We start from the raw sequence: 238,060 nt of genomic DNA on the forward strand, positions 1-238,060 counted from the left end.
CTGTAAGTGTTACATAGCCTATTTAAAACTAGTTGTTTTTAAATTTTGATTAGAATTATTTGTTCTCTTTTTAGGCCTTATCAATAATTAATTTAATCTTGTTTATTGACAACATTTGGCATGTCAATGCTCAGCCATAATGCAATTTACGGTAGGCCTCGCCCCTACATCAGTACGAATTATTGAAGCCATGCAATTACTTAGAACAATGTGGACTGCAAATGGGTTCAAGTTAACATATTTAGCAAAGATAGGTCTACATTTTGTTATTTTGTTTCTGGAAAACCTTTAACAAACTACAACGGACCTACATTGGAGTTGATTCCAAGGCAATACATAAAATACCGTAAATACAAAACATGAAGCAACCACATATTTCGGCATGGAGCATGTTCTGATTGGCCAGTGAGCATCGACACATCCACAACTTGTTTAATCATCAAAACCCAACCCTTTCCCGCCAACGCCAGCAAGTGCCCCAATATTTGTGATAGTGAAAATATTTCTGACACACCCCTGAACCTATAGCGCTACCGCCTGCGCTTAGATTTACCATTGCGTTAAGTTCGTTAAAATAGAGCCCATATTGTCAGACCTGGCTCTCATACCATAATTGAATGTATTCAACAGACTGCTGGCCATACCTGAACTAATGCATTGCTGAAAATCCAAACAGAACAATTTCCATGATAAATTATTCCCTTAATGAAATGCAAGCGATTAATAATAAAAGCCCTATCAAATAGTCCCTGACTGTCAGTCAACATAGTGACATGTAATTGAAAATGTCCCCTTTCTCTGCTCTCGGTTCGCTCTGTAATACGAATCCATTTAAAAACAGATCAGGTTGCCAGAGCCCACGGGATGTAGATGAACTTAATCAACTAATTGACACAGCAAAGACCTTTTCTAATGTGTGTGTTCAATTAACGCTTATGCAAAATTTAATCATGTCTGGGCATCTTGTGTTAATGCTGAATTATTCAAGAGGAAGACTTGTGTGTCCAACGAGCCAGAATTTGGCATTTGAGTGCTGTTGATATTTGGTTTCGCTGAAAGCTAAAGACTGTTTTGGTGGCAAGGGCAACTAATATCCATAATGACCTATTGTACAATAAAATATATATGTAATTATGTGTTGAAATTAGTTTATGCACATTGATTGACAAATCAAAACATGACTGGGATCACTTTATTTGGATAGTAGTCTACACATGATCTCTAGATGCTCAAATTAACAAATAAACATGTCATGCCCTGATCTGTTTCACCTGTCCTTGTGATTGTCTCCACCCCTCCATGTGTTGCTTATTTTCCCCAGTGTATTTATCCCTGTTTCCTGTCTCTCTGTGCCAGTTTGTCTTGTATGTTTCCAAGTCAACCAGTGGTTTTCATGTTCTCCTGCTTTTTGCATTCTCCTTTTTCTAGTCCTCTCGGTTTTGACCCTTGCCTGTTTCTGGACTTTGTACCTGCCTGCCTGACCATTCTGCCTCTGATCTGGTTTTGACCTTTTTGCCTGTCCATGACCATTCCCTTGCCTCCCCCTTTGGATTAATAAACATTGTAAGACTCCAACCATCTGCCTCCTGTGTCTGCATTTGGGTCTCGCCTTGTGCCTTGACAAAACATGTTTCTTTACAGTCAACTTAAAAGGACATTACACTCCAAAGTAAAAGTTTGTCAGACAGCTTCAGACCTCAAATGTAGTCAAGATGTAGTCACGTCAATGTATCAAGATGAATCCACATCCCATGCCATCGATTGTGTAGATCCAGCTATGTGCCACAGACCCCAAATTAATGGAAAGGATAAGCACCATATAAGGTACAGCCCGCCAGGATGCTCTCAATTGTGCATCTGTAGAAGTTTGTGAGTGCTTTTGGTGACAAGCCGAATTTCTTCAGCCTCCTGAGGTTGAAGAGGCGCTGCTGCGCCTTCTTCACGATGCTGTCTGTGTGGGTGGACCAATTCAGTTTGTCTGTGATGTGTATGCCAAGGAACTTAAAAACTTACTACCCTCTCCACTACTGTTCCATCGATGTGGATAGGGGGGTGTTCCTTCTGCTGTTTCCTGAAGTCCACAATCATCTCCTTAGTTTTGTTGACGTTGAGTGTGAGGTTATTTTCCTGACACCACACTCCGAGGGCCCTCACCTCCTCCCTGTAGGCCGTCTCGTCGTTGTTGGTAATGAAGCCTACCACTGTTGTGTCGTCTGCAAACTTGATGATTGAGTTGGAGGCGTGCGTGGCCACGCAGTCGTGGGTGAACAGGGAGTACAGGAGAGGGCTCAGAACGCACCCTTGTGGGGCCCCAGTGTTGAGGATCAGCGGGGTGGAGATGTTGTTGCCTACCCTCACCACCAGGGGGCGGCCCGTCAGGAAGTCCAGTACCCAGTTGCACAGGGCGGGGTCGAGACCCAGGGTCTCAAGCTTGATGACGAGCTTGGAGGGTACTATGGTGTTAAATGCCGAGCTGTAATCGATGAACAGCATTCTCAGATAGGTATTCCTCTTGTCCAGATGGGTTAGGGCAGTGTGCAGTGTGGTTGAGATTGCATCGTCTGTGGACCTATTTGGGCGGTAAGCAAATTGGAGTGGGTCTAGGGTGTCAGGTATGGTGGAGGTGATATGGTCCTTGACTAGTCTCTCAAAGCACTTCATGATGACGGAAGTGAGTGCTACGGGGCGGTAGTCATTTAGCTCAGTTACCTTAGCTTTCTTGGGAACAGGAACAATGATGGTCCTCTTGAAGCATGTGGGAACAGCAGACTGGGATAGGGATTGATTGAATATGTCCGTAAACACACCAGCCAGCTGGCCTGCGCATGCTCTGAGGGCGCGGCTGGGCCTGCAGCCTTGCGAGGGTTAACACGTTTAAATGTTTTACTCACCTCGGCTGCAGTGAAGGTGAGGCCGCATGTTTTGGTTGCAGGCCGTGTCAGTGGCACTGTATTGTCCTCAAAGCGGGCAAAAAAGTGATTTAGTCTGCCTGGGAGCAAGACATCCTGGTCCGTGACGGGGCTGGTTTTCTTTTTGTAATCCGTGATTGACTGTAGACCCTGCCACATACCTCTTGTGTCTGGGCCGTTGAATTGAGATTCTACTTTTTCTCTATACTGACGCTTAGCTTGTTTGATTGCCTTGCGGAGGGAATAGCTACACTGTTTGTATTCGGTCATGTTTCTGGTCACCTTGCCCTGATTAAAAGCAGTGGTTTGCGCTTTCAGTTTCACGCGAATGCTGCCATCAATCCACGGTTTCTGGTTTGGGAATGTTTAAATCGATGGGAACGACATCTTCAACGCACGTTCTAATGAACTCGCACACCGAATCAGCGTATTCGTCAATGTTGTTGTCTGACGCAATACGAAACATATCCCAGTCTTGGAGTGTGGAATCAGATTGGTCGGACCAGCGTTGGACAGACCTCAGCGTGGGAGCTTCTTGTTTTAGTTTCTGTCTGTAGGCAGGGATCAACAAAATGGAGTCGTGGTCAGCTTTTCCGAAAGGAGGGCGGGGCAGGGCATCATATGCGTCGCGGAAGTTAGAATAGCAATGATCCAAGGTTTTGCCAGCCCTGGTTGCGCAATCGATATGCTGATACAATTTAGGGTATCTTGTTTTCAGATTAGTCTTGTTAAAATCCCCAGCGACAATGAATGCAGCCTCAGGATGTATGGATTCCAGTTTGCAAAGAGTCAAATAAAGTTTGTTCAGAGCCATCGATGTGTCTGCTTGGGGGGGAATATATACGGCTGTGATTATAATCACAGAGAAAATTCCCTTGGTAGATAATGTGGTCGACACTTGTGAGAAATTATAAATCAGGTGAACAGAAGGACTTGAGTTCCTGTATGTTTTTGGGACAACACCACGTCTCGTTAGCCATAAGGCATACGCCCCCGCACCTCTTCTTACCACAAAAGTGTTTGTTTCTGTCGGCGTGATGCGTGGAGAAACCAGCTGGCTGCACCGACTCCGATAGCGTCTCTCCAGTGAGCCATGTTTCCGTGCAGCAAAGAACGTTACAGTCTCTGATGTCCCTCTGGAATGCTACTCTTGCTCGGATTTCATCAACCTTGTTGTCAAGAGACTGGACATTGGCGAGAAGTATTACTAAGGAGTGGTGCACGATGTGCCCGTCTCCGGAGTCTGACCAGAAGACCGCTTCGTTTCCCTCTTTTACGAAGTCGTTTTTTTGGGTTGCCGGCTGGGATCCATTCCGTTGTCCTGGGTGAAAGGCAGAACACAGGATCCGCTTCGCGAAAGTCATAATCTTGGTCGTACTGATGGTGAGTTGACGCTGCTCTTATATTCAGTAGTTCTTCTCGACTGTATGTAATGAAACCTAAGATGACCTGGGGTACTAATGTAAGAAATAACACGTAAAAAACTGCATAGTTTCCTAGGAAGGCGAAGCGAGGCGGCCATCTCTGTCGGCGCCGGAATCTACTTGAGACATGGATTGTGTATGTGTGCCAATCAGAGGGTGAATTGGCAAGACAAAAGATTTGAGTGCCTTTGAACAAGGTATGGTAGTAGGGACCAGGCGCACCGGGAACCATTGGAGTCAACATGGGCCAGCATCCCTGTGGAACGCTTTCGACTCCTTGCCCTGACGAACTGAGGCTGTTCTGAGGGTAAGGGGGGGTGCAACTCAATATTAGGAAGGTGTTCCTAATGTTTGGTACAGTATACTCAGTGTGTAAAGAAGTAGTTTAGTGCCCAAAATAATTTGTTAAATATGGGTAAAAACATTTTTTAAATTATATCTCTCAGATACAGTATAGGACAACACTTTTCTGTGTTTCCATGTGTGAATCTGTTATTCAATGCATTTCAATGGGCAATAAGGCCAAATTCTCTACATCTGATAGACTAGAGGTCCCCAACCTTTTTCTTTTTCAGGACCGGAGCAGACAGAAATATTTTCACGGAAAACATTTTCTATACTTTTTCTTTCACTTTTGTAGATGTTTGAAAACAATTTTATTTAGTTCCTTTTTATATGTTAAGGCAGCAAAATGTGACGACTGTGCAAGCAATGTGTAGACTTTCACAAGGCTTTGTATATATTTTATTCCAAGACCAGGCGGCCTGGTACTAAACTATCCGTGGCCCGGTGGTTGGGAAACCCTGTGATAGACTAATAGTCATGTGATTGTAAAGGTTGATGATGAATATCATTTTCTGTACAGGAGCTGCCTGGACAACTCATCTTGAAAAGCCCATTATAAACAGGTTGAAGGGCATTGGGAGTTGTTGACATTCAACTGTTAGGTATTGATTCACATTTAGATTTAGAAAAAGAGAAGCATGATGAAAGTAACAAAGGTTCTATCGGCTCTTGTCCTTTGTATGACAAACAACTTCACAGAAAATAGTTTAATTGTGCTGAGATAAAAGTGGCCACAATTATTTCTTACCACAATGACGCAGATGCATCCATTTCAAAGAGAGGCTGCAATTTCAGATGAAGTTTACTTGATTAATCATAAGCGGAGCAAGTGTTCAGAAGTGTGGAGCATGTGCATTTGGGTATGGGTGTGTGTGTGCAAATAATAGCTCTTTGTTAAATGTCAGGGCTTTCAGATTAAAATCATAAATTCCTCTTAGCAGAATTTAAATAGATTGTGAAGCCCATCCTATGGTTCACTATACAATTCAACTGTTTCTGCATGATTTCTGAGCGAGGTGAATTTTATTGTTGACATAAACCATATTCCGTTTGTACAGTGGGGCAAAAAAGTATTTAGTCAGCCACCAATTGTGCAAGTTCTCCCACTTAAAAAGATGAGAGAGGCCTGTAATTTTCATCATAAGTACACTTCAACTATGACAGACAAAATGAGAAAAAAAATCCAGAAAATCACATTGTAGGATTTTTAATGAATTTATTTGCAAATTATGGTGGAAAATAAGTATTTGGTCAATGACAAAAGTTTATCTCAATACTTTGTTATATACCCTTTGTTGGCAATGACAGAGGTCAAACGTTTTCTGTAAGTCTTCACAAGATTTTCACACACTGTTGCTGGTATTTTGGCCCATTCCTCCATGCAGATCTCCTCTAGAGCAGTGATGTTTTGGGGCTGTTGCTGGGCAACACAGACTTTCAACTCCCTCCAAAGACTTTCTATGCGGTTGAGATCTGGAAACTGGCTAGGCCACTCCAGGACCTTTAAATGCTTCTTACGAAGCCACTCCTTCGTTGCCCGGGCGGTGTGTTTGGGATCATTGTCATGCTGAAAGACCCAGCCACGTTTCATCTTCAATGCCCTTGCTGATGGAAGGAGGTTTTCACTCAAAATCTCACGATACATGGCCCCATTCACTCTTTCCTTTACACGGACCAGTCGTCCTGGTCCCTTTGCAGAAAAACAGCCCTAAAGCATGATGTTTCCAACCCCATGCTTCACAGTAGGTATGGTGTTCTTTGGATGCAACTCAGCATTCTTTGTCCTCCAAACACGACGAGTTGAGTTTTTACCAAAAAGTTATATTTTGGTTTCATCTGACCATATGACATTCTCCCAATCTTCTTCTGGATCATCCAAATGCTCTCTAGCAAACTGCAGACGGGCCTGGACAAGTACTGGCTTAAGCAGGGGGACACGTCTGGCACAGCAGGATTTGAGTTCCTGGTGGCGTAGTGTGTTACTGATGGTAGGCTTTGTTACTTTGGTCCCAGCTCTCTGCAGGTCATTCACTAGGTCCCCCCGTGTGGTTCTGGGATTTTTGCTCACCATTCTTGTGATCATTTTGACCCCACGGGGTGAGATCTTGCGTGGTTCCCCAGATCGAGGGAGATTATCAGTGGTCTTGTATGTCTTCCATTTCCTAATAATTGCTCCCACAGTTGATTTCTTCAAACCAAGCTGCTTCAAACCAAGCTGCTTACCTATTGCAGATTCAGTCTTCCCAGCCTGGTGCAGGTCTACAATTTTGTTTTTGGTGTCCTTTGACAGCTCTTTGGTCTTGGCCATATTGGAGTTTGGAGTGTGACTGTTTGAGGTTGTGGACAGGTGTCTTTTATACTGATAACAAGTTCAAACAGGTGCCATTTAATGCAGGTAACAAGTGGAGGACAGAGGAGCCTCTTAAAGAAGAAGTTACAGGTCTGTGAGAGCCAGAAATCTTGCTTGTTTATAGGTGATGAAATACTTAATTTCCTCCATAATTTGCAAATAAATTCAATAAAAATCCTACAATTTTTTCATTTTGTCTGTCATAGTTGAAGTGTACCTATGATGACAATTACAGGCCACTCATCTTTTTAAGTGGGAGAACTTGCACAATAGGTGGCTGACTAAATACTTTTTTGTCCCACTGTATATGGGTGTTGTGTATTCAGTGAGTCACTTTCTCACTATATGAATGCTGTTCCTCCTGCCATCTGGTTAAGGGAAGGGAAAGGGGGTAGAACAATCAGAGACTGAATCATACACTAAGTCATTCAATGAGCGTTTACTTGTAATTGTCAAGGATTGTGATTCTCCCTGTCAGACCTTGTGCTCCCAGGTGACGGCACATCTGTTCACAAAGAGAAGGCATGCCAAGGATTTAATTTTTCAACATATGTATAGTTTCCATCATTGTGGGTGTCTGACTAGGAGCCCAGTGTTGGTAATCTAATGATTTTGCATCACTTTTGAAATTTTCAAAATGAGAACAGACCATGAAATGATTACAGCGGATTTTGGGGTTAAGAGTATATTTGGTCATCAGCTAGGAGGAGCTTGACATTGGCAAGTGTGGCAAAGGAAACAGAAAACATGGTAAATGTGCATTTTAGTCAAATATTCTGTTATGAAACCAGGTAACTAAAGGGGTGCTGTATCAATGGATATCAAATGAAACGCTGAAAACATGTTGCCTTTAGTTCTCGCTAACACTTAACTATGTCTTATATGCCTTTAATTAGGATTACGTTACATGTTCAAGTTTTCTCATTTCAGAAAGAAATGATAAAGAACAACACACATGGATATAAACATTTTGTGATTCTGTTATGGTTAGCTGAAACAGAAGTTTCCACAGTGTTGGCAGTACCAAACCAATATAGTGTAGAATTAATTCAGTGTACTTAAAATACACATTTCTTGTACAGCTAATACAATTCAACCAGTTCAACACTTGGCCTGTATTCTTGTGTTTTCTGTAATGGGCAATGCATTATGGGAAAAGGATGGGGCAATGTACTAATTACTTGTTATGGTAAGCGTTTCAATTGTTCCCTGGAATCCAATTATAGGACAAAGGCATGTCTATTGAAAGCATTGAGCTCAGGAAATAGTACAACGCAAGGAAGCACAATGTTAATGTGAGCTGCACTTTCAATTGTATATGACCTGCACACACACACCTTACATTATATAATTTGCGAGTGCATACTGTGTATGTTTGCACTTTTACAATACCTTTGGGAAAATGAATTTTCTGGGTCACTGCAAGGGGAAATGCATAGCTTTAGATAAATAAATGTGTTTTAGTTTCCAAATAGTGACTGCAATCCACACTACCACTGCCAACAAATGCTAATATTAGCATTTGGAGACCAAACCCCCATTTAATCCAATCTCCCCCATTTAGTATGTTTGAAATGTCATGCTCAAATCATCCCAAAATAATTTAAAACCAAGTCATCGAGGAACAAAATCCATTTAAAAGATTATCCTAGTACTCCTACTCTGAGACACTTTGCGAATACGGGCCCTGGCATAGACGTTTGGTGTCCTTCCACTGAATTCAAGAAACACTTGATCATTTGCCTGAAGTTGATCATTTGTAAGTGCACCGAATGAATATCTATATACTGCATTGATGCAATGTGAATACAGACATAGCTACAGTGCCTTTAGAAAATATTCACACCCCTTGAATTTTTCCTTATTTTGTTGTGTTACAGCCTGAATTTAAAATGGATTATATTTAGACTTTGGGTCAATGATCTACACACAATACTCCATAACTGTAAGGGATTTCCTCCTCTTCTTCCAAAGAGGAGAGGCGAAAAGGATCGGAGGACCAATATGCGGCGTGGTAAGTGTCCATGGTTCTTTTAATACGAAAATGTACACATGAACAACTGAATACAAAAACAATAAACGTGGAATGAACGAAACCCAAAACAGTACCGTGTGGTGAAAAACACAGACACGGAAACAAACACCCACAAACACACAGTGAAACCCAGGCTACCTAAGTATGATTCTCAATCAGAGGCAACTGATTGAGAACCATACTCGGCCGAAACATAGAAATACCCAATTCCTAGAAAAACAAACATAGACTGCCCACCCAACTCACGCCCTGACCATTCTAAATAATGACAAAACAAAGGAAATAAAGGTCAGAACGTGACAATAACATCAAAGTGGAATTATGTTTTTATAAAACATTCTAAGCTGAAATGTCTTCAGTCAATAATTATTCAAACCCTGTCACGCTCATCGAAAGGAGTAGATCAAGGCGTGTAAATAGAGTTCCACATATTGAAATAAAATGAAACTCACCAAAACAAAAACGCACAAACAAAACGTGATGCTACTGGTGTGCACTCAGGCAACTAAATGTAGACAAGATCCCACAAACACAAATGAGGAAATGGCTACCTGACTGGCTACTTAAATATGATCCCCCCCCCCAAAGGTGCGGCCTCCGACCGCAAAATCTGACTCAATAGGGGAGGGTCCGGGTGGGCATCTACCCGGACCCTCCCGGGCAGTTCCGGTGCGGGACGAAGTACCCACTCCGCTCGCAGATCCGATGTCTTCCTCCATGATGGCTCTGGTGCGGGGATCGTCGCCGGAGTCTCTGGACTGAGAACCCCTGCTGTTGGCTCCAGTCCGAGAACCCCTGCTTTTGGCTCCGGACTTCAGACCGTCACTGGAGGCTCCGGACCGCAGACCGTCATTTGAGGCTCCGGACTGCGGACCGTCCGGCGACAGTACCCAGTCCAGAGCATCAGGCGACAGTACCCAGTCCAGAGCATCCGGCGACAGTACCCAGTCCAGAGCATCCGGCGACAGTACCCAGTCCAGAGCTTCCGGCGACAGTTCACAGACCAGAACTTCCAACGACGGGCCACAGTCCGGAACCTCAAACGACGGTCCCCGGCCCGGAGTCTCCAGCTATGGTCCCCAGCCCGGGGTCTCCAGCGACGGTCCCCAGTCCGGGGTCTCCAGCGAAGGTCCCCAATCCGGGATCTCAAGCAACGGTCCCCAGTCCAGAACATCCGGCAATGATCCACTCAGCGAGGGTTCCCAGCCCGGGGCCTACGTCGAGGATCTGCAGTCCAGAGCCTCCGACGATGATCCACGGGTCGGTGCTACAAGAGCGGACTCAGTGTAAAGAAGGGAACGGCGTCCAGAACCAGAGCCACCACCAAGGTTAGATGCCCACCCAGACCCTCCCATATAGGTTTAGGTTTGCGGCCAGGAGTCCGCACCTATGGGGGGTGGTACTGTCATGCCCTGACCTTAGTTATCTTTGTTTTCTTTATTATTTTGGTTAGGTCAGGGTGTGACGAGGGTGATATATGTGTTTTTATCCTGTCTATGGTTTTTGTTTGTTTATGGGGTTTACCGGTCTAGGTGTTTTTATGTCTATGGTTGCCTAGATTGGTTCTCAATTAGAGGCAGCAGTTTAACGTTGTCTCTGATTGGGGACCATATTTAGGTAGCCATATGCTTTGGATATTTTGTGGGTTATTGTCTATGTGTAGTTGCATGTCAGCACTTGTTTTTATAGCGTCACGGTCGTTTTGTATATTTTAGTGTTCTTTCTTTCATTAAAGAAGAATGTATTCTCATCACGCTGCGCCTTGGTCTCCTCTATACGACGAATGTGACACCATATCCTTTTTACGCCCTAAGTTGTTGTGGGTTTTTCTTTTAGCTTGTCTATTTGGAGGCAAACATAGTGGGCATCCACGTTGGATGTCTTTTAGAACCCCTTACTAGTGGCTTTGCCAATTTTCAGTGGGCAACCATATGGGTGCCTTTCCAAACCCATTTGAACACCTTTCTGTCTTGTTTTGGTTGTCAAATTGATTTTCTTCGTTGTCTTTGTTGTGAGCCACATATTGTGTTTGTCTTGTGGGAATGTAACAGTGTATGTGACCAATAAAATTGTATTTGATTTGATTTCATCATGAAGCCAATTGTGATTTTAAAACAAAGAAGAGTTAAATGGCTGTGAAAACTGAGGATGGATCAACAAATGTAGTTACTTGTAGTTACTCCACAATACTAACCTAAAACACCGAGTGAAAAATAAGGAAGCCTGTACAGAATAAGCATATTCCAAAACATGCAATAAGGCACTAAAGTAATACTGTAAAAAATGTGTCAGAGAAATGAAAATTTTGTCCTGAATACAAGGCATTATATTCGGAGCAAATCCTAACACAACACATCACAGAGTACCACTCTTCGTATTTTCAAGCATGGTGATGAATATGCATCATGTTGTGGGTATACTTGTCATCGGCAAGTACTAGGGAGTTTTTTTAGGATAAAAATAAAAGGAATAGAGCTAAGCAGATGCGAAGTCCTAGAGGAAAACCTGGTTCGTAAGGCCAAATATACACTGGATGTCAGGATTTGGCCAGGGTTGTTCCGGGTTTTGGTCACTAGATGCCCCCATTGTGCTTTTTGACCTTATGTTTTTTCCCTTGTTCCCCATTATTATTTGCACCTGTGCCTCGTTTCCCCTGATTGTATTTAAACCCTTAGTTTCCCTCAGTTCTGTGCTCTGTGTTTCTGTCAGGACCCGGTTACGAACCTGGGTCTCCGGAGTGAGAAACAGTCACTTAACCAACTGAGCCACGAATAGCTGACTATTCGTGGCTCAGTTGGTTAAGTGACTGTTTCTCACTCCGGAGACCCAGGTTCGTAACCGGGTCCTGACAGAAACACAGAGCACAGAACTGAGGGAAACTAAGGGTTTAAATACAATAGGGGAAACGAGGCACAGGTGCAAATAATAATGGGGAACAAGGGAAAAAACATAAGGTCAAAAAGCACAATGGGGGCATCTAGTGACCAAAACCCGGAACAACCCTGGCCAAATCTTGACACTGGAGTTGCTTATCAAGAAAACATTGTTTGTTCCTGAGTGGCATAGTTACAGTTTTGGCTTGAAGATATATGGCAAAACTTGAAAATGTCTGTTGATCATTGCTAGACAATCACCTTGACAGAGCTTGAAGAATTATTTAAAGAATAATTGGCAAATATTGTACAATCCAGATTTGCGAACCTCTTAGACTTACCCAGAAAGACTCACAGCTGTAATTGCTTCCAAAGGTGATCCTAACATGGGTTGAGTACTTAATCAAAATATATTTATTTTCCATTAATATATATACACTTTGTTTAATGTTCTTCCACTTTGACATTAGAGAATATTTTGTGTAGATTGTTGACAAAAATTGACAATAACCCTCATGCTGTGTTCCGGTCGAATTGGACCAATTGTAGTTCATTTAATCTGATTGTCACAAGGTTCCATGACTTTATCCACACATGGCATCTGAACACACAAAATACATTTGGATGATTTTCATGAAATTTGGGGTGTTTTATTTAACTTTTGTACACCTGTGGTGTTCCAGGTAAAAAAATGACCGGTCATTAGAAATGAATGGGTGAGACTACAGTTAGTGTATAAAGTTGAGTTCAGGCATATGCCCATTCATCAGATGGACACACTTCCACTCCCAGACCCCCACATGCATGTGTGTTTGAGCACACACACACACAACTCCCTCCCCTTCTTGGCTTCCACGGCAACCCCCACGGGAACCTTTCCCCAATATAATCTTTCCCCCACGGGAACCACACCCTGTTGGCATTCTCACAAACACAACAACATTGTTTCAATAATATATATAACTTTTCTCGCTGCTCTGGTATATAAAAGCTTTTTTGAGGCCTTGCTCACAATTAATTCTGTGGCAACACAATGACCAAACAATATACTGTATGTGTCACGCCCTGGCCTTAGTATTCTGTGTTTTCTTTATTATGTTGGTTAGGCCAGAGTGTGACATGGGTGATTTATGTGTCTTGTTTTGTCTAGGGGTTTTGTAGTCTATGGGGTTGTGTTCAGTTGAGTGTTCTAGGTAAGTCTATGGTTGCCTGGAGTGGTTCTCAATCATAGGCAGGGTTTATCGTTGTCTCTGATTGGGAACCATATTTAGGCAGCCATATTCTTTAGGTATTTTGTGGGTGACTGTTCCTGTCTCTGTGTTTTTTCCAGTTAGGACTGTTTCAGTTTTTCCACGGTTTCTTATTTTGTATAGTGTTCACGTTTTCATCTTTCATTAAAGATGTTTATAAATAACCACGCTGCATTTTGGTCCTCCTCTCCTTCCCAGGAAGAAAACCGTTACAGAATCACCCACCACAACAGGACCAAGCGGCGTGGTGACAGGCAGCGGCAGCAGGAGCAGCACAAGGAGGAATGGACATGGGATGATGTGTTGGACGGAAAGGGTTGCTACACATGGGAGGAGATCCTGGCGGGAAAGGATCGCCTCCCATGGGAACAGGTTGAGGCAGCTAGGAGAGCAGAGGCAGCTAGGAGAGAGGAGCCGGCGATACGAGGGAACACGGCTGGCAAGGAAGCCCGAGAGTCAGGAATTTCAGGAAGAAAACCGTTACAGTATGTGAGGCTCTTGATCATATCTTTGATCATGACACTGGTGAGGAGGAGAGAGGCCAGGAAACTGACAGTAAAGATGCATTAGAGGAGGAAGTGTCAGATGTTGAAGACAGCACAGAATATGATCCAGACCAAGAGACAACCGATGTGGAATCCAGTGATAAGGAAGAGGGCCCTGCTGAGGTTGCTGATACATTCCGGTCAAAGAATGGGAATTTGTCCTGATCTTCATCCCCACCTGAGAGGAGAGGTCAGCTGAAAATGTTATCAGGACCAACGAGATACGCCATATCCCGGGTTGATTACATAAAATCCTGCCACTCTTTAAACATTTTAAATGGGTTCAAAACAAATGTCCTTGTTAAACTTTGACACAAAGTAGTCTGTGATAAATAGCACAATATGTTCATCTGAGTATCTGTTATAGTCAAAATAATCCATACATTATGCATTTTATTTTCTCAAAAACGAGTTGTATGAGCTCAGGTAAATGAGTCCTACAGGCCATAAATAGCAAATAGAAGTTCAAAACGTGTAATGTTCACAAGAACTTAAGTTGATAAAAAGATCTAACACAACATTAGGTGATAATATATGTATTATTATGGATTTATAATCAGCTATAATGGGGCGGTCATTTTAGACCGGGAACACAGAATTAATTAACATGAAACGATCACAAGAGGACGATTAAATCAATTTGAATGCCACTTTAAAACACAACAAAATGTGGAAAAAGTCCAGGGCCGTCAATGCTTTCTCAAGGCACTGTGTGAAGTTTAAAAAGGAAAGTTACCTTTTGTAATAGAACAGTTATGTTTGGATATTTTGTCATTTGCCTAACTTGTATTTTTTCCATGAGTAATATATATGTAGCAGAGCATAAAAGTGGGATCCTAATATTGATACCGGAGAGCTTTATTGCTGTTTCTTGAAGACGTGGTGGTGGGTGGGTGTACAGTGTTAATGCTACTTAAAAGAGTTGACTCTCTTGGTAGTTCTAGTTCAGTGACTTTCATCAAATGTGATGAGGATGGTAAATTATGAATGAAGAACCACTTGGAGGATGAGTGATTGAGGATTACCCACAAGTGATGACTTAGTAGTAGATTATAGTTACAGGCAGGGACTATTATCTGTGGCAAGATTATAATTCTGATGATGATGGAGTGTTTCGCCCATTTTGGAGATGACAGGAATCCATTTTGCACTAGAACAACATTATTGAGTATGTTTACATGCACAGTTATAATTCGATAATAAACTGATTATGGCACTAGGCAGATTATGCAATAGTCATGTAAACACCTTACTCTGTTTAGCCGGCGTAAGGTCAACATCGAAGTAAACATACAGAGATTAAAACACTTTGTTTTCTGAGCAATCTTATTAGGGCATGTAAACACCTTAATCGGCGTTTCAGCTGTGTATTTCATCTGTGCATGTGCTAGCACCAGCAGGGCAAGCCTCCCTCTTAAGCGGGACTGAAGTAAGTTCGGAACAACTGAATGTATGTGTCCTATAAATCGTTTTCACATACAAACTTTATATGTCTGAACTCGGAATGAAATATCCATCCCAAAATACATGGTCACTGTGGTAGAACAAGTATTTTGAATGCAGATTGTCTGTGTTTATCAGTGCCATCTCAGATGTGTTCATGTAAACAGGATTATTAGGGAAATCATTCTTCTTGCAAAGCATGTAAATGTTTGAAATCAAACGACTTATTAATCTGACTATTTACAACAAGTCACATTATTGTGTGCATGTAACCATACCCATTATCGTCGTACCGAAATGGGAAGTATGTTGTGAATTCAAAGATGGCTGTTTTACCGCAACCATGATAAGATGACAAGTATAAAGAAAATAGCCTCCTATTGGAATGTTTTTGTTTCCTTTTTGAGTGGCAGCTTCCTGTGAGTGAGGCTGGAATTCAATCATACCCATCATAGCAATATTCACAATGTGTCTTAGATTGAATTACAGGTTTCATTGAACTGAGCCCTCCGTAGTAAACACCCCTGCAACGTGACCAAAGATGAATCATATAACAAGAAAAAACTTTTCTTGAATGTTTTGGTATCAAAACAAAGCATAATCCAACCATGGCCAGGCCTTACTCGGATGACCTAATGACCACATTGAACTGATATCTCAGTCATCAAAAATGGTTTCGGAGGCTTTTCGTGTCTTCCCTAATCTTTTCAGAGCACATGATTGAGGAAGTGTGTCAGGGATCGGGGCGCTTAGAGGGCTGAATGTGAAACAAGTCACTGATGGATCTTCAAGTCACTGCAGAATCTCCCTCTCTCAGCCTCTGATCCATCTCTGAATAGTTTCTACTGGCTGGCTGGCTGGCAGGACTGGGTAGAGGAGGGAGGGAAAGGGTTCTGAAACGGTCTAAATTCTAGCATAAAAGTAAATTCCATTGAATAATTTATGTCTCTCTGTGTCAAAATATCATTTACGTGTGCTGTTGACTCATGGCTCGTAAAATGAGAGGGACATGAAAAGGGGGACAAAAATAAACAACTTGGGAGCTCTGTCCTTTCCTGGCCTGGAAAGGGCTGTGGCACGCTCCCATGACTTATTTGGTATCAATTATTTATTGTGCGTATACTGTTTACTATTCTTTATCTGTGTAATAAGTAGGCTCCTTGTCAGGGAGTCAGTTGCTTTGAATGGCATTGAATGGGTTTCGTAACCACCAGGTATGACTGCTACAGTAGACTACTACAGTAGATGTGTTATTAGAGAGAGAAAAGAAACCAGCTCTAGTTAGTGTTGATTAATTCTACACTGCCTGATTCACATCTGTAAAAAATGTGCCCTTATTCCAAACCCCTCAGTTTCCTTCCTTATGTGTGATAGCCTTTGTTGTTGTTTAATAGGAAACATTTATTTTATATTAATTCTTGTATGTTAAACAGACATTTTCCCTCTGATATTGTTCAAAACTACTGGCATTATATTTAACTCTGTTTTGGAGGGCTTGTCTCATTATGGTACAATTACACAACAGTGGCCCTTAGAGGGCCGTTGAGGTACTGTACTAGTAAAAGCGAGCTTGTTATTCTCTCTCTGTTATACATCTTGGTTGTATTAATTAAGCACCAAATGGAAGATGGCACATTTTGCTAAGTTGTTCCCTGTATTCTCCCCCCATCTCTCTCTCTCAATTAATTTAAATTCAATTCAAATCAAAGGGCTATATTGGCATGGGAAACATAACTCTCTCTCTCTCGATATTAAAATCTATAATGCCACTTTTCTTTATTGGATCCGTCTCACAGTGCAGTAGTATTTAGATGTTGAGGTTCTATGAAACATTCAGGGAAGTGCAAACACACATTTTACAGGGAGAACTATGTACTTACGTCATCATGCAGTGAGACAAAAGACAAATGTGCAGTACATATAATAGTCTCTCTCGGTCTCTCTCTTGAATAGTGGGGGAAGATAACTAAACAGATAAATATTGGTGGTATTTACAATGTTATTTGTGCTCCACTGGTTGCCTTTTTCTCATGATAGCAGGCCACACATCGTGTTGCTGTGATTGGATATTGCAGTATTGCGCCCTAACAGATATGGGAGTTTATCATTGTTTGATTTGTTTTCAAATTCTTTGTGATCTGTGGGAAATATGTGTCTCTCGTGTGGTTATGCATTTGGCAGCAGGTTAGTAAGTCCAGCTCAGTTTCCACCTCATTTTGTGGACAATGGGCACATATCCTGTCTTCTCTTGAGAGCCAGGTCTTCCTATGGAAAGGATTTTCTTAATTTTGGGTCAGTCACAGTGGTCAGGTATTCTGCCACTGTATACTCTCTGTTTAGGGCCAAATAAAATTCCAATTTGCTCTGGTTTTTGGTTAATTCTTTCCCGTGTGTCAAGTAGTTATCTTTTTGCTTTCTTGTAATTTTGATGGTTCTAATTGTGTTCTTTTTGTGAACAGAACCCCAAAACCAGCTGTCTGATGGGGACTCTTCTCTAGGTTCACCTCTCTGTAGGTGAGGGCTTTGTGGTGGAACATGTGGACATCTTTTCTGGATTTTGATAACTAGCGGGTGTAGTCCTAATTGTATTGTTTGGGGTTTTGCTTGAATACAAGGTATATTTTTGCAGAATACTGCACACAATTTATATATATATATATTTATTTATTTAAACAAATTCTTATTTACAATGATGGCCTACTCCAGACAAACCCTAACCCGGACAACGCTGGGCCAATTGTGCGTCGCCCTACGGGACTCTGGAAACAAACCTGGGTCTGTAGTGACGCCTCTGGCACTGAGATGCAGTGCCTTAGATTGCTGAGCCACTCGGGAGCCCATTATATAACAAACCATCATACCATCACAACTCAAACGTTTTTTTTTAAGTCAACAAAGCAAGACTTTGCTTTGATGTGTTTGTTTGTCAATAAGGGTGTGCAGGGTGTATACGTGGTTTTTCGTATGATATTTTGGTGAGAAGCCAATTTGACATTTGCTCAGGACATCGTTTTCACTGAGGAAATGTTGGAGTCTGCCGATGATGATAGTGCAGAGGATTAATTCCAAGATTGCTGTTGACGCACTTTCCACAGTAATTACTGTGGTTAAATTTGCCTCCACTTTTGTGGATTAGCGGTGACTAGACCGTGGTTCCAAATATTGGGGAAGATACCAGAGCTAAAGATAATGCTGAATAGTTTAAGTATAGCCCATTTTAATTGGGATCTGTATATTTTATCATCATTTTGATAAGTATAGCATCAACCCAACAGGACTTTTTGGGTTGGAGGGTTTGTATTTTGTCCTGTAGCTCATTCAATGTAATTTGAGAATCCAGTGGTGGTCTTTCATAACTGATTCTAAGTTTTGTAAATTATCATGTTCTCGGTTCTTTGTTATATGTCTAAAAAGGTTGGAGAAGTTGTTTATCTATACATCTCCATTTTTGGATAGGTAGCTCTTCATGTTGTTGTTTGATTAGTGTGTTTTTGATTCTATGGATTCTTCAATCACATTGAGCTGTTTTATGACATGCTGATCCTTCTTTGTTTTCTTTGTGTATTTCTGTACTGTTTTAGTGTTCCCCCATAGTGAAGGACTAAGCTAAGTTTTTCTGGGTCAGTGTGCTTTTGGTTGGAAAGGTTTCTCAATTTCTTACTAAGGTTTTTTATAAAACCATTTCTCATTGTTTTTAGTTTTCTTAGGATTAAATGTGATATGTTAGCTGATAGGTTAAATATACTGTTCTGACTTCAAACTGCTAAGTTTACACCTTCACTATTGCAGGGAAACATTTTGCCCTGGACGTGGTCTAGGAGGGAAAGGATTTGTTGGTCAATATTTTTTGGGTAGGCTTCTACACTACCAACCTTCCATCTACTGCATTTCTTAATAGCATGCAGTTTGTTTGGCTTTGATGCTTCGTGGTTGAGTATTGTTCTGTTCAAAATTTCATATTGTTCATATTGTGATTTTTCTGTGGTCTAATAGGGGTGTCAGTTGGCCGTCTGTGAACGTGCTGACAGACTCTGGGTTGGGGTCGATGATAAAGTAGTCTACAGTACTACTGCCAAGAGATGAGCTATAGGTTTACTTGCGGTAGGAGTCCCCTCTAAGCTTACCATTGACTATGTACAGACCCAGCGTGCGACAGAGCTGCAGGAATTGTGACCGTTTTTGTTATTTGTCGTAGTTGTATCTAGGGAGGCATATTGGGGAGAGATGCTGTCACCTTCAGGTAGGTGCTTGTCCCCCTGTGTGCTGAGGTTGTCAGGTTCTTGTCCAGTTCAGCCATTTAGGTCGCCAGAGACTAGTACATGTCCCTGGGCCTTGAAGTTGTTGATTTCCCCCTCTAGGGTGGAGAAGCTGTCGTCCTTTAAGTGTGGGGACTCTGTTGGCGGGATATAGGTAGTAGCACACAGGAGGAAATGTCTCTTTTATTTCCCTATTCATTTCTAACCATATGTGTTTTGATTAATTTAACAGAATGAGTTGTCTGGACTATATTAGAATACCCCAGAGTTCCTTCCCTGTTTTACTCCTGGTAGCTTGATGGAAGGAACTACCAGCTCCCTGTAACATAGGACAACCAATGGGTCCGTCTCCTCTATACAATGTTTCTTGTAGGATAACAATGTCTGTATTTCATTGGTGAAGTCTGGGTTCCTGCTCTTTAGGGCAAGGGCAGTTGACCTCAGACCTTGTATATGAGATGGTAAACGCACTGTGTTCCATAGTGTCCAGTTTTGTTATTTGTTGTGGTTTAGTTTTGGACGATTAGGTTTGATCAGAGCATGCTAAGCATCTGGTGAATGCCTCTTAGGTCAATGGATTGGGCTTGGTTGGGTGTAGGAGTGGCTGTCATATTGAGGTCCTTGCTGCTCTCTCTCTCTCACTAGATAATATTCCTACCGGTGTTGCAGTTGGGGGAGATAGGATCAACTTCAGGCCCCTTCTGTCTTATATGCACCCCATATCTGTATGCATGCGGGAGGCGGAGGCGGCCAATATGACCTGCTCCACTTTTATTTTGATTTATAGGGGTGGTGGAGAGCATCATCACGGAATCGCTTCATCTTCTCGGCTTTATTACACCACATTTGTTTTCATTTTACTCCCAAGGCTTGTGCTGAATACATTAGAGATTTCCCAAGGGATCTTGGGGTCCTCGTACATATATAAGATTATGGGAAGGATTTCAAAAAAGCATTGTTATTATCACCATCGTTGTTATTAGCATCAGTTTCACTATTGAATATGTATTATTATTAGTAGTGGTTGTTGTAATTGTAGTAGTAGAAGCAGAGTAGTCATCGTAGAAGTAGTATTAGTTGTCATAGTATAAGTATACACAATAAATAGTTGTAGTGGCAGTAGTGGTAGAACAGTACTAGTCATTGCATTTTAAATGCACTCTATTCAAGGTTTCTAACTGACAAAGGGCCCTACTAGCCATACGACATGAACGGTATAAGGCTCTCTCTCACCTCCCAACAATGGGAATCATGTTTCCTCCGAAACCTATCACAGCCAATCCCTTACACACCCTGCATGCTCTATATCCCTGAATTCCCAATGGGCTTGTCAGATTGATATGACAAGCCCTTTACCCTTCATGTGCCTAACAGTCATTTGAAGATGCCTCAGGGCATTCTAGGCACTAAATCTGATTCTCTCTCTGCGATATGACTAGGATGAGAGGAACATTAGAGTGCAGATAATGTGGCAATTGGGTTTAGCATGGGGGTCAAATCCAGGGCATGTACAGTGCTATACAGAATATTATAGTGTGTGTGTGTGTGTGTGTGTGTGTGTGTGTGTGTGTGTGTGTGTGTGTGTGTGTGTGTGTGTGTGTGTGTGTGTGTGTGTGTGTGTGTGTGTGTGTGTGTGTGTGTGTGTGTGTGTGTGTGTGTGTGGCAGGGGGGGACATTCTCAAAGGTCAAAATCAGAAATGTTTAGGTCTGCTGAAAGACAATGGATCCACTAAGGATTCAATAACAAGAAGCGTTGTCATTCTCTCAACCAGCTTCCTGAGGTAGTAACCTGGAGTGCATTTAACAAGTGTGCCTTGTTAAAAGTGAATTTGTGTTATTTATTTCATTCTTAATGCGTTTGAACCAATCAGTTGTGTTGTGACAAGGTAGGGGTGGTATATAGAAACCCTATTTGGTAAAAGTCTTAATCCATATCATGGAAATAACAGCTCAAATAATCAAAGAGAAACGACAGTCCATCATTACTTTAAGACATGAAGGTTAGTCAATACGTAAAATTTCAATAACTTTTCTTCAAGTGAAGTTTGCAAAAACCATCAAGCGCTATGATTGAAACTGGCTCTCATGAAAACCGCCACAGGAAAGGAAGACCCAGAGTTACCTCTGCTGCAGAGGATAAGTTCATTAGAGTTACCAGCCTCAGAAATTATAGCCCAAATAAATGTTTCACAGAGTTCAAGTAACAGACACATCTCAACTTCAACTGTTCAGAGGAAACTGCGTGAAACAGGCCTTCATGGTCGAACTGCTGCAAAGATACCACTACTAAAGTACACCAATAAGAAGAAGAAACTTGCTTGGGCCAAGAAACACAAGCAATGGACATTAGACCGGTGGAAATCCTTTGTTCTGATACGTCCAAATTTGAGATTTTGGTTCCAACCGCCGTGTCTTTGTGAGGCGCCAAATCTCCAAATGTGTGGTTCCCACCGTAAAGCATAGAGGAGGTGTGATGATGATGTGGGGGTGCTTTGCTGGTGACATTGTCTGTGATTTATTTAGAATTCAAGGCACACTTAACCAGCATGACTACCACAGCATTCTGCAGCGATGCGCCATCCTATCTGGTTTGCGCTTAGTCCCACTGTAATGCTCCGGGTGTCGTGGGTGTGGAGTCAAAAGCAGGAGACAGAGAGTCCAATGCTGTGCGTCTTTAATAGCACCAACGCACCACAGGGTGCTCACAATAGGTACGTTCCCAAACACAGGGAATCAAAATGTACCACGAAAAATACACGACCAAGTACTAACACGTACCTCTACAACAGAGCCGAAGGTTACATAGAAATAATCCCGCACAACAACCAGGCGGGCCGGCTGTCTAATAAAGACAAACTAATTAAACATAAACAGGTGCTACCACTAAACATACAAGGAGGGGGAGGAAAGACAATCAGTGGCAGCTAATAGGCCGGTGACGACGACCGCCGAGCGCCACCCGCCCGGGAAAGGGAACCACCCTCGGTCGGACTCGTGACAGTACCCCCCTCCTGACGCGCGGCTCCTGCAGCGCGCCGACACCGGCCTCGAGGTCGCCCCGGTGGACGAGGTGCAGGGCGATCCGGATGGAGGCGATGGAAATCCCTCAACATGGATGGATCCAAGATGTCCCCCACCGGTACCCAGCACCTCTCCTCCGGACCGTACCCCTCCCAGTCCACGAGGTACTGCAGGACCCTCACCCGGCGTCTTGAGTCCAGAATGGCTCGGATCGTGTACGCCGGGGACCCCTCGATGTCCAGAGGGGGGGAGGGACCTTCGGCACCTCACTGTCCTGCAGGGGACCAGCTACCACCTGCCTGAGGAGAGACACATGAAACGAGGGGTTAATACGATAATAGGAAGGGAGTTGTAATCGATAACACACCTCGTTTATTCTCCTCAGGACTTTAAAGGGCCCTACACACTGCGGACCCAGATTCCGGCAGGGCAAGCGGAGAGGTAGGTTTCGGGTCGAGAGCCAGACCCTGTCTCCCGGTACAAACACGGGGGCCTCACTACGGTGGCGGTCAGCACTCCTCTTCTGCCGTCCACTCGCTTGTCGTAGAGATTCCTGGACGGCCCTCCAGGTCTCCTTGGAGTGCTGTACCCATTCCTCCACCGCAGGAGCCTCGGTCTGGCTCGGATGCCATGGTGCCAGGATCGGCTGGTACCCCAACACACACTGAAAAGGGGACACGTTAGTAGAGGAGTGGCATAGTGAGTTCTGAGCCATTTCAGCCCAGGGAATGAATCGTGCCCACTCCCCTGGCCAATCCTGGCAATACAACCGCAGAAACCTACCCACCTCCTGGTTCACTCTCTCCACCTGCCCATTACTCTCGGGGTGATAACCGGAGGTCAGGCTGACAGAGACCCCCAAGCGTTCCATGAACGCTCTCCATACCCGAGACGTGAATTGGGGGCCCTGATCAGAAACAATGTCCTCCGGCACCCCGTAGTGCCGAAAGACATGGGTGAATAACGCCTCCGCAGTCTGTAGGGCTGTAGGGATACCGGGCAACGGGAGGAGACGGCAGGACTTAGAGAACCGGTCCACAATCACTAGAACCGTGGTGTTCCCCTGAGACGGTGGAAGATCGGTCAGGAAATCTATGGACAGATGTGACCATGGCCGCTGTGGAACGGGGAGGGGTTGTAAACTTCCCTCTAGGAAGGTGCCTAGGAGCCTTACTCTGAGCGCACACTGAACAGGAGGAGACATAACCCTTAACGTCCTTAGCCAACGTAGGCCACCAATACCTCCCCTGAAGGCTCCCCACTGTCCTCGTCACCCCAGGGTGACCCGAGGAGGGTAGGACGTGAACCCACTGAATCAGTTTGTCCCGAACACCAAGCGGCACGTACCTTCGTCCCGCTGGACACTGAGGAGGCGTGGGTTCAGCCCGTAACGCCCACTCGATGTCCGAGTCCACCTCCCATACCACTGGTGCTACCAGCTTTGAGGCGGGAAGGATGGGAGTAGGTTCGGTGGACCCCTCCTCCGTGTCGTAGAGGCGGGACAGTGCATCAGCTTTTACGTTCTGGGAGCCTGGTCTATAAGACAAAGTAAACCAGAACCGGGTGAAGAATATGGCCCACCTTGCCTGACGTGGGTTAAGTCTCCTAGCTGCCCGAATGTACTCCAGATTCTGGTGGTGGGTCCAGATGAGAAAGGGGTGCTTAGCCCCCTCAAGCCAGTGTCTCCACACCTTCAGAGCTCTAACCACCGCTAGCAACTCCCGGTCCCCCACATCATAGTTACGCTCCGCTGGGCTGAGCTTCCTTGAGAAGAAAGCGCAGGGGCGGAGTTTTAGTGGCATACCCGAGCACTGTGATAGCACGGCACCCACCCCAGCCTCGGACGCGTCCACCTCCACTATGAATGCTAGAGAGGGGTCCGGATGCGCCAACACGGGCGCATCAGTGAACAGCGCCTTCAACTTGTTGAATGCTCCGTCCGCCTCTGCTGACCACTGCAACCGCACCGGGCCCCCTTTCAGCAGTGAGGTGATGGGAGCCGCTATCTGTCCAAAACCCTGGATATACCTCCGGTAGTAGTTGGCAAAACCCAAAAACCGCTGCACCTCCTTTACCGTGGTCGGAGTCGGCCAATTACGCACGGCGCTAATGCGGTCGCCCTCCATCACTACCCCGAGGTGGAAATGCGATATCCCAGAAAAGAGACGGCTCGTTTAGAGAACACGCATTTCTCAGCCTTGACGTATAGGTCATGCTCCAGCAGTCTACCAAGCACCTTGCGCACCAGAGACACATGCGCGGTGTGAGTGGCCGAGTAGATGAGAATGTCATCGATGTAAACAACCACTCCCTGCCCGCACAGGTCCCTGAGAATCTCGTCTACAAAGGATTGGAAAACGGCTGGAGCATTCTTTAACCCATACGGCATGACGAGGTACTCATAGTGGCCTGATGTGGTACTAAATGCGGTTTTCCACTCGTCTCCCTTCCGAATACGCACCAGACTATACGCGCTCTTGAGATCCAGTTTTGTGAAGAACTGCGCTCCGTGGAACGATTCCACCGCCGTAGTGATGAGAGGTAGCGGGTAACTATACCCCACTGTGATGGCGTTTAGACCTCTATAATCGATACACGGACGCAAGCCTCACTACTTTTTCCTCACAAAAAAGAAACTCGAGGAGACGGATGAAATGGAGGGCCGAATGTACCCCTGTCCCAGCGACTCCGCGACATATGTCTCCATTGCCAACGTCTCCTCCTGGGACAGCGGGTACACGTGACTCTTGGGAAGCGCAGCGTCTACCTGGAGATCTTTCCTACAATCCCTTCCCGGTCGATAAGGTGGTAATTTAGTCGCTTTCACTTTACTGAAAGCGATTGCCAAATCGGCATACTCAGGGGGAATGCACACCGTGGAACCCTGATCTGGACTCTCCACCGACGTGGCACCGATGGAAACTCCCAAACACCTTCCAGAACACTCCTCTGACCACCCCTGGAGAACCCCCTGTCTCCACGAAATTTTAGGATTGTGCCGGGCCAGCCAGGGAGTCCCCAGCACCACTGGAAACGCAGGCGAATCAATAATAAAGAAACTGATACGCTCCCTATGATTCCCCTGCGTCACCATGTCCAGCGGGACCGTGGTCTCCCTGACCATCCCTGACCCTAATGGCCGGCTATCTAGGGAGTGCACGGGGAAAGGAGAATCTATCGGCACCAGCGGAACCCCTAACTTAAGGGCGAGTCCGCGATCCATAAAGTTCCCAGCTGCGCCTGAATCGACTAGCACCCTATGCTGGGAAGGGGGAAAAAACTGAAGGAAAAAAGTTAAGACAAACATGTGGCCAACAAGGGGTTCTGGGTGAGTTTGATGCTGACTCACCTGGGGTGACCGAGAAGCGTTCCGCCTGCCATCTCTACTCCCAGACGGACCCCCCCAGCACCGATCAGACGTGTGTCCTCTCCGACCACAGCTGGTGCAGAGGGAGCCTCCTCCTCCGGTACCCCTCGGCGCAGCCCCTCCCAACTCCATCGGAATGGGAGCGGAGGGTCTGGGTGGTGGAACGCACAGGACCCTCTCTGAACGCCCGCGAGCAGCCAGCAGATTATCCAGTCGACTGGACATGTCAATCAGCTGATCCAGTGACAGAGTGGTGTCCCGACACGCTAACTCCCGGTGAACGTCCTCTCGGAGACTACACCGGTAGTGGTCGATAAGGGCCCTGTCGTTCCACCCGGATCCTGCTGCCAAGGTCCGGAACTCCAGCGCGTAATCCTGGGCGCTCCTCCTCTCCTGCCTGAGATGAAATCGCCGTTCTCCCACCGCTCGGCCGGAAAACTCTGGGTAGTGCTCCCACGCTGAGTCTGGGCCATTCCAGACTGCGTTCGCCCACTCCAGAGCACGACCCGTGAAGCAGGAGATGAGGACACTCACCCTCTCTGCTCCTGAGGGAGTGGGTCTGATGGTGGCCAGGTATAGCTCCAGCTGAAGCAGAAACCCCTGGCAACCCGCCGCCGCTCCATCATGAGCCCTCGGTAGCGTCAGACGGAGGGTGTTGGAGTCGGGAGATGGGGAGTCCGGAACAGTGGGTGCCGAAGGTGGAGAGAGGAGACCACTCCTCTCTCATCGGTCCATTCTCTCCATCACTTGATCCATCGCGGATCCGTTCCGATGGAGAACGGTGGTGTGGTGGAGAACCCGTTCCTCCATCGATGGGAGAGAGTTGGCTGCTGCTCCTGCTGACTCCATTCAATTTTTAGGTGCGGGATTCTGTAATGCTCCGGGTGTCGTGGGTGTGGAGTCAAAAGCAGGAGACAGAGAGTCCAATGCTGTGCGTCTTTAATAGCACCAACGCACCACAGGGTGCTCACAATAGGTACATTCCCAAACACAGGGAATCAAAATGTACCACGAAAAATACACGACCAAGGACTAACACGTACCTCTACAACAGAGCCGAAGGTTACATAGAAATAATCCCGCACAACAACCAGGCGGGCCGGCTGTCTAATAAAGACAAACTAATTAAACATAAACAGGTGCTACCACTAAACATACAAGGAGGGGGAGGAAAGACAATCAGTGGCAGCTAATAGGCCGGTGACGACGACCGCCGAGCGCCACCCGCCCGGGAAAGGGAACCACCCTCGGTCGGACTCGTGACAGTACCCCCCTCCTGACGCGCAGCTCCTGCAGCGCGCCGACACCGGCCTCGAGGTCGCCCCGGTGGACGAGGTGCAGGGCGATCCGGATGGAGGCGATGGAAATCCCTCAACATGGATGGATCCAAGATGTCCCCCACCGGTACCCAGCACCTCTCCTCCGGACCGTACCCCTCCCAGTCCACGAGGTACTGCAGGACCCTCACCCGGCGTCTTGAGTCCAGAATGGCTCGGATCGTGTACGCCGGGGACCCCTCGATGTCCAGAGGGGGGGGAGGGACCTTCGGCACCTCACTGTCCTGCAGGGGACCAGCTACCACCGGCCTGAGGAGAGACACATGAAACGAGGGGTTAATACGATAATAGGAAGGGAGTTGTAATCGATAACACACCTCGTTTATTCTCCTCAGGACTTTAAAGGGCCCTACACACTGCGGACCCAGATTCCGGCAGGGCAAGCGGAGAGGTAGGTTTCGGGTCGAGAGCCAGACCCTGTCTCCCGGTACAAACACGGGGGCCTCACTACGGTGGCGGTCAGCACTCCTCTTCTGCCGTCCACTCGCTTGTCGTAGAGATTCCTGGACGGCCCTCCAGGTCTCCTTGGAGTGCTGTACCCATTCCTCCACCGCAGGAGCCTCGGTCTGGCTCGGATGCCATGGTGCCAGGATCGGCTGGTACCCCAACACACACTGAAAAGGGGACACGTTAGTAGAGGAGTGGCATAGTGAGTTCTGAGCCATTTCAGCCCAGGGAATGAATCGTGCCCACTCCCCTGGCCAATCCTGGCAATACAACCGCAGAAACCTACCCACCTCCTGGTTCACTCTCTCCACCTGCCCATTACTCTCGGGGTGATAACCGGAGGTCAGGCTGACAGAGACCCCCAAGCGTTCCATGAACGCTCTCCATACCCGAGACGTGAATTGGGGGCCCTGATCAGAAACAATGTCCTCCGGCACCCCGTAGTGCCGAAAGACATGGGTGAATAACGCCTCCGCAGTCTGTAGGGCTGTAGGGATACCGGGCAACGGGAGGAGACGGCAGGACTTAGAGAACCGGTCCACAATCACTAGAACCGTGGTGTTCCCCTGAGACGGTGGAAGATCGGTCAGGAAATCTATGGACAGATGTGACCATGGCCGCTGTGGAACGGGGAGGGGTTGTAAACTTCCCTCTAGGAAGGTGCCTAGGAGCCTTACTCTGAGCGCACACTGAACAGGAGGAGACATAACCCTTAACGTCCTTAGCCAACGTAGGCCACCAATACCTCCCCTGAAGGCTCCCCACTGTCCTCGTCACCCCAGGGTGACCCGAGGAGGGTAGGACGTGAACCCACTGAATCAGTTTGTCCCGAACACCAAGCGGCACGTACCTTCGTCCCGCTGGACACTGAGGAGGCGTGGGTTCAGCCCGTAACGCCCACTCGATGTCCGAGTCCACCTCCCATACCACTGGTGCTACCAGCTTTGAGGCGGGAAGGATGGGAGTAGGTTCGGTGGACCCCTCCTCCGTGTCGTAGAGGCGGGACAGTGCATCAGCTTTTACGTTCTGGGAGCCTGGTCTATAAGACAAAGTAAACCAGAACCGGGTGAAGAATATGGCCCACCTTGCCTGACGTGGGTTAAGTCTCCTAGCTGCCCGAATGTACTCCAGATTCTGGTGGTGGGTCCAGATGAGAAAGGGGTGCTTAGCCCCCTCAAGCCAGTGTCTCCACACCTTCAGAGCTCTAACCACCGCTAGCAACTCCCGGTCCCCCACATCATAGTTACGCTCCGCTGGGCTGAGCTTCCTTGAGAAGAAAGCGCAGGGGCGGAGTTTTAGTGGCGTACCCGAGCACTGTGATAGCACGGCACCCACCCCAGCCTCGGACGCGTCCACCTCCACTATGAATGCTAGAGAGGGGTCCGGATGCGCCAACACGGGCGCATCAGTGAACAGCGCCTTCAACTTGTTGAATGCTCCGTCCGCCTCTGCTGACCACTGCAACCGCACCGGGCCCCCCTTCAGCAGTGAGGTGATGGGAGCCGCTATCTGTCCAAAACCCTGGATATACCTCCGGTAGTAGTTGGCAAAACCCAAAAACCGCTGCACCTCCTTTACCGTGGTCGGAGTCGGCCAATTACGCACGGCCCTAATGCGGTCGCCCTCCATCACTACCCCCGAGGTGGAAATGCGATATCCCAGAAAAGAGACGGCTCGTTTAGAGAACACGCATTTCTCAGCCTTGACGTATAGGTCATGCTCCAGCAGTCTACCAAGCACCTTGCGCACCAGAGACACATGCGCGGTGTGAGTGGCCGAGTAGATGAGAATGTCATCGATGTAAACAACCACTCCCTGCCCGCACAGGTCCCTGAGAATCTCGTCTACAAAGGATTGGAAAACGGCTGGAGCATTCTTTAACCCATACGGCATGACGAGGTACTCATAGTGGCCTGATGTGGTACTAAATGCGGTTTTCCACTCGTCTCCCTTCCGAATACGCACCAGACTATACGCGCTCTTGAGATCCAGTTTTGTGAAGAACTGCGCTCCGTGGAACGATTCCACCGCCGTAGTGATGAGAGGTAGCGGGTAACTATACCCCACTGTGATGGCGTTTAGACCTCTATAATCGATACACGGACGCAAGCCTCACTACTTTTTCCTCACAAAAAAGAAACTCGAGGAGACGGATGAAATGGAGGGCCGAATGTACCCCTGTCCCAGCGACTCCGCGACATATGTCTCCATTGCCAACGTCTCCTCCTGGGACAGCGGGTACACGTGACTCTTGGGAAGCGCAGCGTCTACCTGGAGATCTTTCCTACAATCCCTTCCCGGTCGATAAGGTGGTAATTTAGTCGCTTTCACTTTACTGAAAGCGATTGCCAACGGCATACTCAGGGGGAATGCACACCGTGGAACCCTGATCTGGACTCTCCACCGACGTGGCACCGATGGAAACTCCCAAACACCTTCCAGAACACTCCTCTGACCACCCCTGGAGAACCCCTGTCTCCACGAAATTTTAGGATTGTGCCGGGCCAGCCAGGGAGTCCCCAGCACCACTGGAAACGCAGGCGAATCAATAATAAAGAAACTGATACGCTCCCTATGATTCCCCTGCGTCACCATGTCCAGCGGGACCGTGGTCTCCCTGACCATCCCTGACCCTAATGGCCGGCTATCTAGGGAGTGCACGGGGAAAGGAGAATCTATCGGCACCAGCGGAACCCCTAACTTAAGGGCGAGTCCGCGATCCATAAAGTTCCCAGCTGCGCCTGAATCGACTAGCACCCTATGCTGGGAAGGGGGAAAAAAGTGAAGGAAAAAAGTTAAGACAAACATGTGGCCAACAAGGGGTTCTGGGTGAGTTTGATGCTGACTCACCTGGGGTGACCGAGAAGCGTTCCGCCTGCCATCTCTACTCCCAGACGGACCCCCCCAGCACCGATCAGACGTGTGTCCTCTCCGACCACAGCTGGTGCAGAGGGAGCCTCCTCCTCCGGTACCCCTCGGCGCAGCCCCTCCCAACTCCATCGGAATGGGAGCGGAGGGTCTGGGTGGTGGAACGCACAGGACCCTCTCTGAACGCCCGCGAGCAGCCAGCAGATTATCCAGTCGACTGGACATGTCAATCAGCTGATCCAGTGACAGAGTGGTGTCCCGACACGCTAACTCCCGGTGAACGTCCTCTCGGAGACTACACCGGTAGTGGTCGATAAGGGCCCTGTCGTTCCACCCGGATCCTGCTGCCAAGGTCCGGAACTCCAGCGCGTAATCCTGGGCGCTCCTCCTCTCCTGCCTGAGATGAAATCGCCGTTCTCCCACCGCTCGGCCGGAAAACTCTGGGTAGTGCTCCCACGCTGAGTCTGGGCCATTCCAGACTGCGTTCGCCCACTCCAGAGCACGACCCGTGAAGCAGGAGATGAGGACACTCACCCTCTCTGCTCCTGAGGGAGTGGGTCTGATGGTGGCCAGGTATAGCTCCAGCTGAAGCAGAAACCCCTGGCAACCCGCCGCCGCTCCATCATGAGCCCTCGGTAGCGTCAGACGGAGGGTGTTGGAGTCGGGAGATGGGGAGTCCGGAACAGTGGGTGCCGAAGGTGGAGAGAGGAGACCACTCCTCTCTCATCGGTCCATTCTCTCCATCACTTGATCCATCGCGGATCCGTTCCGATGGAGAACGGTGGTGTGGTGGAGAACCCGTTCCTCCATCGATGGGAGAGAGTTGGCTGCTGCTCCTGCTGACTCCATTCAATTTTTAGGTGCGGGATTCTGTAATGCTCCGGGTGTCGTGGGTGTGGAGTCAAAAGCAGGAGACAGAGAGTCCAATGCTGTGCGTCTTTAATAGCACCAACGCACCACAGGGTGCTCACAATAGGTACATTCCCAAACACAGGGAATCAAAATGTACCACGAAAAATACACGACCAAGGACTAACACGTACCTCTACAACAGAGCCGAAGGTTACATAGAAATAATCCCGCACAATAACCAGGCGGGCCGGCTGTCTAATAAAGACAAACTAATTAAACATAAACAGGTGCTACCACTAAACATACAAGGAGGGGGAGGAAAGACAATCAGTGGCAGCTAATAGGCCGGTGACGACGACCGCCGAGCGCCACCCGCCCGGGAAAGGGAACCACCCTCGGTCGGACTCGTGACACCCACTATCATTTGTTTTTCAACAGTACAATGATCCAACACACCTCCAGGCTGTGGAAGGGCTATTTATCAAGGAGGAGTGATGGAGTGCTGCATCACATGACCTGGCCTACATAATCACCCGACCTCAACCCAAATGAGACTGTTTGGGATGAGTTGGACTACAGAGTGTAGGAAAAGCAGCCAACAAGTGTCCAGAGTATGTGGGAACTTCACTATTATTCTACAATGTAGAAAATAGTACAAATAAAAACCCTTGAATGAGTGTGTCTAAACTTTTGACTGGCATATATTCATATTGCAGTTGGTGGAGTATTGATTTAAATTCAGTTTACTGAATGGTACCATACTCTACTTCAACCATATTGTTGCATAGATATCATTCACATAAATTGAAATCTCAATCTTTTCATGGTCTTAGTTGTGAAGAGTTTGATCACAAAACGCTATACATCCATTTTCAGAAATGTTTGTAAATTAGCTTTACTGTTTGAAGAACTTACATGAAAGAGATTGGCTTGTTTTGTCCTCATCTAATCATGGCATGGGGTTGTTAAATGACAGACATTTCAGAGAGACAAATAGTTTTGTTGCAAACAGCTTCACTATCAGATAAATAAGTAGTACTGCTAGGTTTTAAACAGTCAAATGCGACAAATAACTACATTTGACAAACTTTTAACAGTTTATTTTTAGTTTTTATGAATCAATATAGCAATATAAGTTCTATTTGTAAAATATTTGACATTTTAGTCATTTAGCAGATGCTTTTATACAAAGTGACTTACAGTTAGTGCATTCATCTTAACTATGTGATACAACCACATATCACAGTCAAATATACAGGATACAAACATTCTATTCCAGCTAAAGAATGTATACATAGCATTTTGCAACAAACCCCATTTTAATACACATCTGAAATAAATTAATAAAACAATCTGAGAACAGTACTATTTTACACACACACAAAGGTACCCATGAGCAATCATTTCTGATGAAAAAATACAAACGTGAAACGTTTCTGAATATAGCGTTTCGTAATGAAACTCAAAGTGAAAAGGATATTGTCAAGTGAATCTGGCGTATGGTTCATGAACAGAATATGATTGCAGATGATTTTGAGCATTTACATATGCAAACAAATGTGTTAATACCCAGTGGTCAGACGTCAGTTCAACGTCTATTTTTGATTTATATTTAGTTGTCAAGCTAACGTGAATTCAACATGAAATCACCCACAACAAAAAATCACCATGTCATTGGATTTAGGTTAAAAGTTGGATGTAAAAAAAAGACCCACGTTGATGACGTTGTAATGATCACGATGGGAGACAGAGAGTTGGTTTCAAGCGCAGGGCACAGCAGGTGTTTAATGTAAAGGAACACAGGAGGAGGCAGGTAGCTGGGTCCAGGGGCAGGCAGAAGGGGGTCCAAAAAGGCAACAGTACAGGCAGGGAAAAGGCTAGTAACATGGACATCAGGCTGATAACAGGAAATCCGCTAGGCTAAAGTACAGGAAGGGAATAGGCAAAAGACGTCGTTAGTGAGGCAGGCCAAAACTATCATACACAGGAGGATTAAATTACGGGAAAAATAGAGCTCCGAACAGAAGTGTGTCACAAAACAAACAATACCTCACAATGATGGGGTGCAAAGAACTGAACTAAATAGTGAGTGATTACGACATACAGGTGATCAGAATTCAGGTGACTGAGATCTGGAGAGTGAGCTGCGTTCAGGGGATCTAAACTCAGCAAAAAAAAATAAACATCCTCTCACTGTCAACAGCGTTTATTTTCAGCAAACTTAACATGTGTAAATATTTGTATGAACATAAGATTCAACCACAAACAAACTGAACAAGTTCCACAGACATGTGACTAACAGAAATGGAATAATGTGTCCCTGAACAAAGGGGGGGGGGGGTCACAATCAAAAGTAAAAGTCTGTATTTTTTTAAACATTATTTAACTAGGCAAGTCAGTTAAGAACAAATTATTATTTTTAATGACGGCCTAGGAACAGGGGGTTAAATGCCTTGTCAAGGGGCAGAATGAACTTTTCGGTTACTAGTCCAACGCTCTAACCACTAGACTACACTGCCGCCCCGTATCTGGTGTGGCCACCAGCTGCATTAAGTACTGCAGTGCATCTCCTCATGAACCTCACCATATTTGCCAGTTCTTGCTGTGAGATGTTACCCCACTCTTCCACCGAGGCACCTGCAAGTTCCTGGACATTTCTGGGGAGAACAGCCCTAGCCCTCACCCTCCAATCCAACAGGTCCCAGACGTGCTCAATGGGATTGAGATCCGGGCTCTTCACTGGCCATGGCAGAACACTGACATTCCTGTCTTGCAGGAAATCACGAGCAGAATGGCTGGTGGCATTGTCATGCTGGAGGGTCATGTCAGGATGAGCCTGCAGGGAGTGTACCACATGAGGGAGGAGGATGTCTTCCCTGTAACGCACAGCGTTGAGATTGCTTGCAATGACAACCAGCTCAGTCGGATGATGCTATGACACACCGCTCCAGACCCTCCACCTCCAAATCTATCCTGTTTCAACGCAATTTATTGCCCGGGCCACATCTGCAGTCCTCAAACCTCCTCATCTACCATTCCAGTGTTTAATTGCTATATTGTAATTACTTCGCCACCATGGGCTATTTATTGCCTTAACTCCCTTATCTTACCTCATTTGCACTCACTGTATATAGACTTTTTGTGTTCTTTTTTTCTACTGTATTATTTTTTGGTTATTCCATGTGTAACTCTGTGTTGTTGTTTGTGTCTAACTGCTATGCTTTATCTTGGCCAGGTCGCAGTTGCAAATGAGAACTTATTCTCAATTAGCATACCTGGTTAAATAACGGTGAAATATATATATATTTTTTCAATCGATCAATGCGAATCCGGCAATCACCCCTTTTGATACAAAACTGTGACTTGTCAGTGAAGAGCACTTTTTGCCAGTCCTGTCTGGTCCAGCAACGGTGGGTTTGTGCCCATGGGCAATGTTGTTTCCAGTGATGTCTGGTGAGGACCTGCCTTGCAACAGGCCTACAAGCCCTCAGTCCAGCGTCTCTCAGCCTATTGCGGACAGTCTGAGCACTAGTGGAGGGATTGTGTGTTCCTGGTGTAACTCGGGCAGTTGTTGCCATCCTGTACCTGTCCAGCAGGTGTGGTGTTCGGATGTATCAATCCTGTGCAGGTGTTGTTACACATGGTCTGCCACTGCGAGAACGATTAGCTGTCCATCCTGTCTCCCTGTAGCGCTGTCTTAGGCATCACACAGTACGGACATTGCAATTTATTGCCCTGGCCACATCTGCAGTTCTCATGCCTCCTTGCAGCATGCCTAAGGCACATTCACGCAGCTGAGCAGGGACCTTGGGCATCTTTCTTTTGGTGTTTTTTAGAGTAAGTAGAAAGGCCTCTTTAGTGTCCTACGTTTTCATAACTCTGACCTTAATTGCCTACAGTCTGTAAGCTGTTAGTGTCTTAATGACCGTTCCACAGGTGCATGTTCATTAATTGTTTATGGTTCATTGAACAAGCATGGGAAACCGTGTTTAAACTCTTTACAATGAAGATCTGGGAAGGTATTTTGATTTTTACGAATTCTCTTTGAAAGACAGGGTCCTGAAAAAGGGACGTTTCTTTTTGTGCTGAGTTTACATACTATACACACACATATACACATGGATTTTGTGTTGTAGATATGTGGTAGTAGAGTAGGGGCCTGAGGGCACACACACTTAATGTTTAACTGCCTTCATTTTGCTGGACCCCAGGAAGAGTAGCTGCTGCCTTGGCAGCAGCTAATGGGGATACATAATAAGTACAAATACAACTGTGTGTAGACAAACAATATGGAGGAAATAGGCAATGCCGTAATTAGTGTGTATGGCAGATACTGTAGCCTACATACAAAATGAAATATGAAGTGCTATGGTATGTGGCTTAGAAGATGATGCTCTTACAGAAGACACTAAGAGAACATGTCTTGAACAGACTACAGCAACAATTCCATTGGTTACTGACTGTGCACTCTATCTAGCACTGCAGTCCTGCATTTTCTTGGGTCTGTAAATTGCATGGGCTTTCTTTTCTTGGAGAGAAACTACTCCTCACTGCATCCTGTATAATAACACTCTGGGTTCGGTCTGTGTCTGAGGGATCTGGGGATAGCTGTCAATGCAAATGAACACAGACAGCAGCATTCATTGACACAGAAGACAAATTGCAGCCACTGACTGGCTTATTATGTCTTTTCATATTTCACAATAGAATGGGGCCTTTAAATAAATGTTGCACAAAAATCTTTCAAATACTGTAAGTTGTTTTAGGCATTTCATTTTTTTGTTTCAGGTGACTAAATTTGTGGGATTTTCAGAAAAGGTCATTATTAGGTACAGAAAATCTGTAGGAGAATTTAAGCAACTACACTGCAGCCCCATCTTCAAGCAAAGACACCCATCTAAAGAAAAACGGTGGTACTGCAGTGAAATCACTACAGTGGCTATTTCTCAATTCCTCTTCTTTCGAATTCCCTCTCCTAGCTTCCTTCATTAAAACATATTGGAGAAGGGACCTTGGATGTTCTCCATATGGTTGAGGGGAGAAGAGGTGGCAAGGAAAGTATGCAAGGAATCACAGAAAGACTAATTGAGAAAGCCAGTCATCAAGTGCACTCATGCATGTCTATCAAAATGGAGATCCCCTCGTTAATACAGGCCATGGAAAAAAATCAGCTTTGACTGACTGTGCTGACTAGTTATTGTTCGTATTCATGCCCTGTCTTGAAGTGCCAATACAGTTGAAGTCAGAAGTTTACATACACCTTAGCCAAATACATTTAAACTCAGTTTTTCACAATTCCTGACATTTAATCCCAATAGAAATTCCCTCTTTTAGGTCAGTTATTTAAATAATGTCAAATATTAGAATAATAATAGAAAGAATAATTTATTTCAGCTTTTATTTCTTTCATCACATTCCCAGTGGGTCAGAAGTTTACAAACACTCAATTAGTATTCGGTAGCTTTGCCTTTAAATTGTTTAACTTAGGTCAAACGTTTTGGGTAGTCTTCCACAAGCTTCCCACAATAAGTTGGGTGAATTTTGGCCCATTCCTTCTGACAGAGCTGGTGTAAGTTAGGTTGGTATAGGCCTCCTTGCTCGCACACGCTTTTTCAGTTCTGCCCACAAATTTTCTATAGGATTGAGGTCAGGGCTTTGTGATGGCCACTCCAATAGCTTGAATTTGTTGTCCTTAAGCCATTTTGCCACAACTTTGCAAGTATGCATTTGGAAGACCCATTTGCAACCAAGCTTTAACTTCCTGACTGATGTCTTGAGATGTTGCTTCCATATAGACACATACTTTTCCTACCTCATGATGCCATCTATTTTGTGAAGTGCACCAGTCCCTCCTGCAGCAAAGCAGCCCCACAACATGATGCTGCCACCCCCGTGCTTCACGGTTGGAAGCCTCCCCCTTTTTTCTCCAAACATAACGATGGTCATTATGGCCAAACAGTTCTAATTTTGTTTCATCAGACCAGAGGACATTTCCCCAAAAAGTACGATCTATGTGCAGTTGCAAACCGTAGTCTGGCTTTTGTTATGGCGGTTTTGGAGCAGTGGCTTCTTTCTTCAGGTTATGTCGATATAGGACTCGTTTTACTGAAGATATAGATACTTTGTACCTGTTTCCTCCAGTATCTTCACAAGGTCCTTTGCTGTTGTTCTGGAATTGACTTGCACCAAAGTACATTCATCTCTAGGAGACAGAACGCGTCTCCTTCCTGAGCGGTATGTCGGCTGCGTGGTCCCATGGTGTTTATACTTGCATACTATTGTTTGTACAGATGAACGCGGTACCTTCAGGCGTTTGGAAATTGCTCCCAAGGATGTACCAGACTTGTTAAGGTCTACAAAAAAAAATATCAGCAGATTTCTTTTGATTTTCCCATGATGTCAAGCAAAGAGGCACTGAGTTTGAAGGTAGACTCAAATTATGTCAATTAGCCTATCAGAAGCTTCTAAAGGCATGACAATTTCTGGAATTTTCCAAGCTGTTTAAAGGCACAGTAAACTTAGTGGACAGGCACAGTAAACTTACTGGAATTGTGATACAGTGAATTATAAGTGAAATAATCTGTCTGTAAACAGGCCTTGTTGGAAAAATTACTTGTGTCATGCACAAAGTAGATGTCCTAACAGACTTGCCAAAACTATAGTATAACAAGAAATTTGTGGAGTGGTTGAAAAATGAGTTTTAATGACTCCAACCTAAGTGTATGTAAACTTCCGACTTCAACTGTACATGTTGCCCTACTCTCCAGAACAGACAACCACATACTTTCAATTGCCTTACAATTATCATTACAAATACCTTGCACATTTCCACTGTCATTTTCATGACCCTACTAATAATTGAGAAGATACAGTGTTGTGTAATGATGTACTTCCTATCTCTAGTGGCAGTTTTCACTGTAACATAACCACGTAATGCTTACGTAGGGGTTCTCTGCTTGTGGTGGGATGTGACAGAGTGAACTATATTGCTTGAGCAGGCAGACAATACTTTAGATCAAGATCAAGGAGCTGAATTCCAAATGGTACCATATTCCCAATTTAGTGCACTTCTTTTGACCAGAATACTTTTGACCAGGGCCCATAGGACTCTGGTCAAAAGTAGTGCACTATATAAGGAATAGGGTGCCATTTGGGATGCACTTCTAGCCTGGCTCTCATCTGAAATCCAATATCATGTAAACCTTCTGTAATCTCTCAGAGAGAAGTCCTAGAAGCTGGTATCTCATGTTTGGTGGGAACAAGGGGCAAAAATGTAGGATTTATCTTAAATTCTTTCAGAATATTTTGGTGGGGGATGACGATGCTCTAATAGGCTACAAGATAGCATAACTTTGCCTTCAGATTAATCTTGGGAGCTTTATTGGACATGATTTTAAGAAATTCTAAATTATTGCATGTATAATTATGTCTATGACATGTAAACATGTCATTTATGTTTATGAGAGCTTTATGGAAACGGGACGGTATGTACGGTATATCAAACAAATGACAAACGCCTGCATGTGGAATAAAACACAGTTTTTAACACCAATACTTGGTTTGTTTGAGAAGGGAAAAAAGTATACAGTATTTAATTCTACATGCATATAACATCCTGTGTTTCAGACCATCATGGGGTTAGTGAAATAATTATTTTCAGTATTGGGCCTATCTCCATGTAATGCTGGCAGGGTGATGAGCTACTGTATGGACTGGAAAATTGGACCCTGCTATGAATTGGTTCCTGGCTGACCTGAGAAGTCTTGGTGGCCCTTGACAAACGCAACAATGCTCTGTAAATTGCTGTGTAGCAAGTAGCATATGTTGCTACCCATCTAAAGTCTCAGCCCGATTTGACCAAATTCCCTTCCCCTGATACATGCATTTTCCATCACTATCAACCATAACATGTTATATATTATTAAGCAATTAAGCAATAGGCTCCTCTTAAACATTTGCTCATGCAGCCTGTGTTTAACCTAAGTGGAGTTTTATTTAGTCATATAGAATGATGTTTATACTCCTAAAAAAATTTGAGGCAAGTTGAAATACAGTAGCAGTATTACTATGTTGATAGAGGTTTACGTTGTAAAAGTGATTATGGAAGAAAATCCAATGTTGAGCATCGAGTCTGCCGTCTGCTAAATAGTTGTCCATCCTCCGCCACTAGATGTCAGTGTAGTCAGATGAAAAACAGATTGGTCTGCCCATCAACATGACATACTTTTGGTCATTTAGTGTATGTTGACACCTGCTCGTCAAACATCTCATTAATATAGATTTGGTCCCCCCTTTGCTGCTAACAGCCACTTTTCTAGGAAGGCTTTCCACTAGATGTTGGAACATTGCTGTGGGGACTTGCTTCCATTCAGCCACAAGAGCATTAGTGAGATCAGGCACTGTTGTTGGGCGATTAGGCCTGGCTCGCAGTCTGCGTTCCAATTCATCCCAAAGATGTTCGATGGGGTTGAGGTCAGTGCTCTGTGCAGGCCAGTCAAGTTCTTCCACACCAATCTCGACAAACCACTTCCGTATAGACCTCAGTTTGTGCACGGGGGCACTGTCATGCTGAAACAGGAAAGGGCCTTCGCCAAACTGTTGGAACAAAGTTGGAAGCACAGAATCGTCTACAATGTCATTGTATGCTGTAGTGTCAAGATTTCCCTTCACTGGAACAAAGGGGCATAGCCCGAACCATGAAAAACAGCCACACCATTATTCCTTGTCCACCAAACTTTACAGATGGCACTATGCATTCAGGCAGGTAGGACAGACGATTTTTCGGCGCTACGCGCTTCAGCACTCCGCAGTCCTGTTCTGTGAGCTTGTGTGGCCTACCACTTCGCAGCTGAGCCGTTGTTGCTCCTAGATGGTTCCACTTCACAATAATAGCACTTACAAATGACCAGGGCAGCTCTATCAGGACAGAAATTTGATGAACTGACTTGGAAAGGTGGCATCCTATCACGGTGCCAAATTGACGGTTGCAAATTGAAAGCTCTTTGGTCAGGGCATTCTTCTGACAATGTTAGTCTATGGAGATTCCATGGCTGTGTGCTAGAATGTATACACCTGTCAGCAATGGGTTATGTAGGCCTATGTGATATATGTAGGCCTATTTATGTGTAGGCCTATTCCTAAAGATTAATTATAGTTTTCCAAAAATTATAATTACTACACAAAACAATCAACGGACTCCAACCACTGCCCCAAAATCTCTCCACCTATTTTGACAAATCTAGTTTATAGGCATAGGGATTTTCGCCCACAGAAATCATTTGTCAGTAACCATGTTTACATGCACACCAATATCCTGTTTTTATTCAGGACATTCAAGTATTGTTTTTTGAGTGCACACATACAGTGGGGCAAAAAAGTATTTAGTCAGCCACCAATTGTGCAAGTTCTCCCACTTAAAAAGATGAGAGAGGCCTGTAATTTTCATCATAGGTACACTCTCAACTATGACAGACAAAATGAGGGAAAGAAATCCAGAAAATCACATTCTAGGTTTTTTAATGAATTTATTTGCAAATTATGGTGGAAAATAAGTATTTGGTCACCTACAAACAAGCTAGATTTCTGGCTCTCACAGACCTGTAACTTCTTCTTTAAGAGGCTCCTCTGTCCTCCACTCATTACCTGTATTAACGGCACCTGTTTGAACTTGTTATCAGTTTAAAAGACACCTGTCCACAACCTCAAACAGTCACACTCCAAACTCCACTATGGCCAAGACCAAAGAGCTGTCAAAGGACACCAGAAACAAAATTGTAAAGCCTACCATCAGCAAGGGCATTCAAGATGAAACATGGCTGGGTCTCTCAGCATGACAATGATCCCGAACACACCACCCGGGCAACGAAGGAGTGGCTTCGTAAGAAGCATTTCAAGGTCCTGGAGCGGCCTTGCCAGTCTCCTGATCTCAACCCCATAGAAAATCTTTGGAGGGAGTTGAAAGTCTGTGTTGCCCAGCAACAGCCCCAAAACATCACTGCTCTAGAGGAGATCTGCATGGAGGAATGGGCCAAAATACCAGCAACAGTGTGTGAAAACCTTGTGAAGACTTACAGAAAACGTTTGACCTCTGTCATTGCCAACAAAGGGTATATAACAAAGTATTGAGAAACTTTTGTTATTGACCAAATATGTATTTTCCACCATAATTTGCAAATAAATTCATAAAAAATCCTACAATGTGATTTTCTGGATTTCTTTTCTCATTTTGTCTGTCATAGTTGAAGTTTACCTATGATGACAATTGCAGGCCTCTCTCATCTTTTTAAGTGGGAGAACTTGCACAATTGGTGGCTGACTAAATACTTTTTTGCCCCACTGTATCATATCCTGTTTACAATAACCTGAAAAAGCTTGTATCCTGGTTTTGAGAAACCCGGATAAAATGCCTGGGATATGCTGATCTTAGATGGGATACTGTGTTATGTAAACATCTTATCCCATTTACTGTTGTTTTTCCAGTTTCACATATCATGGGTGTTGTGTGAGGTTATCAGATTGTTAAACAAATCACTTCAAAAAGTAAGCTACCTGTGCAGTTCGATCCACCATAATAATTCCATAATTGATTTAGCTGATACTCTGTTCTTGATTGACTGGTTTAGGCTACTTTCCCCCTTAATTCATAATTTCCAATCATTTGGTAGGCCATATTATAATTTCTGACATTTGGTAGGCCTACATGCAGCTTCTCTTCTATCATAATTTGTTTCCCTAGAATACTAAATAAAGCAGTGCTCACCAGAATAATGTCTTAAATTGATAGGCAGTACACTCATGGAGCAAGAATGTTAAGGGTCCAGGCCATCGGTAAAAAAAACAGTAGAAAGATTGTGTCATCTGTTTGACCGGGTTTAAGGAAATGAAAAACTGAGAAAACGATGCAATACGTTTCCGCTAATACTTCAGTTTGCCTTGGGTGCATCATTTATTTGGTTGAAATACTGTCGGCTTGCATAAGTGTCAAAGATAACACATTACATGCACATTTGCATTTTCTCAAGATGCTGAAATAAATCAATCATATATTTCTCCACTCCTGTTCCAGAGACAAAATAAAAATTCAGTCCATTATTTTACTGCAAGAAATGCATAATTCTGCAGGAGTTAATGTTAGACTACATGTGAGAGGTTATAGGCCTACAGTGAGTTACTATTCCATTTAACCCATATGAATTTAAATGAGGAATGTTATTTGTATTCATGGATAGAGGGATACTCGTAAGTGGGATATCAAAAGGTGCATGTAAACAGCTTATAGCAAATAAGACCTTAAGCGGGATATGAGCTACTATCCGGAATACTGTAAACGTGGTCACTGACCTACCAACTCAGTTGAAAAAACACTATGGACGTTTACTTACTAATCGGTTGCATCAAATTTTGGCTTGAATGTTGAGGGTATGGAATAGTGCCTTCAGAAAGTATTCACACCTCTTTACTTTTTACATATTTTGTTGTGTTACAGTCTGAATTTGAAATGTTTTAAATTGAGATTGTGTGTCACTGATCTACACACATAATTCCAAAGTGGAACTTTGTTTGTAGAATGCAAAAAAAATTATTAAAACTTAATCTGAAATGTATTGAGTCAATAAGTATTCAACCTCTTTGCTATGGCAAGCTGAAATAACTTCAGGAGTAAAAAAGGTGCTTAACAAATTGCATAAGTTCCATGTTCAATAATTATGGTTAACATGATCTCTATACCCCACACATACAACTATCTGTAAGGTCCCTCAATTGAGTAGGGAATTTCAAGTATAGACTCAACCACAAAGACAAGGGAGTTTTGTCAATGATTGATAGATGTGTGAAAATAAACAAAGGAGATTCTGAATATCCCTTTGAGCACATTAATTAGGCTTTGGATGGTACTACAAATATACAGGCGTCCTTCCAAACTCAGTTGCCGGAAAGGAAGGAAACTGCTCAGGGATTACATCCAGTCACTACCAAGATACAGGCGTCCTTTCTAACTCAGTTGCCGGAAAGGAAGGAAACTGCTCAGGGATTTTACCATGAGGCCAATGGTGATTTTAAAACAGTTACAGAGTTTAATTGTTGTGATATGACAAAACTGAGGATGGGTCAACATTGTAGTTACTCCACAATACTAACCTAAATGACAGTGTGAAAAAAGGAAGCCTGCACCATATAAATATTTCCAAACACGCTTCCAGTTAGCGACAAGTCACTAAGTAATACTGCAAAAAAATGTGACAAAGAAATTCACTTTTGGTCCTGAATACAAAGCGTCGTGTTTGGGGCAAAGCCAACACAACCCACCACTAACCAGGTTTCCATTCAACCTATTTATGCGAGAAAAATGTAATGAGATGCCTTATAGAAACAGAAAATTTGTCGGTAAACTTTCCAAATGTCTACAAAACACGCTAGACAAGGTGGGATATTTTTGTGTCTGTAAAATGAATTATGCGAGAAATATAGGTGGAAACGCTTTTATGCCTAAATATTGATATAATAACCATCATATTGAAGTAAACTTGGAGTCACACGATGACATGTGTGGTCCTCCCACTACGACTCGTCGGGAAAGCATGCAGTTTATTAGGCTTCAGATGAAATAAGTTATGATGATCTTCACAGGGTGTTGAAAAATGCAAGATGAGCGTTGATGCTCCTTTCCAATAAATATCGAGAGTCTTATTTGGGTGACATGATCGTCGATGCTTGGCAGCCATTTCACAAATAAAAATAACTTGATTTTTGAATACTCGCATGAAAATGTGTTGCTAATTGGACGGAAACCTAGCTACGAAGTACCAGTTCATATTTTCAAGCATGGTGGTGGCTGCATTCTGTTATGGGTAGACTTGTCATCGGCATGGACTAGATAGTTCTTTAAGATACAATTAAATGGAAGAGGTATAAGCACAGGCAAAATCATAGAGAAAAACCTGGTTCAGTCTGTGTTCCAACAGACACTGGGAGACAAATTCACCTTTCAGCAAGACAATAACCGAGTTTCTGACCAAGACAACATTGAATGTTCCTGAGTGGGCCTAGTTACAGTTTTGGCTTTAAAATCTATGGCAAGACTTATAAATGTCTGTCTAGCAATGACAGAAAATGAAGAATCTTTTAAATAATACATTGGCAAATATTGTACAATCCAGGTGTACAAAGCTCTTAGAGACTAACCCAAAAAGACTGTAATCGCCGCCAAAGGTGCTTCTACAAAGTATTGACTCAGGGGTGTGAATACTTGTGTAAATTATGTATTTCTACATTTCATTTTTAATACATTTGCAAACATTTCTAAAAACATGTTTTCACTTTGTCATTATGGGGTATTGTGTGTGTATATGGGTTAGAGAAAAAAATAGAGTTAGTCCATTTAGAATTCAGGCTGTAATACAACAAAATGTGGAATAAGTCAAGAGGTAGGAATACTTTCTGAAGGCACTGTAATATTAACCAATTTCTTATCTAAGGAAACCACACAAAAACCCTTAGTTTTAGGTTAACAATATTTACTTTTGCTCATGGATTTGGGAAAGGTGAGTCCCTTTCTGTCCAATTATGAATTTATATCCATTTGGGGGACCCCATTTTCCATCTATGAATTATTGTTATTACATGTGACCTTAGCGCGTGTTCGGCTCCGAACTCGGAATGTAAATTGAGGGGCATAGGGACCCTACAGGCGCATTGTTCCCTGTGCGTTCGTCTCTCTTTTGGTCTCTCCCCCTTTTTATGTAATCGATTTGGAGTATTTTCTCCAACAAGTAGACTCCAGTCTTGAAATCAGCATGGAGATGAATTCATCAGCGCTTTGTGCTTTGGCTATTGCTCTGTTGGCAATTGTAGATTTGAAAATAGTCTCTGCTGCTGAAACTGGAGGCAAATCTACAGGTGAGTTGTTCTAATTACTTTGCATTATTTGCCATGAAACAGATTTTTTGAAGTATTGCCTACTACATTTGACTGCGTTGTTGTAGGTGTACCTATGTGGTGAGACACACTAGGCTATAGTTGTGCATAAGCCCATTTGCAACCTATTTTGGTGTTACTTACTAAATATATGACTTTCATTTGCTGGTTGAAAGCATATACAGAGTCTTGTGTGTGAACTAAAAAGCTTCAGTTGAGAGAAAAAATATTAGCTGAAATTGGTTTTTTAACCCATTGCCTCAAGGTTGCTGTGTTACTGCGCAATTACACCGTAATTAACTTGATATGAGGTCTCCACAGTTCACGATTCTTTCTGCTCTCACAGTGCCGACCCTCCAGAAGGCAGGTCACTGCCCACGGCTTCTGAACGTCGTGCCGTCACACAAGGGATGTGTCTGTGACGAGGACTGTCCTGGAGATGACAAGTGCTGTGTGTTTGACTGTGGCGCCGTGTGTGTCCCACCTGCCTTCAGTAAGAACCTGACTGGTTTATTAACAGTGTTCAGAAGGCTGTCATGCATTTTCATGGGTGATATGTGAAAAACATTGATGATTCCTATACTTAGACACAAAAAATACTTGGAGTCTGCATTCTTCCCACAAATGCAAATGCCTATTTATAGTAGGCTATCACACATATGAGATTTTCAGAAAATGGTAGTCCAATTGTATCCATATGTTCATGTCCTTTTGCAGTAAGTTGGGTTCCCTGACATGTCTGCTCTGCAAATTGTGTACCAAAAGCAAAGCCAGGAATGTGCCCTCGCAGACTATGGGGCTCAGGGATGTGTGCGGAGTTCTGTTCCAACGACAGTGACTGCTCCAATGATGAAAAATGCTGCCACAACGGATGTGGGCATGAGTGCATTACACCTTACACAGGTAGGAGATGGTCCCAAAGTGACAGATACGCCCCATCCATTATTGCTGCATTACTCTGGAAACAAGAAAGCTGGGCTAGTTATGTACATGTCATCCACATGGGAAGATCCATTTCATATACTATTTTTAGAGCTGAGACACTTCAGAATTCCCAGAGCCATGTATGTCTATAGAGTCTATATGACCTTGAGCATTGTAATAGTAAGACTTCAAATGGGAACAGTCATTGTAGACAGACAAGTTGTTACTATAGACCAATGTTGCTACAGTATAACTGAACACCTCTTTTCTGTTACCACAGTGAAGCCCGGTCGATGTGCCCTGCCCAAGGGGACCCCTATGTGTGCTGAGTACTGTTACCATGACGGCCAGTGCCCAGAAGAACAGAAGTGTTGCCGGACAACCTGCGGCCACGCCTGCAGCGAGCCATGTTCATAGGAAAGCAAGGTTTGGGTCGGGAGATTAGTGACAATGCTAATAGACTCCTTCTCTTTCAAGAACAAGAATGCTTGTTGGCTTTTTTTTTTAGAGGGGGTGTTTTTTGTTCTTGTTTGTATTCCAATCAATAAAACCATCTGTGTAGCCTTTAAATTCATTCCTGTGCATTTATGACCTTGTTGGTGGAAGTCTTGAGTGTCTGAGATGCCTTTTATGGGTTTTTTATGGCGTCACTGAGCTACAATAACAAATTATGGAACACTCCAAGAATGGAAATTGCTCAAGTATGTACTGGCTGTCCACCAGAGTCAGTACATATACTTCTATTTGACCAGAGATTTGGTCTAAAGAAAAGCTGTAGAAAACCTTCTAGTGTGCTACTACACCTCCCCTAACCTTCAAATCTGCACAGTGTCTATGCTCCCTGCCAAGGTATACCCACTTCCCTGCCTAAACGGACAGAGTTAAGCAGAGCTATTAAACCGGACATGACCATCACTGATTAGGAATGCAGAGGGCTTTTTTGTTCCACTCTAGAGTGCCAAACACATGCAAGAGAGAAAATGACTGGCTGGCAAAGAAAGGGATCTCTGTGTCTGTCTGTTCTGCTGGAACTTGGCAGGAGTTAGACTAAGAATCAGCCGCTCCCTCCCCTACCCTCCACATACACGCACTTCCGTAACTGGGGCAATTGAGATGGAATACAGAAAGTGAACTCCTGGACCTAGGGTGTATTCAGTGATGTGAAACGTTCTGAACATTACAGATAGAAATAGAATGAATAGTGATGACACATTGTCTACTCTATCAGATAGAACAGGGAAATTATCTATTCTTCATGAAACAGAACATTCAAGTAGAAATGTAATGTTACCTTCTACTGAATAGATCCATACTCTATGGCTTGTGATAAAATGTCGTCAGAGGCATCTGTACCCCTTCAGATTTGTCCAGTTTAAAAATATATATTTTTAAATGTTTATTTAAAATAAATGTGTCTCTATGTAATACTATCAATCAAATGTATTTATAATTCCTTTATGTCAGCAGATGTCACAGAAACCCAGCCTAAATCCTCACCTAGCAATTTTATGAAGTTGGCTTCAGCTAGCCCAGATACTGTAGGTTCCCCATCTCCCAACCTCATAACTATCTACCAAGAAGCCTTTTCAGGTTAAGAGTAGCTAGCTTGTCTAACTAACTTAGCTGGCATGCCTTCTGGAAAGGTTGGTAGACTTTAGAAAAACAAGCAATATAACTAAATGTAATGACGAAGACTCACATTTCTTTAAATCTTTTACCAAGATTTTTGCCGAGATGCAGGGTAGCATATTTTGTTTCTTTAAAAAAAAGAACCACCAGTTAGGAGGATAAAGACAGCTCAAGAGCATGCAGAAAGTCTTTAAAATAAAAACATAGAATTAAGCATAATGATTATGGCTCTAGATTGCAGGAGAAAGCGATTTCAGGTATTTGAAAAATGCACAGTTGTCCAACTTCCAGAGCGCCCCGCAGCCATCCTTACGTACTTTGTGCCCCCTCAGATTTTTGGGATGATGATACCCCTGTATGTCGTGAATACTCTTTTGCTATATATTGATACAGTTGATCCATGCTTAGTTGCAGCCAAGTGGTTCCTCATAATTTATTCTCAGGAATCCTCAAGAGTTCTCCTAGCAGTCCAAAAATAATGTTTTAGACTGAGAAGCAGGGATTCACAGCATTCATCAAGGGCACAATTCAACTTTCAATGACACAGGGCTGTATGTATCAACCGAGAGTAGGAGTGCTGATCTAGAATGAGTTTTGACTTGGATCATAATGGATAATATTATATGAACAGGAATGTCCTGATCATAGTCTGAGACAATTGAGATTCACATGGCCCCTCTACAAGCCTCCATGTATTTCTTATTTTAAGGCGAGGCACCACAGGATTAACTTACTTCGTTTGCATCTACTTATCGATTTAGAATTTTGTGGTATTTTTGTACTTAAATTAGTTATTTCAAAAAGTAAATATAAAAATGTCAAAACTTGATGTAAATGTTTATTTGATTTAGTTTATCATACTACCGTCATTTAAATGGACATAAATCCATAATTTCGAAGCTTACTACATTTAGTAATACATCATTCAAAAGCCTTGCCTGGCTACCTATAAACCCCTTGCTCTGGCAAAATATATTCTAGACCATCTGATTGGTCCCAAAAACCGATGGGTTGGGCCAGAGCAGAACACACGTGGGTAAAGCTCAGTTTGAAAATGCATCATTGGCTTTGATACTGTGATTGGTTAGAGACAATTCAATCGCTCATGACTTTGCTTTGTACAACACCCCTCCCTCATTTTGACATCACCCAAAAACAACTTCAATGATTGCAGTCTCAGATTGTATGTAGGGAACAATTGAGCAGCGGAAGACCAGAACTCCGTTTGAGTCGTCAGGAAATTAAAAACCCATTTCGTAGAGAAAGTTACCATCTGGACTATGTGTAGTAACTAACTTTGAAGAGATTGCGATTGGGTCTAATTAGGTGTTTTGCTAAGATAAATTCCTTGTACTGCTCTTTAACTGCCATTTCCCAAAAGTCAGACCTTCCCACATGAAAACATGTTTTTTCTCAGCTTCAGAAGCTTCTGCATTCACCAAATTTTGTGTGGTTATCCTTAGATATATTCTCCAGACTTGTGTAGAGGGAATTGTTGAAATGTTTTATTCTAGATCACATTTTCTAAAAATAAAAAAAACGCACCTAAAATGCATTTTACATATGTGACTTTAGTATTTCACAGACAGAAAGATTAAAACAATATTTATCCACAACACGTCTGGTCCTGGAGTGTCTTAACAAAATGACACCAAATCATTTAGACTGACTTCATCCAGTGTCCAGAAAAACAGATTTGCAGTATATGCAAATGTTCACATATTTAATGAGAGCCTCATTTGCATATTTTAATACAACATTTCAGGAAAGTTGTAATACAAAAAGTATTATGTTTGTGTCTACATTCAACTGGTAAAATTGTGATATGAATAAGGGGGGGGGGAATGTACCTTATTAGGGTGTGGTGACTTGCCTTAAAGCCATTGGATTAAAACAAATGACAAATGTTTGACAAATGACCAGTTTTATAGATGTATTATTTTTTTATATACCCAAGGTTACCCAATATATGTTCACACATTTGAATGTTGTTCAGTAAAATTAATGTATCAAGCACAGTTTAATATACAAAGAACGAGCAGTGTTAAAAAGTAAATGCATGGAGGGTGCTTAGCCTTAGTCAAGTTCCTAATAGAAATGCATGGCAAACTCATCTGTTTAAATGTTGTCTGTTGGGTTTTTGTGCTACAAAGGCTTACCAAAATGTAATGCCAATTAAAGAATACTACAACTTCAAACAGAAATTTGGACAAACGCAAGTTAATATCAACAGTCGTTTCCAGTAGAGATTTTGGGGTTTTCTACAAGTGCAAACGTTTTGACTGGTGCTATAATTAATGAACAAATGTGATACGAAATCCCACGTATCAAAACAAAAGACAGGACAAAAAGACAATGAAAGTTCTGTAAGTCAGTGCATTTAGCATTTCAACATAAATAAGGTTTGTGTTTTTAGTTTATCTCAGTAAAGATTTAAGAGATGAATCTGGAGCCGAAATTTACCAAACGTCTCAGAGTAGGAGTGCTGATTTAGGACCAGTTGTTTACTAGAACACAACGATCCTAGATCAGCACTCATACTCCGAGACGCTTGATACGTACGGCCCCAGATCTCAGAGCAATGGCTTCCTAGTGATCTATAACAGACAATTACTTTTTCCAGGAACCAATATGAGCTTGCTGTGATTCTTGCAGCAATCTGCCCCCACAGAAATCCTGGAGCAAACACTTTGGTTCCTGCCTTAAACATGAAAAATACATTATTCTCTGTTTAACTAGACCAACAGCAGTAGTAGTGCACTGAAGAAAGGCCACCCTTTTTGCTTCTCACGGGCAAGAAAAAGCCTTAACGTCCATCGAATCCATGACACTTCTTTGTTCATCAACTCCTTTATCATTCACAAAACAAACTTAAGAGTAATTTATTTTCTTTGTCGAAGCTTCCAGCACTTAAAGCGTTATCTTCCTGAAACTTACATTCACAGTTCCCAAGTGATGTAGCCACCGACCTCTGCTGTTGTTGTTGTTTAAGTTAGCATTTTGGCTCATCACAGCAGTGGCACACCCCTTAGCCTGCGGATGATGTTGGCTAGCCGTTTGGCCAGGCCCGGACTGGGCTCCTCCACCTGGAAGGTGCGGGTCAGGAGATTGTAGAGGGAACCGTAACCCACGGCCACCACGGTGCAAGTGAGGCAGATAACGTTGTAGGGCATGCTGAAGTCAGGGGTGGGCAGGTTCACCAGCAAGGGCTCCGTGTAGACCCGCATGAAGTAACTGGACTCCTCTTTACAGGGGAAACTGTGAAGAAAGACAAGATGAGGTATGTTTATTGTAAAAAATGTGTTTTTAATATTTAAAATTGAATGCCTTTATTTTTTGCCAATGTAGAGCTTGTGAGATTCCTCTGTAAAGAAAAGTCCTATGCAAATTAAATGTCTTATTACAATAACCTACAGTGGTTCCTCCTTTAAAAGTTGCGTCATACTAGAGTACACCTTGTGTGCTGCCGCAGCATTCTGTGGCACATCATTTAATTCTCAGCCATTTTTTCTGTTACTGCAGGTTATTGCTAGTTTGATCCCCAGATGGCATCTTTGAGAAGCATTTGATAGTATTCCTTATTGGCATTACCAGAGAATTTAAAACCTTTTTTGTAATAACATAGTATATGGGATTGATTAAGAAATTTGGCTTAATTTATTTGATTAATATTATGGTGTTTCTATTCAGAGAAAAATGAAAAACGAAACCCTCAGGGTTTCCGTTAGGATGGAATGGAAAATATGGCATTGTACAACATGATGGTCGGGAGTAGGTGGAGGATTCTAAATGTTTTGCCTTCATTAGACAACTTTGTTCCAATATTTCTGTAAATCAGTGATATTTATTCCCATAGTAATTTGTTATGGATCCATAACTAAATCAACATCTGCATTTGAAAGAGTATTTTTTTATCATTATTTTATTAACGAAATGTGTGTATTTGTTTATTAGGCTACTGTGCAGTCTACAATACATACTGTAGTAAACATTGGAATGTGCCTAATTCCTTACATAAGGGAGAGCAGGCCATGTCTGTACTACAGAATGCAAGGCACGCGTGAGACAGGGGTTCAAATCCATGTTGGGGAGGAAGGAGTATGCTGTCCTTGTAAATAGATATTTGTTCTTACCTGATTCCATATGTGTTATTTCATAGTTGAGACAAAACCGCGACTTGTCAGTCATTTCCGGTCACAACTTGCAGACTTGTTTACGAGTTGCTGTGCGTTTTGTTGCCAACCTATTTTGCTACCTGACAACTTTACAGTTTTTACTTTTTAATTACCGTTTATATTTTTGTTTTTTCCCTCAACTTTTTCCCCCCCCGACGCTTTATCTGGACAAGGTTCGTCAGGACCTCCAACAGCCGAAGCTAAGTAGTAACATTAACATGATGCCTTCTAATTGCAGTCGCTGTACTCATAATATACAGGAGAACGATCGCCTTACGGTGAGGATAGCTGTGCTACAAGCCCAGCTTCAGACGCAATCATTAGGCAAGGGTCATTTCAGTGTAGGAAAGGAAAAAACAGCGTCTGTGCCACCAGTAAGTACAGATAGTAGTATAAATCCCCTGGCACAGTCCCCGCAGCCGGACAACTTTCTCACGGTTTCTGGAAGGAAATGCTGTAGGAATGCTCAACCGGTGTCGCTCATTCAGCCGACAGAAACTTTCAACTGGTTTTCCCCATTAAGCAGCGAGTCGGAGTCAGAGGCCGAGCCTTCTCTGGTCTCTACTCCTCCCGTTACGGGGTCTGAGAAGCCGAAGCTTCCCACCATTAGCTCTGACAAATTGAAAACTCTAGTCATTGGCGACTCCATTACCCACAGTATTAGACTTAAAACGAACCATCCAGCGATCATACACTGTTTACCAGGGGGCAGGGCTACCGACGTTAAGGCTAATCTGAAGATGGTGCTGGCTAAAGCTAAAACTGGCGACTGTAGAGAGTATAGAGATATCGTTATCCACGTCGGCACCAACGATGTTAGGATGAAACAGTCAGAGATCACCAAGCGCAACATAGCTTCTGCGTGTAAATCAGCTAGAAAGATGTGTCGGCATCAAGTAATTGTCTCTGGCCCCCTCCCAGTTAGGGAGAGTGATGAGCTCTACAGCAGTCTCACAACTCAATCGCTGGTTGAAAACTGTTTTCTGCCCCTCCTAAAAGATAGAATTTGTAGATAATTGGCCCTCTTTCTGGGACTCACCCACAAACAGGACCAAGCCTGACCATCCTAGCTGGAGAGGTGCTCTCATCATATCTACCAACATAGACAGGGCTCTATAACTCCTCTAGCTCCACAATGAAATAGGGTGCAGGCCAGGCAGCAGGCTGTTAGCCAGCCTGCCAGCATAGTGGAGTCTGCCACTAGCAGTCAGTGTAGTCAACTCAGCTATCACCATTGAGACCGTGTCTGTGTCTCGACCTAGGTTGGGCAAAACTAAACATGGCGGTGTTCGCCTTAGCAATCTCACTAGGATAAAGACAACCTCCATTCCTGTCATTATTGAAAGAGATCATGATACCTCACATCTCAAAATAGGGCTACTTAATGTTAGATCCCTTACTTCAAAGGCAATTATAGTCAATGAACTAATCACTGATCATAATCTTGATGCGATTGGCCTGACTGAAACATGGCTTAAGCCTGATGAATTTACTATGTTAAATGAGGCCTCACCTCCTGGCTACACTAGTGACCATATCCCCCGTGCATCCCGCAAAGGCGGAGGTGTTGCTAACATTTATGATAGCAAATTTCAATTTACAAAAAAAAGAAAAAAAAAAAAAAAGATGTTTGTGTCTTTTGAGCTTCTAGTCGTGAAATCTATGCAGCCTACTCAATCACTTTTTATAGCTACTGTTTACAGGCCTCCTGGTCCATATACAGCGTTCCTCATCGAGTTCCCTGAATTCCTATCGGACCTTGTAGTCATAGCAGATAATATTCTAATCTTTGGTGACTTTAATATTCACATGGAAAAGTCCACAGACCCACTCCAAAAGGCTTTCGGAGCCATCATCGACTCAGTGGGTTTTGTCCAACATGTCTCTGGACCCACTCACTGTCACAGCCATACTCTGGACCTAGTTTTGTCCCATGGAATAAATATTGTGGATCTTAATGTTTTTCCTCATAATCCTGGACTATCGGACCACCATTTTATTACGTTTGCAATTGCAACAAATAATCTGCTCAGTCCCCAACCAAGGAACATCAAAAGTCGTGCTATAAATTCACAGACAACATAAAGATTCCTTGATGTCCTTCCAGATTCCCTCTGTCTACCCAAGGACGCCAGAGGACAAAAATCAGTTAACCACCTAACTGAGGAACTCAATTTAACCTTGTGCAATACCCTAGATGCAGTTGCACTCCTAAAAACTAAAAACATTTCTCATAAGAAACTAGCTCCCTGGTACACAGAAAATACCCGAGCTCTGAAGCAAGCTTCCAGAAAATTGGAACGGAAATGGCGCCACACCAAACTGGAAGTCTTCCGACTAGCTTGGAAAGACCGTACCGAAGAGCCCTTACTGCTGCTCGATCATCCTATTTTTCTAACTTAATTGAGAAAAATAAGAACAATCCAAAATTCCTTTTTGATACTGTCCCAAAGCCAACTAAAAATCAGCATTCCCCAAGAGAGGATGGCTTTCACTTTAGCAGTGATAAATTCATGAACTTCTTTGAGGAAAAGATTATGATTATTAGAAAGCAAATTACATACTCCTCTTTAAATCTGCATATTCTTTCAAAGCTCAGTTGTCCTGAGTCTGCACAACTCTGCCAGGACCTAGGATCAAGAGAGACGCTCAAGTGTTTTAGTACTATATCTCTTGACACCATGATGAAAATAAAAAGCATCAAAAAAGGTACATAATGACTCTAGCTCTGACTACGAAATGTTGTTCATTCAAGCTGCATACTATAAAAAGCATCAAATATAAAAAGCATCAAAAAAGGTACATAATGACTCTAGCTCTGACTACGAAATGTTGTTCATTCAAGCTGCATACTATAAAAAGCATCAAAAAAGGTACATCAAAAAAAGGTACATAATGACTCTAGCTCTGACTACGAAATGTTGTTCCTTCAAGCTGCATACTAGACCCTATTCCAACTAAACTACTGAAAGAGCTGCTTCCTCTGCTTGGCCCTCCTATGTTGAACATCAAATAAATGGCTCTCTATCCACCGGATGTGTACCAAACTCACTAAAAGTGGCAGTAATAAAGCCTTTCTTGAAAAAGCCAAACCTTGACCCACAAAATATAAAAAACTATCTTCCATTCCTCTCAATTTTTTTTGAAAAGGCTGTTGCGCAGCAACTCACTGCCTTCCTGAAGACTAACAATGTATACGAAATTCTTCAGTCTGGTTTTAGACCCCATCATAGCACTGAGACTGCACTTGTGAAGGTGGTAAATGACATTTTAAAATGGCATCAGACCGAGGCTCTGCATCTGTCCTCGTGCTCCTAGACCTTAGTGCTGCTTTTGATACCATCGATCACCACATTATTTTGGGGAGATTTTAGACCAATTTGGGTTTCCACGGACAAGTTCTGGCCTGGTTTAGATCGTATCTGTCGGAAAGATATGTTTGTCTCTGTGAATGGTTTGTCCTCTGACAAAAACTGTTTTTCGGTGTTCCTCAAGGTTCCGTTTTAGGATCACTATTGTTTTCACTATATATTTTACCTCTTGGGGATGTCATTCGAAAACATAATGTTAACTTACACTGCTATGCGGACGACACACAGCTGTACATTTCAATGAAACATGATGAAGCCCCAAAATTGCCCTTGCTAGAAGCATGTGTTTCAGACATAAGGAAGTGGATGGCTGCAAACTTTCTACTTTTAAATTCAGACAAAACAGAGATGCTTGTTCTAGGTCCCAAGAAACAAAGATCTTCTGTTGAATCTGACAATTAATCTTAATGGTTGTACAGTTGTCTCAAATAAAACTGTGAAGGACCTCGGCGTTACTCTGGACCCTGATCTCTCTTTTGAAGAACATATCAAGACCATTTCAAGGACAGCTTTCTTCCATCTACGTAACATTGCAAAAATCAGAAACTTTGTCCAAAAATGATGCAGAAAAATGTATCCATGCTTTTGTCACTTCAAGGTTAGACTACTGCAATGCTCTGCTTTCCGGCTACCTGGATAAAGCACTAAATAAACTTCAGTTAGTGTTAAATACGGATACTAGAATCCTGACAAGAACCAAAAAAATGCTATCATATTACTCCAGTGCTAGCCTCCCTACACTGGCTTCCTGTCAAAGCAAGGGCTGATTTCAAGGTTTTACTGCTAACCTACAAAGCATTACATGGGCTTGCTCCTACCCATCTCTCTGATTTGGTCCTGCCGTACATACCTACACGTACACTACGGTCACAAGACGCAGGCCTCCTAATTGTCCCTAGAATTTCTAAGCAAACAGCTGGAGGCAGGGCTTTCTCCTATAGAGCTCCATTTTTATGGAACGGTCTGCCTACCCATGTCAGAGACGCAAACTCGGTCTCAACCTTTAAGTCCTTACTGAAGACCCATCTCTTCAGTGGTGTCACAACTTCTGCCAAAGTCGTTGCCTCTCCTTGTTCGGGCGGTGCTCGGCATTCGACGTCACCGGTCTTCTAGCCATCATTGATCCTTTTTTCATTTTCCATTGGTTTTGTCTTGTCTTCCCACACACCTGTTTTCAATCCCATTCATTACCTGTTGTAAATTTAACCCTCTGTTTCCCCTCATGTCTTTGTCAGAGATTGTTTTATTGTCAGTATAGTGCGATTGTTGCATAGGTGCGCGTCGGGTCCTCGTACCCATGTTTGGTTTGTTTGTACATTTATTGTTATGGAGCATACTCGTGGAAATTTATTAAAAGACTCCATTTTACACTCAGTTTGACTCTCCTGTGCCTGACTTCCCTGCCACCTATTACACCTATGCATGACAAGTGGGTCATATGATTGAGTGTAGTCTGGCCCAGGAGTGGGAAGGTAAACGGAAAGGCTCTGGAGCAACGTACCGCCCTTGTTGTCTCTGCATGGCCGGTTCCCCTCTTTCCACTGGGATTCTCTGCCTCTAACCCTATTACAGGGGCTGAGTCACTGGCTTACTGGGGCTCTCTCATGCCGTCCCTGGAAGGGGTGCATCACCTGAGTGGGTTGATTCACTGATGTGGTCATCCTGTCTGGGTTGGCGCCCCCCTTGGGATGTGCCATGGCGGAGATCTTTGTGGGCTATACTCGGCCTTGTCTCAGGATGGTAGGTTGGTGGTTGAAGATATTCCTCTAGTGGTGTGGGGGTTGTGCCTTGGGAAAGTGGGTGGGGTTATATCCTTCCTGTTTGGCCCTGTTCGGGGGTGTCCTCGGATGGGGCCACAGTGTCTCCTGACCCCTCCCGTCTCAGCCTCCAGTATTTATGCTGTAGTAGTTTGTGTCGGGGGGCTAGGGTCAGTTTGTTATATCTGGAGTACTTCTCCTGTCCTATTCGGTGTCCTGTGTGAATTTAAGTGTGCTTTCTTTAATTCTCTTTTTCTTTCTTTCTCTCGGAGGACCTGAGCCATAGGACCATGCCCCAGGACTACCTGACATGATGACTCCTTGCTGTCCCCAGTCCACCTGGCCGTGCTGCTGCTCCAGTTTCAACTGTTCTGCCTTATTATTATTCAACCATGCTGGCCATTTATGAACATTTGAACATCTTGGCCATGTTCTGTTATAATCTCCACCTGGCACAGCCAGAAGAGGACTGGCCACCCCACATAGCCTGGTTCCTCTCTAGGTTTCTTCCTAGGTTTTGGCCTTTCTAGGGAGTTTTTCCTAGCCACCGTGCTTCTACACCTGCATTGCTTGCTGTTTGGGGTTTTAGGCTGGGTTTCTGTACAGCACTTTGAGATATCAGTTGATGTACGAAGGACTATATAAAATAAATTTGATTTGATGTCTTCACTGCTATTCTAAAATGTAGAAAACAGTAAAAAATATAGAAAAATCCTGGAATGAGTAGGTGTGTCCAAACCTTTGACTGGTACTTGCTGGAACAGAAAATGAACGTTGATAGTACAGTATTGGGCTATTTACGAGGAAGGAGTAGACTGTCCTTGTAAATAAGAATTTGTTCATAACTGACTTGCCTAGTTAAAAAAAGGTTACACTCTTGTTAAGGGAATTTTGATCAATGATGACTAATTATGTATACATTTCAATCAGGACTGACTAATCCGAATACTATTATGTTACTATACATGTACTAATCAGAATACTAAATGTTACTGTACATGTATGAGTTTTCATTCTTGATCCCAGTACTGAAAATAATGTGCGTGTGAACGTGGGCAAAAGTTAGAACAATGACGGTCTGTTCCCTGGTACAAATTAATGAACTATCTCCAGACTGTCTAGAATGCTTATCTACACTGACTGACCTTGGCTCTAGGCGAGGAGGGAAGGCTTGAGAGCTATAGGGCCTTTCTACCAGTGTCAAGAAGAGACGGAACATTTAGAAAACGCTGACGTCATTTTCAGGTTATAACCTGTGGTAAAATGTGTATTTACTCATTACTCTCTTGAATAAAAGCTGTTACCTGACTTTAAGACCGGGACTCTGTCCTTTCCTATAAAATAAGGGTCTTACAAATCCTTATGAATTGACAGAGTGTTTAATCTTAATTGGGAATTAAAACAGAGGAATTAAATTCCTTCAACAACTAAGAGCATAACATTTCTGCACCCTAATTTTCGCATTCTTGTCTAACCAAGACCCAAATGGATATTAAGTGAAATATAAACATCCACATTTGAATGTCCTTTTTTCTTGTCATTTTATTTTATTAATGAAAGCATAAAGATGTTGATGAACAAATACTGTAAGAAATGTAACACTTTAGAGTACTTAAGCATCAAATACATTGCAAGATGGGGGATTTTCACACCAGTAGTGGGGTTATAAAAAGTATATTGTCCTGCTAATAGGAAACATTGGCATGATGGGCTACACCTGCTACAGTTGTGATGTCTTCACTATTATTCTACAATGTAGAAAATAGTAAAAATATAGAAAAATCCTTGAATAAGTAGGTTTGTCCAAACCTTTGACTGGTACTTGCTTAATTAATTTGATTAAAATGATGGTGTTTCCATTCCATGAAAAACTGTTAGGATGGAACAGAAAATATGGCACTGTAGTAGCTAGAGGTCGACCGATTATGATTTTTCAACACCGATACCGATTATTGGAGGACCAAAAAAAAGCAGTTACAGATTCAAATCGGCCAATTTTATATATATATAAAATAGAACAATACTGAATGAACACTTATTTTAGCTTAATATAATACATCAATAAAATCAATTTAGTCTCAAATAAATCATGAAACATGTTCAAATTGGTTTAAATAATGCAAAAACAAAGTGTTGGAGAAGTAAAAGTGCAATATGTGCCATGTAAAAAGCTAACGTTTTAGTTCCTCGCTCAGAACATATGAAAGCTGGTGGTTCCTTTTAACATGAGTCTTCAATATTACCAGGTAAGAAGTTTTAGGTTCTAGTTATTATAGGACTATTTCTCTCTATACCATTTGTATTTCATATACCTTGGAATATTGGATGTTCTAATAGGTACTTGAGTATTACCAGCCTAATCTCGGGAGTTGATAGGCTTGAAGTCATAAGAAGCACAGCGAAGACCTGCTGGTAAATGCAGGAAAGTGTTGTTTGAATGAATGCTTACGAGCCTGCTGCTGCCTACCAACGCTCAGTCAGACTGCTCTATCAAATCATAGACTTAATTATAATATAACAACACACAGAAATACGAGCCTTAGGTAATTAATATGGTGTTTATTTTTGTGTCTAAATATTGCTGTTACATTGCACAACCTTCAATGTTATGTCATAATTATGTACAATTCTGCTGCATATACCCTGACTCTGCTTGCACAGAACGCAAGAGAAGTGAAACAATTTTCCAAGTTAAAATAAATCCATGTTAGCAGGCAATATTAACTAAATATGCACATTTAAAAATATATACTTGTGTATTGATTTTAAGAAAGGCATTGATATTTATGGTTAGGTACACATTGGTGCAACGACGGTGCTTTTTTCACGAATGAGCTTGTTAAATCACCCGTTTGGCATAGTAGACTGTGATTCAATGATAAATTAACGGGCACTGCATCAATTATATACAACGCAGGACCATCTAGATAAACTAGTAATATCATCAACCATGTGTAGTGAACTTGTGATTATGTTAAGATTAATTGTTTGTTAATACGTTTAAATGCTAGCTACCACCTTACCTTGGCTCCCTTGTTGCACTCGCATAACAGGTAGTCAGCCTGCCACGCAGTCTCCTCGTGGAGTGCAATGCAATCGGCCATAATCGGTGCCCAAAAATGCAGATTACCGATTGCTATTAAAACTTGAAATCGGCCCTAATTAAATCGGCCATTCCGATTAATCGGTCAACCTCTACACTGCACAACGTGATGTCCGGCAGTACAGTACTGGGCTATTTAGCTAAAGAAAGTGTTGTGCTTGTCTCAGAGCAGCCGAAACAGTACTAAAATAGTTGTAGGCTTTTGCTTCTAACTTCAATATGCTCTTTAAATAAATAAGACCAACAATGTATCTTAAAATATGTTTTCAATGATGTGACTTTCAGCCAATAATTACATTTAGAGGATTTGAGGACTCTATATTAATATCTAAGGGGCATTTTCCGTTAGGATCTGTGAGAATATCTAATCTAATATCTAATATCTTTTTTATCATTATAAATGAATTACTAATAATAAATCTCTGTTTTAAAAGTAAAAATATTTTGGAGATTTAGTTTTCATTTAACCCAGCACGAGCGAGAAAAAGGAAATTCTTGAACATGGGGTGAGACATTCTCACTAATTTGTAAATAAAGCCAGTTATTTAGAATTATTTATTTCTGGAGAAACCTAACTTGATTATTTAGCAGACATCACTTACTTATATTCAGTCAACACATATCTTAAGAATATCATGGAATATTTGAAATGTTCGTTTCTCCATGCTTGTCTCAGAGCAGCGCGAAAAGATGCTGAAGTAAAAGGCCCACAGGGGGAAGGGTATGTACTGTATTCTGTGCCCACACGTGGTATCTCTTCGGTTACACATCCTTGGAATAGCAGAACAGTCCGGGTATCCTTTGCTGTGCCTGGTGAGCAGGTGGTCAAGTTCTGTTGTCAAAAGAGGAATGGAAATGTCTGGGTGAACCGAAAACCTGACGAACCCGCCACGTACTGTATATTGGCTCTTCCTGTAGGAGGTGGAGTTCCTGAGCACACAGGTGTGGCTGGCATGGATTGTGACTCCATCTTGTTCTTTTTCAATGCGTGAGTGAGTCAATGACTATTCAAGCCATTGACTCACTGATGAAGGAAGATGAGTGATCGGCAAAGGCAATCTGTAATCTGCAGGCATCATGGCTCGATAAGAAATGTTATATATACACATTATATATATATTTACAGTTGAAGTCGGAAGTTTACATACACCTTAGCCAAATACATTTAAACTCAGTTTCACAATTCCTGAATCCTAGTAAAAATTCACTGTTTTAGGTCAGGTAGGATCACCATTTTATTTTAAGAATGTGAAATGTCTGAATAATTGTAGTGATTAATTTCAGCTTTTATTTCTTTCATCACATTCCCAGTGGGTCAGAAATTTACATACACTCAATTAGTATTTGGTTGCATTGCCTTCAAATGTTTTGGGTAGCCTTCCACAAGCATCCCACAATAAGTTAGGTGAATTTTGGCCCATCCCTACTGAGAGAGCTGGTGAAACTGAGTCAGGTTTGTAGGCCTCCTTGCTCGCACACGCTTTTTCAGTTCTGCCCACAATGTTCTATAGGATTGAGGTCAGATCTTTGTGATGGCCACTCCAATAGCTTGAATTTGTTGTCCTTAAGCCATTTTTCCACAACTTTGGTAGTATGCTTAGGGTCATTGTCCATTTGGAAGACCCATTAGCGACCAAGCTTTAACTTCCTGACTGATGTCTTGAGATGTTGCTTCAATATATCCACATAATTTCCGTTCCTCATGATGCCATCTATTTTGTGAAGTGCACCCGTCCCTCCTGCAGCAAAGCACCCCCCACAACATGATGCTGCCACCCCCATGCTTCACGGTTGGGATGGTGTTCTTCGGTTTGCAAGCATCCCCCTTTTTCCTCCAAACATAACGATATGATTGGTTATATTAAAACCTTGGGAGCCAAACGCACAATGCGTGCTTTAACTCTCCCTTGTGGTGGTCTGGAGCAATGAAGGTGTACCTCCAAGTCCCGCGGTGTAAGCTCAAAACTTTTAAAGGAGGAACCACTGTATGAGTGTTAGGGGTCAATTCCATTTCAAATCAATGGAATTGAGGAATAGTACACTACTTTTAAAATTGGATTTTATTTGGTGTAATTTCCTTGAGATGAATTCAAATTGCATTACCTCCGGTGATAAACTAACACACTTAAGACAACTACTAGTAAGTGCTCAAACACTACTTAAGAAAAACAGCCTCATTACTCACAAGCTGCTGAAAAGTGGGCATTCCCGAGTGCTGTTGGTATCCATGGCAACGACACTGGGCACAAGAGCGCTGATAACAGAAGACCTGAAGCGAGGGACAAAATTTAATCAGATATCTTCTACTGCAAACCTGAACATCAAGAGACTACAAGCAAGTAGCATCTAAATTTCAGCAATGGCCCCAATCTTCAATCAGAATTGAAGCAAGACAAGAGAAAAGGGCACGTATAAAAGCTGACAGCACTAGGCAAACATGAAAAATGTATTTATACCTAAAATTTCCATCACAGTTTGGATTTCATTAAACAGAGACAGATAGAGTACAGAACTTCACCCATAGCATTGCCCATTTTCAGTTTCTGTAGAAGTGAACATGAATCAAAGTCAAAGTCAAGTGGTACCCGACGTAGAAGCCATGGTTGGGGTCGGGGGTGTACTCGGTCCACTTGAGGAGTGCCCTCTCAAACTGCATGGTCACCTCGGTCACAGAGTTAGGGGGCAGCTGGACCAGCATCTCGAGCAGGTGGGGCCGAAGGCGGTCCTTGGACGGCTGGTAGTGAATGTAGCCTAGGTAGAAAAGAGGGGAGTAAGAGAAATTGTATTTATTTACTCACAACAATGAAAGACAAGTAAAATGATGACTTGGGCTGTTTTTATATATTTTTTTACCTTTATTTAACTAGGCAAGTCATTTAAGAACAAATTATTATTTACAATGACAGCCTACTCGGGAACAGTGGGTTAACTTAACTGCCTTGTTCAGGAGCAGAATGACAGCTTGGGGATTCGATCCAGCAACCCTTCGGTTACTGGCCCAACGCGCTAACCACCAGGCTACCTGCCGCCTCAAATGTGAAGGTCATGGCATTTTGGATGGAGGTTTTGTCAGTCAAATGACTGAAGTCACCATCATAAAAATTGGTCGAATAGCAATCATTATATAGTTGGAAAAAGTATATGAACTCCAAAAGCTAACCTGGAGTACAATCATTGAGAAGAGATCGGAGATGTTGGTTAGAGCTGCCCTGCCTTATATAAATAAAAAAACTCACAAAATTTGATGTTGCTATTCACAAGAAGCATTGCCTGATGTGAACCATCCCCCGAACAAAAGAGATTTCAGAAAACCCAAGATTAAGAATTGTTGACTTGCGTAAAGCTGGAAAGGGCTACAAAAGTATATCTAAAAGCCTTTGATGTTCATTAGTCCACGGTAAGACAAATTGTCTATAAAGTGAGAAAGTTCAGCACTGTTGCCGTCCTGAAGAATCCTAGAGTGTCAGCTAAAGACTTACAGAAATCTCTGGAACATGCTAACAGCTGTTGACGAGTCTACAATACACAAAACACAAAACAAGAATGGTGTTCATGGGAGGTCACCACAGAAGAAGCCACTGCTGTCCAAAAAAACATTGCTGCACGTCTGAAGTTCACAAAAGAGCATCTGGATGTTCCACAGTGCTACTGGCAAAATACTCTGGACAGATTAAACTACAGTTGAGTTGTTTGGAAGGAACACACATGTGTGGAGAAAAAAAAGGCAGAGCACACCAACATCAAAACCTCAACACATCTGTAAAGTATGGTGAAGGGAGCATCATGGTTTGGAGCTGCTTTGCTGCCTCAGGGCCTGGACAGCTTGCCATCAGACAGAAAAATGATTTACCAAGTTCATCAAGACATTTCGCAGGAGAATATAAGGCCATCTGTCCACCAACTGAGGCACAACAGAAGTTGGGTGATGCAACAAGACAATAACCCAAAACCTAGAAGTAAATCAACAACAGAATGGCTTCAAAAGAAGAAAACACACCTTCTGGAGTGGCCCAGTCAGAGACCTAAACACAGATTGAGATGCTGTGGCATGACATCCTGAGAGTATTGCTAAACTGAAACAATTTTGGAAAGAAGAATGGTCCAAAATTCCTCCTGACCGTTGTGCAGGTCTGATCCACAACTACAGAAAACGTTTGGTTGAGGTTATTGCTGCCAAGAGCGTCAACCAGTTATTAAATCCAAGGGTTCACATACTTTTCCAACCCTGCTTTGTGAATGTTTACACGGTGTGTTCAATAGAGACATGAAAACATATACTTATTTGTGTGTTATTAGTTTAAGCAGACTGCCTATTGTTGTGATTTAGATGAAGATCAGATCAAATTTTATGACGAATTTATGCTGAAGTCCAGGTAATTCCAAAGGGTTCACATACTCTTTCTTGCCACATATGTGTACAGTCGTGGCCAAAAGTTGAGAATGACACAAATATACATTTTCACAAAGTTTGCTGCTTCAGTGTCTAGATATTTTTGTCAGATGTGACTATGGAACACTGAAGTATAATTACAAGCATTTTATAAGTGTCAAAGGCTGTTATTGACAATTACATGAAGTTGATGCAAAGAGTCAATATTTGCAGTGCTGACCCTTGTTTTTCAAGACCTCTGCAATCCGCCCTGGCATGCTGTCAATTAACTTCTGGGCCACATCCTGACTGATGGCAGCCCATTCTTGCATAATCAATGCTTGGAGTTTGTCAGAATTTGTGGGGTTTTGTTTGACCACCCGCCTCTTGAGGATTGACCACAAGTTCTCAATGGGATTAAGGTCTGGGGAGTTTCCTGGCCATGGACCCAAAATATCGATGCTTTGTTCCCAGAGCCACTTTGTTATCACTTTTGCCTTATGGCAAAGTGCGCCATCATGCTGGAAAATGCATTGTTTGTCACCAAACTGTTCCTGGATGGTTGGGAGAAGTTGCTCTCGGAGGGTGTGTTGGTACCATTCTTTATTCATGGCTGTGTTCTTAGGCAAAATTGTGAGTGAGCCCACTCCCTTGGCTGAGAAGCCATGAATGGTCTCAGGATGCTTTACTGTTGGCATGACACAGGACTGATGGTAGCGCTCACCTTGTCTTCTCCGGACAAGCGTTTTTCCAGATGCCCCAAACAATCGGAAAGTGTATTCAGAGAAAATGACTTTACCTCAGCAGTACAATCCCTGTACCTTTTGTGGAATATCAGTCTGTCCCTGATGTTTTTCCTGGAGAGAAGTGGCTTTTTTGCTGCCCTTCTTGCAGGCCATCCTCCAAAAGTCTTCGCCTCACTGTGCGTGCAGATGCACTCACACCTGCCTGCTGTCATTCCTGAGCAAGCTTTGTACTGGTGGTGCACCGATCCCGCAGCTGAATCAAATTTAGGAGATGGTCCTGGCGCTTGCTGGACTTTCTTGGGCGCCCTGAAGCCTTCTTGACAACAATTGAACCGCTCTCCTTGAAGTTCTTGATTATCTGATAAATGGTTGATTTAGATGTAATCTTACTGGCAGCAATATCCTTGCCTGTGAAGCCCTTTTTGTGCAAAGCAATGATGACGGCACGTGTTTCCTTGCAAGTAACCATATTTGACAGAGGAAGAACAATGATTCCAAGCTCCACCCTCCTTTTGAAGCTTCCAGTCTGTTATTCGAACTCAATCAGCATGACAGGGTGATCGCCAGCCTTGTCCTCGTCAACACTCACACCTGTGTTAACGAGAGCATCACTGACATGTCAGCTGGTCCTTTTGAGGCAGGGCTGAAATGCAGTGGAAATGTTTTTGGGGGGGGATTCAGCTCATTTGCATGGCAGAAAGGGACTTTGCAATTAATCTGATCACTCTTCATAACATTCTGGAGTATATTCAAATTGCCATCATACAAACTGAGGCAGCAGACTGTAAAAAAATAATATTTGTGTCATTCTCAAATCTTTTGGCAATGACTGTCTCTGTGTGTGATAGATATATAAAATTCTCCTATGCATAGCCTAGGCAACTGAAGATTTGTTTGCTTGCTGAACCAAGGAGCAGCCAAGTTTAAACATGTTGTAAAGAGTCCATGTTAACGTGGAAACAGACTCAACCGCACCCGTAATTTTTTTTTATGGCTGGGTTTTTCCTCATCCTCTTTCCTTATATCAGAGTTTAGACGTAAAACAGGCTTCCTTTTAATTTGCTGCTTTTGAGTAAAGTTTGCCGACTCTATGAAGTTGATTTTAAAACAACAATCATCCAATATCATTGCTTACATGGTTATACAAATACCGTCACAGCCCTAATAGTGACAGTAACATTATATATAGTTGTAGCAGAGGTGAGAAACCGAACAGCTTAACCTCTTGAAACTCCCCATCCCGGATCCGGGATTGTGACTAAGCCTCAGGCTCATTAGCATAACGCAACGTTAACGATTTCTGAAAATCGCAAATAAAATTAAAATAATGCGTTTGCTCTCAAGCTTAGCCTTTTCTTAACAACACTGTCATCTCAGATTTTCAAAATATGCTTTTGAACCATAGAAATTGACTAATTTGTGTAAGAGTATGCAAAGCTAGCATAGCATTTTGTGTAGCATGTAGCACGCAACATTTTCACAAAAGCCAGATAACCAAATAAATAAAATCATTTACCTTTGAAGAGCTTCTGATGTTTTCAATGAGGAGACTCCCAGCCACATACCAGATGCGCAGTGTTTCCTGAAAGCGTCTGTGTGTAGGAGAAATCGTTCCGTTTTCTACATTGCGCCTGGCTACCGAAACGAACCGAAAATGCAGTCACCTACAACGTGAAACTTTTTCCGGATTAACTACATAATATCGACCGAAACATGGCAAACGTTGTTTGGAATCAATCCTCAAGGTGTTTTTTCACATATCTCTTCATTGACATGCAGTTCGTGGAAGCTTGCTTCTCTCTCTGTGCCCCATGGAAAAATACTGGCAGGTGACTTTTGCGCACCAATTTCGGCGCAGGACACCGGGCGGACACGTGGTAAATGTGGTCTCTTATGGTCAATCTTCCAACGATCTGCCTACAAATACGTCACAATGCTGCAGACACCTTGGGGAAACGACAGAAAGGGCAGACTCATTCCTCTTGCGTTCACAGCCATATAAGGAGATCATGAAAGACAGAGCCTCAAAAATCCTTGTCATTTCCTGGATGCCAAGTCATCTTGGTTTTGCCTGAAGCTCACGTTAAAGGGCACGCACAGAGAAGATATTTGTATTTCTGGACACGTCAGAGTGTTTTCTTTCGAACAGTAGCAATTATATGCATAGTCGAGCATCTTTTTGTGACAAAATATCTTGTTTAAAACGGGAACGTTTTTCTTCCAAAAATGAAATAGCGCCACCATAAGTGTAAGAGGTTAAACAAAAACTTCACCCATAAAATTATCAATATAAAACAGTAGGTAAGTAAGAATTGTGTACACAAATTTATATTATGTTAATAGTTTATGATAAGTGAATACCATAATGTAGTTATAAGGTTAGCTACTTCTCACTATTAGATGAAATCTTATTTTTTAAAAGCCATTTTAGTTGTCGCGCTAGCTGTACTGTCCGGATAGATTCACAAATCATGGGAATATGCAGACCGTGTCTCCCGCCGAGGCATGTGTTGCTAGGCAACCCCCTGCACGTGCCCTAGGAACATATAGAGAAGGAACTGTCAGATGCGTCATAATAGCCCTGGAACTAGCCACACTGGGAGCCACATTTTAAATGGAATACATTGAATACACAGAGCAGGGTAAAAAAAAAAGCTAAAAAAAGTGACCCTATGCTTGGTGTGACTTATGGGCAGAGCAGACCATCCGATATGCGCTTAAATATTGTGATATGCAACCTGGAAGTTAAATGTAAAAGGACCAGTGCTATATAGCAATAAAAATAGCACTGGTGAGCAACTACAATTTCACAGAGACAAACCACAAGTTCTTCAAGTTTAGTACTAGGCCTATATCCACACATTTGAATGATCTGAATGATGGTTGAATTTACAATATACAGCTAGGTATGGCCTCCAACCAATTTGTTTGGAACTAAACTATCGCTGTTTGCAAAGAAATCAATCTGAAATGTCAATTATGAATCTAAGCATGGTACTTTCATAAGTAAATTTTCCACCCCAGACTTGAGGCCCAAGTCCGACACAGGAGTGTATGATGACAGAATGGGAGGAAATAGCTATAGGCCTATCGACAAAAATATATGGATGACATAATTGCATCTGTCAAACCGGTAAGCCTCTCTCTCATTTCTTAAATAGTGCTCTAACAAAGCCCCCTTGTTAGTAAAGTGCCTATTCAACTTCAAGCACAGAGCATTGTCCATATTGATCTTAGAAATAGCGATCCACACGCTGCATCAATCTGAACTTTCCTGTAATTATCCAATTATATTCCATTCCCACTAATATTGTAATTAAGCTTTCACATGTCATACACTTATCAAGCATTTGGTGCTTGCTTTTATTTACGCCAAATCATTTGACTGTCAATTTTCTGTTGCGAATAGAGAAGACCATACAATTGAAGTCGGAAGTTTACATACACCTGAGCCAAATACATTTAAATGCAGTGTGTCACAATTCCTGACATTTAATCATAGTAAAAATTCCCTGTCTTAGCTCAGTTGGGATCACCAATTTATTTTAAGAATGTGAAATGTCAGAATAAATGTAGAGAGAATTATTTACTTCAGCTTATTTCTTTCATCACATTCCCAGTGGGTCAGAAGTTTACATACACTCAATTAGTATTTGGCAGCATTGTCTTTAAAATTGTTTAACTTGGGTCAAACGTTTCGAGTAGTCTTCCACAAGCTTCCCACAATAAATTCGGTGAATTTTGTCACAATCCTCCTGACATAGCTGGTGTAACTGAGTCAGGTTGGTAGGCATCCTTGCTTGCACAGGCTTTTTCAGTTCTGCCAACAAATTTAATATAGGATTTGAGGTCAGGGCTTTGTGATGGCCACTCCAATAGCTTGACTTTGTCATTAAGCCATTTTGCCACAACTTTGGAAGTATGCTTGGGGTCATTTTCCATTTGGAAGACCCATTTGTGACCAAGCTTTAACATCCAAACTGATGTCTTGAGATGTTGCTTCAATATATCCACATAATTTCCGTTCCTCATGATGCCATCTATTTTGTGAAGTGCACCAGACCCTCCTGCAGCAAAACACCCCCACAACATGATGCTGCCACCCACGTGCTTCACGGTTGGGATGGTGTTCTTCAGCTTGCAAGCCTCCCCCTTTTTCCTCCAAACATAACGATGGTCATTATGGCCAAACAGTTCTATTTTTGTTTCATCAGAACAGAGGACATTTCTCCAAAAAGTATTGATCTTTGTCTCCATGTGCAGTTGCAAACCGTAGTCTGGCTTTTTTATGGCAGTTTTGGCGCAGTACCTTCTTCTTTGCTGAGCGGCCTTTCAGGATATGTCGATATAGATACTTTTGTGCTGGTTTGCTCCAGCATCTTCACAAGGTCCTTTGCTGTTGTTCTGGGATTGATTTGCACTTTTCGCACCAAAGTCTCTAGGAGACAAAACGCGTCTCCTTCCTGAGCTCCATGAAGGTTGTGTGGTCCCATGGTGTTTATACTTGCGTACTATTTTTTGTACAGATGAACGTGGCACCTTCAGGTGTTTGGAAATTGCTCCCATGGATGAACCAGACTTGTGGAGGTCTACAATGTTTTTCCTGAGGTCTTGTCTGATTTCATTTGATTTTCCCATGGTGTCACGCAAAGAGACACTGAGTTTGAAGGTAGGCCTTGAAATACATCCACAGGTACACCTCAAATTGACTAAAATGATGTCAATTAGCCTATCAGAAGCTTATAAAGCCATGACATTTTCTGTAATTTTCCAAGCTGTTTAAAAGCACAATCAACTTACTGTATGTAAACTTCGGACCCACTGGAATTGTCATACAGTCAATTATAAGTGAAATAATCTGTCTGCAAACAATTGTTGGAAAAATGACTTGTGTCATGCACGAAGTAGATGTCCTAACCGACTTGCCCAAAGCTATAACAAGAAATTTGTGGAGTGGTTGAAAAACGACTTTTAATGACACCAACATAACTATGTAAACTTCCGACTTCAACTGTATACCCATCCCACATTATGATAATGAAGTTCCTACTTTGAGTCTGAATTGAAAAGGTGTGAAACATATCAAAGAGAGAAAGAATCCAATCAATCTTCTCATAGAAGTCCTCTTCAGTTTGAGCTATTGCACTCTTCATGCCATGAAGGAGAAAATAATACCAACATTGATTAATTCATTGATACTACAGTGCATTCGATAAGTATTCAGACCCCTTGACTTTTTCCACATTTTGTTACGTTACAGCCTTATTAAAAAAACATTTAAATAAATGTTCCCTCAATCTACAAACACACATAACCCTTAGCGAATAGTTTTTTTTATTTTTTATATCACATTTACATAAGTATTCAGACCCTTTACTCAGTTACTTGTTGAAGCACCTTTGGCAGCGATTACAGACCAGAGTCTTCTTGGGTATGACGCTACAAGCTTGGCGCACATGTATTTGGGGAGTTTCTCCCATTCTTCTCTGCAGATCCTCTCAAGCTCTGTCAGGTTGGATGGGGAACGTTGCTGCACAGCTATTTTCAGGTCTCTCCAGAGATGTCCAATCAATCGGGTTCAAGTCCGAGCTCTGGCTGTGCCACTCAAAGATGGTATTCAGAGACTTGTCCCGAAGCTAGTCCTATGTTGTCTTGTCGGAAGGTGAACCTTCGCCCCAGTCAGGTCCTGAGTGCTCTGGAGCAGGTTTTCATCAAGGATCTTTCTGTACTTTGCACCGTTTATCTTTCCCTCGATCCGGACTCGTCTCCCAGTCCCTGCCGCTGAAAAGCATCCCCACAGCATGATGCAGCAGCCACCATGTTTTACTATAAGGATGGTGCCAGGTTTCCTCCAGACGTGACACATTCAGGCTAAAGAGTCCTTTAGGGGCCTTTTGGCAAACTCCAAGCGGGCTGTCATGTTCCTTTTACTGAGGAGTGGCTTCCGTCTGGCCACTCAACCATAAAGCCCTGATAAGTGGAGTGCTACAGAGATGGTTGTCCTTCTGGAAAGTTCTCCCATGTCCACAGAAGAACTATGGAGATTTGTCAGAGGGACCATCGGGTCCTTCTCCCGATTGCTCAGTTTGGCCGTCCGGCCAGCTCTAGGAAGGGTCTTGGTGGTTCCATACTTCTGCCATTTAAGAACGAAGGAGGCCACTGTGTTCTTGGGAACCTTAAATGCTGCATATATTTGTTGGTACCCTTCCCCAGATCTGTGCTTCAACAAAATCCTGTTTTGGAGATCTGTGGACAATTAGTTTCACCTCATGGCTTGGTTTTTCCTCTGACATGCACTGTCAATTGTGGGACCTTATATAGACAGGTGTGTGTGCCTTTTCAAATTAATTGAATTTACCACAGATGGACACCAATCAAGTTGTAGAAACATCACAGGAATGATAAATGGAAAAAGGATGCAACTGAGATTAATTTAGAGTCTGATAGCAAAGGGTCTGAATACTTACGTAAATAAGGTACGGTATGTTCTTTATTTTTAAGACATTTCTAAAAATTTCAAAAACCTGTTTTCACTTTGTCAAGTTCTCTTCAAAATATAACATTTTAGGTCAGGCACATTTTGTGGCTGCATGAGGCTTTATGATACTGAAGCATGTGCTCCCCCATGTGGGAAGAAATGGCCTTTCCCTCAACTGCTATCAATAGGTAGCTGCCATTTATAATCAGGCTTAGGTGGAACAGTGTCAGCAGGTGAACAGCGGGACTGAGGTACTCACTGGGTTTGTTGTCACGGCCCTTGCTGGTGACAGTGAGTGTGTGGATGTAGAGGCGCAGGTACCAGGGCACAGTGTCTAGCAGGAGCACGGGGAAGGCCCGGTATGGGTGGTTGTTGTACATCAGGGTGTGGATCTCTCCCGTCTGCAGCCCGTAGCCGGCCACGTAGCGCTCTCCATGCAGTAGGGGACGCAGCATGTCTCCTGGGGAGGGGGAAGGAGGGAGTGTTCATATTGTCAATCATAAAATTACTAGAATATAAATATAATTTCTATGGTGAGTTTTATAAAAACAACATTTTATATGCTCCACATGGAAATTAATTCATATCACAATTTTTACACCTTTTTTGGTAACACATTACCTGATCTTACTGTGCAGTAACTAGGGCTATGTAGTCTATTTCAGAAGAACAGAATAGCATACTTTGAGTTGTCCTTATGTTATGTCCTGATCTGGCTATGCCAAATGGCTGTGGGCTACACTAGTTAATTTAGCAGACAAGATTTGCTTAGAATTCCGTGGCATTATGTTATAGCATGAAGAATACAATTGAACAAAGCTTGAAACGATTTGAGGGACTGCACTATTCTGTGTTCAGCGTTTAACAAAGAAATAGATACTCCTATATGCTTAATTTAGAGTTATTCATGTAAATTTAGTTCTACAAACGTTGGACTATATGGTTAGATGTTTAATTCATTGTAAGGCTGTATGATATGACTAATGATGATTTGAAAAGTTCTGCTTAGTTTGATGATGATGATTTGAAGAGTTCTGCTTAGTTTCTTGCACAGGTTGTAGACAATTCATTAGGCTCTCATTCACAATTTGACAAGCACTTGATAATGCCTCAAATTTCACAGCGGCATCCCCTTTGTGGCAGTAATGCACCCTAAAAAAAAATCCATGCTTTTTGCGGCCAGTGGCCGTTGTGCCCTATGAAGAATAGAATTGAACAAAGCTCCAAACGATGTGAGGGACTGCTCACATGCGACTATTCTGTGTTGAGTGGTTAACAAATAAATGGGTTCTCCTATATGCTTAATTTAAAGCTATTCATGTAAATTTAGTTTCTCTACTAACTTTTTTTCAAATCATCATTAGTCATATCATACAGACAAGATTTGGATAAATTGTGGATGAGAGTGCTGCATGCTCCTAGGCACCTCTCACTCACATGCTCTCCATCACATGATCAGGTCTTTCTCATAGGCTACAAGTGAAAACAGACACTTCGGGGAACGCAACTGCGTGCGTCCTTATCCAATTCCGAGGTGCATGTTGAAGATATTGGAAGAACTGTCCACATTCACTTTTCGTCAGCCAACAAGATGAATAGGCCTAACGAACAACAAAATCACTAGCCTATATCAATCTTCTACAGTACAAAAGTCAACCTATTCTATGTACCATATGACATACTCCCAATCTTCTTCTGGATCATCCAAATGCTCCCTAGAAAACTTCAGACGGGCCTGGACATGTACTGGCTTAAGCAGGGGGACACATCTGGCACTGCAGGATTTGAGTCCCTGGCGGCGTTGTGTGTTACTGATGGTAGGCTTTGTTACTTTGGTCCCAGCTCTCTGCAGGTCATTCACTAGGTCCCCCCATGTGGTTCTGGGATTTTTGCTCACCGTTCTTGTGATCATTTTGACCCCACGGGGTGAGATCTTGCGTGGAGCACCAGATCGAGGGAGATTATCAGTGGTCTTGTATGTCTTCCCTTTCCTAATAATTTCTCCCACAGTTGATTTCTTCAAACCAAGCTGCTTACCTATTGCAGATTCAGTCTTCCCAGCCTGGTGCAGGTCTACAATTTTGATTCTGGTGTCCTTTGACAGCTCTTTGGTCTTGGCCATAGTGGAGTTTGGAGTGTGACTGTTTGAGGTTGTGGACAGGTTTCTTTTATACTGATAACAAGTTCAAACAGGTGCCATTAATACAGGTAACGTGTGGAGGAACAGAGAAGCCTCTTAAAGAAGAAGTTACAGGTCTGTGAGAGCCAGAAATCTTGCTTGTTTGTAGGTTACCAAATACTTATTTTCCACCATAATTAAAAATCCTACAATGTGATTTTCTGGATTTTTTTTCCTCATTTTGTCTGTCATAGTTGAAGTGTGCCTATGATGAAAATTACAGGCCTCATCTTTTTAAGTGGGAGAACTTGCACAATTGGTGGTTGACTAAATACTTATTTGCCCCACTGTAATTCACAAGTGATAGGTTAATATTGTCACCAATCCTACTATTCTTGATTTAATCTTGTCTTTACATATAGTAAATAAGGTGTGAGGAATTTGTTTTGATTTAGAATGGACCATTACCATGCACCGGTCTTGAAACAGAGGCAGCGGGAAACAAATATCAACTATGCACTTAAATAGCGAATGGAGGACGCTTTCACGTTGTTCATTTTCATGCCAGCCATATTGTTTATCTTCCAAACAGGAGCATAGCCTATGTGCTTAATATTAGGAAAGTTAAGAAATAAATATAGTAGGCCTAGCTTATAGAAAGCTGATGAGATCCTCCTCTTTTTAGTAGAGGCCATCACTCTGTTTTCTCCCGCAATTGCATAGCCTAGAGAAATGTTACACAACATGAGCACATGGGCTTTCATGTAGTGTTTGTTCAGATTTTCAAACACATTTGCATTGATGTCAGAGTGATTAGAGGGACAAGAGAGTGCTGAGTGTGCCAGGCAGTCAGCAAGTTTGGTAGGCTACTAATGACCATCTGCAGCATCAGAGCTTGGAGAAGCCTAATTAACATGACTAAGCGGTCATGTGGAATTTGACTGTCTTCATGACTCGTGACCGCCGGTGTGGCAGTAATACGGTCACCGCAACAGCCCTGGCAGTAACTGCAAATTATACGAGTAACATTGTATTAACATGCAGTTTCTTAGTATTTTAGTAACTGCATAATAATTGTATTGTAAATGGGGTTGAGCAGTTTTTGCAATTATACAAGACGGATAGGGATTGTTCCTTATTCCACTTGTGTAACAGCAATTTGTGAATGGAGGGGAACAGACAGTCGAGGGAAAAAACATTTTCTGGAATTAAAACGCAGCTCACGTGTTGTGCTCTTTACAGGTCACTCACCACTCTCGGCTGCTCGCCAGCGCAGCAGCATGTTGAGGGAGCGCGTTTGTCCGAACGTGGCCTGGTTAGTGAGGTCATAGACCGAGTAGGTTCTCCGGTCCCCAAGCACCACAGCCTGGCTGAGCAGGGGAGTGGTTGGGCTCAGCTCAAACAGCTCTCCCTGTAGGGGAAATACAACACCACCTGCCTGCATAATTACCATAGAATAACACTTCTCCATAGTGTTGTCTGATGTTTTAGAGTTAACAAATCACACACATGCAATCATTCATATACAAACAGACAAATATTGATTCGCCAATCAATGAATTAACAATAATGCGTATGCACTCAAGAGTAAGATTGTCTGCCAACTGAATAGAATGTGGAGTTGGGTAACGTTAACAGTCATGTAAAGATGCAGACCTGAGGGTTGTCTGTGACATCCACGTACACTTTACTGGAGGAGGCCAGCGGGCAGGCTTCAGTCAGGGTGCGAGAGAACATCTTGAACAGGGACCACTCTGTCAAAACACCCAATAACCAACATCACCATCGTAACATCACATTCATCTTAGCCCCTTTTGTATTTAAAAAGGTATTGAACAGTCTTTTTCAAGGAGCACAGAAAAGTCCATGTCTGTACACGTCATTAGACATAAGCAACTTTTATATGAAAAGTTGTTAATTATTTCTTTAATTTTATTGTTTCACTAACGGGTTTTACAACTTTAAATGCACTTTAAATCAAGTTTGATTTTATTTGAAAAACATGCCCTTTTTGCTTTGTATCATCCAGCTAGCACGCAAATCCACCTACCTGGGTTGTGGGGTATCCAGATGTTTATACCGTCCTTCTCTCATCACGGGATTGACAGTATTACCGTTTTAGTACACAAGGGGCGCACATTTTTCTTTTTTAAAGACCACAGGGGGCGACCATTACCAGAAAGCTAAGAACATTTGAAAATAAACTAATTGCAAAGACAGGCAATCCAGCTCAAAACGTTTATATAAGTGTAGGTAGGAGCCACCGAATGTAATGTTTGGTGAGTCTGGGCATTTTCAAACAAATATGAACGAGGCACATTGTGCAAAAGAACAACGTTTTGATGCATGCTTGTCTGAAGGAAGAATAGTACTGGCTCTGGAGCAACATGTGTACACACTGAGTCTGTATGTGGAGTCATAAATGGCCACGGGCCTGCCTGCTCTGCTCAGGGAAGAGGGGGAAGAAGCTGACGGGCCAAGAATGGAGAGGGGAAAAAATAAATGCAAGGAAATCAAGATGGTAGCAGTGGCAACTGTACAGATGTCAAATCGAATTCGATGAGTTCTCAAACACGGCAGAAAGATAAAACTATGACGCCCAATCTCCTTATTAATTCAGCCACTTACTTAGCTAACTAGCAAGTTAAACCAAATACACAGCTGGACTCACGAGAAAGGTAAAATGTAGAACACAATCTGCTTAATCTCCTAATTTATTACACTGCAGGTATTTGCTTAAAAAGCTAAAAATATTCAGATTTATTGAAAAACTTCAAATAGTTGACAGTATTGAAAAACCATCCTGTATTTTTTCCCCAAATACCCCAGTATACAGTACATATATGATATACCGTTCAAGCCTTGCACCTACATGAAATCGGTGGAAGGTACAGTAGATTTTGGTAACACCGATGTGTTTTAGCAATAGTGGGTGAAATTACTTATACCATTTTCACACTATCATGCAGACCTGAACTGTAATGTGCTGGCACTGTTATTTTCCTTTATGTTTCCAGCAAATATATAGTGGATGCATAAACAGGCCAGTGCAGTACAGTTCGGCTCTGCTTAGGTGTGTGAAAGGGGTATAATATTGAATGCAAGAGACCTCTCACCTCGTTTGCCCTGGCCAGAGGTGTGCAGGTCGAACACCACGTTCAGTGTCTGTCTCAGCTCCCACACTGTGGATTTGCACTTCCAGTCCTGAAACAACCATATAGTGTCATATCAAGGCTGGGGCTCATCAAAAGTGACAAGATTACAAATGGGATTAGGATAGGATGGAAAGATGTAACATGGAAGGAGAAACCAGTGGTTTTATTTGAGACAATGAAGACCGTGAGACAATTAACGAAGATTCTCTATTCCTAAACTCTTACATTAAAAAATGACTACGACCAACTACACTGAACAAAAATATGAACATGTAACGTGTTGGTCCCATTTTTCATGAGCTGAAATAAAATATCCCAGAAATGTTCCATATGCACTCAAGCTTATTTCATATCCCAAAAGAAAGATTCTCTCACTATAATACATTTGAATAGAAAGTTAACATAAATAGATGGGTATTTTCCTTTCCATGGTAGCAAGATCTATCTATTTGTGGAAAGAATTCACCCTGATTGAACTTTTTAGTCATATCCCAGGTTACCTATTTGCTTATGGCCTTGCCTACACCTAGCGACTTGTTTTTTAAATGATATGAGCAAAAAAAGTAAATTTTATTTGGAAAGGCAAGCCAGACAAAATTAAAATGGGCCCATTCATATTATTAATTTGGAGGGCATTGGAACTCACACAAAAGTTATACTTAAATCAGAACTGGTTCTCTAGCAGATTAGTAAGAATGTCTCACATGTTCAATAACGGACTTTTTCCCTTAATTCAAATTAAAACCTCTCACATTCGGGTATTTGAAAAGTAAATCTCCAAAAAAAGTCCTCAACTGGCAGCTTCATTAAATAGTACCCGCAAAACACAAGTCTCAACGTCAACAGTGAAGCGGCGACTCTGTCCAGTGTCTGTGTTCTTTTGCCCATCTTAATCTTTTCTTTTTATTGGCTAGTCTGACATATGGCTTTTTCTTTGCAACTCTGCCTAGAAGGCCATCACCCCGGAGTCGCCTCTTCACTGTTGACATTGAGATTGGTGTTTTGCGAGTACTATTTAATGAAGTCTCAAACTAGACACTAATGTACTTGTCCTCTTGCTCAGTTGAGCACTGGGGCCTACCACTCCTCTTTCTATTCTGGTTATTCCATTTCTCGCATGGAATAGCCTTCATTTTTCAGAACACGACTAGACTGACGAGTTTCAGAAGAAAGTTTTTTTGTTTCGGGCCATTTTGAGCCTGTAATCGAACCCACAAATGCTGGTGCTCCAGATACTCAACTAGTCAACAGATGGCCAGTTTTATTGCTTCTTTGTGTGTGTAAATAACACCAGTCAAAGGTTTGGACACACCTACTCATTCAAGGGATTTTATTTTTTACTACTTTCCACATTGTAGAATCATAGTGAAGATATCAGAACTATGAAATAACACATATGGAATCTTGTAGTAAACAAAAAAAGGTGTTACACACACACACACAGTCGAAGTCAGAAGTTTACATACACTTAGGTTGAAGTCATTAAAACTTGTTTTTCAACCACTCCACAAATGTCTTGTTAACAAACTATAGTTTTGGCAAGTCAGTTCGGACATCAACTTTGTGCATGACAAGATGTTTACAGACAGATTATTTCACTTAATCACAATTCCAGTGGGTCAGAAGTTCACATACACTAAGTTGACTGTGCCTTTAAACAGCTTGGAAAATTCCAGAAAATTATGTTATGGCTTTAGAAGCTTCTGACAGGCTAATTGACATCACTTGAGTCAATTGGAGGTGTACCTGTGGATGTATTTCAAGGCCTACCTTCAAACTCAATGCCTCTTTGCTTGACATCATGGGAAAATCCAAATAAATCAGCCAATACTTCAGAAAACATTGTAGACCTCCACAAGTCTGGTTCATCCTTGGGAGCAATTTCCAAACGCCTGAAGGTACCACATTCATCTGTACAAACAATAGTACGCAAGTATAAACACCATGGGACCACGCAGCCGTCAATCCGCTCATGAAGGAGATGCGTTCTGTCTCCTAGAGATGAATGTACTTTGATGCAAAAAGTGCAAATCAACCCCAGAACAACAGCAAAGGACCTTGTGAAGATGCTGGAGACAACAGGTACAAAAGTATCTATATCCACAGTAAAACAAGTCCTATGTCAACTTAACCTGATAGGCCACTCAGCAAGGCAGAAGCCACTGCTCCAAAACCACCATAAAAAAGCCAGACTACTGTTTGCAACTGCACATGGGGACAAAGATCGTACTTTTGAGAAACATCCTCTGGTCTGATGAAAAAGAAATAGAACTGTTTGGCCATAATGACCATCATTATGTTTGGAGGGAAAAGGGGGAGGCTTGCAAGCCAAAAAACACCATCCCAAACGTGAAGCACTAGGGTGGCAGCATCATGTGCTTTGCTGCAGGAGGGACTGTCACACTTCACAAAATAGATGGCATCGTGAGGAAAGGAAATTATGTGGATATATATTGAAGCAACATCTCAAGACATCAGTTACAGCTTGGTCACAAATGGGTCTTCCAAATGGAGAAGGACCCTCAAGCATACTTCCAAAGTTGTGGCAAAATGGCTTAAGGACAACAAAGTCAAGCTATTGGAGTGGCCATCACAAAGCCCTGACCTCAATCCTATATTAAATTTGTGGGCAGAACTGAAAAAGCGTGTGTGAGCAAGGAGGCCCACAAACCTGACTCCGTTACACCAGCTCTGTCAGGAGGATTGGGACAAAATTCACCCAACTTATTGTGGGAAGCTTGAGGAAGACTACCCAAAACATTTGACCCAAGTTAAACAAGTTAAAAGGCAATGCTACCAAATACTAATTGCATGTATGTAAAACTTCTGACCCACTGTGAATGTGATTAAAGAAATAAAAGCTGAAATATTTTTTTTTATCTACTATTATTCTGACATTTCACATTCTTAAAATAATGTGGTGATCCTAACTAACCTAAGACAGGGAATATTTACTTGGATTAAATGTCAAGAATTGTTAAAAACTGAGTTTAAATGTATTTGGCTAAGATGTATGTAAGCTTCCGACTTCAACCATAATAATACAGTATATAACAAAAGTGAGTACACCCCTCAAATTTTGTAAAAATTTGAGTATATCTTTTCATGTGACAACACTGAAGAAATGGCACTTTGCTACAATGTAAAGTAGTGAGTGTACAGCTTGTCTAACAGTGTAAATTTGATGTTCCCTCAAAATAACTCAACACACAGCCATTCATGTCTAAACCGCTGGCAATAAAAGTGAGTACACCCCTAAGTGAAAATTACCAAATTGGGCCCAAAGTGTCAATATTTTGTGTGGCCACCATCATTTTCCAGCACTGCCTTAACCCTCTTGGGCATGGAATTCATTGTGCATCATCTTTAGAAGAGGCTTCCTTCTGGGATGACAGCCATGCAGACCAATTTGATGCAGTGTACGGCGTATGGTCTGAGCACTGACCACCCACCCCTTCAACCTCTGCAGCAATGCTGGCAGCACTCATACGTCTATTTCCCAAAGACAACCTCTGGATATGACGCTGAGCACGTGCACTCAACTTCTTTGGTCGACCATGGCAAGGCCTGTTCTGAGTGGACCCTGTCCAGTTAAACCTCTGTATGGTCTTGGCCACCGTGCTGCAGCTCAGTTTCAGGGTCTTGGCAATCTTCTTATAGGCCAGGCCATCTTTATGTAGAGTAACAATTATTTTTTTCAGATCCTCAGAGAATTCTTTGCCATGAGGTGCCATGTTGAACTTCCAGTGACCAGTCAGTATGAGGGAGTGTGAAAACGATGACACCAAATTTAACACACCTGCTCCCCATTCACACCTGAGACCTTGTAACACTAACGAGTCACATGACACCAGGGAGGGAAAATGGCTAATTGGGCCCAATTTGGACATTTTCACTTAGGGGTGTACTCACTTTTGTTGCCAGCGGTTTAGACATGAATGGTTGTGTGTTGAGTTATTTTGAGGGAACAGCAAATTTACACTGTTAGACAAGCTGTACACTCACTACTTTACATTGTAGCAAAGTGTCATTTCTTCAGTGTTGTCACATGAAAAGATATACTCAAATATTTACAAAAATGTGAGGGGTGTACTCACTTTTGTGATATACTGTGTGTGTATACAAACACACACACACACACACAGCAAAAAAAGAAACATCCACTCACTGTCAACTGCATTTATTTTCAGCAAAATTAACATGTGTAAATATTTGCATGAACATAACATGATTCAACAACTGAGACAGACTGAACAAGTCCCACAAACACGTGACTAACAGAAATTGAATAATGTGTCCCTGGACAAAGGGGAAGGGGGGTCAAAACCAAAAGTAACAGTCAGCATCTGGTGTGGCCACCAATTATATTCAGTACTACAGTGCATCTCCTCCTCATGGACTGCACAAGATTTGCCAGTTCTTGCTGTGAGATGTTACTCCCCTCTTCCACCAAGGCACCTGCAAGTTCCCAGACATTTCTCGGGGGAATGGCCCTAGCCCTCAACCTCCAATCCCACAGGTCCCAGGCGTGCTCAATGGGATTGAGATCCGGGCTCTTCGCTGGCCATGGCAGAACACTGACATTCCTGTCTTGCAGGAAATCACGCACAGAATGAGAAGTATGGCTGGTGGCATTGTCATGCTGGAGGGTCATGTCAGGATGAGCCTGAAGGAAAGGTACCACATGAGGGAGGAGGATGTCTTCCCTGGGACGCACAGCGTTGAGATTGCCTGCAATGACAACAAGCTCCGTCCGATGATGCTGTGACACACTGCCCCAGACCATGACGGACCCTCCAACTCCAAAATCGATCCCGCTCCAAAGTACAGGCCTAAGTGTAACGCTCATTCCTTCGACGATAAACACGAATGCCTTACAACAGGCCTACAAGCCCTCAGTCCAGCCTCTCTCGGCCTATTGCGGACAGTCTGAGCACTGATGGAGGGATTGTGCGTTCCTGGTGTAACTCGGGCAGTTGTTGTTGCCATCCTGTACCTGTCCCGCAGGTGTAATGTTTGGATGTACTGATCCTGTGCAGGTGTTGTTACACGTGGTCTGCCACTGCAAGGATGATCAGCTGTCCGTCCTGTCTCCATGTAGCTCTGTCTTAGGCGTCGCACAGTACGGACATTGCAATTTATTGGCTACACCTGCAGTCCTCATTCCTCCTTGCAGCATGCCCAAGGCACATTCACACAGATGAGCAGGGACCTTGGACATCTTTCTTTTGGTGTTTTTCAGAGTCAATAGAAAGGCCTCTTCAGTGTCCTAAGTTTTCATAACTGTGACCTTAATTGCCTACAGTCTGTAAGCTGTTAGTGTCTTAACAACCGTTCCACAGTTGCATGTTCCTTAATTGTTTATGGTTCATTGAACATGAGCATGAGAAACAGTATTAAAACCCTTTACAATGAAGATCCGGGAAGTTATTTTGATTTTTAAAAATGATCTTTGAAAGACAGGGTCCTGAAAAAGGGACGTTTCTTTTTTTGCTGAGATATATATATATATATATAAATATCTTTGTCATTATGGGGTATTGCGTTTAGATTGATGAGGTGTTCTAAAACTTTTGACCGGTAGTGTATGTGCACTACAAACTGTATTACCTGACACACAGGTCTGAAGTGTAGAGCCTGGGAATGGAAGCTGCTGTGGAAGAGTTTCTCAGACTTCATCAGGACTGCCAGACCAGCCTAGTGGAAGGAGGGGCAACATGAAGGACATGGTTAATCACCACACACACATACATACAAAGTCAACTACAATAAAAGGATAACAAAAATAACCACCCAAAGCCAAACACATAAGCCAAGAAGGAAGCCATTGCACACATAGGAGTTATGCAGACTTCAGATGTATTGTACAAAAGTTTAAAGCTTTGGCTAGATGCAACTTTCATAAGAGCATCAAACATAAGACAGACAGGTACCTTGGAGCCACAGGGAAGGAGTTTCTTCCACGGAGTCAGGTTCTCAGTACAGACGATCTCCCGCGGCAACACAGCATAGCGGAGGAAGCGCTGGTCTGTTACTGATTAGAGGACACAAAGAAGGTACATGAGACGACAAAAATCAACAGACAAGACATTATGGAGAGTCACACATCACTACCGTAGTGTTTCACATCTTTAACTAACTTCTTTGAGATTCCTTTTGAGTACATATGACAAAAATATGGCAGGAGTAGGATTCTTACCCCACCAGGGCTGGTAAGATTGCAGGCTTATAGCCAAGATGCACACCTGAATATGACTAGTTAGGTAGTTGAATGGGGTGTTTAACCACTTGGCTTGAGTAAAAACTACCCCCATACCAGACATAGAATTGCTCACCCCTGCTGTAAAGACTCATGGCATTGTCTTTTCAGTTTGACATAACAACAAAGCATTGGTTGGCACGGGATCATATTCATGGTCACACCGTAGAAGTGTTCCTTACTGGACAATTACAGATGGTACCTCTGTTTCACTCTGGTGCTTCATGAGCACTGCTCTCAGTTCAGAGGTAGGCGAGCTACTGTAGAGACTTGAGTGTGAGGAAACGTACCGTTGCCCAAGCCAAGAGGTTTGAAGGAGGCACTGGGCTGCACCGTGTTGGTGGAGTCAATGAAGTTCAGGGAGGCACAGAAGATCCCTGAGAGAACGTTGGTCAGCTCCTTCCAGGCACCGTCCACACTATAAGACGAAGGATCAAACGAAGGGTACAGTTATAGGGCCTTCAGAAATAATTCACACCTTGGTTTTTTCCCACATTTTGTTGTTACAGCCTGAATTTAAAATTGTGTCACTGATCTAAATACAATACCCCATAATGTCAAAGTGGAATTGTGTTTTATAAATGTTTACAAATTAATTTAAAAAATGAAAAGCTGAAATGTCTTCAGCCAATAAGTACTCAACCCTTTTGATATGGCAAGCCTAAAGTTCAGGAGTATAAATGTTCTTAACAAGTCACGTAATAAGTTGCATGGATTCACTATGTGCAAAAATAGTGTTTAACATGTTTAAAATCACTACCCTATTGGTGTACCCCACACATACAATTATCTTTAAGGTCCAAGGTGAACAGCACAGATTCAACCACAAAGACCAGGGAGGTTGTCCTATCGTTCGCAAACAAGGGCACTTACTTATAAGGAAGATGGATTAAAAGAAAAAGCAGACATTGAATATCCCTTTGAGCATGGGGCAGTTATTCATTTTACACTTTGGATGGTGTAACAATACACCCAGTCACTACAAAGACAAAAGCGACCGTCCTAAATCAGTTGCTGGAAAGGAAGAAAACCACTCAGGGATTTCACCAGGAGGCCAATGGTGATTTTAAAACAGCTAAAACATGGCTCTGACAAAAGATAACGGAGGATGGATCAACAAAATTGTAGTTAGGCCTACTCCACAATACTAAAATAAAGGAGAGTGAAAAGAAGGAAGCCTGTACAGAATGCAAATATTACAAAATATGCATCCTGTTTGCAATAAGGCACTAAAGTAAGACTGCAGAAAATGTGACAAAGAAATTAACTTTATGTCCTGAATACAAAGCGTTATGTTTAGGGCAAATCCAACAACACATGAAAGCTTTTTTTAGGATAAAAAGAAACATAATAGAGCTAAGCACAGGCAAAATACTAGAGGAAAACCTGGTTCAGTCTGCTTTCCAACAGACACTGGGAGATAAATTAATCTTTCAGCAGGACAATAACCTAGAACACAATACACTGGAGTTGCTTAGCAAGTTGACATTGAATGTTCCTGAGTTAAAGTTTACTTAAAAAAAGAAATTGTCTTAAATATATGGCAAGACTTAAAAATGTCTGTCTAGCAATGACCAACAACTAACTTGACAGAGCTTGACACTTTTTAAAATAATAAAAATGTGCTAATATTGTACAATCCAAGTGTGCAAAGCTCTTAGACTTACCAGAAAGAATCACAGCTGTAAACGCTGCCAAAGGTGATTTAACACAAACAATATAAATCAAGATAGTGAAGATAATTATTTTGTGTATATCATTGACAAAAACAAAAAAACAAAAACCATTTTAATCCCACTTTGTAACAACAAAATGTGTAAAAATTCAAGGGGTGTGAATACATTCTGAAGGCACTGGATCATTCACGTCAGTGGACATTCACTTTAATAGACAACTAGATCACTTTAATGCCCATATAGTTTGGGAGAATGGTAGTATCTGCAACCAGCCACAAGATAGACATGCCTGTCAAATGTTGTGATATGTTCATGGGCAAAGACTCAATGGAGCAAATAATAGTGGTACCTGCGGTCATAGTTTACAAAATGGGTGAGACTACAGGGTCGTTCCATATGATTTCAACCACTTTCTGACAGCACCCCTTTTGATTTGGACGAAAACTTCCATACATGTTTGCCCATGGTAGAGGTAGTCAGAAAGGGACTTTTTGGAACTGAATGCCAAAACAGTCCGGAGATAGAGGTGCTCAAATGTGAACCATTTTGCATACCCCATCATGATTCAGCAACAGTGTCTTCATCACTGGAAAATAGAAATGGTTGAGTTTGACATCCATTTGAAGTCACTTTCTGACAACTTATTCCATGGGACAAAATGTATGGAAGGTTTCATTCAAATCAAAAGGGGTACAGCCAAAAAGGGATTACAATCATATGAACAAGCCTAGAGCCACACATATATGTATTCATACAGCTCTAGTTGACACCAGTACCGACTAACAATGATTCAACCGATCTAAAGCTACTCCATTATCTTCTACAATAAAGAAAGTGAACTTGTAAGGATAAATAATTACACAGTATATTATATGTACTCACTCAGTGACAGTGTCCTGGAACCATACCCACAGTTCAGCACCAGGGGGCGATGGTAGGAATGGCTGGCCCCACTGCATGGTCCTCCAGTAGCCCTGAGTGAAGGAGATGTGGAGCTCACGCACAGAGAACTTTGAAATCACCTGGCCCAGCGACTTTGGGAAGAGTCGGTAGTGGGAGACTGAAAATGAACATTTGGGAGAAAACAGTGAGTTTCATAGAACACTAATATGTTGACTTGATATGTAGTTCATAAAATCCATCCTTGAGTTTAGGTGTGTGCACGTACCAGATCTAGGCCTATAATCTCCCAAAAGTGTGCACTGGACAGTGGACATACCTCATACAAATTAGGCCTAGGTCCTATGTACTGATGACAATGAATGCACAGCTAGTCAACATAGCACAGCAGCAATAAGACACCTGGTTCAACTATTCAACTTATCAAGCCCTTGACGGGTTGAATAAAATGTTTAGTGCTGGGCTGGAACAAAAGCCTGCTCTGTGAGTCTACAGGGCCATGACGAATTCAGTGGAGGCTACTGAGGGGAGGACGGCTCATAATAAATGGCTGGAACGGAGCGGAAGGAATGGCATCAAACACCTGGAAACCATGTCTTCGATACCATTTCACTTACTCTGCTCCTGCCCTTACCACGAGCCTGTCCTCCCCAATTAAGATGCCACCAACCTCCTGTGCTGGATATGCGCTGATGACTGGTGGTGTCCCTGTGTAACTACTTGATAAATTATGTGATTGACCCACACATCATATTAAACCACACTATTTACCTTTACTTCCTCGTAAGAAGTCTGTATCCCACATGGTGCGGAACTGGAAGCTGGCATAGATATCCCCAGAATGCAATGGTCTGATCACCAACTCTTCCTGAAACTGATCTTTTGCGGGCGTTGGTGGAGGGACGTCTGGGATTTGAATGGTGTCAGGGACATGGTCAGCTTCTTTGACCTCGGTAGCCTCCCATTGCCTCTCCTCTTCCGCTGCCTCTTGGGTTTGGTCTTTTGCATACGGTGCTGGACGACTGTCAAGGTTTTGCATGGTATCATGGACATGGTCAGCTTTGTTGTCGCTTGGGGCATCTGCGGGATTCGTTTCGGCCTCCCATTGCCTTTCCTCTTCAGCGGCCTGGGTTTGGTCCTCGGTTTTAGTTGATCGCAGTGACGCGCCTATATTCGCCTTCGGTGCAATATCAACGGCCACGCTTTCAGCATCTTTCACATGATTTGTGTCTTCTATGTCCGCTCTAACAAACACACATGTTAATCCACAAAGAACGAACACCAGCATAAAAATATTGCACCTGTGCGCTGCCATTTTTCCGATTGCTGAACAATCAGCGTGCCATTAGCAGCATTAAAAAAGTACTTCCGGCTCACGAAATAGCGAGATGTTTCAAAATAAAACTCCCCTACGTAATAATAGAAAGGTGTCAATAACCTGTATCTATTCATGATATATTGAAAATAATTGTCTAAAGATTAATGAAGCATATTTGTTTATATTTATGTGACATTTGCATTACATTTGGGTTTTAAACGTGTTACATTTGGGTTTTCAAATAAATGCCCAAATGAATCACTTTATATGTATCACATATTAACTTAAAGAGCAAAAACTATTATTATATATTATTATATTACTAAATTATGGGTGCCACAGTAAACGTATTTTGGGGAATACTAAGTAGGGTCTGTAGAATGTATATATTGTGTCATTTCATGGGGCCGAATAATACGGAGTGTTGCTGGCCTTTTACTGTGGTCAAACACCTTAAAATCGGTGCATGGACACTGTTTGGGGGGGGGATGCTCAAGATGGCGGCATGAGGGGGTTTAACATTTCTAGCTGAGGATCAATTTTAGGGTTTTCTCACAAGGTTTATAGTTTTAGACTGCAGATGATTTTAATTTGCACAAAAATAATTAATTAATCAAACTTTTGAAGATTTCCAACGAACAAGCTAACGTTAGTTACCGAAAAGTTTCAGCGTGTGTCGTTAAGTTAGCCTGCTAACGTCTTCATAGCTAGTAGCATGGACTCAGGACATGACCAAACTGTTGCTGAGATAATGGATGTTGAAACTTCCAAGGAGAAAAGAGGCATTGTTGAAACGCACTCAAATGCTTGCAGTGTAAAAAATGGGGATGAATGTGATTCATACCCGAATACCCCAACCAAGGAGCAACTTCCAAAGAAGCTGAGAAGTGAGCCAGCTACTACAGGACAACATCGTACGCATCGTCACGGCCAACAAAAAAAAAGAACACTAATAGTATCGTTAACCTGACGAAATCAATTGATTTCAGTGCTGAGGAAGTAAGAACTCTGAAGCAGCATTGAACATTCAGGTTGCAAAGCAAGAGAAGGAACTCACTCAAATGGAGTCAAAGGTCAACGAGAATGACCGGTATAGTCGAAGATGGAATCTTTGAATTTATGGAATAGCAGGAAAATCTGACGAGAACATCAAAGCAAGAGTGAAGGACATTTGCAGGGCAATAGTCCCTGTGCTGCCATCCTGTTAGGAGGTAACATATTATTTTATTACAATGGTTAAAATTGATTTTCATTGTGTTCCATGGTGTTATTCGCCCCCATAGTGGGGCTTTCTGGTATTTGGACTGTACGCAAACAGGAAGTAGAGAATTGTTCTGCAACCATAGAAGCAGCTAAAAACAACGCTAGGCTGCAGGTCTTTCAGTGTAGTTATTTCTTGTCACGCTTCAGCCTTGGAAAATATTTGTTTGTAAGTTCGATTCAAGCATTTAGCTAATGATGATAATCTTGTTATTGATAGAGTTGCTTACTCAATGTTGGTTGGTTGCATTTACTCACACAAATTGCAATGCCTTTCATGTATGCCGTTAGCTGTATTGCTTTGCTCGTGCGTCATGCATACTGTAGGTTTGTTACTGTTTCTAGTGTAATATGCTTTGTTATTCTACATAGATGGTTGTACATTATTAGAGTAATGAAAGGAGTTAGCCAATTACCATATGAGTAACAATTGGCTATATGTTTTGGCGTCATGCCAGATGCATGGTACCTTAGCACGTGCTTTTTATTCATGCAATTTCAAATGTATAATGTACAGCTGCAAGTATGTCGGTGTGAATTGAATACTAAAGTATATTCTTTTCTGTATTTTGCAGTTTCACAACATAAACGTTTTCAATATATTCATTCAAGAAAAGTCACGCCTTCAGAGTTTTATTGAAGACTTAGTTGTTGGAAACGCAATTCAAGGGCAGAATAGTCCCGGAGGAGGAGCGAAATGTTGTTGCAGGTTCTCTGGATGTAGTACAATGCCTGGGTAGGCTGAGAGATGGGGAAAACCAGCCACCACGACCAGTGATCATGAGATTCATCTGTAGGACAGCCAGGGATATGACATGGAAAAAGTGCAAAGAAAAATGGCTATTTTAAAAATAACAACCTGAGGTTCAAAGAGGATCTGACAGCATTTAATAAAGAAGCTCGGAATCATCTGTGGCCGATGATTGAGAGAGCAAGGAAGGAAGGGAAAAGTGCATACTTTGATGGGAGCTAAGGCTTTTTGTTAATGGAAGGGGAATTCACACTGACACCTAGTTTGTTGACTGCTGGATTTATCAAGTGAGTTGTGCAGGACTGAGTTTTATTTGCATCTAAGAAAACTTTATATTTCTTGAGGAAAGAGCATTGTTTGTGTGAGCCAAACTTTTTTTATATATATATATTTTTAATGGCAGGGATATTCGCACTGACACTTAATGTTAGCTTGATGGGTATTTGTTTTACCAATCTATGGTACAATGTTATTTGCAATTTTATTTAAATAATATATATATATTTAGGTCAACCACTTGCGTGGTGCAAAGGACTGTTTTGATTTGCAACTAGTAAGAACTTTTCTTTTTGTGAGAACCCGATTCATGTGAACGTATACAAGTTTAATATTCTTCATATAGTCACTGTGATATTAAATGTCAATTTCTGTTTTTTCTATTAATGCCAGGGGAATCTGTAATATTTTGAAAAGGAAATCTTTATTTTTGTATTGTAAGAGTGCTGACTTTTATTTCATTCAAGAAACTCATGCCTGTTCCACAGATACTGCGTTTTGGATGTGTCAATGGGGGGGTGATATTTGGTTTTCATTTGGTACTAATCGGTCAGCAGGTATCGCTATTTTGAAAGGCAACTTTAAGGGTCATATATTGGGTCATGAAGCAGATAATACAGGGTGATGGATTATACTATTGGTAGATGTAAACCACGTTCAATTCATTGTTGGAAATATTTATGCTTCCAGTAAGTCAAGTAACTATATTTTATTTAGAGACATTGAGAGGAAAATAAGTACAATTATGTCTAAATTTCCATTGGCCAAAGTAATATGGGGTTGAGATTTTAATACAGTATTACATGATAATCTAGATAGATGGCCCCCTAAGGATAGCAATTCTGTTTGTGAGATAAGGAATATATGTCCAAGGTTAGGTGTTCTAGATATTTGGAGACATAAGAATCCAGATAAGATTGTTTACATGGAGTACCAAAGATTTATCTATACAATCCTGTATTGATTTTTGGCTGATATCTGAAGATATGGCTGACAAGGTTGATACAGTCTCAATTGAATCATTGATTTTAACTAGACCACAAAGGGATCTCAATAAAGATATATATGCATTGTTTGTTAACAAAAACCGTTGGTAAAGGTTACTGGAAAATGAACAAGACACTACTAGAGAATGAAGTATTTAAGAAGGAAGTAGCAGGAATTATTGATAAATACTGGACTTGTGCTTGTGTTATGAATACGTTTGGAAGTTACTGGGAGCTAATGAAATTTTGGCTATTTTAATGGGGAAAGAAATTGAGAGAGAAAGAATGACATCATAAAGGGAATAATGGATTATACTAAAAAAAACTGAACTAACTAATCAGGATTTACTGGAGCTATCATCATTGCAAATCCAGTTAGACTATCTATGAGGAAAGGGCCTGGGGAGCGTTTGTAAGATCAAGATGAAAATGTATGGAAGAGGAAGAGAGAAATACAAAATATTTTCTTAATTTAGAAAAAATAGCGGGCGAAAAGAATTCCATATGTAAATTAATGATTAATAATATTCCCAAGAAATCTCTCAGCATGTTGCCCAGTTTTACCAGTCAACTTCCAATATAGATATTTTTTTAGACAATGTAGCAAACATTGCTAAAAAGATGATGATTTCAGGGATTTTTGTGATGACTTATCTGAAATTGAGATAAAAGACTGTATTAAGAGCCTTAAGGACAATAGGTCCCCTGGAAACTATGGTTTAATAAGCAAGTTTTATAAAGCATTCAATGATAAATTGATTCCTTTCATTCTTGCTATGTTTCAAGAATCAATAGAAAAAGGTGAGTTACCAGCTTCCTTAAAGCAAGGTGGAATTACTTTGATTCCCAAACCTAATAAGGATACTCTTTATATAGACAACTGGAGACCCATTAGCCTGTTGAATAATGATGGGAAATTATTTTCCCTTGTATTTGCTGAGGTTGAAACCAGGCTTGCATCATATAATTGATGAAGAACAATCTGGTTTTATGCATGGTCTACACATTAGTAATAACATTAGGTTGTTCTTAGATATGATTGACTATAATGACCTCATCCTTGATGATAGTTTTCTTATGTTTGTTGATTTTTATTAAGCTTTTGACACTGTAGAACACAAGTTTATTTTCAAAGCAAAATGTTTTTGGGGGTTTGGTGACTTTTTTGAAAGTCAACTTTATATAGTGGTTGTACTAGCTCTGGAAAATTAGCTCACGGGACATCCCAAAGATTTGATATTGGCCGTGGCATTAGGCAGGGCTGCCCAATTAGTCAATTTTTATTGGTTACTCAAATTATGTCTCTTCATATCAAGAAAGGGAATTTTCAAGGTGTTTCAGCACTTGGCAATGAATTTAAATAAACTATGTCAACTGGCTGCTGATACCACCATATTTTTGAGAGATAGGAATGCGGTTTCTAAAGCAGTTTCATGTATTGAAGACTTCCTTAGTTTTGGGTTTTAACATTTATATCAAAAAGTCAGTTTTATTTCCACTCAAGGATTGTGTTTTACAGGAAGTATATGGTATCGCAATTAAAGATACGGTTACTTATCTTGAAATAGTTATATGCAAGGATGAAAAACAAAGGAGTGAATTAAACTTGAACCCCATTATTGAGAAAACAAATAAGAAATTGAATCTCTGGTTGATTCGAGATATTTCATTATATGGTCGGGTTTTATTGTCCAAAGCTGAAGGGTTATCCAGATCGGTTTATGTGTCTGTATCACTTGACTTACCCCCTAAAATTGTAAAGGACTTAGATAAGATTCTTTAGAATTTTATTTTGAGGAACAAGCCTCACTATCTACGAAAATATATTCTCACTAATACCCAAGAACACGGAGGTCTCGAGGTTTTAGATTTCAATACTCTAAATAATACTATTAAAATAAATTGGAATCTGAAGTATGTTAAGAACCAGAACAGTATTTGGAATGTCTTCCCTAGGTATGTATTTGACTCTGGTGGTGGTTTAGAATTTTTGCTTCGATGTAATTTTGATGTTGATAAAATCCCAGTAAAGTTGGCCATATTCCATAAGCAGGCAATTTTAGCTTGGATGTTAGCGTATAAACACAATTTTTACTCTCACAGATACTTTATATGGAACAACAAAGATATACGATTTAAAAATAACTTTTTTTTTCGTAACTGGTTTGAGAATAAAATTATTTTGGGTGGTCAGTTACTGAATAAGGATGGATATCTACTCTCATATGGGGAATTTCTTGATAAGTTTAAACCCCAAAAGAATATGCAATTGTTTTAGATGTGATTCCAAGGGGGGTTGTATCTCTTTTAAATTCCTCTGTGGTTGCTGTAAGTAACAGATTTACATTAAAATATATTAATTGGCAATATTAACATCAAAGATAAATGTAGTAATAAACAGATTAGGAAGTTTGTGATACGACTATTCCCCCAGCAAGATTATTTTGATCAAATATCTATGGTGATATACAGGGAGGGAAAACATGGAAAATTGCTAACAAATATTGTATCAGTAACATAGTAAAGGACGTAGAATGTATCCTGTGAAACATGTTTTGGAAAGATTCAAGCTAAATATTGACTAACTGATTTCTGTGGAATGGAGAAGGAGACCATTTGTTTTGCCTGTATTTATAGTAGATTTTTTTGGGATTGACATACAGAATTTTGTTACAGGACAGGTTGTATTCTAATGGTTTTGATATGATTTATTTCAGAAATTCTGGCATAGATAAAGATGTAGTATATTTAATTAAACTGCTTATAATACTAGGTAAATTTCATATTCACAAATGTAAATGGTCTAATTCAAAACCAAACTTTTTTCACTTTATAAATGAACATAAACAATATGGCACTAATTTTACTGAAATGAAAAACAAAAAGGCAATTAAAACTTATATTTTTAATGAATATGATTTGTTTGTTTAGGATTGCTGGCAATGTAAATAGTTTGTATGTATGATTGTTTGCATGTGACTATTCCTCTTTGGTTTGTTGATATTTGTTAATAAAAACGTTTAAAAAGACACAATTTTGTACAAATATACCACCGTACAGGAATTTATTTTTATTTTTGCCGATACAAATGTGGGGTAGGGAGTACTCAGTAAGGTCTGTAGATTCTATATACAGTGCATTCGGGAAACATTCAGACCTATTCAGTTTTTGTTACTTTACAGCCTTATTCTAAAATGGATGAGAGTTTTTTTCCCTAACCAATCTACACACACAATACCCCGTAATGACAAAGAAAAAACATGTTTGTAGAAATTTTTGCAAATGTATTAAAAATGAAAATATAACATTTACAGTTGAAGTCCAAAGTTTACATACACCTTAGCTAAATACTGTACATTTAAACTGTACATTTAAACTTTTTCACAATTCCTGACATTTAATCCTACTAAAAATTCCCTGTTTTAGGTCAGTTAGGATCACCACTTTATTTTAAGAACGTGAAATGTCAGAATAATAAGAGTGGTTTATTTCAGCTTTTATTTCTTTCATCACATTCCCAGTGGGTCAGAAGTTGCCATACACTCAATTAGTATTTGTTAGCATTGCCTTTAAATTGTTTAACTTGGGTCAAATGTTTTGGGTAGCCTTCCACAAGCTTCCCACAATAAGTTGGGTGAATTTTGGCCCATTCCTCCTGACAGAGCTAGTGTAACTGAGTCAGGTTTGTTAGGCCTCCTTGCTCGCACATGCCTTTTTCAGTTCTGCCCACAAATGTTCTATAGGATTGAGGTCAGGGCTTTGTGATGGCCACTCCAATACATTGACTTTGTTGTCCTTAAGCCATGTTGCCACAACTTTGGATGTATGCTTGTGGTCATTGTACATTTGGAAGACCCATTTGCGACCAAGATGTTGCTTCAATATATATCCACATATTTTCCTCCCTCGTGATGCCATCTATTTTGTGAATTGCACCAGTCCCTCCTGCAGCAAAGCACCCCCACAACATGATGCTGCCACCCCCGTGCTTCACAGTTGGGATGGTGTTCATCGACTTGCAAGCATCCCCTTTTTCCTCAAAACATAACGATGGTCATTTTGGCTAAACAGTTCTATTTTTGTTTCATCAGACCAGAGGATATTTCTCCAAAAAGTATGATCTTTGTCCCCATGCAAAACGTAGTCTGGCTTTTTTATGGCGGTTTTGGAGCAGTGGCTTCTTCCTTGCTGAGTGGCCTTTCAGGTTATGTCGATTTAGGACTTGTTTTACTGTCGATATAGATACTTTTGTACCTGTTTCCTCCAGCATCTTCACAAGGTCCTTTGCTGTTGTTTTGGGATTGATTTGCACATTTCGCACCAAAGTAAGTTCATCTCTAGGAGACAGAACTCGTTTCCTTCCAGAGCGGTATGACGGCTGCGTGGTCCAATGGTGTTTATACTTGCATACTATTGTTTGCATGCTATTGTTTGTACTTGCATACTATTGTTTGTGGCACCTTCAGGCGTTTGGAAATTGCTCCCAAGGATGAACCAGACTTGTGGAGGTCTACAATGTTTTTCCTGAGGTCTTGGCTGATTTCTTTAGATTTTCCTATGGTGTCAAGCAAAGAGACACTGAGTTTGAAGATAGGCCTTGAAATACATCCACAGGTACACCTCCAATTGACTCAAATGATGTCAATTAGCTTATCAGAAGCTTCTAAAGCCATGACATCATTTTCTAGAATTTCTCAAGCTGTTTAAAGGTACAGTCAACTTTGTGTATGTGAACTTCTGACCCACTGGAATTGTGATGCAGTGAACTATATCTGTCTGTAAACAATTGTTGTAAAAATTACTTGTGTCATGCACAAAGTAGATGTCCTAACCAACTTGCCAAAACTATACTTGGTTAACAAGAAATTTGTGGAGTGGTTGAAAAACAAGTTTTAATGACTCCAACCTAAGTGTATGTAAACTTCTGACTTCAACTGTACATAAGTATTCAGGCCCTTTACCTCAATACTTTGTTGAAGCAGATTTGGCAGCGATTACAGTCTCGAAGTCTTGGGTATGACGCTAGAATAGTTTTCTCTTTTGGTCAACGGCTTAGTTTATGTTTTTGCTTTGATACGCTGGTGTTTCAGCATTGGACATTCCATGTACTTTTCCACTAACCCTACCACCCCTCCCCTAATTAGAGTAAACTAATGAACAACAACACTAAGGATTCTACTTCCAGCTCATACATACTATATGCATTTTACGGACACAGCTATTGAAAAACAGATTTTCTTTTGTTTGTTTTTACTCCCATCCTTCTGCTACCCTCAACCCCTCCCATCTATTTCTGAAGACCATCCAGTTTGATTTATTTTTGCCATATATTTTTAACTGTGCTGTTTCACAAGTTCTGAACCTATATATATGTTATGGACACAGTATATTTTACATGAGTTACCTTGTTATTAGTCCCACCCTGCATTTTGGCTGAGCGGCCAGCTCTAGAAGAGTCTTGGTGGTTCCAAACTTATTACATTTAAGAATGATGGAGGCCACTGTGTTCTTGGCTCCTTCAATGCTGCAGAAATGTTTTGGTTCCCTTCCCCAGATCTGTGCCTTGACACAATCCTGTCTCGGAGCACTTCGGACAATTCCTTCGACCTCATGGCTTGGTTTTTGCTCTGACATGCATTGTCAACTGTGGGACCTTATATAGACAGGTGTGTGCCTTTCCACATGTTCAAACAAATTAATTCACCACAGGTGGACTCCAATCAAGTTGTAGAAACGTTTCAAGGATGATCAATGGAAACATGATGCACCTGAGCACAATTTCGAGTCTCACAGCAAAGGGTCTGAATACTTATGGAAATAAGGTATTTCTGTTTTATTTTTAGTAAATTTGCAAAAATTTCTAAACCTGTTTTTGCTTTGTTGTTATAGGGTATTGTGTGTAGACTGATGAGGTGGGAAACATATGTAATACATTTTAAAATAAGGCTGTAACGTAACAAAATGTGGAAAAGGGTCTGAATACTTTTCGAATGCACTGTATGGTGTTATTCCATGGTGGACTGAGGTCTGCAGTACGTGCCCGGCAACACTTTCTATTCCACCCACTCCATTGGTCCCAATACAATACAAATAGGCCCATAAATTCCATATTGGCTTACAGAGAGAGAACTAATCTAGGTGCCAAAGTGAAATGCATGTATGTGCTGCCCCTCATCCCTGATTCTCTGCTGGGCGCGCAGTAGCAAGTGACCTTATATTTAGTGTGGTCTCAGTCAAATGATCCATAGCCTATACTAGGCAATATAGGCCTAGGCTATATGAAGTGCATGCTTGGAGAAGCACAGGGAAAAGGTATATTTCTAAGAAAATGTACTTCCTTCCCAAGTTTTGCACTGCTGGAATTATGTAAATAAAACTGGCTATACTTCATTACACACTGGCTGGATATCCCAATCCTAAACCCTGACCTGCCCTGCTCTTGCTGATGTCAACCTTTTCGTGCTGCCTAACCAATGGCTGTGCTGTGTATGGTGGCACTTCAGGAGGTGAATCAAAGACTCCTTCCGAAAATCATTTTTGATTTGTAAAAAATATCCTTGCAAAAGTATTCACCCCCCTTTTTCTTATTTTGTTACGTTACAACATGTAATTTAAATAGATTTTGAGGGGGATTTCATGTAATGGACATACACAAAATAGTCCAAATTGGTAAAGTCAAATGAAAAAAATTACTTGTTTTAAAAAACTCTAAAAAATAAAAAATTAATGGAAAGTGGTGCATGCATATGTATTCACCCCCTTTGCTATGAAGCCCCTAAATAAGATTTAGTGCAACCAATTACCTTCAGAAGTCACATAATTAGTTAGATTGCACACAGGTGGACTTTATTTAAGAGTCACATGATCTGTCACATGATCTTAGCATATACCTGTTCTGAAAGTCCCCAGAGACTGCATTACCACCAAGCAAGCGGCACCATGAAGACCAAGGAGCTATCCCAACAGGTCAGGGATAAAGTTGTGGAGAAGTACAGATCAGGGTTGAGTTATTAAAAAATATCAGAAACTTTGAACATCCCACGGAGCACCATTAAATCCATTATTAAAAAATAGAAAGAATATGGCACCACAACAAACCTGCAAAGAGAGGGCCGCCCACCAAAGCTCACGGACCAGGCAAGGAGGGCATTAATCAGAGAGGCAATAAAGAGACCAAGATAACCCTGAAGGAGCTGCAAAGCTCCACAGCGGAGATTGGAGTATCTGTCCATAGGACCACTTTAAGCCGTACACTCCACAGAGCTGGGCTTTACAGAAGAGTGCCCAGAAAACAATCCATTGCTTAAAGAAAAAAGCAAACATGTTTGGTGTTCGTCAAAAGGCATGTGGAAGACTCCCCAAACATATGGAAGAAGGTGCTCTGGTTAGATGAGACTAAAATGGAACTTTTTGGCCATCAAGGAAAATGCTATGCCTGGCGCAAACCCAACACCTCTCATCACCCCAAGAACACCATCCCACAGGGAAGCATGGTGGTGGCAGCATCATGCTGTGGGGATGTTTTTAATCGTCAGGGACTGGGAAACTGGTCAGAAATGAAGGAATGATGGATGGCGCTAAATACAGGGAAATTCTTGAGAGAAACCTGTTTCAGTCTTCCAGAGATTTGTGACTGGGATGGCAGTTCACCTTCCAGCAGGACAATGACCCTAAGCATACTGCCAAAGCAACACTCCAGTGGTTTAAGGGGAAACATTTAAATGTCTTGGAATGGCATAGTCAAAGCCCAGACCTCAATCCAATTGAGAATCTGTGGTATGACTTAAAGATTGCTGAACACCAGCTGAACCCATCCAACTTGAAGGAGCTGGATCAGTTTTGCCTTGAAGAATGGGCAAAGATTCCAGTGGCTAGATGTGCCAAACTGATAGAGACATTCAGCTGTCATTGCTGAAAAATGTGGCTCTACAAAGTACTGACTTTGGGGGGATTAATAGTTATGCACGCTCAAGTTTTCTTTTCTTTTTTGTCTTATTTCTTGTTTGTTTCACAATAACAAATATTTTGCATTTTCAGGTATGTTGTGTAAATCAAATGACACAACCCCCCAAAAATCCATTTTAATTCCAGATTGTAAGGCCACAAAATAGGAACAATGCCAAGGGGGGTGAATACTTTTGCAAGCCATTGTATCTGTGGAGGGACTGGTAGAGGGTGGACCTAGTGCTATAGTAGGAGTTGACTGTACTGATGGTAACGCAGTTGTCTGGTGATGGAGTTAACTATAGAGTTGACCCTACTGATAAATGCACATATCAGAATAATTTGACACAACAGATGATAAATAAAAATGCTGTTGAACCACCAAATCTGAAACATAAATTGTATGGGAGTGGCAGGGATGCTGCGGAGGATCAGAAAGTTAAGAATCACAAAAAATGTGGAAAAAATAAAATAAATGTTTGGATTACCATGCTATTTCAATGGCAATACATTCTGTTATACAGCAAAATGAAAAATGTGATTTCCAATTTTAGGAGGAAGTTGCCAAAAAAGTTTGTTATATCTGGAGTACTTCTCCTGTCTTATCCGGTGTCCTGTGTGAATTTAAGTATGCTCTCTAATTCTCTCTTTCTCTCGGGAGGACCTGAGCCCTAGGACCATACCTCAGGACTACCTGGCATGATGATTCCTTGCTGTCCCCAGTCCACCTGGCCGTGCTGCTGCTCCAAGTGTCAACTGTTCTGCCTGTGATTGTTATTATTTGAGCATCTTGGCCATGTTCTGTTATAATCTCCACCCGGCACAGCCAGAAGAGGACTGGCCACCCCTCATAACCTGGTTCCTCTCTAGGTTTCTTCCTCGGTTTTGTCCTTTCTAGGGAGTTATTCCTAGCCACCGTGCTTTTACACCTGCATTGCTTGCTGTTTTGGGTTTTAGGCTGGGTTTCAGTACAACACTTTGAGATATCAGCTGATGCTATATAAATACATTTGATTTGATTTGATGATTGGAGGATTTATGATTACCACCTAATAGTGTGTTTCCCTTGACTTGTGACAAATGGGACAGGGTCCATTCAGAAAGATTTGGTAAGTAATTTAGGGGGGGAAAAATCATTGGTAGGCCTATTTGCACCTCTGAGAAAAATGTGGTCCAGAAAAGTTAATCTGCAGCCTCTGCTTTTTAAAAAACAGTAGCGGTTGTGATGTTTATGTGTGCTTGTTCTCTAAAGTAGTCTTGTGAGCGGGCAATGTGAGTAAAAATTTTCACAATGGCTTTCAATACTATATTTTGCTTGAGTTATTGGAGATTAAATGACTTAGTTGAAAGAAGTTCAGGTTTTAAGCTTGAATGATACAGCAGACTGATGAAATTAAGCTATATGCTTAATAATTAAATTATGTTTGAATATACATTTGTTATTTATTTCATGTAGTGGTGAGCACCAAAATCAATAATTTTATATTTAATTTTACCTTTATTCAACCAGGCAAGTCAGTTAAGAACACATTCTTATTTTCAACGGCGGCCTGGGAACAGTGGGTTAACTGCCTGTTCAGGGGCAGAACGACAGATTTGTACCTTGTCAGCTCGGGGGTTTGAACTCGCAACCTTCCGGTTACTAGTCCAAAGCTCTAACCACTAGGCTACCCTGCAGCCCCATAAAATATTGGTATCGTTTTATACTGTTGTGAGCAAGGCATATTGGTTTATTCTTACTGTTAACCTACACTATTCTGTAAAAAAAGCATACATGACTATTCCTGTATGCACAAAACCCTCCCGCAGACCTTCTCACAGGCTGCCTAGCATGCTTAAAAGTGCTAAAACTAAAACAGGCTGTTTAGCGTGCTTAATTGCCTGATGATGGGCCATTAATTGTTGATGGGCTTTCCATTGTATTAACACTAGTTGGATAGGTTTATACCACATTCATACAGTTGCAATGTATTTTCTCCGAACTGATATATCAAATTCTAATAAAAAAATGCAACTGATATTGACATAGATTTTCCATATGAAACAAAATGGTACATCACTAATTTAATGAATGAGGGATTGAAACAAATGAATCTATCATAAAGGGTGTTAGACCATAAATTTCAACTGACACATTTAAGAAAATTGGTGACTGTAGTGAATGTACCTATAGCCTGGTTGATATTCATTACATTTACATTTTAAATAAATACGATTTTTGTTTAGACTATAAAGTTTGCCTCGTGTGTTTGATTTTGAGTGTTGATAGTTTAGTGTGTATATAAGCATTGACTACTACGTGGATAGCACCGGTTAATTTGGAGGTGGTTTCTACAGACCATATTGAGTTTTTTGTCTGGGTATGATATTTGTGCCTCTAACTTTCTCACTCATCATTATTAACGATTCATTCAGGACAATCCGTAATCATGGTAGCATCCCCATGAATGTAGACGTGTTTAGAAACATATTTTATTCTTATTTACAATTAAAGTAACTTCAAAATGACACAATATATGATTTACCATTTGTTTATATTGGGCACAAATAAACTGAAACGCAACCAAAACAAATAGCAAATGCATGCAACAAGTTTGTAGAGTAACAAGCTTGATGTAATCATTGCGTGCTAGGAATATGGGGCCAATATGGGACCAAATACTAAACTTTAGACTACTTTAATACACATATAATTGAATTTGTCCCAATCTTTTTGGTCCCCTAAAATGGTGGGACTATGTACAAAAAGTGCTGTAATTTCTAAATGGTTCACCAAATATGGATGAAAATACCCTCAAATGAAGGCTGACAGTCTGCATATTAACCTCATAGTGATTGTATCATTTCAAATCCAACGTGCTGGGATACTGAGCCAAAACAACACAAAATGTGCCACTGCCCCAATACTTTTGCAGCTCACTGTATATATATTCTACAGACCCTAGTGAGTAATCCTATACATAGCTGTCTCTCTATAAACCAATATGTAATACAGTGATTTGAATTGTGGCCAATGTAATGGGCGGAGTAAAAGACCAGCAACACTCTGTATTATTCCGTGCCCCATGAAATGACACCATACATACATTCTCCAGACCCTACTCTACTTCCCAACCCCACTTTTACATCAGCCCATAGAATAGTTTTTTCTCAGTAAGACAATATGTTCATTTAGATTTTCACCATATGTAGTTTTAATTTTGTATCATTATTTTAACATCATGCACTATTATTGATTTCGTACCATACGCATAGCGTTTTACCGCAGTCTTTTATTTTGAAGAAAAAGCAGAAAAGCAGAAGTCTTAATGTTGCTGCAGTAACGCTAATACGGAAGACAGTACAGTATGTTCTAATACCAGACAGGCAGAGAAAGAGTGGTCCAACTAGGCGGAAAATCTGTCGCCCTCCAACAGTATTTTCGTAAACCAATCACAGTCATTTGATATGGAGGTCAAGAGTTTCGAATTTGGTCAACAACAAAAAACGAATGACTTATTTGCTGCGTGAGGTTTATTTGACTGAATAAAAGTTTCGTAATGCTTAAGTTGTTCAGAGTGTACTGATATAAGTAAGACACGTGACATCCCGGCAAGAGAAAAACACTTTATATAGAGTTCTCGAGATGGCTATGCATATTCATGCATGAGGCTAGCGGCGTAGTCTCTCTCTCGCCATTCATTGAATTTACAGGCCGTTGACGTCACAAACTTCATCAACTATTCAAAAATATTTACAACAATGAGATGTATCCACCAATCCAAAGAAAGGATAGGCGGGAGCTAGACAGCCCCCCGCGACACTTTGTGGACAACGACTCCGATTTGTTAGGGCGGAGACACGTGTATCTTGTCAGTATATCCAAAATCTCTGCAACGGCAACTACTTCCTCATCGCCGCATCATAGCACGGTTGACCAATAGGATGAAAGTACTTCCAATGGACAATCATCAAGGCGCAAAATATGCGCATAAGGTCGAAAATGGCTTTGCTTGGTACCATATATTTTCAAGTATTATTAATTGTTTGAGCAATTGAACCTAACATAATTACATTTGGAATATAATATAATAATGTATGTTTTTTTCATAGCCTATACAGTCGTTGAGCAGGAGGCTTAGGCTACATTGTCGTTTCTCAAGATATCAAAGCCAATGTTAGACATTTCTGCCTATTACGCTCTCTACTATATCAATAGGCCTACTGATCTCCCTTCAGCCAATACCACTAGGCATATGCAGCAGTTGTCTCTGAATCATTCATAAATGCATTACATTGAAATATTGGGATACATTGCATTATTTTTTTTTAACAATTCAAAACTAATAACGTTAGTCCTGAGATTTATTCAATGAACCAATTTCACCACGTGTTGATGTTCTGCTCTATACAACCTCATCACCATCCATATAGACCAAACCAGCACCATAAATCAGTAGGCTACATTAATACATTCAGATTGTGTAAGTAGGCGGCCTGGCCTAAATTTGTGTCGCCGGCTACAATGTTGCGAGGAACAATCAGGCCGTAGTGACATATAGACCGGCACATCCGTATCACCCCTCCCACGCCCACACGAGCGCGCACAGACACACACGCGCGCTTCAACCGTTCTTATTATACTTCAGTGGCTCCAACATACTAGGAATTTCTGCTCAGCACCCATGGCTCCCCATTAGATGCTCAAAGCGGCTGTTGTCAGAACGAATTATATCTGCACTACTGCTGCTTACTTCTGACCTTGCCTGCCTCTGGTAGGGTTTTGAATATTTGATTCAGTATTCATGTGCTCTATCCCCAATGGCTACATCCGATGGAAATGGAATAGATGGCTGTCTTCTGCATAGAGGCAGATCTCAAAGTGACCCAAACCTACTCACAGAGTCCGGCATCGATCTAGTCCACAGCACAGGTAAGATACATGTTTATTTTTGTCTGGATATTCAAACGTTATAGACTAATGTATTGGCGTTTTATTATTTTCATCGTTTTGGCGATAGGCTACAGTAGTCTCCTAAAGCCATCCCCAATTGCTAAATGGGATTTGAGGACCATATCAGAATAATAAGCACTCCACGCTTCCATTTGACAGAAAACACAATAAAAAAGATTCGCAGACAATTGGTAGGAAAATATCATGACGCGTTTGCCATTTTCCTCCAGTTCTATTTAAATGAATGGATGCTCTCCCAAAATAAGCTGGTTGTTCGTGAAATGCTATGTGGTTTTGCAGTAAATGTGAAGATTATAAATTAACTTGAGCCTATAATGCGAAGCCTATTGTACACAAACCCATAATATTTCAGACATCATTGCATCAATTTAAATACATTTATATATAGGCCCAATAAGATTGGACGCAAAGATGACATAGGCTACAGTGAAGAAAGCTCATTGTGTGGTCCATCATTTTAGGCGAAATGTCTAGACACATTTTTTCGTCGCTAGGTTATATTAGGATTCAATGTTACATTGAGCGCACAGACACTGACATTGAGCAGACACATTTATAATGATTATTTGAGCAATTTCGTTCTGCATGGTTTCGGTGGTAGCATATATTGGACCTTCATTCAATGGACCCTTGCCTATCCCGACTCGGCCACTGCGCTTGGCAGCATCAATTGGATCCCATGTTGAGGTTGAGCTGATCAAACAGTCCTATGATCAATGACCCAGCGTTCCACGTGATGTATAGGATCAAAGACTTCGACGTCAGTGCTGCCCTACATATAGAAAAACATCAATTCCCTATGGTGTGGACCATGCAGGTGTGCACAGAGCACCAAGAGCAATCATAGGCTATTCCCCTTTAAGTTAAAGACCTCTCAGCTGTTCTCACTTATATGGGTGATCTTACCCTTCATAAATAAACAGGCCCTCCCTGCCTAGAAGCATGTTATTTACCAACCAAGCATTTTTATTCTCAAGTGCTTTTAGGCATAGTCTGCAAGCTTAATGGCATTTTGTTATAATATCTATTTTAAACAGTTTAATAAAGTATTTTATTGGACAGCTATTAAGTGTTGGTGCCAGGCTGTATCTGTTTAGGAAGACAGTATGTTTATGGCATATTCATGGCTAAATTGAGCAGGTTCTTGACCTTTTACTGTTCCCTCTCCCTTTCTAACACGCACACACGCACGCACACACACACACACACACACACACACACACACACACACACACACACACACACACACACACACACACACACACACACACACACACACACACCGTCATTGTAAATAAGAATTTGTTCTTAACTGACTTGCTGAGTTGAATAAAGGTTAAAAAAAAGCCCGCTACATTGCCTTTAAAAAGTATTCATACTCCTTGACCTATTCCAAATTTAGTTGTGTTACAGCCTGAATTCAAAATGGGTTAAAGTGATTATTTTCCCCATTCATCTACAGACAATACCCCATAATGACAAAGTGAAAACATGTTATTTGAAATGTTTGCAAATTTATTGAAAATGAATTACAGAAACATCTCATTTACATAAGTATTCACACCCCTGAGTCAATACTTTGTAGAAGCGCCATTGGCAGTGATTACAGTTGTGAGTCTTTCTGGGTAAGTCTCTAAGAGCTTTTCACACCTGGATTGTGCAACATTTGCCCCAATTTTTTCACAATTCTTCAAGCTCTGTCAAATTGGTTGTTGATCATTGCTAGATAACCATTTTCAGGTCTTGCCATAGATTTTTAAATAGATTTAAGTCAAAAACTGTAACTCGACCACTCAGGATCGTTGGTAAGCAACTCCAGTGTAGATTTGGCCCTTGTGTTTTAGGTTATTGTCCTGAAGCATTGAAGCAGTGGCTATGATAACCGTGTCTTATACTTGAATGTGCCTACACATGTAGCCTGCACCCATTCACAGGGCACTGCTAATGGACTATACCGTAAATACAGTTCTGTGGCATTCAAGAGAGCAATAGCGGTGTCTGGTGACCTAAAGTACACATTGTCCGTCCTCAGTGTATCATCACTGTGTGAGCGTCGCGGCTCACAGTCTTTGCCAAAGGATTACTAAGCCTTTTACACAGTGGCCTTTGCAGCTGGAGAGAGAGAGAGAGAGGGAGAGGGAGAGGAGAGAGAGAGAGAGAGAGAGAGAGAGAGTATTAGTTGTAGAACGTTCAAGGCCATTTTTACCCTCCATCCTTGTTGGGGCAATGCACTGTACCACTAAGTTAGTATTATTTCAAGGGCTGATTTGCAGTTAAAGTACTATGGGTTATATGAAATATTAGTCTGAGGTGTTGTTGCCAGGACAGGATGTTACTTTGGGGGGGTTTGCACCCCGCTTAAAGACCTTTAGGGAAAACACTGCAGGGTCTTATATTCCAGTTGGAATGTGTATGTAACACTAGCCATTGTTGTGAACAAACCTACACGGTAATGCAGGGCTCTACACTAAATTTTTCAGTTAGTGGCACCAGCAAATAATTTGGTTGCACCAATTTTTTTAATAATTTATAATGACCTGGCCTGTGTCCCATAATATAACCGTATTCCATACAGAACAAGGCTAATAATGACTAGCCATATTTGAAATAAGCAACATTGGATGTTCTAAGTCCTCAACAATGCTTAAACCACATCTGGGGACAAATCTTGGGCAATTCTCTGGGAAAAATCTGAGAAATGTAGATTTTTTTCTGTAGTTGGCCTTTAACTCAGGTAAGCACCAGCGTTAGTTGTGTTTGGCTAGCAGTGTCACGCAGTTGTGATGGGAGTTTTCAAAGCAAATGACCACTGGTGCAATGACCATTGATGTAAATAATCATGATTCTGCCAGGTAGGCATAGGCTACTTTGTAGTTCCCTTTTATTTGCCTTTCCATCTACCGGCAGATGTTTAGGCTATCATTAACTTGGCTAATGGCTACACACACAGCACACACAGGGTTCGACATTCAGGTAAATTTGTCAGCAGTCCGGGCCAGTGTCAACTGAAAGCTATTGGCCCAAATTTAAAAAAATACTGACAATAGCAGATGATTTTATCTTTCATTTGCGGGTTGAGCAAGTAGCATATACAGGGTTCATACAGACATTGGCAAGTCAAATTCAAGGATTTTCAAGGATTTTTTCAAGCACATTTATAGTCTTACCCCATCATGATATTTTAAACTGTTGTGACTCAGCTTATTTTGTGTACATGCTCAATTAGCCAAGCGTTCTTTATTATAAAGAACAGCATTTTGATTGCTGATGTAAAAGGTTTGAGTTACGCTCAAGCATCATAACCCTCCCCTTCACTCTGAATGTAGACAAGGGAAGTTTATCAGAAGCCTTGACAATATGCAAGACTTCAGAATAGTACAGTTAGATAAACATCTACAAACTATCTACTGTGGACTATCCAAATAAAGTGATACCATAAAACTATTTACACAAACACATGCACGCACACACACCACCCCACTCACACCATACACATCCGCTCAAATGCTCATTAAGCAAGTTAAGGTAGACCTCAGCATTTGAACATCTTGGCCATGTACTGTTATAATCTTCACCCGCCATAGCCAGCAGAGGATTGGCCACCCCTCAGAGCCTGGTTCCTCTCTAGGTTTCTTCCTAGATTCCTGCTTTTCTAGGGAGTTTTTCCTAGCCACTGTGGTTCAACATCTGCATCGCTTGCTGTTTGGGGTTTTAGGCTGGGTTTCTGTATAGAACTTTATGGCATCGGCTGATGTAAAAAAGGGCTTTATAAATAAATGTGATTGATTGATTCAGCCAACAAATTACAGTAGGAGGAGGATGCTCAACAACAAAGATAGGAATCCACAAAAGGCCTACCCATGCAGGAAAAACTTTCAGTAGTGGACTTATTCTTGATTAAAAAAAGGTGTTGAAGCCCTAAAAAAATGACACAAGCAGAAATTTACTTCATCTTCGAAGGCTCGAAGGCTTTGTTCCACGAGATGGACAGAATTGGGTCGTATTTACTAAACGTAAGAACATTGTCATAAACAGGGAGGTACTATCTGAAGTTGTCCAATAAGAAACACTATTTTTAGTTCGGTTTCCGTTGCACAACATTTTGGTACAATGTGCCCTAATGAATACAACCAAGGTATACTGTTCATAGAGCTGCCTATGTGCCTCCTCTTCCCCGACCTGATTGAGTTCACACTTCATGCACCTCTTCTCTGCCTCCTGCTCCTGAGCACCAGGGCACCAAATAAAGGAGACACGGGGCCCTAAGTATCAAGAGTCTTAGGTCCCCCCCTGTCCATGTAATCCTATTCTTTGTGATCTAAAAGACAAAACCGATCCTAAATCAGCACTCCTACTGCTCTTTTAGCAGAAAAGCTGGTATCAGTAGGAAGTGGCATTAGGAAAATGCCTCAGATCTGAGGCCCATGGTGAGGACCTCACTGGACAAGATGGGACAGCAGCAGTGAGAAAATGTCTTTCAGTTGGAAAGGAATCCTGACACCAGCCTGGACCTGTCGTCAGGAGTAGTAAACTAGAAGTAGTCATGATGTGCTCAGTGCTGTCAGTCAAGTCATGCAGACAATGGACTGGAAATTGCAGCAACGCTAGAAGCCGAGCACGTCTGTCTTTTCAACTGCGCTTGAAGGTGCTTTCAATTACTATCGTCCTGAGTAACCGGCTTGAGACTTATAGGCATTTGTCAATAACCCCAGTCATCTGTGGCACTTGAAATACTGTCATATATTAGCTTCATTCAGGTCATTTCCATGTTTCCACCACATGCTGAGCATATTTGCTGTGCCAGCTGTGCGACCAGAGACTCTGGGTTCGCGCCCAGGTTCTGTTGTAACCGGGAGGTCCGTGGGGCGACGCTCAATTGGCCTAGCGTCACCTGGGTTATGGAGGGTTTGGCTGGTAGGGAAATCCTTGGTTCATTGCGCACCAGCGACTCCTGTTGCGGGCCGGGCGCAGTGCGCGCTAACCAAGGTTGCCAGGTGCACGGTGTTTCCTCCGACACATTGGTGCGGCTGGCTTCTGGGTTGGATGGCACTGTGTTAAGAAGCAGTGCGGCTTGGTTGGGTTGTGTATCGGAGGACGCATGACTTTCAACCTTTGTCTCTCCTGAGCCCGTACGGGAGTTGTAGCGATGAGACAAGATAGTAGCTACTAAACAATTGGATACCACGAAATTGGGGAGAAAAAGGGGTAACATTTAAAAATATATATATATGGTTGAAATGTGGTAGGCCTATTATGAACATGAGTTGAATGAACCAATAATTTGACTTAGCTACCCTCTCATTTGACATGTCTGTGAAAGAGACTTCCTACAACTTAATAATAATAATAAAGTTAATTTAAAACATGCATTGCAATCAAAGTTCGATCAGACTTATATTATAAAGTCTCACGTTTGAGCTTTGTGCTCATTCTTGTCATATACAGTGCATTCGGAAAGTATTCAGACCCTTTTGACTTTTTCCATACTTTGTTTACGTAACAGCCTTATTCTAAATTTGATTAAATAACATTTTCCCTCATCAATAATGACAAAGAAAAAACAGGTTTTTAGAAATGTTTGCAAATGTATGAAAACTAAAAAAACAGAAATACCTTATTTACATAAGTATTCAGACCGTTTGCTATGAGACTAGAAATTGACCTCAGGTGCATCCTGTTTCCGTTGATCATCCTTGAAATGTTTCTACAACTTGATTGGAGTCCACCTGTGGTAAATTCAATTGATTGGACATGATTTGGAAAGGCACACATCTGTCCATATAAGGTCCCACAGTTGACAGTTAGGGCTGTTGCGGTGACCGTATTACCGCCACACCGGTGGTCACGAGTCATGAAGGCAGTCAGATTCCACATGACCGCTTAGTCATGTTAATTAGGCTTCTCCAAGCTCTGATGCTGCTGACTGCCTGGTTCTCAGCACTCCATTGTCCCTCTAATCACTCTGACATAAATGCAAATGTATTTGAGAAACTAAAACACTTCATGAGAGCCCATGATCTCATGTTGCGCAACATTTCTATAGGCTATGCAATTGCGGGAGAAAACAGAGTGATGGCCTCTACAAAAAAAGAAATGGATCCCATCACTTGTGAATGGCATTTTATCACTTGTGAATGATGCCCAGCATATGAAATTGCTAATAGTGTTTTCCCACTAATGGAACATTGGCGCTTATAGCCTACGCCATGTGTGCATTGTTGCGCTTATAATGTGAAGAAACAGCCTGATAGTTATTAACATTTTAAGCTAAACGTTCTGATCTGTTGCGTCAGCCACATTTTTTTTATGCTAGTGGTTATATTAATTTAAGATCTATTGCCTCCCACAACTGTCCCAGACTATGTTTGGAATATTTATTCATCACACAGAATAGAATAGGTTGACTTTTCTACTATTTGGGAAAGTAGATTGACATAGGCTAGTGCTTTTGCTATTCGTTAGGCCTACTCATCTTGTTGGCTGACGAAAAGTAAATGTGGACAGTTCTTCCAATATCTTTATAATGGATATGCACCTCGGAATTGGATAAGAACACACGCAGTTGTGTCCACAATGTGTCTTTCTTCACTTGTAGCCTGTAATAAAGACCCGATCACGTGATGGAGAGCCATGTGAGTGAGAGGTGCTTAGGAGTACGCAGCACTCAGGGAGAAAGGCACAATGCAGCCACTGGCCACAAAAGGCATGGATTTTTTAGGGTGCATTACAGCCACAAAGGGGATACCACTGTGAAATTTGAGTCATTATCAAGTGATTGTCAAATTGTGAATGAGAGACTAATGAAGTGTGTACAGCCTGCGCAAAAAACAAAGCAGGGCTCATGCCTTTCAAGCAACTTTTTTCAAATCATCTTTAGAGTCGCATCATACAATATATTACGTCAAAACATATAGCCCAACGTTTTGTAGAAAACCTAAAGTAACAATAATGACTCTAAATGAAGCACATAGGAGTACCTATTTCTTTGTTAACCCCTCAACACAGAATGTACTCTCAAATCGTTTGGAGAAAATGCTTACATTTTATTCAGCTTTGTTCAACTGTATACTTCATACTATAAAATAATATAAAATAATGCCATGCAATTCTAAGCAAATCTTGTCTGATAAATTAACTAGTATAGCCCACAGCCATTTGGCATAGCCAGATCAGGACCTAACATAAGGACAACTCAGTGTGCTATTCTGTTATATACTACATTTTCTTCATATCATGCTTCTTTAGACCTGTCTAGAGTAAATAATGGATTTATTGTGAAGGTATAGGCTGTATTACATGGATTTATTAGACTTTTAAAATGTAGATGTTCCAAAGGTCTACATCAGTGGCTTGTAGGCTATGTGTGGAAGCCAGGAGATGCTAAATGTGTTTGATGCTAAATGGTCAATTACCGTGACACCGACAGTTATTTGCTTGACAATCACCGGCTCACAAAATTTCTTGACCTCCACAGCCCTATTGATAGTGCATGTCAGAGCAAAAGCCAAGCCATGAGGTCGAAGGAATTGTCCGTAGAGCTCAGAGACAGGACTGTGTCGAGGCACAGATCTGGGAAAGGGGGGTGACCAAGAGGCTATTGATTGGGGCCTGTGGAATGTTGCCCTCTTCAATGACTGTGCGAAGTTGCTGGATATTAGTGGGAACTGGAACATACTGTCATGCACGTCGATCCAGAGCATCCACATGTTCAATGGGTGACGTGTCCAGTGAGTATGCAGGCCATGAAAGAAGTGGGACATTTTCAGCTTCCAGGAATTGTGTATAGATCCTTGCAAAATGGGGCCGTGCATTATCATGCTGAAACATTAGGTGATGGCAGCGGATGAATGGCATGACAATGGGCCTCAGGATCTCGTCATGGTATCTCTGTGCATTCAAATAAAATGCAATTGTGTTCATTGTCCGTAGCTTATGCCTGCCTGTACTATAACCCCACCGCCACCATGGGGCACTCTGTTCACAATGTTGACATCAGCAAACCGCTCACCCACACACCGGTTGGACATACTGCCAAATTCTCTAAAATGATGTTGGGGGCAGTTTCAATTCAATTCTCTGGCAACATATCTGGTGGACATTTCTGCAGTCAGCATACCAATTGCACACTCCCTCAACATTTTTGACATCTTTGGCATTTGGGTTGTGTGACAAAACTGCACATTTTAGAGTGGCCTTTTATTGTCCCCAGCACAAGGTGCACATGTGTAATGATCAGCTTCTTGATATGCCACACCTGTCAGGTGTATGTATTATCTTGGCAAAGGAGAAATGGTCACTATCAGGGATGTAAACAAATTTGTGCACAAAATGTGAGAGAAATAAGCTTCTTGTGAGTGTGGAAAATGTCTGGGATCTTTTATTTCAGCTCATGAAACATGTCGACCAAAACTTTACATGTTGCTTTTATATTTGTGCTTAGTGTATTTATACTTACACAGTGCCTTCAGACAGTATTCATACCCCTTGACTAATTAAAAAAAATGTGTTGCAGCAATAAATTCCAAATGGATTAAATAGATTTTCTTTCTCAACCATCTACACACAATACCCCAAAATGACAAAGTGAAAACATGTTTAGACATTTTTCCAAATGTATTGCAAATGAAATACAGAACTATCTCATTTATCCTAAGTATTCACACCCCTGAGTCAATACTTTGTAGAAGCACTTTTGGTGGCGATTACAGCTTTGAGTCATCATGGGTATGTCTGTATTAGCATTGAGTCATCATGGGTATGTTTGTATTAGCTTTGAGTCATCATGGGTATGTTTGGATTAGCTTTGAGTCATCATGGGTATGTGTGTATTAGCTTTGAGTCATCATGGGTATGTCTGTATTAGCTTTGAGTCATCATGGGTATGTCTGTATTAGCTTTGAGTCATCATGGGTATGTCTGTATTAGCATTGAGTCATCATGGGTATGTCTGTATTAGCTTTGAGTCATCATGGATATGTTTGTATTAGCATTGAGTCATCATGGGTATGTGTGTATTAGCTTTGAGTCATCATGGGTATGTCTGTATTAGCTTTGAGTCATCATGGGTATGTCTGTATTAGCTTTGCACATCTGGATTTATGGGGATTTTCTCCCATTATTCTTTGTAGATTTTCTCAAGCTCTGTTAACTTAGATGGGGAACAGCAATCTTCAAGTCATTCCACAGATTTTCAATGGGATTCAAGTCTGGGCTTTGGCTGGGTGTAACGAGTGCGCTGAGAGTCGGGAAGCAAGTTCAGGGAGTGAGTGTTTTAATAAATAAAATAAACAATGAACATGAAACACAAATGCACCGAGATGAAAACAGAGTCAATAACACCTAAGGAAAGAACCAAGGGGAGTGACAGATATAGGGAAGATAATGATGGAGGTGATGAAGTCCAGGTGAGTGTCATAAGGAGCAGGTGCGCGAGACAATGGTGACAGGTGTGCAGGATAATCAGCAGCCTCAAGGACTTTCACATTCTTGTTCTGAAGCCATTCCAGCATTGCTTTGGCTATATGCTTGGGGTCATTATCCTGTTGGAACATACATCTTCCCCCCAGGCTAAGGTTGTTTGCACTCTGAAGCAAACATATGGTATCATCAAGGATTTCCCTGTATTTGGCTCCATTCATTGTTCCCTCTATCTTTACCAGTCTCCCAGTTCCTGCCTGGTTTTCTCCAGATATATACTTTGCATCGAGATCAAAGAGTTACATTTTTTGTATCATTAGACAACATAATATTTTGCCTTATGATCTTAAAGTCTTTCACTTGCCTTTTTGCAAAGTTCAGATGTGCTGTCATGTGCTTTTTTTTTCCAGGAGTGGCTTCCGTCTGGCCGCTCTCCCCAAAATCCCAGATTGGTGAAGTGCTGTAGAGACTGTTGTACTTCTGGCAGGTTCTTCCATCTTAGTCATTGGGTTCTTGGACACCTCCCTGACCAAGGTCCTTCTCGCGCAGTTGCTCAGTTTGGTCGGACGGCCAGCTCTAGGCAGAGTCTGTGTAGTTCTATATGTTTACCATTTCCCAATGATGGAGACCACTGCTCTTGGAAACTTTCAACATTGTAGAAATTGTTTTATACCCTTCCCCAGATATATGCCTCATTACAATTCTACAGACAGTTCCTTGAACTTAATGGTATGGTTTCTGCTCTGACATGCACTGTCAACTGTAGGACCTCATATAGACAGGTGTGTTTCTTTATAAATCATGTCCAAAACATGTTTTCACATTGTAATTATGGGGTATTATGTGTAGATGGGTGAGAAAACAGTTATGGTTTGAATTCAGGCTGTAACACAACAAAATGTGGAATAAGTTAAGGGTTATGAATACTTTCTGAAGTCACTGTATTTTACACAGTATTAGTGACATGAGGTGATAGGCCGACCACAGAAGCAGGATCAACTTGGACTCGGGTAGACATAACATAGTAAATGTAAATCTGTGACACGCCAAATAGTATGATGGGCTACGTTTTGTATGGTAATATGTATTAATTTGTGGATGTCCAGCATCCATTCCATATGATATGTTACAAATTCCAATTTGTTGTGGCTAACCTTAACTAGGTGGCTAATGTTAGCTAGGCTAGGGGTTAGGATTTAAAGTTAGGGTTAAGGGGTTAAGGTTAGGGGAAGTGTTAGCTAACATTCTAAGTAGTTGCAAAATAACTAAAAAGTAGTAAGTAGTTGCAAAGTTGCTAATTAGCTAAAATGCTAAAGTTGTCCATAATGACATTTGAACACGCAACCTTTGGGTTGCTAGCCATTCACGTTGTACACCTACCCATCCACCCGACCAACCACCTACTTTAGTTTTTGTCTAAGTAACCTTCTGTCAGATGTATTATTATTTTATTTTACCCCTTTTTCTCCCCAATTGGTAGTTACAGTCTTGTCTCATCACTGCAACTCCCGTACAGTTGGGAGAGGCGAAGGTCGAGAGCCGTGCTTCCTCAGAAACACAACCCAACCAAACCGCACTGCTTTTTGACACAGTGCCCACTTAACTTGTAAGCCAGCCGCACCAATGTGGTGGAGAAAACACTGTGCACCTGGCGACCGTGTCAGTGTACACTGCGCAGGAGTGGCTAGTGCGCGATGGGACAAGGACATCCCTCTGGCCAAACCCTCCCCTAACCCGGACGACGCTGGACCAATCGTGCACCGCCCCATGGGTCTCCCGATCACGGCCGGCTGCGACAGAGCCTGGACTCAAACCCAGAATCTCTAGAACACACAGCTAGCACTGCGATGCACTGCCTTAGACCACTGCGACACTCGGGAGGCCATACCTTCTGTCTGATGTAACCATAGCGAATGTAACATATCATACTAATTTGAGTCTCCCCGGATTTACGTTTACCATGTTATATCATGAGACCAAGCTGGCAGGATATGAGTCATCACTTCGTTGCTAACTTGCTGCTAAAAAGATCACGGCCACTACAGGGTGGGAGGGAGGCCCTTCTCCGAGCATCTCTTCCCACCTCATTTAGATACTGTATAACGATTGTTGGGTCGTCAATAATAGACTTTGGGTGAACTAGCCCTTTAAATCCATTTCTATTATGGAACTAGAGCTGTAATTCACAACGCTGTCAGCTCACGACTCATTCATCTCAGCCTGCCAAGATTGGGATGCCAGTTAAGGCCACCTGTTTGTTGCGGCAAGAGCTCTGTTCATTTTTCTCTTGAGCCACTCATGTTCTCCATAGAGGACAACAGAAGCACTTTTAGCTTGAGAATTATCACAGAGGAACTCCTAAGAAATACCACAAAAAAATGCATGCAAATATTAGTTTATATATTGTTTATTTATCCAAGTAATCCCATGCAGGTTCAAAAACGGTTATTGAGAGATGTGGGCCACGACTTGTACACTTGATCCATGAACATGCATTTCATCAGTTGGTTGTAAATGTAGCTGCTACTTTCAGAGTGAGTGACTGTGTCTCTTCAGCTCTACACTTGGTAAATGAGAGTGAGTGCACAGGAGCATCTGTACCACCCAGCATCAGTCACACAAGTATTGCCACTACTGTTATACTGTCCCCACTGACACCAACTCGCTATGTTCTTACCATTCAACCTGTACTGTAGCATCACTGCATGTGGTACTGCAATATTGTAAATACAAGAACTGCAAGTGAAGTGAATGGGACAAACTGTTAGTGTATGTCTTGTCGAACACTGCTCACTGTGGGGTCGCTGTATTTCCCCACGAATGAAAATGGAACACAGCAGCAACAAGCCTCATGGTTATGCTTATTCCCTGAGGTAGTCAATGTGTGAACTGTGTGTGTGTGGTGTGTATGTGCGTGTGTGCGCACGTGGATGCGTGCATGTGTCTATACGCACACATGTACTTACGAGCATGTTGATGTGTTGGAGAACGGGCACGCCTGCCTGAGCTTGTGCAACACCAAAAAAATCACAGATGGAATCAGACTGAGTGGGAAAGCAGTCAGCAGACAGCCCTTTGAGACCGTGCTGGAACTAGGACCCAAGCAAAGCATAGGCCTCAATGTTAAGGGAGAAAATAATGGAGCTAAAGACAGGAATTTAGGAGGCCAAGCTACACTAGAGTAGAGCAATAAGAGGAAAGCTCTATTTTTGGCCCTTGTACAACAGAGGACGAGACAGCCTCTGCCTGTGTGAAAAGCCAGAGATACTGTAGTATTGCCCTCCTGGGCCTGCCTGCTATCTGGCCAACATTACAGGGATAGACTGTGTGAATCTGCTGTAAATACACTTGTTGTAAAAGTTACCTGAGCTCTTTTGGATAGTTTCTGTATTCATCAACATCAATCAACAACGTCTCACCTTTTTTGAGGCTACATACCAATACCATGCTCTGGTATCCTTATACTGTGTTTTCCCTTGTATCCTTTCGTTAGTAATTTTCCAACCAGAAACAAAAACCTCGGTTTGGTGAAAGCCATATGATACAATTAAATCCCACTATCCAGCTGGGTAGGAGGTTGCTTTCAACTATCCAGTCCTTTCTAATCAAGGGGAGCAAGGAACAGAATCATTGTAGACTAAGGGGCCCCACTGCCCCTTTGTTTTGGCTGGTATTACAGCCAATCCTAACTCCCACTTTAGTCAAATGTTCACTTATAGTATCCCATTGAAATTGATGCGTTACTTAGTGAAAATTCGACTTAAGTGGAAGTTAGGATTCTCCCCACCATCTACAGTCTGGGTTTCCCACTCTGACGATGTGGCCGATTCTGTCAGAGATAGATGATCAAGGGAGAGGGAATTCCCAGTTCCTTACTCAAATAAACACTGTCTGGGCTGGGAACACAAGGGAATAGAAAGAAGGAGGGGGGAGGGGTGGACTGAAAAAGAACAATGAGCCCAAGCCGGATGAGGTAGAAGAGCTAGTCTTCTCAGCCACTCAATGGGTGCCATCATCGAATCATTACCGAGTGAGAGTAGAGGAAGCCCTTTCAGAGTAACTGTTAGCTTGATAAGCACTTACAGTAGAGCAGTATTGAACACAACAATCCTCACAGGCCCTCTCTAGAGATGGTAAATTAAATACATAGCTGTATTAGATGACAGTGATAGAAGGAATTTGGTTGTAAGGGAAATTAACTGTTCTATTCATTGTCTCGCCGGACTGTTTTGAGTGTGTGGTAGGATGCATGGCATTTGTGTATGTGTGTGAGAGAGAGAAGAGAGAGAGGTGTATAACACTATTGTATGGATGATGGGCATTCTGTATGTTTACATGGCAGCATTGGGGATTTCAGCACCATGGAGAGCAAAACACTTGCATTGCTGCAGTGGAACTCCGAGGCCTGTATTCACAAACCTTATGAGAGAGAGAGGTATCAATTACAGTGTCACCTGGGTTACCTCTCTATATGCACACACATAATGGATCATAGCTACTTATTTTTACTCATGGTTTATTTTCCCGACACACCCAGTTCATGTCTCTGTCCTCTTATGGCAGATATGACACATCTCTCACCCCCCCCCCCCCACCCCAACCCTAATTGTGACCATAAACCTAACCCCTAAGCCTAAAATAGCCCTTCTCCTTAAGGGGACCGGCCAAATGTCCCCACTTGTCAGAATTGTCCTTGTTTTACTATCCTTTTGATGACATCTGGTAGTAAAACCAAATCACACACAAACACAATTGCCGTTGACACAGTAATGTACACTTGCTGTCTGTGAAAGCTAACACTTTACTACTGTCTGCTGTATTCAGTATCCAACTGAATTTGCCATGTGACGGTGTATTTGTTGAGTCAGCGCATTGGGATCCAGCATCAGAATATTGTTTTATTCAGGATACATCATTCCCAGACATACTGTAGCCTATAACAAGGTTATTGTACTTGCAATAGTAGTCTGACTTAGTTTATCAATATAATGGTCAACTTATTTCTGAATCTATTCCTTATTCGTAGATATACATGACTGTAAAACCAGTATGAATCAGAGTAAAAGCATTCCACGTAGGTATCATTAAATGTAAATGGTAGTGATTTTCCGTGTTCTGTGCACCACTCTTTGTCTTTCCTGCCTCACCACAATGAGGCTGTAGTGTAGACTTCCAGTAGTGTGTTGCCTGCAGGGGGCCCAATGGAAGAGAGCCATTCACACTCATACACACTCACTGGTATGTGCACACCACACACACCTACACACATGCACTGTGCACACATGCACACAGACAAATAGGTTTCAAGGGTCTACACAGAGAATTTTGCAAACTCCTAACGCATGCACATACACTCTCACACTTATGCACACACGCATGCACGCACACACACACACTCATGTTTTATATAAATCTTTCAGGCATTGCCCTAAATCAGCGGAATAACTGCAATATACATGCACACACCTACCTGATCCTGCTAGTCTCTACAACTATCAAGTAGACAGAAACCACCACCATTCACAAAAGAAAGTGGGCCCCAAAATACCTGAAACTACTTTTTCCTGCAATCTAGAGCCAAAGATATGTATATGTTTCTGCATAGTTATCTAAGCATACCTCTTCACCTGTTCAATTGTAATTTTAACTAATAATGAGGCACATTTATTCTTTAGAACTTTTATGCCTTAGGAGTTTAGTACAACTGCCACACTGGTATATAGTATCATAACCCAATATTTAAAGCAAGTTTAGTATTCTCTAAAGTTTAGCAAACTTTCCAGCAGGCATGCCAGCTAAGATAGTCAGACAAGATACTTTAACTTCATTCATAGCCTGAAATGGCTTGGTAGCCTGTAGGTTCCAAATCTACCAATCTAGCTAGATAAAGCCAACTTTATGAAATTGCTAGATGGCTAGTATTACATTTATCATTACATTATATTATAATTTATTCATGAAGTAGAAATCAATAGGCTACATAGATTGATCAAATTCATTTTAAAATGTACCTCCTGCGACTCCTCACCGGCAGCTAAAATAAAATCCAAAACTGTGTGTGTGTGTGTCACTCTACACTCTCTCTCCCCTCCACTGACGATACTGTTTGCACTCACTAGTGTAGCTAACATTCTGTCTAGCATATCTTTGCTCCTTGGTGCACCTGGGAAGGAAACACTTACTAGGAAGAATAAGAGAGGGTGGTACCCTTTGCCTGGTCCAGTTAGTGTGCCCCCTCTTGCAAATTACCGTTGGAAAAACATGGGCTTAAAACACTTCAAATGTTTAGTAGTTCATTTAACATCTGACAAATTAAAAAACAGGGGGAAAAAACAGGGGGAAGATGCCTGTTTAGTTTTTTATCCCCAATTTCGTGATATCCAATTGGTAGTTACAGTCTTGTCCCATCGCTGCAATTCCCGTAGCGAAGGTTGAGAGCCATGCGTCCTCCGAAACACGACTCTGCCAAGCCACACTGCTTCTTGACACACTACTCTCTTAACCCGGAAGCCAGCCGCACCAATGTGTCGGAGGAAACACAGTACGCATGTCGATGTGTCAGTGTGCATGTGCCCTGCCCGCCACAGGAGTCGCTAGAGCATAATGGGACAAGGACATCCCGGCCAGCCAAACCCTCCCCTAACTCGGATGACGCTGGGCCAATTGTTTGTCGCCTCATGGGTCTCCCGGTCTCAGCCGGCTGCGACACAGCCCTGGATCGAACCTGGATCTGTAGTGCCTCAAGCACTGCACCACTCGGGAGGCCGTCTCTGTCTACTCTGATAACTGTTGGAAACCAAAGACCTGTGGGTGCTCTTTTTTTGGCTAAAATGACACATGTCTATTCTCAGTGCCTGAGCCTATTATGTGGGTGACAGGAGTTGGGCAAGAGAGACACTTTTAGCAGGACTGGCCACAGTACATCCCACTGGGGTTATCTGCTGGCTATGGCTTTCAGGGAGATTCTGGATCCCTAGGGTGGTTTTGTGTGTGTGTGTGTGTGTGTGTGTGTGTGTGTGTGTGTGTGTGTGTGTGTGTGTGTGTGTGTGTGTGTGTGTGTGTGTGTGTGTGTGTGTGTGTGTGTGTGTGTGTGTGTGTGTGTGTGTGTGTGTGTGTGTGTGTGTGTGTACATGCGTGTTTGTGTATGAGCATGCGCCGTGTTTGTGTATATGTGTGTGTGTGTGTAGTGTACTTGCGTGTCAAAATCAAAACCAACTTAGCTCTTAATCTAAGCAGCATACAAACCAAGATACTAACCAAAGGGGCAAAATAGGCCTCTTTGAAAAGTTAAACAAGACTTGATCCTAAGTGTTTTGTAGTGAGGCTGCATGCAGTCTATTTGAGTACTCCCCCACCTGTCCCCAATCTTAACTGAAACATATGGTAGCAAACAAGGCCCTCGGGCACTTCCTATTGGCTGCTCTCCTTGCTGACATTGCTTCTCTCCTTTAAAGCCAGTAGCCAACACATTTGACAATACCACATAGACTGGTTTCTCAGACTCAGAGTAAATCTACTTTGTATTTGTATTTATTATGGATCCCCATTAGCAGCTGCCAAGGGATCCATAAAACAAAAGATAAAATAGTACATCATATAACATTATTACACCACTACATATCTACAATACAAAATATACAATACCACCATAAAACAATATCACAATGTACATGTGTGTAGAGTGCGTGTGTCTGTACCTTTGTGTGTGTGTCTCTTCACAATCCCCACTGTTCCATAAGGTGTATTTTTACCTGTTTTTTTTATCTGATTCTACTGCTTGCATCAGTTACCTGATATGGAACAGAGTTCCATGTAGTCATGGCTGTTCTGAGCCAATTGTAATTTTCCTAAGTCCCTCTTTGTGGCACATGATGACACTACTGAACAGTAGTCCAGGTGCAATAAAACTAGGGGCTGTAGGACCTGCCTTGTTGATAGTGTTGTTAAGAAGGCAGAGCAGCGCTTTATTATGGACAGACTTCTCCCCTCTTAGCTACTGTTGTATCAATATGTTTTGACCATGACAGTTTTTACATTCCAGGGTTACTCCAAGCAGTTTAGTCACCTCAACGTTCTCAATTTACACACTATTCATTACAATATTTAGTTGTGGTTTATAGGGTGTAGTGAATGATTTGTCCCAAATGCAATGTTTTTAGTTTTGGAAATATTTAAGACTAACTTATTCCTTGCCACCCATTCTGAAACTAAATGCATCTCTTTGTTGAGTGTTGCAGTCATTTCAGTTGCTGTAGTAGCTGACATGTATAGTGTTGAGTCATCTGTGTACATAAACACTCTGGCTTGACTCAAAGCCAGTGGCATGTCATTAGTAAAGATTGAAAAAAGTAAGGGTCTAAACAGCTATCCTGGGGAATTCCTGATTCTACCGGGATTATGTTGGCAAGGCTTCCATTAAAGAACACCCTCTGTGTTCTGTTAGACAAGTAACTCTTTATCCACAATATTGCAGGGGGTGTAAAGCCATAACACATATGTTTTTCCAGCCGCAGACTCTGATTGATAAAGTCAAAAGCCGCACTGAAGTCAAACGAAACAGCCCCCACGATATCTGTATCATCAATTTCTCTCAGCCAAATATCAGTAATTTGTGTATGTGCTGTGCCTGTTGAATGTCCTTCCCTATAAGCGTGCTGATAACTTGTTTACTGTAAAATAGCATTGTATCTGGTCAAACCTTTTTTTCCAGAAGTTTACTAAGGGTTGGTAACAGGCTGATTGGTCGGCTATTTGAGCCAGTAAAGGGGGCTTTACTATTCTTGGGTAGCGGAATGACTTTTGCTTCCCTCCAGGCCCGAGAGCACACACTTTTTAGTAGGCTTAAATTGAAGATATGCGTAACGGTTGTCTGTGGTGGAAGAAGGTGAGGACCAATGCGTAGCGTGGTAAGTGTTCATATTCTTTAATAGAACTCAGAACACTAAAATACAAAACCAACAATAGAACGAAATGAAACCGAAACAGTTCTGTCTGGTACAGATACGAAACTAAATACGAAAATAATCACCCACAAATCAAGGGTGAAAACAGGCTGCCTAAGTATGGTTCTCAATCAGGGACAACGATTGACAGCTGGCTCTGATTGAGAACCATACCAGGCCAACCACAGAAATACCAACTCATAGAAAAACAAACATAGACAACCCACCCAACTCACGCCCTGACCATACTAAAACATAACAAAAGAACTAAGGTCAGAACGTGACAATATGGCAAATAGTAGCGGCAATACTGTCCGCTATTATCCTCAGTAATTTTCCATCCAGGTTGTCAGACCCTTGTCTGTCATTGTTGTCATTGTTGATAGACAACAATAATTTTTTCACCTCTTCCACACTCACTTTACGGAATTGAAAAGTACAATGCTTGTCTTTCAGAATTTGGTCAGATATAATTGGATGTGTAGTGTCAGTGTTTGTTGCTGGCATGTCATGCCTAAGTTTGCTAATCTTGCCAACGAATAAATCATTAAAGTATTTGGCAATATCAGTGGGTTTTGTGATGAATTAGCTTTTTTTCCCAAAATGTAATTTAAAGGTGCTCCAAAGCTTTTTACTATCATTCTTTATATTTTTTTTATTTATTTATTATATATATATATAGTTTCTTTGCCAATCGGTTGTGCTGCCAGGTTTATTTGCTATACCTTTCTCAACCATAACATGTTTCAATTCCTCATCAATCTAAGGGGACATCACTTGCACAGTCTTCACATTTTGCTGCCTTAAAATAACATCTTAAATGGGATTCAAGTAGATTTTTTCACTATCTATTCACTAACCTACTCCACATTTTCAAAGTGAAGGACAAACTATAGAACATTTTCCAAATGACTTAGAAGTACAAAATGAGGATGTATTGATTGCATATGTCTTTACACCCCAGAATTAATCCTTGGTGGAAGCAATTTTGACAAAAACAATGGACATATGTTGCCCTGAGAGTTGTGCAAAGTTGGTAGAATATTATTCAAAACAATTCACAGCTCTAATGGCTGCCAAAGGTGTTTCCACCAAGTATTAACTCTGGGGTGTGAAGACATCAAGACATTCTCTTTTTTTCTTCTAATTCATCTGGAAAATGTTCTATGACTTTCTTTCACTCTGGAAAAAAAGTAGGTTGTGTAGAACTGTAGGAAAAATAATTTAATCCCTTTTTAGATTAAATGTTTAGGCAGCAAAATATGAAGACTGTGCAAGGGGTGTGTAGACTTTCACTAGGCACTGTATATATATAAATATATATATATATAAAAAATAGCAGCCCAAATCTACTCTTGGTCAACCCTATTTGGCCTGTTAGTGGAATTATCAGATAATTCAGATTTTTGGCATCTGAAAAAGATGCAATTATACAATGTTATCATTCAATGCAGTACTATGCAATAACTGAGATATAAGGGACCAGTTGCTAGCATGGACTCTTCATAAAGACCGGGTCCCTCTGAACTCTCACCTCCCTTTGTGTAATGGTGGTGCAGGTGCTCGCTAGTCTCTCTCAGATCAGGGGTCTTAAATCAATGTGTGGCTGCTCACTAGGAAGCATAGACACAAGCATCCTCTCACTCTCTTCTGAGCTGTGTGCTCAGACTGTGACTGGCCATGGCCAGATGGCAGCACAGTTGCAATGCCAGGGGGGTAAGTGAGGAGGTTAGCTGGCATGGCATAGCATGGCAGTGGGTAAGGAAGTGGCCTGTTGAAGGGTACATTGTTTAGTCCTCCGAGTGAAGAGGGTGAGGGGGGTGGGAGGAATGGATTTGAACAGAGCTGACCTGAGAGACCCTGAATCCCAAATCAACCTCTAGCCCCTACCCCCTATACACTTGGATAGATATGAGACGATTCGATAGGTGAAAGCGATATGGCAACAAGTCCACCTGGCCTATCAGAGGGCATGATGGAGGAATTGACATGTAAATATCTAGACAAAGCCATATCCTGAGCTTTGAATTGATTTCTGAAGGTTGGTGGATCCATTCGTTTTCACTATGTGGGATTTGAGACATGTCACTCGACAAGCCATGTGTACTGTATATGGTGTGTGTGACCTCCATCAACTGTGATATTGCACCATGAAGTGTCCTTCAACAATGCCCTTGAAACACGCTCATAAGGCATATGTTTGGCCTACTTATGTCATTGCACCTATGAACAGCCCACCTTTCAACTCTACCTTAGGACAACAGCCTTTTAGTTACAATCGTGTCTGTCATGCATTCTGTCAGTCATGCATTGTCTGTCATGCATTCTGTCAGTCATGCATTCTGTCAGTCATGCATACTGTCAGTCATGCATTCTGTCAGTCATGCATTCTGTCTGGCATGCATTCTGTCTGGCATGCATTCTGTCAGTCATGCATTCTGTCAGTCATGCATTCTGTCAGTCATGCATTCTGTCAGTCATGTTTTATGTCTATTTACTTTAGTCATTAGAGAGACAGCTGGAAATGAATTGCAATTATTTGTTAGAGCTGGCAGTATCTCACTCAGTGTAACGTATTACTGAGATATGTCAGGGAAAGGCAAGCTAAGTAGCACCAAATACAGAGCAGGGTTGTGTTCATTAACGCACACAACATAACACATTTTATTAATGATCTGCATTGGAAAACCAGCATTTATTATTGGACAAGTCTAACTAGTCCCTCCTTGTTTCAATCTGTTTTCTGCCGTTTGGTAGGAACATGACCCTGGTCTTTAAGTGTGTGAACAGTGAGGGAGTTCATCTTGGCCAGTCAGCAGGGCACAATTGTTGTGATTATAATCACACAATTTGAAGAACTCTTAGTTACCACAGCTTCCACACTAACAGGGTATACATTACAACATATTAAGATGCAAACGAAGTTGTAGGTTTTTTTTAATCGTTTTATTGTGACCGTACAACAGTAACCTCACAACACTGTCAATCATGCTTGAAAATATACATTTTGAGCGTCACACATATCTCTGTTGATTGTGCACTTTGCCGTGATTCAAAGAGACACTGGAGTCACAGGAAAACAGAGTGTATTGACATCGGATGTGCAGCAGTGATACCACATATTATTTTAGGAGGGTTAGATGTAGCTCAAATCTTTTTCATGTTGAATTTTGAATCTGTCCTGTCATATGTACATGAGTGGCAAACCATAATGGCAGTTAAAATTACATTTGCTTTGTTCTCCTTACTTGCACAGTAAAATACTAGCTGTGGAGCTATACAGAGCAGGTGTTCTCTGTAAAAATATTCCGGTTTTGAATTCACTGACAGCATGGTTAAACGGGGTGGGGTCCTCCTTGACATGCAGTACCACTGTAGTTCTGAGTTTAGTACACTAGGATTCTTTATTGAATCCTCATTATTATTCAGTAACATTGCAATGAATATGGATGTCTGCTATATTCTTCATATTTAAAACATCCTTCTTAAAGTTTATAGGAGACTAGCACGTGTGAAATCTAGAATACTGTATGCAGAGTCTACTATGAAAATCATTGGACTCTCATGAACACTTCTTATGCTGCAATCATAAAATCTCCCTTTTTTCCACACACAATGTATTGAGCCTAAATGTGATAGGTTGGGTAAGTCTTCCAGACTTTTAGCACTTGTAGGCTAAACACTCGCAGCAGCTGGAAGACTAATACATACTGTGGACTATGTACATAACTGCAAAGAAATGGGGTGCTGCCTAAACACGATACATGGATTTAATTCATCCAAATGTACATTAGCATATTAATTGAAATTGTATTGTTCACCACATGTGGTACAGCCCATTCAAGATGGAAATTTTACACACTTTTTTAATATATCCCCATCCGGTGAAGAAACAAATTCTGAGCTTTCTCCAAATTCAATGTTATCTGTTACTCCATTTTTTAAACAGGTTTCCCTCTATGGAAAATGTAGAAATACTTGATATACATTATGAATTACTGGGCTCTGATTGGCTACTGGAAATTCTCCTTCCGTATGGCAACAGCCTAGAATCCCCCCTCAACTCTCCTCTCCTCCCTCCCACCTCGCCACCCCCCCCTCCCCTTTTCTACTCACTGACCTCCTCCATGCTGCTTACCCCCTTCCCTGCATGCAGTTGGGCTGCTCTGCCTCCAAGGAGGCTCCTCTCCACCGACTGACTGCAGCATCTGGATGTTGTCGCCATGGCAACAGCAATGCCCCCCCCCCTCCTTCCTACCTCCTCCCCCTTCTCTAATCTCGCTGTGCTCGCTGCCGCGCGTCTTCAGGCTTGACCTGGATTCCGTTGTGTGCTGGTTGACAGTTAGTCGGCCAGACGTGCGTGCCAGTCAACTGACTCGTTTCTCCATTATTTGGGGTCAAACTCCAGAGCCCACTTCTCCCCCACATCCCATCCCATCCCATGCATTTGTAGAGAGAGAGAGAGAGAACGAGGCATGTTGCACACGGCATCGGGGCTCTGTCCACCCTCCCTCTCCTCCACTGTACTCCAACAACACTCAGTTCCTCAGTGAAGTGAGGTTTTCCCGTCCTTTTCCCCCGGTTTTGTTGAAAGCCTCTGTAGCCTGTACTGACTACAGAAACCAAAATGTCTGCCTCCTGCCTGTTCCTGTTGTTGTGGGTTTAGTCACACTAATGTTTATCGCTTGGATTCTTTCTGGTCTATTCATTGTACATTTCCTATGTATGTACCCTGTTTCTTTGCAATTGAATATGAACACAACACATCAGTAAGACTACAGTGTACATCAGTGCAGCTGTTGTGTGGGCCTGTGGCCTTGTGGCCAAAAGTAGGTTTCATCTGCATAATGAATAGGGTGAACATTGACACATGACATGATTTGCATAATTGACTGCTAACTAATATCCATCCTCCCTGTCTGCTACACACCTCTCTGGTTGCAGTGGAGGTGATGGACCATCAGAGGGTGCTGCATACTGGCTGCCTGGTGTCGGGGGTCCACACCCCGCCCATCCGCCGCAACAGCAAGCTGGCCAGCCTGGGGCGCATCTTCAAACCCTGGAAGTGGAGGAAAAAGAAAAACGAGAAGCTGAAGCAGAGCTCCACAGGTGCGCGCGTGTGTGTGTGTGTGTGTGTGTGTGTGTGTGTGTGTGTGTGTGTGTGTGTGTGTGTGTGTGTGTGTGTGTGTGTGTGTGTGTGTGTGTGTGTGTGTGTGAGAGAGAGAGAGAGAGAGAGAGAGAGAGAGAGAGAGAGAGAGAGAGAGAGAGAGAGAGAGAGAGAGAGAGAGAGAGAGAGAGATGGAAACTACACAAACATGCACACATGCAGGCGTAGTAGATTAGGAGTAAAGGGACTTGAGTAATTCCCCAAATATTTAAAATGGCTTCCTCTATCTCAACTTACCATGACCCCAAATAGGACTCTCCATTTCTGTCAGATCAGGGGTCATGAAAGAAAGGACACAAAAAAGGAAGCCATTTCAGAATAGGGTCGTTCCATTTGAAATGAATCACTTTTTGACCGCACCCATATTGCATACCCCACCATACCATGAGACATCCATGTCTTCATCAATGAAGAATATTAACGGTTTGATATCATTTAAAAGCTTACAACAATCAGGGTAGTCAAACTATTTTATAATTTATTTTTTAACCTTTAACATGCATTTTCTTAGCGTGTAAACTCTGATGGATTTAATTTTCGCATATGCTGTAGCTTAGACCCTAATTTTCATCATCTGAGGTGTTTGTGTTGTGCACGTCATCGGTTGAGACAGCTGCATACCCTTGAATACAGGGTGCGTGTCATTTCAATCACTTCAGGCCACTACAGTTTAGCTGGTACACCATTGACATTTAAAACTACCACAAGATGTCTGCTGGTCTATCCCCCGCCCGAATGTCAACTTAAATGCAAATGTATATTCTATTATCTATATTTCTATGATTTCAATAGGTTTCCTATGGAAGATCGACAATTTAAAACAAATTATATTCCCATTCAAGTTAACATTCTCTGATTCTCTATTCAAGAGTATGCTAAGTCTCAACCGATTGCAGGCACAACACAAACACCACAGGTGATGCAAATTAGGGTCTAAGCTACAACGTATGCACAAACAAAAATGGGTGGGTGTATAGCACGAACGTCAAGCTTGAATCTCATCACGTATAGCTACCACTTCCCTAACCTTAACCTTTTAAGCTAACCTTAACCCTTTTAGCTAACCCTAACCCTTAAACCTAACTCCTAAACTTAACCCTAGCCCCTAGCCTAGCTAGCTAACGTTAGCCACCTTGCTAGAATTCGTAACAAATCATGCATTTTGCAATTTTGTAAGACAGTGTACATGTTTTGCTAATTCGTAACATATAATACAAATTGTAATTCATCTCATATGAAATGGTGGCCATCCACAAATTAATACATACAGTATTTTTGTATTTATCCTTTATTTAACTAGGCATGTCAGTTAAGAACAAATTCTTGTTTACAATGATGCCCTCCCGGGGAACAGTGGGTCAACTGTCTTGTTCAGGAGCAGAACAGATATTTATTTACCTTGTCAGCTCGGGGATTTGATCCAGCAACCTTTTGGTTACTGGCCCAACACTCTAACCACTAGGCTACCTAAAATATTATCCTAATTGGTGTGTGAATTGATTTTCCCCCTCATCAATCTACACACAAAACCCCATAGTGACAAAGCAAACACAGCTTTATAGAAATGTTAGCAAATTTATAAAAACTCAAATATTACATTTACATAAGTATTCAGACCCTTTACTCAATACTTTGTTGAAGCACCTTTGGCAGCGACTACAGCATCGAGTCTTCATGGGTATGATGCTACAAGCTTGGCACACCTGTATTTGGGGAGTTTCTCCCATTGTTCTCTGCAGATCCTCTCAAGCTCTGTTGGGTTGGATGGGGAGCATTGCTGCACAGCTATTTTCAGATCTTTCCAGAGATGTTTAATCGGTTTCAAGTCTGGGCTGTGGCTGGGCCTCTCAAGGACATCCAGAGACTTGTCCCGAAGCCACTCCTGCGTTGTCTTGGCTGTGTGATTAGGGTCGTTGTCCTGTTGGAAGGTGAACCTTTACCCCAGTCTGAGGTCCTGAGCGCTCTGGAGCAGGTTTTCATCAAGGATCTCTCTGTACTTTGCTCCACTCATCTTGGCCTAAATCCTGACTAGTCTCCCAGTCCCTGCCTCTGAAAACGTCCCCACAGCATGATGCTGCCACCACCATGCTTCACTGTAGGGATGGTGCCAGGTTTCCTCTAGAAATGACGTTTGGTATTCAGGCCAAAGAGTTAAATCTTGGTTTCATTAGAGCAGATAATCTTGTTTCTCCTGGTCTGAGACTCCTTAAGATGACTTTTGGCAAACTCCAAGCGGGCTGTTATGTGTCTTTCACTGAGGAGTAGCTTCTGTCTGGCGTCTCTACCATAAAGGCCTGATAGGTGGAGTGATGCAGAGATGGTTGTCCTTCTGGAATGTTCTCCCATCACAGAGGAACACTGGAGCTGTCAGAGTGACTAAGGTTATTGGTGACCTCCCTGACCAAGGCCCTTCTCCCCTGATTGTTCAGTTTGACCGGTCGGTCCAGCTCTAGGAAGAGTCTTGGTGGTTCCAAGCTTCCTCCATTTAAGAATTATGGAGGCCACTTTGTTCTTGGCGACCTTAAATGCTGCAACAATGTTTTGAAACCCTTCCCCAGATCTGTGCCTTAACACAATCCTGTTTCGCAGCTCTACAGACAATTCCTTCAACCTCATGGCTTGGTTTTTGCTTTAACGTGCACTGTCAACTGTGTGACCTTATATAGACAGGTGTGTGCCTTTCCTAATCATGTCAAATCAATTGAATTTACCACAGGTGCACTCCAATCAAGTTGTAGAAACATCTCAAGGATGGCCAATGGCAACAGGATTCACCTGAACTCAATTTCTAGTCTCATAGCATAGTCATAGCATAGCATAGCGAGTCTCAATATTTATGTAAATAAGGTATTTCTGTTTTTTATTTTGTAATACATTTGCAAAAATTTCTAAAAAGCAGTTCTTGTTCTGTCATTATGGGGTATTGTGTGTGATTGCTGAGTTTTTATTTTATTTTTAATCCCTTTTTGAGTAAGGCTGTAACTTAACAAAATTTGGAAAAAGTCAAGGGGTCTGAATACTTTCAGAAGGCACTGTATGTATGGAAAGTTTTGTTCAAATCTAAAGGGGTGTGGTCAAAAAGTGATTGAAATCAAACCCAATATGAAAATAATGTAATGTAGTCATGCTATGGAGACCATGAGCGTGAAATAGAAGGTAAAACTTGTAGAATACTGCAGACTAAGCCCTGTATGTTGTCTCCCTGCAGATGTGGCTTTGTCCAGTGGGTGCATCTCTCCCGAGCCCGGCTCCCCCTTGCAGGGCTCCTCAGACGGGACAGGCATGTTGGGGAGTTTTGGGGGGTCTCTCAGCGCCACTCTCACGGTCAGCAGTGTGGAGTACCTGGGCCCAGAGGAGGAACTCCCCCCGCCAGGTAGGACAGCCCAACAACCCTACAAAGAAAACTAAGACCCAATCCTAAATCCTATGGTTTATTATGCACTTATGGAGATCTGAGAGGATTTGATTGGTACAGTGCCTTGCGAAAGTATTCGGCCCCCTTGAACTTTGCGACCTTTTGCCACATTTCAGGCTTCAAACATAAAGATATAAAACTGTATTTTTTTGTGAAGAATCAACAACAAGTGGGACACAATCATGAAGTGGAACGACATTTATTGGATATTTCAAACTTTTTTAACAAATCAAAAACTGAAAAATTGGGCGTGCAAAATTATTCAGCCCCTTTACTTTCAGTGCAGCAAACTCTCTCCAGAAGTTCAGTGAGGATCTCTGAATGATCCAATGTTGACCTAAATGACTAATGATGATAAATACAATCCACCTGTGTGTAATCAAGTCTCCGTATAAATGCACCTGCACTGTGATAGTCTCAGAGGTCCGTTAAAAGCGCAGAGAGCATCATGAAGAACAAGGAACACACCAGGCAGGTCCGAGATACTGTTTACAGAAGACGTTTAAAGCCGGATTTGGATACAAAAAGATTTCCCAAGCTTTAAACATCCCAAGGAGCACTGTGCAAGCGATAATATTGAAATGGAAGGAGTATCAGACCACTGCAAATCTACCAAGACCTGGCCGTCCCTCTAAACTTTCAGCTCAAACAAGGAGAAGACTGATCAGAGATGCAGCCAAGAGGCCCATGATCACTCTGGAAGAACTGCAGAGATCTACAGCTGAGGTGGGAGACTCTGTCCATAGGACAACAATCAGTCGTATATTGCACAAATCTGGCCTTTGTGGAAGAGTGGCAAGAAGAAAGCCATTTCTTAAAGATATCCATAAAAAGTGTAATTTAAAGTTTGCCACAAGCCACCTGGGAGACACACCAAACATGTGGAAGAAGGTGCTCTGGTCAGATGAAACCAAAATTGAACTTTTTGGCAACAATGCAAAACGTTATGTTTGGCGTAAAAGCAACACAGCTCATCACCCTGAACACACCATACCCACTGTCAAACATGGTGGTGGCAGCATCATGGTTTGGGCCTGCTTTTCTTAAGCAAGGACAGGGAAGATGGTTAAAATTGATGGGAAGATGGATGGAGCCAAATACAAGACCATTCTGGAAGAAAACCTGATGGAGTCTGCAAAAGACCTGAGACTGGGACAGAGATTTGCTTCCAACAAGACAATGATCCAAAACATAAAGCAAAATCTACAATGGAATGGTTCAAAAATAAACATATCCAGGTGTTAGAATGGCCAAGTCAAAGTCCAGACCTGAATCCAATCGAGAATCTGTGGAAAGAACTGAAAACTGCTGTTCACAAATGTTCTCCATCCAACCTCACTGACCTCGAGCTGTTTTGCAAGGAGGAATGGGAAAAAAATTCAGTCTCTCGATGTGCAAAACTGATAGAGGCATACCCTAAGCGACTTACAGCTGTAATCACAGCAAAAGGTGGCGCTACAAAGTATTCACTTAAGGGGGCTGAATAATTTTGCACGCCCAATTTTTCAGTTTTTGATTTGTTAAAAAAGTTTGAAATATCCAATAAATGTCGTTCCACTTCATGATTGTGTCCCACTTGTTGTTGATTCTTCACAAAAAAATACAGTTTTATATCTTTATAAGCTTGAAATGTGGCAAAAGGTCGCAAAGTTCAAGGGGGCCGAATACTTTCGCAAGGCACTGTATATATGATAAAACTTCCACCTCCTAGCCTGTCATAGGGCAAGGTGGAGCTACAGTCCTCAGTATTTTGACAGTGAAGCATTTTTTATTTATTTGGGCTATATACTCCAGCATTCTGGATTCTAAATCAAATTATGAATATGAGCTGAATGTACTGAACTTAGCCTTTTATGCCGTGAAGTCTACCATCAACCGTATTGATTTAGCCAGTGACACATTTCAGAGTAATCAAACTTACAGAGGGCCATGGACTTCGACTGAATCCTTCGTGTGTATCTTTGATAATAGTTTATAGGCATGTCAAAGGGACTATATAGACTTTCAAAATATATCTTCTATTTTTTATTTATAATTGTGAACAATTATTAATAAACTTTTGACATTATTTACAATAGGAAAAACTAAGATACATGATCTATGATATGGAGAGATCACCATTTTAGTATTCATGTTCTTATACTGTACAAATTATTCAAAGTAGGTTACGTTTAACCACATGATACTCACAAGAGCCACTAGGGGGCAACGGAGATAATGTATAAACAACCAGAATGGTACTTATAATAGCATGGTTCATTCACTGACAACAACTATCTCACTGTGAATGATGGCACCTGATTAAACTTTGATTTAACTCAATTAAACAAATGTCTTTCAGCGGCTGCGCCTCCAGAGGATTGTGAGCCAGAGGAGGAGAGCAGTCAGAAAACAGAAGAGGAGGGAGAAGAGGAGGCGCAGCCTAGTGCCGATGCCTCCGACGAGGTCCAGGAGGGAATAGAGGAGAAGGAGGAGAGACTAGAAGAGGAAATACCTCGAGGAACCACGCCACCTCCAGTAGCGGCCAAACCGGTGATGCCACAGCTGAGCAGTGGCGAGGGTGAGTAGACGAGTGTAGTGTATCAGGGTAGGGGTCAATTCGAATCGAGCTCATTACGATTCCAATTTTTTCTCATTGAAAAGCATTGAGAAAAATTGGAATTGATTGAAATGGAATTAACACGGTTGGAGTATATAATTAGGAAGGGACCATCATGCCAAAACACATCGGCCAGCAAATACATACACATGTACTGCACTGCACACTCAGACAATGGTAGTGTGAACCCCACATGTACAAGCACACAAACACCCAAAAACATGTGACGGAGACTATCCATGTACGGCCGACCAGGATTCAATCTCACATCACCAATGACACAAAACTACAAAAGCGAGCATGCTTCCTTCCTACCATTACCGTACCAATAGTTTTGTTTGGCTGAGGGTAATACTACTTTGTCATGGCATGATGGGTACTACGAGCACATACAGCTAACTAGCTGACATCTGCTACCTATACTGTACACAACACACCAAAGGATCACACATCTGCGCATGAAGAGGATGGACCACCCATACCGCGAGAGTAATAGTTTTTAAGATTCACATTGAGCATGCGATTATGGTGGATAGTCAGATTAATATAATAGTTCAATTAAAGCGTTTACATGCTTTGCAAGGAGGCCGATTTCCCTAATAATCCTGTTTACATGGATACATCTGCAATCAGGCTACCTGATGGCACTCTGATAAATGCAAAACATCGGCAATCAAAATAAACGTTCTGCAACATGGACCATGTTATTTCTGGGAAGCATGCATGGTCCACAGACGATGCAATCTCAACCACACTGCACACTGCCCTAACCCATCTGCTTCAAGAGGAATACCTATGTGAGAATACCTATGCTGTTCATCGAGTACAGCTCGGCATTCAACACCATAGTACCCTCCAAGCTCGTCATCAAGCTCGAGACCCTGGGTCTCGACCCCGCCCTGTGCAACTGGGTACTGGACTTCCTGACGGGCCGCCCCCAGGTGGTGAGGGTAGGTAACAACATCTCCTCCCCGCTGATCCTCAACACTGGGGCCCCACAAGGGTGCGTTCTGAGCCCTCTCCTGTACTCCCTGTTCACCCACGACTGGGTGGCCACGCACGCCTCCAACTCAATCATCAAGTTTGTGGACGACACAACAGTGGTAGGCTTGATTACCAACAACGACGAGACGGCCTACAGGGAGGAAGTGAGGGCCCTCGGAGTGTGGTGTCAGGAAAATAACCTCACACTCAACGTCAACAAAACTAAGGAGATGATTGTGGACTTCAGGAAACAGCAGAGGGAACACCCCCCTATCCACATCGATGGAACAGTAGTGGAGAGGGTAGCAAGTTTTAAGTTCCTCGGCATACACATCACAGACAAACTGAATTGGTCCACTCACACAGACAGCATCGTGAAGAAGGCGCAGCAGTGCCTCTTCAACCTCAGGAGGCTGAAGAAATTCGGCTTGTCACCAAAAGCACTCACAAACTTCTACAGATGCACAATCGAGAGCATCCTGGCGGGCTGTATCACCGCCTGGTACGGCAACTGCTCCACCCTCAACCGTAAGGCTCTCCAGAGGGTAGTGAGGTCTGCACAACGCATCACCGGGGCAAACTACCTGCCCTCCAGGACACCTACACCACCCGATGTTACAGGAAGGCCATAAAGATCATCAAGGACATCAACCACCCGAGCCACTGCCTGTTCACCCCGCTATCATCCAGAAGGCGAGGTCAGTACAGGTGCATCAAAGCTGGGACCGAGAGACTGAAAAACAGCTTCTATCTCAAAGCCATCAGACTGTTAAACAGCCACCACTAACATTGAGTGGCTGCTGCCAACACACTGACACTGACTCAACTCCAGCCACTTTAATAATGGGAATTGATGGGAAATGATGTAAATATATCACTAGCCACTTTAAACAATGCTACCTTATATAATGTTACTTACCCTACATTATTCATCCCATATGCATACGTATATACTGTACTCTATACTCTATATCATCGACTGCATCCTTATGTAATACATGTATCACTAGCCACTTTAACTATGCCACTTTGTTTACATACTCATCTCATATGTATATACTGTACTCGATACCATCTACTGTATCTTGCCTATGCTGCTCTGTACCATCACTCATTCATATATCCTTATGTACATATTCTTTATCCCCTTACACTGTGTATAAGACAGTAGTTTAGGAATTGTTAGTGAGATTACTTGTTGGTTATTACTGCATTGTCGGAACTAGAAGCACAAGCATTTCTCTACACTCGCATTAACATCTGCTAACCATGTGTATGTGACAAATAACATTTGATTTGATTTGATTTGATTCTGAAAATGACTTCTAAGACCCATACATTCAGTTGTTCCTAACTCGGCTCGCCCGGCTGGTGCAGGCACATGCAAAGATCAAATACACAGCTGGAACACCCATTAAGGTGTTTACACGCCCTAATCATTTGAAAGATTGCTCAGAAAACCAGGTGTTTTAATCGGCGTATGCTTACTTCATTTTTTGACTTTACACCGATTAAGATAAGCCGAGTAAGGTGTTTACATGACAATTGCATAATCTGCCTACTGCCATAAACATTTTAACATGGAATTATTCCTGTACATGTAAACGTACCTATTGTGGACCATTCAAATAATTTTGAGACACTGTGCTGTCATAGACAAACAAAGTACAGATTTTCATTTGGAGTCATCATCATCTAAACATCATTGGTATCAGTTTTTACATTGTACTTAAGGTCATCTATACACATGTATGCATAAACAAATACAAAGTACAGTAGATACCTGACCTTTGTCTTTCTTTGTCCTTCAGACCCATCCCCTGTGTCCTCACACTTGGCCAACTCTTTCCTGCCTAAGGAGCCTCCCAGGACTCCCGATAGCCTGGCCCCCATGGTGTCCCTGCGAGGGCCCCACTCCAACCCCTCAGGGTCTCCTCACCTCACCAATATTATGCACCCTCCAATGCCCCCTAGCTGTATCATGGAAGAACTACAACGAGCCTTTGCCTCAAAGGCGAATCGGCAAGAAAGGTGAGGGGCACAACACAGTCACAGCAAACAGCCATATAATCTCCCCATCATGTGACCGGGCATTCATGTTGTCTCTAATGTTTGGTAAAACTTAATGCCTGTGGGTAGAATTCTTTATAACTTGTTATAAGCATATATGAGCCTTTATAATGTCTTAAAATAAAGTTTATTATAATATGTTAGGTCTCTGTATCAACAGTTCCACTGACTCAAAATGGCTGGTATTTAGTCAGGCTCATTATGAGACGATGACAAGACATTATAAACACTGTCACACATGCGAATAGACATTCTCATATCTTACAATGCATTATAACTGAATCATGATGCAGTATACCTACTGGTGTTGAATAAAGCGTTACTTAATGTTCAACCCCACATCTAACCTCAACATCATTCCTTTCAGTGATGTTGCAGCCAATTAGCTTACTACCGCCATGTTGCATTTTCACTATCCCATAATTGAAGAACCCAGTGTTCACTCCTATGGTATCTTCACCACATGCTCACCCATCCATGTTAACTCCAACCTGTTACCTTTCAAAATGACCCAATGCTACCTCCCATAAGACCTGCACTGCCTTGCTCACCCATCCATTAACCCCCCCCCCCTGTTCTGTTAACCCCCACATTCCCTCCTCCCTCCCGTGTCCCCTCAGTGTGCATGGGCCTGCTGAGCCGTGCTCGCCCCCTTGGCGGCGATCTGACGGGCGGATTTCTCGCTCCTCCAGCTCGGAGAATCAGTCGGTGGCGGGTGGTGGCTTTGTCGACTGGCTCCACCAAGCGGAGAGGAAGATGGAGGCGGAGGAGAACAAGGAGAACGTGCGGCTGGACCAGTGCTTCTCCGACAGCTCGGGCCTCCCCCATGATCAGGACGACTGGAACGACTCTGTCATCTCCGGTGTGTCCATTCTTAAAGGAAAGATCGCATACAATGATATCCACCAAATCAACAACATAGATTAATGACATCCCCCTTGTTAAACTAATTCCCAAGCAATATACAGTTGAAGTCGTAAGTTTACATACATACATACACCTTAGCCAAATACATTTAAACTCAGTTTTTCACAATTCCTGACATCTAATCCTAGTAACATTCCCTGTCTTAGGTCAGTTAGGATCACCACTTAATTTTAAGAATGTGAAATGTCAGAATAATAGTAGAGAGAATGATGTATTTCATCTTATATTTCTTTCATCACGTTCCCAGTGGGTCAGAAATGTACATACACTCAATTAGTAGCATTAGCATAGTAGCAAATTGTTTAACTTGAATCAAATGTTTTGGGTAGCCTTCCACTAGCTTCCCACAATAAGTTGGGTGAATTTTGGCCCATTCCTCCTGACAGGGCTGGTGTAACTGAGTCAGGTTTTCAGGCCTCCTTGCTCACACACGATTTTTCAGTTCTGCCCACATTCTATAGGATTGAGGTCAGGGCTTTGTGATGGCCACTCCAATAGCTTGACTTTGTTGTCCTTAAGCCAACTTGACTTTGTAGTCCTTAAGACAACTTTGGAAGTATGCTTGGGGTCATTGTCCATTTGGAAGACCCATTTGCGACCAAGCTTTAACTTCCTGACTGATATCTTGAGATGTTGCTTCAATATATACACATATTTTCCTCTCTCATGAAGCCATCTATTTTGTGAAGTGCACCAGTCCCTCCTGCAGCAAAGCACCTCCACAACATGATGTTGCCACCCCCATGCTTTACGGTTGGCATGGTGTTCTTCGGCTTGCAAGCCTCCCCCTTTTCCTCAAAACATAACGATGGTCATTATGGCCAAACAGTTCTACTTTTGTTTCATCAGACCAGAGGACATTTCTCCAAAAAGTACGATCTTTGTCCCCATGTGCAGTTGCAAACCGTAATCTGGCTTTTTTATGGCGGTTTTGGAGCAGTGTCTTCTTCCTTGCTGAGGCTTGCGGCCTTTTAGGTTATGTTTTAGGTTATGTTGACATATTTACATATTTACTGTGGATATAGATACTTATAGATACTTTTGTACCTGTTTCCTCCAGCATCTTCACAAGGTCCTTTGCTGTTGTTCTGGGATTGATTTGCACTTTTCGCACCAAACTATGTTCATCTCTAGGAGACAGAACGCGTCTCCTTCCAGAGTGGTATGACAGCTGCGTGGTCCCATGGTGTTTATACTTGCGTACTATTGTTTGTACAGATGAACGTGGTACCTTCAGGTGTTTGGAAATTGCTCCCAAGGATGAACCAGACTCGTGGAAGTCTACAATTTGGTTTCTGAGGTATTTGCTGATTTAATTTGATTTTCCCATGATGTCAAACAAAGAGTCACGGAGTTTGAAGGAAGGCCTTGAAATACATCCACAGGTACACCTCAAATTGACTCAAATTATGTCAATTAGCCTATCAGAAGCTTCTAAATCCATGACATCATTTTGGGGAATTTTCCAAGCTGTTTAAAGGCAAAGTCAACTTAGTGTATGCAAACTTCTGACCCCCTGGAATTGTGATACAGTGACTTATAAGTGAAATAATCTGTTTGTAAACAATTGTTGGAAAAATGACTTGTGTCATGCACAAAGTAGATGTCCTAACCGACTTGCCAAAACTATAGTTTGTTAACAAGAAATTTGTGGAGTGGTTGAAAAATGAGTTTTTATGACTCCAACATAAGTGTATGTAAACTTCTGACTTCAACTGTATAACAATTCAAAAATAGACTTTCATTTTTTAACTTTCTAACTCCTGTGTTAAACTTTTTGGGGGAAAACAGAGACACAAATGGCAGACACAGCAGTTTTAATCTGACAAATGTAAAAAGCTTTTTTTTTTGGTGGGCATTATGGACTCTCCTAAACTTGAGAGGTCCACGTGATTTACAATAAGGTTTAAGTTGCGTGTGAACATTTTAGGTTAGGTTTCTGTCCTGTGAGAGTGATCTTGAAGTGATCGCTGATGTCGTTTGTGTGTGTGTGCGCAGGTACACTACCTCGCAGGCTAAGGAAGGAGCTGTTGACAGTGAAGCTTCGGAATCGGCCCAGCAAGGAGGAGCTGGAAGACCGGAATATCTTCCCGGCACGGACCGAACAGGAGCGTCAGGATATACGCCAGCAGATTGAGATGAAACTCGCCAAGTAAGTAGTCATCTTCTCTCCTCACCCACTCCTTTCTCACTTCATCTTTCCATAACACCTCACATCGTCTCGTCACCCCTTTTTCTCAAAAGGCATTGGAGAAGAAGGTCCAAGGAAAGGGACCTTGGATCTTCTTGTTCAATATGGTTGGGAATGAGGCAAGGAGCAAGGAATGCCGAAAAGGCCAATTGAGAAAAATTCCATCTAGATCACATCCTGTAGGCCGACCTCTATGACACCTCTTCCTCTTCAACATCTTTCCTTCCCTAGAACAGGGGTACCACTAATTGAGAAGGTCCAGTGACCCAAATTCCCTAGATGGCAAAGGTACGGATGGATATTGTCCTTTATCAGCACTGTGGTACTGCGTAGTGACAAACATAGTCATCTAGGATTTAGGAAGCATGTTGTTATATTAAATGTACATTAAATGAGACTAAGAATTTGAATGAATTACAATTTCTTTCAAATGCAAACATGCGCAAAATTGCATCAACATTGCTGAGGAACAAAACATTTAAATAAAATAAAGTGCATGTTTTCTGAAGAACAACGTAAAAAAAAAATTTGAACAAAAATAATAATCTTAATGCACAGAATGTCACTGTGGGCCATGCAATATTCATGTATAAGTCACTCTGGGCCTTGCCCTGCATTAATGAGATAAATTACACTTTCTGTCTCCTGCCAATGCTTTGAACTTAGGCACAAATGGTGTGAGAGCAACTCAGACACTGGTGCAGGTGTTCACTGGTGAGCCTGGTGCGGGAATTGTTTTTAATGAAGTTAATTGTGGAGACGGCTGATAAACCGCTGTATGTGGAGCCAAACATGGTCAGGATTTAGTGCCAGTTTCTTGAGAACATGGACATCAGCTGCAGGCATTATCTTTCCCAGAATGTGACAGGGTCCATCACTCCATTTATAGTGATTTAACATCTACCCACCTGAAGATCTGTTTTGCTTCTTCTGACAATGAGCAGAAGCAGTTCTATTCCAAAGTGAAATCATTAAAGCGAGCCTTGAAGTTATCCATCAGCTTCTGGAAGAAATCAACATGGTTGGGAACAGCTTTGTCTCCCTGCGTTTGCACCAGAAGATTGGGGAAGTGGACAAGTTCTCCCTGGAGATAATTCACCATCATTACCAACATTACGACCAAGAATACGACTTTCCCGAATCGGATCCTTTGTTCGTACCCCCCAGGGCAATTTAACTGATTCCAGAGGCTGTTCCAAAACACTGCAGGCGGAAAAGAGGTACGCACAACACCCACCGCTTCCGAGTCTATTACTCGCTAATGTTCAGTCTCTGGATAATAAAGTTGATGAGTTGTAACGGTTTTCTTGAGGTGAAGGAGAGGCGGACCAAAATGCAGCGTGGTTTCTATTCATGTTTATTAATAAAGAAAAAACTATACATGAATAGACTAACAAAAACAATAAACGTGAGAAAACCTAAACAGCCCTATCTGGTGCAAACACAGAGACAGGAACAATCCCCCACAAACACACAGTGAAACCCAGGCTACCTAAGTATGATTCTCAATCAGAGACAACTAATGACACCTGCCTCTGATTGAGAACCATACTAGGCCGAAACATAGAAATACCCAAATCATAGAAAAACAAACATAGACTGCCCACCCCAACTCACGCCCTGACCATATTAAATAATGACAAAACAAAGGAAATAAAGGTCAGAACGTGACATGAGCACGGTGCGAGGATTTCCTTCCAGAGAGATATCAGGGATTGTAACATACTCTGTTTCATAGAAACATGGCTCTCTCGGGATATACTGTCTGAGTCCGTACAGCCAGTTGTGTTCTCAGTTCATCACGCAGACATGAATAAATATCTCTCTGGGAAGAAGATGGGTGGGGGTGCATGTTTCATGATTAACTACTCATGATGTGATTGTGATAACATACAGGAACTCAAGTCCTTTTGTTCACCCGACGTAGAATACCTCACAATCAAATGTTTACCTCCCAAGAGAATTATCTTTGGTTATAGTCACAGCCGTGTATATTCCCCCTCAAGCCGATACCACGACGGCCCTCAAAGAACTTCTCTGGACTTTATGCAAACTGGAAACCATATATCCTAAGGCTGCATTTATTGTAGCTGGGGATTTAAAAAAAGCCAATTTGAGAAAAATGTTACCAAGTTCTAACAGAACATTGTTCGTAGTATTCGCACTGCTAAAACACTCAACCACTTCTACTCCAACTTCCGGGATGCCTACAAGGCCCTCCCCCACCCTCCCTTCAGCAAATCTGATCACAACTCCATTTTGCTCCTCCCTTCCTATAGGCAGATACTCAAACAGGAAGTACCTGTGCTAAGGACTATTCAACGCTGGTCTGACCAATCGGAATACACGCTTCAAGATTGTTTTGATCACGCGGAATGGGATATGTCCCGGGTAGCCTCCAAGAACAACATACACGAATACACTGATACGGTGACTGAGTTTATCAAGAAGTGTATAGGAGATGTTGTACCCACTGTGACTATTTAAACCTACCCTAACCAGAAACCGTGGATGGCAGCATTCACGCAAAACTGAAAGTGTGAACAATCACATTTAAACATGGCAAGGTGACTCTGCAAGGCAATCAAACAGGCAAAACGTCAGTACAGAGACAAAGTGGAGTCGCAATTCAATGGCTCACACACGAGACCTATGTGACAGGGTCTACAGACAATCACGGTATACAAAGGGAAAACCAGCCACGTCACGGACAATGTCTTGTTCCCGGACAAGCTAAACACCTTCTTTGCATGCTTTGAGGATAACACAGTGCCACCGACGTGGTCCGCTACCAAGGACCAGCACCAAGGGCTTTCCTTCTCCATGGGCAACGTGAGTAAGATATTTAAGCGTGTTAACCCTTGCAAGGCTGCCGGCCCAGACGGCATCCCTAGAGCTGCTTCCTCAGAGCATGCACAAACTAGCTGGCTGGAGTGTTTAAGGACATATTCAATCTCTCCCTATCCCAGTCTACTGTTCCCACATGCTTCAAGATGTCCAACATTGTTACTGTACCCAAGAAAGCAAAGGTAACTGAACTAATTTACTATCACCCCATAGCACTCACTTCTTTCGTCATGAAGTGCTTTGAGAGACTATTCAAGGATCATATCAACTCTATCTTACCTGACACCCAGACGATACAATTGCCATCACACTGCACACTGCACTTGTCAATCTGGACAAGAGGACTACCTATGTAAGAATGCTGTTCATTGACTATAGCTCAACATTCAACACCATGGTACCCTCCAAGCTCGTCATTAAGCTCGAGTCTGTACTCTGAGTCTGAACCCTGCCCTGTGCAACTGGGTCCTGGACTTCCTGATGGGCCTCCCCCAGGTGGTGAAGGTAGGAAATAACACTTCCACTTCGCTGATCCTCCCCACAAGGATGCGTGCTCAGCCCCCTCCTGTACTCCCTGTTCACACATGACTGTGTGGCTATGCACTCCTCCAACTCAATCATCAAGTTTTCAGACGACACAACAGTAGTAGGCCGGATTATGAACAATGACGAGACAGCCTACAGGGAGGAGGTGAGGGCCCTGGGAGTGTGGTGCCAGGAAAATAACATCTCACCCAACGTCAACAAAACAAAGGAGCTGATCGTGGACTTCAGGAAACAGCAGATGGAGCACCCCTTATCCACATCGACGGGACCACAGTGGAGAACGTGGAGAGCTTCAAGTTCCTCGGCGTACACATCACGGACAAACTGAAATTATCCACCCACACAGACAGTGTGGTGAAGAAGGCGCCTCTTCAACCTCAGGAGGCTGAATAAATTTGGCTTGGCACCTATAACCCTCACAAGATTTTACAAATGCGCAATTGAGAGCATCCTGTCGGGCTGTATCACCGCCTGGTACGGCAACTGCACCGCCCTCAACCGCAGGGCTCTCCAGAGGGTGGTGTGGCCTGCCCAATGCATTCCCGGGGTCAAACTACTTGCCCTCCAGGATACAGCAGCACTTAGTTATTCTGCACAAATTCTGTCAGACCTGGGCCCTGACAGTAAATCTCAGTAAGACAAAAATAATGGTGTTCCAAAAAAGGTCCAGCTGCCAGGACCACGAATACAAATTCCATCTAGACACCATTGCCCTAGAGCACACAAAAAACGATACATACATTGGCCTAAACATCAGCGCCACAGGTAACTACGACAAAACTGTGAACGATCTGAGACAAGGCAAGAAGGGCCTTCAATGGCATCAAAAGGAACATACAATTCGACATACCAATTAGGATCTGGCAAAAACACATATACATATTTTTATTTCACCAGGTAAGCTAGTTGAGAACAAGTTCTCATTTACAACTGCGACCTGGCCAAGATAAAGCAAAGCAGTGCGACACAAACAACAACAGTGTTACACATGGAATAAACAAGCGTACAGTCAATAACACAATAGAAAAAAGAAAGTCTATATACAGTGTGTGCAAATGGCATGAGGAGGTAAGGCAATAAATAGGCTATAGTAGCAAAGTAATTACAATTTAGCAGATTAACACTGTAGTGATAGATGAGCAGATGATGATTAGCAGATGATGGTGTGTAAGTAATGATACTGGTGTGCAAAAGAGTGTGCAAACTAGAATGCTATTTGGCCCTGAAAAGAGAGTACACAGTGGCAGAATACCTGACCACTGTGACTGACCAAAAATTAAGGAAATCCTTGACTATGTACAGACTCAGTGAGCATAGCCTTGCTATTGAGAAAGGCCGCTGAAGGCAGACCTGGCTCTCAAGAGAAGACAGGCTATGTGCTCACTGCCCACAAAATGAGGTGGAAATTGAGCTGCCAAATGTATGACCATATTAGGGACACATACTTCCGTCAGATTACACAGACCCACAGAGAATTTTAAAACAAATCCAATTTAGAATAACTCACACATCTATTGGTTGAAATACCAGTGTGCAATCACAGCAGCAAGATTTGCGACCTGTTGCCACAAGAAAAGGAACACCATTGTAAATACAACCTATATTTGTGTTTATTTATTTTCCCTTTGTTACTTTAATTAGCACATCATTATAACACTGTATATAGACATAATATGACATTTGAAATGTCTTTATTCTTTTGGAACTTTTGTCAGTGTAATGTTTAATGTTTTATTGTTTATTTCACTTTTGTTTATTATCTGTTTCACTTGCTTTGGCAATGTAAACATGTTTCCCATAAAGCCCCTTAAATTAAAACAAATTGAAATCTCTCCCCCTTTTTGTCAACTTCCCTTTGATGACCTCATGGATGTCCTCTCCCGTGTGTGTGCTTCCAGATGTGCTCCTCACAGAATTCCTTCTTTGTTTCGTTATAAAATCTGACAAACACCAGAAACTGGACATTATCAGTGTTATCTGTTGATTCATCCACAGCATATGAAATGCGTGGTGCATTTTGAATGGCCTCATCAACTTGTGAAGTTAAATCTTCAGCTAATATTTCAGTTCTCCTCGTTGCTGTGGAATCTGACAGTGGGATCTGTTTGATTTTTCCCCGAGGTCATATTTTTGTTTACCTTAAAGCAAGGTGTCAGCAACTTCACACATGCGCATTCTTTTACCATCTCAGCGTCTAAATTATTCTTCCTTTTCCCCAAACCCAAACTATCCTCAGTGAACACTCTATTGCACGTTGTTGGGCTGTAAGGGAATTGACAAGGACTTTAGTGGACTTCTCATATTGGGATTTGAGTTGTTTGTTCTCACCTCCGTGTTCAGGGGATACGTCTGATCGAATGTATTATGCCTGGTGCTATAATGGCGTTTAACATTGGCACTTTTCACGAGAGCTATGGACTCACTGCATATCAGGCACATTGGTTTTGTGGTAGTTGCGGGGAGAATGACTCCTGTTCCGTCCACTCGTCTTTGAATATACGGTTTTCAGAGTCATTTTTTTTAACAAGCCATATTAAGAAAGATAAAGGTAACTAAGCTCCTGTCTGTGATATTTACAGTTGAACCGCGGTTAAATACTTCTGTTTATTTCCGCCTGCATGTCCCAAGGTTCCGCAGAGGATATTTGGATTAATGTGATTGGGTAAAACGCGGCCTCTTGTATTTGCATATAACCACTCGATTGGATTAGACGGGGCACTAGTAGAGACGGGTGTTGCTTCGGGAGAGAGAGAGTGAGAAAAAAGAGGTTGCTGAGTCAGAGGCCCATTGCATCCAGTTGATTTAAAAAAAGCTGTCTAGAAACAATGGATTGGCTTTTATATAACAAAATGCAATGTTATCCGGTTCTCTGGGTCTGGGTCTTGACCACGGTCCGCCAGTTGAGTTGGGCGGCCCTAGAATGTATGTAAGCAGACCTGGGTTCAAATACTATTTGAAATCTTTAAAATGCCTGCCATATGGGTAGGGTTTGCAGGTCTGGAACTATTCTACTGGTAATCACACATAAAGTATTTGAAAAATGATTTAAAATAGTTCTTAAACCCAGGTCTGGATGGAAGACATTAACCTGAAGGCTCTTTCGGGTAAACTTAATAAGACCACACCATTGATATTGATTGCATATGAATGTCAATATAAATACAGTTAATTCCAGAGCGACTTACAGGAGCAAATAGGGTTAAGTGCCTTGCTCATGGGCACATTGACAGATTGTTCACCTATGAATGTCCATGAGTGGAGAGTCTGAACGGTGAACAATGAGTGTTAGGAAGGGATGAAAATGTAAACTTAATGGTAGTGGTTATGTAATGTTGAACAGTGGAGGGTTTAGAGCGGAGGTGAGAAAGACGATCTGATCTAGGAGGATTACCTCCTTGGCTTGCATTGACTTGATTTGCATCCATCAGTTAATCTGACATTGTTTTGTACATACTTTGGAATTGATGCTTGGACTCGGCCAATCCTGATCCTGGATCAGTCGCTCTATTGTGTTGGATTAATTTTACAGAGGCCAGGTGCTAAACCAGCTGATTGAACTAATCAAGGTCTTGACCAAACCAATCCCTAGAAGAGAGATTTCATCACCAGTTGGAGTAAGATCCTGCAAACTCGAAATGTGGTTCATTTGTGGACCTGAGTTATACAATTAGAACATGGTTCACTATGGTGGTGAAATACCCAGATTCCTTCTCAAGAGCAAAGAATCTTTGATTTCAAGAATGTTCCTGGAGAGTTAAGATAAGATAAGAAATCAGGAATCCTGAATTTCCTGTTTTCTTTTGCCTCATTTGTGTTTGTGTACTGTTTTGGTTTACTGTATGTGCCAACCACACACAAGACATTCCCTCAGAGGAAGTTATTAGAATTTGAACTTCCAGTAACAGTCTTAGCTATGTACAGGCCAGCGGGACACTATGGATGTGGATACATCACACTTCTCTAAACAAAAGCATTTAGAGAATGTTCTCGTACTGTATGGTTTCTTATTTGCGGAAAAACACAACATTTTGGTACGAGAACAGAATATGAAGGAATTTAAGAACTATAACTGCTGCGTTGCTCATCACCATTTTGTCAAGCTAGGGGTACACCATCATGTTATGTAACCAGCTATGTAACAACTCACAGTTGAGTGCTACTCATCTTCAAGAAAAAGATTTAACAAGTCAGACCCATGGAAACGATCAACCTCAGGCTATTCTTAGTTCCCGCTCGGAACACAGGGTCCTCAAAGTGTAATATTGTCACTGGACAACAAAAACAATTCACTACCAGCTGCAAACAAACACCTTATGTAAAAGGTCAGAGCAAAGCAGCATGACTCCGTCTTGCGTAAGAGCCCCAGGCCCCAGGCAGTGTGCTCTGTGAAGACAGGGGGTTCCTCTAGCATGGGAGTGAGATGTGGAGCTGTCTGGGGAGAAGGTCACATTGAGAGCACCATTGTAGGCTAGTCACACAAAAGACCACCAATCTGCTTATAAAGCAATTTTTATTTTTTATTTAAATGGATGTATTCGAGGCACACAATGCAATTGCAAGTTGTATTTGGAACTTCTGTCGAATAATATGCTTTCCTGTCTATTTTAAATATTATAGTTATTTTCGCTCACTTCTCAATGGTCATGTGCACTGCCATTTGCTTCTGCGAAATTCTGTCTTGTGTGTGTAAAGAACTGTCACCAAATCCTGGTCTTGGAGGACCAAGTCTTAGAGTCCTGAGGGATCACTGTGGAAGATAACTCACAGGAGTAGGATTATCCTACTATATTGCAATTTGTGCTCCCATTTTCTAGCCACTGTTACCTCCAGACAAAATAGAGACCACATATGAAAAGGTCCACTGTAAATGGTAAACGTTCCGATTCCCACACCAGTGTAGACATTTTGTTGAGGTCCTGAGCTGCTTATTCCTTCTTTCGGTGGTGCCATTAGTGCGTACAGTGCATACGGAAAGTAGTCAGACCCCCTGGACTTTTTCCACATTTTGTCACGTTACAGCCTTTTTCTAAAATTCATTCAATTGTTTTTTACCCTCATCAACCTACACACAATAATACCCCATAATGACAAAGCAAAAACAGGTTTTTCTTATTAAATAGCTTAAATATTACATTTGTGTAAGTATTCAGACCCTTTTCTCAGTACTTGGTTGAAGCACCTTTGACAGAGATTATAGCATCGAGTCTTATTGGGTATGATGCTACAAGCTTGGCACACCTGTGTTTGGGGAGTTTCTCCCTATCTTCTCTGCAGATCCTCTCAAGCTCTGTCAGGTTGGATGGGGAGCATCGCTGCACAGCTATTTTCTGGTCTCTCCAGACATGTTCAATCAGGTTCAAATCCGGGCTCTGGATGGGCCACTCAAGGACATTCAGAGACTTGTTCTGAAGCCACTCCTGCATTGTCTTGGCTGTGTGCATAGGGTCGTTGTCCTGTTGGAATGTAAACCCTTGCCACAGTCTGAGGTCCTGAGCAGGCTTTCTTAAAGGATTTCTCTGTACTCCGTTTATCTTTTCCTTGACCCTGACTAGTCTCCCAGTCCCTGCCGCTGAAAAACATCCCCATAGCATGATGCTGCCACCGCTTCACCGTAGGGATAGTGTCAGGTTTCTTACAGACGTGATGGTTGGCATTCAGGCCAAAGAGTACAGTCTTGCTTTCATCAGACCAGAGAATATTGTTTCTCATTGTCTGATAGTCCTTTATGTGCCTTTGGCAAACTCCAAGTGGGCTGTCATGTGCCTTTTACTGAGGAGTGGCTTCCGTCTGGCCACTCTACCATAAAGGTCCGATTGGTGGAGTGCTGCAGAGATGGTTGTCCTTCTGGAATGTTCTCCCATCACAGAGGAACTCTGAAGCTGTCAGAGTGACTATCAGGTTCTTAGTCAACTCCCTGATCAAGGCCCTTCTCCCCGATTGCTCTGTTTGGCCGGGCGGCCAGCTTCTTCCAACTTCTTCCGAACTTCTTCCATTTAAGAATGATGGAGGCCTTCCCCAGGTATGTGCCTTGACACAATCCTGTCTCTGAGCTTTACGGACAATTGCTTCAACATCATGGCTTGGTTTTTGCTCTGACATATACTGTCAACTGTGGACCTTATATAGACAGATGTGTGCCTTTCCAAATCATATCCAATCAATTGCATTTAGCACAGGTAGAAACATCTCAAGGATGATCAAAGGAAACAGGATGCACCTGAGCTCAATTTTGAAGATCTTATAGCAAAGGGTCGGAATAGTTATGTAAATAAGGTATTTCTTTATTTTTATAAATTTGAAAACATTTCTAAAAACCTTTTTGTGTACATTGATGAGGGGCAACAAATATTTGATCAATTTTAGAATAAGGCTGTAACCTAAAAAAAATAGGTAAAAGGGAATGCTTTTCGAATGCGCTGTATAGGTGCCCGTTTGCCGTGCATGCTCCATATTTTGGTTACACTGCGCTTTTTCAGAGAGGAGAAAGCCCAACTATATTTAGCCCTAAAGATGGTGGAGAAGAGGGAAGCTTAATGGAGGAGTAAAGCCTATTTCCCAAGGGTACTCTTAATGAATGACAAAATAGTCTATAACTCCGGGCTCAGATCTCCCAAGATGACTGCGAGCTTAGATTGAATCGTCTTTTTCTGAGCCTCTTTCCATGTCGGAGAAACCGCCAGCCAGATAAAAAGCAGAAAAAAAGATGCTGTCCTAGCTTCTCACTGGGATAATGACACCTTGCCTTTCCGTTGTCTCAGAGTGAGATGACCTTTCCATCTATAGCACTCTGCTCTCTGCCTGCCACTTCTGCTGTGGTGGTGCTTCGCCGGTGCTATTCTTAGCTTGGAGACTATTGAATAATACATCACGGTGCACTCCTATATCTTCGCCTTCCCACTCCTCCTCAAATGTGTGTTATTGAGGAGTTATGTGAGGATAAATGGTGGGGGAAGGGCAATACAGTTACAGTAGGCCAGAATGCAGGAGATGGGGTTTTTCCATTTTAAAGAAGAGCGGAATTTTGAACTCATTCTTTTTTTTTATGACAGGATAGGAGCAGAAGAAGGGAGACAGAGTAATGGGAGCAGAAATGTGTAGAGTTCATACCTCAATAGAACCGGGATCCCCACTACAGGGGAAGTGTATGGTTTCGGAGGCAAGAGCATTACCCGCTCGACCAGACTCCGAGCCAGCAAGAGGTGTGTTTTGTGGAGAGCTGGTTGATTGTGACTGCTCGCTGCAGTCTGGCTGCCTTCTTTTGGCTGCCAATTTGTGGCTGAAGGAGAAAAGGAAGCGAATGCCTATTGCAACCACCCACTCAAGGCTTTTCTCTCCATGCACAAGCAATGCTTTACATATTTATACTAGTATTAGACAATTTGAGTAATACCCATCGAGCACATAACATTCTGAGAATCATGTTTCTTAGAGCTTGGTAGAGCGTGGTTGTACTATGGTTATTTTGCATACAACCTTCCCACAACTTTCTCGGAAAGGTGCAGGATAGTTGCTTGGCTTTGGAACATTCCCAGCACATTTAAGGAACTTGATAAAAAAAAACGTTTTTTTCTTGGTATTTCATTACTTTAACAGAACGTTTCCTAAAAGTTCAAACAAATTTTTTAATTTACATTTTGGAAATGTTCTGGGAACGTTTCCAAAATGAGATTGGGAATGTTCACAAATAGTCCAGAGAACGTTAAGAAACAAATGTTCTTCTGTGCAAATTTTAGTACTTCAGCATAACTTTTCCCACAGGTGTCCTCATGGTTCTATTTAAAATCATAATCTCACATTGTTCCAAGAACATTAACAAACAACGTTATTCTGTCGAAATTTCAGTACTTCAGCATAACGTTTCCTAAAAGTTTCCTCATGGTTCTATTTAAAGTCATGTTCTCAAATTGTTCCCGAGAATATTAAGAAAATGTTCCATAAAAACCTGTAGTAACGTTCAGAGAAGATTCTTAGAATGTCATTAAAAACATAATATTTCTGTTCTCAGCATCAACAAAATGCTTTCTTTCTTCTATCTTGTTAAGTGTGTTCAGGTGTGTTGGCCACCGCCTACTAATTGGCCACACCTGATCTTAATGAGTGCTTGTTTCCTTTGAACCGGGGTCTGTTTGAATAGCCTAAAATGAACAACTTTGTATGAGTTTAAAAAACATGGCAAACTAGCTCCATCCTGGTGGTGCAGTGGACTAATTCCATGGCTAAAAAAACAGAAGATCATAAGTTCAAATCTCTGTGCCGTGCCACTATAAAAAAATGTCTTTGCATGATGAATGCCTAAGCAAATTAATTTCCATGTGTCCTATCTGTGCTTGGAGTTCAAAACAATTAAACAAAGCTAGCAGTGTTAAGTCTTATTGAAACGTGTTCTCAGAAAGTTAATTAATAACCTATCATTTCTGTTCTCAGAATGTGAATTAAACCTCCCAGGAAAATTTTCAGGGAACCATAGTAAAACCTCCTAGCAAACTAAAATGTTACGTTCCCGGAACAGACAAAATTCACTTCCGTTCTCAGAATGTTTAAAAAACCTTCAGTTTTACCGGTCGGGAAACATATTGCTTCGTTCCCAGAACCAATGGTAACCAAAAGAACTTCCAAGGGACCAAATATGCTAGCTGGGAATAGGCCGGGATTCAATCCAAGGGGTGTTATAAAGCATTACACAATAACAGACTTTTAAGGTACTTTACTTTTGAGTCGATATGTGTTTACCATGTCTCTGCGAATGTTTGGGAAAAATGCCTTTAAAAGGTGCATTGTTGGCTGAATAGCCATTTCAGGACAGTGGGTACCTATACACCTGCAATACACTGCATTATCATCCCATGTTCTACAGTATGTTCAAGAAAAGTAGATGTTCTGAACTGTACTGTATCTTAGACAGCTGTCCTTGGGTCAAAATGAAATGTATAGGTTAGGAAACATCAAAACATCTAATGAGCTCTTAGTCTCTCGACTTTCCGTCTCCAAATACCCTAAATTAAGATATTACTTTTTTTGCCAAGAGTAGCCAAAGTTCTGCACATACACACAGCTGTTATTAGGCCTACACTGTAGTAAGGGTTCCCTGGGAAGAATCCATTGTCTTCAATATGTCCACGAGAAACTGTCGCTAAGCCACACAGCGGCCAGGTCAACGTCATGGTGATATAGCGTCCATTGGGGCTTTGAGAGTGACTCCATTTCATTTGTTGAAAATGTTATGCCTTTATCACACACTCGCACTGGAGAGACAGATGAGCTCCAAAAGTATTGGGACAGTGACAATGGTGTTGTTTTTTTTGGCTCTGTACTCCAGCTCTTTAGATTTGAAATGATATGATGACTATGGGGTTAAAGTGCAGACTGTCAGCTTTAATTTGAGTGTATTGTCATCGATATTGGGTGAACCGTTTAGAAATTCCATACTTTTTGCACATGGTACCCTAAAATGGGGGAACTAAAAGTATTGGGACAAATTCACTTGTGTGTATTAAAGTAGAAAGAATTAAGTATCTGGTCCCATATTCATAGCACACAATGACTACATCAAGCTTGTGACTCTACAAATTTGTTGGATGCATTTGCTGTTTGTTTTGGTTGTGTTTCAGATTATTTTGTGCCCAATAGAAATTCATTGTAAATAATGTAATGTCATCTTGGATGTAATTTTTATTTTAAATAAGAATAAAATATGTTTCTACTTATAGATTCATGTGGATGCCCCCCTGATTACCCATAATCCTGAATGAATCGTGAATAATGATGAGTTGAGATACAAAATTTAAAATGAGAACAGAGACTTATGCAGACGCACAAATATCATACACCCAAGACATGCTAACCTCTCACCATTACAATAACAGGGGAGGTTAGTATTGTTTGGGGGAGTATGATATTTGTGTGTCTATAACTTACTCACTCATCGTTATTCACGATTCATTTAGGAGTATCTGTAATCATGGTTCAAATCACAGTTGAAATCCAAAGTGCTAAAGTAAAAAATTGTCACTGTCCCAATAATTTTGGAGCTCACTGTAGTTGGTGGCTAGTGTTGTCAAGTTCTTTTTTTTGTGGAGGACAGACTATTATACTGCCTTGTTCACAAATAAATGTCTTATTGGACAAAACAAGTTTGATTTGAATTGAGCATATCTGACACAAGATTGTGTATTAGGTTGACAAAACTTTACATAAAACCATGCAGAACCAATAAATATTAGATGTTAAACTGAAAAATAAATGCTGTAATTTGTGCATCTTAGGAAATACTAAAATAACATGGTCTGGTATTAATGTTCCTTGGAAAACGAATTGATCAGACAAATAAGTTAATGAATTATTCAACAGTATTGCTAGTAGCAAGTCTGTATTGACATTGATTCTTATAAATTAATAAATGCTGTATAAATGTCCGAACCGAGCACAGCTGTCTAAATAATCATAAGCCAAACTCTCAACTCTGTTTCTTGTTTTTGTTGTCATTTCAGTCAACGATGTATAGTTTCAAAATATGCTAACTGTCATGTTGATCTCATGGACTCCTATGTATTTGAGTGGTTCCCCAGCTCCACCCGTCAGCTTATCAAACAAAATGGCAAGGTTAGGCTGTTGAAATTATAAGTCTCTGTTCTCATTTTAATTTTTAATTTAACCTTTATTTAAATAGGCAAGTCAGTTAAGAACAAGTTCTTATGTACAATGATGGCCTACCAAAAGGCCTGCAGGGACAGGGACTGGGATTAAAAAATATATATAAAATAAAAATATAGGACAAAACACACATCACAACAAGAGAGACAACTCAACGCTACATAAAGAGAGACCTAAAGTCAACAACATAGCAAGGCAGTAACACATGAAAACACAGCATGGTAGCAACACAACATGACAACAACATGGTAGCAACACAACATGGTAGCAGCACAAAACATGGCACAAACATTATTGGGCACAAACAACAGCACAAAGGGCAAGAAGGTAGAGACAACAATACATCATGCAAAGCAGCCACAACTGTCAGTAAGAGTGTCCATGATTGAGTCTTTGAATTAAGAGATTGAGATAAAACTGTCCAGTTTGAGTGTTTGTTGCAGCTCGTTTCACTGGAGCGACCCAGTGATGTGTGTGCTTTGGGGACCTTTAACAGAATGTGACTGGCAGAACGCGTGTTGTATATGTGGAGGATGAGGGCTGCAGTGGATATCTCAGATAGGGGGTAGTGAGGCCTAAGAGGGTTTTATAAATAAGCATCAACCAGTGGGTCTTGCGATGGGTATACAGAGATGACCAGTGTACAGAGGAGTATAGAGTGCAGTGTTGTTCGCTATGAGGAGCATTGGTAGAAAATCTGATGGCCAAATGTTAAAGAACATCTAGCCGCTCGAGAGCACCCTTACCTGCCGATCTATAAATGATGTCTCCGTAATCTAGCATGGGTAGGATGGTTATCTGAATCAGGGTTAGTTTAGCAGCTGGAGTGAAAGGGGAGTGATTACGATAGAGGAAACCAAGTCTAGATTTAACTTTAGCCTGCAGCTTTGATATGTCCTCAGAGAAGGACAGTGTACCGTCTAGCCATACTCCCAAGTACTTATATGAGGTGACTACCACAAGCTCTAAACTCTCAGAGGTAGTAATCACACCTGTAGGGAGAGGGACATTCTTCTTACCAAACCACATGACCCTTGTTTTGGAGGTGTTCAGAACAAGGTTAAGGGTAGAGAAAGCTTGTTGGACACTATAAGAAAGCTTTTTTTTAGATTGTTTAACACAAAATCCGGGTAGGGGCCAGCTGAGTATAAGACTGTATCATCTCCATATAAATGGATGAGAGAACTTCCTACTGCCTGAGCTATGTTGTTGGTGTAAATTGAGAAGAGCGTGGGGCCTAGGATCGAGCCTTGGGCTACTCCCTTGTTGACAGGTAGTGGCTGAGATATCAGATGTTTTGACTTTATTCACTGCACTCTTTGAGAGAGGTAGTTAGCAAACCAGGCCAAAGACCCCTCAGAGACACCAATACTCACAAGAATGGAATGGTCTACCGTATCAAAAGCTTTTGCCAAGTCAATTAAAATAGCAGCACAGAGGTGCTGACCTGTTGCACCCTCTACAACCACTGTAATTATTATTATCTGACCCTACTGGTCATCTATGAACATTTTAACATCTTGGCCAGGTTCTATTATAATCTCCACCCGGCATAGCCAGAAGAAGACTGGCCACCCCTCATAGCCTGGTTCCTCTCTAGGTTTCTTCCTAGGTTCTGGCCTCTCTACATCAGCATTGCTTGCTGTTTGTGGTTTTAGGCTAAGTTTCTGTACAGCACTATGTGACATCAGCTGATGTAAGAACAGCTTATAAATACATTTGATTGATTGACATTGCTTAGAATTAAGGGCAATGGTGACATCATTGAGGACCTTTAAGGTTGAAGTGACAAATCCATAACCTGAGCGGAAACCAGATTGCATACCAGAGGGAATACTATAGACATCAAGAAAGCCAGCCAGTTGATTACATTTTTGATAAACAGGGCAAAATAGAAATAGGCCTATAACAGTTAGGACCAGCTTGATCTCCCCCTTTAAATAACGGGCGGACCATGGCTGCCTTCCAAGTAATGGGAACCTCCCCAGAAAGGATAGACAGGTTAAAAAGGTTGGAGTATCACGTTTCAGGTAAGACCCAAATGCAGACTGTGTCGTAGTAACAATGTTTATTACAGCAACCAGGGGCAGGCAAACGACAGGTCAAGGCAGGCAGGGGTAGATTACCCAGAGTTGTGGGGCGAAGGTACAGGACGGCATGCAGGCTCAGGGTCAGGGCAGGCAGAAAGGTCAAACACCGGGAAAACTAGAAAGCGAACTGGCAACAGAAACAGAGAACACAGGTATAAATAAACAGGAGATAAGGGGGAAGATGGGTGACACCTAGAGGGGGGTGGAGACAATCACAAAGACAGGTAAAACAGATCAGGGTGTGACACAGAGATAGGCTTGGCGAAGATAGGGCAGCAACCTTAAAGAAGAAAGGATCTAAACCATCTGATCCAGATGGTTTTTTGAGGTCAAGTTTCAGGATCTCCTTTAGCACCTCAGACTCAGTGACCGCCTGCAGGGAGAAACTTTGTAGCGGAGCAGGGGAAAAAGAGGGAGAAGGTTCGGGGCTAGTCGCATTAGAAATGGTGGGAGATGAGGAAATGTTGGATGGGCAAGGAGGCATGTCTGAGTCAATTAAGAATCCTGACTCAGCCTCCCAGGTGGCGCAGTGGTTAAGGGCGCTGTACTGCAGCGCCAGCTGTGCCACCAGAGACTCTGGGTTCGTGCCCAGGCTCTGTCGTACCCAGCCGCGACCGGGAGGTCCGTGGGGCGACTCACACACAATTGGCCTAGCATCGTCCGGGTTAGGGAGGGTTTGGCCGGTAGGGATATCCTTGTCTCATCGCGGACCAGCGACTCCTGTGGCAGGCCGGGTGCAGTGCGCGCTAACCACGGTTGACGGGTGCATGGTGTTTCCTCCGACACATTGGTGCGGCTGGCTTCAGCGTTGGATACATGCTATGTTAAGAAGCAGTGCGACTTCGTTGGGTTGTGTATCAGAGGACGCATGACTTTCAACCTTTGTCTCTCCCGAGCCCGTACGGGAGTTGTAGCGGTGAGACAAGATAGTAGCTACTAAAAACAATTGGATATCATGAAATTGGGGAGAAAAAGGGGTCAAATAAATAAAATAAAAAAAGAATTCCAGTGAAGTGGTAATTAAAGAGCTCAGCCATGTGCTTCTTGTCAGTAACAACCACATCATCAACATTAAAGGGACAGCTGTGAGGAGGAGGGTTTATTTTCCAGAACGTCTTGGGTTTAGACCGAGAGAGAACTGCTCCTTAAAGTAACTAACTTTAATAGTAGCCTAAGTGCACTTAGTTCTCATTTGAGTATGTGGGTGCCGAGCCTTTCACCAAATGCAATTCTTGAGGTGGAGTAACTCTGCAAGATCACGGTAGAATCTGTTTTTAATTCTAATTTTCTTTATAGGGGTGTGTTTGTTAACAATACCACTGAAAGTATATTAAAAAAAGGTTCACGCCTCTTAGACAGAGGAGATCAAGCTAATTCTATACCATTTTACAATTGAAGCCATTGTATTCTTTATGTTGTTCAATGTCATCATCCAACTCTTATGATCAAACCCTAAGACAAACAGTACAATGAATACTAAATGTAATAACATTGATTTTGTTTAGTCGTCTTGTCGTAATAGTAGTATACATTGTCATGAATACAAGCATGATTTTTCTGTATTTGCATTTCATTGTATGCATTTGGTACGTATATACGTTGCCTATAACTGTTAGGGCTCCAGCAAATTGATCACCTCTTCAGAGGGAAAGAGCAGCAGTGTGGGAGGGCAATGGGCACTACTGCCACAATACCCAGCTGTGGCACGTCAGTGGCGAGTTCAGCGCGTGCGACTTCAAGGTGTGTGACCTGACTTTGGTCCTCACTCAGAGCTCTGGAATTGATGTTTGAAGTTGGTCGGGGGCGAGACATGCTGTGAGGTTGTGTGGTGCACTCTGTCTCGCTACCTTTATCTTTTGGGCGGTGAGTTTGCCACATACACTGAGGTCCGAGCCCTATCTATTATTGATATCAAAGTCTTTGAAATGCTCACATGCACAGGTGACTCTAAAGTCACGGGCATTTGGTTTTTGTGGACTGTTTGAAGCTTTGATGGTGAGGTTTAAGCAAACATGAATTAGTCATTATTTTGAGTTGCTTATTTGTATGACCCGGGGACCATCTTATTAGTATCCCATCATTTTTATTACATTTTAAGAAAAAACGTATATACAGTTTTGTAATCAGTTTGAGATAGGCCTATAGAGGTGTTTTAGCTAGCTACCCATATCAGGAGTATACACATTTAGATAGGTGAGTCAAGATAATAAATAAAGGCTAATTGTAACCTATTTTACAATTCGAAACAACAGCATTTGAACAATAGAAGCAACTTTGTGAAACTGAGAAATGTTGTCTGAGTGATCGTGGATACACAGGCACAGGAATCTCGTATGCACCTCCTCCGGATAGCAAATTATACATTCAGTCGGGAAAGGGGGAGGTTCGCCTGAGTAGCGCATCACGACTCAGTTCAAGAAGGGTGCTGCCTGTGTGTGTGGAGTAGACTGCAATGGATGACAGTGAAGCGCGCAGCTGCACATTGCAACAGCAGACGACAGTAGACCTGGTGTTTGCTCTTCGTCTCTCTGATAATACACGATTTGAGACAATAAATTAAGACAGCCAGAGGTTTCAACAGCGGTAAAACGTGAAATACAAAGAAATCGCGCGTCTGTGGGTATTCCAGATGTGGGGGGCGCCTCTAGTAAAGCATCATAGTCGAGGTTTAGACGCGAGATGGAAAAACAAGGTGTTCCCCAATAGAACGACTACATTGAGGAGAATGATAGGCGAACTTGGTTTAAAAGTCTACTTATTTGATGTTGACCTAGCTTGAATCGAAAATGGTTCAGAACGTGGTTCTGGTATTTTTTCGCAGGAGACTCAGCCAGAGGCCGAACGTTGAGGAGTTGGAAAGCAGGAATATTCTGAAACGTGAGTTGTAAAACTGCCTTTTTATTTAAATTTATGCACTTTTTATGTTTCTTTTCATTGAGTAATGTGAAATTCATGCGCTGGTCCTAAATGACTCAACCAAGGTGGACAATACATACATGTATTATGATACACACATTCACTCGTGCAAAATTCAGGAGAGGGAAAGGATGAGCACACATTGTTTTCTAACATACATACTGTAACATGACATGATGTTGAGAAATTCGTTTAGAAAACTGACCAACAGCACATATTATTTTGGGCAGGCTCTAGCGTTGTGTTTCTCTTACATAAGCGTTTTAATTTCGAAATTCTATGGGAATTTGGATCTGACCCTGAGTGAAACAAGATTTACATTTAGACCAAGAATTATGTTTAAATGGTTCAAATATACATATATATCCCCATAGATTAGACTTTATTTGTAATATCTGAAGCGGTGTCTACAGTCAAACACAGTGGGACACTGGTATTGATTTCATAATCATTCACTCATAGATAAGGTTTAGGGTCAAACAGTGACATCACTGACATGTGGATTAGGGGGACAACTGATGAAAATCAGTTGAAACCTCAAGTGTTCTTATCAGTGTCGTTGTCTATCACTAATTGTATTATTCCCATTGGTTTAAAGAGAGAAATGACCAGACCGAACAAGAGGAGAGGAGGGAAATCAAACAGCGGCTCAACAGAAAGGTATGTTACACTTTTTTATTACACTACTTAGTTACTATGTATTATTATTAATTTATTGGTATTATTGGCAATGTAATAATACACTAACAGTAAGGTACACTATGCAGACATCCCATTACTCCTACTGAAGTACTTGTTCTGTTTTTATACTTTATTTCATGCTATACACCATTTATTTCATGCTATACACTAGTTGTATCTTTGTTTTGTGAAGTGCTCTGGATAAGAACATAAGACATACAAATATTTGGAAAATAAATATTGTATAAGCCTACTATGGCAAAATCATTACTTTTATGAGAGCAGCATTATGATGCCAAAACCACAGATGAATACAGGAATTTCAGACCATTGTGTATTTCAGCTCAATCAGCGGCCCACAGTCGACGAACTACGGGACCGAAAGATTCTCATCCGCTTCAGCGATTATGTCGAGGTGGCCAAAGCTCAAGATTATGACAGGAGAGCAGACAAGCCCTGGACCAGGCTTTCGGCAGCTGACAAGGTGTGTGTGTGAGAATGTCAACCATGTCAAAAACAAGGATCCTTCGACTGCATCTCCCATATTTCACATTCCACAAAAAATGAATGATTCCCCACTCAAATGGTAAATTGACTGGCACATACCCCTTTTTGAGCACTTTGTGATGTACATTTCCTATTTATTGCCCTGGCTACCTCCCCCATAGAGCCAGAATGTCTCACTGTTTTCTAGCTAGCTTCAGCTTTTTTTCTCACTCCATATCTCAGACTATGTCCTTGTGGCTAAGACCTTGTTGTTGTCATCTTTCTTTTGTTTACTACGCTCTCCGTGCTGAGTTTTGCAGACTGTGGGTCGATGCATGCGAGGGTCGATGGGTGCGTGGTAAGCCTCTGCTTAAGGATGCTCTCTAGTCTAACGTTCGTTTTCTTCCTCTGCAGGCGGCTATCCGAAAAGAGCTGAACGAGTTCAAAAGCACTGAGATGGAGGTGCATGCCTCGAGCAAGCACCTTACGAGGTCAGTGTGTGTTCTGTGCTTGCTTCTATTCTTGGCTGCGGCTGACTCTATTTTTAACTCCTCTTGCATGTCTAGAAAAGGTCCACAGAGCTAAAGATAGATGCGTAAAAGGGGAGGAGGGGAGTCTTTGCTTACCTTCCCCGCGGCCTGATATTGGCAAGAGAAATTACAAATGCTGTCTGTCCCCAATTAAGTGTGTGTGGTAAACAAATGTCCTCCAGTCGATTTGTACCAATGATCTAGGGAGACAGCAACCCCACTCCCCCGGTGCACATAGCCGTGCTAAAAATAGCCTCACAAGATTGATGAATAGCTGTAATAATAAGTGGAGGGATTACAAAGGCACCTTCTGCGCTCATGACTCTTCCCCCCCCCCCCCACTCTTCCCCCTTCCTTTCCTTCTGTAGGTTCCACAGGCCATGAATACGAAGGGGAGATACTTCTATGAAGAAATACTGCTGAGCCTAGAATTTTCGGTTGCTGCGTCGGCAGCGGTTAGAAAACTGCCGGAGCACTTAAAGCCATTCTTCCAGAGCCCGGTCCTTTGTCTGCAGGGTGTCCTCGATTCCTTCAGCATGCCCCTGGCCTTCATCGATAGGAGGGGTGGACGGATGGTGATGTTTGGGTGTGTGGCAGTGAATCCCACTGTGGGAGCTGCCTGGAGGCAGAATACTAAAGACGGAACCCCGGACTCCGTCTGTCTGTCTGCCCATCGGTTAAGATGGAGCCGAGGGAAGAACAATCTACTTCGGTCTGTGTGCGTGTGTTTTTTTAACAGTCTCCTTTGAGAAGGTGGCAGACCCGTACGGGGAAGATGACGGTTGTGCATGTGACCAGCTTCACCTTTTACATAAAAAATAAAAATAAGTGTCACTTGGAGGGGGGGGCTGTGGGACTGTGTGGTCGGTCAGGGGTAGATTTTGTACCAACTGTATATATGTCAATCTGAACCGGACTGTCAATGTCTTTACTGAAAATAGAAAACCTTTGTAAGCACTACTTGTCTTCAAAATACAAGGTCTTTAAAAAAAAATGTTTTTGCCTCCTCTTGTTTTTGGTAATCAGCATATTTTCTTTAAAAGTTTTAATAAACGGATTGCTAGGCAGCTGAACAGAGAGCAATAGTAATGTCGTCTTTTTTAGGTATTAACAGAGGCTCACTCCGTCATGGCACGTTGGCCAAAACATGAATGGGTTTGTGTGGTGGGGGGTTGGATAAAGGTATGTGGTAAATAAGGTCTGTGATAAACACATGCTTAGGAGATATTATACATTTTGTTCTATGAGACAATCTTCATCAGCTATCACAACTTTTTGTGAACTTTTAAGCGTTTGTGTAATCAAAACAAGCTCATAACAGCTTCATAATTCATAAAAGTCATGATACTTGACTGATACTGTATTATCTCATAGAACAAAATGTCTAAGATATCCTCCGATTAACCTCAGACCTTCTTTTTGGCATATATCCCAAAGCCCCTATCTTCCCCCATGAATTTCCAACTAACTGGAGGTAGAAAATGCAAACTAATTTCAGTTTTTTAGGACTACAAGCTGGTGAGCTCTATATGTAAAAGCAAAGCCTCGATCCAGCCTTCCCCTTTGTGTTGCTCAGAAAGTAGTCAGGTACAGTGGTAAGCAGGGTGAATGTGAGATTCATGAGTCTGGCAATGTGAGATTATATAAAGCATAACAGTTACTCAGCAAAGGACACTCAAACTGATACTCAAATGGATGGTCCATTGGAATAACGTGAATAAGTTGAAGTACTATTTTCATATAGCTCTGCCAAGTAAGGTAGTTTAGTTTATCTGAATTCACATTATAAAACATTTTAAAAGTGAAATTAACTTCAGGCTATGTTAACAGCAGGCATGCCATTAGAACAATTTTCATAGAAATGCATTATATTCTGAAAATACTACTCGCAGCGAGAGACAGTTAAAACCATAAAAAAGCTATTAACAGTGTCAAACATCACTGCAATAATAAATACATTCATTCATAAATATACAAATTCTATATTAATATCATATAAATTAACATTTTATACTTTTTAAATAAGGCATGTATATTTCTTTAAGTTATGCTCAATATATTTCATTGATCGCAATTAACGTAGAATGACGAGAAAACTTCATGGAACACAAACACATCTTATAAATGTGCAGTGGTACTTGATTTGGGTTTAGAACCTTGATCCCTCAGGCAGGAAACGAGCCTGTAGTCCTCTCCTCACACTCAGTATGTCCTGTCTTGTTAAAGGGAGAGACACAAAACACAGCGCTCAAATACACTTGCAACACCTCAGGGGGTGCAGTCTCAGTCGGCGCTTGTAAAGTCAGCACTTTGAGTATGGCCTACAAAAGAGGGACCTCTTTAATGCTGCGTGAGTGGAAGGGGAATTATTATTATTTTGTCTCGAGCCTAGTCACGACTGTCATTTACACTCACCATTTTCTTGAAGAGTCTGTTCTGAACTGACTTCATGCCTTTCCTCATCAAGCATATCTGAAAACAGCAGGTGACAAAATGTTTTCTAAGGGTTTGAACTCTTCAGTGCCAGAGTAGATAGAAGAGGAAATGGGGATAAGCACAATGCCATATAGATCTGTCATTCTCATTGAAAGCAAGTCTAAGAAGCGGTAGATCTGTTCTATGTACACTGTGTCTTTGCTTCACAGTCTTAAGTTTTGTTTTTGAGTCTTACTTTCAATTTGGTAAATCAGCTTGAAACAGCTGAAAATACAGTATTTTTGGATATGGGAAAGATATTTCACAGCGATTTAGATCGTACAATGATTTTCTACACTACACTTGCTTGTTTTGCCACATAAACTGAAATTAGGCAAACTATTAGAATTTTAGCAACCAAGAAATGGCGGAGGGATTTCTGCATAGTGCATTTTTAAATCAAATCAAACTGTATTTAAAGTGCATTTAAAGTTTGATTTGATTTAGTCCTGTTATTTAACTTAGATTGTTGGTTGAAATGGAGATGTGATTTAATTAAAGCCAGACTTAGTGGCACAGATGGAGCTGTCCAAGCAGAAGATGCATCTCTGTCAAAAGTTGATATTTGGTTGCGTTGTCAACCAAACACAATTCAATATTACTTTTGTAAGACCAAGAATAGCCAAATGTTAAGGCAATTCTTATGTAATCATAGAAAGTGTGCATGAGGAGGGTCGTAGGTCTATGGAAATCTTCATAATTGCTATAATAATCTGCACATGCATGTAGCCTACTTTAATGTAATCTCAATTAACTGCAATCCAGGTCATTTGCTTGTGCTATTAGATCAAGCACAATGATAACACATTAGGTTGTTGAATAAATAAACAAAATATCTGACATTGTTTTTCCATTTGAACTTTATCTGCTAAACCAAAAATCTGACATTGATTTTCCATTGGAATTTGGTTGAGCTTTGGTTGAAAGCATAGTGATAACACATTTGGAACTCAACAATTTCCTGGCTGTCTTTTTGAGTTAGTTAAAATAGGTTGGAATCTCATTGATCAGCGTATCTACCAAATATTAACCAATTCACAACGTTGAAATTATGTGGTGTGCCCAGTAGGTTGGCTGTTCCTCTTTCCCTATTCTCTATACTTGTTCCAAATGGAATTGTTTGATCTATGACCAACATAAGAGGGCTAAAGTTCGGATGAAGTAGGAGGCTAAAGTTTGGATAAAATCCACACCTGAGAGGTGAAGATCCTCTCCTTGTACTCCAGCCTGTGACACACATTGGTCTGGAAGTTGCTTGAGGCTCTGCAGTCTGATGAGGACAAAGGAAGAGAAAAGAAGAGCCCACAAAAGAGCAAGCGAGCCAAAGGTCAATGTGTGTGAGAGAGAGAGAGAAACGAGAAAATGAAATATTCAAATACAAAACCAATACCACCATCACATTTGCATCTTTTTGTGGTGTTGTGAATAAATCTGGCAGTGACTTTCTTCTGCCTATTTTATGTTGTTGTTGATATTTATTGAACTGTCCACAAAATAAACATTTAGATGTAAGAGTCAAACGTGAGAGAGAAGGCCCTAATTCAACAATGGGAAATGAGACCAAATGTTATTTCTCATCACAGGAGAGATCAAGTATTTTTCTTATTCATTATGTTTTAAATGGGGGCTAAACTCAGTTTTCCTCCTAAGTTAGAAAAAAGGGAGATTTACATCTTGGGAGTGTGGTTTAACACATTTTGTTATGTTTGCTATATCCTACCCTGGCAGTTATTGTTGATGGTTCCTCTTCACTCACTGTAGTTGAGTTACCCCAAACAGCCTGAGCCACTGTATTATCTATGACTTTGACGAAAGGAATGATACTTGTGTTTGTGATGCTAACGTTAGCTCACGAATGTGTAAATGTTTGAGTAGGACAGAAATTTCAGCCACACCCGTTGCTGACAGGTGTATAGAATTTAGCACACCGTCACGCAATCTCCATAGACAAACATTGGCTGTAAAATGGCCTTACTGAAAAGCTCAGTGACTTTCAACATGACACCATCATAGGACAAGTCAGTTCGTCAAATTTCTGCCCTACTAGAGCTGCCCCAGTCAACTGTAAGTGCTGTTATTGTGAAGTGAAAACGTCTAGGAGCAACAATGACTCAGCCTCCGAAGTGGTAGGCCACACAAGCTCACAGAACGGGACCACAGAGTAGTGAAGCACATAGTGTGTAAAAATTGTCTGTCCTCGGTTGCAACTACCGTCTCTGGAAACAACATCAGCACAAGAACTGTTCGTCGAGAGATTCATGAAATGGATTTCCATGGCTGAGCAGACGCACACAAGCCTAAGATCACCATGCGCAATGCCAAGCGTGGAGCAGTGGAAACGCATTCTCTGGAGTCATGAATCATGCTTCACCATCTGGCAGTCCAACACACAAATCTGGGTTTGGCAGATACCAGGAGAACACTACCTAACCCAATGCATAGTGCCAACTGTAACGTTTGGCGGAGGAGGAATAGTGGTCTGGGGCTGTTTTTCATGGTTCAAGCTAGGCCCCTTAGTTCCAGTGAAGAGAAATCTTAGTGCTACTGCATACAATGACATTTTAGACGATTCTGTGCTTCCAACTTTGTGGCAACAGTTTGGGGAAGGCCCTTTCCTGATTCAGCATGACAATGTCCCTGTGCACAAAGGGAGAAATGGTTTGTCAAGACTGGTGTGGAAGAACTTGACTGGCCTGCACAGAGCCCTGACCTCAACCCCATCGAACACCTTTGGGCCTAATCGTCCAACATCAATGCCAGACCTCACTCATGCTCTTGTGGCTGAATGGAAGCAAATACCCTCAGAAATGTTCCAGAATCAAGTGGAAAGCCTTCCCAGAAGACTGGAGGCTGTTATAGCAGCAAAGGGGGTCCAACTCCATATTAATGCTCGTGATTTCTGAATAAGACGTTTGACGACCAGGTGTCCACATATGCTAAATGATCAAAAGTATGTTTCGTTCGGTCTCATGTCAATCAAACAAGTCCCGAAGGACTGTGGTATAATGACTCAATTGGGTAATTCTGCTGTCTGTAAAGAAATGGCCTGTCGGTTGATTTTGCAGCTACGATTGGAAAGCGTGGGGCATGCTCCGACCATTTGGGTGCTGCCAGACAGCTGTTCCATGTTAGTGGGCATGATTGGAATCCAGACCCAACCCTCAAATATCGGTAACATCATTCATTTCCTAAATCTATCAAATCTCTGTTTTGGAAAATATTGTCTTTAATGACCAAAGTTAGTCAATTTCAGGACTAGAATGTATGTTTATGACTACTAACGATGCCACATTTACCATTGTGCTATCGTGAGAATGATTGTTGAGAAATCTCCACTTATTAATAGAATCACTGTTGCTATTGAAATCATTCCAAAGGGTAGGTTCAACAGAGCAAATGAAACGTAACCATATCGGGGCGGCAGGGTAGCCTAGTGGTTCGAGCGTTGGACTTGTAACCGGAAGATTGCGAGTTCAAACCCCCCGAGCTGACAAGATACAAATCTGTCGTTCTGCCCCTGAACAGGCGGTTAACCCACTGTTCCCAGGCCGTCATTGAAAATAAGAATTTTGATAAATATATTTGTACTATTTCATCCTTCCACAAGATATAGTCCAGACACAAATCTAGGGTTGCTAGAGACGCGAACCAGTCGTTCGTTCTAAATGTTCTATTGCCATACTGGCTGTTAACGTTCTTATTCCTTGCTTGCTAGGTAGCCAACTACGGCTAATTTACAGTCACGTCAAACAGTGCAGCCAGAATAACAGCAAAGTAGCTGCAGTTTTTAAAGCTGTTTTCTTGTGACATTTATTTGGATACATCTATAACAATGAGCTAATGAGGCACAATTTCCCCTGGCATAGAAAATGTGCTGCCTCGTTAGGACACTGTTGTTCAGAGGAGCTAGCCAACAACACAGCTAATATGATCAATTCAAACTGAAGCTGTAAAGACTGCCAACTAGCTGCATTGCGTATTACCTGTTTTCTATTGACATTTATTTGTATATATCCATTAAAATGATGCCAGTTTATTAATGATTTCAACTGGCTGAGAAAAGCTGCCTGTCTATCTTGTCCCAACACGTTCATTACTATGTAATCGTTGGAGATCGAATTTCAATATTGAAACAATGTTCCAAATTTCGGAGAGACAGACAGCAAGGTTTATACAATGCTCCGCTATTGAAAACGAAATGCTAGTCTTTAAGAAATGGGAGATAATGTCTAGATGCTTTTTATAGTGGATATCAACTTAATAAATTGCCTGCTGGGCTGATGAGGCAGTGTATTGCACAGTGAGATGGAACAGAGTAAATAGGCATGTCATAGCTTTAACCGTTGGTAACTTGTTTTACCAATCAGCATCTAGGATTTGACCCACCCGTTGTAAAACTAAAAACAGACAATACATATAGAGGCCTAGGGTTTCAACACTTGGTTGATTAGAAATATATCAATATAATAGCTTCACCTTTACAGTTGAATGAGAAGTCATTGAAAATGTGCTCTTTTTGGGTGGATTACTCAATTCCAATTTGACTGACCTCAATTCGAATAGACCCGAACCCTGATAAATTTAATGAGCACACTTTCTAAGAACAATTTGAGATACTGTCGTTTTGTTCTGAACAGTCATGTGAATAGGCATGCTATGACCACATCCTAAAGAAACAAGTAACTATCAGTTCTTTGGAGACAGAGCCAGCATCAATGACAACAGATATACTTGTATTTTTGGTCACAGTTAATTTCCCCTAAGTTATAAATTGGGCAATGTGTTATATGGTCCTTTAGAAATGGAGCCGGTGATGACGAGAGGCTAGATTGCAATCTTTGCAGTGTGACCTTTCGAGCAGGTGGAACAACATTTTCCCACTTTTCCCACACATTTCACACTCCCCCAATATGGCGCACACACACAAACACGCACGGGTACACATTCTCTCTCACCTTCTGGTCTCTTTCTCCTGGTATGAGCGGAAAACCACAGACTACTTCCTCCAGTATGTCTAAGGAGAGGCGAATTGATAACAGTGATTTAAATCAACATACAGTCAACTAAAGCCCAGGAGGACTTCCCCATAAACAAACCAAAACTGAAAATGTTTTGTTATTTGGAATAATGCATTGTCAGGGATGTATCTTACTACTAAATAGAGTTTATGTTTGAGTTCAACTATGTTGAATCTGTTGAGCTAGGTTGGTATACCCTTTAAAAGTAATGCAGATACATATTATATGAGCCCTGTCATTGTTTACAGCACATACACGCGACCAGTTGAGAGCATCTGCTAATACAGGTGTTCTCAAAGTGGTGTCCACAGGGTCTGCGGTAGTTGGTCCGCAGGGAGATCTCAATATATATATACAGTACAATACATGACTAAAAGTATGTAGGACACCTGATGGTCGAATATCTCATTCCAAAATCATGGGCATTAATATGGAGTTGGTCCCCTCTTTCCTGCTATAACAGCCTCCACCTTTCTGGGGAGGCTTTCCACTAGATGTTGGAACATTGCTGCGGGGTCTTGAAACAGGAATGGGCCTGAAACAGGAAAGGGCCTTCCCCAAACCGTTGCCACAAAGTTGGAAGCACAGAATTGTCTAGAATGTCATCGTATGCTGTAGCGTTAAGATTTCCCTTCTGGAACTAAGGGGCCTAGCCCAAAACATGAAAACAGCCCAATACCATTTGTGGAAAAGGCCCATGGAGTTGGTGGAATCGCCATTTAATTCATGGCCACTTGAGCAACTGGGACAGAGAGCTTTAATTAGGTCAGCTGGAAAAGTCTGACAGCTCTCAACTCATTAAAAAGAGGAACTAGCCACCAACAGACCTCGCTGCTTTCTCTCCCCAACTACATCTAATGTGTGCTTCCACAAATCAACGTAAGCACACAGAATCAGTTCTCTTTCATCTGAACTATCTGTTGTGCTCAGAAGAGTGGGCCATCAAATATTGTTTATAGTAAATACCACAGAGCGCGGCTTGGAGCACACGCTTCAAACCTATTGTGTTATATAAATGGACAATGATCACGGCCCTACAGATCATCACCGGACAATAAATCAATTGACATGTGGTTAAAATGTAACAAAATGACATGTACATATGAAGACAAACATGAAACTATGAAACATAATTATTATTTGCTAAATTGATTATCCTGAAAAAACTGATTGAGATTATAGATTGAATAATTGATAACTGATCCATTTTATTTTACTGTTGTTTTACCAGGTAAATTGACTGAGAACACGTTCTCATTTGCAGCAACAACCTGGGGAATAGTTACAGGGGAGAGGAGGGGGATGAATGAGCCAATTGTAAACTGGGGATTATTAGGTGACCGTGGATGGTTTGAGGGCCAGATTGGGAATTTAGCCAGGACAATCGGGTTAACACCCCTACTCTTACGATAAGTGCCATGGGATCTTTAATGACCTCAGAGAGTCAGGACACCCGTTTAACGTCCCATCCGAAAGACAGCACCCTACACAGTCATTGTAGTCCCCAATCACTGCCCTGGGGCATTGGGATATTTTTTTAGACCAGAGGAAAGAGTGCCTCCTCCTGGCCCTCCAACACCATTTCCAGCAGCATCTGGTCTCCCATCCAGGAACTGACAAGGACCAACCCTGCTTACCTTCAGAAGCAAGTCAGCAGTGGTATGCAGGGTGGTATGCTGCTGGCCAAATGTATTTGCATTATCATGATTATGATAAACGGTTATGGTCCTAAACGACTCATGTTTCATACTCATCATCATCCAGCGATCATACACTGTTTACCAGGGGGCAGGGCTACCAACGTTAAGGCTAATCTGAAGATGGTGCTGGCTAAAGCTAAAACTGTCAAGTGTAGAGAGTATAGGGATATTGCTATCCACGTCAGAGGTTACCAAGCGCATCATAGCTTCAGCGTGTAAATCAGCTAGAAAGATGAGTCGGCATCGAGTAATTGTCTCTGGCCTCCTCCCAGTTAGGGGGAGTGATGAGCTCACAACCCAATCGCAACTCAATCGCTGGTTGAAAACTGCCCCTCCCAAAAGATATAATTTGTAGATAATTGGCTCTCTTTCTGGGACTCACCCACAAACAGGACCAAGCCTGGCCTGTTGAGGAGTGACGGACTCCATCCAAGCTGGAGGGGTGCTCTCATCTTACGAACATAGACAGGGCTCTAACTCCCCTAGCTCCACAATGAGATAGGGTGCAGACCAGGCAGCAGGCTGTTAGCCAGCCTGTCAGCTTAGTGGAGTCTGCCACTAGCACAGTCATTGTAGTCAGTTCAGCTATCCCCATTAAGACCATGTCTGTGCCTCGATCTAGGTTGGGCAAAACTAAACATGGCGGTGTTCGCCTTAGTAATCTCATTGGAATAAAGACGACCTCCATTCCTGCCATTATTGAAAGATATTGTGGTATCTCACATCTGAAAATAGGGCTACTTAATGTTAGATCCCTCACTTCCAAGGCAGTTATAGTCAATTAACTAATCACTGATCATAATCTTGATGTGATTGGCCTGACTGAAACATGGCTTAAGCCTGATTAATTTACTGTATTAAAAATGAGGCCTCACCTCCTGGTTACACTAGTGACCATATCCCCTGCGCATCCCGCAAAGGAGGAGGTGTTGCTAACATTGACAGTAGCAAATTTCAATTTACAAAAAAAATAACGTTTTAATCTTTTGAGCTTCTAGTCATGAAATCTATGCAGCCTACTCAATCACTTTTTATAGCTACTATTTACAGGCCTCCTGGGCCATATACAGCGTTCCTCACTGAGTTCCCTGAATTCCTATTGGACCATTTAGTCATGGCAAATAATATTAACATTTTTTGGTGACTTTAATATTCACATCGAAAAGTCCAAAATGCTTTCGGAGCCATCATCATCCTTTCAGTGGGTTTTGTCCAACATGTCTCCGGACCTACTCACTGCCACAGTTATGCTCTGGACCTAGTTTTGTCCAGTGGAATAAATATTGTGGATCTTAATGTTTTTCCCCATGATCCTGGACTATCAGACCACCATTTTATTAAAATGATCTGCTCAGACCCCAACCAAGGATCATCAAAAGCCGTGCTATAAATTCTCGGACAACCCAACGATTCCTAGATGCCCTATCAGACTCCCTGCACCGACCCAAGGACATCAAAGTACAAAAATCAGTTGGAAAGTGTCTGTCTGATAATTTCATGAACTTCTTTGAGGAAAAGATCATGAACATTAGAAAGCAAATTACGGACTCCTCTTTAAATCTCCAAAGCTCAGTTGTCCTGAGTCTGCACAACCCTGCCAGGACCTCGGATCAAGGGAGAGACTCAAGTTTTTTAATACTATATCTCTTGACACATTGATGAAAATAATCATGGCCTCTAAAACTTCAAGCTGCATACTGGACCCTATTCCAACTAAACTACTGAAAGAGCTGCTTCCTGTGCCTGGCCCTCCTATGTTGAACATAATAAACGTCTCTCTATCCACCGGATGTGTACCAAACTCACTAAAAGTGGCAGTAATAAAGCCTCTCTTGAAAAAGCCAAACCTTGACCCAGAATCTTTTTTAAACTATCGGCCTATATCGAATCTCCCATTCTTCTAAAAAAAAATGTAAAAGCTGTTGTGCAGCAACTCACCGCATTCTTGAAGACAAACAATGTATACGAAATGCTTTTAGACCCCATCACAGCACTGAGACTGCACTTGTGAATGTGGTAAATTATCTTTTAATGTTGTCAGACCGAGGCTCTGCATCTGTCCTCATGCCCCTAGACCTTAGTGCTGCTTTTGATACCATCGGTCACCTGTTGGGGAATAATCAGAATTAGTTGGTAACATAGGTAAGATGTTTTATATTCATCATATGTTTGTAAGTTACTTCTCATCAGAATGTTGTTTTTGTATAATACTGTGGCGGGGTTGCAGTATCTGTTCTATGTCAAGACTAAGTTGCTTGGGCCGGAGAGAGGGGAGAGGTCAAGCGTGTATCTCTTGGCTCCACAATGTCTGTGTGCCAGTCAGTGTGTCTCTGTGATCTTGTCAAGATAGGATGGATTTGATATATGCCTGTTGATATGGAGGATTGGTTTATGGTTCTGAGTTTGAGAAAATAACATAGTTTAGGAGACTAAGCTGAACGATAAATTATTTCTATGCTGTCTGGATATGTGTATCTTTGCTATAAAGGATCTCAGTAACAATGTGTGAGGAACTCTTAGAGAATTCATTGATAGACAGTGAATTGATCTGAGAGTCACAGGGTTGTGATAGATCTCATATAATTAAAGATGGATTTTGATAACTACAGTGCCTTGCAAAAGTATTCGGCCCCCTTGAACTTTGCGACCTTTTGCCACATTTCAGGCTTCAAACAAAGATATAAAACTGTATTTTTTTGTGAAGAATCAACAACAAGTGGGACACAATCATGAAGTGGAACGACATTTATTGGATATTTAAAACGTTTTTTTAACAAATCAAAAACTGAAAAATTGGGCGTGCAAAATTATTCAGCCCCCTTAAGTTAATACTTTGTAGCGCCACCTTTTGCTGCGATTACAGTTGTAAGTCGCTTGGGGTATGTCTCTATCAGTTTTGCACATCGAGAGACTGAATTTTTTTCCCATTCCTCCTTGCAAAACAGCTCGAGCTCAGTGAGGTTGGATGGAGAGCATTTGTGAACAGCAGTTTTCAGTTCTTTCCACAGATTCTCGATTGGATTCAGGTCTGGACTTTGACTTGGCCATTCTAACACCTGGATATGTTTATTTTTGAACCATTCCATTGTTGATTTTGCTTTATGTTTTGGATCATTGTCTTGTTGGAAGACAAATATCCGTCCCAGTCTCAGGTCTTTTGCAGACTCCATCAGGTTCTCTTCCAGAATGGTCCTGTATTTGGCTCCATCCATCTTCCCATCAATTTTAACCATCTTCCCTGTCCCTGCTGAAGAAAAGCAGGCCCAAACCATGATGCTGCCACCACCATGTTTGACAGTGGGGATGGTGTGTTCATTGTGATGAGCTGTGTTGCTTTTACGCCAAACATAACGTTTTGCATTGTTGCCAAAAAGTTCAATTTTGGTTTCATCTGACCAGAGCACCTTCTTCCACATGTTTGGTGTGTCTCCTAGGTGGCTTGTGGCAAACTTTAAACAACACTTTTTATGGATATCTTTAAGAAATGGCTTTCTTCTTGCCACTCTTCCATAAAGGCCAGATTTGTGCAATATACGACTGATTGTTGTCCTATGGACAGAGTCTCCCACCTCAGCTGTAGATCTCTGCAGTTCATCCAGAGTGATCATGGGCCTCTTGGCTGCATCTCTGATCAGTCGTCTCCTTGTATGAGCTGAAAGTTTAGAGGGATGGCCAGGTCTTGGTAGATTTGCAGTGGTCTGATACTCCTTCCATTTCAATATTATCGCTTGCACAGTGCTCCTTGGGATGTTTAAAGCTTGGGAAATCTTTTTGTATCCAAATCCGGCTTTAAACTTCTTCACAACAGTATCTCGGACCTGCTTGGTGTGTTCCTTGTTCTTCATGATGCTCTCTGCGCTTTTAACGGACCTCTGAGACTATCACAGTGCAGGTGCATTTATACGGAGACTTGATTACACACAGGTGGATTGTATTTATCATCATTAGTCATTTAGGTCAAGATTGGATCATTCAGAGATCCTCACTGAACTTCTGGAGAGAGTTTGCTGCACTGAAAGTAAAGGGGCTGAATAATTTTGCACGCCCAATTTTTCAGTTTTTGATTTGTTAGAAAAGTTTGAAATATCCAATAAATGTCATTCAACTTCATGATTGTGTCCCACTTGTTGTTGATTCTTCACAAAAAAATACTGTTTTATATCTTTATGTTCGAAGCCTGAAATGTGGCAAAAGGTCGCAAAGTTCAAGGGGGCCGAATACTTTCGCAAGGCACTGTAACTCTGACTTGTGTGTGGTTTGCTCTCATGATTTGGTAAATAGAGGAAATTTCCACGACACACCACATTCTTTTGGAGAGATTGGAAACCCAAATTGGTCTACACGGACAAGTTCTGGCCTGGTTTAGATCTTATCTGTCGGAAGGATATCAGTTTGTCTCTGTGGATGGTTTGTCCTCTGACAAATAAACTGTACATTTCGGTGTTCCTCAAAGGACCACTATTGTTTTCACAATATATTTTACCTCTTGGTGATGTCATTCTGAACCCTGATCTCTCTTTTGACGAACATATCAAGACAGTTTCAAGGACAAAAACATTTCCATCTACGTAACATTGCAAATATCAGAAACTTTCTGTCCAAAAATGATGCAGAAGAATGTATCCATGCTTTTGTCACTTCTAGGTTAGACTACTGCAATGCTCTACTTTCCGGGTACTTGGATAAAGCACTAAATAAACTTCAGTTAGTGCTAAACACGGCTGCTAGAATCGTGACTAGAACAACATTTCTTGATTATATTACTCCAATGCTAGCCTCCCTACACTGGCGTCCTGTTAAGGCAAGGGCTGATATCAAGGTTTTATTGCTTACCTACAAATCATTACATGGGCTTGCTCCTACCGATCTTTCCGATTTGGTCCTGCCGTACATACCTACACGTACACTTCGGTCACAAGACGCAGGCCTCCTTACTGTCCCTAGAATTTCTAAGCAAACATCTGGAGGCAGGCCTTTCTCCTATAGAGCTCCATTTGTATGGAATGGTCTGCCTATCCCTGTGAGAGACGCCGACTTGGTCTCAACCTTTAAGTCTTTATTGAAGACTCATCTCTTCAGTAGGTCCTATGACTGAGTGTAGTCTGGCCCAGGAGTGTGAAGGTGAATGGAAAGGCACTCGAGAATCGAACCGCCCTTGTTGTCCACTGGGATTCTCTGCCTCAAACCCTATTGCAGGGGATGAGTCACTGGAAAACTGGTACTCTTCCATACCATCCCTAGGAGGGGTGCGTCACTTGAGTGGGTTGAGTCACTGATGTGGTCCCCCCCTTGGGTTGTGCCGTGGGGGAGATCTTTGTGGGCTATACTCTGCCTTGTCTCAGGATGGTAAGTTGGTGGTTGAAGATATCCCTCTAGTAGTGTGCGGGCTGTGCTTTGGCAAAGTGGGTGGGGTTATATCCTGCCTGTTTGGTCCTGTCCGGGGGTATCGTCAGACAGGGCCACAGTGTCTCCCGACACCTATCTCAGCCTCCAGTATTTATGCTGCAATAGTTTGTGTCGGGGGGCTAGGGTCAGTCTGTTATACGTGGAGTATTTTTCCTGTCTATCCGGTGTCCTGTGTGAATTTAAGAATGCTCTCTCTAATTCTCTCCCTTTATTTTCTCTCTTTCTCTCTCTTTCTGTCTTTCTTTCTCTCTCTTGGAGGACCTGAGCCCTAGGACCATGCCTCAGAACGACCTGGCCTGATGACTCCTTGCAGTCCCCAGTCCACTTGGTCGTGCTGCTGCTCCAGTTTCAACTGTTCTGCCAGCGGCTATGGAACGCTGACCTGTTCACTGGACATGCTACCTGTTCTAGACCTGCTGTTTTCAACTCTCTAGAAACAGCGGGAGCGGTATAGATACTCTGAATGATCGGCTATGAAAAGCCAACTGCCATTTACTCCTGAGGTGCTGACCTGTTGCACCCTCGACAACCACTGTGATTATTATTTGACCCTGCTGGTCATCTATGAACATTTGAACATCTTGGCCATGTTCTGTTATAATCTCCACCCGGCACAGCCAGAAGAGGACTGGCCACCCCTCATAGCCTTCAACCGATCGCTACCTGCACCTGCCCGCCTGTCCAACCTCACTACTCTGGACGGCTCTGACTTAGAATACGTGGACAACTACAAATACTTAGGTGTCTGGTTAGACTGTAAACTCTCCTTCCAGATCCATATCAAACATCTCCAATCCAAAGTTAAATCTAGAATTGGCTTCCTATTTCACAACAAAGCATCCTTCACTCATGCTGCCAAACATACCCTTGTAAAACTGACCATCCTACCAATCCTCGACTTTGGCGATGTCATTTACAAAATAGCCTCCAATACCCTACTCAACAAATTGGATGCAGTCTATCACAGTGCAATCCGTTTTGTCACCAAAGCCCCATATACTACCCACCATTGCGACCTGTACACTCTCGTTGGCTGGCCCTCGCTTCATACTCGTCGCCAAACCCACTGGCTCCATGTCATCTACAAGACCCTGCTAGGTAAAGTCCCCCCTTATCTCAGCTCTCTGGTCAACATAGCATCTCCTACCTGTAGCACACGCTCCAGCAGGTATATCTCTCTAGTCACCCCCAAAACCAATTCTTTCTTTGGCCGCCTCTCCTTCCAGTTCTCTGCTGCCAATGACTGGAACGAACTACAAAAATCTCTGAAACTGGAAACGCTTATCTCCCTCACTAGCTTTAAGCACCAACTGTCAGAGCAGCTCACAGATTACTGCACCTGTACATAGCCAAACTATAATATAGCCCAAATAACCTCTTTCCCTACTGTATTTAATTAATTAATTTATTTATTTTGCTCCTTTCCACCCCATTATTTTTATTTATACTTTCCACATTCTTCCATTGCAAATCTACCATTCCAGTGTTTTACTTGCTATATTGTATTTACTTTGCCACCATGGCCTTTTTTTGCCTTTACCTCCCTTATCTCACCTAATTTGCTCACATCGTATATAGACTTGTTTATACTGTATTATTGACTGTATGTTTGTTTTACTCCATGTGTAACTCTGTGTCATTGTATGTGTCGAACTGCTTTGCTTTATCATGGCCAGGTCGCAATTGTAAATTAGAACTTGTTCTCAACTTGCCTACCTGGTTAAATAAAGGTTAAATAAAGAATAAATAAAAATAAAATAGCCTGGTTCCTCTCTAGGTTTCTTCCTAGGTTCTGGCCTTTCTAGGGAGTTTTTCCTGCTTCTACACCTGCATTGCTTGCTGTTTCTGGTTTTAGGCTGGGTTTCTGTACAGCACTTTGTGACATCAGCTGATGTAAGAAGGGCTTTATAAATACATTTGATTAATTGATTGATTCTGTTTCCTTTGTTATGCAGCACACAAAAAAACTATCTGGTAAATATACCACTTTGTGGTTAAAGGAATTTCAGTCATCGGACCCGTGACCATCTGTTCACCTTCACTATTGTCAGTCATCCTACCTGTCCGGCTACACACACTGATTCCAATAAGCTTTCACCATTAATCCTCCTCCACCAAACTTTACATTTATCACTATGCATTGGGGCAGGTAGCGTTCACCTGGCATCCGCCAAGCCCAGATTTTTCCTTCGGACAGCCAGATGGTGAAGCATGATTCATCACTGCTCCAGAGTCCAAAGGCGGCGAGCTTTACAACACTCCAGCAGATGCTTGGCATTGCGATCTTTGGCTTGTATTCGGCTGCTTGGCCATGGAAATCCATTCATAAAGCTCCTGACGAACAGTTATTGTGCTGACATTGCTTCCAGTGGCAGTTTGTAACTCGGTAGTGGGTGTTGCAACCGAGAACAGATGATATTTAAATGCTACAGCACTCGGCGGTCCCGTTCTGTGAGCGTTGCAGCTGGGCCATTGTTGCTCCTAGACTTTTTCACTTCGCAATAACAGCACTTACAGTCGAACAGGGCAGCTCTAGCAGGGCAGAAATTTGACGAACTGACTTGTTGGAAAGGTGATATCCTATGACGATGCCACGTTGAATGTCACTGAGCTCTGCGTCTTGTGACCGTAGCGTACGTGTAGGTATGTACGGCAGGACCAAATCGGAAAGATCGGTAGGAGCAAGCCCATGTAATGCTTTGTAGGTTAGCAATAAAACTTTGAAATCAGCCCTTGCCTTAACAGGAAGCCAGTGTAGGTAGGCTAGCACTGGAGTAATAGAATCAAAAAATGTTGTTCTAGTCACGATTCTAGCAGCCGTGTTTAGCACTAACTGAAGTTTATTTAGTGCTTTATCCAAGTAGCCGGAAAGTAGAGCATTGCAGTAGTCTAACCGAGAACAATGTTTGTCTATAGAGATTGCATGGCCGTTTTCTTGATTTTATACACGTCAGTAACGGGTGTGGCTGAAATAGCCGAATCTACTAATTTGAAGGGGTGTCCACCACAGAAGGTTGGTGGCACCTTAATTGGGGAGAATGGGCAAGTGGTAATGACTGGAGCTGAATTAGTGGAATGGTATCAAATACATCAAACACAGATTGCCAGGTGTTTGATACCATTGCATTTGCTCCATTCCAGACATTGAGTCATTCTCCCCTCAGCAGCATCCTGTGGTGTCCACATACTTTTATGTGCAGACAGACAGACAGACAGACAGACAGACAGACAGACAGACAGACAGACAGACAGACAGACAGACAGACAGACAGACAGACAGACAGACAGAACCAGTCAAAAGTTTGGACACCTACTCATTCAAGGGTTCTTCTTTGTTTAAAAAAAAATCTAATTTCTACACTGTAGAATAATAGTGAAGACATCAAAACTATAAAATAGCACATATGGAATCATGTAGTAACCAAAAAAGTGTTATATTTATATTTAAGTTTCTTCAAAGTAGCCACCTGTTGCCTTGACAGCTTTGCACACTCTTGGCATTCTCTCAACCAGCTTCATGAGGTAGTAACCTGGAATGCATTTCATTTAACAGGTGTGCCATGTTAAATGTTCATTGGAGCAGGGGTTCTGCTCTGAGGCTGACCATGTGTTGCTCCCAGCCTGTTGTGTGTGTGTGGTGGGGCCTTGCTGCTCAAGGACATTTGGGCAGTCAGTGGCACCTGAGATATTGATGTCAGTAACCCTGTAGTTGACAGCTCACTAAGTAGTTTATACTTGTGTACTACTAATTGACCTGTGGTTGGAAACTTGCACATTGACAGAGAAGACATACTGCGGGACCGTCTTCCGAGACTGCTTGGAGTGCAGCTCCATCTGCCTGGATCAATTCTGAAAAAGTAACCCATTGTCATACTCAAGTAAAAGTTAAATTCACCTAGTAAAATACTAGAGTAAAAGTATTTGGTTTTAAGTATACTTAAGTAAATATAATTGCTAGAATGTACTTTATCAAAAATTTAATACATGTCACATTTTTCATATTAAGCAAACCAGATGTTACATTTTTTTATATTGACGGATAGCCAGGGGCACACTCCGACATAATTTACTGTTGTGTTCAGTAAGATAGTGTCATAGCTCAGTTCAATATTGAATACTGTTGCTTTAAGAATGTATCAGGTGTGTTGTGCGTGAACAGAGGCGTGAGGATTGGATGAGTACATTTTGTACGAGTTGTTAACATGTTGATCTGAAGTAAAAACGTTTAGTTTAATTGCACAAGTAAAGTACAGATATCCCAAAGAACGACTTAAGCTGTACTTTAAAGTATTTTTACTTAACTACTTTACGCCACTGCACTTAAGGTTTCTCAAAGAAAACAAAATCCTCATCACAAAGGCGTATTGATTAAAGGGGAAGTTCAGGATTTTACAACTTGTTAGTTTATGGCCGAGGAAAAACTGCAATCCATGGTTTGGTTTTCAACCATCTTAAGCTACCATTAGCTAACAATCAGCGGAGGTGAATGGGACGTGTGCATGTTTTATGTAAATGGCCAAATCATTGTAAAGTAACATCAAACCAAATATGAAGTTGATGTGGCATGTCAGTTTACTTTACTGTACGAGTCAATAAAACAGTGAGTGGTACATTTTTTTTAAAGGATTAGTTGGGTAAAAACGACTGTTGGGTCCAACCATAGAAATACAATTCCTAGAACAGTATTCCTCATTCAAGTCCTCAATGGGTCTGTGTGAAAAGTGGACTGGCAGCTACATTGAGTGTACTCATAGAAGTAATGGAGGAAGTAAAAGCAACATTCTATTTTCTATGGGTCCAACCTGGAATTTCCTCTGGAGCTCAGAGCTGATCTGGCGACACATGTCGTGAGGGAGGCGAGGCAGCTCCCCCTTGGCCTCCACGTCCACACTGGCCTCCCAGCTAGACGATGTCACCATGTGGGACGACACCACCACGCTAAGGTCCCCCTCTGGAGACACGTCCATGACTAGGGACAACACAAATGCAGGCACATAGTCATGAACACCCACACAGGAGCATACAGTCATGAACGCACACAGTCACAAGGTCAGAGAGGGGAAGCAACATCATGGCTTAAACCGTGTTAAGAACCTCTTCATAGACTAATGTGTTTATAGCACTCCATCTCCCACATGGACTGGATGTGTAAGTGCATCCTTCAAGCTTCAACCTGCTCAATGAGTTAAGATAAATATGGCAGTTGGTTTGACTAAATCATAACTATTATTACTTGTTCTGAAGATCCGTGGGGGTAGGTGAATCTCTGTCGTAAACGTTTTGTGGATTGCTGTACCCATAGAGATGCATGCCATTTAAGTGTTCTATTCAATTCCATGGCTGTACCTGTGTCATGAGCGCTCTTGCTGCTCTGGATGTGGATCTATAATTTCGTGGTCGTCTGGGAGGGCCCGTCCTTTGTTCCTCATCCCTTCTTCCCTTCGTCAGAGCTGCTCTGTTCCTCCCATGCCTGGGTCTGAGTGTGGAGGTTAGGCTTGACCACTGAGGTGGAGGAAAATAATTAAACTTTTTATTAAAGAGGTATTTTGGGAGCTGGTTTGCCAATTCTGTGAACACATGTAACAGTGTACGGACGTGTATTGAATATTGTTGAAAATAAATAAAAACGTTGAAATGTCATTCTCACTGGGTTTAAACAGTGTCCTGGGCCGCATCTTGACCGCCTCGCCCCCTCTCCATGTGGCTCGCTCTCCCTCCCCCTCCGCGTTAGTGGGTGAGGGGTGGTAGTTGTGGTACTTGACCTATGAGAGGGGGACCAAATGATTGAACCAGACCAGATGATGCTAGATTTAAGATCAGATGAAATAACTTGTCCCCATCATTATTACTGCCAATCTTTCTTTGTGGACACAGGTGTTAATAACAGCATTTTCTTTCAGGGGGTTACAGCTGTGGTCTTTTGCCTGACCGATGAAAGCTACATTGGTCCAACTTGTGCCCTCACTCAGAGGATGGGCTTCTCTAGGGGGTAACAGTCATTTGTTAACCCAGAAGTTTGTGGTCGAAATATTGCGTTAGTGCACTCCTTTTGAGCAGAGCCCAATGGTCATAAATAGTGCACTACATAGGGAAAAGGGTGCCATTCCAGATGCAGCCCTATAGTTATTTCGTGGATATGAAGGGCTCGGCAGACACTAAATTGGTGCCTACTACCCATAAGCCCAGAAACACCATTGAAACAACTTTTCAGTCTCAGTCTCTGTGTCCAGGGAAACTGGCCCTTAGTATTCATACCTCCAGTGCAGTGGTCAGGGCTGCTGGGTTGACCACCTCCACTCGGGTCGATGACGTCACTGAACCAGACGAGAACTGGCTTAGTGTCACCACGGGAGACCAGCGACTCCTTGTCGAAGGAGGCAGGCAGGCCCGGGAGCCAAAATGAAAGGTGAATTGTTCTGTCTCCTGTAGAGGACTGCAACTGGAAGAAAGGGCAGAGCCGACTTCTGCAAGGCCGTGGAGTTCAGGAGGGGCGAGGAGGCGTGACTGGGCCAGGGATAGAATGGGCTGGATAAGGTTTAGCTGGGGGCTGCAGAAGGAGGGGGAGATCGAGGGGCAAGAGAGAGAGAGCAAGAGCGAATATGGGAGGCCATTGAGGATATCTGGGCCAGTATGAATCAAATGTTGGATAAAAACTTTTTAAAAGATATACAGTCGCTAAAAGCTGCCAACAAAAGTTAGTTATCAAGATGCTCACTAGCAGTAGTTAACATTAACATCAACATGAAATGTAACAATGTTGCATACGCTGAAGTTAACATAGATTGGTCAAATACATCTTTGTCAGCAACAGATAATTACTGCAGTAGCCACTCTACAGTTCTCAAAACATTTCAATACTATTGTGCAACATGTAGGTATAGGCTTTGTTCTACTAGTACCAATACCAGCTGCACACACAACAGGATGAGGGGAATCTCATGCAAGAGCTTGCGCTATGGTCACACTACCTCAATTCAACTACTAATGAGTTAAACATACACCTAGAAATTCCATCTCAAAATTGTCAGAAGAGATTTGGCGCAGCATTAGTCCAGTATCTTACCTCTAAGGCACTGGGTCTCTGGGCGCAGAGGCTAAGAGTCTTGCCAGTGGGAGTGAGGAAGTGGAGAGAGGGAGCCTTAGCGTTGCTGTCACTCCTCCTTCGAGGGGCTCTGTAGAAGGAAGAAGGCTGGAAGCCCCGCAGCTGTGAGCGGATTTGGGGTGCAGCTCCAGGGCAGGGGAGGCGGACAGAGAGCCCAGCGTGGTGAGGGGCAACCGGGGTAAGAACACTAGCGACCTCTCGGATGCGGTTATGTGTGGGTTAAAACACAACTCCGACAGCTGGCCAAGGTCATTGAGGTCAATAGTACAGAGATACTATTCCTAATATTCATTACAGTAAAGAGGTTTTATTTTATTTATTTTATTTCACCTTTATTTAACCAGGTAGGCAAGTTGAGAACAAGTTCTCATTTACAATTGCGACCTGGCCAAGATAAAGCAAAGCAGTTCGACACATACAACAACACAGAGTTACACATGGAGTAAAACAAACATACAGTGAAAGTAGTAGGAAAGTAAGTCTATATAAAATGTGAGCAAATGAGGTGAGATAAGGGAGGTCAAGGCAAAAAAAAAAAAAAAGGCCATGAAGGCGAAGTAAGTACAATATAGCAAATAAAACACTGGAATGGTAGATTTGCAGTGGAAGAATGTGCAAAGTGGAGATAGAAATAATGGGGTGCAAAGGAGCAAAATAAATAAATAAATACAGTAGGGTGAGAGGTAGTTGTTTGGGCTAAACTATAGATGGGCTATGTACAGGTGCAGTAATCTGTGAGCTGCTCTGACAGCTGGTGCTTAAAGCAAGTGGGGGAGATAAGTGTTTCCAGTTTCAGAGATTTTTGTAGTTCGTACCATTGGCAGCAGAGAACTGGAAGGAGAGGCGGCCAAAGGAAGAATTGGTTTTGGGGGTGACCAGAGAGATATACCTGCTGGATCGCGTGCTACAGGTGGGTGCTGCTATGGTGACCAGCGAGCTGAGATAAGGGAGGACTTTACCTAGCAGGGTCTTGTAGATGACCTGGAGCCAGTGGGTTTGGCGATGAGTATGAAGCGAGGGCCAGCCAACGAGAGTGTACAGGTCGCAGTGGTGGGTAGTATATGGGGCTTGGGTGACAAAATGGATGGCACTGTGATTGACTGCATCCAATTTATTTTTATTTAAGAGTTTTTTTTTATTTTACCCCCTTTTCTCCCCCATTTTGTGGTATCCAATTGTTAGTAATTACTATCTTGTCTCATCGCTACAACTCCCGTATGGGCTCGGGAGAGACGAAGGTCGAAAGCCATGCGTCCTCCAAAACACAACCCCAACACAGCTGCACTGCTTCATAACACAGCGCTCATCCAACCCGGAAGCCAGCCGCACCAATGTGTTGGAGGAAACACCGTATTTAAGAGCAATTGGAGGCCACGTATGGCATTGAAGCTCGTCGGGAGGGTTGTTAACACAGTGTCCAAAGAAGGGACAGAATGGTGTCGTCTGCATAGAGGTGGATCAGAGACTCATCAGCAGCAAGAGCGACATTATTGATGTATACAGAGAAGAGAGTTGGTCCAAGAATTGAGCCCTGTGGCACCCCCATAGAGACTGCCAGAGGCCCGGACAACAGGCCCTCCGATTTGACACACTGAACTCTATCAGAGAAGTAGTTGGTGAACCAGGAGAGGCAATAATTTGAGAAACCAAGGCTATCGAGTCTGCCGATGAGGATGTGATGATTGACAAAGTCGAAAGCCTTGGCCAGGTCAATGAATACGGCTGCACAGTATTGTTTCTTATCGATGGCGGTTATGATATCGTTTAGGACCTTGAGCGTGGCTGAGGTGCACCCATGACCAGCTCTGAAACCAGATTGCATAGCGGAGAAGGTATGGTGGGATTCGAAATGGTCAGTAATCTGTTTGTTGACTTGGCTTTCGAAGACCTTAGATAGGAAGGGTAGGATAGATATAGGTCTGTAGCATTTTGGGTCAAGAGTGTTACCCCCTTTGAAGAGAGGGATGACCGCAGCTGCTTTCCAATCTTTGGGAGTCTCAGACGACACGAAAGAGAGGTTGAACAGGCTAGTAATAGGGGTTGCAACAAGATTGTCTAGCCTGGCTGATTTGTAGGGGTTCAGATTTTGCAGCTCTTTCAGAACATCAGCTGATTGGATTTGGGAGATAGAGAAATGGGGAATGCTTTGGCTAGTAGCTGTGGGGTGTGCAGTGCTGTTGACCGGGGTAAGGGTAGCCAGGTGGAAAACATGGCCAGCCATAGAAAAATGCTTATTGAAATTCTCAATGATAGTGATTTTATCGGTGGTGACAGTGTTTCCTATCTTCAGTGCAGTGGGCAGCTGGGAGGAGGTGTTCTTATTCTCCATGGACTTTACAGTGTCCCATAACTTTTTTGAGTTTGTGTCGTAGGAAGCAAATGTATGCTTGAAAAAGCTAGCCTTGGCTTTTCTAACTGCCTGTGTATATTGGTTTCTAGCTTCCCTGAAAAGTTGCATATCATGGGGGTTGTTCGATGCTAATGCAGAACGCCATAGGATGTTTTTGTGTTGGTTAAGGGCAGTCAGATCTGAAGAGAACCAAGGGCTATATCTGTTCCTGGTTCTAATTTTCTTGAATGGGGCATGCTTATTTAAGATTGTGAGGAAGGCATTTAAAAAAAATAACCAGGCATCTACTACTGATGGGATGAGATCAATATCCTTCCAGGATACCCCGGCCAGGTCGATTAGAAAGGTCTTCTCGCTGAAGTGTTTCAGGGAGTGTTTGACAGTGAGGAGTGGAGGTCGTTTGACCGCTGACCCATTACGGATGCAGGCAATGAGGTAGTGATCGCTAAGATCTTGGTTGAAAACAGCAGAGGTGTATTTAGAGGGCAAATTGGTTAGGATGATATCTATGAGGGTGCCCAGAACTGCACAACCAGTTCTGGCTGGATGGTGATTTTAGCCTGTCACGTGCAGGGCACAGGCACCGGACGCACTGGGCTGTGCAGACACACGGGAGACACAGTGCGTAGCACCGACCCAGGATATCCTGGCCCGAGTAGATGCACTGGAGGTCTGGAGAGCAGGGTTGGCACCATCCGTCCTAGCTGGATCCTCACCCTAGCCCGGCGGATGTGGGGAGCTGGGATGTAGCGGGCTAAGAACGTGTACTGGAAACACCGTGCGCTCCACCGCATAACACGGTGCCTGACCAGTGCGATGCCCGCCATGGTAAGCACGTCTTGGAGAGCTGTAGCGCTGAGCTGCCAAAGGACGTGCAGGGCTAGGGAGGCTCATAGGGGGCCTGGTGTGTGGGGCTATATTATGTAATTGTTATATTGATTCTGTGATGAGCCTAATCATGAGCAAACGTCAGATGTGTGAGGGAGGGAGGCAGGACATTGAGATCGGACAGCTCTTCTTTCTCTGATTGGCTAGCACTGTTGGGCTCCCTGTAGCTCTTGGCAGTGGTGGTGGCGGCTCTCTGGGGCCTCCTGGCTGCTCGACTGGTCCCCGCCGCCACTGGTGCTGCTGTTGCCACTCCGCAGTTCTCTTTCTGCTCCACATTGCTCTCGTTCACATTCTGTCTCTCCTGAAAGGCAACCATGACACTCTATGGCCGACTTGGGCAATGCTGACTGATGCAACCATAGAAATAGAATTCCACCCATTGACTTGAATGGGGAAGCCCATTCTAGGAATCATATTTCTATGGTTACAAAATAATGGTAGTAAGGATAAAACGTTGATGAGCACACTTTGGATTCGAAGGGTTCATAAGACAAGGCTAGAGTGCCAGGGCTGCATTCCAATTCCCCCATTAGCCCTCACTGATTTAAAAGCATTGGATTGTCAGTCTCACCTTTTTTCAGGTGTGGACGAGGGTCATCTAAAACACAGAGAAAGAGAGTTCTTTTATCACAGCATTTGGGTTATGTTTTACTTCTCGTACACAGACTGATTCATCAAATCTATTTTATAAAGACCTTTTTATATCAGCAGTTGTCACAAAGTGCTTTACAGACACCCAGCCTAAAACCACAAAGAGAATGCAATGCAGACGCACAGCCAGAAAAAAACTTGTAGACTACCTCGAACCAGGGGCGGAGCCAGAGGGGTGTCTGGGGTGGCACTGGACACCACTGACGTCTGATTGGCCAACCCGGGTGCCACCACAAAATTTAATTTGCTACTGGCAGTTTGATGCTGATTGACATCTCATTTCACCACATTTATTTTGATTTTCTGCGGCACATTTTTCAAATTGAGGATGAGGAAGAGAGAATATTAACGTTGGTTGCGAGATACAGAAGAATAAGAAGAACATAGAGAAGAAGAAGAGAGAATATTTCCACAGCTCCACAAGCTCTTTTCGCAATTGGCGAAATAATCATATTTGAAGTAAGTTTTAAGGTTTAGCATTGGGTTTAGGTTTCCTGAACAACTTTTAAAATAAGTTGAGTCACTGTGTAAGTTAAAACGTTAGACCTTTGGCTCCGTTAACAGACAGTTAATCAGATGAGAGAGATCGGTTCCCAATTTAGACTAACATTATGTTTACATCTGTGCTAGTAATACATGCATATACAGTGCAGTGTCGTAAGTTACAGTATACGAATGTTTAGCTGATGTGGGATAACTAGTAGGCTACAGCTTTCAGTGTTCATCAAGTTAACATTCAGCAACTTGAAATCCATTAACTCAGTTAGATAAATCCATTAACTCAGTTCGTACTTGAACTCAAAATGAACAATTGTTATTATCAATCTGTTAATGTTACTCAAACGATTTCCACAATTTGCAGATAGCCTGTTAGCTATAATTTCTTACACCTTTACAATAGCAATCTAAGTTACTTACTGCAGAGTAGGGCTAGCCAACTAGTAACTTAGGCTGGTAGTTGATTTTAAGGTATGTTTATGATAATGGGGATTTGTAATTAAGGTTGAGATTGGACTAAAATATGGGTAATTGGATGATTAGTTGTAATCATAGACTTATTTTTGCATAGGGTCAATTAAACATGAAAATAAAGGGAGAGATATCAGACTTCTTTTTAAAGAAGCACAAACAGGCAGATCAGGTGCAAAACAGACCCCAGCTCTTGCATCACCACCGGACCCCAGAGCAGCTCCCTTCCTGAGTCTTGTCAGAGTCACTGTGGTCAGACTTCACAAGGACCAAGTCTGCCACCACCAGGTCAGAGTATCTACCAGGCAGTGAGTCACATGCCCAGTTCAGAATTTAAGTTTAGCTTCAGATTGTAATAGATGGTTTTGTCAGATTAAGCCTCACTTTAAAATGTTGGTTGTTGTGTTTTCTTGTTTTGATGTCTGTGGCATTTTTATTCTTATTATACACTAATGGTTCTTGTGTTCTTTTAATGTAATAGATGTATCAAAGGATGACACAGAGACCTCTGGCTCTGAGTAAGACAGTGAGCCAGAGCTGCCAGGAGATGTCATCGAGCCCCTCCCAACTGCATCAAGCACCAGATGTGCTGTTCCAGAAGGACCCAATGGTAGGCCAGGCCTATACTTAAACTACACATTTTATGTAGCAGCTATTAGTATCTAATCTTGTGCATCCCTTAATTATACATTTCCATAGAGATATGACACATTATTTAACGTGTATTTCAGTCATTTCAAGATCCAGAGAAGAGGGTTCAGTACAGCCGTGTTTGAAAACATTTCCCAGAACTCAGCATGGTACTAGGAAAAGGGCTTTCAAAGGCTCCTGGTAAAAGGACAATTCGTTGCTTGAATATTCTGTAAGTCAAGATTCAACTTATTGTTTTGCCTGTAGGCATTTTTCTCTGCCCAATACACCTAAATCTGCCTTCACATCACAGTCAGGTTCTTGTAACTGGAAAAAGGCGCTGTTTAAAGATTCTTGGTTTAAGCTCCATTCGAAGATGGAGCATCATATCAATGCTATTGGAATAAGCATAAAAGGGTTATTGACGGCATCTCATCAATGTTAGATGTCATAAATGAGGACCGGAAAAAGAAAGTGGAGGAACTGTACTTACATTAAAACAATTGCAGATGTGCTCCAATTAACTGCCACTCAAAATATAGCGCAGAGAGGTCATTGAGAGTCTGACTCTCACAACAAGGGTAATTTTTTGACAATCTTAGAAGAAATAGCAAAGCATGACCCTCTCATAGAGAAAAGGATGAATGCATGTGGCAATGCGAAGTACACAAGCCACCAAATCCAGAACAAAGTTCTTGAGGACTTAGCTGAGATGGTACAAAGTGAAATAATAAGAGAAGTAAAAGAAAGTGAAGTTTTTAGTGTAATTGCAAATGAAACCGAAGATTTAAATAAAAAATAACAAATGCCTTTAGTTGTGAGGTACTATTACAACGAGGCCATCCACGAAAGCGTTTTACACTTTCAGTCAGTTGAATGCTTAGATGCAGCAGGTCTCACAAAAATGATAATTGATTGCCTTGAAAATCATGGTCTGGACTAATAAATAATCTTGTGGGACAAGGCTATGACGGTGCATCCGTCATGAGCGGAAAGCATTCTGGTGTGTCTGCACGGATTAAAAACAGTGCAAGATTTTCATTTTATCTGCACTGTAATGCACATTGAAATTTGGTTACTGTCGATGCTGTAAAATCAGTGCCTGAGGAAGTCAACTTTTTTGCTCTCCTGTAGAAGCTTTATAACTTTGCATCTGGCTCGTACATTCATCTCAAGTGGCTTGTAGTTCAGAAAGAGCTGTATCCACAGCAGCAGCCCAGGGAACTACTGAGACTTACGGATGTAAGGTGAGCATGCAGATACATGGCATGCCATAATCTGAGGGACAGGCTTTCAGCAGCTCTGAGAGTGCTATCACACTTGAAAATAGTGATGATAGATCAGTGGAGGCAAGGGGCCTTTTTTCTCAGATGTACATTTCATAGGGCTTTTGGGTACCTTTTGTAAAGTGCTTGGTGATGCTAAATGTCTTTCTGACATGCTCCAATCAAGCTCTCTTGACCAAGCAAGGGCTGTAGATCTAGTAGGTGCCCTTACAGACACATTACAGGACTACAGAAGTGAGGGTTACTTTGGAGAACTATGGAAAGAGGTTGAAGAGATTGCAGAGCACTGCAAAATAAGTGTTCAAACAGTGTGCAAAAGACAGCGTGTAAAAGACAGCCTAAAACAAATTTAAGAATTCACGACTCATTGATAAACACTGTAGGACAGAAAAAGAGATATCTTTTATCAGGTGCTTGATAGTCTCACAGCTGAGCTGCAGAGGTGTTTTTCAAAGAAGAATTGCGAGATAATGCACGGGGGCCCAGTCTCTCAACCCAAAGAGTACAACACTATTGAATAAGGAGCCTCTGTTTGCATTTGCTCAGACCTTTGAGTCAGATTTAGAGGACCTCAAACATGAGGGTCATCAAACCAAGCGGCTTCTTGATAGGAGAGAGAAAAGTGGAAGGGACAGACCGTCTACTCTCCTTGACTTTGTTGTGTTTCTAGAACCTTGTAAAGAGGTCTTCCATGAGCTATTTCGACTTTGTAAGATTGCTGTTGTTACACCAGTCAGCAGTGCTTCTTTGCGAGAGAAGCTTCTCAGCTTTAAAACCCCTTAGGACAACAGTGGTTGATGACAGGTTAAGTCACCTCGGAATTCTCAGTCAAGGAGGGCATGCTCCCTCAACATGGATGGGTTTGTGAAACATTTTGCCAGTTCTTACCAGAACCGCAGAATGATGCTGTTTAAATCTACCTTGGATAATTTGGCACTTAAGTGGTCCTTCTGGTCATGATTAAAACCTGCACTGTGTACTAGCAAGTATACTGACATTCTAAAATGATAAATACCAAAGGGTATCATGTCACACATGTCACACAAAGGGTATCATGTCACACAGATTTAATTTGGTCTTGATTAGGCATATTCCCCCAAAGATTTTAAGAAAAACTCTAGTTCCGCCACTGCCTAGAACGCAGGAACCTAGGAAGAAACAGGCTCCAAGGGGTGACCACTGGCCAGTCAGTCCTCTTCTGGCTGTAATTCATACTATAGACCCAACTTGAGCCTTAATGTGCTGGCTTGGATATTCTCTAATCACATTGTCCCTAATTTTCCAGCATGGCTCCAGAAACTATGGTGGATGCCCAGTAAAGCTTGGCTAGGTTTGGCTCAGTAGTGTGGAAAGGTGAAGTGAGATGTGGAGTGAGCACAAAAAGTTATACAGCTGCGCCATTCAGAGCATCTTGACTGGCTCCATCACCGCTTGGCATGGCAACTGCTTGGCATCCAACTGAAAGGTGCTACTGAGGGTAGTACGTACGGCCCAGTATATCACTGGGCCCGAGCTCCCTGCCATCCAGGACCTCTACACCAGGCAGTGTCAGTGGAATGCCCCAAATAATTGTCAAAGACTCCAGCCATCCAAGTCATAGACTTGTTCAATATGCTACTGCACAGCAAGTGGAAGCAATGCACCAAGTCTGGAACCTATAGGACCCTGCTCAACTTCTTCCCTCAAGCCATAAGACTGCGAAATAGTTAAATATGCTGAGCAAAAATAAACATGTAAAGTGTTGGTCCCATGTTTCATGAGCGGAAATAAAAGATCACATATGCACAAAAAGCTTCTCAAATTTTGTGCACAAATTTGTTTACATCCCAGTCAGTGAGCATTTCTCCTTTGCCAAGATAATCCATGCACCTGACAGATATGGCATATCAAGAAGCATGAAACATTATGATCATTACACAGGTGCACCTTGTGGTGTGGACAATTAAAGGCCACTAAAATGTACAGTTGTCACATAACACAATTCCACAGATATCTCAAGTTGAAGGAGCATGCAATTGGCATGCTGACTGCAACAATGCCCACCAGAGCTGTTGCCAGAGAATTGAATAATCATTTCATTACCATAACCCGCCCCGTCATTTTAGAGAATTTGGCAGTAAGTCTAACCGGCCTCACAACCGAAGACCACATGTAACCTCACCAGCCTAGGAAACGCCACATCCGGCTTCTTCACCAGCAGGACCATCTGAGATCAGCCACCCGGACAGCTGATAAAACTGTGGGTTTACACAACAAACAAAGCATTTATGTACGAACCCTCAGAAATCGTCTCAGGGAAGCTTATCTGCGTGCTCGTCGTCCTCACCAGGGTCTAGACCTGACTGCAGTTCGGGCCAGTGTGATAGAAAAATTACATATTTACCTGATTCATTGGATATTTGAAGATTATATACTTAACTAAACAGGAAAACATTTCTGTTCTGTTAAATATCTTTGTGAACTGAGAGGAGCCTAAAAACGTATAGCTGGCATTCCATAGATAAGATGTGGTGGGTGTCACCGAGATAGAGAGAGCCTGAAGGAACAGAACAAAGGCCAGGCAGATGATCAGAGGATGAACCCAAAGTGGTTTATGGTGACCCCAATCTATATGGGAGGGGTTGAACCAGCCATGACGAAGCATTCTTGGTATCAGCTATATAAGAAACAGCATGGTCTGGAAAGGGTAGGCTTTCTGCCTAAGACTGTTGGGTTGATGGTTTCATTATTGCAATAATTAATTGATATTAAATCAGGATGACTGTTTGAAGAAATTACAAAGTCTCTCTTAGTACTGGATTTCCATAGAATTTTTGGCAACGAGGAGGATCTCTGAGAGGGTGGCGGGCATGGGTGGATACCAGAGCTCGGACATAGTACTGAGAAGTAAGCTTGGACAATCTATCAAGAAGTGATGAAATTATAAATAAAAAATACAAAACGTAAAAACATAAAAGCCCCTGTTGAGGGTACGCTCAGAGTGAGGTCTTCCTTAAGAGTGCCAGAGCTGAGGTAACTAGCAGGACTGAGTTGAGTTGATAAGAGTTTTCTTAAGTGAGGTATCCGTGGGCATAATTGTTAATTCGCCAAAGTCCAGATACATGGTACTGAGTTCATCACAGTAGGACTGGTGAAGATAATGTGGAGTGAAGGACTAGAGCACTGGTAATCTTGTGAGAGAAGTCAGCCACCAATTGTGCAAGTTCTCCCACTTAAAAAGATGAGAGAGGCCTGTAATTTTCATCATAGGTACACTTCAACTATGACAGACAAAATGGGGGGGGGGGGGGGAGTCCAGAAAATCACATTGTAGGATTTTTTATGAATTTATTTGCAGATTATGGTGGAAAATAAGTATTTGGTCACCAACAAACAAGCAAGATTTCTGGCTCTCACAGACCTGTAACTTCTTCTTTAAGAGGTTCCTATGTCCTCCACTCGTTACCTGTATTAATGGCACCTGTTTGAACTTGTTATCAGTATATCAGACACCTGTCCACAACCTCAACCAGTCACACTCCAAACTCCACTATGGCCAAGACCAAAGAGCTGTCAAAGGACACCAGAAACAAAATTGTAGACCTGCACCAGGCTGGGAAGACTGAATATGCAATAGGTAAGCAGCTTGGTTTGAAGAAATCAACAGTGGGAGCAATTATTAGGAAATGGAAGACATACAAGACCACTGATAATCTCCCTCGATCTGGGGCTCCACGCAAGATCTCACAAAATGATCACAGGAATGGTGAGCAAAAATCCCAGAACCACACGGGGGGGACCTAGTGAATGACCTGCAGAGAGCTGGGACCAAAGTAGCAAAGCCTACCATCAGTAACACACTATGCCGCCAGGGACTCAAATCCTGCAGTGCCAGACGTGTCCCCCTGCTTAAGCCAGTACATGTCCAGGCCCGTCTGAAGTTTGCTGGAGAGCATTTGGATGATCCAGAAGAAGATTGGGAGAATGTCATATGGTCAGAAGAAACCAAAATATAACTTTTTGGTAAAAACTCAACTCATTGTGTTTGGAGGACAAAGAATGCTGAGTTGCACCTCTGTCATCGTCAACAAAGGGTATATAACAAAGTATTGAGATAAACTTTTGTTATTGACCAAATACTTATTTTCCACCATAATTTGCAAATAAATTCATTAAAAATCCTACAATGTGATTTTCTGGATTTTTTTTCTCATTTTGTCTGTCATAGTTAAAGTGTACCTATGATGAAAATTACAGGCCTCTCTCATCTTTTTAAGTGGGAGAACTTGCACAATTGTTGGCTGACAAAATACTTTTTTGCCCCACTGTATGTAATTTAAAAAACGTTTTGTTAAATGAGGTAAACAGGTATGCCCTGGGTTACTATTGTTAGGTGTTATTGTGAGTGTTTTGATATTCCTGATACTTAGAAAATACAAGGTAAGATTGGATTTCTTGTGACTGTGGTTACATAGGTTGGATAGGAGACATGAGTACTCTGTAGGTAGTTTGCACATTTGGATAGACATCTGAGAATCTCTACCACAGTAATCGCAGTAGACGATATCCCGGTGTGGATACAACACCCCATTGTGGGACCACTATTTAGGCAATATTTTGATAATGGTATGGGTGTGTCCCTGTTCATATAGACAGGGTTTGAAATCTAAAAACAGCGTTAAACAGTTTTTCCTCTTGTCTGTCTTATTCCCTGTGATAGGAGAGTTGTGTAAGTGTGGAAATACGTTTTAATTTGAAGTTTCGATAATAAGAAATAAAAATGTGTATAATAAGGTGATTTAAATTTGGTTTCGATATGAGTGTTATCTTGGGGATATTTTAGGGTTCTGTCTATCACTGCCCATCATAGAATATCACGGGGTGGTATTGAGTGCGGGATGTTAATTAAAATGTAGTGGCAAGTCTATAATTTCTGGAAGTCTGGAGAACCGTTGAGGATTCGTGTGGAGCATTATTCCCATAGGGCAGCATCCGCTGGGATTAGTAGGGATGGAGAGTCGTTGGAAACACACATGGAGTGGTTAATTAATGTGAGTACCTAAGATTTCCTACGTTATACATGGATTCTGTGAAGATAAACATAGGAGAGAAATTGTATGTGTGTATAACCGATTACTAGAGATTTGATAAAGTAATACTGGGAATATAACGAGATGCAATTTAAACAACCCATACGTAGACATATGTAGGTTCAGAGTGGTCTCTTTATGATAGAGATACGGTTAAAAGCATCATGACTGTCTAAAATGTTTATGGGATTTTTTTTTGGCTGGGTTATATTATACATTTAGAGAACTGCCCCTAAAGCCTGAATATGTATTTTTCGCAGTAAGAGATTCGGCTCATATATGAAAAAATCCAATCATGGATAACATGTGGCAGCGTTTCCCTGCTGACTTGAAAATTCCAAACTACTACAGAATTCAGGGATGCAATTGTGACTGAGCACAATGACATAAAAGAAGATCTAAAACCGATAAAAATCAAGATTTAATATATGTACTCAGTGTAACCACACTAACTGTACTATTTGTGAAGTAATTTGAGTATGTGTTATGCTTTTATTGGTCTTAAGATATAAGGTCCTGTTTGAACTAATTATGACATTTGTTGGTTGCGCTAGCCTTATGAACCACATAGCATTTCATTGCATCGAGCTAGTATATTCACTATATGCTATTCAACTTCCCAATATTTGTCGACTGACATGACTATTCATGTCATTCTTAGCTTGGCGAAATGGTATAGTCATTGTGCGTCCTCAATGGACATTGTTAAATGGGGTACTTGGTAAATTCTGGCCATTTGTTTGGATTTCAGAGCACTGGTTGGAATATACCAGAGCGCAGAATAACTGATTCATTTACGAATGCTCAGTGTCGGGTGAATATGGCCGGTGCCAGTAAACATTAGGGAAATAACTTCATTAAATTTTTGCCAGCAGCACAGTTAGTCACCAACGCTTTGAATAACATGAGAGAAGCCTAACCAGTTCTGCTAGGGTGAGTAGAATGTTCATATTAAAGATGTGGTCTCTTGTTTGTGTCTGGAAGTAACGTTAGCTAGCCAACTTTAGCCAGTTAGCTTGGGTGTTTGACTGCTTTTGTGAGGCAAGAAAATAATTATATTTTGTGAGGTCAGAGAGCTTGGATCAACCCTGCTCCTTTCCAGATTTTGGGGTTGAATAATCCTTGTGGGAATCAAGGACAGTGGATATTATGTAAGATATTAAAATTGGCAGTAATATACAATATTGGCGTAAAAAGACGAAGAAACTCATATGCCAAACATCGCCACATTACTAAACTGTTTGGTAGAGCAGGGTGAAAAGGCATCATATGGGTCAGTACAACCAGCAAAACAAGAGATAACATAGTAATTAAAGTGGCCTCCATGTGAACAGAAGTTGTTTGTTTTGACTATAATAATAAAATAACGTTTTTACCTGGTATTGTAACGTTCGACGGAAAGACAGAGGTAGAGATTGTAGAGGGCTTTCTGAGTTGAAGGAAACAGAGATGTAGTCTAGTGAAGGTAACAAAAGGAAAGTAAGTCAATTGGAAGGTAATTGTTTGGACTGATTAATAATTGGCTGTTGTATTTTATATATTGGGTGCATTACAGGTTCATCTTAAAATAATAGTTGTTTAATAAGTGTGAAGCAGAAAGGGAATATCCAGCAGAGGTTGGTATTGAAAAAAAATGTTATGGATTGGATTGATGTTTACACAGCTTGAGTGATATGTACACAGGTATCGAATGATGTATGAAGAAGTGTATTGTTGGTTCCTCTGTTTTGTTTTCGATAAATCTCACCAGGGGCCTGTTGCACAAAACTAGGATAAGGGATTAAGCCAGGATATCTTGGTGATCCTGGCTCAATTGATCCGTAATCCGGTTGCACTAAAGATGGATAGGGGGCAGGAGGATATGTTATGGTATAAATTACCATGGAGATTTATTCTGTGGAGCTAGCCTGCTCCAGACCAGGCTAAATTCCAGGATCTATTTAATCTCATCCCTAATGTCAGTCAGCAGTCACCACAAATGGAAACCAATAGTTATTTCACTGCTCACTATACATTGTTATCACATATAACTAGACCCACTGTTATTATTTAAACGTTTGTGATCATTAATTTCAATGATTTTGGATAAAAAATGATTTTTAGATGATGTTGCTATCATTAGATAATTTACAGTTTCCCATAGACTATAAGGCTATATATAAAATGATAGAATATTAGGGCCACAGAGGGGAAAAAAAAACACAAGTCATAATATTGTAACCAGTTGTTTTAAAGGAGGACAGTTGTTAAAATGACAGATGTGGGGCATTTCGTGAAATTGTACTTCAGTATGGTTTCATAAACAAAGACATGCTGATGTGCCAGAATATTAAGTATCACATTGTCATAAGTATCAAAACTGTAAAAACTATATGTAGCTTTTCTGCAGAAAGAACCAGCCTCATAAATGTATGACTTTATCCTTTTTCTTCTGTGTGGCCCTAGTACTCTGTCATATAAACAAATACACATTCCATATGAATATAAAAACACAATGTGTAACATTATGTTCCTTTATTGAATAAGGACAAAACAAAGCAGGTAAACCATCAGCTCCTTTCGAAACTGAAGTCACAGTGACTCTACAAGATGGAAAGCACAGAATCCAAGCATATTATACAAAATGATACATACACATTCAAAGGTCTGTATATAACACACCCTGCATGTCTGCACACTAAAATAAATGCAGGACAAATCCATACACATCAACTGAACAGACAAATGAATGGATGCAGTAGCCTCCCTGCAGCCTTGTATTACACACAGTATACCGCACAAACATCATAAGAGGCCAAATTCGTCAAAAAACGAACCCAAAAAAAAAAAAAACCAAATTCCTCTGCCACCGCAGGACATATTTAACCAAAATTGAAAGCACACATACTAACTAAAATAATTCAACACATATTGGTCCCTCAGCAGCCGACCACTGTCGTCATCAGGGAAGATTGCCGGATTGTCCCAGTCCATGGCTGATGGCACTCTGGGGGCCCTCTCCTTCCTCAGGCAGGCCACATTGTGGAGGACAGCACAAGCCACAGTAATATCACATGCCCTAACAGGGCTGACCCTTAATTTGTGAAGGCAGTGAAAGCGTGCCTTCAGGAGGCCAAAGGTCATTTCAACTCTGGCCCTGGTCCTGGCATGGGCATGGTTGTAGGCCTGCTGTGCTTCCTGGGGGTCTGTGAAAGGTGTCAGGAGAAAAGGCTGGCAGCCATACCCCTGTCTCCCAGCAACACACCAGAGAATTCACCTGTCAACACAAAATCTCATCATTACTACCTCATAAACACAGTGATATTCTTGACACAGCCATGATGGTTATAAATAGGGGTTGTGTGGCTTACCTTGTGATAGATTTCAGAGGCCCGAAAGATTCTGGAGTCATGGACTGAGCCAGGCCATTTTGCCGCAACATTGCTGATCACACAGTCAGCATTGCAGACCATCTGAAATCATAAGATGAGGAATATTACACCAATCAATGCACATCACTGGCAATGCAGAGTGTTCGTCAATGGACAATATCAAAAAGTTATGTTCACCTGAACATTAATGCTGTGAAAGGATTTCCTATTCACAAAATCGGCCTCATGGGCACCTGAGGGGGCTTTTATCCTTATGTGTGTGCAGTCCACTGCACCAATGACATTGGGGAAACCTGTCACACAAAGTAATGAGTATCCTACTATGTGTTAACAGTTGTCCTGTAATTTGTAGATCCTCTTACCTGCAATCCTATAGAACTCCTCTTTGATGTCACAGAGTCTTCTGTGGCCAGGGAAGGAGATGAAGACATCTGCTAATGCTTTGATAGCCAGACACACACTCCTTATTGTGCGGCAAATTGTGGCCTTGTTCAGCTGTTCTGCATCCCCCACTGATTACAGGAAGGCTCCACTAGCAAAAAAGCGCAAGGCCACACAAACCATTTGCTCCACACTCAGTGCATGGCTCCGTGCAGTGCGGTGCTTAATCCTGGGACCCAGTAGTCTGCATAGATACCTGATGCCATCTGCAGAAAACCTGTATCTTTCATATAGATGGTCATCAGGGAAGGCCAGTGGGTCCAACCGGTCCCTGAAGACCCTTTCTCGCCTGAAGGCTCTCCTCAGCACAAGTGCTTCTTCATCCACCACATCTCGCACGAATGGGCATGCCATTGTCAGAGCAGAAAGGAACACACAATTTTGGGCCTTCATATAGGCTAGTGGCCACACCTGGTGCTGGGGGTGGGCAAAAGAGGGCGATGCCTTATAACGATGACTTGGTTGTACTGATTGCTGGGAAAATAAAAAAACCTTAGAAAGATGCCACCGTCCTGTGTGCTCACAATAAGAGCTCATATGTCATGGCTCACTTGACTTTACGAGAATATACCTAATTTTTATTTTGAGCTGTGTCATCTTCTTGGAGCTGGGGGAGGAACGAAAAATAATGATTAATACATTTTTGTTACAGTTAGCATACAGTGTACATTGAAGGCATATCTCACCTCCCTCTCAAGTTTTTTTATTTCAAGGTCCAGTTTCCTAATTGTCCTCTTTTTTATTTCGGACTCCAGTGCAAGATTTTCCATCTTTTTCTTCTTGTACTGAATGTCTGTGTCTGCCAGTTCTATTTGGCGCCGGAGGTGGTTGCCATACAACTTTCTGATAGCTTGTGAGCTCTGTGAACACAATACAATTAGCGCAGCTGGAATTTGGCAGGATGTGGTGTCCTTTTATTAATACGCACTGTTGCCAGGCTGGTTTTCCCACTGTATAGCATCTGGGTCCTGTAAAATAAATTAGATTTTTTGATTTTGATGAGGACTCCTCACCATTGTAGAGTAAATAGTACTTTCAGTCTTAACATGATACCTCATGCCTTCTGGAATCCAGAGAGATGGTCTCCTCCTCATCATCGTCTCCATCATGTGCTGTTGCTGCTGCACTGGGGCCTTCACCCTATCACATTTAATCGGATTCATATTGAAGCTAGTAGACAAGACATGCCAGGCCTACAGTATGCCTTTGATGGAGTACTCACTGGATCAGCATCGTCTGGTGCTTGTGCTGGTGGCTCTAACAGGAACACAGTGCTGCCAGACACTGCAAGGCAATAGGTAAACCAAAGTCAGACAGTCCAAATTGATTCAATATGAATGTGGTTGTATCCCATGTAGAGATGGAAGGACATACCTTGAATGAAGCGGGTGGCATCTTGGGAGGAACCTATGCTCGTCTCTTTCCCCCAGGGATCCCCTCTAAGACGGGCCTGCCTTTATTTAGCTCCAAGGCCATGTCCTCTGCTGGGGTAAGGTCAGCCTTTGGTGACCCACCACCCGTGCCTTGTCTGTGGGTATTCTTTTTCACTGCTAAAACAGTACAGACAATGTGTGAGCAGGCACCTTCTGGGTACAATATATGCTTGTGCTTTGTTAAATATTAGTCAGGGACCATACCATTCTGCAGAATGTTCTTGTATTTGATTTTGACCTGCTGCCATGTCCGTTTTGGCCCGTTCATGTTTAATCTACACACACACACACACACATTTAATGGAGTCACACTGCAAAAAATTACTTGGTATTTTTGTCTTGTTTTCAGTAAAAATATCAAAAAATTTATCATAGCTTTATACAGTGTGATGGAGTTACTTTACACAATTTCACTCATATCTGCAGTGCATTTCAATTAAAAATTTAACCGTTTCATAATTACAGTACAACTGCATTTTTGGAGATGTGAATTAAATATTTGAATTGTAATGGTGATGTTTCAGCGGAGCGGTGAGTGTGTAATTGTGCACTACTTACGCATTCAGGCGGTCTGCAATACTTTGCCACGCTTTTTCTCTTTGCTTTATCACTGTGGCGGTGTTGCCTTTCTTCTTAATTATATCTTTTACCTCCTCGTATGCCTCCATGAGGATTTGTGCTTCCTACGGGGAAAAGTACGCGGCTCTAGTTGCCATGGTAAATCAGTTAATCTGTGATCTGTGGCGGGGTCTATTTGAGTGAGCCGTGAGCGCGCACCTATCCAGGATTGGTTTCACCTGGCTTAATGAATCCGTGTCTGCTCATCCTGGCTTGGTCTTTGTGCAACCAATTAAGCCTGGACGCACATGTTTTGGCTTCATTGAGCTCAGCTGAGTCATTTATCCCGGATGTCTTAATTCTACTTTTGTGCAACAGGCCCCAGATTGGGTCTGCTGGATGATTGGGATAACTTCCTGATCCTATGATTGTGATGAGATTGACAGTGTGATAAGGGCTCATTTGAAACATTTTTTTGAACATTTACATTACATTTAAGTCATTTGGCAGACGCTCTTATCCAGAGCGACTTACAAATTGGTGAATTCACCTTATGACATCCAGTGGAACAGCCACTTTACAATAGTGCATCTAAATCATTTAAGGGGGGGGGGGTGAGAAGGATTACTTTATCCTATCCTAGGTATTCCTTAAAGAGGTGGGGTTTTCAGGTGTCCCCGGAAGGTGGTGATTGACTCCGCTGTCCTGGCGTCGTGAGGGAGTTTGTTCCACCATTGGGGGGCCAGAGCAGCGAACAGTTTTGACTGGGCTGAGCGGGAACTGTACTTCCTCAGTGGTAGGGAGGCGAGCAGGCCAGAGGTGGATGAACGCAGTGCCCTTGTTTGGGTGTAGGGCCTGATCAGAGCCTGGAGGTACTGCGGTGCCGTTCCCCTCACAGCTCCGTAGGCAAGCACCATGGTCTTGTAGCGGATGCGAGCTTCAACTGGAAGCCAGTGGAGAGAGCGGAGGAGCGGGGTGACGTGAGAGAACTTGGGAAGGTTGAACACCAGACGGGCTGCGGCGTTCTGGATGAGTTGTAGGGGTTTAATGGCACAGGCAGGGAGCCCAGCCAACAGCGAGTTGCAGTAATCCAGACGGGAGATGACTCTTTGACATTTGTTTTATAGATTTGCATTGGGAATATTGATAGTAGTAGTAATTTGTCATACAGTAAATCATTTGTTTGGATTTCTTGAAATGCTTGTCTGGATTTCCATAATCAGAGATGAACTGAGTTGTGGTTCTGATCTGTCCTTTTTCAAGGTTATGGTGGAGATGGTATCTAAATGCATGGAAGAGATAATTTGCCAAATGGTGTGGACCTTAAATCCATCCACCTTTAACCGGCTGAAGAAATGGCGTTCCCTACGGCCTTGTCCTGCACAACTTCTATCGAGAGACCCGAGTCCGAGCCAGCAACTGGGGTACAGCATCCAGTTGAAGTTATCGACAGCCTTTTCTCTCATGCCTTTTCTCTCAGGAGTACAACAGAAGTCCACGTGGAGAGAGATTCGTTCCAAAACCTTTCTCATATTGCTGGTATACCGGTTGGCAAATGGACAAGACATAATAGGACTGGGAATCAGGTGAGAATCAGGTGGGAATCAGGTGAGACATTGAAATTGGGACATTGTCATGGGCCATCCACTTTGAACTGTGAAACTATCTGAAGAAGAAAAATTAAGAAACACCAGAAGATTGAGTGCTGGGAAAGGGAGGGGGTTGGTCAAATTGTGCCCGTAATTGACTTGTCTGAAATTGTTATTGGGGGTATCAGGTTGATTGTGGAGGTTTACACACTTCTAAATGTATTGTAATTTATGCTAAGAATGCATTGAGGTACTGATCTGTAATTATAACCCTGATGAGAAAGTTAACTAGAGTTATAGGTTGAATATATTGTATGGTAATATACATGTACATTCTGCCAGCGTTGATGTGGGTTAAGTTGAGGGTTTAATTTTGAGTGATAGAACCAATGTGAATCACTGACCAATGTCATTCTGGATTTTGGGTTGGATAATTAATTGGGTTTTGAATTATGATTAGGGAACTGAATGATAAAAAAAATACTGATTGATTTGAGTAGGTTTTTAGTATGTTAACTATATGAGTGGAGCAATTAATGTATTATGGATTGATTGCTTTGATTGTGAAATAGGTAAAAAGTTGTGTACTTAAAATGTTGACCAATGCCTATTCTCAACATGCCTTGGTGAATGGAGAAGTGAACTCTGATCCTGAGAGTGAAACTGATCACCCATTCGATGACTCATGCCTCAATAAGTTACGCATTTGGATAACTCAAGCTTAGCCTGAGTATTTAACCTGACATTATCGGCTAGTGATGTCACGTCCTGATCTTAGTTCCTTTTTTATGTCTCTATTTTGGTTTGGTCAGGGCGTGAGATGGGGTGGGCATTCTGTTTTGTTCTAGGTTTTGTACTTCTATGTGTTTGGCCTGGTATGGTTCCCAATCAGAGGCAGCTGTCAATCGTTGTCTCTGATTGAGAACCATACTCAGGTAGCCTGTTCCCACCTGTGTTTGTGGGTAGTTATTTTCTGTTTAGTGTGTTTTACACCTGACGGAGCTGTTTCAGTTGTTCTTGTTACTTGGTGTATTTAGTGTTCAGTTTAATAAATAACATGTACACGTACCACGCTGCGCTTTGGTCCTCTCCTTCCACCAATGGCCGTTACAAGTGGCCCATCCTCAAAAAGGGCTTTAGTTTAAAAAATACCCTACCCGAGATATAACAAAGCATAATCATGTTTTTCCATATCTTTTATGTCTCCCATTTATGAAATGGATGGGTGTAAAAATATTTCACTGCAAAAGTGGTTAAATTGATAGTGACACACTCCTCTCAAACTCAAAAAGTGCTAAATAATGCCTGGCTGTAGGGGGGGGATGGGCCACATAAGCTCATATTAACCGATATTGCAAGCTCTGATATCGCTACAATGTGGAAGAGAAGTAGTTTAGTTGTCTGCCCAACATACAAACATTATTAGGATATTTGAATGAGTAGGCAGAAATATCAGAAATATTTGAAATTAATTTACTTCTTTGTAACTGATTAACTTTTCACATCAAATTTGCTTTCCTTCAGTGCCTGACAAAAATAGTGTTTCTTGATGTTGTGGCAATTGTAATCGGCTCTAATGAAAACAAGTGGACTCATACAATTATTTTTTATTTCAGTCACAGGTTCCCCTGTGGATTTGATATGTCCAGCCTTTTTTAAAACTTTATTTAACCTTTATTTAACCAGGTTAGCTAGTTGAGAACAAGATCTCATCTACAACTTCGACCTGGCCAAGATAAAGCAAAGCAGTGTGACACAAATAGCAACAGAGTTACACATGGAATAAACAAGCGTACAGTCAACACAATATAAAAAAATAAAGTCTATATACAGTGTGTGCAAATGGCATGAGAAGGTAAGGCAATAAATAGGCCATAGTAGCGAAGTAATTACAATTGAGCAAATTAGATGATAGATGAGCAGATTATGATGTGCAAGTAGAAATACTGGTGTGCAAAAGAGCAGAAAAGTAAATAAAAACAATATGGGGATGAGGTAGGTAGATTGGATGGGCTATTTACAGATGTGCAATGTACAGCTGCAGTGATCGGTTAGCTGCTCAGATAGCTGATGTTTAAAGTTAGTGAGGGAAATAAAGTCTCCAACTTCAGCGATTTTTGCAATTCGTTCCAGTCACTGGCGGCAGGGTAGCCTAGTGGTTAGAGTGTTGGACTAGTAACCGGAAGGTTGCAAGTTCAAACCCCCGAGCTGACAAGGTACAAATCTGTCGTCCTGCCCCTGAACAGGCAGTTAACCCACTGTTCCTAGGCCGTCATTGAAAATAAGAATTTGTTCTTAACTGACTTACCTAGTTAAATAAAGGTAAAAAAATACTGGCAGCAGAGAACTGTAAGGAAACGCAGCCAAAGGAGGTATTGGCTTTTTTGGGGATGACCAGCGAGATACACCTGCTGGAGCTTGTGCTACGGTGGGTGTTGTTATCATGACCAGTGAGCTGAGATAAGGCAGAGCTTTACCTAGCATAGACTTATAGATGACCTGGGGCCAGTGGGTCTGGCGACGAATATGTAGCGAGGGCTAGCAGTCTAGAGCATACAGGTCGCAGTGGTGGGTGGTATAAGGGGCTTTGGTGACAAAACGGATGGCACTGTTGGAGAAACCCTGCTCCTCACAGCTACGCAAAACATTGCACAGAGAGCACATAAAGAAACGGAAGGTCAGAATAAAGGACATTTCCTCTCTATTATGGAACTGCTAGCCAAGCATGATCACACAATCAAAAGAAAAATGACAAGTCAAAGAACTGCAACATACCTTGGGTGGCTAGAGGTACAGAGGGAGATGTTTGGGGCACCGAGAGAGTTACAAAGGCTAATAGAGACACGGTGGGCATGTAGGTACAATGCTTGCAAGACAGGTTGCCAGCATTCATACGATCTAGAAGAAAAGAAAGAGAAACGCACACCTATAAAGACGAGGTGCTGGCTAGCGGAGTAGAAACTTGAAAACACTCTTGGAGCTCAGATGCAAAAATTTAATACCAACGTTTCGACAGCCAAGCTGTCTTCATCAGGGTATAATCACAAACACTGCGGGATGACTCGTTTATATAGTGTCAAAGGACACAGGTGTCTGTAATCATGGCCAGGAGTGGCTTAATATCATTGGTTAATAATCAAATATTAAAATGTTATACAAAGAACAGCATACAAACAAATGGATAGCATACGATCATAGATTAATTTGACTATACAAGTTTACACACAATTACAATGGCAAAGTCACAATAATCACAAGAATGGCTTCAGATCAAAGTCTACGTTGAGACCGAAGGGCGCAAGGGTCTTTAAATTAAAGATCCAGGCAGCCTCTCGTTTTAACAATAAATTATCAAGGTCACCCCCTCTCCTAGGGAGGGTGACATGTTCGATGCCAATATAACGCAGAGACAAAATCGAGTGGCCTGCCTCCAAGAAGTGGGCCGCAACTGGATAAGTCAAGTTTTTACACCTAATGGTGCTACGGTGCTCTGAGATACGTACTTTTAATTTGCGCTTTGTTTTACCTACATAATTTTTACCACATGGACAAGTTAGAAGATAAATAACTGCCTTAGTGGAGCACGTAATAACACCTTTTATTGGGATCGATTTCCCTGTTTGTGGGTGTTTGAAGGATCTACATTTATAAGTGCCATTGCATTGAGCACAGCCATTACATTTGTAATTTCCATCCAGTAGGGGCGCAAATAGACGTTGCTCAGGAATATCTTGGGGTGGTAAATCAGAGTTTACCAATTGATCTCTGAGATTTATGCCCCGCGAGAATACGACCAAGGGAAGGTCCGAAAACACATTACCAAGACTATCATCGGATTTTAGGATGTGCCAATGTTTGTGAACAATTCCCTTAATTTGTTCAGAGCACTTTGAATAACGGGTAGTTAGAACGCAAGAATGCTTCTTTTTGCGAGATTTACCTTGAAAAAGGTCATGTCTCGTTTTGTTTTGAATTTTCTCAATGGCAATATTAATCTGATCATTCTTGTAGCCCCTCTCCTTGAACTTTCTTTGCTTTTCAGCCATATTTCTGTCGAAATCGGACTGTTTTTTGCAAATTCTTTTGATTCGACAGAATTGGCTGTAGGGCAAACTGTTTTTCAAGGGAAGTGGGTGACAACTATCAGCCCTCAGCAAACTGTTACGATCAGTAGGTTTCCTGTAAAGATCAGTGTATAAAACATTATCATCACACAAGATCAGAAGATCAAGAAAACTGATTTGACGTGTATCAAATTGCATAGTAAATCTCAGATGCTCAGAACAGGAGTTAAGAAAAGCATGGAACACCTGGAGCTGTTTAGCATCACCCCTCCATAGAACAAAAATATCATCAATATACCGTTTCCAAATAATGATGTGAGGCAAGAAAACATTTTTGAGAGGATTGAAAATAGACTGTTTCTCCATGTAGCCCACATACAAATTAGCATAGTTAGGAGCCATGGGGGATCCCATAGCAGTCCCTTTGATCTGAATAAAGAAGTCATTTAGAAACATGAAATAGTTATGATGCGTGAGTACTATTTCAGCCAATGTTACAATGCATGCACTGGAAGGTAGTTCATTAGGGTCACGTTGTAAAAGAAAATGTTCCATAGCTTCAATACCGCCCTCGTGTGGAATATTAGTGTATAACGACTCAACATCAAAAGTAACTAGCAAGGTATTCTCAGGGAGAGGATCAAGAGATTCAATGATAGAGATCATACTGCTGGTGTCCTTTACAAAGGAGGGTAGCTGTTCTCCGAGTGGTCTAATAAAAAAGTCAACAAAAGTAGATAGAGGGGCTGTTACTGCATCAATGCCCGCTACAATAGGGCGCCCTGGAGGTTGTGTAACATTCTTGTGTAATTTCGGCAAAGTATAGAAAGTGGCAATTTTAGGGTGTTGAATAGCCAAAAATGCATGTTCTTTTTTGGTTATCTGACCAGAACTTAAATACCCGTCTAGGACAGACAGGATAGTATTCTGAAATTGGGAAGTGGGATCACTTCTGAGTTTCTTGTAAAAGGTGGCATCGAACATGTCACCCTCCCTAGGAGAGGGGGTGACCTTGATAATTTATTGTTAAAACGAGAGGCTGCCTGGATCTGTAATTTAAAGACCCTTGCGCCCTTCGGTCTCAACGTAGACTTTGATCTGAAGCCATTCTTGTGATTATTGTGACTTTGCCATTGTAATTGTGTGTAAACTTGTATAGTCAAATTAGTCTATGATCGTATGCTATCCATTTGTTTGTATGCTGTTCTTTGTATGACATTTTAATATTTGATTATTAACCAATGATATTAAGCCACTCCTGGCCATGATTACAGACACCTGTGTCCTTTGACACTATATAAACGAGTCATCCCGCAGTGTTTGTGATTATACCCTGATGAAGACAGCTTGGCTGTCGAAACGTTGGTATTAAATTTTTGCATCTGAGCTCCAAGAGTGTGCGGCTCTCTTTTATTTTTCTTTTCAAATGCCAGCATTCATACACCTACTCAAATAAATATCTGAAGAGAGAAATGGTGACAGAGCTGTAGAGGCAAGAGTTCTATTAGCCCAAATAGATCTAAACTTTGTTGGCCAATGTTTTGGTGAGATAAAACATCTGTCAGATATTTTACCGTCCCCACAACTGGATTTGGGCATGGCTGTTACTCTTGTTGATTTTCTTGTTGCCACATTGAACAGTTTTAGAGAGGGCTCTCTCTTTAATGAGATTTGGGACAATACTGTGACCCTTGCCGAGCAATGCAACATCATTGTTGCACCTCCAGGCCGTCCAGGTCACACCAAGCTCTAGGCTTGAGGGGTATTACATTTCCACTCCAATCGTTCGAAGATAGGTCAACACAGATAAGGAGTCATTTCGGGCAGGTCCATTCATTCCAATTGTTGACGTGCTTCTCTCTGAATTGAAGAGAAGATTTTATAAAGAAAATTGTGTCATAATGCAAAGGATAGAAGCCCTGAATCCCTGCAGTCCCACATTTTGTGAGAAAAATGTAGTGTTTCCATTTGCCTCAAAATACAACTGCAGCACTGAGGATGTAGAATATGAGATGCCTCAGCTTAAGCAAATTCTTGATAGAAAGCAAACTAGTGGCTTGGAAACACCAACCAGTTTAATAGAGCACACAGTCTTCCTTGAGTCATATAGGGAGGTATTCCACGAGATGTTTAAACTTAGCAAAATTGCATTTGCATTACCTGTGAGCACTGCAGCATGTAGGCACAGTTTTTCTGTGCTAAAGTTAATCAAGACTTTCTTTAGAAATACAATGAGTGACAAGCGATTGAGCAATTTGGGGGTGTTAAGTGTAGAATCCAGAAGGGCTAGGGCCATAAATCTTGATGATTTTGTGGATGTGTTCGCCAATCAATGTACTCCTTCAAATTAAAGCTGTATATTTGTCTTTTTAAGGAAAAGGACAACTAGCCTATTTGAAGAACAATGAATCGCCCAACACATGTATATACAGATGCATAACACATTAAAACAGGATTGTTGTGGAACTCAAAATGTTAACTGTACTGGTACTAGTCAATGCACATTAGATAATTAGTAACATTAACTGTAAAAGAAGAAACCAAAGTATATCAGTATGCGATTCCTTAACTCTCAATTTGACATAGTTTTCAACTAGCCTATATACGACAACAGCATAATAAAATTCCTGAAATTCAGTTATGGCTTTTGGTTTTGGTGTGTTACCCCAAAATTTTCAGTGGCCTATCTGGCCACCCCTATTAAACATTTCTGGGGGCGCTACTGCTTAGTGGGCCTTCACATGTTATAGGAATTGCACCTTTCCGGTGTCAATGCCATCCTGAATCTCCCAGAACTGTCCTCAATAGGCCCACTCCACCATCAGTCCTTCCCATTGGCAGTTAGTACAGACAGAGACAACATGGAACTGGACTGCCACATGTCAGGCCATTCAACAGCCAAAATCTGGAAAGTGTTGGTGTGCAATTGCCCTCATATGTACCTTTTTTGCTATCACCCATGGCTGGCCAAGCCCATGTGACACCTGAACAGGACTCGCATGTGAAGAATGAGCTCTCATGCTGGGGTGACTCATGCAGTGGTCTGCGAAACTGTTCCGTAATCTCAGAACAGACGAGTTATATTTTTAATAAGAATCTTTGAGAACTAACACACCAAAATAAATCAGTCAGGGAGAATGTAACATTCCAAAAATGGAATTCATGGCATGGGGACCCCATATATTCCATGGCATGGGGACCCCATGGAGACACTCAGACAGCATAAGAACACGGCATAAGCCATGGCAAAATGTGTAGAATTGCAGGAAAATTGTGTTTCTGCGGCCAATACGTCACGCCACTGCATAAAGGTGGAGATCTATCACAGTTGGATAATAATCACCCTATATATAAACTTTCTGTGCTTGCTAAAGTTTTGGAGAACCTGGTGAATTCCCGGCCGAAAGACTTAATCTATAATAATTATATTATATCCCCATACTAATCCAGATTTATCTCAGCCGCAACCAAGGTGATCAGTGATCTTCAGAATGCACAGGACAAAAAACAGCATTGTGTTTCACTCATTATTGTCACAATGTATGAAATCAACAATTGCTCTTTTGGAATGCAATTAATGAGAATTCAGTGTGGAAAATGAGACGTTTGCATTTCTCCTCTGTAAAAAAGTATATCAGCTGATATATCGGTATTGGAATGTTTTGTACCCCCAAAAATCGGTATCGAACCCCAAAGAATAATCATATCGGTTGGGCTCTACAAAATCACCTCTCTGACAGAACTCAGTGTGTGGCACAGGAGGGCATGAGATTAGAGTTCGTCCAGAATGTTAGCTAGTTGTGCAAGTTAGTTAGTCGCCAGAACTACAACCAACCCTGGCTACTTTGTCTCCTCACCCTGTTAGGTCACACTAATGTCTTGGTCACCTCAAAGACTTTGAATTAACCTTGCACATTTAGTTTCAGTGGGTGAAAGAGGGGAAATGTTGGAGTTGGATATTTACGCTACTCGACGAGCTGACTGTTGTACTACAGGTTGCTTTCCTGTAATTTGGTTACGCTACTGTGTGCTTGTGTCGTTAAAGGCTATTTATTATATTTTGCAGAAATGGCAATTGTTGATATGTTGTGTGTGAATGTGTCACCTCTACTCCCGCTCCTCCTCTCTGGCGCTCGTTGTCGCCAGTTAATTCATTATTACACACACCTGCCACCATCGTTACGCACACCTGCACCTCATGAAACTCACCTGGACTCCATCACCTTCCTGATTACCTCCCCTACATCTATCTCTCCCTTTGGTTCTTTCCCCAGGTGTTATTGACTCTATTTTTGTGTCTTTTAGATATCAGCTGATGTAAGAAGGGCTTTATAAATAAATTTTAAAATGTAAAACATGAACACACATTGAAAAGCTAGTTGGCTTCAGCTTTTGAAACACAACAGGGGCATGGCAGTGCCACTCATGGTTCTAGTTTTACCAAGAGCTAATAAACAAGGGCAATGTACACATGGTGTACAAAACATTAAGAACACCTTCCTAATATTGAGTTGCATCCCCCTTGCCCTCAGAATGGCTTAAATTCATTACTTTTCTAATATAGAGTTCCACTCCCCCCCTCCCACCCTTGCCCTCAGAATGACCTCATTTCATTGGGACATGGCCTCTACAAGTTTTCCAAAGCATTCCACAGGGATGCTGGCCCATGTTGATTCCAATACTTCCCACAGTTGTGTCAAGTTGACTAGATATCCTTTGGGTGGTGGGCCATTCTTGATACACACAGGAAACTGTTGAGCATGAAAAACCCAGCAGTGTTGCAGTTCTTGAGACAATCAGGTGCGCCTGGCACCTACTACCATACCCTGTTCAAAATGGAGCCTTGTCCCTAGCCTATTAGCTGAATTTGGTGAATGTGTCAAAGTGCCATTTCCAAAAGCTTGAAACTATTATGTGCATGCCAGTCCTTGAATGTAGAGTGTGCAATATGAATTTGAGAAGGGTTACAATTCCCCATTCACAAGATATTCCATTAGTAAGTAACAATTGCTACTGGGATGTATCGCTTGATATTTGAAAAATACAATTTATCAATTACCAATTTCCTTAGCATAATATGAAAACGTATGAAAACAAGTACAATTTTTCAAGAATCAAGGGATGTTTATAATTTATTTAAAAGTAAAAAAATGTATGTACCAATCACATTATATAGCTTTAAGGGCTTTTAGCATGTCGAAATCAGAATTCACCTTCTAAAGGGAGTTTTCCGAAATTTCAATCAAAGGTCAATAGTTCTTATGTAGCTGAAGAGACGATATGACTCTTAGAAATTTCAAGCTCTACGGAAAGCCCTGTGAAGTAACCAATGCATGGAATAAGAGAGTATGAAACCTTTCCTAAAAATGTCCTAAAATAGTTCAAGTATATTGCAATTAAATTTACATTGCGACAATATCACTCAAAAAGTTCTGTATTTGAATATATTAAAAAAATATTGTACGTCTTTGTACTCGTATTCCGTGTATTGTTTACCTCACATGGCTTTACGTTGAGCTTATATAAACATTTTAAGATGGCCACCTAACTCTTCTTGAGCTAAGGAAAATAATTAAGATTGGATAAAAAAAATTGTGAAAACTATTGCATTGCAGAATTTCACATGTTGATGATCATTCAGAGCTAAAAAATTGTGATATAAAATCTGGCAGACTGAGAAAGGGGCAGTCTAGTACTACAATAAATGGATATGATACATGCATTTAGGTTAAAAATAAAAAGGTCACAAAAGTACACATAAATAATTGAAAGAAAATGTAATGACTGCATTCCCTACGATTGCCACTTGCAGTACATTAACCTTAATAGTTACCTATATGGATGGCCTTTTAAATTAAGTAATTACTTCACATAATCGTTAGAATACTTATTTTGTGATGCACATGGCCATCTCACATCTCACAGTATACAGCAGTCTTTTACGAAGTCTCTGAAAAATACAAGACATGCTCAACAAAACAGTAGGAAGCCTCCATACATTGCCCGACTGCATTTACCCACTGCTGCATTCTCCATCTCTCCTTGCTTTCATTTTGATTCCAGTGAGCAGTTTCCATTAAGCCTCCTCAAATGTATCATGATCCTCAACTTTCCACTGTATGAAGCAGTCCATTGCGTGAGTCTCAAACTGAAGGATCCTGAGAATATAAACATGTCATTTGAGAAAAGGTGCAACTGTAATTAAGTCCCCCTTCATTACAAGTATGCAATTGTTCAATCCCCCTCATGCATTCAGAAGCATGGGATTGTTGCAAGCATGGCTGGAGGGATTCTCCACCATAATAACACCAGTCCATTCCTTTTCAAGCCTTGAGGGGGAATGTACAAAGTGCACATTTCGGGAGAAGGGTAGAGGTCAGGCAGTTAACCCACTGTTCCTAGGCCGTCATTGAAAATAAGAATGTGTTCTTAACTGACTTGCCTAGTAAAATAAAGGTAAAAAAAAATAAATAAATAGAATACCCGCAGCTTCCTTAGTGGCTCCGGACTGGTCATCTGTTCTTCCTTTGCCGAAGCTGTGATGACATTCTGCTGCAGATTGCGGATCCCTGGTCCACTCACCCTTTCTTGACACTGATTGGAGGGGTGCTCATCCTCCTTATTCTCTGGTTGCTGTTGGTGGGATTTCACTATTATAATTTTAAAAGGGATTTCTTTGACACCATTCCGCATCCTACTGCCTTGACGATTCCGCATCCTACTGCCTTGACGTTGTGGGGAGTTCAGACAGTGCAGTCAGCATCTTGCTGTGGTTGGGCACCTGCCTTTGCTGTTCTCTTTGCTGTACTAGGACTACAGGCTCTGCTTTTCTGTGTATGGTCAGATCCTTGCAGTATCTCGTCCAAATGAAGAACACCTTTGCAGTGCCTGTTATTTTCCTTGGTGTAAGAGATACCGCCATCTTTTCTTTTCTTGGCCTCTTCAGAAGCGGGTTTCCTGGGGCAGATGGCCATGTGCTTGGTTTGGCTGAGTAGGTATGTGAATTCTCTACTGCAATGTGGACAGACATAGATTTCCTGCTCCTCATCCACTACATAAGAGACTTTCTTTGACAAAAAGGAAGACTTACTCCTCTGTGATGTGGCCCTCGGTACCAGCAGTTTTTTTTCCTTTAGTCAATTTTAAGGTGTAAGGATTGGACCCTTTAGACCCCTTAGATTTTTTTGCCTAAAATGACGTACCCAAATCTAACTGCCTATAGCTAAGGACCTGAAGCAAGGATATGCATATTCTTGATACCATTTGAAAGGAAACACTTTGAAGTTTGTGGAAATTTGAAATTAATGTAGGAGAATATAACACATTAGATTTGGTAAAAGATAATACAATGAAAAAACATTGTATTACATTTTAAATGCAAGAGAAAGGCCTAAATGTAATATTACAGGTTAGGCACAATTTAGATTTTGGCCACTAGATGGAAGCAGTCTATGTGCAAGTGTTAGACTGATTCAATGAACCATTGTATTTCTGGAAGAAAAAAAATGTGTATCAAGACTGCCCAAATGTGCCTAATTGGTTTATTAATACATTTTCAAGTTCATAACTGTGCACTCTCCTCAAACAATAGCATGGTATTATTTTACTGTAGTAGCTACTGTAAATTGGACCGTGCAGTTAGATTAACAAGAATATAAGCGTTATGCCCTTATCAGATATGTCTATGTCCTGGGAAACTTTCTCGTTACTTACAACCTCATGTTAACCACATTAGCCTATGTTAGCTCAACCGTCCCGTGGGGGGGGGACACCAATCCTGTAGAGGATAAGTATTCAGACTGTTTGCTATGAGACTTGAAATTGAGCATCTTGTTTCCGTTGATAATCCTTTAGATGTTTCTACAACTTGACAAAAGTCCACCTGTGGTAAATTAAATTGATTGGACATGATTTGGGAAGGCACACCTGTATATTTTATTTCACCTTTATTTAACCAGGTAGGCTAGCTGAGAACAAGTTCTCATTTACAACTGCGACCTGGCCAAGATAAAGCAAAGCAGTGCAACACAAAACAACAACACAGAGTTATACATGGAATAAACAAACATACAGTCAATAATACAGCAGAAAAATACTATATACAGTGTGTGCAAATGAGGTAGGATAACAGAGGTAAGGCAATAAATAGGCCATAGTGGCGAAATAATGACAATATAGCAATTAAGCGGCCGGCAAGTGTGGGTAACGATCGGTTGAAGAGCATGCATTTAGTTTTACTTGCATTTAAGTGCAGTTGGAGGCCACGGAAGGAGAGTTGTATGGCATTGAAGCTTGTCTGGAGGTTAGTTAACACAGTGTCAAAGAAGGGCCAGAAGTATACAGAATGGTGTTGTCTGCGTAGAGGTGGAAGAGCGACATTATTGATGTTTACAGAGAAAAGAATCGGCCCGAGAATTGAACCCTGTGGCACCCCCATAGAGACTGCCAGAGGTCAGGACAACAGGCCCTCCGATTTTACACATTGAACTCTGTCTGAGAAGTAGTTGGTGAACCAGGCGAGGCAGTCATTTGAGAAACCAAGGCTGTTGAGTCTGCCGATAAGAATGTGGTTATTGACAGAGTCGAAAGCCTTGGCCAGGTCGATGAATACGGCTGCATAGTATTGTCTCTTATCGATGGCTGTTATGATATCGTTTAGGACCTTGAGCGTGGCTGAGGTGCACCCATGACCAGCTCAGAAACCAGATTGCAAAGCGGAGAAGGTACGGTGGGATTTGAAATGGTCGGTGATCTATTTCTTAACTTGGCTTTCGAAAGACCTTAGAAAGGCAGGGTAGCATAGATTTAGGTCTGTAGCAGTTTGGGTCTAGAGTGTCTCTCCCTTTGAAGAGGGGGATGACCGCGGCAGCTTTCCAAACTTTGCGGATCTCAGACGATACAAAAGAGATGTTTAACAGGATGGTAATAGGGGTTGCAACAATTTCGGCAGATAATTTTAGAAATGGGGGGTCCAGATTGCCAAGAATGGCTAATTTGTAGGGGTCCAGATTTTGCAGCTCTTTCAGAACATCAGCTATTTGGATTTGGGTGAAGGAGAAATGGGGGAGGCTCGAGCAAGTTGCTGTGGGGGGTGCAGGGCTGTTGACCGGGGTAGGGGTAGCCAGGTGGAAAGCATGGCCAGCTGTAGAAAATTATTATTGAAATTCTCAATTATCGCGGATTTATCGGTGGTGACAGTTATTCCTACCCTCAGTGGGCAGCTGGGAGGAGGTGCTCTTATTCTCCATGGACTTTACAGTGGCCCTGAACTTTTGGAGTTTGTGCTACAGGATGCAAATTTCTGTTTGGAAAAGGTAGCCTTTGCTTTCCTAAAGGTGTATATTGGTTCCTAACTTCCCTGAAAAGTTGCATATATTGGGGGCTATTTGAAGCTAATGCAGTACGCCACAGTTTTTGTGCTTGTCTTTTATTTTTTTTAAAAATGTATTTACCCCTTTTTCTCCCCAATTTCGTCGTATCCAATTGTTAGTAGCTACTATCTTGTCTCATCGCTACAACTCGGGAGACACAAAGGTTGAAAGTCATGCGTCCTCCGATACACAACCCAACCAAGCCGCACTACTTCTTAACACAGCGCGCATCCAAACCGGAAGCCAGCTGCACCAATGTGTCGGAGGAAACACAGCAGTTGCTGGTGCACGGTGCGACAAGGATATCCCTACCGGCCAAACCCTCCCTAACTCGGACAACGCTAGGCCAATTGTGCGTTGCCCCACGGACCTCCTGGGCGCGAACCCAGAGTCTCTGGTGGCACAGCTGGCGCTGCAGTACAGCGCCCTTAACCACTGCGACACCCGGGAGGCCGTTTTTGTGCTTGTCAAGAGCAGTTAGGTCTGGAGTGAACCAGGGGCTATATCTGTTCCTGGTTCTACATTTTTTGAATGGGGCGTGCTTATTTAAGATGGTGAGGAAAGCACTTTTAAAGAATTACCAGGCATCCTCTACTGACGGAATGAGATCAATGTCCTTCCAGGATACCCCGGCCAGGTCGAATAGAAAGGCCTGCTCGCTGAAGTGTTTTAGGGTGCGTTTTACAGTGATGAGCGGTGGTCGTTTGACCGCAGACCCATTACGGATGCAGGCAATGAGGCAGTGATCGCTGAGATCCTGGTTGAAGACAGCAGAGGTGTATTTGGAAGGCAGGTTGGTTAGGATGATATCTATGAGGGATCCCGTGTTTATGGATTTGGAGTTGTACCTGGTAGGTTCATTGATAATTTGAGTGAGATTGAGGGCATCAAGCTTAGATTGTAGGACGGCCGGGGTGTTAAGCATGTCCCCGTTTAGGTCACCTAACAGCATGAGCTCTGAAGAAAGATGGGGGGCAATCAATACACATATGGTGTCGAGCACAGCTGGGGGCAGAAGGTGGTCTATAGCAAGCGGCAACGGTGAGAGACTTGTTTCTGGAAAGGTGGATTTTTAAAAGTAGGAGCTCAAATTGTTTGGGCACAGACCTGGATAGTAAGGCAATACTCTGCAGTAGATTGCATCTCCGCCCCCTTTGGCAGTTCTATCTTGTTGGAAAATGTTATAGTTAGGGATGGAAATTTCAGGGTTTTTGGTGGTTTTCCTAAGCCAAGATTCAGACACAGTTAGGACATCCGGGTTGGCAGAGTGTGCTAAGGCAGTGAATAAAACAAACTCAGGGAGAAGGCGATATATAAGGTCCCACAGTTGACAGTGCATGTCAGAGGAAAAATCCGTTACTCCAGCACTCCACCAATCAGGCGTTTATGGTAGAGTGACCAGCGAAAGCCACTCCTCAATAAAAGGCAAATGACAGCCTGCTTGGAGTTTGCCAAAAGGCACCTAAATGACTCAGACCATGAGAAACAAGATTCTCTGGTCTAATGAAACCAAGATTGAACTCTTTGGCCTGAATGCCAAGCGTCACATCTTGAAGAAACCTAGCACCATCCCTACGGTGAAGAATGGTGGTGGCAGCATGGTGGTGGCAGCATCATGCTGTGTAGATGTTTTTCTGTGGCAGGGACTGGGAAACTAGTCAGGATTGAGGGAAAGATGAACGGAGCAAAGTACAGAGCGATTGTTGATGACAACCTGCTCCGGAGCACTCAGGACCTCAGACTGGGGAAAGGTTTTACCTTCCAACAGGACAACATTCCACGCAGCCAAGACAATGCAGGAGTGGCTTTGGGACCTTGTCTCTGAATGATCTTGAATGGCCCAGCCAGGGCCCGGACTTGAACCCGATCGAACATCTCTGGAGTGCCCTAAAAATAGCTGTGCAGCGATGCTCCCCATCCAACCTGACAGATCTTGAGAGGATCTGCAGAGAAAAATTGGAGGAACTGCCCACATACAGCTGTGACAAGCTTGTAGCATCATACCTAAAAAGACTTGAGGCTGTAATCACTGCCAAAGGTGTTTTAACAATGTACTGAGTAAAGGGTCTGATTACTTATGTAAATGTAATATTTCAGTTTTTTTTATACATTTGCAAAAATTAAAATTAAGATGGGTTTGAGGCCATCTTGCATATTTAAAAGCTGTTTCACAACAGCGTCCAATTCTAGTTCAGTTTTGATTTGGCGTAGAAGAGGTGTTGTCAAGGGTTGACCAGGTCTCTCTTTTCCTGTGCGAGGAGCAGCCTCTTCTTTAAGAGCCTGACTGATCTGGGCAAGATTAATAATCATTGCATCCAGTCCAACTACCTCACATCTACTGACAGTGCTTGTTGACACAATCTTCCCCATCAATATAAAAGCTGAGGTTCTCTGAGATGTTACTAGAGATATTGAGCATATATTCCTCCTCTTGGTCCCCTACATTCTTAAGAAATGCTATTGAGCTCTTGTTGGAGGGATCGTGTTGAGATGTAATAGGAGGTAGCTTCAGAGGTTCTGCCACCTGCAACAGAGGGGCTTCCTTACCTTTGAGTCACAGGTGGTGCTCGTGCATCCTGCACTGATGTTGCTGTATGTTTGTATGCAAATCAAAAACCTTTTTGCAATCCTTGCAAGTGTGACCACCCTGCAATTATCTATGTTCATGTGATGTGGATGCCTGTTCTCCCTCTGTCAAAACAGAGGCACTGGAGCTACTGGGAGAAGAAACACGTTCTGGACCGTCACTCTGAGGGGAAGAACTTAAAGGGCCCACAGGCTATATTAAAGTTCCAGGCCTTGCCTTTGCATTTTTGTGTCTCCTCTCATGCCGCCGGCGGCCAATCTTAGAGCCACAGGACTTGATGCAGTACTTACACTTGAATATGTGTGCGTGGTAATTAGCTAATATATATGTGACGTTCTAAGTCTTGCTTGCTGGTAAAATGTCTCTCAGAATTGGCAGGGAAATAAGTCCTGGAGCTCTACATTAGGGTTGTGGTCAGGATCCTGTAGAATCTCAGGGTTTGTCGAACGGTAGACCAATCCTAAATCCTGCTTCAGACCACAGCCTTTGGCCTTAGGTTCTTGGCAACTCGTGTTTGAATCTGCCAGCTCATCAGTTTCCATGGGCTTAAAATAAAGATTGCAGTGACTTTCCTCTGGCTCCTTCTCCCCATCTCCTCCTCCTCCACATTTTCACCATCCCCCAATTATGAAATATATCAAGTGTGAAAGTTGTCCATGGCCTTGGGAAGCTGCGTACCCTTTTCTGTGACACATACACTTTGTGCAGGGATCGGCAGGTGGGAGAACATATATACAAATTAAGATCCTGTAATTTAATATCTATTCAGACTAAGTGCCTCATATTGACAGTGCAAATATATCACGCTAGTCAGAACTCAACATTTCCACTTGCCTGTTGGCCCGACAATGTCTTCTGAACATCGGGCCAGTTAATCAATCTTTCCAATGGCCCGCTCTGACCAGTACACTTTTAAAAGTGCACAAAAGAAAAATAATATTTTAGGGGCAATCTGGGAATGGTGCTCTGAACATATTAAGGGAATCATTCGCAAACATTGGCACATTCTAAGATCCGATGACAGTATCGGTAAGGTTTTCTGACCCGCCCTCTTTTGTATTCTCGTGGGGCAGACATTTCTAGAATCAATTGGTAAGCTCTGATTTACCAACCCAGAATACCCCTGCACAATGTATATTTGCAACTCTACTGGATGGAAACTAGAAGTATAATGACTGTGCTCAATCCAATAGCACTTACAAATGTACAGTTGAAGTCTGAACTTTACATACACTTATGTTGGAGTCATTAAAACTCGCTTTTCAACCACTCCACAAATTTCTTGTTAACAAACTATAGTTTTGGCAAGTCGGTTAGGACATCTACTTTGTGCATGACACAAGTCATTTTTCCAAAAATTGTTTACAGACAGTTAATTTCACTTATAATTCATGTTATCACAATTCCACACCATCCCAACCATGAAGCATCCGGGTGGCAGCATCATGTTGAGTGGGGTCCTCTGATGCAGGAGGGACCACTGCACTTCACAAAATAGATAGCATCATGAGGGAGGAAAATTGTGGATATATTGAAGCAACATCTCAAGACATCAGTCAGGAAGTTAAAGCTTGGTCGCAAATGGGTCTTCCAAATAGAAAATGACCCCAAGCATACTTCCAAAGTTGTGGCAAAATGGCTTAAGGACAACAAATCATGCTATTGGAGTGGCCATCACAAAGCTCTGACCTCAATCCTATAGAAAATTTGTGGGCAGAACTGAAAAAGCTTGTGCGAGGAAGGAGCCTGACTCAGTTACACCAGCTCTGTCAGGCGGAATGGGCCAAAATTCACCCAACTTAGTGTGGGAAGCATGTGGAAGGCTATCCGAAAGATTTGACCCAAAACAATTTATAGGAATGCTAACCAAATACTAATTGAGTGTATGTAAGTGTATGACCCACTGGGAATGTGATGAAAGAAATAAAATCTGACCTAAGACAGGGAATTTTTACACAGAATAAATTGTGAAAAACTGAGTTTAAATGTAGATCCTTTAAACATCCCCAAACAGGGAAACGGATCCCAAACAAAGGCGTTATCAAGTGCTCCACTAGGGCAATTATTTATAACTTATAACTTGTCCTTGTGGTAAAAATGATGTGGGTAAAACGAAGCGTGAATTAAAATTATAAATCTCGGAGCATCAGAGCACCATTAGGTGCAAAAACTCGACGTACCCTGTTGGGGCCCATTTTTTGGAAGCAAACCACTCCATATCGTCCCTACGTTATATCAGCATCGAACATGTCACCCTCCCTAGGAGATGACCTCGACAATATATTGTTAAAACGAGAGGCTGCCTGGATCTTTCATTTAAAGACCATTGCTCCCTTCATTCTCAACGTAGACTTTGATCTGAAGCCATTCTTGTGAATAGTGATTTTGCTATTAATTGTAAATGTTTGTAGGACTATGTCGCCAAATTGTATCTATGATCGCATGCTATCCACTCATGTTTTTTGTATGTTCTATTTATATCTGAAGATTAACCAATGATATCAAGCCACACCCAGCCATGATTGCAGACACCTGTGTGTGTCATTTGACACTATACAAACTAGTGTGTTTCATTATTATCAGGACAAGACCCAGATGCAGTTCGAATCAGATGTTCATTTACAAAACAGGCATTGGTCAGTAATCTAGGGAAGTGTCAGTAAGGTACAGAACGGCAGGCAGGCAGAGGCCAGTAATCCAGGGCAGTGTCAGGAAGGTACAGAACGGCAGGCAGGCTCAGGGTAGGCAGAATGGTCAAAACCAGGAGGACTAGAAAACAGCAACTATAGACACTCAAACACAGGATAACATAATGGTAGGATTTGACAAGACAAACTAGCATTAGACCAACAGAAAACACATGTATAAATACACAGGAGATAATGGGGACAAATGGGAGACACCTGGTGGGGGAGGAGACAAGCACAAGACAGGTGAAACAGATCCGGGTGTGACAATTATACCCTAATGAAGACAGCTTGTCTGTCGAAACGTTGGTTATTATTTCATTTGAGCTCCTAGAGTGTGCGGTTCTCCTTTTCAAGCAATCTGGGAATGGTTGTAACGATCGTCTTCGGGGGAAAGAGAGGAGGACCAAAGCGCAGCGTGGTAAGTGTTCATGATGATGTTTAATTAAAACTCAGAACACTAAACAATAAATGACAACGTGAATTTACAAAACCGAAACAGTACCGTGTGGCCCAAACACACACGGAAACAAACACCCACAAACCAAAAGAGAAACCCAGGCTACCTAAGTATGATTCTCAATCAGGGACAACAATTGACAGCTGCCTCTGATTGAGAACCATACTAGGCCGAACTCAAAAACCAACATAGAAAAACAAACAAACTCACGCCATGACCATACTAAAACAAAGACAAAGGAACCAAAGGAACCAAGGTCAGACAAACAACAAAGGAACCAAGGTCAGAATGTGACGGTACCCCCCCCCCCCAAAGGTACTTGAACCTATAGGGGAGGGTCTGGGTGGGCGTCTGTCCGCGGTGGCGGCTCTGGCGCGGGACTTGGACCCCACTTCACCATAGTTTTTTTACGCCTCTTCACCCGCCTCCGTGGCTTCTTTAGGGCGGCGACCCTCGCCACCGCCCTTGGACTGGGGACCAACGCCACGGGTCCCAAATGGACGGGAGATTCCGGCAGCGCCGGACAGATGGGAGACTCCGGCAGCTCCGGACAGACGGGAGACTCCGGCAGCTCCGGACAGGCGGGAGACTCCGGCAGCGCCGGAGTGAAGGGCGATTCTGGCATCGCCTGGCTGACTGATGACTCCCGCAGCTGACGGCTCTGGCGGCTCCTGGCTGACTGGCTGACTGGCGGCTGGCTGGCGGCTCTGGCGGCTCCTGGCTGACTGGCAGCTCTGGCGGCTGATGACAGACGGGAGACTCCAGCGGCTCAGGACAGACGGGAGACTCTGGCGGCTCAGGACAGACGGGAGACTCTGGCGGCGCTGGGCAGGAGGAAGGCTCTGGTGCGGGGGGCTGCCACCAGAGGGCTGGTGCGTGGAGGTGGCACCGGATAGATCAGACCGTGCAGGCGCAGTGGAGCTCTTGAGCACCGAGCCTGCCCAACCTTACCTGGTTGAATGCTCCCCGTAGCCAGGCCAGTTTGGCGAGGTGGAATAGCCCGCAGTGGGCTGTGCTGGCGAACCGGGGACACCATGCGTAAGGCTGGTGCCATGTACGCCGGCCCGAGGAGACGCACTGGAGACCAGATGCGTAGAGCCGGCTTCATGGCACCTGGATCGATGCCCACTCTAGCCCGGCCAATACGAGGAGCTGGAATGTACCTCACCGGGCTATGCACACTCACCGGGGACACCGTGCGCTCCACTGCATAACAGTGCCTGCCCAGTCCCTCTCGCTCTCCGGTAAACAGGGGGAAGTTGGTGCAGGTCTCCTACCTGACTTCGCCACACTCCCCGTGTGCCCCCCCAAGAAATGTTTGGGCTGCCTCTTGGGCTTCCTTCTGTGCCGCCGTGCTGACTCCATTCGTCCTGTGATCGCTGCTGCTGCCCATTACCACGCTGCTTGGTCCTTTTGTGGTGGGTGTTTCTGTAACGATCGTCTTCGGGAGAAAGAGAGGAGGACCAAAGCGCAGCGTGGTAAGTGTTCATGATGATGTTTAATTAAAACTCAGAACACTAAACAATAAATGACAACGTGAATTTACAAAACCGAAACAGTACCGTGTGGCCCAAACACTCACATGGAAACAAACACCCACAAACCAAAAGTGAAACCCAGTCTACCTAAGTATGATTCTCAATCAGGGACAACAATTGACAGCTGCCTCTGATTGAGAACCATACTAGGCCGAACTTAAAAACCAACATAGAAAAACAAACATAGACTGCCCACCCCAACTCACGCCCTGACCATACTAAAACAAAGACAAAAAGGAACTAAGGTCAGAATGTGACAATGGTACTGAACATATATTTTGGGACTTTAAATTATATAGCCATTGATTGTTGTAATATATAACTTAAATGCCTAATTAGCTTAGTACAACTATAGCTTCAAAACATGGTTAACTACAATTTTTATGTTATGGATGGTGAGTCCTTGCATCTATAGCTCAGCTAATGCATTTGAGTAGTTGCATTTCACCAGCCCCATCCCTCAGCTGTTAACTGCTTTATTTTTGTGTGACTCCCATATTGCCACTTTAATCTTTCACAATCTTCCTGAAACAAATGAGGATCTGTTGAGGTGCAAACTTGGCTTGGAAAATCGCCTAATATTACTTGTACTAAACATGAATCTCTCGTGGATAGATTCTGTGTAGAATCGGTTGGGACTGAATGGGATGTGTGAGATAATGATCAGCAGTAGTTCAGGTCTTTGGGTGTTAGTCACTGGTTATTTGGATGTATCAGGATTGGGTGAAGATGTTGCTTAAACTGCTTCACTTCGAGTTCTTCGTGCATGTGCCCACACGGACCACATCAGTCCCTTATTTGTATGGATATACTGTATATAGCAAGTTAGCTATCAAATCACGTTTCATATCGCTAACGTTATTCTATCCGCATGTTCTTGTTGGCTCGCACGCTGCATCACTTCAAAATTCTTACTTCAACACAAACCAGGTTTCCGATGTTGACATTCTAGCTACGTGCATTTCAACCAATTATTTATTTCAAATATGTTCTATTATATTGACAAGATAGTCGATTGGCCGTTCTAACAATGGAAATACATGTCCTCAAAGATGGAAGGCAGGCGAGATCAGGTGGGACCATTCTAGCCAATGAGGGCAGATACACCTGGGACCAGGCAGGCCATAGAGATAGGTAGAAGACTCATCTTTCTATCTGTGCAATAATAAAATGGGTTGTTTGGATCCTGGATGCTGATTGGTTTACATACGAGATTTGTATGAAAACTCTTCCAAATCCTGTTTACGTGCTGTCATAATTCTACTATACGCAGCCCGGTCAGGAAATTCATAAATGCCATCTTCCTCAGGAAAAAAAAAGCGTCTACAGAAAGAAATGAAATAATTCACAATGGCCAACTGACACCATGAAAAATATTTTTTTCACAAAATAGTATGCATCATCTGGATATGTATGCAAAAAAAAGTTCCACATTCACCTTCTGCCACTTTCTGTCTAGCAGTATGCACCACAACTGCCTCTGCAACGCAATTCTGCAAGGCAAACGCAGCTTTTCATTGGAAATGAATGTCCGTTCTGTTGTACCAAAATGCACCCGCTCCGTTGGTGTGTTCAAAGCGTCAGTGAACAGCATGCAGACAAAACGGGCACCATGCAATATTTCAAATACAATCGCGGAAATACTGTTTGGATTCTTAGGGAAGACTAATCTGTCGGCTGTAGGTAAACAAAATATTTGATCAAGTTCCAAATATTGTTTTACAAAGTAAAACAAGAGCAAGATATACGGTTTAAGAAGTTAAGCACGAACGCATCGGCCATCACCTGTGAGTGAGCTGCGCTTCATTGGGTGAGTCAGTGAAACTAAAAAGCACGTTAAGGATTATAATTTCCTCGTCAAACCACACATAGGCCTATACTATTGATGGATTCAAGGTCGTTTTTATTGTTCTCATATTGTCAATTTGTCAGTGTCAAAGTAGCTTGTCATTTCGATCATTTATGCGGTTTAAAAAAAGATTTTGCCAAAATGTCCAGGCATCTAAAATGATTTAGAATTGCATGAAATGGCTTTATAAAATGGCACAAATTTCCAGGAGACTAGGCTACTAAAATGTTCCCGATATGTAAATGCCTTTACTGCTCTATGCCACTATGCAAATGTCATGATATGCATGTGTAGCGTGGTTCATTCTGCGTGTGTACTTTTAATTAGGACGCTGCCATAACTGAAGGTCTGCTAGTTAAATTATTTTTATTTGCCCTGCACATGAAGCGACAACACACATTGTTATCCCTTGGCGCAGTCCTAGCTCTCAGGCACCTTGCTAGCTGAAGGTCAGGCAAAAGAGCGCCAAAAGGAGATAACAGGTGCTGCGTGCACACAGTCAATGCAGAACAGCACACCATACAATACAAGGAAAATGATACAGAACATAATTCGGACAAAGTAAAAGACATACCTGTACACGAAGAGACAACACACATTATGTTAACCCTTGGCGGGGTCCTAGCTCTCAGGCACCTGCGCAAGCACATGGACACTCACTCAAACACTGTCCCAAGTACTCACAAGTTACAATAGATACCCTAGTTAGCGAGCTTTGTGAAACTTGTTAATATAAATCTTTATATTATCCACATTGTAACAAACTTATGGTAGCATAACAGTACATTGTGTAACATTATGACCGTTTTATATTAAACAATTTCGGACAACATACCTTGCTAGCTGAAGGTCGGGCAAAAGAGAACAATAAGAGGGTATGGAAATGCAGATAATCCGCGATGGGCCAAACCAAAATATACAAAACTTTTACAATCACATGTATGTACAATATTGATATGAAAGTGTTTGTACACCAAAGAAAAACATTAGCTATGCAGCTGTAATTAAATAAAAAAATACACTGAATTATTAGTATTATTATCAAATTATTAACATCCCCTCTTGACCTGGCCTATTTGAATTGGTCCTTGTGTGCAATTTGGTGCATAATCTAGGGGAACAACATGACACTGCTACACATGCAATGCTTTATTATAATGGGGATTTTGTTTCTCATGCTTTGCGGTACCTTTTAGAGCTCCCCAGGTCACCCCCTCTCGCGCTCACTTTTTGTACTGGCACATCTCCATTTACAAATTAAGCACTGAAGTCCTCATCCGCTCATACCTTAGATGGGGTTTAATGATGCATCTGCTTCGTAACCTGCAAACAAACATTCCAACAGAGCTAGCCTGAAGGCTGTAACTGACCTTTCTTTCTTTTGTCCTGAGACTAATCAAAACCCACACATCTTGTTTTCCTGGTCCAGATCCAGGATTAGAGAGGAAAGATGGAAACCAGCAGTTCTGCAGACACTGATTATACATGCATTAGCTTTATACTCCACTAGAGTACACTATGTCCCAATGTATAGAAGAAGATGGACCACTTTCTCCAAAGTCAGCCTCTGATGCTGCAGGATACATAGAGCAAAGAATACCTTGTTCTGTTTGGAAACATAATTATGTAGCTCATTATACAATAAACAGGTAGTAGAAATAGTAGTAGATGTTAAGTCAAAGTGGTGTATGCTCAAAGGCATATACTATTGAATCTGTTATATCCTAGAGGTGATGTAGACCTACACCTATACTGAACAAAAATATAAAAACAATATGTAAAGTGTTGGTCCCATGTTTCATGAGCTTTGCCAAGATAATCCATCCACCTGACATGATTAAACACCATGATCATTACACATGTGCGCCTTGTGCTGGGGACAAGAAAAGGCCACTCTAAAATGTGCAGTTTTGTCACAATGAAATGCCACAGATCTCAAGTTTTGAGGGAGCATGCAATTGTCATGTTGACTGTGACAATGTCCACCAGAGCTGTTGCCAGATAATTTAATGTTCATTTTTCTACCATAAATCCTCCTCCTAGAGGATTTGGCAGTGCGTCCAACCGTCCTCACAACCGCAGACCACGTGTAACCATGCCAGCTTAAAACCTCCACATCCAGCTTCTTCACCGGCGGGATCGTCTGAGAGCAGCCAACCGGACAGCTGATGAACCTCTGGATTTGCAAAACCGAAGAATTTCTGCACAAACTGTCAGAAACCGCCTCAGGGAAGCCCATTCGTGTACTTGTCGCAGAATTTTTATCTTAGTAGGTATGGATTTACTTGTGGTGTCAGTCTCTCAGCATTTTTTTGTGTGATAGTGATGTGTGAATTTTACTCAATTTTATTCTGCGTTTGCTAGAGGTTCACATCTCGCTGGTATATTCGTGGTACTTCAATCAAACTGTTACATTTCCTAAACGATACTGTACCATTGATAAATAATGCCTATGGTTCAAATGCTGCTATAAAGCCGTGCCAAACCAAATAAATATGTCAATTTATCAAAGTAGCTGTAACAAAGTAGCTGTAACACCATCTGAAAATAGGTTAATTTGGGTTCACTTTTGACCTTAGTTTGGATAGTTCTGCTACACTAATGATGGTGTTGTGGCTGTAAAGCACCTGCATTTCATAAGTAGCTCTACAGCCGCCCTTTCTCTGTTTGATTTAATGGGCATATACTGTATGTTACTGTACCATAATGAGATTAAATGAATGGGGACCACGCCAACTGAAAAAAAAACAAGAATTGTTTCTAACTAGTGCCAGATAGCCACATAACACATGCCTGATTATAATCCAATATTACTCAGATTATGGAAGAAGAAGAAGAAGAAATCTTGCAAAGTCTTACTCTTATTATCTATATAAATCTATATAAATCAGAGTAGGGTCTTAGTCAAAGTAATCATAATCATATAGATTCGGCCTCTTCGCTGGCCATGGCAGAACACTGACATTCCTGTCTTGCAGGAAATCACGCACAGAATGAGAAGTATGGCTGGTGGCATTGTCATGCTGGAGGGTCATGTCAGGATGAGCCTGGGAAGGGTACCACATGAGGGAGGAGGATGTCTTCCCTGTAACGCACAGCATTGAAATTGCCTGCAATGACAACAAGCTCAGTTCGATGATGCTGTGACACACCGCCCCAGACCATGACGGACCCTCCATTTCAAATTCAAACCTGCTCCAGAGTACAGGCCTCGGTGTAACGCTCATTCCTTCGAAGATGAAACGCAAATCTGACTATCAACCCTGGTGATACAACTGCGACTCGTCAGTGAAGAGCACTTTTTTGCCAGTCCTGTCTGGTCCAGCAACGGTGGGTTTGTGCCCATAGATGACGTTGTTGCCAGTGACGTCTGGTGAGGACCTCCCTTACAACAGGCCTACAAGCCCTCAGTCCAGCCTCTCTCAGCCTATTGCGGACAGACTGAGCACTGATGGAGGGATTGTGCATTCCTGGTGTAACTCGGGCAGTTGTTGTTGCCATCCTGTACCTGTGCTGCACGTGTGATGTTCGGATGCACCGATTCTATTCAGATGTTATTACACGTGGTCTGCCACTGCGAGGACGATCAGCTGTCCGTCCTGTCTCCCTGTAGCGCTGTCTTAGGCGTCTCACAGTACGGACATTGCAATTTATTGCCCTGGCCACATCTGCAGTCCTCATGCCTCCTTGCAGCATGCCTGAGGCATGTTCACACAGATGAGCAGGGACCCTGGGTATCTTTCTTTTGGTGTTTTTCAGAGTCAGTAGAAAGCCCTCTTTAGTGTCCTAAAATGTCATAACTGTGACCTTAATTGCCTACCGTCTGTAAGCTGTATGGTGTCTTAACGACCGTTCCACAGCTTCATGTTCATTAATTGCTTGTGGTTCATTGAACAAGCACGGTGTTTAAACCCTTTACAATGAAGATCTGGAAAGTTATTTGGATTTTTACGAATTATCTTTGAATAACAGGGTCCTGAAAAAGTGACGTTTCTTTTTTTGCTGAGTTTACAAATAACCACCTCCACCCTTATTGTATCTTCAGAAAGCATTAAAATAATACATAGTCATTCGTCAAAAAATCTACATCTTTCATGTGAAAATCTCACACAATGCAATGGCTCTCAACCTCCCTTGACTTGTCGAGTTTATATTCAGTAATCATGTGTGCCAAATGTTTCCACCACATGTCCAGTGCATGCATGGCATCTTTTGTGACTTCTGAGAAACGGGTTAACCATACGATAAATGTGGCCATCTGCCAAAACGAGGACTACTTTTACACACTACTACTTTAAGGTTAATATGATACTCCTCTACAGCAGTAGGAAGACGGGACCTGAAAACAAAGTTCACCCAATTTTAAAATACACTCACAGATCTACAGTCTGATCAAAGGTGATTTAAACGGAGCTATTGTTGGAAGAAATGAGCAAAACTGGGCAGAATCGTGCAACTGATTTAAATGCATGGGAAAGTATCCTGTCAAGGCAGACAGACACAAGCTTGTGCCAATGACATGTGCACCATGGCCACTGAAGTGTGGGGGACGGAGGGCCCTGTAATGCTGTTGTGAATCTGGGCCCCATCAATGCACAGTGTTTTGGCCAGAATATGTGTCTCTTACAGACACCGAGTGTCACACGACGGTAATGCATGTTCCCAGCTGTCAGGCACAAAGCTGTGCCTCTCAGGAAAGTACAGTCATGCCATTGGAACAGAAAAACACTTCTATATATCCCAGCACACCAGATGTGCAGCCAAAGGACTCGCCCACAAGTACATGTGCGTGCACACATGTACACATGCACAAAAACATACAAACACACAAATACCACCTGTCCTGGACGCCGAATGCCCGATTCATGGTAGAAAAGACAAATGTATTCCGGGTTGGTTGCAGACAAAAGTGACGACAGAGCAGACAAAAAGACCTGTGCATTGGCTGCAAAGGAGGGTTGTGGACACCCTTTGTTTTTTTTAAATTGACGCAGACACCCTCAGACAACACTTGTCTTTTCTACCATAAATTTGACTTATTCTCCCATGGTCCTAGTTCCCTTAACACAAGACACATATGTTCATACACACCATACACAGTACTCTCCCGGTCACTTCTCCAACACTAGTGATGTGCGGGTTGATCTGTGGGGCAGGTTTAGGGTCATTAAATATTGTATGGACGAAGAGAGGGTGGGTTGCGGGCAGGTTGAATGAAGAGAAAACAGTGCATTAAAAATCCATGACTATAATTATTGTACAATTCATATCAATAAGTTACATTGAGGTTTTACTTTCATTATTTTGATCTGGCATTAGTGCATAAGCCTAAAGTTTAGGGCCTAACCACGTGTGCCAAATACAAGCCAATTGGCAGAGTTGGGGAGCAATGATGACATGTAATCCGTTACATGTAAGGGATTAGAAAAAAACAAACTAATCCATTACTTTACCAACAAAAATATTGTAATCAGATTACAAATACGTTTGAAAAACTAGATTACATTGAGGATTACTTTTGAATTCAGAAAGGGTTTGTGAAAACAAATCTTTGACACTTCTGTTTTCTCAATGACATTCAAATCAGCATTGAAAAAGTCAGAGACCACTATGATGACACAACAAATGTGTTTAATGGATCGCGAGAAAAGAGCAGGAAAAGGCTTTTGTATGCTACAGTCCAAGATGTCTTCCAATGGTGCGACTTCTGTCGGCATTCATAGATTATCCAACATCAATAAACGCTTTGAGTCACACTCAAAATTAAAGTGGAAAACCACACTACAGGCTGATTCCACTTTGTTGTAATGTCCTTAAAACAAGTCAAAATGAGGCTCAGTAGTGTGTGTGGCCTCCATGTGCCTGTATGACCTTCCTACAACTCCTGGGCATGCTCCTGATGAGGTGGCGGATGGTCTCCTGAGGGATCTCCTCCCAGACCTGGACTAAAGCATCCGCCAACTCCTGGACAGTCTGTGGTGCAACGTGGCGTTGGTGGATGGAGCGAGACATGATGTCCCAGATGTGCTCAATTGGATTCAGGTCTGGGGAACGGGCGGGCCAGTCCATAGCATCAATGCCTTCCTCTTGCAGGAACTGCTTACACACTCCAGCCACATGAGGTCTAGCATTGTCTTGCATTAGGAAGAACCCAGGGCCAACCGCACCAGCATATGGTCTCACAAGAGGTCTGAGGATCTCATCTCGGTACCTAATGGCAGTCAGGCTACCTCTACCAAAGAAATGCCACCCCACACCATGACTGACCCACCACCAAACCGGTCATGTTGGAGGATGTTGCAGGCAGCAGAACGTTCTCCACGGCGTCTCTAGACACTGTCAAGTCTGTCACATGTGCTCAGTGTGAACCTGCTTTCACCTGTGAAGAGCACAGGGCGCCAGTGGCGAATTTGCCAATCTTGGTGTTCTCTGGCCAATGCCAAATGTTCTGCACGGTGTTGGGCTGTAAGCACAACCCCCACCTGTGGACGTTGGGCCCTCAAACCACCCTCATGGAGTCTGTTTCTGACCGTTTGAGCAGACACATGCACATTTGTGGCCTGCTGGAGGTCATTTTGCAGGGCTCTGGCAGTGCTCCTCCTGCTCCTCCTTGCACAAAGGCGGAGGTAGCAGTCCTCCTGCTGGGTTGTTGCCCTCCTACGGCCTCCTCCACGTCTCCTGATGTACTGGCCTGTCTCCTGGTAGCGCCTCCATGCTCTGTACACTACGCTGACAGACACAGCAAACCTTCTTGCCACAGCTCACATTGATGTGCCATCCTGGATGAGCTGCACTACCTGAGCCACTTGTGTGGGTTGTAGACTCCGTCTCGTGCTACCATTAGAGTGAAAGCACCGCCAGCATTCAAAAGTGACTAAAATATCAGCCAGGAAGCATAGGAACTGAGAAGTGGTCTGTGGTCACCACCGGCAGAACCATTCCTTTATTGGGGTGTCTTGCTAATTGCCTATAATTTCCATCTGTTGTCTATTCCATTTGCACAACAGCATGTGAAATTGATTGTCAATCAGTGTTGCTTCCTAAGTGGACAGTTTGATTTCACAGAAGTGTGATTGACTTGGAGTTACATTGTGTTTAAGTGGTCCCTTGTTTTTTTTTGAGCAGTGTATTTGGCTTAGGTGTATGTAAACTTCTGACTTCAAATGTGTGTGTGTGTTTGTAGACTAATAGTGAAGACATCAGAAATATGACATAACACATATTGAACCATGTAGTAACCAAAATGTTGTATATTTTATATTCTTCAAAGTAGCCACCTTTTGCCCTGACAGCTTTGCACACTCTTGGCTTTCTCTCAACCAGCTTCATGAGGTAATCACCTGAAATGCTTTTCAATTAACATGTGTGCTTTGTTAAGTTAATTTGTGGAATTTCTTTCCTCTTAATGCAGTTGAGCCAATCACTTGTGTTGTGACAAGGTAGGGGTGGTATAAAGAAGATAACCCTATTTGGTGAAAGACCAAGTCCATATTATGGCAAGAACAGCTCAAATAAGCAAAGAGAAACGGCAGTCCATCATTACTTGAAGACATGAAGGTCAGTCAATACGGAGAACTTCAAGAACTTTGAAAGTTTCTTCAAGTGCAGCCGCAAAAAGCATCAAGTGCTATGATGATACTGGCTCTCATGAGGACCGCTACAGGAAAGGAAGACCTAGAGTTACCTCTGCTGCAGAGGATAAGTCCATTTGAGTTAACTGCACCGCAGAATGCAGTCCAAATAAAAGCCTCACAGAGTTCAAGTAACAGACACATCTCAACTTTAACTTTTTAGAGGAGACTGCGTGAAACAGGCCTTCATGGTCAAATTGCTGCAAAGGTACCTCTACTAAAGGACACCAATAAGAAGAAGATACTTGCTTGGGCCAAGAAACACGAGCAATGGACATTAGACCTGTGGAAATCTGTCATTTGGTCTGATGAGTCCAATCACTGTGCCTCCACAATCACCCGACCTCAACCCAATTGAGATGGTTTGGGATGAGTTGGACCTCAGAGTGAAGGAAAAGCAGCCAACAAGTGCTCAGCATATGTGGGAACTCATTTTAAGTCTGTTAGAAAAGCATTCCTCATAAGCTGGTTGAGAGAATGCCAAGAGTGTGCAAAGCTGTCATCAAGACGAAGGTTGGCTACTTTGAAGCATCTAAAATATATTTTGATTTGTTTAACACTTTGGTTACTATATGATTCCATATGTGTCATTTCATACTGTAGAAAATATTGAAGATAAAGAAAAATCCTTGAATGAGTAGGTGTGTCCAAACTTTTGACTGGTACTGTATACTTTGAAATAACACATGTGGAATCATGTAGTAACCAAAAAAGTGTTATAAAATATATTTTGATTTGTTCATCTATGGATTTGCCCTTTAAACAGCTGTATATTATCAAGATATCAAAGTGTCACCAACAAAAAGGTAAACCAATAGGCCTATAGCAAATTCCATATGGCATTCATTTTTCACATGTAAATAGCACTTTTCAGTAGTGCTCAACGCATGCCATTCCATGAGCGCATTATTTATTTTTTAAATCAATGAGCCCAATAAGTTCTCCATGACAACAAAATCATAAAGAACAGAGTAGGGCTGGCTAATAAATTCTTAGTTTTTGTAACGGTTTTCTTGAGGTGAAGGAGAGGCGGACCAAAACGCAGCGTGGTTGTTATTCATGTTACTTTAATAAAGACACTATACATGAATAAACTAACAAAAACAATAAATGTGAGAAAACCTAAACAGCCTATCTGGTGAAAACAAACACAGAGACAGGAACAATCACCCACAAACACACATTGAAACCCAGGCTACCGAAGTATGACTCTCAATCAGAGACAACTAATGACACCTGCCTCTGATTGAGAACCATACTAGGCCGAAACATAGAATTACCCAAATCATAGAAGAACAAACATAGACTACCCACCCCAACTCACGCCCTGACAATACTAAATAATGACAAAACAAAGGAAATAAAGGTCAGAACATGACAGTTTTGGGGTTATGCTCAGGTAAACAATTTGGCTAATCAATACTTCCGTATTTCAAAGTTCTATTCTTGAATATCAAGGGGTATAACATTTATTAGAATGACTGGAATTCTGATAGACTTTGGTTTTTAATGTAAAGCTTTAATTGAATCATATTATATGTAGTAGAATGCGATGGGTTAGATGAAGCCTACATAACCAACCTATAAAGTAAAATTTAACATCCATATATGGCCAGCTATGTAAACTTTAACATTGGATTTATCCTGCAATAGATGTCGTTCAATTGGTAACATACATTTTTGGCCACCACCCAACCCTGCCAATTGGTAAATACTTTTGGGAACACCATCTAGCACCAGGGTCAGCTCAATCTCAAATGTTGTTTTTTGCCATCATTGTATGCCTGCCCTGCCACACACACACTATACAATGGATTTATTAAACATACAAATGAGTAGGAGTTTGTGCCACAACCTGGCTTGTGGAAAGTGACAAGGAGCTCTTATAGGACCAGGGCACAAATAATAATAATCAATAATTTTGCTCTTTATTATTCCATCTTACATATAAAACTGTATTTGTTCTTCGAAATTGTGAATAAGTCACCACAGGTTAATGAGAAGATTGTGCTTGAAAGGATGCACATAACTCTGCAATGTTGGGTTGTTTTGGAGAGTCTCAGTTTTAAATCATTTTCTACACAGTCTGTGCCTGTATTTCGTTTTCATGCTAGTGAGGGCCGAGAATCCACTCTCACATAGGTATGTGGTTGCAAAGGGCATCAGTGTCTTAACAGCGTGATTTGCCAAAGCAGGATACTCTGAGCGCAGCCCAATCCAGAAATCTGGCAATGGCTTCTGATTAAATTCAATTTTTACCGAACCGCTTGTTGCAATTTCGATGAGGCTCTCTTGTTCAGTTATTGGTAAGTGGCCAGGAGGCAGGGCGTGAAAGGGATAACAAATCCAGTTGTCTGTGTCATCCGTTTCAGGAAAGTACCTGCGTAATTGCGCACCCAACTCACTCAGGTGCTAGATTCAGATCAGTCAGGAGAGGAAAAAACATCACCCAGATAGGCCAGTTGTGTGAGAAACTCGTCATCATGCAAGCGGTCAGACAAGTGAAAATTATGGTCAGTGAAAACTTTAACCTCGTCTCTCAATAAAAAAAAAACGTGTCAATACTTTGCCCCTTGATAACCAGCGCACTACTGTATGTTGTAAAAGCGTTACATGTTCGCTGCCCATATTGCATAGTGCAGAAATACAAAGTTCAGGGGCCTTGCTTTAACTTCTTACGGGTACGTGGGACGGTAGCATCCCACCTGGCCAACATCCAGTGAAATTGCAGAGCGCTAAATTCAAAAACACTAAATTTCAATATTTAACTTTCTTGAAAATATATGTGTAGATGGTTTAATTATATTTTTGGAAGTGAAACGAGGCTATTCAGGCGAGAAAAGCCCCATTGGAAAATATAAATGGACTATTTGAAAATGTGAATATTGTTATTATTTTTTTAAATGTGAATCACATTTTTATTTCGCGTACCCCTGAAGGCATGGCACTTATCCCAGTTTGGGATTACCTGGCATAGTCCATCAACATTTCAACTGTGGAGGCACAACCCACTGGGAACACACTGGTTGAATCAACACTATTTCCACGTAATTTCAATGTGCAATAGACTTTGACATCTGTGCCCAGTGGGAAGCTTTGTATATGACAGCAACTGACTACTCTAAACTAGCAATATCTTGAAAATATGATAACCAAGCTTGTGGTGAGAGGATTGTAATAAAAATGACTTTATTCATGTACAATTTATTCAGACCCCTTGACACTTTCCACATTTTGCAACATTGCAATCTTATTCTAAAAGCACAGCTATTTTCACAGCTATTTTCAGGTCTCTCCAGAGATGTTTAATCGGGTTCAAGTCCGGGTTCTGTCTGGGCCACTCAAGGACAGTCAGAGACTTGTCCCAAAGCCACTCCCGCATTGTCTTGGCTGTGTGCTTTGGATCATTGTCGTGTTGGAAGGTGAACCTTCGCCCCTGTCTGAGGTCCTGAGCGCTCCAGAGCGCTCTTCACCAAAGATCACTCTGTACTCCGTTCATCTTTCTCTCAATCCTGACTAGTCTCCCAGTCCCTGCCGCTGAAAAACATCCCCACAGCATGATGCTGCCACCACCATGCTTCACCGTAGGGATGGTTCCAGGTTTCCTTGAGACGTGACTCTTGGCATTCAGGCCAAAGAGTTCAATCTTGGTTTCATCAGACCAGATCATCTTTTTTCTCATGGTCTGAGTCCTTTAGGTGCCTTTTGGAAAACTTCAAGCGGGCTGTTATGTGCCTTTTACAGAGGAGTGGCTTTCGTCTGGCCACTCTACCATAAAGGCCTGAGTGGTGGAGTGCTGCAGAGATGGTTGTCCTTCTGGAAGGTTCTCCCATCTCCACAGAGGAACTCTGGAACTCTGTCAGAGTGACCATCAGGTTTTTGGTCACCTCCCTGACCAAGGCCCTTCTCCCCCGTTTGTTCAGTTTTTCCAGGCGGCCAGCTCTAGGAAGAGTCTTGGTGGTTCCAAACTTCTTTAATTTAAGAATGATGGAGACCACTGTGTTCTTCGGGACCTTCAATGCTGCAGAAATGTTTTGGTACTCTGCCCCAGATCTGTGCCTCGACACAAACCTGTCTCGGGGCTCTACAGGCAATTCCTTCGAACTCATTGCTTGGTTTTTGCTCTGACATGCACTGCAAACTGTGGAACCTTTTATATAGACCGGTGTGTGCTTTCCAAATCATGTCCAATCAATTGATTTTACCACAGGTGGAATCCAATCAAGTTGTAGAAACATCAAGGATGATCAATGGAAACAGGATTACCTGAGCTTAAATAATGTATCTATTCTTTATTCATAATATATTTGCAAAAATGTCAAAAAAACGTTTTGCGTTGTCATTGTGGGGTATTGTCTGTTGATGAAGCTGTAAAGTAACAACATTTGTAAAAAGTTAAGGGGTCTGAATACTTCCCGAATGTACCGTTTGTGACCTGTTTTTCTTCACAGTTTACCTCAAATTCATCTGACGTTTGTAGTTGATGCTGGACTAGCTAAATTGCAAACATTCATGTACGCATGTTCTAGCATTATTGACAGAATTGGAATTCAACCCGAAGTGTAGAACATTTGACATTTAAATAATTTCTGATTGAGCTGACTTACCGTGAATGTGGTCTCTGCGATCACAGGAACATTGTCTTTAAAAGGGACATTGTCGATAACGCCCAATCGGATTAAATCCCGGCATGTAATAATATCACATTTCCAGTCACAAATTAACTCACGTCTGTGTAGTGGGTTCTGGATAAGCTAGGTTACACGTATTGTTTTGCTAGAGGGCATTTTCACATTAGTGGAGTGGCTCTTTTCACTTAAAATGTATGCCATTAATTAGTTTAACAAACCGTACCATTTTATGTACAAGGACTACTTTTTACAGTTTAACAAAAGCACATTTACTGGAAGAACTGTGCAGATGCAAAGTTTGGTAACAGAATTTTGGTCAAATCTGTCCACAATTGCCAAATATTTGCTTTGTGAATAGAGATTCAACGATGTCTGCAGAAAGAACGGGGTGCCAGCGATAACATTACACATTGACTCTGCTCTGTTTATTAAACTACAGTAAGTGAAGTGGATTTACACCCAGTAACGGAATTTCATCATGATTCGCTGATCTGTACTACACAGAAAAGCATAATTATGGGTGTGAATGTCATTATCTTCATGTGATGTATCCTAAATAGCTAGACAGAGGTAAGAACATGCAATTACCATCCTTTGGATTTTGGGGCATTATTCTACACACTGGCTGTTATTTTAAAGAGCTCTGCACCAAAAACAAGATCAACTCTGAGCAAAGCATAGACGTCAATGTTTCACAAGTTTGGACATAAGTACAGCCCAGTATAGTACAGTAGATTAGTGTACTGAGCTCTCCTGTGCTGTCCAAACTTGTGAACCTAACTTTGTGACTACTATGATTTACCATCGTAGCCAATTCAATTGCAGAAATTCTGTTAGATTTTAATTTAGAGTTTTAATCACTTAAAATTGATATCAGTAAAAAAAAAAACTAATTGATTGGTCTACCTTTACTTGTTACTTCTGTGAACTTTTATTATCCTCTCCTCATGAGGGAGAGAAATTAGAAAATATGTTAAGAATGTGGGTTTTTGGTAATGGAATTCCAAGGCACAAGGCAATGTTTCTTTAACTTACAGAAGGCAGATCATTTTCTCAAACTATATAGAAGTATTGATGTCAGTTGGCAGGGGTCTTTATTTGACCAGTATTGTGATTTGATGTACTTAAGACTTTTTCATCTATTTAACCAGAAATGAAAGCCGTTGCTTATTCCAATTTTTTGGGGGTTGAAAATGTTGATATGCCTTCATGTAAAAAAAATCTAGACTCTTAGCTTTCATTTGACATGTTCCTATGAACTTCACATGTTGGCACTCATTGGTCCTTTTCCATGGACATGACCTACACAAGATCTCTTAGGACTTTCTATTTGGAATTTGTCTGCTTGCCTGAGTTACTGTAGTGCTGCGCGTTTTCCCTCTGCTCGGCCTTCCTGAGTCGACAGGCCTATGAAACAGCCCGTCACCTCTTGAGCAGGACAGGGGTGTGTACGTGTGCGCAGGGAGGCTGGGGGAAGCAGCCATAAAAACCCAGGCAGGAGGACACCGGCACAAGGATTTATTTCACACACACCAAGCTCATGTTTACGCCTGCACACTGCGCTAGTGGGAGCTTATGAGGGAGGTATTGTACACGTGAGGCAGGGAGTTGTTTGTGTGTGTGTGGGTAGCTGCAGTCTGTGAACGTGTGCGTTGACAGACAAGACTGAAGCGGTGTTTACACAGGCAGCCTAATTCATTTTTTTAACCAATCACATCAGATCTTTTTCAGAGCTGATCTGATTGGTCAAAATACCAATTTGTGAGAGTTGGGCAGCCTGAGTGTGGCTGTGTGCCTATCCGGGCTTCTGCATCAGTGAGAAGGTGATGCTTGTAGTCTTGCATGCGTGCATTCATGTGTACAGTACGTACCTGTAAATAATGTATACAGTTGTGTTGTGTACATCTGCATGTGCATGGAGGAAGTGACTCCACCCTGGGGCAATGTACAGAGTTTGCCCTAGCACCTCCTGTGGGGTGGGTGGGGAGTCCATGCAGGCTGTGTAATGACAGGAGACCAGAGCTGGGTGAGCGTCACAACGGCTCATAGCCTCTCCATCTTCTCCCTCTCAAAAGACTCCATTGTTCCCTATGTGGAGGGAGAGAGCAGAGCTAAAGGGGGATGAAGCTGGCAGATTGGGGGCGTCTAGGGCAGTGGGTTTTGGGACGCTGCCTAAAACCACATGGAGGAGAGAGCAAGACACAGGCCAGCTCTGTGTGCCTCACAGCTCACTGTTGGAGAGCTGCCCCAGGTTAACAGTGCCGTACGAAAAACTCCACAACATAAAAAAAGACACACGTAACTGTCAGAGAAACACCCCAGCCGGAGAGAGCTAACGGACTCACCAGTCCATACAGTACCGCATTTGTCCATAGTTTGTCATGTTTCAGTGGAGGGGTGTTGAAATTTTGTGCATTACCTGTCTGGAGCAACAGCTTTTGCCACTGACTTCTACCCCAACG

At 42.2% G+C, this 238,060-nt stretch overlaps 3 protein-coding genes, 2 long non-coding RNA genes and 1 pseudogene across 5 annotated transcripts; 3 read left to right on the forward strand and 3 right to left on the reverse strand.

The window, feature by feature from the left end:
• Positions 1 to 45,070: 45,070 nt before the first annotated feature.
• LOC135528567 (WAP four-disulfide core domain protein 2-like) lies at positions 45,071 to 46,730 on the forward strand. The gene is made up of 4 exons (XM_064957740.1): positions 45,071 to 45,218; positions 45,583 to 45,729; positions 46,002 to 46,139; positions 46,441 to 46,730. Exons 1-4 carry the CDS (start codon positions 45,116 to 45,118, stop codon positions 46,575 to 46,577), a joined length of 525 nt encoding a protein of 174 aa, XP_064813812.1. The 5' UTR covers positions 45,071 to 45,115; the 3' UTR covers positions 46,578 to 46,730.
• Positions 46,731 to 49,340: 2,610 nt separating this feature from the next.
• LOC135528566 (GPI transamidase component PIG-T-like) lies at positions 49,341 to 87,259 on the reverse strand. Its single transcript, XM_064957739.1, has 12 exons — positions 86,669 to 87,259; positions 85,880 to 86,057; positions 83,612 to 83,739; positions 82,996 to 83,096; positions 82,673 to 82,759; positions 77,024 to 77,111; positions 75,564 to 75,661; positions 75,159 to 75,318; positions 72,048 to 72,248; positions 62,781 to 62,946; positions 62,381 to 62,464; positions 49,341 to 51,047 (listed from the first exon to the last, which is right to left on the reverse strand). The coding sequence occupies exons 1-12, from the start codon at positions 87,210 to 87,212 to the stop codon at positions 50,798 to 50,800; spliced, it is 2,085 nt and encodes a 694-aa protein (XP_064813811.1). The 5' UTR covers positions 87,213 to 87,259; the 3' UTR covers positions 49,341 to 50,797.
• A 415-nt stretch (positions 87,260 to 87,674) lies between these two features.
• LOC135528568 (uncharacterized) lies at positions 87,675 to 89,989 on the forward strand. The gene is made up of 2 exons (XR_010453558.1): positions 87,675 to 88,644; positions 89,051 to 89,989. It is a non-coding gene; the product is annotated as an uncharacterized LOC135528568 (long non-coding RNA).
• A 13,056-nt stretch (positions 89,990 to 103,045) lies between these two features.
• On the forward strand, positions 103,046 to 160,866 carry LOC135527601 (phosphatase and actin regulator 3-like). Its single transcript, XM_064956092.1, has 12 exons — positions 103,046 to 103,344; positions 126,690 to 126,854; positions 130,121 to 130,285; positions 132,669 to 132,887; positions 135,722 to 135,941; positions 136,601 to 136,842; positions 138,906 to 139,059; positions 158,053 to 158,108; positions 158,746 to 158,807; positions 159,172 to 159,312; positions 159,729 to 159,805; positions 160,213 to 160,866. Exons 1-12 carry the CDS (start codon positions 103,233 to 103,235, stop codon positions 160,226 to 160,228), a joined length of 1,629 nt encoding a protein of 542 aa, XP_064812164.1. The 5' UTR covers positions 103,046 to 103,232; the 3' UTR covers positions 160,229 to 160,866.
• Positions 160,867 to 197,641: 36,775 nt separating this feature from the next.
• Positions 197,642 to 198,383, reverse strand: LOC135527602 (uncharacterized). The gene is made up of 3 exons (XR_010453463.1): positions 198,254 to 198,383; positions 197,887 to 198,168; positions 197,642 to 197,807 (listed from the first exon to the last, which is right to left on the reverse strand). It is a non-coding gene; the product is annotated as an uncharacterized LOC135527602 (long non-coding RNA).
• A 4,935-nt stretch (positions 198,384 to 203,318) lies between these two features.
• Positions 203,319 to 220,574, reverse strand: LOC135527485 (PR domain zinc finger protein 2-like; annotated as a pseudogene).
• Positions 220,575 to 238,060: the final 17,486 nt, after the last annotated feature.

This window comes from Oncorhynchus masou, chromosome 33, assembly GCF_036934945.1.
Source record: "Oncorhynchus masou masou isolate Uvic2021 chromosome 33, UVic_Omas_1.1, whole genome shotgun sequence".
Classification (NCBI taxonomy): Eukaryota; Metazoa; Chordata; class Actinopteri; order Salmoniformes; family Salmonidae; genus Oncorhynchus; species Oncorhynchus masou.

What these genes read in the sequence shown, in the direction of transcription:
- LOC135527601 (XM_064956092.1), top strand. Translation starts at nt 103,233, where the DNA reads ATGGCTACATCCGATGGAAATGGAATAGATGGCTGTCTTCTGCATAGA. An exon ending in AAGGCGAATCGGCAAGAAAG is followed by an intron (nt 135,942 to 136,600) that starts GTGAGGGGCACA and finishes GTGTCCCCTCAG; the next exon opens with TGTGCATGGGCCTGCTGAGC. An exon ending in GGCTTTCGGCAGCTGACAAG is followed by an intron (nt 159,313 to 159,728) that starts GTGTGTGTGTGA and finishes CTTCCTCTGCAG; the next exon opens with GCGGCTATCCGAAAAGAGCT.
- LOC135528566 (XM_064957739.1), bottom strand. Translation starts at nt 87,212, where the DNA reads ATGGCAGCGCACAGGTGCAATATTTTTATGCTGGTGTTCGTTCTTTGT. An exon ending in TTCCAGGACACTGTCACTGA is followed by an intron (nt 83,740 to 85,879) that starts GTGAGTACATAT and finishes TTCGTCTTATAG; the next exon opens with TGTGGACGGTGCCTGGAAGG. An exon ending in ATGTCACAGACAACCCTCAG is followed by an intron (nt 75,319 to 75,563) that starts GTCTGCATCTTT and finishes TTTCCCCTACAG; the next exon opens with GGAGAGCTGTTTGAGCTGAG.
- LOC135528567 (XM_064957740.1), top strand. Translation starts at nt 45,116, where the DNA reads ATGGAGATGAATTCATCAGCGCTTTGTGCTTTGGCTATTGCTCTGTTG. An exon ending in AACTGGAGGCAAATCTACAG is followed by an intron (nt 45,219 to 45,582) that starts GTGAGTTGTTCT and finishes CTGCTCTCACAG; the next exon opens with TGCCGACCCTCCAGAAGGCA. An exon ending in GTGCATTACACCTTACACAG is followed by an intron (nt 46,140 to 46,440) that starts GTAGGAGATGGT and finishes CTGTTACCACAG; the next exon opens with TGAAGCCCGGTCGATGTGCC.